At 42.2% G+C, this 288,358-nt stretch overlaps 5 protein-coding genes and 3 long non-coding RNA genes across 15 annotated transcripts in view; 2 read left to right on the top strand and 6 right to left on the bottom strand.

Annotated features, from left to right (window-relative positions):
* MYO1B (myosin IB) overlaps nt 1-10,831 on the bottom strand; it is a 113,324-nt gene extending 102,493 nt beyond the window's left edge. The window contains exon 1 of the mRNA XM_075028017.1: nt 10,682-10,831. The gene's annotated coding sequence lies outside the window, so the exon portion shown is untranslated. The remainder of the gene's footprint in view (nt 1-10,681) is intronic.
* Nucleotides 10,832-12,129: 1,298 nt separating this feature from the next.
* On the bottom strand, nt 12,130-29,574 carry LOC142031119 (uncharacterized). Its single transcript, XR_012650414.1, has 3 exons — nt 27,007-29,574; nt 26,679-26,729; nt 12,130-13,002 (listed from the first exon to the last, which is right to left on the bottom strand). It is a non-coding gene; the product is annotated as an uncharacterized LOC142031119 (long non-coding RNA).
* An 18,337-nt stretch (nt 29,575-47,911) lies between these two features.
* Nucleotides 47,912-91,289, top strand: STAT4 (signal transducer and activator of transcription 4). Of its 3 annotated transcripts, XM_075028012.1 has the most exons (24): nt 47,912-48,029; nt 50,470-50,598; nt 52,141-52,285; nt 65,655-65,753; nt 66,545-66,637; nt 68,564-68,642; nt 70,259-70,344; nt 71,234-71,385; nt 72,579-72,737; nt 73,610-73,702; nt 74,556-74,615; nt 76,036-76,053; nt 76,133-76,226; nt 77,059-77,103; nt 80,431-80,514; nt 80,781-80,879; nt 82,094-82,229; nt 83,370-83,422; nt 84,218-84,312; nt 84,756-84,892; nt 85,301-85,492; nt 86,767-86,833; nt 87,355-87,463; nt 89,609-91,289. In XM_075028012.1, the coding sequence occupies exons 2-24, from the start codon at nt 50,471-50,473 to the stop codon at nt 89,633-89,635; spliced, it is 2,250 nt and encodes a 749-aa protein (XP_074884113.1). In that variant the 5' UTR covers nt 47,912-48,029; nt 50,470; the 3' UTR covers nt 89,636-91,289. The 3 variants fall into 3 exon arrangements, with proteins under 3 accessions (XP_074884113.1, XP_074884115.1, XP_074884114.1); XM_075028014.1 differs by lacking the exon at nt 87,355-87,463; XM_075028013.1 differs by lacking the exon at nt 65,655-65,753 and having other exon boundaries at nt 87,355-91,289.
* Nucleotides 91,290-93,236: 1,947 nt separating this feature from the next.
* Nucleotides 93,237-126,892, top strand: STAT1 (signal transducer and activator of transcription 1). 4 transcript variants are annotated; one of them, XR_012650412.1, is made up of 26 exons: nt 93,238-93,362; nt 93,781-93,929; nt 96,270-96,398; nt 97,041-97,185; nt 98,479-98,577; nt 100,468-100,563; nt 101,310-101,388; nt 102,486-102,577; nt 103,191-103,342; nt 103,618-103,776; nt 105,149-105,241; nt 105,501-105,560; nt 106,781-106,810; nt 106,897-106,990; nt 107,917-107,958; nt 109,021-109,104; nt 109,640-109,738; nt 110,239-110,374; nt 112,235-112,290; nt 113,465-113,559; nt 115,941-116,080; nt 117,479-117,664; nt 118,323-118,398; nt 118,862-118,964; nt 119,552-119,689; nt 126,748-126,892. XR_012650412.1 is itself a non-coding variant. In XM_075028011.1 (25 exons), the coding sequence occupies exons 3-25, from the start codon at nt 96,271-96,273 to the stop codon at nt 119,573-119,575; spliced, it is 2,268 nt and encodes a 755-aa protein (XP_074884112.1). In that variant the 5' UTR covers nt 93,238-93,362; nt 93,781-93,929; nt 96,270; the 3' UTR covers nt 119,576-123,069. The 4 variants fall into 4 exon arrangements, 3 of the variants coding, with proteins under 3 accessions (XP_074884110.1, XP_074884112.1, XP_074884111.1); XM_075028011.1 differs by lacking the exon at nt 126,748-126,892 and having other exon boundaries at nt 119,552-123,069; XM_075028009.1 differs by lacking the exons at nt 119,552-119,689; nt 126,748-126,892 and having other exon boundaries at nt 93,237-93,362; nt 118,862-119,409.
* GLS (glutaminase) lies at nt 123,224-192,329 on the bottom strand. 2 transcript variants are annotated; one of them, XM_075028015.1, is made up of 18 exons: nt 191,944-192,329; nt 183,463-183,559; nt 182,857-182,978; nt 176,554-176,683; nt 175,744-175,823; nt 173,690-173,853; nt 166,708-166,766; nt 159,107-159,139; nt 158,787-158,845; nt 157,565-157,631; nt 156,953-157,003; nt 154,342-154,518; nt 153,106-153,237; nt 151,305-151,397; nt 128,211-128,272; nt 127,160-127,236; nt 126,899-126,962; nt 123,224-126,529 (listed from the first exon to the last, which is right to left on the bottom strand). In XM_075028015.1, exons 1-18 carry the CDS (start codon nt 192,288-192,290, stop codon nt 126,373-126,375), a joined length of 1,971 nt encoding a protein of 656 aa, XP_074884116.1. In that variant the 5' UTR covers nt 192,291-192,329; the 3' UTR covers nt 123,224-126,372. The 2 variants fall into 2 exon arrangements, with proteins under 2 accessions (XP_074884116.1, XP_074884117.1); XM_075028016.1 differs by lacking the exons at nt 123,224-126,529; nt 126,899-126,962; nt 127,160-127,236; nt 128,211-128,272 and adding an exon at nt 147,206-150,467 and having other exon boundaries at nt 191,944-192,327.
* A 1,066-nt stretch (nt 192,330-193,395) lies between these two features.
* On the bottom strand, nt 193,396-203,597 carry LOC142031613 (uncharacterized). Its single transcript, XR_012650582.1, has 3 exons — nt 203,471-203,597; nt 194,730-194,855; nt 193,396-193,530 (listed from the first exon to the last, which is right to left on the bottom strand). It is a non-coding gene; the product is annotated as an uncharacterized LOC142031613 (long non-coding RNA).
* A 39,702-nt stretch (nt 203,598-243,299) lies between these two features.
* On the bottom strand, nt 243,300-270,275 carry NAB1 (NGFI-A binding protein 1). 2 transcript variants are annotated; one of them, XM_075028008.1, is made up of 8 exons: nt 269,980-270,275; nt 263,617-264,450; nt 257,817-257,950; nt 256,741-256,792; nt 250,917-251,027; nt 248,439-248,580; nt 247,099-247,224; nt 243,300-245,934 (listed from the first exon to the last, which is right to left on the bottom strand). In XM_075028008.1, exons 2-8 carry the CDS (start codon nt 264,433-264,435, stop codon nt 245,843-245,845), a joined length of 1,476 nt encoding a protein of 491 aa, XP_074884109.1. In that variant the 5' UTR covers nt 264,436-264,450; nt 269,980-270,275; the 3' UTR covers nt 243,300-245,842. The 2 variants fall into 2 exon arrangements, with proteins under 2 accessions (XP_074884109.1, XP_074884108.1); XM_075028007.1 differs by having other exon boundaries at nt 247,075-247,224; nt 269,980-270,270.
* Nucleotides 270,276-272,725: 2,450 nt separating this feature from the next.
* Nucleotides 272,726-275,184, bottom strand: LOC142031612 (uncharacterized). Its single transcript, XR_012650581.1, has 3 exons — nt 274,632-275,184; nt 274,346-274,525; nt 272,726-273,367 (listed from the first exon to the last, which is right to left on the bottom strand). It is a non-coding gene; the product is annotated as an uncharacterized LOC142031612 (long non-coding RNA).
* Nucleotides 275,185-288,358: the final 13,174 nt, after the last annotated feature.

Below are 288,358 nucleotides of genomic sequence, written 5' to 3'. Positions count from 1 at the left end.
GTAGTTTAACAACGGAGGCTTAACTGCAGTTTAGAAAAACTGATAGTGGAATAATTAGACTTCATTAGGACATGTACAAAATGTTCGCTGGGACATTATCTCCCACTGACATAAACAGCGGCTGAAACTTTCTTCATTAACAGGACTTGGGTCCTTTATAAATGCAAAAGGGAGAGGTTTGGTTGTTGTTGCTGGAGTTCTTTGGGGTTTGTTGGGGGGGGTATCGTTGGGGTTTTTGTTTTGTTGGGGGTTTGGGGTGGGCTTTTTTACTTTTACATCAGCTTGGTTACAATCTACATTAAGCAGTAATTATTTGTCATTAATCCCCCAAAAGCGAGAAAGATGCCTCTCGTGCCTCTGGCTGTATCCTTTCTGACAAGACTACATACCACTCTCCTGTCACGTAAAAGGCGCACAGCACCTCACCACAAAAACAAAATAACTTGAGCCATTTATGCAGAAGATACAGCTTTGCCCTCCTTCTCTTCTCTAATAAAAGACTAATACATGAGCTTGGGGGAGGGAGTGAGGGGCTGTGTTTGCATTTCTCTAAAGCTAATTTCTGTTACTTTTGCATACTAGTTTGAGTAACATTAGCATGGATATTACCTGCTGTAAGAGACCGTGGGGTATATCTATTCTACTATTTCTACTTTATACTCCCAGCAGTACAAGTTTTCAAATTACTTCTAATAATTATTTTGCAACCACAACACAGTAACTGCCACCAGTAATTGCACTCAGGGGTTGATCTACTTCCTAAGTCAACTTGCAGCCTTGCTTTAACTCATCTGGGTTGGTCATACAGTCATGCTAGGTTTGGGGAAAAACATTTGTGTCCTTCAATATTGCTAAGGCACCCTTCTTTAACACCTGCTAAAATACAGTCTTAAAATAATCAAAAGATGTTTAGCACTCTCTTTTTACCCTGCAAAGGTGCCTTTACATTTTGGATTATATTGACAGGTTTCAAAGATTATAGGTGTGGAGTAGCCTTTTCTGTAAATGGTTATTCTGGAGCCAGTTGTTTTGTTTTTTTAAATTACTTCTGTTTAATTGGGAGAACACCTTGGGCATTTTCAATGCATCTGGAAATAGCTCTTCACTAACAAGGCTGTCTGCAGTCCAAAATTCTGGTTAAATTCCCACTGACTTCAGCAGAAACAGGACTCATGGTGGTTTCTTACATTGAGGCTTTTCTTAAGTCATTGCCTAACCACGGAGTTTTATAATCATTCCACATCTACAGAAAGGGATAAAATACTCAGGAATAAAGGGGGTCTCTTTTTGGCACATACATTGTTAAGATTCTCTTGAATCTTTTTCAAAATAAGGAGCAAAATGTGACTGCAAAACCAAAAGCTGTCAAACGTCCTGCCTTCATCCCCTAAACGAAAGAATTAGATTGCAGACTGACAGTGTTCTTCAGACAACATGATTTTTAAAAAGTTGTCAGTACAGAACATGAACACAAAGAAAACACCCTCATTCTTTCAAAAAAAAACCCAAACAAAACCAAACCAAACCCACAAAAATTAGCTTTTACTACTGGATATCTGAACTCCATTAAGCGGGGGTGCCCTTTTAAACTGATTACCTTCATCTTTCAAGCTGCCGCTTAAAATTTTCTGCCAATTTTTAGGGATCCTGCCCAATCCAAAGGTTATGTTTGCATAGCTGTTGCAGAACAGGGGCACAAAAACCAAGGCAGCACTTATTTATTTTGGGGCATCTTTTTTGTTTGTTCTATGTCACACACCAGTAGCTTGCTACCACACCAGAGCTTACGCTCAAAAGATCACGCAGTAGCAGATCCTCACAAAATACTACTTAAAAACAACCAGCCCTCACAAAGTCAAAACATTTCTTTCAACTGAGGTTTCACTCCTTTGGGAGCGATTCAGCAATCCAGTGTAATCTGGATCTTTCATTTATACTTTTATTATAATGGGATTTTTACTTTCCCTTCCACACAAGCACGTGGCCAGAGAGCAAGCCTTGCTTTCCTCCAGTCAGCACATGCACCACACATCCCTGATACAGGCAAAAGAAATCTATGGCAGGGCAACTGGAGTGAACACCAATTTATATCATGTCAGTAAGGTAGGTAATAAGAGATGTCTTAATACTACAGGGTTAAAATACCAGAATACACACTAATCTCCTCAAATGCTTGTGTGCATTGCCTGTTAAGCAGTTGGTGATAAGCCTTGAAGATATGCAGAATATGCAGTAACAGAACAGGTAACGCTGCAGCTTCACTCAGCAGCCAACTGCAGAAGTAAAAGCAGCTACAGAAAGTCATCAGGGCAGTCACTGAACCAGACTTAAAACTGGCATGGACAAACACAAAGCTGATCAGGAGCTTCAGGAAATCCAGACCCCAGAAGAGGCGCTTGTGCCCCTATCTACCCACCAAGCCACCCATGATAACTGAGCATACCCGTAACTCCTAGAGCAGCTGGCAGACACCATCGCACTCACAGAGTTACCCACAGGGCAAGGTCCAAGTTTCCATGAACCCACGTTCTATTCCAAGCAGTAAAAATCTGGGTAAAGCTAAAATTTGCATGGCTGAAAGCACTGAGTATTTCCACACCATTCACTTTCCTTTTCTATTTAAAACAGAAGAAAAAGGAGTCACCCAAACACTACCCCAGGTAACTTATTCTTACCTGTTGCAATTTCACCCTCCTGGAAACCTCACTGTCATATATTTGTAAATAATATTTGGAAAGTTTTTAGCCTAGTGTTTTATAAAAATAAGACAAATCATGCTAGCTGTCCATGTCTTGCTCTATGCGTCTACTCTCTCATACATGCCTAATGTTGAATTTCATTCAGACAGAAGAGTAAAGGACAACAGAATAGCTAATTTTCCATGCATCTGTAAAAGCAGGCAGGAGAAGAGATCTGAGCACAAGTGTCCCATCAGAGACATGGGCTGCAAGGAGAACAAACACCTTATTAAGTACCACAGAGCCACGGCAGAAAGAATGGCTCCACAAAATTCCCTAGCCACAGAAAAGCTTCAAATAGAAATTACTGCTTCTTTGCAAGTCAATCTGTCACAAGAGACAAAAAACCTGCAGGAAGTCAGACTCGTTTAGTACCATTTCTCCCAGGACTAGCTGCCAAGGTAACAGAACAGTGCAAGGTTTCACCCTACAATTTTCCATCACTGTCTATTCTGCACATCAATTTCTCTTCAGTAAAACACTGCTATTTTTAATGAACAGCAAAGGAGGTGGAGAAAATGAAAAAATTTGGACGTGTTGCAGGAAGAGGAAGCACAATTTGCCCAAACCCAAGCTAAAAAAGCATCTATTTAAGGGCAAAGGAGGCTTAGAGGAATTATGTGTACTGTTTAGACATGTTTGCTTGTCTCAAGTGTTGAACTATATCCACAGTTTTGTCATTTTCATTCTCAACAGCCATTTTCAGTAGGACACCTGAAATCACAAGATAAAAGTCATCAATTTGTAAATCAAGGTATCTCCAGCTATTCCTGTGTATCTCTTAAAAAGAGATATCTCAGAGAATAGGAGCAGTTCAAGAAGGTGCATTTCAACACACAGTAATCACTCTTGTCCAGCTGTCCGTGATGTTAGAAGCCAGCAGACAGTGTTTTTATTAACATCTAGCATGATAAACAAAGGCACTTCCAAATAAAATGTAACACTTCGCAGATTTAGAGAGGGACACCTTCCCAAAACATCAACAGAAAGCACCTCCCTCCCACAGAAGGAAAACAGCCAGTCTCACGGCAGACAAACTCAACGTACGCTCACAGGTACTGACTTTTCCCTCGCTTTGTTTCAGTGAGAACTATCATCTGGCAGTTTTAGGAAGCAAAAAGATCTATTCACATGAGATACAGGCAAGCTTCCCCTGTGTCAGAAACCTGTTACAAGGTACAAGGAGCTCCAGCTCTACCCTTGTTTGCCAAAAGATTTTCCAGGGTTTCTCCTGGAGTGAACTTTGTTTTAACACAGCCTTGCACTCTTTGATCACTGAAGGTAATCTCCAGAGCCCTTTTAACTCCCGCAGCCTGACACTCTGTGAACTGAACAATGGCAATAATAGCTATATCTGTTCTGTATGTTTGAAACTGGTGCCAAAACTACTGTATCATACAATCATGACTACTATACTGCACTACTCCAGAGTGCAATTTTTCAGACTTCTAATGTTTCATGAGAAATTGCTCCTAAAGTGTGCCTAATTTCTAGCCTAAATTCATTCCTGGTCAGCTAAAATCCACTACTTGCTTGTGCTAATGCTATTGGGGTTTTGTTTTGGTTTTAAATTTAAATGTGTTTTCTCCCTCCCAGGAAAATATTTACAGAGAATCATATCATGGTCCTCATTCTAAATAAACCATAGCCAGTATTGCTCGTTTTCCTCTCAGTGGCTTCCCCATCCCCCTGACCATCTCAATAGCCCTTCTCTGCTCCGACTCCTATTTCAGCCCATCTTTGCTGAGCAGAGTTAACCAAGGCTATACAGAGGACTCCTGGTACATTGTGGCAGTAGTATTTCCTCACCACAACCAGGAATATTCCTTCAGAGAGAGAGAGGGATTAATTTTCATTTTCACCCCCTCCACTACTCTTTCTCCTTCTCCAAAGTTTCACCTGGAATCAGCACTTCCCTAGTTCACCCTGCACGACTGAGCTTGACTGCTCCATCAGCCACAGACCTACTCTCACACCTAAAAATTAGGAGGGGTCTCCAGACACTCAAGTAACAAACTGGTTACTGGTTTAGCTGTAGGTTTAACCACTCCCCCAAAGCAATCTGCCTTTCAACCCCTACTATCTTCCTTCTGACCTCTCTCCGAGCCTCTCTTGATGAAAAGGTAGAGCAGCTGGTATTCCTGCTGCAAGTTAGAGATCCCAGGTATTCCTTCTTTCACATCGGATAAGCATGAGCTTCTCTAGAAAAAGCTTTTTTCTCCTCCCTCGAACACAAAGCTCTCTAGCAAAGCTATTTGGTGGATGGTTAACTGGTCCCCAGAGTCCCAGAAGAAATGGCACATCTTCATCTCTCAGCCAGCGCCACCAGTGCTCCTCTGGTAAGCTGCTTGCTTGCTTCCGCCGAGGAACAATGGAGAGGATTAATACCAACTTCACTCCCTTCAACAGCTCTCCGAAGAGCAGAACTAACTTCTCGTTACTGTGCCATCCAAACAGTCCTTATGCAACAAGGACTTTAAGGATACCTCTTTGATCTAAAAGGACACCCTTAACTGTCCTACAAATCGTTTTAACACAAAGGCATTAAAATACAGAAAGAATGTGCAACCTCTTTTGGTCATGCTTTCCCAAGATACAGAATTCAACAGTTTACCACTCAGTGGTTTCCTCGTTTCAAACTTCGTGCAGGTCTTCAAAGGTCAGTGGAAAAGATTAAAGCACAGTATCAGGACATTACATATGCTCCTTTGCGCATAAAAACTGGTTACCTTAAGGCCTAGTCTTTACAAAGATACTCAAACACCTGTATGCTCTTGCAGACACGAGGAAGAACAGAATCCCTAAAGAAAATACATACAAAAGAGTAGAAACATTTCAGGATGTGACTGCTCTCTACCTGTTTTTCTTTCCATTGTAGTAAATCCTGTAGTTTAATTATTTTTATTCCTAATTCAAAGTACCCCCAGTAGCACTTTAGAGCATACAAACTATGCAAATTAAGGCAAATTACAGAAAAAGAAGCAGAAAGCAAAAAGGAAGAGAGCTCGCATACAGGGCATATTTGTGGGCCCAGGAAACTTGTACCAATGCTGACCAGAGGCTGTGGTCACAAACTTTTAAAAACTGCTTTCTGCTGACAGTAGGGAAAAATGAGTATCTCCTTGCTGCTGTATTTAGAAAATAAGGAAATCTACAGCAAGTATTTCTGATAGTACAGCACCCACCAACCCTTCTGTTACTTGGCACCTATTCCTCATAATTATCTCCTCTTTTTCTACTTCCTATATGCCTTTTCTTTCTTCCTGGTATCTTTTCTTTTCATGATCCTCTTGCCCAACAGTGTAAGGATTTCTGCTAATATAAGACTCTCGTAAGGACTGCTGCCTCTACAAGAGAGGGAGAACAAGGCAAAGTTTATTAGTACACCCTCACCAAAGCAATTCCGAGGCAGCACTGCACAAAGTCAGGGACAAGGCATATTTGGATTCCTTATCTTGGGCCTTCAGCTTCTCCGCTGAAACATTAAATCTGGCTACTTAGGCTAGAGGCCACCTCTCGACTGCTTTCATCCCAAAGGCTGGAGCTTTAGCATGTGCATTACATATGTGTGTGCGTACATTTTCCACTGGAGAGAAAAGGATGCTGCTCTTGCCTCTGGGGTCCCTTACTCCTGCTATACTGTCTGCACAGAAGGATTCCCCAACTGGTTTGCATCTGAAGAGGGGACTTGATAATTCTTGTTCATCTCTGAAACTGTATTTTAAAACTTCAGTCTTTCACACTGAAACATCTTCATCACCACAGTGACTTTGCTAGCAGACTTCAAATATATCCAGAAATGGACACAAGTTAATTACTGATACCAAATGGGAAGTTTCCCAGTAACAATGAGTTAGGAGAGACAAAAAGATTAAGTGTCTGCACAATTTTCACTAAAAGCTATGCCACTAGCTCTTCGCATGGGAAAAGAAAATTTGGATGGTTCTAGCCCTGCGGCTGGATGATATATTAGTCTAAAATCTTGAGTCTGCAAGCAACTCAAAAGACTCTACAGTTACTTAAAAGAAAGGTAAGCAAAAGGTGAGAAACTGCTTGGTTTTACTAAAAGTTTCTTCGAACACAGAGCAAAGGATCAAAAATGCCAGAAGCCACTGAAAATGGCCACGCATACCATAAAAACTCTGCTCCAGCCCTACTAGAAGAAGAGCCTGTCACAGGCCAGGCTGGTCCCTGAGGATCAAGCCACACATTTCACAGTTACCTGCCTCCCAGATACAGGATATGATTGCAACAAGCACGATACGCCAGTGGCTTCTGGAGGATGGGCAACAGGTACCAGACGCAAGTAAAGAGGTAAGAGGCCACTTGGTTAGAGAAAATAACAGCTTGGCAGGAGACCTAAGGCAAAAATTATGAGAAAGTGTGGAAAACAGTTAACGTCCCTACTGAGATATGGAAGCTGGGAACCCAGACAGGGTCACAGAAAGTCTTCCTTTATTTGGTCAGTGAGCAGAAGTACTTCTCCTATTCAAAGGGAGAAACACCTATTCTACTTGGAGAAACACCTACTCTACTTTTTTCGTCTATTTTTATATATGTGTATATATATATATATGTGAAAGGACATGGAAAAGTTTTGAGAACCTCACCTTCCTCTTCCCTCACCATTCTCACCTGCTGTTAAGTCCAGCAGCAAAAAAACCAGGAGATCCTGGTCTCCACACTTTGTTCAGACACCAAAATCTGGAGTCATACAAACCAAAAGAGCAAAGCTTTCACAATCTACAAGCAAACTGAGGCACAACTGTAAAGGGTGAATGTTTTGAGACTAATGCTCAAGCCCACCAGGAAAGATTCACAAAAAGATCCTTGTTGCAGTTCCAGTACCCTCTTTAACAGCTACTTCACAGCATATGACAAAGAGCTGCAGCCCTTTCCACTATCCCATCAGCACAAAATAAAAATCTTTACTTTTTTTATCATTCTAGGAACTGCAAAACAAAAGAAAATTAATGTTGTTCTTTACTGCTTCTTTATGACAAAGCAGGCCTTGATGTTAGTTTATACATCAGAAATCAAGCTCTGGTTTCCTTCTTTTTGAAGGATATGAATGGAGAGGTTACATAAGGATGTAATAAGAGCTGTTACTTCCTTTCCCAGTTGAAGAGAAAAAGCTGTGGATCAGGTTACAGACTCAAGGGCTGGTCATCACCACCGCAGCCTTCCTAAATTTTTTTGCCAGTAGTCCCCCAACAAACAGGAGAAGCTACTTAGAAGGCTGTGAGAATTTAAAAAACTAACTACATAGCTATTAGGGGAGGGAAAAAGCCTTTATTTTTGTCTTTCATCAAACTCAGGAAATTCCCCAAGCTTGACGCATACAATCACTCAAGTCACCATTTTCCATTTCAGTTTGTTCTTCATTAGCACAATAAAAAGGATGAATGAAATATAAGGTAAGATTTATAGGATGGTCTGATGCATGAGTTGCACTAAATAAGCTTAGCACACTGACAGAGCACTTAACTTTGCCGGGTACATTAGCGTTTGTCCCAGCTCTGACCACATAGGGCAAGTGAAAGGAGGAAACACAGTGTCCAGATTGGCCTACACAAGCACTAAGCTGTTCTCCAAACCGTCTCACTTGCGCTTTCTTCACCTTCCTCCCCGATTCCCAAGCCACTGCTATTACTGCTGCCGAAGGAAGATGAGATCAGACTTCAACACGCGGAATTTCTGTTCCCACAGAGCTCAGAGAAACTAGATGATCTCAGAGGATCATGCGAAGCAAGTCCATGACACTTCCATGAGGCAGAGTATCTCCAGTATATTGCCAGCAGTTTCTTAAGAGTGCACAGTGGGAAAAATTAATGGTTGCTTATGTTTCCAATTTCTCTCTCCCACTTCCTCCACTCACTTGCCAGACTTTTATTTTCCCTTCCCCCAGAAGCACTAGTAGGCTTGCAATGTACATTTGCCCTTCTAAAGGGAATTACATCAAGTCTTGCACAACGTTTGAGAGGGCTAACACACAGGGCTAAATTAAACTACCGTCCCTTGGCATCGTTTCCTCAGAGAGAGACCTGATTTAACAAGGTCTCTTACAAAGAAAGGAAAGAAAAAAAGGCAAGTTTCTGTGATCTAAGATGCTTTCACGAGTTCTTTCACCTTTGCCTTGCAGAGCACTCAATCTATTTGTGGTGCCCATACGGAGTGAGAAGCTTTTAAGATGTCCATCAAATACGCCACCTAACACCACATAGGTGTTTTCAGAAACATCTTCTTTCCTAAGGACAGGGGGAAACTTGTGGTAACCTAACGCACCAGTAATTGCTACATGATGGTAAACGACAACATGAGTGGTGACCACTGTATGTTACTCTGGGAATAACGGGAATGCTGCAACCATTCCACCTTCACACAGAATCAAGCCAGAGGCAGCACGTTGCATTAAGCACTAAATTAAAGACATTCTTAAACTCAGGCCTGGGACAACTGGAAATAAAAACACATGAAGAATATCATTACCTTTAATATGTTTAGAAGCGGCCAAGAACTGAACTCTACTTTAACAGATGGGTCGAACTATTTCTGTTCCCTAACACTGCGCGGTTTTGGGGAAAGCCTTGTTTTTGACACAGGGCTTCACAAAGTGATGATTCATCCAGGGAAGGATGGGCAGCTTGTTGCCAGCCTTAATTCACAATTAACAATAGGACAGCCGGATATGGAAAACTCATGATTCAACACTAAAATTGCAGAGTCAGCCATTTTACCTGACCTTTACATCTTCCAGTGGTAATTTCTAATCTGGATATATTTTATATAGCTTCTCCAACATACATTGTAAGAGTAGTTAGCTTTTATTTCATTACTGTTACATTTGTCCTTTAGGATAGTGGTCCTGATTAAATACATGGCAATTGACTTAATCACTTCATCTGAAACTGCAAAGGTTTAAATTACTCAAAAAAGCAAACAGCATGCATGCACACGGCTGTACGAGCACACAGGTACCGTGGGCATGACAAGCGAGCGCTGCACCTATGCACTTCATTACCATACCGCCGGCCTTGCTTCCTGCAGGCCCTGCTAGGATGGCCATTGCTTTGCACGGGGCAGTCTGGCCGCTCCGAGGAACAAAGGCGTGCCCTTCCCAAAACACAGCGGCAGCAGATGTCCCACACCAAATCCCAACAGCCTTGGCCTCCACAGGCGCAGACAGATGGTCTTAGCTGGAAGGCCACACCAAGCCGTCCCCTCCGGGAAGCTCTGTGGGACAACGACCGTGCCCTAGAAAGCCCTTCCTCAAGTCTCTTCTCCAAAAGTTCCCGACGGCGGAATTCATCATCCTGCTCCAAGTTACCAGCACTCTTCCCACGGTCCTGCCCTCTCCCCCATACCCAAGCCCGCTCTTTTGAATGAAGCGAAGCTGTGCACAGACGGTGATTTAGACAAGAAGAAACAGATGCCACGGTCTCTTTCCAGAAAAAGCACACACGCACATTCTTATTTTAAAGGGTAAGATCCGGACCATCTCTGTGTGTGTGCACACCAGCGTTCGTGCCTAAATTAAGCTGCCTGAAGCCCACAATCATCCACCAGATGCTAACGAAAGCCACAACGCCCGTAAACCGTCCCAAAGCCGCAGTTTTGCCCCGGGAAGGGACGCCCAGGAGGCGCCGAGGTTCCCGTGCTCGGCACCCGGACCCCGGCACCGCCGCCCCCTCCTCGCCAAGGACCCGGCGCCGAACACCACCCCCCCCCCGAGCCTCTGCAGCACCGACCCCATCCCTCAACCCCATCCCCATCCCCGCGGGGGGCGCGGCGGGTCCCGTCCCGTCCCGTCCCGTCCCGCCGGGCTGCCGGTGCCGGAGCCCGGCCGGGGCGCAGGGGTCCGCGCCCCGCAGCCCCCCCGCCCCCCGGTCCCGCACAACAAAGGGGGCCGGGGCCGGCCGTGCGGGCGGGGGATCGAGCCGTACCTCTGCCGCCGAAGGGCGCTGCCCGCCGTCCCGCGGCAGCCCGACGCCTCCCGCCCGGAGCCGGCGGCGGACGCTGCCCTGCCGAAGCCGCGGCGGAGCGGAGCGGAGCGGAGCGGCGCGGCGCGGAGTGGAGCGGGGCGCAGCCCCGGCCCCTCCCCGCCCGCGAGGGGCGGAGGCGCCGCCGCCCGCCGGCCCCGGCAGCGCGCGCCCGCCCGCCCGCCCGCCCCGGCCTCGCAGCGCCGCCCGGCGGGCGCCGCTCCCCGCGCCGGGGGGGCGGCCCGGCCCGGCCCGGCCCGGCCCGGCCCGCAGCTCCGCAGCTCCGCAGCGGCCGCCCTCCGGCTGCATCCAGCCCCCGCCCCGGCCTCGCCCTGTGCAGCGGCGGGGCCCCCGGGTGGCCCCGCAGGGCCTGAGCAACGGCAGGTGCCCCGGGCCGGGTCGGAATCCTGCTCACCCCGTCTCCCCCGTGCGCTGGAAGGGCGAGGGGGTGCGTGTTCCACCCGTCCTGTTCGTTGTACGACCGAGACCCGTAAGCATCTGCAGTTCTGCAGTTACGCCCTGGCCGTCATTTTTTTCTCCCTGTATCGTTCGCCTTTAGCCTTCAAAAGCTAAGCAAAAAGAGAAGCTGACCTGTTTTAGCATGAAGCCCAACATCCCCGGCTACATTTCTGCAATGATGTTTTCAGCACCTCCTCAAAACATACCCTCATTTTAAATGGAAGCACCCGAAAGTATCTACAGCGAGCTTTGACATAACATATCTTATCTGCCCTGTCCTGCCCCTGATAAGCACAGAAGCCATCAACAATGTAGGGTGACTACCCCATTGTGTGAAGAGAGAAAAGGAAAAAAAAAAAAAGGAAAAACCCCAAGGGCTGTATTCATACCATGTCTCGGCCATTCCCTGGCCTGAAACTGGGTCTGAGGGCAAGTAAGCAGACGTTTCTCCCCACCCCCATAAAAACTCCCCAATGCACAGATGAGGCAGGGCAGTATTCAGGTCTCTGTATTACACTCACACACTTCCTGGCAAAAAAATCCCTCACATGAAAAGTATCACTGCATGTGCTTTTTCCTAAAGAACCAATTACCACATTATCTTTTTGTTATTTTTTTTCACATTTGCAAATAGGCTTTTTCCAAGCTGGGTTGTTTTTAAACAGCAATAAGCTTCAATTCAACTACAAGCTAACCCTACGTTTGATGAATAACAGCAAAGAGGACCTGAACTGCAGACACACAACCAAAACTCTTCAGTGTGTGGAAGAAATCCAGCTTACATCCCTAGATTCAATACAATCAAAACCATACAGCAGAGGCAAAATGTATTTTAAAAGCCTTTCTCATTAAAACACTTCAGTTATTTCAAAGTAAATACTATATTTTCAGCTACATATGATATTCATTGGTAGTCCTTCTGCATATAGAAAGAGATTGTATTCTCACACAGTTTTTCAAATCTGTAACTCTACAAATGTTGGAGACAGCTTTCGGATGAATCCCAGGAAGTAAAGCCCTGCAGTCCTGCTGATTCATACTCATCACTGGTTTATTACCTGTAGATTTTCAGAGCAGATGCCTAGCTCCTAAGAATTGTCTCGCCCTTAAGTTTTAATGTAAAACTGTAAAAATAATGACTGCTTTCATTAGAAGTGGTCAAAAACTCCTTCAACAAAATATTTTTCCCGCTGAAAAACTGAAGGCTCGGTCAAAACTCAGTTCTACAGAAACACTGACAGTCTGATGCTCGTATTTGCAGGAAGATGATTTAGGTTTGGGGTGGTCTGAAAGAGACACAGGCAAGAACCATTCCTGAGCAGCACCACGACCCCATCCTTTCACCCCGTTCTCCATTCAGGTGAGTGCTTTGCTCATGACTCAGCTTGCTGTTCTGGGACACGGTTATTGCATTCTTTCCCAATTAATGAAGGGGGGAGGGGGGGAAGTAATTTCCTTTTACTCCAAATCTAAATGAAAACTAAATTCAAGTTTTTCTAAGGAAAGCAGTTACTGTCCAGCGAACACTATTTATCAACAAGGCACCCAGAACAGTAAGTAGCATCACAAGACAGTGACTGCAAACTTTTCACAGAGAAACTATTTCAACTTTACACATTAAAATTATCATAAGACATTGCATTGGCATGAAAATACAACATTTTCTACTCAGAGGTTAAAATTCTCTATTTCATCCAAACAGAAACGTTGGCACAGGAAAAAAGCAGTGTAGGTTTCCTTCCATGGTCCTACGGCTGTGCTTCAGTAAGGTTAAACGGTGGCTACTTCTCAGACACACTCTTCATGGCCATTTGATGCTTAGATTCCTGTAAATAAGAATGTCCATCTGTAACAGCTGGTGATATTTGGTAGCATTTATAACACAGATAATATTAAGCATCCTCATGAGGCTGCCTTCTCCAGGAAACAAACCAAAAATATCCAGAGTTTTCCCCTAGCCTTCCCCCCTTGTTTCAGATCTGTGCAAAAGAAGGTATCTCATTACCCATTGTTATTCTGGGGCAATTTTCCATTCTCAGTCTATAAAATGTGAATTAGCAGCCTAACGCTGTATCTTACACTCTTTGCTTTGTAGAGTAAGCAAAGAAACATTGGTCCTGAAATCTGTGTTCTTGCCCTGAAGCAAGTTAGTGCAATACAAAGGGCATCACAACTCAATCTAGAATTTTTTTTTTTCTTTTTACTACACCTACTGGACTACCATAATTAATACTGACACAATCTGCAGTAAATGGGGAAAAAAAAAATCTAAACTAAACTGAAAGACATGCCTGGTCACAGATGATCAGGCAGATACCAAGAATTCTTTTCTTTAAAAAATGGCTCATTTCTTAAAGCCAAATGGTATATCCTGCACCATATAAGCAATCAGGGATAATCAGTATTCAACACACATTCAGGTCTCTTTTGAATCTTAGATATAACCTAGAGGATATTTAAGGGGAATTTCTAATTACTGAATCATTACGTATGCTTTCTTTAGCACACACATTCTGAAAGGGTATAGGCAGAGGCTTCATTTGGCAAGAGCCTATAGCAATTTCAGAAAGAAAACGGGAATGCGGCTGCATCCCTTTTTTGCAGCTCCCGAATCACAGATTCACCAGAAGTTGTGGCAGACACCCATGTACATCAGAGCAGTTTAGGAGCTGCTTATTTACAGATGACCCTTTTTTTTTCCCTTTTCTTTTTTTGGACATTTCCACAGGGTGGATTATAGTTTCTTGATTACAGCCTTAAGGCCTATGGCTTCACAAGCCAAGCAAGTCAGATACAAAACCAACTGTAAAACTAGTTGTTGCTAAGACTGCCAGGGCAAAACTGTGGAGACTGAGAGTCCTGTTTAGATGGACAAACCATGAATCAAACAAACAACAGTCCTTGGATTTGCCTATGACAGTCCCTGGCAATTAGAAGAGAACTAGTTAATGGCTACAAGTACCTTCTAGCCAACCTTGCCAAGAAAAGAAGGCGAAGAATAGCTGAGCCAGCCACTTCAGAGAACAAAACCAGAACTACTGTGAACCATAATTTGTACTGCCTGTCAGGATTTGCAGCAAGGCAGGATGGTAATCTAGTCTCAGTTGTGTTCATGGCTCTAGGATGAGGTTAGCTCACTAGAAATACAGAAACATCTGACACTGTTCAATAAAATTGGATGGGAGGTAGAAGTGCTCTCAAATGCATTTAGTTGGTTGAACCATGCATTTAAATACCGTAATTAACAAATCAGTACTTAAGACAGATATTATTATTTGTAAGTTAAAATTAGCTTTCAATAGTTTAAAAAAAAAGAAAAAGAGGAAACAAAACCAATCCTTGTTTTTCTTAATCTTTCCTTCAGACACCAAGGATAGTTACTGATTGACATTATTTATTATTTCATACTTGTCTGGATATACAGTTCTCATATATGGAGAGATTAACTACGTGAGATCAAATTATTACTATTCATAAATGAGGAAATTGAGTCAGCAAGAATAACTCAACCAAAAAAAATACAGCAATTCCTTGACAGAGCTGAAAGCACAATTTAGATGTCCCTGTTTCTAATCTCATGCTTAGCCACAAGACCAAGCTTAGCCATTTTTCCTATGCTGACTGAGAAAATTCTGCACACTCATAAAATGTTGTAGCTATACCTCTGTTCTAAATCAGTGGGACTGAGTGCGTACCAGAAGTTGTGGGCATATACCCTACAGTAGTCATAATACTTTTCCACTTCAAGCAAAAAAAAACAATACTCATAAGACAATGACAGGAAATCTTGCTCCAAGACTGAGCATGGGGATTTAACAATAATAGTCTCTGGCTTCTTTGTCATGGAAAATGGCCACAGGTTTGAGCTCTGTCTGCCCACAAGTGAATGATTCAACAAACAAGCTGCCAGTGGTCAAGAGAATTCCAGTTTTGTGACTGGAAAACCAGAAAGCAAAGATGGTACATGAACACAGCTCATCCTCCACCCACCTGTGGCAAATTAAACTGCATACAAGTTAGAACTAACAAGCAGTGGCTCTGTACAGCCACATGCTGGAATGCTCCTCAGGTGCTTTGGAAAGCATCGGTTAATTCAGTACTGAGATAGATCACCTGCCTTCTCCAATTGTGGATCTTATCCAGGATTTGTATTCCCACCTGTCAAAACACTGTCAGCTTTCCATTTTGCCATAATGTCTCCTCGTTTTGCCAAATAGGGACTCTTTGTCCAGAGGCAGCAATATATCTTCAATTAGCACGGTATTATTCTCCTTTGCAACAAAGACCTGCGTAAGACAGCCTGAGGGTCCAGACCTAGAATTCAAGAGAAGAGGTCACCCCAGGGAAGATTTCACCCTATGTGTTGGCATTAAGTACAGGACAGGATCTGAGAAGCAGCATTCACTTTTTTCTGGCTAATTCAGGCTTGAAATCAGTTTGGTACTTGATGCAAGCTACCAAAGTCCACCAACCCAACCTATGTTTCATGCTAACAGTCTTGTGATAGCCAAGAAACCCCTGGTATGGAGGTGGCTCAGCCCCCACCTCCTGCCATCACACAGCAGGCTCTGTCTAGCAGCTGAGTGCTCCCTAGAGACGTCAACATGTTCAGGCCTCTCAAAAGGCACATCTGGAAAAGTTTCCCCATCAATGCTAACACTGGTGTGTAGGGTTCGGCGTTCGGAAGATCTCGCGATGTCACGGAAAGTTAGAGGGTTGGTCGCAGCCTTGTGATGTGCCTGTGATCCCACCTCCCCTTGTTAGTGTAGAAGGAATTAACTGCGCAATAAGAGGTGGAAGTTGGCGCTCAACACTGTGTGTGTTATCTGTCTCTTTCCCTGGTTCGGGCCGACCAGTGATCTAAGCGTGGCACCTTGATATGTAGCGAACGCTACACTGGTGAGATCTTTACATTAGCACAAACAAGTTACAATAGCAACATGTTTGAAGTTTCATTTCCACAGTTGTTTCCTTTGAAAACACATTTTAAAACTGACTAGGGATAAATCTGGGAGCAGCTCGTTCAGTTCAAGAAAATTTCCCCTGAAAATGGGTTTGGATGTCCTCCTCAGCAGCCAGCAGGGAGGAATGATGGAAAAACTCCCAGAGAATTCAACACTGGCAGGATCCGCAGCTCTGTGAGCCTGTTGTACAAGGGCACATCCCCAGTCTGATCCAGTGATCTCAGTAGCCAGATGCAATAGCCACCAGGTAGAACAAACCTCAGTATGCTTCATCTGCTCTGAAGGTCTGAGCAACCCCCTCTTACGTACCTGAGTGATTATTTTCTGGTTTCTCTTTGTAAGTACCTGGGATACAGTGTACAGAAAAAAGGACTTCCCAAGGAAGCAGATACTGCAGTGTCTGATTGACTCACTAGCTGCTGGATCAGCACACTGAGTCACAAAACCAGGAGTCCCCAAACAGGTCGTCTTCTCTTACTATTTTTCAAACAAACCACATATAACCTTCCCTGCTAACCTGCTTAGTAACTGTGCTTTTCAGTTCAAGAGTAAGTACATCCATTAAAATAAAAAACAAACAAACAAACAAAACAAACACAGAAAAAAAGAAAATGAAAACCACAAGAGAGCTACAAGAACCTTCTGAACTGTCATCTCATTAATTCTGCAAACTTGGAACATATTTCAAGAGCTTAAGGAAGAGTTTGATCAGAGGTAACACTTGAAATTTCAGACTTCCTAAATAACATTCTCCTACCCACCCAGAGGATTGTACTGTTGATGTTACAGAACAGGAGAAGGTCCCATTTTTCCTAGTAGAACAAATTAATCTTTCCTCCCTCTGTAAAAGAAATCTTTTTGAGACATAGCTGCATGCATCCCTTCACAAGCACCCCCTCAAGCAAACTGTAAAAACCGTAATTAGGGGAGGGAAAGGCCCAGCGTCCTGTGAGATTCAAAAGTTCATGTCAGATCAGTCCTCCCATTAAGTGGCAAGGAAAAAATCTTCAGTTTGAAACCATGCAGCACTAGGGAGAAGAGTCTCTGTGCACCGAAACACAAATATCACCAGTAAAGTATTCACGCTGCAATCTCTGTGCGTACGGGGATATACAGCCTGAAAATCTTTGCAGCAGGGTAATTATGGATATTCCTTTCCCATTTTATGTACTAGTCACAGAACTCTTTGATTTTGTAATGTATGTGTTTTTGTGGATTCCCAAGCACAATAAGTGATGTGTTAAAGATAGAGCTGCACTTACACTGAGATTTCTAATCACACATAACATCTGTTTGTGGGGATCCTCCTTCCCAAAGGCATATGAACGTAGCAATGACATGTTCTTGTGCTTTGTATGGTCCTCTGTTATCAAGGACTCTGCTTAGAAAGAAAACTTGTACTTGGATTAAGGATATTGGACTACGACTATTCTTGCAAACAAAATTACCCAACACAAAAGCATTGGAATTGAACTGTAGGTATCTGAAAACTTATTTTCAGAATAAACCCAAGATTATTATAACAATAAATCCTGCACGTCACATATTGAGGTTTAACAAGTTGCTGCAGACTGGGAATGACCATTCCTGTGTAGTAGTATAAAATGTTGTGAAATTTCTACAATATATTTATCAAGACTTCTAATGAGGAGTTAGTTATGCTTTATTATTATTTTTCCCACTATTTATAACTGGTCTGCAATTTGCACTAGAATTTGAAAAATGAAAGCTCACTTCTTACAGAAGTAATTGACAGAAGACAGTGTTAGAAAAGGAGTTGCACCACTTAAGCCAACAGAAGTTTAAAAGAGAATGACCTTGTAAAAGGTCTCACGCTAAATACTAGTACTGAATGGTGTCCAGGTAGTTACAGGTGAGGAAGTTACTATGCATGTATTTCCTTTAGTTACATATGATTCTCTCACCTATGTGATTTTCTTAAAGAAGAGTTTAAAGGGGAACTGACTATGTAAGTTTTAGGCTGCAGCTTCAAACCCTTTTTGACTCCAAGCAAAAGTGCAGACAGATGGACAATTCAGCCAAACTCTTTGCTGGCTATCCACTGTAGCAACAATGAAAGCAGTATAAATAATAAAGAGAAGGGGAGCATAGAAAAATCAATGGCTAAAGAACTCAGAAACAAGATGTTTCTGGGAGTTCCATCTTAATAATTTTGTAAGCTTGAGAGCCTTCCACTTCCTCTGCTAGCTAAAGAAAAGAGATCAGCTTATCTAGGGCACATAAGGACAATTTTTTCTTCCAACTTAATTGCAAGAAAAGCCTGTGGAAGGTAACCCAGCTGTGAAGGATGTGACTGCACGTGCCAGACAGACGTTGCCAGCACCAGAGTTCTTCCTATGTTCACCAAATGTTAACTACTCACTGGGGATTACGCATGTCTTATATGCAGTGAAATAGCAATTTCTTTGTTCTCCAGCTTTATTACAACATAGTGAACTCTTTAGGAGTGCAAATTTTTGCCAACAAGAAGCAAATTAATAACATATGTATATGGTGTGTTTCTGCTTCCATCATAGGTGAATGCAGTGCTTGTAAGAGATGCTATTTGCAACCTTCTTGAAACAAGGATCTTGCATCCAGCCCCAGCTACACCAGCGTGAACCAAATGCAACTCTACTGGAAGAACCAAGGCAACAGTGACATAACTGATGCCTCAGCCAAACTTTTAACTCCGTCCAAATAGAAACAGAGCAAACACATCAATGCAACTTTCCTCTACGTTGCCCTATTAACTCCTCATCAATGCAGTTACTCAAGCTATTCCACTACCTGTTTGAATCCAAGAATATACTTTATTAAATGTCACCAGATTAATCACTAGTCTCTCTGTCAAAATGTAACTTACACGAACACTTCCAGCATTCACTGGTTGTGTATGATTTTGCTAGTCTCTGTGATTATTATTCTGTGTAATACACAGATTCTCATTTTTACATAAACAAAATGTACACATCCTAATCAAATTCTATATATTTATGGTGTTTGGTCCTTGCTTTTATAGATCACATCAATAGATGGTCACAGTCTGTCTTTTCTTCAAAGCATCAACTTTGTTATTTCATATTCACTCATTAAGAAACACTCTTATTGTGCAAGTAATAAACCATCTTTATCTCCAATACTGGTTTAACTAAAAACATTCTGCTACTTTTTGAAGGACTGCAGCCAGTGAAGTGCATAAACCATGTTCATGTTTAAGTACTATTCCTAAATGCATGCTTGTTTGAAGCAGAAGAGCTGGGCTGAACCAGGCTTTGAACATCAAAAATATACTCTGTAAAATCCATAATAACTGCTTAACAAAGATCGCTATTTTTGTTCCTTGAACAGACGCACAGGCTTGGGACTGACTGTCCCACAAGCCCTGGGTATTGTGCCCACTTCCAACATGGGGTAAAGAAAGGTAAAGAGAGAAGGACATAAATTAAAATCCTGTGCCTAGCCATTTTGGGGGTATTACCCCACAGACCACAACAGGTCTGAAGGTCACATTTCACGTGCATAAATAGAGATATTTCTAACTGACACTTAGTAAACAAGAAGACTGGCTACTTGCTTTAGACAGCCCAGAACAAATATTAATTGAAACCATCCGTAGGATACGTTATCTCTGAAGTAACTAAAGATGTTCAGTTGACTTTGCACTAAATTACTCAACAGCTTCCACACAGAAAAAGCACATTCATGAAAGAAAGTGATTTACTGTTTTAATATAACACGCAACTAGAAAGGGCTCACATATGACCCTATGGTTTCTATGATTATTCTCTTTAGGAATGCACAACTGAGAGAGAAAATAGCTAGAAAGCTGCCATTTCGTCTGTATAATTTGTCTGTGAGCTCTGAAGCACCTGCTTAGGGGATGAATTACTCTTTTTTCCTTAAAAAATTAATGAGAGAGGGGGTCCTGAGAGAAAGAGATAAAAAAGGAACCTTTCCTCCAGCACATCACCCATCCCAAGAGCCAGTGAGGGTTAGATGTGTTGTACTTAGTAGAGCACAAGGATTGTTCCTGCCATACATCTTATAAATACTAGGAAACTGCTGACAGAAAAGGGTGCCTGCCCCTCTTCCTCATTTCATTTGCTTCTTTAATGCCTATGCAAAAAGAATGAGAAGTGCCCTTGCTGTACTGCCTCTTTTATCTAGCAGTTACCTCAGCAGGTACAATGCCAGAAAAACTTTCACTATACGATGCACGATGAGGGTTACCGCACTGTACTTTGCAAGGAACCATTCTGCGTAATGGTTTAGCATCATGCCAAGCATGCTGTCAAAGTCAATGATGTGTCAGCAAGGTCACAGAACAGAGCAGGCTGTTGAAACACAGGACAAACAATGTAAAAAGGCAACAGAGAAGCAGATACTGAGGATATGTATGCTATTCAAGCCCTTGAAAAGAACACTCATGGCAAGGGAGTTTCTGTGGTCTGATGAAAGGACGGATGAAACACATTTGCCATATTGGAAGAATTAGGGCTGGTAACTTTATCAAGACAGCATACCAGAAAAGATAGAAAAGTCTCCAAAAGGCTGGATTCTTTATTGCAAACAACGCTAGTAGACTTCAAGTAAAACTACGTAGGCTATAATGAATGTTTTTGACTGTAGGGAGAAAAATGAATGGCTTGAGTCCAGAAAATGTCTCTGCCTACATACAGAACTAGGTCTGCAGGAGATCCTTATTCAGCACGTTTCCTACAAAAGACATTAATTTACATTTTCTTCTTTAAAGAACAGATAACTTTATCCATGTGAGAAATTCCAGCAGACATGGGCTCAGAGGAATGAACAAGCACTGCAGAGACCACTGCACATTTCATACAAACACTCACCAACTACTGCCACTTTGACATTTCGAAGCTTGTGAGGAAAATGCATTGGTTCATTGGTTCTTTTTTTTCAGACCAGAAACTAGGATATCAACCTGATTAGTCTGCAGTTGCTCACCTCCTGACAGTGCAGTTTGAGAGGCATGAGGCCTTAATCAAGCTCAGACCTAAGGAAGAATTTCTTTTAAAGGCTACCAATGTTAATGAACAACTTGGTCTTGTTTAAACATCCAGACTGTGATATGGGCAAGTATCTGAGTTTATCATGTCCTCAATCTTTTGAACAGCCAGATTTATTTGCTAAGCATTGGTCAAGCCAAAAGGAATGAGCTGATCCTGAGTCGCAGTGGCTAGACTTTAGATAGCAAAATGTTCAGGATTTCATGCAATTTTGCCTCAGCCACGTAGGCCTAGTTTTGGGCTGTCCTTGTAAACCCAGAGACTAACGGAAACTGTCCTGGAGCCTTACTGGAAAACAGAAAGGAACATTCTCACTCTAAAAGGCTTTTACTTTGTGCTCCTGTATCTAAAAGCTAAAAAGAGATGCTGAATCTTTGTGCCAAAGGTAACAATACCAACACAACTGGATGTACTAATGTTAGCTATGGTTTTGCAATTCCTTGAGCATGTTAGGAGCAGAGGATTCCAAATAAAAAGCCATACTGAAAGCCAGAAACTAAATATCACATCAGTTTTAAAAACAAACCCTTCAGAAAACTAGTCTCTTCACCTCATTTATGAGGTGAATTTATATAGGTTCATTTTATCCTTTGATTAGTTTTTTATTGGTTTTTGATTATGCCACTAGTCTACAGCTGCAATATTGTTGGAAAAACCATACAGGTGTTTAATTTAAAATAAAAAGGCCTTTGTGCAATTTTTTTAATCATGAAACTGTTTCTACTAATATTAGATTTTTATGAAGTCTTTTGAACTTATACTTTTCATATATAGTAGTTCAGATCATACACTAAAATATCTCCTGTGAAATTAGAATAGCCCTGCATAATTATTAATCTACTAAAACAAGGCTTTTCAAATGCTTACTCACTGATCTGTTCTGTGTACTGTTGCACAACAGCTTCTCAAGAATTTATTAAACATGGACATATCACTGTTGAAACGTTCAATATGTTGCACTGAGGCTTCCTACTCCTTCCCTCAGGGTAGACTCCTTTCTTATTGCTCTGGCTCACTCAGCATCTGTATTATTGACTTTTTCAGTAATATTGCAGTGTAATCATTGAAGTTTTTGAAGAAAAAAGTTGCAACAGAAAGATGTGCATAGAAAAGGGTATGAAATAACAATTACTATGTTCAGCCACCCACAGAAACAAAGCCCTATCCTCTGCAAGCAGGATTCAACTAATTAAGGGGCAAGTGCACTCTTACGTGCCAGTGAAGCTCATTTAGTCCTCTACATCCTTTCCAACCGGAGTGGAAGAAAGGTTCCAGCTACTTCTGCCACCTCTTATCCCTCTTGGTTTTTCAGCCCTCACTGCAACCAAACTTTTAGGAAATTTAGTGAAATACATATTCAGCAAATAAACTGGTTTCTGCTCTAAGAGTGGAGCTTTGCAGGTATCAGGTGGTGAAGGACTTCACCTTTTAGCTTGATCCCGCAGCTGCATTAACACTTCCTCAGGAAAGTCTGGTTTTGTTCCAAAGCTCTTATCTGCCACCACTCCAAATACAACACATCATGAAGCTCAGATTCAAAGTTATTTACATAAAGATGTGATGGAAATGTCATTGTCAACATAATTGTCCCTTGTCCACATTACATGGATATTTCAAAACAGACACCCATTCCAGGAAAGTTAGTTTAGAATAACTTTATCTCTGTACTTAAGAAAAAGCATACAGCAAGACAAACTTCCTGAAGCCCAAGCACAGTCTAGGGTTGTGCCACTGCTTCACACAGGGTTAAATACAACACCACACTGATATCCAACACAAGAACACCCAATTATCACTTAAATAGCAATTTTTTCCTTTAGGACATGCAGCTTGCTTGTCCTCATTAGCAGAAGACTATGACACAGCTGAGGAAACTGCTCCCCTCAACTTCTATTTTCCTAAAGGATCCACAGAAATGTAAGCTGAATAAGAGAAGGTTAAAGAGAAACAGTCTACACCCAGATGCCAGCTGACCTTTTAAATTTAGGAGAATACCTACCAGCTACAGCAGCTGGAACCCATGGATGGGAGCCCCCAGACTGCTTCTGAACCACCTTTGATACGGCCAAGGGTGTAGTCATGGCAGAATGGAGACTAGCAAGGACTGCTTGCACAAACTGAAGTCATGCTTTAGTCTTCACTGCAGACATTCCTTCAGAGTTGGTGTTTTGAGGCATAATCGCTCATTTAATTTAATATTAAGCAGTTTGTAATTTTAACTAGGGAGACCATGCATACCTATGACTTGTCTTAAAAAAAAAAGTAAAGCTAATCACTGATCTTAGACGTCACATTTTTTTCAGTTGGCGCTTAAAAAGTAAACAAAAAACAAGTTTGGTTTTTAAAAAAAAAATAATAATCCTGCTCATCTGCTTGAGTCCTTCCATTATCTGTGTCAAGAAATCTCAAGCAGCATCTCCTTCCCCGCTTTCCTTGTTAACCAGTTAGCTATAGCTGATTTCAGACATAACAGTATTCTATAGTAACTCATTTTATTTGCACAAGGGATGTGTTAAATATTGTCTTATTCTCTTTCTTCAGTGTACACTTCCTAAAAAAGAAGAAAGCATTACATATTCCAGCTCCACAGGATACCAAACACAGACATCTCCTGAGCAAACAGAACAAGTTACTCAGTATAATAACTATAAAGACAAGAATAAGATTACAAGAAAACATCCTCTACAGCTATAAACATTAACTGCAAGGCTTAATATTCACCACCACAATATTTTCATGCTGGGCCTATTCTGATCCCTTCTCTTCTCGTTGCTAAAGCTAGTGGAATTTTTTTCTATTATTATGGATCTCCTATGTACTATTTTTGCAGAGAAGAAGGGACATGTGTTGATAAACGAGTCTGAAAGCCAATCAAAACTAACACTGGATCATGCATCTCTTGTTTCAAGTTTTGACACCCGCAAAAAAAAAAAAAAAAGGAAAAATTAAAAAAAAACCAGAAGTGAATAGCCTGGGGAGTTTCTGCTTTGGCAGAACTAGAGTAAGGCAGTAGCCAAACACATTGCTACTGGCATCCAGTCTTGGAAATTTTAAGCCAGCGAAATCATAGCTTGCTTCAGTATAATTAAAACAGATGCTCAAAGGGGGCACTGTAAGGCTAAGTGAAGAAATTATACAAAATGTATTTTAATAACCAAAATGTCTTCAGCAATCAGGAGAGGGGCAAAATGGTATTTCTATGCTTTGAAACTATATCAGGAAAATTGAAAAAAAATATGCATAGTAGTAACTAGATGAGAATTTTCCCCCATGTCCTAAACCAGTCAATTTGGACTAGTGCTATGTATTAAATCCTGTATTGTATAGGTCTTTATTTCTGCAAGCCCTGCATCTTTTGCAAACAAGATCTTACAAAGAATTGTAAGCCATCGACCAAGGTCTGCCTAAATGTATGCATTGCCATTTTCTTTAGAACACTGTTAGACATTTTGACGTCATTGCTCAGATGGGCAAACTTATATCTACATGGAAAGCATTCATAGCATTATCCACTATATGTGCTTCACTGTAGCTTTACCTTGATGGGGCGGGGGGGGCAGGGAGCCATTAACCAATTTAATGATTGGTTAAGGCAAGCTCATGTCTAAAACTGTAAGGGTCATCTCGGCTATTCTTGTCAAGCTCCATATGGTCTCTATAGGAAACAATTATCACTTTATAAGAAAACGTGAATTTCTGTCCAGCTTGGACATGTCTGTTCATTCTGCTATTTTGCAGTCATTCTCCTCATTCTTTAATGACTTTATAAACAGAGCTATGAACAGGGCTATCGTCTCCTGGATAGAGCACTATGTCTGATTTACATCGGTATTAAATGCTCCTTATTACTCCCTCCAGCAGTATAGGGGACCTTCGAGGAACAGCATGAAACTCAGCCTGACTAAGGCCCATTGACAATGCCAGAATGAAGTAAAGGGGTCTCATTAGAAAGGGAGAAGTTAGGCTCCCTAGCATTTCAAGAGAAAAACAAGTGAGGTACAAGCCATACACACTGATTCTATTTTCTTCATGGATGGCAATGATGCATAAGGTGACATTTCATCTATGAATTCTGTATTTGTTACCAATATTAAGTAATAGCTTTCTAGTCTTGTGTTCAGAATCAACACATACTGTTGCCCTCAAAATGCTATAGTGGACTTGTGGCAGGGAAGTTACAAGAATCCTTGACTTCCAAGGTGTAGGCATTGGTAATTTGGTGGCAGAATGAGGGTAATTCAGACCACAGCATTTTTACAATCCTGCTATGTAAGTCCATGCAGATAAGATACAGGTACAGCATACAAGATACAGGATAAAAGAAACCCCATTTATCGAGCCTACAACATGGTTCCTGCACTCCTCAAGATCAACGGTAAAAGCAGCTTCCTACAGCCTCTTCTTAGAGAAATCTGAGGGGGATCATAAATCAGGTCAATATGTTAAGACTGTTAAAAGAATGAATAGAAGTATTAACTTATTTCAGATCCAGGATGTTCTAAATTGCTTTACCGAAACACTTCCAGTGGCTGCAGACCAAGCTCTGCTCTGCTAGTCGCAGAACCCAGAGGCAGCAAAAACTGCTCATGGGCAAGACCGTCCTCTGCTGTACACTTCCAGCCATTTTTTACATCACCATTTCAGTGTACTGAGCAGTCTGGTTTCTGGGCATTACACAGAGTAATTGTTCCACATGCCAAGAGATAACTTACATGTCACAGGCAGATTTAACCTGTCTTCTTACCTTAACTTTAAATGAACAGATGATTACTTTACTGTGACGCTTTTTGTTGAATGTATTTATAGGAAAATATCACTTATTTTATCACTAATTGGGAATGAATGTGAATCCAGCGAATATCTTGTATGAATTGTAAAAATGACATTCTAGAGTAGCTTCAGTTTTTCAGAAAAAGGATAAAAGACACATTAGTCTGGAAGGCAAGGGATTGGTCTTGTGATCAAATTTAAGGTAACAATTCTCTATTTGTCAAAATTATTTTGATTAGCTTTATCATGCATCTTATACAGTATAAAAATACAATGGGGAAATAGAACCACCATTCATTCATCAGGTAATTTTTCACATGCATATTAAAACTATGCTTGATAACACAGAGTACCACTACCCAGTCTAAAAATCTGGTAGTCAGGCTCTCTCCCGTGATCTCACAGCTCTGCTATGATTCATGAATATAGAAATCCATTAAAATGCTTTCATTAATCCCTGATGCTTTTACTGTATGCAAAAGGCATGCAGCTTAAATACCGAATTATACAATAGGCTTTAACCTTCTGCCATGACTCCCTCCTGAGTCTCATTGGCTTCGGGAGGGAAACGAATGATGAATTTGAACTACGTCAATGAAAAATTTAGAGACAAGTTAGAGCAAAATGTTTTGCAAGACATGACTATCATGACAATCACATTTGAGTGAACAAACGATGTTATGAAAACCATGGTTCATCACCTTTTTATATGAATGGGAAAGCATTCAGCTTTACCTTGCTGAAAATAGGTTGTCCAACCCCCGTACAAACAGGTGCAGACAGGAGCTGAGGAACAAAAACAAGAAACAGTATGTTAGGGGAGGGAAACAGTTTCTTTTATTAAAAATGAGCAATTTGTCTGTATTTCCCCCCCAACAGTCATTGCTGTTCATTTACATGCAACGTTATATGATTGCTTCTGTTGTTGTTGCTCTGAAGATAGTTATATTTTAAAAATTAGGTTCCATTCCTTATGTTTTTGTTAAGCTAACGGTTAACAAAGACAGCAACAAAAAATAAAAAAAATCACATAAGCAGACACAAAAGGCACACACTAACTCACGAGCTCTATATTCCCACTGAAAAGCGGCGATCACTGTCCTGCATAGCTGCTTCCAGAGCTGTTGGAACTGGTCCTACTCACAGGAATCAAAAGAAATAATAAACTGTGGCCTTTTAAAAATAAAACACTTCCGTGAACTTAAGGATATGGTTTTCTACCTCCTGAATCTTTTTGGCTTTCAAGTGGCAGTAATCAGGCGATTGCAAATACAGGTAAGCTATAGAGCCAGCCCCAACAGCTAGCCAACTGCCACCGTTTTCAGGCTGTTTGAAATGTTTAGTTGCTTCTAGCTCTCTGGCACCTCAAAATTATTCACTCTTACCTCACGAAGCGCTTCGTGGGCTTACCCAGAGGTCTCCAGAATACCCAGGAGCTACTGGGGGAACAGCTGTCCATCAACACGAGCACGTAGGAACCGACGTGGCTGGAGCAGCCGCTCTGGGCTCACCGGGCCTGGGCCACGCTGCCACCTACAAAGAGTTAACCAGCCTGGCTAGACACCCCGTCCTTTCTGCAACTCTGCCTTCACCACCGTCATCAAACCCTTCCGCAGCAAGGCAACCCACGCAGCTGCTATTTCGTCAAACCCTCGCAGAGAGGGGTCACGCGAGGCTTTCGCCTCGGCAGAAACACTTGAGGCCGGTATCGGCACCAGGTCGCGGCTGCTGGCCCCTCAGCCCCGCGCAAGTACCATTTCTGTCTGAAGCTGCTGGCTGAGGTCAACACCTCCGCTTTGTCTCCACTGCAATACTGAGGCACGATAACTGGATTCGGTAAGCTGCAGGGTTTTACAGGGAAGTGTCTCCCTGCAGGTCAGGTAACTACTCCACCCGAAAGCGCTCCTTGCTTACCCAGTGAACACGTTACCTCAGACGGCCAGCTCCGCTGTCTTGATGAAGTAATTTCACTTTTGTTACTGATGCCTAGAAAACAACCAGCACACCCACCTTTTGAAGTTCACCCCAGTAACTTCAAATTAATCAGATAAAGGAAAAAAAAAAAAAAAAGAAGAAAAAAAAAAGACGCCAGAACCAAGGAAGCAGTGTTTACATCACAGGAGGTTTGCTTACAAGCTTCCTTCAAACCTAAATCAGGACCCACCATCTTGTTCTGTCCAACGCTGCCAAATTTTCTTCCAAGCTCTACTGAACCTTTAACGTGATGGAAAAGGACTTAACTGCAAGGTTCAAGCAAACGACTTGAACTTCACTCGCAGACTTAACTGCAAGGTTCAAACAAATGATTTATTTGAACTTCACTTACAGACTTAACACAGTACTATTGCAGGTTTTACAGCTACAATGGAGGAATGCACTATTGCAATTTTTTAAGGCAAGAGTAGTACATTATTACAACCACAAGCGATTCACAGACAACCACAAACACATTTACAAACTTAAAGCATAAACAATATTCACTTACCCCTCCAGGTAAGGGCTCTCAATCCCAGGGAAGTTACCTCAACTGGCATCCCAATCAAGGGGGAGAAGGGTTTCCTTCACAAGCCAACTGTATAGTTGGAGAAGTGACTCCCCCATTTCCAACCTGAATCTTAGAGTTTTTATCCCCTGACTTGTGGAATGGTGTGTATGACTATGTCTGAGCAGATTATGATATATGCCTAAATGGATTATGTATATCTGAGTGAAGTTTCCCCTTGTCTTTCCTTTGTTGGTCTGTGATTGTTTGAATACACAAGGCTGTCATTTGAAACTGAAGCTGAAACCCTCCAGGTTTGGGGTTTTTTTTACCTTGCTTCCTCAAGCAACTGAGTAGTGGTTGGATTGAGACTCAGGGCATACTATTTGTTAAGGGATTTCAAGGCTCAGTTCAGGTTTTGGTTCTTTGAATGGTGCAGCCACTGCCCTGTTTAGTTTAGGGTTTATCAGACGACCCAGGGCTAAGCTGTCTACACCGCTCCCCGTGAGTCGTCTCTGCAGAGAGACGGGGCCTCAAGGCAACCCAAGGCTGGGTCACTTTTGTAACCCGCCATGAGTCGCCTGTGTGCACTAGACATGGTGAAACTCGTTTGTGAACTATGAGCCAGACAATCCACACAACCTTTAAGCAGCACAATCACAACACTAAGTCCTAGAGCATTCAGTGACAAACGTTTACCAGAGCAAAGACAACATACCTTTCTAAATTTAAAAACCAAGCAAGAAAAATATTTTTTCCTTTTGTAATATAAAATCAAAACTGTCAGTCCTTTTTTTCTTTCTTATTTCTTAAGATAAGTTTTAAATTAACTACTATGTTGGAAATACATCAAGGGCATTCACGCTTCTCATTCAGATTTGAAAGATTAACTCTTCAATTATTAAATTGTATCAACACCCGATGGCTTGCTGTGCAGTCCATTTTTAAAAGTACATGAAAGATTAGTGTAACCAGAATACCTGGAATAAGAACATTTAGCAAACCTCTGCCATGCAGAAATCTGAAAATTTTGTTTAAGAACTGCTATATCAATTTACAGTTAATCCTAGGCTTGCTCTCAGGGGGGCTCAAGTCACTTTTTAATGGCTTTTAACAGCTGCACACACGTGACCCTCCCATCCCCAAACCGCTATGCAACACACAAGTATTGTTTCCAACTATGGGGATGATCAAATCCTTACTAAAAAGATTTGATGCCTGCTTTACATTCAAAATTACATATTAATTTACAAAAGGAAGGATATCACATGTTTGTCTTTAAGAAAAACGAACAGGGTGGAAGAGGGCTATTTCAAACTGGGATTGATGCGTTTCTCTAGAGCTGCCAGTGGGTCCCTTTGAGGTCCTGCTGAAATCCTAGTGCCCATATTCCAGAGGATTTGTGCTTTGCAGAGATCCGGGGTGAGGGGAAGAGAGGGAGTAACCAGAAATCTCTCCAAAGCATCACGCTCTGCTTACTGCTTAGTGCTACTCTTTGCAGACTGAGGCAAGTCCCTCTTAAGAGAGGTGTTGTTCCTCCAGGAACCATAGCTGGGTTAGTAAAACAAGAGCCCTTCATGCAGGTCACTGTATCCTCTGAGGGTCTCCTAAATGTCTCACTCTGCCTAAAAAATTCAGTGATTTCTGTGACAAGACTCTCAGTATGCACCTTTCGGCATCTGTTTCCTCAAGAAATTCAGCATGTCTAAACCCATCGGAGCACATCTCTCCGTTTGAAGAAACAACACCTCATTTTGCAAGCACTCACATTTTCAGCATCTATCCCTAGCCAGAAAGTCTAGTGGAGGTTGCCCTCAGTGACTGATGTCTGATGATGTCTTTCAGAATCTCCTTCTGAAAATTACACCCCATGAAGGGTTTACTGCAGTATCTTGACCTACGAGCTCCAGGCTACAAGGACCTGACATAATATACTAATACCAAAGACAAGTTACCTCATTTTAAAAACTCCCTTAACTTAAATAAAGCACTACCTCAGAGCTCACTCCATAGACCTGGCTAAGCTGAGACACGGAGGGACATGAAATAAAATAAGTGCTAATAAAGTTATGTGACCCCTTGAGAATAAGCTTTATTTTGGTGGTAATTTCTGCATTGTGTAAGCTGAGACAAGAGAGAATTCACACACACCCACAGCCAGCTGAGATGGCATGCGATGATTGAACAGTTTTGAAACAAGTATTACAACACTAGCAAAGCATCAGCACAGCAAGAGTTAAGAGCATGTGCTGTACTTTACTGGTGGGAATAGTCTGGGAAACAGAAATAGTAGGAATAGGATCCTTTACAATGATTTCAGTTTTTATTAACATATTTTTACAGGATATCCCAGTTAAGCCAGGCAGCTTGTTTACAATAGGGCCCTGTCCAAGGACAGCTTAAAACTATTATACAGTACATACAGAAGGACAATACAGTCCCAGCACAAGCTACCAGCAGGCAGTAAATCATGTCAAAGCCTCATGTTACACCTGATTAACTGCTTGGCTCCAGTACGACAACCTATTCCAAGAATGCTTGCTTCAGTGTAGTTAAGAGTTGTCAGAGAATTTATGTCATCTGATGGCAAGTTACATAAAATAGTGCCCCAGTGTACCATTTAAGAAGCATTACTTGGCATGAGCTGCAAGAGTGTGCGCTTCACACCTGCAGTATCCTCTGGTGCTATGTATTCCTTAAAAAAGGACTCCATTTATATGTCTCATTTACTAGGAAAAATCACATCACCTCTGTCCCAACAGGATCACCTAAGCCTAGATTACAACTCTATCTGAATTACGCTTCATCAGACACATCCAAAATTTCATTACTCATGAGTCAGTCCATCCTCAATATGGCCACTGCAATTAAACTACATTTCCCACAAAATTTGTCTTGATTCTGCGAAATAGCTTAAAAATAGATATCCTTGTAAAATTGAAGAACTTACATGTTTCACTAAACATATGAGCCTGTGAGTGGACCAGTGAAATCTTTATACCACCTGAACACAAAGGAAACCTTGTTTCTGTGAAGCTCAAAATCAACCCAGGCCACTAAAGAGGCAAATTTCAAAAGCATCCTAAGGTCCATAGATTGCGTGCCTGTCAAACACACAAAGCACTATGAAAACCAAGCAATAATCCTTATGAAGTCTGTGTTTATGCAACTGTCAATCAGCAAGCCATATGGCATTAACTGAGATGTCACGTGTCTTGATCAAGAGTTAGAGTCCTGTAAGTCAGCAAAAGTGCTTAATTGTAAAATCCATTAGCTCTGACTCTGTATGTGCAGCTTTTTTCAGAGCTGTGCAGGAACTTAGCAGAAAGCTGGAGGTCAATTTTAGCAGAAACACCTTCTATACACAGACACACACACAAAAACAAATCCAACATTTCTATAGGGTTCTTCACACTTGGCCAGCAGGAGGCTTGTTTGTATTCTTTTGTAAGATGAACTGATCACCACCTTTTTTTAAAGTCCAGTCTCATAATATCTCTTTCCTTAGGCAAGGCAAGTGATACTTCAGCTTTACTCTTGATTTCATAAACTGGTGAGCTGGTTTGTACTTCAAGTCTCTGCAGGAAACGTAAACCCAGTAAAGAAGACAATTTCTTGCATTTAGCATATTGCAACACACATGGTGGGCTGAGCACCTGAATTCCTCCTCCTGCTTATTGAGGCAATTTCTTTTTTTAACAATTATATCGCAGATCACAGTAAAATATTTTCTTCTAAAACTGAACAAGGAATTTAATTAAACTAAGAACAAGTTTTCTAAAAATAACAGCAGAACAACAGTGCACACATCTCTGGACTGCAAACCTATTTATCTACTTTTTCTGCTCAGTCATAACAGCATTTCCACAGCTATCACAAGAAGAGCTACTAACAGATGGAAAGCTTGATATTCAATCACCAATTCCTTGGCAGAAGATGACAAAAAGTCCTTCTGCTTTTAGTATGGAGTAAGACCCAGACCAAATACTAAGGACACGGCAAAACAGATATGCAAAATCTTTTAGAAATCCAGATACAGAAATGCAGATCATCCACAAGCTGTAGTGACATTTAAGGCACAGGAGAGCACCTGAACAGTACCACTGTGGTGGCCTTTAGTCACAGGCACCTGTGAAATTGAGAGGCAAGAAAGAAACCAGCACACATTCCCTAGCAAGGTGTGATGTGAAACATGAGCACCAAGCACTGGGGAACAGCAATCTGAAATGGAAATGCGTATGACAGCATCTGGAGGGGGGGCTTTTCAGTAAGCAGTTAATGGTGGGAGAAATGTTTGGGGATGGGTTAGCTGAGGCCAGCTTTTCAGAGGACTTCTCTCTCTGAATCCTGAGCAGCACAGGACTTGTCCTTACAGATGGCACGGCTTCACGAGACAGTAGCTCTGGCAGGACAATCTCTAATGCTGCCATCCAAACTTTGGATCCAAAGTTCACAGCTGCTTAGCTGGGGAAGGAAGAAGGGTGGGTGGGAGGGAAGCAGCTCAGCCATCATTGAGCTCAGTAACTGTAAGAGTCAGCAAGGCTGAACACAAGTGCTCATGGGGTTTAGCAAATTGCTGTCTGAGCCTTTGGGTGAGATGTGACCAGAGACCTGTGTTGCACAAGCCACAGAGCACAGCATACCAGTTCAGTACAAGATCTTCTTTGTGGCTAGAAGTCATGCTGACAGCTCGGCAGAAAGAGTGGACACGCTGCAGAGGGACAGCTAGGTCCAGGAAGGTGCCTGGAGTTGCCACTGCCATTTAGTTGCCATTTGCAGAGCTCAGCATCTTGAGCAGCCTTGATCCTTGCAGATTTGAGCTGAACATTTTAATTAGCTCTGGTTTGGAAAATACAAAATCAGTAAATTTGCTTTTACCAAACTTGTTAATCTCCAGGTAGTTTTATTTAATGGCAAGAAAAATCAGAGGTTAAGTCTCAACTAAGAGTTCAGCTCTTCCAAGTTCAAGGTGCAACTGAAAATCTGTGACTAAAGCCAGCTGTGTTCATTGCCTTGCTCAATTACCTGGAAATGCATAAGTGCAAGCAACGGTATCTGCCTATACAGACTTGGTGACTACTACTTATACATGATTTTCTTTTCCCGGTCTTGCAAGTCTTTGCCCAGAGCATCAAATACCAGAGGCATGATGTGTTAACACCACCTTTCCTGTTGAGCTGTGCTCTACCATTCCACACTAGGCTTCCAAGAAGTTGTGTGCCTTTGGTAATTCAGCCTGCTAGAGGCACTCATAAGGCAAAATTGCACAGAAACTGCTGTATTCCTTTCAAAGGGATCCATGCAATTTTTAAATTGTCTTTCAAAAATACACCAATTATACCCAGGGGAAATAAACTGACAATGTGGATTGCTGCCTGAAATCATTATACAGATAGCTCAGGGCATTTAGCCTTGTGATGAAAGAAAAGAAACAAGAAGAGATCAGCAGGCTTCAGAGAAATAACATGGTTTAGTAAATTGGGCACTTCCCCTTCCGCAACAGAAAGTTTGACATCACTTAGATTTATAAATACAGTACTGCACATGTTGGTTTTCCCAATTTGGAAGTCCCTACTGATAAGTTCAATATTACACAGATACATGCCTATAGTAGAGGGCTAGCTACTACTCTCATTTAGACCTAACTGCAGATTTGTGACATTTTAAATATTTCACTGCACAGCTTTGTAAGAAGTGATTTTACTGCAAATAAGACTACCTTCTCATAAAAAGGCATGTACATTCAAGAGCAGTACTGAAAGACAATTAAAGTTTTGCTTTGCCAGTGTATCAGGTTAGATCAGTTCTTGCTGAGGAACAACACAAAGAGAGGTAATGGACTTCAGGATGTCTCAAAGCCAGAGAGTTAAGAGCCAAACTGTCTAAATACATAGCAAGCCTCAAAATCCTGAGAAGCTCTCTCTTATTTAACTTCAACAGAATTTAAAGGGAACTTGGGCACCATTTGTAGGTGAGCATAGCTTGATGAAGCTCTGAAAAATAAGCCTTTAGTTTTTTTAATATTTTCTTTAAATTAAATATTCATATGATAGTAGTTAAACAATATAGTGGCAAGTTTTAGCATGTGCACTGAAATGGTATTTTACTACCTTCAAATAACCAGCAGGATGAGATATCAGAGACATTAGTCCTGACTGTATTATTCTTCCACTGAAACTACACCTACAGTATTTCAGCATTACAACAATTTGCACTTGCATCATCTTTTCCTTTATTAAAAAAAAAAAACACAACTTGACCAATGTTTCTACAAGCAACTCTTGCTCAATTATAATGATACATCCAAACAGATTTATGCTACACCCTGTTTTGTCATTAAAGTACTTAATTCCAGGCGATGAGTGTATGTGGGTGCCTGCTCATGACTCTGAACTCCTCTTTTAAATGTATGTTCCAAAGATACTTTCCATATAGTCAAGGTCAATGGAGAGGGAGCAGGAAAAACTGAATTGTTAAAATTTCACAGAAGATATTTGTAGCGTTCGCTACATATCAAGGTGCCACGCTTAGATCACTGGTTGGCCTGGACCAGGGAAAGAGACAGATAACACACGCAGTGTGAGCGCCAACTTCCGCCTTTTATTGCGCAGTTAATTCCTTTTATACTAACAAGGGGAGGTGGGGTTACAGGTACATCACAAGGCTGCAACTAACCCTCTAACTTTCCGTGACATCGCGAGATCTTCCGAACGCCGACCCCTACAGATATTAAGAAAGTTATGTACGAGGAAAGAGTTTGTTTCAATGCTAATCTTAGCAGGATTCAAATCCTTATTTTTTGTATGTTTTAGTTTTTAAGGCTTGAAATCTTGGAATCCATGAGAGACAGAATCACAGGGTAGAAACTACAGTGTGAACACTAAACCAATAATAAATAATCTGGAAAGTTTTCCCCTAGTTAAATTAATAAGATGCCCGTAAACATTTCTAGTACTAAACCTGCCATATTACACCTAATAGTCACTTGCTGGTGTGATCTCACCAGTATTTCCTTGGTTTGTTACATATCACATCTCTACACGTGAATTTCAACAGAAACACTGGCTGTTTGAGGTCCATGTGTCAGGGGACCCTCGTACCTACTTGCACAGCTCCCCCCCACCCCGGCAAAAGACTAACGGGGAAACAAACAAAATCAATAAGTGAAGAACAAAAGTTGACAGATAATGACTGAGGTGATCTTTAAAGTGACCTATACTGTACTTGAATTTCCTTATTTACCTACATTGTGATGATTTTAATAACACCATCTACTTGAAAAAAATTAGAGAAGGCAGTTCTAATTATACCAGAGGCCCCTATTAACAAAAACAGTGGCTGTGCCATCACAATAGCATTCTCGTGCAAAAACAACAAGAACTTTACAAGCAGGACAACACACTTGCCAGATGGATGTAGCTATTTGCATTCTACAGGTGGGGAAACAGAGGCACCGAAAGCCAAACATGTTACCTGAAGGGGCTTTGCCTCAAAGTTTGAGTCAGAGGCAGCTGAGCAGCATGACTACTGCTTTGAATGCTGATCATTACTCTGCTGTCACCTTTTATTCCCTCTTCTACATTTCTAGTACTCATTCGACTGCACACCCGTTTTACTTTTAAACAATAAGCACTAGGGCAAGAGGTGCATACAATATTTAGCAAAATTGAGTCAGGGCCTCTAAGCACCATCACTACACACACAATGAGAGTAGTAACAGTCCTAAGCCTGGCTATAGGCTGGATGGGAAGGGAAGATTGCAAGAGGGAATTTTTATTGTAATAAAGCTCATTATATATTAATCTGATACCTCCAGTTTGCATAAATCATGCACAACCTCACCACCCTGAAGCATCTTTGTGGTCGTCATCGTGTTTTTTTTCCTCCAGGTCAAATAAGCGTATCTATTAGAGATTAAGACATAAACACTAAAAAAGAAGGAACAAAAAACGGAACCATAATTAGGAAAATCTCTTTGAAGACAATACCAAAATAGTAAAGCAGATACTAGAACAAATGAAACATTTTATTACAGTGAAGAAATTCTTACTGCTGTGATCTGGCAGATACGACGACATACACAAACCTGAACATTGATGGAAGACCAAATGGGCTTCTACAATTTGAATCTGAACTTTGCTCCTGGACTGCTTGAAGTGCCTCTTCCAAGCAGCACTCTCTTCAGCCTATTTTCCATATTCAGAAAGAATATTTACAACTCATGGAAAAAAATACTGATCGTATGTTTTAATGGATAACAGCTCCTTGGATAGTCTGAATCTCAGTGTGAGATGTGACTTGCTTTCCAATATACTGGAATTAAACACACCTCATAACACCCATTACTTTGGCTTAGTTTCAAGAGGTTCTCCACATCCCACCCAGCTGGCAGACTATGAAGCCAAGCCAATGTTTAGGCCAGTAAAGGTAGCTATGGGAGCAAGATCTGGTTTGGAAATAAGCTATATCGAGTGGGTCCAGAGGAGGGCCACAAAGATGATCGGGGGGCTGGAGCACCTCTCCTATGGGGACAGGCTGAGAGAGTTGAGGTTGTTCAGCGTGGAGAAGAGAAGGCTCCAGGGAGACCTTATAGCAGCCTGCCAGTACTTAAAGGGGGCCTGCAGGAGAGATGGGGAGGGACTTTTTACAAGGGCATGTAGCGATAGGACAAGGGGTAATGGCTTTAAACTGAAAGAGGGTAGATTTAGATTAGATATTAGGAAAAAATTATTTACTGTGAGGGTGGTGAGGCACTGGACCAGGTTGCCCAGAGAGGCTGTGGATGCCCCCTCCCTGGCAGTGTTCAAGGCCAGGTTGGACGGGGCTTTGAGCAACCTGCTCTAGTGGAACGTGTCCCTGCACATGGCAGGGGGGGTGGAACTAGATGATCCTTAAAGGTCCCTTCCAAACCCAAACCATTCTATGTTTCTATGATTCTATATCCTACCAGTATTACCTTTCTGTAACATGACGAAGAGCCTAATTTTACGTACTGTCTTTCTCAACAGGATCTTTTTGAATGGCAGCACAGTCCTTTTACTCTTAATTTTGGTAATTTCATCAGGATATCTCTTTATAGCTTTCTTCTTGCTAATTACTTGCTACCTAGCAAAACATTAGCTTTTGGTAAAGAAAGGCACATGGAAAACACAGTCTTTACCTTGGTGAACTCAGGCAATATAACCACATTGCTTGAAAACAAATGCATTCATGCAACTCAGATGTGGTCACCTCTGAGTCACGACACAACTCCCACATCAGCACACAACCTCCTGTCATTTAAGAACCTCATTAAACCTATCAACACTTGTATCTCTTCAGACTGATGAAATGGGAAAACTTTCGAGAAGGCAATAGGTTTTGCTGTCCCCTAGCTATAATCTGCTGAATTTGGTAATTCCCTTCATAGTCGTTTCCCCTCTTAATGTTAATGGACATAGCACAAAGACCATAGATTTCCACATTTATTCAGAATTAGGATCCTCTGTTTGAGAAAAAAATATGCAGTTCGCAAAGCAATGTAAAGATACTTGTTCTCAGCAGAACTGCAAAACAATAAATCTTCAAACAAGCAAAAAAAGTCTGATTTTTCAAAAAAAAACATTTTAATTACTGTGTGGTTTGCTTAGTTTTCTTTCAAAGATACTTAACATATGGTATGATTTACACAACACTGGTAGTGAGCTCAAGACAGAAGATTCAATACCAGCTGCAGAAGCATGCAAAATTTACCACCACACATTAAGATCGTTCTTTTCATTAGCTGAGTATGACCATTTAACTTTGTGTATATAGCTAATTCCTATTGCTAAATATTCTTTTAATACTAAGAAATGTTTTTTTTAAGTTTTCATATGTATGGCTTGTAGTCGTAGCTGATGACATAGGAGCTGCCAAGGGGCAGAGATCACTTGCTTCCTCAGACAGGGCAGTCCTCTCCTTCCAGATGCGCACTTACACTCCTTGCTCCAACAATCTCAAGAAAAAAAAAGATGTTTGTGTACGAGGGAATGGCACTCTACAAGATGTAGTCTTCAAACTATACAGCATACGGACTCCAGCTGGTACCTCCCTCCCTCAAGTGTCTGTGCAGGTCCCTTCCGAGGTGTCCCCTGGGGCTCAGCCCCCCACAGCTGTGCCAGTCATCGAGCCAGTGCACAGTCACCTCTCCCAGCAAAAGGAGGCATGACAAGCAGGTCGGGCAAAACCCCTCAGCTGTCTGTTTTCTTTCTAGAGCTTCAAGGAAAGAAGTTACAAACTGGGCCACATTCTACAAAATACTACAACCTTCAATAATATCACACCTTTTGGCATCGCTCAGTGCCCTGCACCTCCCAGTGCTGTAACCGCTCTGTGCATTCAAATACAGCATTATTTCCTTCCCAGTAAAAGCAGTTTAAAAAACAACAACATATGGCTTGTAAAAAAAAGTTGAAAAAAAATACCACAAGATATACTAGCATCAGTTTAACTGAGAACCTCTTGCTCAGTTCTCAGGAGTTCAGAGAACTCAGCGGTTTCTTTTTTGACAAAAGATAGTGTTAGTGGCGTAGGTTATCTGCACCGCCGTAGCTATTGGAGCAGCACTTCTCAGTCTCTGGGTCACAAATAGGTCATAAACCTTCATGCAGCAGTTTGCAAAACAACTAAACACAATGTAAGATTTTTCTGAAAGATAGGTGTATATTCCTAGGTGTGGAAAGAACTAAACAAAATCAGCACTGGAAAAATGATAATAATTCAAAAGATTTGTCTCATTCTTTTGATTGCAAATGATAACTACTGTGGCAGCACTCCACAATGCATTTGTGATTATTTTTTTCCCCAATGAAGTTAGGCAATTCTCCATTTTTTTCCAATAAGTTTAGGAGGCCATATGAATGAAAAAAACCTTGAAAAACACTGGTCTAGATGGCCTCACCATCAGGGTTCCCTGTCTGAAAACCTAAGAGTCACGGGTTCTCACCAGGCAGATGCTGGGGATCCTGAACTAGAGGAGAGAAGAGGAAAATTGAGATCACAGATTTCCACTCATGTTGGTTTTAGGAATAACGATATAAACTGTAGAAAGAGGAACTCTCTATTCTGTGCTAAAGTATTGAGATATGTGAGAAATACATATCATTAAGTATTAGAAATGATGAGTCAAAGAACATTGGAAAAAAGTGATTTATGGCTTGTATTTTTAAAAAGTACCTTCATAGTACCTACCATTTTCATATTTTGGCAACATTTACATTACTCGACACTTAGGATGGAAGAGAAAAAGCCCTTGCTTAATTCCTGATAATCAGTGGCAGTCTAACACAAGACTGCTTGCTGGGATGCTCCCCCAGCACACAAAGGCCTGACGAGGACAGATGCAGAAATAGCCAAGTAGTTCTTTACTGTGACCCGTCCACCCAACTTGACCACATGCAAAGAACAGCAACAATGCAGCAGTTTGTTGTCTAACACAAGGCAGCATATCAAAGCAAACCTTAGCCTCATTTTTAATTGGACAAGATTTTAAATTCACTTAAAATGAAATCTGGGTGGCATTTAGGAGCCGAGCTGAGGAACGCAATCCTCAGAATTGCTGCCCAGTCTTTTACACACCTAGAATTTGTGGGTGTCTGAGTGATGCCATTGAAGTTGTGCCGCCCATACCCAGGTTTGTTTAACAGCTTGCTGCCCACTTCAGCCCTAACCCAGTTCTGATTCAGGACCCTCCAATTTGTCAAGAACCTCAGCATGCCCTAACTCAGAGCACAAGCTCAAACAACACACAACACGCACGAGTCTCAGGGAGCAATTCCTGCTGCAAACGTCGCCCTCCCCTTCAAATCCACGCACTATTTTGCAAATAAATCAGTAAGTCAGTATTTAAACCATTCAGCAGAACTCAAAGACCTGTTGTAATTTTCTTACCAGACTGAGGCACCCAGACATACTCCCTCTTTTCCTCTCCCAGCAGACTCCTGCAATCCTGAAACTGCAGGCTGCTTCAGAGTATTACAGAGGGAAGATGAGGAGTACTTTCTCCCACAGCTGAAGCTGTGCCACTTCATCCAGACCAGGAATGAAAGCATCATTATGCCCAACCACAAAGGCCCTCAGCTCTCACTGGGAAGAAGGCTGGGCTTTGATTCCCACTGCATGCACCCCAGACATCATAACTTCTTCATATGAAGCGCAAAGTCCTTGGACACTGATGCTGGACTGCCTGAATGAACAGGCTACAGTGAATCAGCAAGCTCTCTCCTTGAACCTCAAATCTGTTTCTCCAGCAGAAAGAGGAGAACACGCATTCCCACCCTACAGGAGCCTCAGGACCAGAGCAGCCTCAGGGACAGTGCAAGATGGGAGCTTGAACAACCACAGGCTGACAAAAGAATTGAACTTTGGTGTTACCTATGTCCTTTTGTGGCCTGAAGCTGCTTTCTTCCCTCCTGGCATTTCACCTCATGTTAGCCTGCTCTAGAAATCACTTTTTTCTCCTTGTGAAGACAAGAGAACAACACGAGTTTTGTTCACACCATTAGAACAACTTCCAATGCTAAATTTTCACATACAGTCTTAGTTCTTCCTGTCATCCTACACCCGCAGACACTCCAATTGTCTCCCAGTGAAAACAAGCTCGGTTTCATTTCTGGTATGAACCGATCATACTAAAAATTGATTCATACTGAAAATTTTGAAACATACTATAAAAAGCCACATGGAAAATTTAGGAACAATAATGATTTTCAAAATAAATACAGGATCACTATACTCATCCATACTGCTTCTCCTTCCCTGCTGCCATGGGAATTGCACTGAGGGACATGCCAGTTTGCAGCTAACCTTCCCATCATCAGGACCCTTACCTACAGCACGCAGAGGGGCTGAGATCCAGGAAAAAGCAGGTTTACGGAGGAAAAGTAAAATCTCATCTGACTAGGATTTGTTATAGAAGGCTGGAGAGGAATAGAAGGATCCAAGCAAATACCACTTTCGTATATCCTAGGAGGAAGACAATGAGTCCATAACAGGCATGGGATTGCCATCCTCCTTGTGATATCCAACAATACAATTACGGTCAACTGTACAACTGCTTCAGATTTGCTGATATCTTATTGCCTAGCCAAGGAAAAAGCTGACAGTATTTCTGAAGGTGTGTGGTCTGTTATACAAATAATATAAAAAGATAAGGTGTTTCAGAGAGTAACATAAATCAAGAGGTTCTTCTGGTACCATCAGAGTTAAAACCTGTAACTTTAATACAGAATATTTCAAGTATTATCAAGCAGAGATAAGCAGACTTTGGTTTAATTGCTCCCTTTGTGAAAAGACTTTATTAAATTAATTAACCAAGTTATCTTCTCAGAGCACGATCCATTACTAATTCTAAAATTATTGATCTTTTCATTTGGAAGTCATTGTTCGGCATCAAACTGCTAGCAAGCTTAATAAAACTCAAGGACTCCTCTAAGGACCTAAGAGACTGCAAAATGAAAATATTCCTAAGTATGCTCAGAAATTACCATTATGCATAGTCATCTTGATCCCAGGCAAGGAAGGCAGTAAGAACTTAAGTAACTATTGACAGCACAAATCCCAAGTGAGCTTACTATGAAAAAATTCTCTTTTCTCTTGTCCAGCCGACATTGACTTACATACTAATCAAGCTGCATCGCCAAGGGTCTCCATTTTGGCCTCCAAGCCGTACTTCACAGGAATATGCATACAAAACTACAGCACTCTCCACATCACACTGACTTTGTATTCCTTTCTCACACTCTACTTTGGAAACCACTAATCACAAAGTCTTCAGCTTCTGTGCAAACAAAAAGTGATCATTACCAATTGACAGGGAAGCTGTTGTATAAAATAAGTAAAAAAGCTTCCTGAGCACCCACAGACTAGCCTGAGTGGAAAAGCTTATTAAAATAGTACTACTAGCATTCCTAATAATCTACAAAACTACAAACAAAAAAGGAAACCTGACTCTGAAGTAATTCAGGAGAAGTAAAACTTACATTTGCACAATATCATCGAAGAAGTGGAAGGGTTAAAGCAATCATATATATCAAGTGATGAAAAGTGCTGAAAAAATAGTTACTGGAGGAGGGATACAAGGCAAAACAGATTTACAATGATATTCCACATATGCAATTATTCATTATCAAAAAGAAGTTTCATTTACACTACAAGGTAATTTATAGAAGGTGCCCAGAGTTCCTCTCCTGCTCCTTGATCTTTTAAACTACCTTCTTTGCCCTCACTTCTTTCCATGCTTCCTCCATTTCTCCACACATGCCGTTTCCATAAACAATGGCAGATAGGCATTCAGGTGGAATTGAGGTCTTTCAGATAATGTCTTCCTACCTTAATTTTGTCAGTGCGTAAGTTTGCATGGTGACCATAGGACCCCAAGTGGCATTGGCCTTAACTTCTACAAGAGAGATGCACAGGCTTCTTTCTCCTTAGTGGAGTACCTCCTTCCCAGAAAAAACTCACCAGAATATCCAAATCTTTCCTCTTGAGAGCCAATACCTCCAAACTTTCCCAGGATACACATTAAACCACCCAGTGCAAAATTGCAAATATGACATCAAGAGGTAAAAAAATAACTAAAGCATGCATCAAAGCAACATATCTGTTGTTCAAAGATAACAATAAAAAAGAGAACTTCTGATGTCCGAGCTTGACAGAAGAACTTCTCACTTTGATCTTGCTATGAACCGGTGCAGAAGATCCTCTCCCCAGCAGCAGGGATGGGCGTGGACCCTCCATTAGGGCCAAAGAGGTCTGGGCACAGGCACAAACCACAGCAAAAAGCCTCAGAAGGGAAGTCCTCTACCTACAGGACACTCGTTGTGACCTGCTTCTGCATTGCTGAGTGGTCGCTCTACCTGTACCTGCCAAAAAAGCAAAGCTAGAGACTGCAGTATCGAAAGGCCATACTGCCACAAAAGCAGAGACCTGATCCCAACCCAGTGGGAGAAAACTGCATTTTCTATAATTATTTATTTCTCATTATTCTCTACACGGCAAGTTAATTACTTTTTTCTAGTTGATATCATCTTCAATTTGGGTGAGATATGTATCTTCATATGCATTTATACATCTGCACATATGGTTCATTCATTATTGGAAGGGGGAAAACAGTAAGTTTTTCAGCAAGTGAGAACAACCAAGCAGCCACCCCCCCCACCGTCTTTTCTAAGCATAACAATCGTTCTTTTAGCTACACACAAATATAGAGCCAAGAGTTCTTTCCAGTATTCATGAACAGCTTGTTACAACATGTTACTTCAGGACAACATTGCTGTTCCTGTCTTTTTCTCCAAATAGAGGACAGTAAGGGATGTGACCTGCACGCACAATTGCTGATTTATGCTGTGCTGACTAGGAGGAACTACACTGTCAGCAAGACAATTTCTCATGATTACAGTGTTTACTAGTCTCACTGAGACCAGAAGTCCATGTTCTGAATGTAAGAAGAAAAGCTATGAATGGTTCAGATACAAGACATAGTGCATGTATAGCATGCACAAGCTAAATGTCTCCTGTATGTAAAAGATAGATGACACATACTCTAATTAAAGGTTAGTCAAGAAGTATAATGACTAGAGGCCAAACATAAGAGATGATAATCTTGATTACAGGTTGTTCAGACAGATCAAAGTAATAAATTGGCTCAGTGTTCCTAGAAACAACTTTGTGAACTTTTGATGAGAAGATTATCATGTTGTGAATTCCTTCTCCATCACTTGAGACTTTTTGTTCCCTTTAAATAGCCCACATAATTCAGACACTTCTTATTCTCCTGCTTTGACCGGTGCTAAAACACTGGTGAAGTGGAATGAAATGTTACACAGTGAAGATTAACCTTGACCTGCCAAACTCAACAGTGGCTTGAAGCTTCCCTGGCCTGTACCTATCCATACCCTCCAGGGCTGCAACCTGCACCCTCACCGTACTACTGTGACTCAGTGCGGCTGAAAAATTTCCTTCCCCTCCATGGGCTGCCCTAGGCTCTTTACTTCCTTGCCCCTCACTTTGCAAGCATCGTTTCAGCCTGTCCTGCCTTGCCAGTGTGCCTCACTGAACTCCTCCACTGAGTGTGAGCCACAACTCCTTGTCCCTGAGCTTCATCTTTCAGCCCACGTGGATGCCTCCTTCACACCTTCCTCATGTGTTAGCTCAGCAGTAATCACTGCATGCCTCCAGCCATCTCCTCTGAGATCCTGTCCACGTAGCTCTCCTCCCGAGCTTCCTTGAACTGACCTAGACCATCTCTTTCTTCTCATCTCAGTCCTGCTCCACAGCAGTTTCCCTCACACCTCCAAGCACCATCGCATCCTTCCTGGTGTGCTAACACACCCCACTTACCCTTCTTCCAAGAGCACAGAGCTGAGCCATTTCCCAACCTCAGATGGGAACCTCTTAGCCCTCACCACCCTGACAGCATGCTCTGCTGCTCCACACCCTCCTCTCTCCCACCTGTGCTCCTCAAACAGGCCCCCCACTCAGGCTGTCTTATCTTCCCATGCACACCTCAGGCCTTTCCACATTCAGCCATACCTCAACCCCTTTGACCATCCAACTCTAACACCCTAGGACCGCAAGCCTCTTTACTCCCCTCCTGCAGATGAAGTACACTTCCCTTCCCCAGTCTCCAGCAAGCTTCTGTGAAGCCCCAGGGTTCCTCGCGACTCACTGTAACATCACAAGCGACTCCACTCATTCTTCTGCATCCCTTGCTGTGAGGATCGCACCCTGTTCTCCTGCCTCCACAGCCATGGCTCGTATCCAGCATCCTGCACCCCCAACAGCTGGTTCCACAGCTGCTCTCCATCCCAGCAATTGACCTGCCTCCACTGCCATAGCTGCCAGAAAGTGGGGAGAGGAAGGAGGGGAGAGGGGAATAGGAACCATCTTCCCAGAAACTGATCTCTGAACCTCAGATGAAGAATGACCTCTGATTACCCTAGGTTTTGGGAATGACACCTAACTGAACTTTTTTCTCATGGCCTCTTGAAGCAAGCCTGAATAGATATTTGCATCAGATAATAGGAAGCATAGTATCATCTTAATAGCAACCACTCCATCATATAGCTGCTTCTCTAGGTTAAGCAGAGAAACAGCAAGCAAAAAGGGGTTTGGAAACCTGTTACTGTCTTATTTTATTGGGATGGTATGAACTACCTGTCTTCTTATCATTACAGATAGCAGTTACGTAAGGATGCTCAGAGAATGAGTACTTAATCTAAAAAGAAAAATAAATAGATACCAATATTTATTTAAAGTCTGCAGAAAAAAAGTACAGTGCAATAGTTCCCCCTACTGACAGCACGAAATCAAATTACTAATCAATGTTATTTCCTGGATGGTCCTCAAATTACTCAATGTCCCAGTGTGGTACCTACACAAGCTTACCGGTACACAGCAAACCACGTGAACATCAGCCACCTTCGAAAACAATGAAGATTTGCCAAATGGTAGAGAACAAAATTTGAGAAAACTGACTTAGGGTTGATCCCTAAGACTACTTATCACATATACAATATGACAGTATGCAGTCCTATGGAAAGATTACAAAATGTGTACGAGTGTATGTGTTCTGAATGGAATGCCAGGATATCCATCAGCAAAAACAGAACCGTAAGTAAAGTGCAGCTGTATAGCTTCCGATGCTTGCTGAAATCTAAGGAACAGATGGCAGGTCTGAGCAGAGACTTGCCAAACTCTGGCTGTATTTGGGGACTGACCTCTTTGGACAAAGAGCAAGTCTGACATTCAGTCTGGTCCCCAGATCCCAACAAAAGGCAGTGAAAATATTGTCATTCTGCTCTAGTGTCAGCTCTTTTGAGCCAGTGGCAGCTGAGTTAAATCAGAACCAAGAACAGCCGCTTAGAGAAGTCGAAATGCAATTTAGTGTGTGTCTGGTCATGAACAGCAAAAGAAGGATTCCTCTGGCCTTGTACGCCTAGCCTTCATTTCTGGGCTGTAAAGCTAACATGATTTTGCACTCTGGTCATTGAGCAAAAAAATAAGAGGCTGAAGAAAATCCTCTAGTACATTGTATTCTCATCTCACTTGAAAAAGGTAATAAACAAATATACAATGATACAACATAAAAGAATAACAGAAATAAATAGAGAGTCTATTGAAATATGCACTGGACCACACAATTCTATAAATTAGGATTTTGCAGACTTCTGTTATGATCCTGGCCCTCTGTATACAAATGCACCTGAAAAATTGCTAAGTGCTATTAAAGATAACACCGAATCTCATTTCAAGCACATGTCCAGTGAATGCGGTGTCTACCCAGCCAACATTCAGACACAGGTCAGCTGTTGGCACCTGTATACGATCTTCTAGAAGTTGCCTACGAATCAAAGCTTCTTACCTCACTTTCAATTCTCCCTCTGCTCTGTCTGGAAAAACATAATTACACATCAACGGGGACACGCACCTTCCTCTTAACTGCATCCCCAGCACCTGGCGTTTTCACTTCAACAAGGTTTCATGTTGCTCCCAGCGCACAGAGAGCGTAATACCACTCGGTCGGCTCCCTGGCGGGTTCTGTGAGCATGCCTCTTACTCCGGGTTTGCACAGCCTGGCGCAGAAAAGCCTCGCTCATGACTGGGGTTTCTGGTAAGACAAAATATGACAAATAAAACAACAGTCCGTCAAAAGGATCCTCTTTAGGGCAGGCTGCAGCTGCTCTGCATCACGCCAGAGCCACGATCCTAGCACTCACGCTCTGTGCTGAGGCAAGGTGGATTTGAAACGGTCATTTTCTACTCACTTTGGTTTTAGCGGCATTGCACCTGCCATTACAGAAATCCTCCTTCCAATAATACACCTCTTTAGGGAAGAGATACCTGGAGCACGCCTGTGTTGCCATAACCCTTGCTGTAAGAGGATTATTTACGGATACGACGTCGGACCATTCCGTCCGTAGGGCAGGGAACAACTCTTTTCGTTCGCGGCGAAGCTCCTGCATCCCAGGTACGACCCGGGATGAGGAGGGCAGCGGGAACCCCCGGCGCACGCCGCTCCCGCGTTCTGCCGCCGACCCCCGAAGCGCTGCCCTGCGCCCGCCAGCCGGGGCTGGCGGCGGCAGAAGCGGGCGGGGGGTGCGGTGGTCGGCCGGGCTGTGCACGGCGGGGCCGGTGGCTCCCTGCCGCTCAGCCCAGCGCCAGCCGCCTGGCTCCCCAGGGGCAAGGCGAGTCGGAGAGGCGATAACGTTTTTAAGTCTCCTGAAGACAAATAACCTCCTTCCCGCCCTGAGCTTCTAGGTAATGGCCGCGCCTTCTCCCTCGCCGGTCCTGCCCCGCCCGCTTCACGCCTCCTGAAACGCGCCCGTACCGAGACGCGGGCGGCGGCCGGGGGGTCTTTCTGTGGGGGCTCTTTCTGTGGGGGCTCTGGAGCGCCGGGCCCGAAGGCGGCGCCCCGCGCCGCGCCCGCAGGCCGAGGGCCCGGCTGACGCACAGGAAGGCCGCTGCCGGCGGGGCCGGGGGCGGGCGCGGCATAAAGCGGGCGGCGGCGGCGAGGCGGGAAGGCGCCGGGCAGGAGGGAGCCGCCGCCGCCGGCAGAAGGGCTCGGCCGGGACCCGCTGGCGCAGGCAAGTGGGGCTCCCCGGGGATGAAGGGCCGGGGCCGGGGCCGGGGCCGTGCCCCCGCCGGCGGGGTGGAGCGGGTGGGCCCGGGCGCTGGGAAGGGCTGAAGCGCTTCTCTGCGCGGGGCGACGGCAGAAAAGTCACGCAGCGTTCGGTGCCGACGGTACCGTTAGACGGAGGCTCACAGGGCAAACCGGCAGCCTGTGAGCCAGCGCTTCGCCGCCGAAGAAGGGGGAGGTCAAGCGGCCGCGATAGCGCTAGCGCCGCTGACTGCGTCCCGGGCCGGGCCGGGCCGCGCTGTGCCGGCTGCCCTCGGGGCCGGCCGGAGCGAACTACAGCTCTCGGAGCTCTTCGAGCGCTCCTGCGCAGAGGGAAGAAGGATGCCAAGAGGCATTGTACCGAGCACGTTACAAAAAACCCATTTACAAGCTGCACCCCTGTGCCCTGCAAGCGTTCGCGCGTGTCAGCGTCCCTGGGCGTTGCGGAGAGGGCCTAAGGGGGCTGCAAAACCTGGACAAAATCTTGGCACTTCACGCCCCCCCGGAGATTGTAACATTAAGTTTTCTTACTACTCTTTTTAGGATATCATAATCACCAGAATTCACCAGAAATTGCAATGAAAAGTCCCACTGAAAGTTGGGACTGAAAAGTCCCACTGAAAGCTTACAAATCCTATTTTTTTTCTGAGCATGAGTTATTAATGCATCGTGATTTGGTTCCGTGTATGTATCTCAAGAAATAAGGCCTGTGATTCTGTGTAACTATCAGTATGGCAACAAAGACAGTGAAACGCTCCTATGGGTTACTCCTTCCCCACAATTTAAAGAAACAAAGTAAACGTTCAGGCAATATTTTTGCCTCCCTGAATGGAAGTAATAAAAGAGGGAGGAAATGTCACTGGGCACATTTCCACTGACGTTACATACAGCATCCTTCATACCACACACACAATCATCCCATCCAGCCTTTGTTAAGAAGAAACTAAAAGCTGTCACTTTTACTTTTGCATGAGTAAGTGCTCAGGACTCCATTACACCTTGAGATACTTAATCTTTTTTTTTTTTTTTTTTTCCCCTCTGACTTAAGAAGACACAAAATGAAAGACCACATCATTAAAAACACGATGTAGTCTCTACTTCAAACTGTTGACATTCTGAAACTGTGATTCAGAATAGGAAATAGAAAAGCTGTTTATAAAAAGGTCAACTTTCTATAAAAGCGTCAATTTTGATAAAATATCTTTTTTTTTTCAGGAAAAATTTCTATCAAAAATGTTCAAACAGATGTCATATGTTGACCTACTGCAGTACAATCTTTAGTCCATGACTGGATTTTGTGTATTTTGTTAACATGAACAAACATCCTAACAAAAGGGAAGACAACCTCTGGTATGGGATCACGGTGTGGGCAGAGCCCACTCGAGGACGGAGATCCCAGGGCACAGGCGCTAGTGCATCCCTCTTCTCTGCTCAGCCACGACTGCCTGCTCTCAACCCTACCGATGACTTTTTATCTGCATGCCACGTCTAGAATTACAGCCTGGCGTAGCCTGCCCTCAGGCAACATTTTATCTTAGTCTTTCCCCGCACTGAAAAAAATGACAATGAAAATGGTGTTTTCACCAGCGGGATTAATGATGATGTGGTACAACCCTAGAGTGCAAGTATCAGAAAGGTAATGTTCTCCTAAGTGGAGAGAGAGTCACTCAGGGTGAGGGGTCTACGTGGAGAGCCTGCTCACCCAAAACAATCTCTTTAATCCATGGAGAGCAGCCGGCATTAATTTAGCCCACCTAAAATCTGGAACAACCAAGCTTCTAACTCCAGTATCTCAGTAAACAGCCAAAATGTACTTGGGATAGTTTTTTCAGTAAGAATTTCAGAGCCTGGCAATGAGCGATGCTACTCTTGCTTGTCTTATAAATGTTGTTCATAAAACAAACAGAACTCTCCAAACAGAAGATGCGGGGCTCTAGGAACAGCACAATAACATACAACCATTATGGCCTTAGGAAAAAGTTGAGTGGTATGAGTTCACTAAGGAGAGAGCAAATTCATTGCTTTCTACTCTTCTTTCATAAGAATAGTTATACCTGGATTTGAAGAGTACAATCCTAACCTACTTCTCTTGATGAGAGATGCTGTGTAGATCTCCCTGCTTTAAAAGCATCATACAGTACCCCAAAACATTTGCATTAAGGAAGGAAATTGGCAGAGCTGCCCATTCAAGTGTAAGAGCTGGAACTTCTTTTAATGGTCTTGCTTTCTTTTCTCCCCCTTCCCTTTAACTGACTAACTTTAGTCAAGTACCACTTGTTTTGAAAGACAGAATAAATAGGAACATTAAAGTATATGATAAGAACTACAGTGAAAATAAGTGATTTATGCACTTTGGGTTATTAATTCGTATTCAACTTTCAGTGACAAACATGTTTAATCTTTTGCAGTATGTCCCAATGGAGTCAAGTTCAACAACTGGAAATAAAGTTTTTGGAGCAGGTAGACCAGTTCTATGATGATAACTTCCCCATGGAAATCCGGCATCTGCTAGCACAATGGATAGAAAGCCAAGATTGGTAGGATTAATTTACTTCCTCTCATATGATTTCAGTCATGAACAATTCTTTCATTATCTGGCAGATTTTATAGTGCTCATTTGGGAGCTGGGCAGGCACCTGTATTTCAAGAATAGTATTCCACTAGTTATGGATTTAGCCCATTGAACTGTCAAAGTTTAAATTTAAGGAGTGCATGAACATGAGGTTTCATTTGAACTTGCTCTTAAACAAGATCCAATAAGAATGGTCTAGCAAATTAATGGTATTACAGGCTTTTCATAGAAAAAAATAATGCAAGTTAGTTTTCAATGGAAATGTTATACATTTACCTCTTGCAGCATAAAATTATTCACTTGTCCAAAACTGCACTTAAAGCAGGATATATAATTTGGGGGAACAAGCCAGCTACTTTCAGGAACTGTTCTCTAGAAGGTGAATTTATGCACAAAATTGGATCAAATTCACTGGATGGTTATCTTCAGAAAATTCAGAACTAAATGCCAAAAAAAGTTTATATTAGTCATACCAGAAGGAGACATCTCAATTTTTCAAGCTAAATCCACAAGGCTATTGGAGGACTACTGCAAAAAAAAAAAAAATCTGCTAAGGAATGTAATCTTTCCTTACAGTTTATACCTCAGTGCTTATGGGGCTGTAGGAGCATGGGAAACATTAAAATCTCCTTTTTGCCAGATTTAGCAGGCATATCTGAAACAGGCATCTGCCATTTGGGGGGCAGGGAGAGAAGATATCCCAAGGACAAGGATGCCATGCAGTCCAAAGTCTGTCTTCCTCTATTTTGCTCGCTAATGTTATTGCCCTTTGTGTATCAAGCTGTTCTATAAACAGCAGAACCAGTAAAGCCTGGTTCTGTGAGTGTTTGTGTCCTTTGTCCCCTACATACCCTTCACCAGTAGCTTCAGAGTCTTCCCGTATCCCCAAATAGTTTGGCCGGGCAAAGGCTCATCTGGTGCCTGGAGTGAAGATATATATCTGCTGACTGGCCATCTGGCTGTTACCTCCTGGAGCAAGTTATTACTGCCATTTGCCTCAGTGGAGGCACTAATTTGGATTCCTCTCCTCTACCAACCTGCCAGTTTTCTGTTAAATTTGTAAGAACATACTATCTTTTAGACTCCGAGCCCAGTGTCAACTTTGTCTGAAACTGGGCAGCAAATTCAGAGATTGTATCTCTCTGACTGACAGAGTGAGAGGAATGGTATGCATAAGCCCATTTCCTCTGAGAAGTGGGCTAAAACTATTTAAATATTCACTGGACCAAAGACTAGAAAACTCCGGTTCTCTCCCCTCTGGCCGACTCCATAGCCTGTGCTAAGAACATCCTCACCCTGTCTTTATAGCTGCATATCTACATGAATATGAATAAAAGGATCATAAAATCAATTATTCACAAACCTCTAACTATATGCAAGTCACCATATATTTAAAGCCTTTTTTTGCTGCCTAGATTTCTGAATAGATTATAATTTTCTGTAGAGATAGATTGATACTTCTTACGACATTTTAAACACACATGGTTCTCATTCATTGATTCTTCAGGGAGGCTGCATCCAACAATGAAGCAATGGCAACGATCCTTTTACAGAATTTGCTAATACAAGTGGATGAACAGCTGGACCGGGTTTCACAGGAGAAGAATCTTCTCTTGATACACAACCTGAAAAGAATCAGGAAACTGCTGCAGGTGGGTCGTTACTTCAGATGACAAATTGCATACTCTTACTGGTTTCTAAAGGTAGTGCCCAACCTCTGTTGAACACAGTTTGCTCCTGTGCACAGCTCAGAGCTGTCCTGATTCCTGTAGACTGCAAGTAACTATGGGAAGACCAAGCCTTCAATAAGATAATTCAAAATAATAATCCCACTGTCTGTTACTTTGTGGAACAATAATTCACATTTTCACGCATGCTGCTCAGATACAAGTGCTGTGACTTCTTAGCTCTGTGTGTATCTGTGTTTCACTGAGCTCTTAAAAACAAGACTGTATAGCACTTATGGATGCTCACGTTTATTACAAATGTAATTACCACCTTTCAGACACATACAGATATCTAACTATGGAATGAAAATGCATATTTGGGTCTTAAAGTAGCACCCCAAAAAAGGAACCTCTTTAAATCATTAGCATGTTTGCTATTTTACGCTTAGCTGGGATTATTTGTTATGAATGGCTTAAAGGATTTTCCGTTAGGCTTCTGCAAAATGGTATTTATTTCGATTGGCTGAATGTTTCTCTAATAATTGTTTATCTAAGGCAAGGATTCTCAGAGTTCCACTTCATTAGTCACCTACTTCCTGACATTTATGTGTCTGCTGCATAGAACAGATATGCATCTGAGTTTAATGAAAGTTTGGGGGTTTTTCTCCTCTTTGATGGTGTTTTCCATAAGTACTTAAATGACAATTATATTGCTTGCAAAACATTTTCTTTATTTGAGAGATATATATATACACACACACTGGTCTGGAAAATCTTAGCATGACCTTGCCAATTATTTTGTTCTCTTTATGGCTGTGTGTCTTTCTATTCTTTATCCTAATGGTGGCCTCTTAAAAATGTGACAGTATTTCCATTGCTACTACTTTTTCTTCCGGTGTTATGCAAGCAGTCTCATGTAACTTAAAACTAAAGTTGCTTTTTGTTTCTTTTCTGGGTTGTGTAGTAGCACTATCTATAATTTCAGTACTGCTCAAACCCCAAATTTACTTCACTGCTTTTGGAGTTAACTGCAGAAAGGTTAATCTGGTTATTTCTGTCATGGTCTTGGCACACTTTACCACCGTAGGGCTGAGACAGAGCTGCATCACCTTAGTAAAGGCATTCTCCCACAGTAGCATACACGTGGAAAGAGCATTTCAGGGCACTGAAGCAAGCAGTTCATTGGTGTGTTCCTGGCTTAAAAGATTGTACATTTATGATTATACCATCACAATGTGCACATGCAGAAGGACTGGTATATATTTACATACAGGCTCTACAAAATTAAAGTCTCTCACAGTTCCTTCTTTTCTTCACACCGTTTATTTTATACTAAAATTTTTACCAAAACTTGAAGTGGCAGCTCTGCATGCTCTGTGAAACTTGGCATACCGAGACAAGTAATCAGGCCTTGGGCACACACTCAGGAGTTTATGTAATAGTCAGTGTGAAAATGGCCAGAATGAAAACCATTTTCTCTAGGTCCTGGCATGTTTGGAAATTATATTATGATGTGCTTCCCAAAGAGCACAAAGCAAAGCAGGCTTATTGCAGAAAAGCAAGAGAAGGGGAGTTTTAAGTGATTTCTGATTAAGTGGTTTCTCAGGTGGCAAGGATCTGAGTCACAATTCCAGAACAAGGCAAAACACTCAGGCATCCCCATTACAACTGCACAGCTAGGTTACAGTCACTATATAGTACTTACAGCAGCAGCAGAGCCAGCACCAGAGCTGGTCTTTTCCTTCTCTAGATAAAGTGACAGTAAAGGTCCATGTAAAGTAGCCTAACCCATCATTTCACTTGATTGCTGGCTCCCAAAAGAAATGCCACACAAGTTGTGGCATGCACCAACTTGTTTATCACCCTGTAGCACTGTAAGGCTGTGACTTAGCAAGCTTTCTCAAGCAGCAAGGTCTCTCTGCTCTCCTGGGTTGCAAAGGTCTGTAGGTTTGCAGTCTAAAGCATTATGAACTTCTTGAGAGGACATGTGTGACACTGGAATTATACCACTTAGTAAAAAGGATCACAGTCTTGAGCGTTGCAGTAAAATGTTTCCAGCTGAGCAAAAAAATACAACAGCTCTCTCCATCACTAATAATGTTGGCCTTTCTCCATTATATCAAGACAGCAGATAACCTCTCCATTATATCAAGACAGCAGATAACCTCTCCATTATATCAAGACAGCAGATAACCTGCATTTAGATAACAAGCTACTCGTTCAGTTTCAAAATACACACGCGAACCACCAGATACTGAACGGCACTTTCACTATTAGAGCTTTTCCTGATTTCTCATGACTGTTAGCACTATCACCCACAGTCCATTCTGATTTTCAAAATAATTTCTATAGGCTGGAGTAGGCCCAGACTCTTGCAATGGGTTTATTATTGTTTTGGATAAGGCAAATAACTTAAACTATGTCTTAAGAAGTCTGTGACACAGGTATTTTGGATTTTTGTGTAAAATATTGTGTTACAACTTCTAATTTTTAAAACATAGATGATAAATGCATTTTCAGCCAAAGTATGGGCTGCATGTTCCATAGAGCTGCACAGGCAGTCTCCTGAGCTTCAGCTGTTAAAATTATTTCTTTATTGGTTAGGTAAGTACCTCAGGAAAAAAATGCTATAGTAGCTGTAATCAGCTGAAATCCTATCCTTGTTATTAACTGTCAAGTATTATTGATGGACTATAAACTGTATATGACACATAGTATGGACAGTATCTGCTGTAATGTCCTTTAAATTTGACTATGCAAATTATGTAATGATGGGTCTAATTTTTTTAACGTATCACTGATTGTATTTTATTGCTGAATATATGAGAAGTTTGTAACTGGGCATTTGGCTCCCCACCCACCTGCTGGATGCACCAGCAGATACCTAACCCTTGCAATTTGAGCTAGCTCGTGACAGTTTCATGAGACAACACCAGAAAAAGGTGACTGAGGTACATGGTACAGTGCCATGGTCCCTTTAGTCCCAACATACCACCTTGAGAAAGGAAGACTGGAAGGGTATGCTGTAAAACTAGAGAGATTTTTCACCAACTTTGATGGAGGAAAGACTGGGTACCAAAATAGGAGAAGCTGCATTTGTAAACATCTTTTTATTTCTGGTGACTCTGTGAACAGTGTTGGTTTGATTTTTCTCTGAAGGTTAGTTACCATGAGCCCACCTTTATCTCTGCTTTGCTCTCTAGCACAAGCACTTCTTTGAAATTTCACAGTTCACTCCTCTTCCTTCCCCTCTATACCACACTCACAGACGTACAGACACATGTACAGCGTGTACACACACAAAGCTGTTCAACCTCGATACATGATCAGAGTGCAATGTTTGTTCATTATTTCAAGCCAAATTGTGTTACAATACTAAGTAATACTAGTCAAACTTGGTAATGCTGGAAACCAGCATTTATCACTAAGTAGGCAGAGTAGTATGCTGAGTTATGGTATAGGTTACTAAATACTATGACAGTAGCAATAATAAAACAATTAAAACACACAAAAGAACACACAAAAGCCATTCAAAAGCAATCTGTAGTTCTTGACAAAAAGCAAAGTGAGGGACTAGTGTTTAATTAGAAATACAGCTAGGTCGTTAATGAAGACCAGCCTTAGAAGAGGAAGCAACGCACACTTTACAAATGGCCTGTGCAGCTGTTTGCTAGACAGCAAAGGATTCGTTAGGATCAAGATTGCTGGTGCTGTTACTGAATCTGGAGAGAATTATGCCTACGAGTTACCAGCACCACAGCTGAGCACACCCCACCTGAAAGATCTTCCTAGGATTCATTTTTGTCATAAAATGGAGAAAATGTTCTATTTTGAGTTTCACCTGAAACATCTTTAAGTAAACATCTTAGTTGCCCCGTGAAAATAATGATGGAAGTAGTGGAAGAAGAGAGAACTTGCCTGTCTCATACTCGCAATACAAAGCTTTGGGCAATCTTAGGCGTTGTGAAAGGCAAAGAGCAGAATTCTTAGCAGGAAGATGGGCCTGCCTGGCACCCTTGCTTTTAGGCCACAGGGACCATCCTGATTCTCTCACCGTTAAAGAAATAACCATGGAACGTGGCATTTCTGCTCAGACTGCTGACATTTCCAAAATTATCTTGAGGCAAAAAGAAACATTGACCAGGAAAAATCCAATTTGACAAAGTTATAAGCACTTGAAAAAGTGCTGAGAAACTTAGCTAAGCAGCTGAGGTTACCGCTAGCTCTCAGTAATTTGCTTCTCTATTTCTTGCTTTCATTGAAACGTCGCTTCTTGACATTAATCTGGTATAAATGAACATATTATATTAAAATCAGGGTCAGCACTTTAAGTTAAAATCCTTCATATTTACTTCTTACATTATTATTACTTCTCCAGTCAGTAAATTGGATTCATTTTTATAGCAGAGCAGCCTTTTGTTGCTGTGCAATTCGGTGGGAGACAGTACAGCACAGTCACTTGCTAAGGTTAAATTCTCTATCTTCCTGCAGAACTCCTCCTTCTCCCACCAGTGGTTCTGGAAGGGGGTGAGGAGAGAAAATGTTTGGTGGCAGTGGGGGAAGGAAGGGGGAGAACTATGTCTATGGTTCTTTCTGCTGCTTAAAACCTAGATGGAGAAAAGCAAAGCAGATTAGTCACAAGGAGATGTTTTGTGCTGTTGCCATGACAACAAAACATAAAGGGCAGATGTTAAGCTCAGAAGAGCTGCCTAGCACTTCTAGGAACCAAATTGCAGATGCAGCAGTCGACACGACCTTAGCCCATGAACAATTACATCTTAGTTTTCAGAGGGAAAGTTTTTAAATGACAGCGTACCTGTCCCTGATGTAAGCTCCTGTGCAATACCTGAGTAGATTTAGTACACAAAGATGACTGGTGAAATAAATAGACACTCACGTAAGACAGGCACTGTCCATGCTCCCGACTCACATGCCAAAGCCTTTGGTTAGGGGAGGGCAGCCGAGCTGCAGTGCACCAGGGGAGCCAAGGCAGGGGAGGCTCAGAGTAGCCTGGGAATCAGAGATGGCCACTACACCCCAGTGTCCCACTGCTCCATTTAGGGATGGTGCTGGTGGGCGGTTGCCTGTGGGTCTCCAGTGCTGTTCATCTCGGGGATGCTCTTCCCCCCCACTCCAAGCTGGAAATACCTGGCGCACTCAGCAGGTACCCACTAGAGAAGATGTAGCTCCGTGGGAGGCAGCCTGGCCCGTGCGTGGGCTCAGGTGAGCTCCCAGGAACTGAAGAGCCACTGGGTGCATGACAGCTACATCAGGAAAAAGCAGAAATTCCCAGAATTGTCCTACTCATAACTGACGCTCTCATTTATGCTCCAGCCTCAAGATAACTTTTGAAAGCAATCCCTTCTCATTAATGGCAACATGCATCTGTGTCACATCACTGTTTATGGTATTCAGGGGAAAATCTGATTACATAAATCTTCCTTTATAAAAGTAAAATAACAGATATCAGGAATAAGAAGGGCAGCTCATCTCATTTACCATTGAAGCCTGAGTTAATGAGCATACTGTGTGCTCTGGGGAACAATTTGCTGTAAATTATATATATTCATGATATTCATTTAATACTCACAGCAGATTCTCAGGTACTGGTGAACTTTATCCGCTCGCCAGGCCTGCTAGAGCCTAAGATGAGGTGAGGGAGGGCAATGGGTATTCTGCCTGAACGAGCAAGTCTGCGTGCACACCATTAACACCTTGGGGTATGCTTACAAAGGGAGAGGTCAGGCAGAATCACCAGATTTGCTGATTCACACCAACCAGTTATATCAAAATGAGCTTTTGGAAGCACTGTAGTTATACTATGGAGTTCAGAAATAATATTTTAGTAATATTTCTTTCTCCTACATAGCCCTCCTTTTTTATGGAAAGATCTGGAATAGCATCTGAAAGTACCTTCTGCCATCTTAATCAAAATATATATTAATATTATGGCACTTCTTGCCATATAAAATTCACCCTGTTTCTAAGTGGTACAAATAGCATCTTACTTTACACGATGCTACTTAAAACAGTAACAGTAGTGCGTTCCTGATTCTGTTTCAAGTTCTCGGTTATACTGCCCAGCTTGTTTCCATCTGTAGTGAGAACTGAACATCTTTGTGCTTCTCCAGTTAGAACTAAAATGAACATATAAAGGTTTTTTAGTTTAGGTGACTGTTTACACAAGTCATTGTACCAGAAACGTACATGTATTAGGGATCCTAAGATTATTTATTTCAGTACATCAAAGAAAATGGACAAAAGAGCATTAGATCTGAAATAGGACATTCCAGTTGGTACTTAACAAACAATTCTAATAAGCACTGTGCTGAGAAACAGTTGCAAAGAATGGAAACATAGCCATTGATGTTTAAGTTGCAGTTTCCTGTTAAAGCTTACAACAGGGTGAGAATGGAACAAAGTAGAGAAAGTTTCTAATACACCACAGAAGACCCATTTCAAAATGTTATTTATATGTATTTAGCACGGTGTAACCTGCCAGATCAACAAAGCAACAAATTATAGTAGCAGGTGTGTTTTGAACGAGTGTGTCCTGCTGTCTAATACAATTCAGACTGATCTTTCATATTAGCATCTTGCCCCCAGTGAGTTTTCCAGTTCAACCATTAAAGCTGTTTACAGAAAATTTTGGCATACAAATGGGAAACCCCACACAGAAATCTGTATGCCAAAAGCAGCTAGCTGTCTGCTGTTAGCTATCGCAGGCTGGCGACTGCACATCAGCTAATAAAGATTTTTAAAAATGATTGATACAAGACCAGAAAAAGGTTACTTATTAGAAGTAAAATATTTTTTAGTTCCTAGTTATTATTTAAAGAACACAATTTATAAACGTTTCAGTTTGGTTTTGTAGAACGAATAAGAGTTAACTTACAAACAGAAGTAAAAATAAAAGCAAACAAACTAAACAACCTCTTGTGGGCTTTGTCCATTCTGGAGTATTAAAGGCCCAGTTACAGTCAAACATCTGCCTGAGAGATTAGTTAATAATACTCAGGTCTTTGTGTCCAGAAGATGGGGGGGGATCAGTCCTCTCTCCTCTCTTGTTTTACCCTTTTTCATATGGAATACTGTACTTTTATTTATTCTGAAATAAATCTCATTTAAATAAGAAGCTTTGCTACATTATTCATCCCCCCTGGCAGCACAGCTCTACTGTCTTATGATGAGATCTACAGACATATGTATTTTCTGTAGCTGTATCTCAACCTACCTGCTTAGAAATCTGCTGTTTCTATAGACTGTTCCTGGACTGGTTTTAGTGTCTGCTGGTAGGGACTCAGCAGTGGAATTTGGGGGCAAACTGGGGGATGGAAAAAAAGATCTCTGTCTTCACAGGTTATTCACTGTGTTTTTACAGCTTTGCCTATTGCAATTTGGTTGCACGTGCCCAAAAAAAAAAAAAAAAGTATGATATTTTGGAAGTTGTGCATTGTATCAGGACTTCCCACGCATCATAGGAGTTGTCTAAAACAATGAGGTTGCCTTTAAGTTCTCTCATGTATTTTGAGAGGGGGAAGGGGAAATCTAAAAATAAAAGTCTAACAAGAGCAGTCTAAATAGATAGTGTCACAGGTACTTCCTGTGACTTAAAAACCTACATAAAACAGAGCCATCTTTCCAATAGAAAAAGATTTTTTTAGTAAGAATACTGCCTGTTTAAATACAGGCTTTCAAAAAACTCCCAAGCACTTTACCTATATCAGGGTAACATAAGGACCGACTCTTTCTTTGTATTCTAGTACTGTCTTCATTAGACTTTCTGCCTGGATGCATAAACAAAGGTAGAAAACAAATCAAGGCAAAATGTTGTTTGTCATATTTGAAGGTGAAAACGGGAAATAAGTGTGTATGGTTATGCTTTCCCACCCACACATTTCTTTGAGATACAAAACTATACCAAAGTTTTTTTTCTTTCAAAAATAAAATGATAGACAAAAGATTTTTTTCTCCCTGTTTTTTAATTACATGAAAGATGAGACATCTGCTTATCTAGAAAGATGCTGAGTATCAGACTTAGTAAAATAAGCATATCGCAAGTGAGCAACAGGGAAGAAAATGTATTTTTGCTTGACTTTGTAATCCTGTTTCCTGTCTTTCCATGTCCCACCTCCCTTCCATCAGCTTCTTGAAATAATCATTCAACTTCAACAAATACATCAACAGTCATACTAGTTAATGGTTCCATGCCTCCAAGTAAAGCTCTTATTTGTATACAATTAAAAGGCTCAAGCAGGGCTTTCCTAGCAGAAACAAGAAAAAATACAGCTGATGTTTTTGATATTTAAAAAAAAAAAAAAAAAAAGAAAGAGAGAAAAGTAGGGAAAAACCAACCAAATTCTGAAGTGCTTTTTCAGAATTAGAAAGCACTAAAACCTACTCAAGTAATTTTTAGGTCACCTTGAAAACCAGGAGATAACCAGGTAAACCCCTTTCTAAAGGTTGCACAGCACATCCTTCTACATTAGAAGTAGAGACCAACAGTCGCTAATACCTAATCCTCTACTTTAATCACTGAAAACAGAGTCAGGATACTGAAGTAGTGCATATATAGTATTCATGTATAGATATGCCCAGTACATAGAGACCTTTGACACATGAAAAGAAAGCTGGCCAATATTACTGTGGCTGGGAGTGATCCACTTTGTGATGGAGCTGCCCACAGGAAAATAAGCTAAATTTTGGAAAATTTAAAAAATGGGAAGAAGAGTAAGAGAATGAATCTCTGGTCTAGATTTCTTCATTTGTCTCAGGAAAAGCAATAAATTTCAGATACTCAGACTGACAGTTGTTTGGTGTTCTTTTTAAAAGCACGTGTTTTAAAGTGCCGTGATACATATTTTAAGGTTTCTCCATGATCTTTCAACTTACAGAATCAAATCTTGCATTTCCCCAGCACTGTTTCATGCATCTTAACATATCCCAAATAGTTCAAGCTGTTTTAAAATTTGGCTAAAGGGTCTAAACTCCACACATTATAATGTATAAATTGTTATTGCAGAAATGCCTCTTTGTTTTTCTTCATGATTTAGTAAGATGGTATCACAACAGATGTCTCTGGAGTAGAGAGAGTTCATGCTGGGTGGTAGTAGAAAGGTTTTCTCCTGAGTAAATGTCATCAGCATTCAGAGAAAATTTTCACCTGTTCAGAATGAAAGTTTAATTTCCTCCATTCAGTTATATTTATCATCATGCTGGTAGTTATTGAGAAGAAGCCAGTGCAAATAAGATCATTTGTTGTTTGTTGTAAATCATGATATGGAAGACCTCATCAAAACAGAAGAGGAGAAAGAAAATTTCTAACAACAACAGAATTAAGTAATATTAGCTGATAAGACTAACGTTTCCATTTGAAACTTCAGATGAAAAGTGAATCCTCAATTTCTCTTTGTTGGTATTTATCAAAATACAATTATAAGTTTTCTCTATAAATATCTAAACTTAATAACACAATTTGCAGAACTACAGAATCCACACCTTTCCTCCTTTCCTGGCTGCCAATGCTCATGTCACACTGAGTTAGGATACCCCCATCTCAAGCCTTTTTTTGGTTAAATTTCCATTATTTTCCAGCTTATACTACTCTTTCAATGATAGGAAATAATTTTCAATTAGTCATTCAGAAGCCAAGGTCATCTTGAGCAAATTCTGCCCTCAACCAAAGACAAAATGGAAATGCAGAACAGCAAGAGTTGGCAGCAGACAGATAATAAGGGAATACTGAGTGGCACGTTCTGAAGTGTAATTACCTCTGAGAAGTATAAAACATGGGGAGAAGAAATTCAGTGTTATTATTTTGATGGAGCCAAACACATTGGTTATTATAACTTCTAGTAATTATCATTACTTAGTAAGTTAAAATTGAGATATTTAATGTTACAACTTATTTATTATTTTTCAATTTGTTATTGTTGAGTTGCAATCCATCTGCTAGATTACTTCAAAAGAGGCTGCTGATATAGCATATATCGTATAAATATAGCTGGTTCTGGGAGAGAGAGCTCAAGACTGACAGAAGGGGATGCCCACTTAGGCTGTGGCACACAGCTCAGCTCCGTGCCAGCTGTCCAGCGTTCAGAGCATCTGTCTATCAGAAAGGCAAGGTCTGTTCCTAGCCTTTGGTTGCAAGTGTTCGTACTGCAGATCCACCATTATTCCAGCTTTTGTCTGAGGAGCTGCTGCTCCAGGAGGGCAGGTGGCAGTTCTCTGTCAACCTGCTTGGTGTCTGCTCAAACTGAATCAAGCTGAACAAGCACCAGACAGGCACAAGTATGGGAATCACTACGGGCGCAGCTTATTGCTAGAGCTTTATGAGTTAGAGAACAAAGGGGGGAAAAAAGTGAATTTCCACTTCATCTCTTGGTTCAGATGGTTTTCTCTTAATGAAACAAAGAAAAAGAGAGAAAGAGTTTTTTAAAGTTTTGCATATGAATAGTATCTAGAAACACTAGGAAAGTCCCTAATACCTGGCAATTTTTGTGGGGGATTTTTAAACATCCCACTGTCAGAAGATTTTTTTTGAAGTGCCTCTTCTGCATAAATGCATTTTCCAGCTCCAAGAGAGGATTTTAATTTCTTCTTGACTTTGTTAAATAGCTTTTGTTTGACTCCTTTTTGTCACAGGACAAAGACAAAAGGCAACCATCAGCCCTTAGAGCGCTGGAATTCTGTTGGGCAGTAGTAAGCTGCGACTAAACACTCCTGAAGCTTTGTGGTTTCCGATAGGCTGCAGATACCAACATGTGCTATGGTCCTCGTATATTAGCCATCTATGTAGAAGGTGGGACCCTGTTTTACCAGCAAAAAAATAACAGCAACAAGCAGAAATTAACAGACATTAACTGAGGAAGTAATATGCACATCAGTGGATTGACACCAGTCACAGATTTCTCACCACAGCTTTCATCCCAAGCCTTAATAAAACCAGGACTTTTTTTTCCTCTTGTCAAGGTGCAGATAGATGAGACAGGCTTAGTGATACAACTGACTGCAGCTAAAACAAGGCAGGCCTGTTCTCCCCTCTCCCAGCCAACCTCTACTGATTTCACGTGTGCTAGTCCTTAACAATATGCTCATCCTTTGCTGAGCAGTTTCGGTGCACCGAGGAGCAGAAAACCCGTTCAGCAGAAAAGCGCGAGTGGTTTCCATCCCAGTTAGCAAGCTGCATTGGCTCACTAAGGAGTCAGACAGGCAGTGGACCGGCGCGAGGCAAGGGCTGGCACCCCACAGCCAGGAGCACAACCATTCTTTGCAGCAATTAATTTGCTCTGGCTTTTGCTGTTGGACCCTACCTTTACCTTACTTCCACATGAAGCTCCGCTCGCTCTTGATATTTTGCAGGAAGATCATAGCCATTTCCCACGTGCCTGTATTCCCTTCCCAAAGTTACGTCCTGACACTACACAGAGACACCTTGGGAATATGCTCAGTGAAGGGGACTACAGATATATTCCTGGACCTGAAGAAGTGTGCAGCGAGAACATCGTTACTACCCTTAGAGCCAAGAAGCTGGCAGGGAGAAACAAGTAATGGCAGATCTTTGGCATTGTTGTTTGACATGGAAATCAGCAGTGTGTCCTTAATGTTAAATCCCCCCTGACTGCCCAGCAAGGAGCAGGCAGGGAGGGAGTGCTGAGTGTTTCATCTGTGTGTCCTGGGGTGGTATTACTCACCACTTTTTTTCCTCCAGAGAAACTCCTAAAATCACAGTCTTGTCCATAACTCCCGTTCCTCAGGGTCATCGATACAGATGATTTTGCTGGAGTAAAGCACCACCCTGAACTGCTTTTAAAGAGACCAGAGGAGGCACAGCACTAGGACTACTTTGAGTGTGCACTGGTTGCACTGTGGGGCACATACTTTGTTTGTCCTGAGAAGACTTAAGAAACCCTAGAAATACTAGAAAGCTTAGTCTCATTGCTAACAATGCCATGGCAGTCAAACCTTCTCTAGAAGGGAGCATTTTGTACGTCAGTTATTTAAAGAGTCCTATGTCTTTTACCTTAGTCTCTACCTGGAACCACAGTATAACCAACAGCATGGTACTTAATACCAAGCAGCTTGGAACAAGTCTCGATGATTAAAATTACCATTTTTAATGTAATATTTCTTTACCCTGTAATTGAAGTCAAAACTTATTATGAAAAAGTCTTTCAGATTACTTGGATTTCATGCAAAAGCACTCATGGAATGATTTGGTTTTGTCTGTCTAGTAAAAAGTGTTAGAAATATACGTTCACTGTCATAGTAGTAGTTGGCATATAGCAGTAGTGTGTTCACATTTCTATCGGATGTGTTCACACCCTTGTTTCTAATACAGCAATTTGTATGAGATATCTACAGAAAATACAGCATAAGTTTAAGTATGTATAAACTTACTGTGCCACATTCAGAGAAAGCAAAAATAAATGAAGTTCTGAGTGGCAGCAAAATATGATGAGAATAAAAACTAATCAGAAAGGAAGGAAAATAGAACACGTCCAGAACTGGAAACCATACAGGAAAAGAAATGAACTGGATTAATTCTAATGGATAGCTGAAAACTGTATAAGCACTGAATAAAGGGCACCTGAATGAATGACACGTGAACACTGAATAAAAGGCATGAAGGATATTGAGGAACACTGAATAAATACATCACCATGAAAGAAGCTGCTTGAGAGTCCTCAATCATTCCAATTTGATAAATACAGCACAAACCAATATTACTTCAAATTGTGCCCAGTCCTCAGTCACACATCAGCAATTCTGCACCTTATTTATGGTGGTCTAATAATACAGACATTTTTTGGTTCTTTGGCTCTGGACAAGAGTTGTTTCTTCCTTCATCTTAGGCGCATTATTTGTTGAAGGAGAAAAATCATTCACAGACATTAAAATTTAAGTCTCTGCTTTATGCTGAGGAAGCTTTTCTGCTTGCATCATTACTGTATTGATATGCTTACAATTTTTTGTTGGCAGAAGTGCTACGTGCTAACAACAACATCCTATTGAAAATGGAAGACGTGATAAAATCGTGCAGAATAGGCTGACAGGAAAGCCCTTTCAAAACAGCTGTGTTAGCAGTGGAGCAATTTGATCTTCAAATGATATACATCTTGGAGCTGTATCTTTACAATCTCTGTAGAGCATTGTTAAGAATATTTTATTACAACGGCACTAACTGATGCTGCACTGCAAGGCTGAACCAGCACTAACAAAGGTCAAGAACAGTAGGGGAGTCTTTTCCACCTGCGCCAAGCTGTAGCTCATAGACACTGAAGCACGTTTGTGATTTCCAGAGGGACACCCTGAATTCTGAGTTTTTGAAAGTTGTATTTACTTGCGCTTGCAGGGCAAATATCATGGTAATCCCATGCATATAGCAGTGATCATCTCAAACTGTTTAAGAGAAGAAAGAAGAATATTGGCTGCAGCTAGCATGCCTGTACAGGTAATGAATTACATTTCATTAATCTGCTCCATGTTAATCTGCTCACGTGCTTTTAGGACCAAATGCTGTCCTCTCATTCCACTAGAGTGATTTGTGTGCACTAGGGGTTGCCAAATGTTGCCCTTTAAACTCATGTTTGTACTCCATTAGTGGCTCTACTGCTGCAAACATTGCTATAAGTGACTTCTATGTCACAGCTAATCTTCAAAGACTTTAATCTGTGGGAAAGGCTTTAAAGAGATTATTCTTTGCAAGCAGATGTGTATATTTTAAATTATGCAATGCATTAGTTCATATTAATTATGTAATGCAAAAGACATTCCATCTGATACCTTGCAAAGGCATTGGATAGTTTTTATGTTGTTTGAAGAAAGAAACTTTAAAATTACATATAAAATCTATTTTGGGGGAATTGTTACATGGTTAAAACCCAGATAGAATTTTTAAGTCAACTGTGTTCTTTTTAATCACCTGTGGATGTAATACATATTCTTCTATGGATATTGTGACATGGGTCTTTTTCAGAAGTCTAATAACCTATGTTTCAGTTTCTTTAATTTACTAGATGTTTAATGTTTGCAGTATACCCACACCCTTTCACCTTTTGGATTTCAAAGTTAAAGCGGCATGTTTTGAAATCTGTGGAACTAAACAGATTTGTCTCTTTACACAAGTCTCCAGATGGTTGAAGACCAGCTTCTGAATTCCCTCTCTATGCTAGAACTTGCAGTACAGTTACTATCACTTGTTATTATTAGTCATCCACCCCTTATCTGTTCAATGTGTTCCAGGGGCCACTGGAAAAGTCTCTGCAAAACTCTGTGGTTTCAGAACGACAAAGAAATGTAGAACACAAAGTGTCAGCCATCAAGAACAGCGCTCAGGTATTTTTTTGTCCTGTCTGCTGTTTATACAGATTTTCATACAGACATACCTGAACTATCTTTAAGCTGGGTAGCACAAATACTTTTGCTACCAAGCTGCGCCAACCATTTTCCATTTTTTTGAGGATCTCAGCCCAGACTACCTACTCAGGATGTACCTGGATCCTCAGTTTTTTACAGCTGCTCTGCATTCAGCATGAGAGCTACCTATTTTAAAGCTATCACACTCATCCCTATGCGAGTTGCAGGCATACCTACTGTCTCTAAAGAAATGTGAGGTTCCATAAATGTGTTTCTGCAACTTCACCTCTTTTACTTGGGTCAGCAGTAGTTAGCCTTCGTGACCTCTGAGTCACGTACCAAGATCTTTGTAAAGCTGAAGGCTACGAGACATAATTACGTGTTTTGCAGATGTGAGGGGAGAAGAACATTAGGAGCTGATGGTGACAATTCTCCAAGAGTTTCCCATACCATTGCAGGGCAGAGCTGGGCTGAGCCAAACCTGTAGCTACCTCCTACAATGACCTTGAAAGCTCAGTCAGAGAATACCTGCCTATTCAGTTCAAGGCAGGATTATCTATGGCCTTTTTGCTATCCCAGCCCCACTTTCAGCTTTGCAGCAGCCTCAATGTAGAAGTTGTATTTGAAATACCTGTCCATATGCCGTTCAAGAGCAACACTTCTGGTATACTGGGAAGAGGTCCTAGTAGCATTCTCTCATCAGTGTCTCCCTACATGGGGAAGAAGGGTTAGAGAGATGAAACCCTTAAGAGGATAAAGCTAGCTTTAGAAGAATGTGATACTAGATCTCTATCTACGTATAAAGTTGTAAGATAAGAGTTGCAGAGCAAAAGCAGACAAACCTGCAACCCAGCAGCCTACCATGCTGCTCCTTCTGTGTAGGGAAGTGTAGCCATCCCTGAAAGACCAGTGAAAATAAGAATGATTTCTAGATACAAGGGTTTTTTAGTAGGTAATTAAGTTGAACAAAGAAATCAGCCAGCTCCTTGTGTATGTAATTTCATACCTTACACATATAATTTAAAAGTTTAGTCTCCAAAATAAAAAGGAAACCAAAATGGCTAATTCTGTGTGTCCTAATTTAGCAAATGAGTTTTTGTATTTTCACAGACACTTAACAAGCACATCTCAGGGAACTAAAAAGGAATGTTTATGAGTTGTTGGCAGAATCAAGGCTTCCTATAAACAGCACAGAAACAGATCTTCGAAGTAAAACAAATTATTTCCTACGGTTTTATTTTCCTTCTTTTGATGTGTCTTTTTTTGAATTATCATTGTTTTGTTACTAGAAAACACTTTCTAAACTTTTGGCAGTACATATGAAAACAAACCCTTGCAAAAAGCCAAAGCAGCAAAAATGTTTCATTTCTTTACCCAAATTCTTAAGTAATTCTCTAAATAAAGTCTCTGAGCTCTGCTGCTGTCACTGGCTCCATCTTTCTTGGTTTTGCACACCCCGTTCCAAGTTCCACTGATGTCAATGCAAAATTATCCATTTGCCCTGTTTTAAAGTTCCAAGAAGAAAGTTACATTATTGGCATAATAATTTCAATTTAGCTCAGGCTAAATGTAATCATTCCTATTTTCCACTATGTCATTGAACTGGTAAACAAGAAGTGGTTAAGCTGTATCAACTAGTGTTTGACTGTAGGAGAGAGGATAATTTCCGAATTAGTAAAATTCTTTCTGAACAGGTAAAATGAATCTGTTGTTACAAATGTGCATTTATAATTCAATCGTCTTTTTTAAAGATTACAAGATAGTAAACCAGAGTTCCCAGTACTGCTTAGGGATTTTCAGATGGTAGGCAAGGAAAATACTACATTATGCATTTGTCCATTACAAAACAAACTCCTTATGTCACTGTGAACACCCAAGTAATTTTACCTTCTCTTCCTGGGAAAGATGACTGACCAAGATGTCAAATACTTGGAAGACTTGCAAGAGGAATTTGACTTCAGATATAAAACAATACAAAGCTTAGGTAAGAGTTTTTGTAATAACTTTTAGATTCTCTAGGAAATGGCTGATTCCGCAGCTAGACCCCTGTATCAGGGGGGTTTTGTGCGTTACCCAGATAATATATGTAAACATAAAAACGGATTTTTAGTTTATATAAAGTTATAGTCACGGTACATAATGACTCTTTTAGGGTTAAGAGGGTAAAGAGGATCTTGTTGAGCAAGTATAGTTATTTTCTGTACATAAGCTGCATAATGGCATGAAAAGTAGTAATTTTCTTAATTTAAAGAACCTATTTTTCAATTTCCTCACCTTTGACATGGGCCTTCCTTGGCAGGATGTGGAAAAGCCTCTTACTTGCTAGAGTAGAGTTGTGCAAAACTGATTTTTTAGCCTCTAACTTGGCTTTCTATTCTTTTTTGACCACAGTGGTGATAACCAGCTGGTAAGCACTCTGAATGCATGTTTGACCAGCCTGTGATGGTTGAGATCTGCACACGGCAACAGTCCTTGCATGATCTCCTTCAGAAAAGAAACTGAGGTCCACTTGTGTCTGCTCAGATATTTTCACATTATCTCCGTTTGAACATGCAAAGATATTGGGCTTGAAACGTCCGAGTTCTTAAACACGTCAATTCTATATGTTTAAGGCTGGATATGGCCAGGCAATCGGAAGAGATCAAGTTGCCATGGTTTAATGAGTTGTTAGTCATCAGGCCAATTATAATTATTGACCACGCAGATGATTGAAGCCTGCTCCATTTGCAAAATAAAACTTGCTTACATAAATTACTTTCAGGGCTTAAAATTTCACTGTGTCAACAAATGCGCTATACCAGCACAGCCAATTTGCAGTTCCTTACAATGTGTGTGAGCAATTGCTGTGGCTGAGCTGACAATCAGTTACTTGTCTGCCTCTCTTGAAACATCTACCCTAACATAATGGGAAGATGTCAGTCCAGAGCTTAGCAGAGACACAGTTGGCACCAATTTCTTTTTTGAAGGTAGCATGAAAGATGCAAGTAGAGCAAAAGGTGGGGAGAGCTGCATATGAAAGAGCACGGGGCAAGCTTGGGGAAGCTTGAAACTAGTGCATGATCCAGAGAAGGAAAAACGTGATGGAGAGGGGGAAATACCCAGCGATCAGTACTCCTAGCTGCTGAAATCCCCACAGCGATGAACACTTTATCTCCATTTCAAATGCCTAACCTCCATTCTCTCAGCCAGATGTGTAATTCATATCAAGTCCAAAGAGCTTTAGTCTAACTGCAGACACCACAAGCATATTTCAGCAGTGTACAGATCATTCACTGATCCAAGCCAGATGTACCTAGTACACATAAATATGCACATGAATAAGAAATGTATGGATTTCTAGGCATCATCCGTATGTTTTCTACCTTTTCCTGCTCCACACACACATCTAAAGAGTGGAGTCATAAAACCTTATCTTAAACTTGTACTAAAGTTAGTCCATTCAAATGAAATACACTTTTACATAATCTACTGATGTCTGCAGTTTGTTTTTTCACTGGTTCATACTGCAGTCTGGTCATGGTTTTTTCCCCTCCTCCCCTTATATAAACATGCACATGCACCCACACACACATTTATACTGATTTTTTTCATCCCCTGCAGAGCAGAGCGACAAAAACAGCGCCCTCATTAAACAGGAAATGTTGGCATTGCAGGCGATGCTCAATACCTTAGACTACAAGAGAAAGGTTAGTGACACGTTTTGTCATTTGTGGTTCGTTTGCTTTCTCCCCTTATTCCCACACTGCATACTCAAACGTGTATGCGTGCCTTTTTCAATTGTCCTCTCAGAAGAACAGACAAATAACATAGGACTTAAAAATCCACAAAAGGTTTGGGTGGGTATGGGTGATTTTGACTAGCAGTTAAGAAATTGGCAATTAAGCAATGGCTTAATCAAGGATATGGTTCTGAGGCAAGGGCATCACTTCACAGGACCTCTTATGTACTGTGCTAAGTGGATAACTTAGCTGGCAGTCTGTAGCTTTTAACTTAAATAAAAAGTATTCAAAGTAAATGTAATCTAATAATTGCAAAGAAAATAAACAAACAAAACCCAACAACCCACCAATGGTACCTTGCTCTTCTCAGCAACTGAGACTTGCAAATATGACAAATATTCCGCTGACCACTTCTTTGCTGGCACAGAAGACAGTACATTTAGGCAATTTGTTTGAGTCCATGTACTTTTTATGGTTAAAAGCAAGCAACCAAAAAACCAATGCACTGGATATGATGCAAAACAAAAGGAGAACTTTTTGACCTTGACAGTGCTTGCAAGTGTCAACTTGTTGGAGGTGTTATGCCCACAAAGAATGCAACAATCCTCCCTCCCACTCCCCCACCCCCCCAAAAAAAGAAATTTTACTGAGGAAGAGTTCATAGAGATTCAGGATTAATTTCAATTACAATGGGTGATGAATCCAGTCGCCTCCAAGTTAAAGAAACTGAAGTGGTAGGGACTAAATACGTTACTTCCAAAATAATTGAAAAAAAAGTAATCAGCGTTTTATGATAATTGCTGAATTTTGCGGCTGTTCCCTGTGGTCAGTTTGTGACACCTTTCCTATTTTACAGGAAGTACTCAGTAAAATAGGGCGTGTGATTCATGAAATCGATACACTTATGAGCAACATGCTGACTGAAGAGCTGCTAGACTGGAAGAGACGGCAGCAGATTGCCTGCATTGGGGGTCCTCTCCATGGTGGGCTTGATCAGCTCCAGAACTGGTAAACTTGCCTTGAGCTTGTGTTTCCACTGAAAACCACAGGAAGTCTGCTGCACGTGAAATGATCATTCCTTTAGATCAGTTGCCTTGCTACCTTGCAACAGCAGCAAATTCGTTAGCAGCTAAGCAAGTAAATAACAAAAAATACAATTTGTTTTGGTGGACAACATTTGCTATTCAGAATTAATAACATTACAGTGAACTGCTGAGCCTGAGCCGTGGCAGTCACTCATTTGTTGGTTTGACAGTTGTTCCAGATACATGATACATACCCTCTCGGGAGTTTTGCTTGAGTAAAAACTGTGCTGACTGAGTTTGTCACGGAGGACAGTGGGAGTTTTGTCTAGGCAGGAGCTGGGTAGACACTTTATGCTTTGACTCATTAGGTACATCACTCCTCCAGACTTCAAACTACACAGGAATTGAATGGTAGTAGTCTCTGTGGTGGCAACTTTAAAGGTGATTGTGAATAAAAAGACAATAGCATTATATTAAAAAAGATAATGCAGCCAGAGAATGTCAATGTCCTGGTCATTTCTCTCCCATCAAACTTCTCTTCTGGAAAAGGTAGTAAAAAGAAGAAAAAAGGAAGGAAAACAACCAAGAACCTTTTTAGGTTTGAAGAAAATTTGCCTTTTTTGTGTTGGTTTTTGTTCCCACTGAAGTATTTTTTTTCCAATTAAGATGTTAAAAATAGCTTTAAAAATGTGATTTTATACACACATACTCTATTAAAGTGTTAGCAAGTGTGTTTGGATTTGATTTTCCTGATTGTTTTTACACTTCCTCAGTAGTCTTGGTAACTTGTTAATTTTATATAACTATTATCTTTTAAAGAGTACATTTTGCAAAACTAATGAGCTGTAGGAAAGAATTAAAACTGGCACAAGTGTCCTGCATGTAAAACATCAGGACCATGTATATATTTCTTGCAAATTATTACAGACAGCATTGCAATTGCTGTTGATGAGGCCTGTTGCATAAGTATTTATCTTTAAAAATAAAGTAGGTAATTTGCCTGATGTATTTATATACTCCTGTAAACAAAAGATGAATGGACATGAGTTTGGATAAAGCAAGAAAGCACCGATCGGTACTGATTCTGAGTTCCCTAAGCAAGAACTTCAGTAGCCGTTACGTTCTAAGAAATGGTTTACGTGAAAGATGACAAACTAATCTTTTGTCTTGCTGTAGTTTTACACTGTTGGCAGAGAGTCTCTTTCAAGTTAGAAGGCAACTAGAAAAACTGGATGAACTGTTGACCAGACTGACTTACGATGGGGACCCTATCCCACTGCAAAGACCTCAGCTGCTGGAAAAAGTCAACTTTCTGCTCTACAATCTTTTCCGGAAGTGCGTAAGCCATTGTCAGCTTAGATAAGTTTACCTGAACTGACACAAATTTATTGGCAACAATGAGACCATATTGTTAAGAAGAAAAAAAAATGAAAAAAAGGATCTTAAAGACTGAGTTTCCAATATAAAAAGTATGTAGAGCTGTCATCAAAACTCCTAGAAACTGAAGGTGCCAGGCAGCTTCTCCTCTGTAGCAGTTAAGGGTTTGTGATCGAGTTCTGACTCTTAAGTGAACACACAAAATCCACTTATTTCAGTAGGAATAATGTACATACTACTGAGAAAAGTTGTGGTTTGGTTTTGGTTTTTTTTTTAAGTAAAGTGGCAGGTGCTAATTTGTTTCTTGTCTTTCCTCTTCCCACCAAGACATTCTTCCACCACCATTCATGCTTCTATTAATAGATAAAATATTATCATCATTCCTCTTTGTTTTTATACTGGTTATACTAGAGATATACCACAGGTGACTATCTGAAAGCAAAACATGGTCAATTGTTTTTTTTATAAAAAATGAAAAAAGATAAAGTAATTGTTTAATTTCATTGGAGCCAGGCTCAGTGTATTTTCATACTCTGTTTTATGGTTCTGATAAAAGTCTCAGTCTTCCAGACTTTTATCAGCCTCATATTGTAGGACTACGGAATTTGTTTTGTTTTGATTTTTAATGTATTCCAAATATCTGTTTCTTGTGAGAACAATTCAACTGTAAGTTAGACCACTGGATCATTTTGAGAACCGAGAGTTGGAATACATACCTCCCACTTAAGCATCTGTAGAGAAATAAGTCTCTAAGAGATTTTTTCCCCTAATACAGCTGTTTGTGTATGCATATTCCTAACAATGTATTTGTTTCACTTCTTTTCACACAGTTCATTCGTGGTTGAAAGGCAGCCCTGCATGCCAACACATCCCCAGAGGCCAATGGTTCTTAAAACATTAATACAGTTCACTGTTAAATTAAGGTAAGGAAAGGAAATATGATATAAACTCCTTTATTGTGTACTGCATTTTATCTTAGGAGAATCTATAAAGCAAAGCAGATCAAGTTATGTTAGAGATCCTTTTGACTCCAGGTTGATTCTCTGGAATGGGCATATAAAGGCCACAGAATCTGTCACTCTTAGGAAGTGGCAATAAAGGAGTAAATCAGTGTGAGGAAGAAAGGTAGATTGTGGCCAAAAGTCAGCACCTTCAGAGTTCTGTATGCACTGAATTCTTGTTTTAATGACTTTGCAAACTGAGTAAATAATGATCCACATCATACAAGCCAACATCAGAATACTCAGAGCCACTTTTGCATGTAGGAGACAGAAACTGCACTTGGGGGGGCAGCTCTGGTGAATCAATGACAAGTTATTTCTCTCCCACTAGCTCCTTGCCTGACTTTGTGAAAAGAGCAAAGATTGGAGAGGAACTCTCATCTCATTTCCACCTCACAGCAAAAAGAATGCATGGAGGGTTAGGGGCAGTGGAAAGGGTACCTCAAGGAAAGTACACATACATCTATGGTGCAGTCACAGATGATACAAATCCATCTCTGAATTATTACTTCTTTGTTGTCTCTCTAGCCATTCCCTCACACGTATACTAACTTTTCCACATAGTTACAGGGAAGGTAGAACACCTGTCACTGAAACAGCCCAGCTCCTCTTTTTGAGTATACAACCCTGTAAATTGTGATATAATCCTAGATGCCTAATCTGTTTTCAGATTATAATAATTTCAGATACTTTAGTGTGGAGCTACTGGTCTTCAATATTTTCTGGTGAGAAATTTATTCTGTTAATATTAACTTTTACATTTTCTGTTTTGAAGGTTGCTAATTAAATTGCCAGAGCTGAACTACCAGATCAGAGTGAAAGCAACTATTGACAAGTAAGAAACTTTAAAGTGAAGATATTCTCTCTCTCCCTACAGAGACAACAGGTTTTTCAATTGCTACCCTATCTGATTTAGAGGTTGCTCTAAAAAGAAAAAGAAAAAAAAAAATAACCCCAAACCAAAACAGTTAAAACATCAGGGAAATTATTTTCTTTTTTTAATGTGGAAGATTTCTTTGTCTTTTTTAAAAAAAAAGCTGCTATGTCTAATTGATGTTTTCAAATTGGAAGCAAGAAGTCCATTTAAGATTTGTTTCAAGACTTAGATAAAATTCATCAGTCTGAAATGGTAGCATCACACGAAAACTTTAAATCAAACTGTATTGCATTTATGGGATAGTCAGCTTTGAAATACCACTTATATCTGCTTGCATTAATAGGCCCAGTACCTTCAATGCAGCTGCTCGGGGTAGTACATGAAGCTTGTGCTGAAAAGCTAGTGCTGTAATTAGTAACTATGGCAGCTTACAGAGTTTTACCCCTGCCTGAAATTAAGACTGCTACATAAAGTCCTCCTTTCTAAGGTGTTAGCTTCTCCTTTGTGTTCCCATTAATTCTTACAGCAGTCCCAAATGAACAGGATCCCCAGCTTCTTTTGTTGATTATAATTTCCTGAGCAAAAAGCATCTCAGAGCCTGTCTATACTAGGTTTGTGAAAACAGTGTTAATGCTGCCTGTTTATTTCTGTTTGAGTTGATGCATCTTCTCTCAGCAAGGTGTATTATTTTGAGCAATACCCAGTACTGTAGAGCAAGGTTGGTTACAGATCAGTCAGGGCACCCTAGCAGGATAAAACATGGGGCAGAAGACTTGCTGTCAAGGTATGATTTCAAAATCAGCAAAGGTGATCCAAGTCCTCACCACCCACCATCCCCAGCCACAGGTACCAGCTACCCTCCCTTCTTCTGGCTGTTGTGCTTCTGCAGGCCCCTAAAAAACACCTTGACCACACAGACATAGATGTTGGCCCAAAAGGAAGGAAAACAGCCAGTGAGGAAGGAGCAGGCGAGAAGCCAGGACTGTTTCTCTCAAAAGCTGTGTACCGTCCAATTTGCTGCTGTGCACATGTTCTCCCAGTACACTATGAGCTATCTACACAGGCTTGTATTGTCCCAGAACACTGGCGCGCAGGAAATTAGAGAGCGCTGCAGCTTTGAATACACACATATCATTCCAATGGTGGGAAAAAAAGCTAGATAAAATATACTACTTGTATCTGGCCAGATGCAAAAGTCTAACTGGACAGTACAAATTTCAGTTCTTTAGTTTAAAAATTGCAGTTGTATTGGTAATACGAATTAACTTTGACAAGGCAGAATCTACCAACTCAAGGTATGTTTCTCAGTACAAGTTATGTCTTACACATTTACTGATGCACAATCTGTTTCCTCCCCCCTGCCTCTCTTCTACTTCAGGAATGTTTCAACTGTAAGGTAAGAAAATAAAATATCATATTTCTTAAATTATCCAATACCATATTATTTGAGTACGTAAGTGTAACGTCTTCCATAGTAATCGTAGATTCGTTCTGTGTGGAACACATGTGAAAGCAATGAACATGGATGAATCCGCAAATGGAAGCCTGTCGGTAGAATTTCGACATTTGGTAAGTTTGCTTTTTTTCCAGTCACGTACCTCTGGTAAAAAAATAAAAGATTCCTTAAAAACTATGCAGGGAGAACTGTATTACTGTCAAGTCTACACTCATTTTGCTTTTCCTTATACAGACAGTTTACTCCTAGAACCTCTTTATCCCATTCCATACTTTATCCATTCCATAAGACTATGTATTTTCACAGAAATGACAAAGCAAATCCTAATTAATACCAGAAAAAGGAAAAGACAAATCATGCTGAATTACATAGCTTCTCAGAAACTGAGTTTTGTTAATAAAAACACAAACAAACAAACAAAACAAAAAAAACAAAAACCAAACTACACCAGCATTGTCTAGGGGAAATATATAATTGAATGCTTTAGATCTAGTTGAAATTAATGCCTGCAATAACTGTCTTCTGAGAGACTATAGTACTGCTTCTGTAACTTCTCTAATATCCCAGTGAGTCACGCTTTCTGACTAGACTCCCTCACCTATGGTATTTTTTTTTGGCTTAACCACAGATGCAGTACATCAGTGTAGTTTTGCAAAAGGAGATGGAGGGTCTTTAGTGCTTTTTTGTATTATATGCTTCACAAGCACCCTAATTAACACTTTGTTACATTAACTTAATTTCTTTAAAAATTCTTTAAAAATATCAAAATACTATTCACTGAATAGACTTTTCAAGGCATAGTGTCAGAGCCTTCATTACAGCATATTTGTATATTGTAAATAAAACCTTATTATGTTAAGAACATCGTGGTTACAAATTATATTCTTTATATGTACTTCTGTCTGTAGCTTCTTTGGCATATAAATATTGTTTTCCTTTATACAGCAACCCAAAGAAATGAAATCAAGTGCTGGAAGCAAAGGAAATGAGGTTTGTGCATTTATTTTACATGTTATTTTTGATTACTCTCACAAGTATTTCAGATTGGATTTTATTTAAATCAAAGAGCAATGACATGTTAGATTTTGAAATATATATTATCCATAGAATAAGTATAGGACCCAATTATCATACGATGGTGTAAGTATAATGAGAACTTTTCAAAACTACTCACAGAAATTTTAATTACATGCCTTAAATTTGTATATTTAAAAAGTTACAACAGAAGGTAGGAAGTAATAATCTGAACATATGCGTTCCTCTTTAAGGCAGCCTTTTTGGTCATTTACATTTTGAAAAAAAAAAAGCTTTTTGAGTTTTTTGTTGAGACAGCTTTTCCTATAGGAACAGTTCTTTAATTACATATTCCGTTGGCCAAGTTTACAGCTGAAGTAAGGGTATAATTATATTTGCATCAAAGAAGTTTGCTCGCCTCAAGCAGGACCAAAAGTGTGCTTAGTTTACCAATACTCATCCGAATCCGGTCGTAGGTTCCCCTCTTGTGGTGACACCGTACTATCACACGTTAGCCCTAACAAACCAGCAGGTGCTTCGCGGTACCCAGATTTCAGAGACACGCACGTACCCCCCCGGGCACAGAAGGCGAAAAGGCATTGCAAGGGCTTGCTTCCCACCAGAGGAGCTTAAAATCCGTACACGCTTGCTTTGCGGAGAGCAGAAGGCAGAAGTATTAACCCCGGCGCTAATCCACACGCAGAACGCCGTGCCCCAGCGTTCCCCTGTGTCGTGGAGCGCTCCTTCCAGTCCTGAGTTACCCTCCAGCACCCCCGCATCCAGACCACCGCCCCGTCCTTCTTCCCCTGCCCGGCTCCTCGCCCCTTCCCCTTCCTCACTGCCTGCACGGCTCTGCCCTACATCCTTCTTCTCCGCTCTGGCTTCCTACGAACCGTGATTCCCCCGAGCGCCCGGGGTTTTACAGACACAATCCGAATCGCAGGCAAGAACGTTACAGCCTTCGTTGGTTCACCTTCTGCGTCGGTGGCGGGAGGGGAAAGGAGAACTGTCCCTGCAGGGGAGAAGGCAGCACGTCCTTGTCCAGCAACTGGAGGCGGTAGGCAGGGAGGAGAAAGGCACCAGTACACACAGACTCTAGGGTGGCCATGGACCGGCGCCGTAAATTTAGCACTGCTATTTAACAGCAAAAATCTACAGATAGATCTCTGGCCGAAGCAAGAGTCAGAAGCTTGCAGCCAATGATACAGCCTCTGCCAAAGCTACCAGAACAGTTAGTGTCTCCCAAGATGCTTCTATGAATGCCACCTACTTACCTAGGAAGTGAAATAGCCTGTACTGGCTTAAGGGGTCTCCACACCAGTGCAACTTTTTAGCACAGTAGAAGCGCTGAGGGTAAAGTTGTATTGGCAAGTTTAAAAAAAAAAATATTAAAATAATAAAATCACTCATATCACAGCCCAAATAGATGTAGTTATACAAACACAAAAGTTACAAGTAGTCTTTAAGTACAAAGTAAAGGTGTGATCAGCATGGAGAATTTTAATCAAAAACCTAAAGCAGAAGATACTTGTGCACGCTTCACACAGTGTCTCTGAACAGAGTAAGCTGCAACCTGATTAGCAAGACTGAAACTCAAGACTTGCCTCCCCATTACTTTGCCACTTACAAAGTCATTTGCATCAAGACAAGCAAATGCAAAAATGTAGGTGTAAAAATGTTGGTGCTCTACTTTTGGTAGCATTTTACTCCCACTTTCACACATTGTGCCTTTATACCTACATAAAACATAGGGCTGTGGAGAATTAGGACAGCTGAGCTGTGACATGGTTAACTGCTAACTGACTTCCTCCTTGGTCAAATCACAGTCTGTGAAGTCATTATTAGCATGAACTAGCTTGTTGGGTTTTTTATTAACAGCAACCATAATAATTAAAAAACTTGGTTTGTTACAGGATGTTTAGTAAGCTGAGAGTATAGTTGTTAAGTATGGCTTGCCCCCCCCGCCCCCCAAAAAAAGCGAAAGCACTCTGTATTTGAGATTTGTCCTTTGATGTAGATATGACTTTTTGCCTAGATGATTTTTCCATGAGAAAAATTTAAGTTTTTGCAAAATCATAACGGGGGGCAGGAAGGGGAGTTTCACCAACCTTTCTCAACTTTGTGTTAGCAATATGGGTTGAACTGGATTGATTCTATCTGTATTAAAACATTTGAGCTCATTTGATGGATCAGTATTTCATGTAAAAGCCTTCAGCTCTAAGGTGGATTTCCCCTTTGCAAGGCAGACTTATTCAGATGCCTGAGGATCTCCTGTGGTCTCAATCCCTCATTTATACACTATCTTTTGTTGCAGTGGCCTGTACATGTCCTGGAGGAGGTGCTCCATGGGAAAGATAAGGCCACGAGGCACTTTCCCAAGGAATAGTTTTATTTTACATTGACTAAAAGCAGAGTATTTCAGTAAATGGAAGCATTTTGATTTGGGATTTTTGATTTTGTTTCTTTTTTAAAAAGTCTGACAAAACAAATATGTGATGGGGAGGGGAAAAACAGCAACAACAAGAAAACAGGAAAAGGAAACCCAGATTTTTATACTTTGACTTCTGGGGATGGAAATGTATTTCGAAAGATCTATTTCCCAAGGGGCAGAGATTTGGATCTTTACAGAGCTATGCTTGTTTGTAATCAAAACAAAACACTCGTACTACAAACTTTAATCAACTATGACAAACAGATTTTCTTTTTTTTTTCCATCCAAGAAAAGCTTGGTTTTTTAATACCAGATTTACTTTGGATTAATGATTTAGGCCTCTACTCCTTCAATTAGTAACATCTAAGTATACTTAAAACAAACCTGTGTTCCCAGATGAGGGCCTACTTTGTCATTAAAGCTGTAGCTTTTTGTTTTGTTTCTAGTTTGTTTCTCCTTGAAGTTTAACATCTGTTTAAATTGGAATTGTCAATCAGTAAAGAAACTTTAAGGAAAAGGAAAGTTGGAGACAATCTTCATCAGACACAAAAAATGATCTGTTAACTTTTTGCGTGCAAATCTGTGTTTAAAAGCACCATTTTAGAAAAAGTTAAAAGTTTAAAAGTATTGCTTTAACAATGTCAAGGGGTTTTTTTTAGATTAATCAGAAAAAAACACCAGACTTCTGGACTAATTTAATGTCAGAGTTTAATAAACAAATTATTTCCTTCACTTCCTTCTTTTTCTGTTCTACTTATATATTTGATTATGCGTTTTCTCTCCAAGTTGTATAATCTCAGCAGTCATATCACTAAAACAGTGTTAAATGCCAACTGTTCATTTACAGTATTATAACCTACTTACTCCCTCAGGGCTCTCACATGGTGACGGAGGAACTGCACTCCATCAGCTTTGAAACACAGGTCTGCCTGTATGGATTGACTATAAACTTGGAAGTGAGTATTCTGGCCAGATTTTCTGGGGCAAGAATAAAAGGCATTTTCCAGCAGCTTACAGAACAACCCTGTTGGACCAGACCACAGGTCTGTCTATCCTAGATGCTATCTTCAGCAGGAACCATAAGCAGATGCAAGCTTTCCAGAACTTCTGGACAGAAGCATACGCTTCGGGAAGGAAAAGGGGGCTAAAAAACCCAAAGCACAACACAGCACTACCACTTTCCTTGGCAGCATTTACATTCTGCATTCGTTCTTTCCACCAGACCAGCTCTTTGCCTGTGGTGATGATTTCCAATGTCAGCCAACTACCCAACGCGTGGGCTTCTATTATTTGGTACAATCTGTCAACCAATGATCCTCAGGTAGGTCTTCAGTATGCAAGTACTGACTTTCTGCATTTTCACATTTCTATTATTTGGTTGCCAAATGCATTCATTATAAAAAGACTGTGTTTCCCTCTTAAACTGGCCTTATTTTCTTCACATACACTGTTATCAACATCATACTTTAATGTTGTTCGCTTTATCTTTTGTTCCCTGCCCACATATAAAACCATATGCACACGTAGCCTTCCTTTTTGTAGGCTAAAGTAGTAGTTCTTAAACAAAGGAAGGTGATAGCCCTTCTCCACAGCCATTCTAGTTTGAATGCCTTTTTTGGATGCAGTTGACCAAAACTGTAAATGGTACAAAATAATTCTACTAGTACAATTCAAAACTGTCAAAGTAGTTGTATAGGTGGGTCTGTAATGTACTTAAGCTGCTTTTCCTCATGCATTTTATAGGAGTGAGTGCTTTCTATGGAGAAGATTGTAAGTGTCAAGTAGCACCTTCTAGTGGCTCTAACCATGAGCAAAAGCAGAATCGTTCTTTCTCAGGCTCCAGCTGGCTCAGCACGTGTTTTAGATTCAGTCACTGTTACTGTATTTGCAGACTGTAGAATAGTACTGTCAATAGCTCTCAGGCTTTCAGTCGGGGATTAGTGGCAGTCACATAGATGTTCAGAGGAGAGAAAGGGTAAGACAGTTTACCATGGAGTGCGCCTAAGAATGATGGCAGGCCAGCTTACCAGCAGCCTGGACTTCATTATCACTCTTTGCACAGTCTTCAGTATGTGCATTACATGTACAGTCCAGAAACCAAACGAAAAACTAAGATGAGCCAAACAATTCAACAACGTATCTCTGTATGAGTATGTAACAGTTTAAGATTTCCATGCACCAAACACATTAAGGTACAGCGAGAATATCTGCATTTATTGGATGGGATTTAAGCATATTTTCACTGTCTTAACATATGATAATACCAGAAGCATAGCCAGGTATTTTATCATCCAAGATGCACACAGACTTTCGCTCTCTCTAGGACTCTCCCCCTACAACTCTGCTCAGGCACCTGAGCGCACCTTGCTGGGTGGCTGCAGGTGGGAAGGCCAGCACATTATTTGCCCCAGTATATCCCCCCACCTCATTTTTAACACTTCCAGATCCTGTTTAAGTACCTGCAGCCTTCTTTTACAGCCTGCAGTGTATTTCATGGTTGCTAACTGTCTAAACAAAGCACTAATTTTGTTGCAGAATTTGTCCTTCTTCAACAATCCACCTGCTGCCACTTTAAGTCAGCTCTTAGAAGTACTGAGCTGGCAATTTTCATCATATGTTGGTCGGGGACTCAATTCTGAGCAACTCAACATGCTGGCAGAGAAGCTTATGGGTACGTGTATAGAAACAGAGATTTTATTTGGTTTGGGGCTCTTATATTTGGTAGTTAAGGTAATGACTTTAAGCGTGACCTCCACTTCCAGAGCTGACTTCAAAAATGCCACAATGACATTTTTTTCTTTAAAGAAAAGCACGTGTCAGCTTATTCTTACCACAAAGTGATTCAACTTCTGAACTTCGGGCTGCTAAACTGAAGAAAGAGGGCATCAGAGTCACACTGAACTGTGATGTTATTTTGTTTCCTTAGCAAGTAATTATCTCATACATCTGAAATCAAAAGGAAGTCGTTCTGCTTGCTTATGGGGTTTGGTTTGGTCTGGGTTTTGCTTCATTTTACGTACCCATCCTTGTGGGTCTGTTTAGTTCTGGGACCCATCCTCCACTGGTGACAGCATAGCAAAGAGGCCCTGCAACTTCAGCAAGATGAACTATTGAACGCTTTCAGCTGACTGTCCCCCAGAAGGGAGAGGCCTTAGGGAAACCTGGCAGAAGAAGAGGAAGCTTTATGTGTTTCTGGAGAAGAAACAATTATAAAATATATTGTGAGCTGTAAGAAATTCCAAGCTGAGGGTGTAACAATACCTCTACTGTCAGACAAGAACAGAAGCATTTGTCAAAGACTGGGGGAATCTGTGCTTTTATTGCTTTCAGAGCTGGGAAGCGAAGACTGGTTTCCCTGTGTAACAGTCACTTTTTCTGATGGTTTCTTGGAGATTTCTTGCTGAGTGGAGGTAGTGGAGTTGAGAGGTGTCATGTAAATCAGCAAGAACCGTAAGAAAGAAAAAATAAATTCTCTTAAAATACAGAAGCTGAAGATAGAGTGAAAGCCAAGAGAAGTAACACTCGAGCTAAAAACTGAAACTGAGCACATAGTGTTTGTTGTAGAAACAAAATCCCAGACTACTTTAGGCGAATATTCCCCAAACTACCATTATCAGCTGCTTCAAAAGGATACAGAGAAACTGATCTACAGCCCCTTAGCATGGCCCTCTCAATCCCTCTCCAAGTCTGGATGTACTATTCTCCCCATCCCCCCATCCCCCCCCCCCCCAACTATACAGATATCAAGCTATAGCTATTTCAAAACTTCAGAAAAATAGACTCACCGGTTGTTTTTTTTTTTTGCCCTCAGGACAACAAGTCAGTTACAATGATTATCAACTATCCTGGGCAAAGTTCTGCAAGGTACAGTTCCAAAAGTAAAACTAGATTCTTCTTTCTCTTATCGCCCACATGCGTGCCTAACTCTGTCTCTCTGATGCTACAGATAAGAATCCCGCTTGCCATATGTGGGACTTGTAGCCCAGCACAATCACATTCATTGTAAAAATTTAACTAGGAGAATAATATTTCCAGAAGCTTAAAGCTTGGGCTAAGAAATCTCCTTAGTTACGTTGCTACAGATATCAGAAACTGTCATTATAGCGTGCCCTATATATTTCTGTAAATGATCAATAGATTGTGCTATCAAAGCATACATTTTTCATAAAGCATACAGTAATTTTTTTCATATGCTCAGTGACCTAAATTATTTCAAGTTGGTTGATATATTCAGTAACTTTGATGAGGAACAGACAAGTTATTGAGAAAAAAGGGTAAACCCATTTTGTTCATATTAACTACATTATTTAAACAAATATAGAACCTTGGAAGGAAGTGCAACTTTCTCGTCATCATTTCTCTCAAAATATAATTTCATAACCAGGAAGAAGCAACAAATGTGATTTTTTTTTTCCTTGAAAAATGAGGCACTTCCAATGCATATCTTAAAAATCAATTGGTTTTACGTCAGGCTGAGAGAGAGATGTTACTCAAAACAGCAGTGCAGATTTGTCATTCTTGCTTGAACAAACTAGATTATTCTTAAGAAACTGAGATAGCCATGTCATGTGGATGTTGGGTAACAACACTCTCACAATTCTCTTCTTGTGTGTGTTCTTTTTGTTTGTGTTTTGTTGTGGTGGTTTTTTTAACCATTAGGAACATTTGCCTGGAAAGTCTTTCACGTTTTGGGTTTGGCTTGAAGCCATCCTGGACTTAATTAAAAAACACATTCTTCCACTTTGGATTGACGGGTGAGCAACAAGGAAACTGCTGCATATTGATCTCTCTCTGCTTTGTCTTTTTTCTTTACTAATCTCAGTTTTAGCTATGCAGAAGAGAATTTGCAAAGAGTTTAATACTTCTGTCTCCCTCTTCCCATTTATAACTTTTGGAAAATTTTGCCAAAAGGCAACACCACTGAATCTCTCAGAAATGCAGGTTTAGATCTATTTGTCAGTTCTGTCGGTGTACAGTCAAGTACTGTGATAAATTTCATCATGCTTCATAGTACTTTGAGCTTAATGCCATACTCCACATGTAAATCACATGAAGCTTTTGTCATCATTGCAAGACCTCATAAAGCTTTTGTAACCAGCCTTTGAACACCTATATAAAGTTTGGCCAGATACATTGCACAGATTGAAGTCTGTATTTTTTTCCAAAAGTAAACCCATGATCTCCTGTTACACTTCAGGTACGTAATGGGATTTGTAAGCAAAGAGAAGGAACGAATTTTGCTCAAAGACAAGACACCAGGAACATTTTTATTAAGGTTTAGTGAAAGCAATCTGGGTGGAATTACCTTTACATGGGTGGATCAGTTAGAAAATGGTAAGTATAATTTTAAAAAAATAACATAAATCTCGAACTCTGCAATACACCTGTAATACAGGAGCCACAGTTTCTTTGGTTAGAAAGTAAAACTCGTGTACTATGTCTTAGTATGGTTTGGGGCAAGATACAAGTACCATATTTACTGAAACATAAGCCAAAACTCTGAAAGTCTACCTCTCAGTTCTTTATATTAACATACAAGTTATTAGGAGGTGTACCTGCTTACTGCAGGCTTTAAATTTGTTTCCATGTGTGCAGAAAGTATATCTTGAAAGATACTTACTTTGGTATGAACAGGTAAAACCCATGCCAGTGTAAAGTGCAAAAGAAAGGCAAAAATATGTTCCAGCTGCAGATGCTGATCTACCAGTTATCAGTGGTTACGGTGCCTTTGTATTTTTACAGGAGACGTAACATTTCATTCAGTGGAACCCTATAACAAAGGTCGCTTATCTGCATTGCCTTTTGCCGACATACTGCGTGATTACAAAGTTATTATGGCAGACAACGTTCCTGAAAACCCTCTGAAGTATCTGTATCCAGACATTCCCAAAGATAAGGCTTTTGGCAAACACTACAGCTGTCAGCCAAATGAAGGTTGGGCTCCATTTCTCTATTTACCCTTTCTGCAAAGCAGCTGCAAAGTCAAGAGGCAATTTGAGGAACGGGGGGAAGAGGAGGAAGAGTAAGATGCCTCCCTTAATCGGCAACTTCAAGAGGACTGTTTTAACGCATGTCTATCATTTAGACAGCTTCATTTTGTAAATACGTCCCTGGTCTTAGAGGCTACATTAGAGGTGATGACAACAATATTTAAAAGAAGCTAAGAGATAGATCTTAGGGTAGAAAGAGTCAAAAAATAAGATTATCTTTTTTTTCCTGACTGACGGATAACAAAATTCAGTGACTCAGATGTTCAAAGGAGATGAAACTGAAAAGTCATCCTGTTTATTGGCTTCATAATTGTGTTATGCTGTAGCATGCTGTCTCTTTAATTTCAAGGAAATTCTGTGTTTTCCAAACAGCTTGGAAGATCTCCTTTATTTCATTTCATTCGGTGGAACCCTGTAACAAAGGTCGCTTATCTGCACTGCCTTTTCCCAACATACTGCGCAATTACAAAATTGTTATGGCAGATATTCCTGAAAACCCCTGTCAACTGCACTAGAAAATACAAAAAGGCTAGACAAGAATGGCTCCAAATACATTCAGGCCCATGTTCTTTCGTGTGCAAGTTACATTTTTAGATCAAACTTGCTCTCTCTCAAAAAAGCCCTCAAAGCCTTGAGTTTTTTTTAAATAGATAATACACATTCTTCTGGACTTTCAGTATAAAAGGTTACAATTCAATTTGAATTCAAATTCCTACACTACTAAAAAATATTTGGAGGCTACAAATGTTTTGCCTTTTCCTTTTAATTTTGCGGACTTCGCCTAATGCTCCAGTCCTCTAAAAATTTCTGTATATGCTTAATTTCATGCAAAAGACGTTGCTGAAGCTGTATCTGTAGAAATAGAGCTCCATGCAAGCATTTGCAGAACTGAAATCTAGAGGCTTAAAAGTTCCAAGCTTGTAGAGTTATAGTATATTTGCTACTGAAGCCCCAACGAGCTCTTTTTCATCAGTTGCTGTATTATATTCTAGGATGGCGATTCATATCAAGGGAGCACAGTCCATTACGTGACCAAGACCTGAACTCAAAGACTAATCTCAGGAATTCCCCTCATTTTTGTGGCTGCCTATTTAAGCATAAACAGGGACATTTCTTTTTTAATATATTACGGTCTGCAGCACTTAAAGCACATAAACAATTTCAAATAAATAATAAAATTACTAGGCAATATTTAATTTCTCTAATATTTATTTTTAGTCTCAAAACCCTCAGATGGAGGAGGCAAAGGTTATGTTCCTTCTGTATTTATCCCAGTCTCCAAAATGTAAGTATCCTTACAGATGTATTACACTTCAAATGGTATTTTTATTAAATTTACTTACTGTTTCAAAGTTTTCCCTGCCTCCCTTCCCCCATTCAAATAGTTTGGGATAGCAACACATCACATGTTTTTATTTGGCCAAGGACTGCTAAGGACAAGAAAAGCAAGTAAAGAACTTCACTTCTACAGTGCTTTTTGCATCCATGTGGCAAAACATTTGTAAAAATTGAATGCAGACTTTCCAGTACTCTGATCTACTCTGATCTTTCACTGCCTCCTTTTTCTCTCCAGCAGCTGACATTACAGAGTCAAGTTTATCCTCTCTTCCCTTGGTCCTATCTCCTACATTTTTAAATGTCTACCAGGTTGTTGGCATGTGCTTACAGGGCCACCAGGAAGCCCGAGCACAGGCTTAACTAACTTAATAAGCATTCACCATACTCCACTGCTGCGCATCAAGTTAGAGGGATTTAGGTTGCTTTTAAGATTATTTTTGTGGTTTTTGTTTTGTTTTTTTTTTTAAGCTTAAATGATTCTACAGATCCACATTCTCCGTCAGATCTTCTTCCAATGTCTCCAAGCGTTTATGCTGTGCTGAGAGAACACCTGAGTCCCACAGTGATTGAAACTGCTGTATGTTGCAAACTTTTCCATTCATAAGTTAATACTAAGCAAACAGGACATGTACAACTCGGATGCTGGTTATAAAAAGGTTGCTTGTACAATTATGAAAAAATTAGAGCTCTTTCATCATTTGCTGTATTACATTCAGAAACGATGGTACAGACGTTTCCTATTCTAAATGGGACAGGATGCTGCAAGCATACTTGGAAGCACTGTGTTATATGAAATTGTCTGACACACTGGCCAATGAACCATGAATGTCATTATTCAAAGATCCCATAGTTCTTGCACAAACAAAGCCTTTATACTGACAAATACATAACAATTACACTAATTCTGTAGATAGCACAAAGGACTCAACTTGCTCAGGAAAGCTGCACAAGGAACATAAAAATTTCCAATTCAGCAAACTTGCACAACTTTGCCATGCTGCAAGTTTCTACATGGGATGCCAAAGTGAGAAATTAAAAGTCAACTAAATAAAATAATATTCACTAAGTATACAGAAAGGTTGGGAAAATACTGTACCAATGTCCTATTAAAAATATTTTCCTCTTATTGACTAGAAATTGTGTTCCAAATCATCATGGCTTAGAGTACTTGGAGCACTGATGTATACCCACTGGGGATTTGTCCAGCAGACTTCTATCAGGAAACGCTACAGTGGTTTGGCTTTAACAGCTTTAACAGAAAACCTCCTTTCTTAATACTAGCTCTTAGTTTTCTGTATGTTCAATGATTTATGATCTTAAAATGGTTATGTATTTAAAAGCCTGTCAACTCCCCTTCAAATGCCTTTCTGTAAACACTCCTCCTCACCCACAAACAGAACAAAACTAAACCAGAATCCTGACTGTCGATGATTGGAAGCACAGTTAAACTTTATATACAAATAGAGGAGTTTTTTAATATACACCAAGCTGAAGATCTATTCAAGAGCAAAGTATCTTTTCTTGCTTCTTCACCTTTTTCTCTGATAACGCTCATGACAAACTAGTTCTTCAGCTAAAACTGAAATACTAGCCTGAATGAAAATTCTGCGTTAAAACCTACCACACCCAATTTGAGACATGTTCCCACTCATTTGTCGTTTGGTTTGTACATATGAAAACAGCTCTGACCTTCTAAACGGCATTTGTGTTCCATTTCCTAAAGTTTCAGCAGTGAAAAGAATAATTGGCTTCACTTTTGTTTATCATCAGGCTCCAAACGTTTTTGGTTTCTTTTAGCACGCACAGTAATTCTCAAACCAGTTCTGTCCAGAGCTTCCAAATGAGCTGTGACCATTACCATCTTTTGGGGTTATAACCGCACAAAAAGAATGTGTTAGGTGATGAATTGGGACGATCAAATACAATCATGTTGCGGTTTTTAAGGGTACTAGATAAGTGGTTCAATGCTGCTAGATGCTAGGTGAATTTCTGGAGGCTCTTACTAGAAACGTTTTCAAGTTCTGCTAGAAATTGGGGGGGGGGGGGTAGTTTTGAAAGATTTCTAAAAAATTTCTTCCTTCCTTCCTTTTTCCATTCTATTTACTTTGCTAAATGGAAATGAGGAAAATATGGAGGTTTTTTCTCCATCATCCCAAATTCACACAACAATCTACCCTGGTGAAGAGCTGTCTAAGTAGAGTAAGCACACAATCTGCATTATTAAAGCAATACTTTTTCTCCATGAGATGCCAATTAAAAAAAAAAAGCGTAAGATGCAGAGAACTAGAGTGAAATCTGCAGCAGGACAAAATACCCTACAACTCAGTAACTCAGTCTTAGCAAGATATACTTTCTGCAGTCTTGCTGAATGCCCTTTTATCCGTGCCCCTCCCCCCCCCCCCCCGATTCCCCTACCCGTCAGGAAAACAAGACTCCAGTAAGAACCCTGCTATATATATCCATAGGCTCCAAGAAACACAAAAGTTCATATAAAAACATGTATCATTTTTATTGCAACTATTTCCCACACAGTGTTTTCTAATGAGCATTCCTATGTTTTGTAAAGAATTAGAAACAGGATCCTCAGATCCTTACCAGTTTGTATTACATTGTCAAAATGACAGACCAGTTACCTTGAGCCAAAGAAGGTTTCATCTGCAATTATTTTTGAATGAACAGCAGTAACTCCCATGAGACTAATCTTTTCCTTCTTTTCTTCTAGCTGAGTTCTCCTTACTCAACTGACTGAAGTTCACATACTGGAAAAATTAGTAATCACGTGAACACTGGATGGGTTAAAGATGCAGTAAATTATTTTTTTTTTTGGTCATCTTTGTATATCAGCATTTCCTGGAAACCGTTATGATGTTATTCTTGGGCCTCTTTCTGTTATCAATACCATGTAAACCAGGAATCTTCTCCCTAGTGATTACAAATAGCTTCCTGCAAGTCAGAATTGCTGTCCTCACTGATAAAAGGCCAGATCCTTTCTGGCTTGGAAGTCGTTTGACTTCAGTGGGGTCCAGCAGGTATAAATTTTACTTGCGGAATTAACATCCACAGAATTGCTGTAAATATGAGAGTATAAGAACAAAATGTTTTGCTTCTGAAAACGGCATATAAGGATAACTGAAGATGTTAATGTTTTGGGGGAAATTAGGATTTATTATGTTAAATAGTTTCTGTTTAATCATCACCTTGTATACCATTGATTTAGTTTCTGTTTTAAAGCAAAGATTCTCATCCCCCTGAGCTTGAATGTCCCATAGGTGTCCAGGGTTTGCTTTTTTCCCAAAGATGAACCACCTTCAGCATAGATTTTTATCTGCCACCACAGCAGAAGTTGTGGAAGGCAGGCAGGCAGGCAAGGATGGGAAGAGAAGGGAGTTTCAGAAAGGAAACAGACACAACACTTGTGGTGTGAAAAAGGCTGCCTCCATTTTGCCACTGAAAGAGAGGGTTAGTAAAACTTACCCCTCTCACAAAATAGCTGCAGAAGTAAATCTATTTGTGCATGAAGCATTCAGATACTACAGCAAGTACTATCAGAAAGTCTACAAAGAAAAAATCCTGATCTGACAGAGTTTGGATACTACCTGGTAAATATGGACTGGGAAGCACGGTTTTTAAAAAGTTACTGAGGAGCTGCAGCATTTGCTGACCACTGGGCAATTCATGCTACATGACAGAATACTACATGCCTGTCAGAGACTCATTTAATAAGCAGAATAACTAGTTTTTATATATAAGTGGTAAACTACCTTTTTAAAGCTTTTTTTTTTTTCTTTCAGTCACTGTTTAGTGCTGTGTTTGGATTGTTCGGTTTTGTTGGGCTTTTTTTCCCTGGTATTATCTCTAAAAACTCAGTTAATAAAATAAAGAGGCAATTCAAGACCACTGTATTTCATATATGCAGGCTCATTCAAGATTTAATTGTTGTCTGCAGAATACGTGGTTAAAGCATGCAAAGTTCTTAAAATACATACGAACACTTGAGCATTTGCACCTTGCACTCTTCTTGAGTAGGTACAAATTAGACATCTGGGATGAAAACATAACCTCCTTGAATCAGTAAGACCTGGATTTTACTTTCATTTCTCCTTTTTTACTCACTCCACTCACCCATATTATTGACGTTAGTTGAAAGCAAGCGAATGGAAACAGAGTAATGAGATATTTCTCTGATACATGGGAGTAGGTTTTAAACTAACAACCATCTCTCTCTTCATTAATCTGAGTGATTCAAAGCAAGCTGCAGATAGGAAGTAATTTCCTCTCAGAAAGCATCATGTATAAATATTTCGCCAGAAAAATAAGAGCAATTGTGTATATAGTTTGGAAACGTCTGTAATTTATATAAGCAGTATGAATAAAAACAGATTTTGGCTTAAAGTTGGATACCTGGACTTCTGTGGAATTTTTTCAAGATACAACAAAAATAGAGTCTTGCCATCATTTTGTTGATCTCAAGTCTGAACTACAAGCAGTAACAGATTTCTAAAGCAGCAAATGTAACTTCACCTCACATCAGCTATTGCCTGCCTTTTCATTCTAACCTGTTCTCACAATATTAATACAAACAAAATGGAGGGTACCCTATGCTTTTGACCACCTAACCTTCATGAGAAGTACTGTAAAAAAGGCCCACGCGTAGCACGTGAATCAATCTTCTCTCTCCTTCCTTCCTGTACAAAGCAACTCTTCAAAACTGTCAAGTCTTGACTTGAACACAATATATTTCATGTTACTGAATAGCACTGTGGATCAGGTTTTGGCATTACAGTTTCTGTTTTAAAACAGATTTTGCAATGGGGTAGATATAACATTTACGTGAGAGGCATATTACTTCAAATCAGTTCCTGCTTTAGAGGAACGTTGGAGTCATTAGTCATTTTCTATAAGTTAAATGTATACAGCCCAATCCTCCATCCATTAAAAAAGTGAGAATTTTATCCTTATGCCACTGAGTAAGAACAGGGTTCTCTAGCAAAATGACGGGGGGTGGGGCGCGGAAAAGCACGCTGAAAGGGTTGCCTCAGGTACTGCCAGAAGAAACAAAACATCTGCTTTTAAGTACTTTTACTAACCCTGCTTGTGCTTTCACTGTGTTTTGCAGCAGCAAAGTAGAAAATAACAAGAGGAAAAAAAAATCGCATAATTGTTCTGTGTTTTGTGTCTTGCCACATCACTGTAATGATTCAAATGAAACAAATGTAAAAACTGTCAGTTACCTTCTACTATAGCTTTTATCTAAAGCAACATTTATCTCTACTTAGTAGCATTTCGTACCACAATGTTTACCAAACAGACCTTCTATTTACTTATTTCTTCCATGGACTAAGAATTGTTTCCTCCATCTGAGGAGAGAGGGGGATACAAAGGATACCAAAAAGGATCCAAGTATCCTGGAGACTTGCACCAAAGCCTGGACTTTCATTCTTCCGGTCTTTGTTGACACTTCATACATGAGACAAGATCAAACAAGACGACGCGTGTCTAAGTAGCAGTAACGGCATCCTAGAGAGTAAGACTGATGCAAGAAAGATACTGTGAAGGAAACCTTTTTATCAAAAGATAAGAATTCTCAACTGACAAAATGCCGGGAATGATTAAAACACTCAGCCACCTGCATAAGCATTCCTAGTTTCTGTAACTTGGGTGGAAATCTGTGTTACAGTTCATAAACTAACAATCGCAACTGTGTTCGTACAATCCTTTATTGCACTTGCATGCCTTTCTTCCACCCATGCAACGCAGCCAGTTGAGACTGGCCACCCTTGCAGACTTTTATGCGCCAGCTATTGTTTTCCAGGGCCAGCCCATTACTACACCAACCCGGTATTTCACCAAGAGGTGCTGAAAACCAAAAGATTTTCTTACTGCTAAGGTGAGAAGCAGGTCGCTTCCTACTGCTTACAGTTCAGAACTACTTCTAACCTCCAGCGCTTTCAACCCCAGTATATGGCGACGATGAGGAAAACAAGCCGCTGCTGCCTAGCTAGGGAAAGCCGGGCCGGGCCGGGCGGTTGGCACCGCCACGCCAGGGGCCAGGGCCCAGGGGCCAGGGCCGGGTGCCAGCCACCGCCCGGGGCCCGAAGCGGCTGCTCGCCGCTGAAGCCGACGGCTCGGCTGTCAGAGAGGGGACGCTGCGGTGGCCGTCGCCAGCCGTGCGGCCAGCCGGGGGGAAGGCGAGGCGGGAGGGGGGGGGGGGCCGGGGCCGCGGCCGGGCCGCCACGGCTTTCGCTTTCGCCTTCCCGTCAGCCGGCCCTTTCTGGTTCCCCGCCGCCTTTCCCCGAAGTCACGTGGCGCGGCTGTTCCCGCCTCGGCGCTCCCCCTCCCGCCGCCGCCGCGCCTGCGCACTACGCCCGGCCGGGGTCGGCGGGGTGCAGCCGGGAGGCGGCCCCCGCGCGCACCGCGCCGTCGCGCTGGTCCCTGGGCAGGGTTGTCAGCGCGGCTCCCGGAGCCTTACCCGAGAGGTAAGGGGGAGGCACGGCAGCTGGCTCCGAAGGAGAGGGGGGGAGCGGCACGGCGGTGCAGTAACAGCTCCTCGGGGGCTCAGGCCGCGGGGTGCGCGCGGCGTGTAAGCGAACCTGTCGCGTCCTCAGAGCAGCCCCCCGCGGGCTAGCTTGCCGTCCTGGGCTGCCGTCTGGAGATGGCCCGCTGAGCTTTGCACGTCAGTGCCTTTCCTCCTGGGGCAGCGGGACTCATCTCCTCGCGGTCTCCGCTCCTGACAAGGTCGCCCCCCTTCCCGTGGGGACACCAGGACCGCACCGCCTCCCCCCCGGGCGGCAGCCCGGGCTTCCCTCGCCCCCGGTACCTCTGCTCACAAACCCTACTTCTTAGACGTCTGCTGGCTCCTTCTCAACGGCTGCACCTTCTCTCACACCTTTCCAGACTCCTAACACCGCCCGCTCCGAACGCTGCTCGGGAGCGCCACAAGCCGACAGAGGCGGAGGCCGGTCCCCGGGGACGGCGCTCACCCGGTTCTGCCTCGCCTGCCGTTGCCAGCGTCGCCGCGCCGCCGGACGGCCTTTCCCTAACAGGTGCAGCCTCTCTCTACGTTGTACGTGCGGTGCTTCTGCCGGCAAACCCTGCGCAACTATTAGGGGCAGCCGGCAGGCCCCGGCGGAGCTCGCCGGTGTGGCCGGCGGCCCCGGAGGCCAGGGGAGGGGGGGAGCGCCGCGCCGGGAACACCCCGCCTGCCCCACGGGGAAGGGAAGGGGCCGTGGGCGGGGCAGCCCGGCGCCGCCGCGCTCCCATTGGCCGAGGCCGCGGGGGCCGGGCTCTGATTGGCCCTGCCACCAGCCGCCAGCCCCGCGGCTCTGCGGGTATTTGTCGGCGCGAGCGAGGGTCGCGGCGCGGAGTGGAAGCGCGGCCTCTTCCCACGAGTAAGTGCGGGCGCCGCGCGCGCGCGGGTGGGTGGGTGGGTGACGGTCGCCAGCGGCTGCGGGGAGAGCGGGCCGGGGCTGGCAGGTCTACCCGCCCTCCCGGGGAGGGACACGCGGCGCGGGCTGGCCGAGCCGCCGTGGCGGGGGAAGGCGTGCCGGGTCGCAGGCGGCAGGGACGGCTGTCCCTCGCCCTTTGCTCCCGAACTGCCGCGCGTGGTTGGGCGGCGATCGCCCGGGAAGTCGGGAATGAGACGAAGAACGGAATTGCTAGGAGGCGGCGGGGTTTAAACGTGGTTAGAGCACAGCCAGGAAGGTGCCCGAGCTTAGCGGTGGAAGGCAGCCTCGAGCACGGGTGTTGCCGAAGCACGCAGACCCGCACAGCTGCAGATAAGGCCCTTTTCTCCAGAGGTGCACACGGACTGCGATGCTATTGCCCATACTCAAGGGAAGGCAGAACAGCAAAACGGCCTTTCTGTCCTACACCACCTCGCTTGTCAGTTTGTCAATGGCAGGCTGAGCCCTGTGTCCCACTATTGGTCTCTCTAATGCCTTCTCTACAAAAAGGTGCCGACTTACCACTTTTTCAGTGTTTCTCATCTTGCATCCCCAAGGGGTGCATTCGCTGCAATATCATATTGCACTGTAACCGGCTCTTTGGCTGGTTCTCTGCCACCGCTCCCAGGTCCTCTCCCAGTCTAGTCGCTTTAAGACACAGAGAGATTGGAGTACATCTTCGTTTAAGCACTAGGGAAAACAATGGACTAACTTCATGCATTGAGACAAATTCTTCCAGCTTTCCTCACCAATGTCATCTCTAACTGTTTGCCTTGATGCCACTACAGCATACTCAAGTGCTGTGTTACCTGTAGTCCAAATCCCATGCACATCAAAATCCTCAAAGCCCTCACTTTAAACATAATAGCAGTTTTTACTCTCATTTGCTTCTCATAGGTAGCATATGCCACTCAGCAGCTGAGGGAACTGACATGCAAACACTAATGAATTTGGCAGGAAGCCATGTATAAGATAGTCCTCCACCCCAGTGCTGCCCTGTTCCTTGCATAGGAACTGTCACCCTTTTTTAAAAGTTGCAGATGCAATTGGACTTGTGTCTCACCACCCATGTTCTCGGCCTGGACTGTTCCTTGGACATATCTTTACATGCCATTTCCGCTACAGGACACTAACCTGCAGCCCAGTGAGGAGATGGTAACTGGTCTGCAGCCAGAGGCCATACGTCAGAACACACAACCACTCTGTTATAGAACTGTTATTGTACAGCATGACTTCTCTCAGTCATGTTAGTTCATTTTAAGTAACCTGTGTCTGAAAATTTGATCGTGAGAACTAAAGCATATAGTAGAAAAAAACAGCTCCCAATACTTCTCCATTTAAACTTACTTGAGATCTAGTCCATTTTCAGAGCGTAAAGTGACGACGCACATAACACCTGAAAATGGGCCCCTAAAGGTTTCTTTGATTTTCCACTCACGCTTTTTCCACCTTGTAGCAGTGGGGAATACACCTGCACCAACAAAAGGTGAAACTCCACATACAGGGTCTTGATCCTGCAGAGTACAGGTATCAAACACATAGGTCCTCATTCCCATATCCCTACTAAGCAAGAGAGCAGTAACACTACCTGTACCCTAAATGCTGTGAAAAGGGCTTCAAAGGAAAAAAAAAAAAAAATTTTCATAGGGAAGGGTGATACAGCTTTGAGTTATTTTTCATGCAATAGCACACTCTCTTAATTTGCAATTTATTTTTTTTTTATTAAAACAAGCACAGAAGAAGTTGTATTTAGTTTTAATCATTAGCTTTCTACAGTTGTTACAGATGAAAATAAAATGGTTTTGTTTGCTGGAAATACTTTTCCTTCCTACTCCTCCAATTTTGCCATTGTTCATGAAAACTTTAAATGAGTTACTTTTCAGCAGTTTAGTCCAAATACTACTTAAACATTTACACTGATTTTTGTTTTGCCCTCCTCAGGATGACTCAGTGGTACCAGCTACAGCAACTTGATTCCAAGTTTTTGGAGCAAGTTCACCAGCTATACGATGACAGCTTTCCTATGGAAATCAGGCAGTACCTGGCACAGTGGCTGGAGAATCAGGATTGGTAAGCATAGAAATTGGCCTTCAGGTTGTGTGATAAGCAATGTTCTCGTACATGCTGTTATGGGCAGCAGAAAAACACTGGGGAAGCAAGCTGCTAGGTGAACCTTTGCTGGTAGGACACTTCAGTAGCTGTGTGGGTGCTATAGCCTGTGTTCCTGCCCCTCTTCAGGGCTTCCTAGAGGGGTCTGACACCTAGAGTAACAAGTGTACTATCTCATATTTCCCTTGGTTGGTCTCTAACAAAAGCAGCTGTTTTAAGATCGATCAGACCTTGGCAGCTCAGTCTCTCGCTGTTTGCAGACTTTGAGCTTTTGCCAAGATTTCTGTGCAGTGTCTTCTTTTAGAAGAGTGGTACAACATGCGCATGCATCAGGTTCACTTTTAGCTTCTTGATGTGCACGGAATGAGTAAATGAAGTTGCACAGAACATGGCAAGAATAATACAGAGAAACGCGACATTTCTATATCAAGGAAAGTAAAGTCAAAGTTGAGAGAATGAAACTGGCTTATGTTTGAAGGTAATTCTTGCTGATTGCATCTACTACAACTGGAGTTTGGGATTAAAATAAGCTACTCCTGTATGCATTTCTTGAATGCTCTATTGAAAGTGTTTTTAATAGAAGCATGCCTTAAATTATTCTAGGGAACATGCAGCCAACAACGTATCTTTTGCTACGGTGTTATTCCATGACCTGCTGTCACAGCTGGATGATCAATTTAGTAGATTCTTGATAGAAAACAACTTTTTACTGCAACACAACATAAGGAAGAGCAAACGTAATCTTCAGGTATGGCTGGGGTATATGCCTATACATTTGCCTGAATTGCTTCAATAGTGCAATTGGATGCCTCTAAGCAAACTACCCTACTGCGAGAGATTTTCACAGAGAATGTGTGAGAATCCTAATTTAAAAGTCAGAATTCAAATGTGGCTCCATTTTTGTTTTAATTGGCTAGAAAGTTACAGTTTCATTACCAGTACAGATACATTTTCTGAGAACTCTAGAAAAAGAGAAAGTTGTAGTTTGTAAGGTGTTTACTATATGTATTTGGAGCACTTACTCGAATGTAGTTTCACTTACCCCACCACTTCCCCAGCTGGTTTCATCAGTGTCCTAATAAGCTTCTGATGCAGAAGAAACACGGGGGAAGGACTTCTTCCCATATAACTGCAGAACTACATTTAATAGCAAAGGACTTGTCATTAGACAGCACTTCTGTGCATCATATTCTACTGACAAAGAAAAGGGCCAAAGCAATTGGTAGTGAGTGACAATGCAGAACATACCCTTAGTGGACTTAATTACTTTCATTAGTCAGACCTCGCTTCCTCCCTGTAGGGCTCTATGCCAGAGGATCTTCCATAGAGTCACCTTCTCCACAGTCTATTTCCCACACACCTAGCTTCTCCTCAACACAAGTCAGTGACTAGGGGACCGTTTTCTGAAGAGAGGAGAACATGACCAGGCTGTATTTATCTGCTAGTAACTATAGATCAGCAAGGAAAAGTCAGTCAAGAAGGCTGGTACAGCTCAGCAACCCCCTGGGGCAGCACCATCCTGGGCCAAGAAGGGCAGTGCTCAATCCAGAGCATGTTTCAACTTTGTATGCATGTAGAACAGTAAGGTTGAATTTGTATCCAGCCTTAACTATGCATTTATAAATCACAGCTAACATATCTCCTTTAGATCACTGTGCAAGAGCTGTACCTGTCAAACTAGAACAAGCGCCCTTTAAATCCAGCAGCTATACTTCAAAGGTGTGGAAGGGTGGCTCGAGAGAGAGGATGAGCTCTCTCTAGGACTGCAGGGTAGTATCTCACTTCTCCCAGTAATGCCTCTGACCCTTTCCTGTTGTTTTGTGCTAAGTCCCATCTCTTTGTACACTAATGAACTTAAATAGAAACTCATTTTTGGACATGGTTGTAGCTGTCACACTCCCTGTAGTCTTGGAGCATGCTATGAGCAGTATGTGCCCTGAGGGTCACACACAGTCACCCGCTAATCTTTTTGCCAGTCGGTTTACTGAAGGACAAGAAATTATGGGCATGAACTTTAACAATAGACTGTCTCTAATGCCAGGATAACTTCCAAGAAGACCCAATACACATGGCAATGATCATCTACAACTGTCTGAAAGAAGAGAGGAAAATACTGAACAGTGCCCAGTTGTCAAATCAGGTAACAGTCTTGGAATGTCTACTGCAGTTGTATCTACCCTTTCCTATTATTTGGGACAGGGGGAGTGGAAGAAGACTGGAAGAGGAAACAGACTGTCCTCTCTCTGCTCAGCAATATGTTTCTTAAAGACAGAAGAGTGAACACTCTATATGTACCAGCTGGACAGTGTGGCTTGTTTGTGCTGTATGAAGCATTTGGAGGGGAGATGGCCAGGATGTAATTTTTATGCCTTGAGTGATGTAAAAGCTATACATTTTTTTAATGCTTCTGTACTATAGCCTGATGTGCTCATCAAATTTTATTACAGTTTAATAATTAGTGCTTGTCTTATTTCTCCAGCAAGATTTTAGCTTTTTTCTTTGCATTTTACTCCTTAATTTACTCTGTATTAAGCAACTGAGCCTTGGTGCTTCTCTGGACTGTCTCTCTGGGAAAATGATGCATTGTTCTCCTTCCCAGTTATCTCCCAAGTATTTCTTTCTATTTTTGTTTTTTAAAAGAAGCCCATTTCTTTCCTCTGAACCATAGGTAAAGCCATATTCTTCTCCTTCCTCATCTATTCTCTGATTTTTCATCTTCTTGCTTTTTCCTTTGCAAGGAGAACTGTTTTGTAATAAAAAAAAATTCTGCAGTTGGGAAAGGCATGCAAACTATATAGCTAGATGTAATCTACTTATGTAGTAGTAAAGTGATGACTAACCGAGCATGTTAGGTTCTGATACTTACATACTTCCCTTTAGGGCAAGTTTTTGAATGCGTAGTGTTAGAGTGAGAGCAGCACTCAGGCACAGGCTTTCAACAAGGGTCCTAATGCAGCTGTGTCCAGAACAGCTCCTCTAAAAATGTGACTCTGACAAAGCCCTTGCAGCTGCAGCACAGCTGTTCAGTTTCTGTTCTGGCAGCATGCAATATATTTGGGTCATCAAAAAGAGAAATAAGTCCTCCTATACTTACTGTTGGCAGTAGGTACAACACCATGCCCTACCTCTGCTTTCTGGTAAGTGTTCTCATTTCTCAAAGCTGAGAAGATAAAATGCAGAGCAGGCACAATTAAAAGCATCATAAAAACCAAAGGAGAATCCTGAATGTTAGAGTATGCTTAGATTGCTGTAATAGTCTGACTTAAATCTATGATGGGGGACCTTTGGCAGTTTACCAAAAGAAATACTTTAGATGACCTTAGTGTAAGTTGAAGTGTTAATCAGAGCAATAATGCATACCTGACTGTCCCACATTGGAGGAACAGCAAGTTTTTAACACCAATAGTACTGTTAATGTGTGGAACAGAAAATCCTGTCTTTCAAATTACTGCAGTTCTCCCTGAGTGATGTCATGCAATAAACTGAGGCATTGAGAGGTATTGAGATCAGCTTTCAAAGAAACTATACAGAGATATAAAATGTGCTCAGATCCCTTGTAGGAAAGAAACTGCACACCAGGTTACCCCATTTGCCTATACACAGACCTATCTTGTTCTGGCTCTTAGCCTGTTTCCCCCCATATCTTGTATAGATGAATCTAATACTTGATGTCATCCAGCCTAAAGGGTTGTTGTTTTCTTGAGATTTATTTAGAAGATACATGAAGATAAGCAAACAAAATAATGGATTTGTGCAGAGACAAAATGGAATATGTTTATAGCTTGTATTGCTATGATGAAAAAATGCAGCATTACCACACAACAGGCATTTTTAATCCTCCCTTGTTTCTTGCAAATTCACCTGACCTCGATTTTAAATTATAAGACCTTAGTATGATTTATCAGAACAAGCCATACTTCATCATGTTGTTTGTCAACAAAAGCCACTAAGTTACATTAATGGAAAAAGTATTTGCTGTCATGCGTCACTCTGGATTGACTTCTGTTGTTGTTCTACTTGCTTCCCTCAGATGGAAGTGGGGAGCATACAGAACACTGTGATTGGGATGCTGGACAAACAGAAGGAGCTTGATGCAAAAGTTAAGGCTGTAAAAAACAGTGTTATAGTAAGTATAGTATAACTATTTAAAGTACTGTTTGTTGCTTCACATATGTTGAAAAGCTTTCAGTACATAAACTTCCTAAAATGACAAAAAATAATGGAATGGCTTGGTTTTCAAGTCTATAATGAGTGATTGTCTGAAAAGAGAAAGTAATTATTTATCAGTAGCACCATAATACACATTGGGATTTGACTGGTTTAGCAAGATCAAATTTCTTGTGCCTAAATCTTAACAACATTTTACCTATCTGAAATACTAGCAACTGAAAAAACCCTCTTAAGAAATCATATACTGACCAATTTCTTGTTAACTAGAAGATAGATTTTCATTTAGTATATAGATGGTTATTGTCTTAACAAATACTGTCATGACAGAAAGCTTTTCTCCAAGCAATATCCAAGAATTTGAAATCTTGTTTAAAATTCTATGTGCTGTTCCAAGTTTTTCTACTGTAGCCTAGGTTCTCGTAAACTCTTAAACTCTCCTAAACTTATATGGCTAGACAGTAAGGGCTTTTTGGTATTTTATAATTAACAGATTTTAGTTAGCTGAGAAGAGGGAGGGAGAGTGAATAGAAGGTGATTAAGTTTAGGGATATTTCCTGTTAGGGAGTTCCAGGAAAAGGCATTGCTACAAAACTGGACTTCGTCTCTGTAAAGGGCTGGTACCAGCCAGTTCCTAATCAGAAGTAGTCTTGCATTACATGAAAGTATTGAATAATTGTGGCCACCTTCATTTGTGCCTTATAGGATGTGGAGCAAGACATCAAGACATTAGAGGATATGCAAGATGAATATGACTTTAAATGTAAAACCTTGCAGAATAGAGGTGAGTATCAAGGACATACCCTATTGCATATGGTTTGTAAGAGTAAATTCTGCTGTCTTATGTCAGGAAACTAAACCTAACGATATGCGGCCAAACTTACAGGTAATGTCCCTCCTTCATTAATTCTGCTTTATGCTAAAACCTGAATTCCTGAAAAATGCATTCTCTGCATCTGTCTGTTCTGACAAGAGCCTCTTTATTAACGCAGCATTCCTTTGTCCTTTACGTCCCTTTGCTACTAGAAATAGCAAACCCTATAGACTTTGACTTGTTCAACCATACACCTAAATAGTTAAGTTTAGGCTTCTCTGCCATATTGTATTTCACAAATGCCTTCCTGCTTCAAGTTTTGTAGGCTTTTGTGTACTGAGGGAAGCACATGCAGCTCTAAGTCCACACTGGTTTCATTATATAGATCTGTCTCTCTTTTTCACTACTTTGTTCTAGAAAAGGCTTCAGCTTCCAACACAAATTGACAGTTGACTGTCCCTCAGAAGAGGGACACGTTCAGAAGATACTAAGGGGAGCATTGAGCCACAGTCTTGCTCTTTGTACTTGGGGGCAGGTAGCACTTCCGTGAGGCAGATGGGAACCTCTAACTTAAGGTCAGTAGGCAGCAGAGGTAGTAGCTACGGTGACTATGTAGGATCTGTCAGCCTGGGCTACCCTCAGGAGGCTGTAAACATCCTCCCTTGAAATAACAGTTAACATCTGTTGCCAGGTTGAGTAATATGAACGATTCATGTCTGAAGTCAGCATGACAACAAATAGCTCAGTGTGTATCTTTACACAATGTAATCACTATTTTAAATCAAGTTCTTGCTCTGAAAAGCAAGCAAATTTACATCTCAATTACTGGGATAGTGGCTTTTCCTTACATTAGTGCTTTAAGTATAGACTGTGTCCTTTCAGAAGGGGGAAAGGAGGAATAAAAAAAAAAAAAATCTAGGAGACAGTAAATGTTTCCTCTCTTAAGCTTTAAAAATATACTTCGCTTGACATTAGCCAGGCAGGTCACCTCCTCCCCGCAGTGTTTCTGCCACCCATACTTCAGCACTCCTTCAGCCTCACCTTCACAATTGGGATTTATTTTACAGAGCTTGAGTCCAATGGTGTGTCACAGGAGGAATTCAAGAAAGAACAGATGAATCTCAAGAAGATGTTTTTATCACTTGACCTCAAGAGAAAGGTAGCGCTCAAGTTTTCTTTCAGAAGGCAACAGCACTTCATTTTGAACATATGTTCATTTTCATTGGATTGACATAACAAATTATGCAAAAGAAAACTTTTCTACTACTTTCAGTTGAACTAAGATTTCATTCTTTCCATCCTGACTGAAAATCTAGGATCTCTGTAAGCAATTTTATTTCTCTTCTAGCAACCTTTATCAAACTGTCAGGTAAAGCTAAAAGAACAATGAAAGGAAAAAGATGTCATATCTTGAGGAAAACACTGATTTAAAAAATGGTGGCTATATTAGAGTTAAATGTGCTTACTCTCATTGCAGTGCTCAAATCTACAGCAAGCACTGGGTGATCCCAGATATACACTTGGGACTTGGATGCAAGACACTAGCTCTTCAGAATTCAGCAATACTGAATATGCTTTGTTTCTCCACTTAATCTAGCAAATACCCCAGCTAAAAAGAAGAAGGTGTTTTTAGAAAACATGATGTGTTGACAGAAACTATTACTTCGAGGTTCTTGCAGAGTTTTGCAAGACAGATAGCATGAGCTAAAATAGTACTTATTTTCCTGTATGAAGTATTTTTAATAAACAGGGTAATTTAATATTCTCCATAGGAAGTGGTGAACAAGATAGTACAGCTGCTGAACACCACAGAGCACACACAGAGTGCTCTTATTAATGAGGAGCTGGTGGAGTGGAAACACAGGCAACAGACTGCATGCATTGGTGGCCCACCCAACGCCTGTCTTGACCAGCTACAGAACTGGTAAGTCTCTAGTCAAGGACTGCACTGGACAGGAACTTGAACTGTGTTATGAAGGAACACCAGATCTGTGAAATAGACTGATTATTTACATTACACATTTTCATTCTGTCACAGCGTAACTACATTTCATTGATTTTATTAGCTTACCACATTTGCAATGAGCGGGAAGTGTTCTTTGTGCACTGCCTAGTCCAAAGGCACAGTCACCTGACTGGTGTCTCAGCATTATTACAATACAAAAACATGCTAAAAGTAATAAGATTGTATAATTGTAGGTTCACCATTGTTGCTGAAAGTCTACAGCAAGTTCGTCAGCAGCTCAAAAAGCTTGAGGAGCTGGAACAGAAGTTTACCTATGACCCTGATCCCATCACAAAAAATAAACAAGTTCTGCAGGACCGAACATACAGTCTTTTCAAACAACTCATCCAGAGGTAACAGTCAAGACGGGTCTTTTTGTGTTTGCATAAATAAATGGATGGAGAGCACCTTCCCTTCTGTTCCCTCAATATTTCCTGCATGCTAACTTTGCATTTTCTGAGGTTTTCCTAAGTTTGTCACAAACATTAAACTAAATGACCATTTTTGAGATTTAGCCTATCTAAGGTTTCCACAGGTTTAGGCCCATGGAAAGGGTTTGTGATCAGTCATCATTTAAGTTCGGAGAAGCTACACTACAGCGTGCATTGATTACAAAATCAAACTTCTAGTTTGTTAGTCCATTTCTTGCTTTAAGATTCAGCCCTGCAAAGTTCAAGTAAATGGAGGCAAGAAACCATCTGCATGAAGCTATGCCCAAGATAAATACTAGATTCTCCAACCCTTTGTCTCTGGACACATCCTCCTTGTCTCCAGCATAGGGAGGCCAGCCCTACCTCTGTATATTCTCTATGATGCAAGTTACTGTAACTGGTAGTTGCCCCACGTAAGATCAGAGTCCCATTCTGTAGACATACAGTAGACAAAAATTAATGCTGCAGAAGACTTGAATCTAGCAGACAGGAGCTGGGGCTTAGATACAGTAGGTAACATCCTGTTACGGAGGGCTAGAACACAGGTGTCCAGAGTCCCATTCAAATGCTTTGACCACTAATCTCCAATTGCAAGACACAGGTACTGCCTTTCAATGAAGCAAAGGCAATGAGGAAGAGCTGTAGAAGTTCAGCTGCTGTTTAGTTATCTTGCCTGTGAGTATAGTGGAAGGAAAAGTCTCCATGCTGCCTAGGTAGAAATACTTCAGGAGTTATGTCTATACAGCACAGTGCTACACAAAAAGTGCCCGAGACAGCAACAGTTTGGGGTGTATCAGAATAGGTTAGCCTCAGGATTTTGCTTTGTGGGGTTAGCTAGCCCTTGTCAAATCCCCAGCTAGCTTATCTAGCCCTTGGGCACACATTGTTATGTAGCACTGTCGCACAGCACTGTAACCATAAGAATTTAGCAAGCACTGCAAATGGCAAATGAAGCAACACTCCTCACTTCGATTATGCTAGTTACATCACAGTGTTTACATGCTGTTTGATTTCAGGGAAGTTTGAGGTAGCACTCTGCCTCCTCAAGCCATCGGTGTATTTAGGAAAAGCCAACCCTTATGAAATCACTTTATACTTGGAATATTTCTAGCCCCATTGATACAAATGAAAGAAACCAGCGCACAGACCTCTGTGTAGACTGAAACTGAATGAATGAAGTCTATAGTACTACTGGTAAATCGCCATTCTTTTAAAGTTCACTTTTAATGTAATTTCTTATTCCTTAAAGACAACATTGATAAATCAAAGTCCCTTTGATCTGTTCTTTCCATAGCTCCTTTGTGGTAGAGAGGCAGCCTTGCATGCCAACACATCCTCAGAGGCCATTAGTCCTGAAGACAGGAGTACAGTTTACTGTAAAGCTGAGGTATGTTTTCCCCTTCCCCCTTCTTGTTTTGTGGTAAGCCTTTCATGTCATTGACTTCCTACAGCTGAGAGGATTGCACATCTTATACTGTAGTCCAAGTGCTAAGGTCAGGAGGAGGAAAGTGCCACGTGGCAGGGGGATATCTTTTAGCAAAGTTTAACTTGCATTCAGCTTTTACCCTTTACCAGAAGTGGGGGGGTATTGAGAGAACCTGTCTTTTGCAATTTCAGTTATTAAAAAAAAAAAATTCTCTTTCCAGATTGCTGGTGAAATTGCAGGAGTTGAACTACAACTTGAAAGTGAAAGTTTTATTTGATAAGTACGTTGCATTTTTCTCATCCCTGTGTACGTTAATGGTAAGCAGTCCCCATGTTCAGAAATCCAAAAGGCAGTCATAGTGTTGAGTTGGCTAGAAGCAGGCTGGTTCTCCATGGCAGCAGGTATATCCTCCCTTTTTCTTACCCATGCCTTTGCTCTAAATCTCCCTCTGCTGTTAGAGACATGTCACAAAGTACAGACAGCCTCAGCTTCTTGCCACCAGTTCCACTCAGGTGTGCTGAGGAGAGCTCACTACTGCTAAATCAGTCTATGCACAGAGCAGCACTTGGACAGCATGTGCACTGCAAAACCACTTCTCTGTTGTGGGTGTTTCACTTGGCCTAGCACTAGATGAAAGCGTAGCATCAAACTCCACTGTTTCCAGTCACATAATTCAGCCTTGTCTTTAAAATATCTTACTTTTTGGGTAGCCTCTAGTGAGGAATCTGGCTATCCTAAAGCTGTTTTTGAATTAGGGGTATAAACAGTCTACCTGTGACATGTTCTCAATTAGTGAAAAACTTAAAGCAATCTAAACAGTCTACTACCAGTCTTTTGTAAGCAAGTTCAGCTTTTTGCAAGCACTACAGTTCAGATGAATTTAGCACTTTAAGGGCAGGGGAAGAAATGTAACAGGCCCTCCAAAATAATGATAGTGGCTGTGCTTTTAAGAAAGCAGGTGGGTTTTTGTCTTCCCATTCAAGCTTTTAGGGGGCATTCTGTTCACTTGAAACAGCTCTGGGGTCCAGAAACTTGCAGGGAGTGGGGAAAAGGAAAAGAAATTCTTAGGTGGATGTGTGAGCTGAGGCTTTGAGAAGTGCACCAGATATAATGCACCTCAGTAAAATTGTGAGTGGTAGGAAAACTGATTCAAGTGATGCAGCAATTTATTCAACAAGTTGTATGGTTTGAAAGCAGATTTAGAATGACAGTACTGTGTAGGGTTTTTTTCTCAGAGCAAGAGTTAAAACCTGTGTAGTAAAAGAAAGGACTTTCTTTGATTATAAAGCCCCCATAGCAAAATTTAAGCCTCAGTAAGAGACAGCCTGTGTAGCACAATATGTATTTTGACTGCTTAAACCAATGGCCTCCTCTTTTACACAAAATATTTCACAGAAGCATTTTGCCAGTTCTCAGTCAGCTGTCAGCTACTAAAACAAACATGCACATTTTCTCTGTGGCAGAATCTTGAAAAGATTTGTCTTTTCTTTTCGTTGACAGAGATGTGAGTGAGAAGAACTCCGTCAAAGGGTATGTGACATCACAGTTTGGTATGTTAATATTGGGTTCTTTCAGTGAATTTGAGACTTAATTCTTTTCTCTCTCTCTTTTTGAAGGTTCAGGAAATTTAATATTTTGGGAACAAACACAAAAGTAATGAACATGGAAGAATCTACTAATGGAAGTCTAGCAGCAGAATTCAGGCACTTGGTAGGGTTTTGTTGTGTTTTTTTTTTTCTTTTATTGACACATCCATTTAATTTTGTGGGTAGAGGGTGTGGTAGGAAGGAAACAAATTGCTTTTGTTATTGAAGTCATTGTTCACCGTTGTGTAAGAGGAACTATGATCATCTCTCCTTCTTTGTTCTTCCCTTTTTGAAGTATTTGGCCTGTTTCAATTGAAATGCTATTGCTTTTGTCACTGAAACAGGGCCAGAAATGCAAATAAGAGTATTTGTTGCCATACAGCTTATGTTGCAATGAGTTCTTTGGAGGAAGGAGAAAAAGAAAACCTAGAAATGCTGTTTTGGGCCTTTCAGAGGAAGGCCCATAGGTAGGAAAGCTTGGGGTAGTTTAAGAACTTTGAGTCTGGAAGATGAAAGTTGTCTAGGAGTGGGCAGCTACAAGAAATTCAGTGCTTTTAGCAGACTACATAACACTTTTGATCTGAAGATTGTGAGATAAATCAGATTGGTTCCATCATTACTAACAGGAAAGGAAAAATGCAAGTCCTGAACCAGTGAACATGGAAGTCTCCCTTCCTCATCCAGAACAGACACTGTCTGGAGTTTATTGTCCAATTCAGAGAGGTACTTTGATAAAAGAGTATTTCATCTGATCCTTCCTGATTTCACACTGCTTCTGTTCTTATAAGGCCTCTTTACATAAAGGCATTACATTATAGCAGTGCAATATCTATTTTCACAGATGAATAGTTTATAAAAGAGCAGTAGTTACCTACAGTTTAATCCTTTGGCTTCCACAGCTTAGAACTAAATAGAATCAGACACTAATGCAGCAAGCTTGCATACAGTTGAGCAACTAGGGCATGCAAACATTTCCATCCTCTACCACTTGCATATGTGGCTGAGGTAAATGAGTGATGGGTTTTGGTTTTTTTTGTTGTTTGTTTGCAGCAACTGAAAGAACAGAAAAATGCAGGAAGCAGAACAAATGAGGTAAGCTGCACTAACCTTGTTTGTAAAGCTTTTGCATAATACTAAAAAGGCATTCAGGCTTTCAAGATAATGCTCTGCTCAGCCCCCTGAAGAAATACACAGGATGACAGATCAATAGGAAAGGACTTCAGCGTTTCTAGGAAGTGATCTGTGTAGGAGGTGTCTAGAAGTGAGAACTACTACCACAATGGTGTCCCTTTGGACTCTCCCTCATTGGTATCTAGCTTTAACAGGACTTTCTGGCAAAGACAGATTTTTCTTTGGCTTCTAGGTAGAAGCCAAAAAAACCCAACAAAACCCTGCCATTCTAACAGGCAGTTTTAGGAAGTTAGCATTGTCACTTGACTTTGGCTTGTGTTGTGGTTTAACCCCAGCCAGCAACTAAGCACCATGCAGCCACTCACTCACTCCCCCCCCACCCAGTGGGATGGGGGAGAAAATCAGGAAAAGAAATAAAACTCATGGGTTGAGATAAGAATGGTTTAACAGAACAGAAAAGAAGAAACTAATAATGATAACACTAACAAAATGACAACAGTAATAATAAAAGGATTGGAATAAACAAATTATGCACAATGCAATTGCTCACCACCCACTGATCGACGCCCAGTTAGTCCCCAAGCGCAATGCTCCTGCCCCCCACTCCCCGCCGTTCCTATACTACATGGGACGTCCCATGGTATGGAATACCCCTTTGGCCACTTTGGGTCAGCTGCCCTGGCTGTGTCCCTTCCCAACTTCTTGTGCCCGTCCAGCCTTCTTGCTGGCTGGGCATGAGAAGCTGAAAAACCCTTGACTTGAGACTAAACATTACTTAGCAACAACTGAAAACATGAGTGTGCTATCAACATTCTTCTCATACCCAACTCAAACATAGCACTATACCAGCTACTAGGAAGACAATTAACTCTATCCCAGCTGAAACCAGGACAACTTGTAAAGTGTTTCTGAAGTCTACAGCAAGTAATCTTGGGCAGAAAAGGTTTTTCCCCATGATAAATCCCCTTACCTTCCCCCCAAGCAATTTTCAGTCCTTGAAAGGTTTTGTTTGTTTTTTTAAAGGGTCCTCTCATTGTAACTGAAGAGCTTCACTCTCTGAGTTTTGAGACGCAGCTGTGCCAGCCTGGCTTGGTAATAGACCTAGAGGTATGTCTTAGGTGAATCAGATGGACTTAAATTCCTGTATGTCACTCATGCTGACAATCTAAACTATCTTTTTATTTTTTAAGTACTGGGATATCAAGCATTTTCAGTTTTTTCAAAATATATGAATGGCACCTCACAACATCTCTGTATAGACACATACAGTGAGAATGCTGTCAAATTTCTGGGTAAATAAGAGTAGATGTGCTTTGCAAAGTGTCTGATAACCAGCCCTGTGTTTTAAGCTCTCTAGATACCGCTTTCCGTTTATTTCAGAAGCAATATGCTATGAACTCTACCGTTAATATCAGTGCTATGACTGACACTAAATGAAAGTCTTAATCAGACAAAAATCACCTAAGTCTTTCTAGTACTTCATCATGCTGACATTTTCTCCCCTACATACAAACTGTGAGTGAAAAAGTTAAGACCATGCAAGCAGGGAATTACAATGGAAATTGGTTTGTGGGTAATCTAGAGGAGGACTGCAGCAGCAGTACAGGATAGTCTGACATGTTTCCTTTTGGGTCACTTTCAGACCACCTCCCTTCCCATTGTTGTGATCTCAAACGTGAGCCAGCTTCCAAGTGGATGGGCTTCTATCTTATGGTTCAACATGCTGTCTACTGATCCCAAGGTATTTGAAAAAAAAAACTTATATCAGAAATACTATGTGTAATTTTTAAGCATTGTCTGTATACAAGTGGCTGCTGCATTTTTTTCCATGCATATGACTCTTAATGGCCTTCAAGTGTAGAGAGAGGCACAGTGACTTACTTCCCTATCCTAAACAGAGCAATGTTTGAAACCCATATAAGGATTGTATATGTTGTATTCAGTATATGCAGTACACAGCAAGAGGCCAAATAAACATTCAAGAATTCAAATACAGTGCACTTGAGTAATCTAGGAATTCTACCCACTGGGAGAAGACATGTCCAAAGCAGAGTCCCCGAGATTACTTTTCCTGGTTAAAAGCGCCTGTCAGAATAGCAGCCTGCTTTTGCAGAGTTGTGTCAAGCTGACGTCTGTTCTTAAATCTGCATTTTGTTTTGGCAATACACTTTCGTAAATTCAAATGGCATTCCGAAATTAACGTTTATTAACCATAGATTGTATTTTTCCCTTCCATTCCAGAACTTGTCCTTCTTTCTGAATCCACCTTATGCAAAGTGGTCTAAACTTTCTGAAGTTCTGAGTTGGCAGTTTTCTTCTGTAACAAAGAGAGGACTTAATGCAGATCAGCTGAACATGTTGGGAGAGAAGCTACTTGGTATGGTCTGCTTCCATCACAGATGGCCTGTTTGAATTTAAGCTAATTCTACATCTTTTCTGCATTCTATTTTAAGTTTTCATTTCCTCTCACACCTTTTCCCCTCATACAATATCGCTTTATAGCAATGAAGTGTTCTTCAGTTTTCAATATGGTAGAGTTTGTAAATGAAGGTCAGGTCGTGAAAAAAATCTGCAGTTCTAACTTAAGAGTTCTATGCATTAGGGCAGTACAGATTGGAGCTACTTCTGCCTTTTAAAGAGCTACAGAAGTAATGCACATGCTTAGTCAATCTTTGAGATGGCTGTTTCTAGGCATTTTTTTGGTTTTGTTTTTAACTCCATCTCCATTTATTTTAACTTCATGCATGCCCCCAACTACAGTGGGGGTTTACTCTATCTGCATAAACACAGTTGCAATACCAAAGTGCAAACACTATGAAACTATTGAAGGATATCAAATTGAACATCTCCCAGATGAGAGTCCTTAGTAAAAGCCTAATCAACCATGAGTTTTGTTTCCAAACTCCTTGTCAGTTTGCCTGATAGGCAGGACACTTGACACTGCTAATGAGTTTGCATAGTAGACCCTAGATAAAAATACTGTTGATTCAGTGTATTCCACTCACCTTAAGTTTCAGGAAGCATTTAAATTTAAAGGGATTTGACATTAGTGGGTCTAGGTGGTAAGTACAGCATTCCAGTCTAATTCCCCTTCCTCTGATTTCCCCAAGACATAAGATCTGACAAAAAGCTTACTGATTTAATAGATTACTTTTCAGAGTTCTGCAAGGAGAGTAATTTTTTTAGTTTAATTAACCATCATGAAAACAAAGTGACCACTGACATATTTCTATGGTCAGCTTGCATTTGAGAGCTTCAGAGATTTTTGTCAAGCTCTGGTAACAGTAGGGATGCTATTTAAATCTTATCTCTACAGCTAAAAGTATTTCACCACCAGAAAAAATCCAGGTAGTTGAACATTATATATTCAGGATTCCTTAGTGCAGGGGGACACAGAATCTAACAGGGTGCCAGGATACAACTCACCTGCTGCTTTTGTGATGTGAAAGTTGACAGAATCTTGGTCTCTAACACTAGCAGCATCAGAAACAAGCTCCCTAATCCAATTTATGTTTAGGGATATGAGAGGGAAAAGCAGCATATTTCTGACTTTATTGAAATCCATAGCATGATATGTAACTAAGAATTTGGCTCTGAATACAGTCAGGGTCTGCAAAGCTCTAGCTGCTGTAGTCACAGCATAGGATTTTCTTTGTGGCTTGGATGTGGTTGTGAAACACTGTTGACATAAGAAGGCAGTGGGAAATGATTGCAACAGGAATGAGATGAGACTGTGTTTGGGGTAGACCTAGAAGTCAGAGAGCTTCTGGGGCAAAAGCCTACAAGCCACCAGAATCAAGACAGGAAAGTGCTTAATCTCAGAAGGATATTGTAGGGTCTGCTGAGCTCCTACTGAAAAGCTTATGGGTTGCAGTTTTCTTGTTTTGCTGGAGAAGAGATGTTCAAGATTTCAGTCTCCTTCCTGGAAGCTTTTTGGAACTGGCAAGTGTTAGGAGTAGCATAGCATAGAAAGTGTCAGAATGAATTGGTGCCCATTACGCAAGGTCTGTTTAAATACATTTGGTCATTCTGATGCAGTGAACTTCTCCAGAGGGAAACTTTGCAAGCTCTCCCTGTACTAGCTGTGAAAATACAGTAGCCTTCCATTTCTTTTCTTTCTTAGTCCAACAGCTCAGAGGTGTAAATAAACACTCAGAACTTAGTGCTATAAGGACCTTCCTTTCAGCCTTACTAAGTAACTTACGGAACATAACTGAATTCAATTTATTCTGCTCAGGGCCAACAAGCGGAGGATCTCATGATGGCCTTATTCCTTGGACAAGATTCTGCAAGGTATGAACACAGTTTAAAAATTGAGATGGAAGAGGGAGTTTTGTCTTTGTTGTGGGGTTTGTTTGTTGTGGGGTTTTGTTGTTGTTGTGGTTTGGGGGTTTTTCAGGGTGCTTTTTTTTTTTTTTTCAGAAGTGTACCCTAGTTATTCTAGAGCTTACATGATTGTGGGAGGTTTTGGTGGTAAGGTTAAAGTAGCAGCAGCAGGAGGAAAAACAGCTTGTGATAGCAAGGAGTAGGTGATTTTGAGATTGCTTTTGAGCCATGTAAACTATATAGGAAAATGCATGTTTCAAACACAGTATCTTCATTATTATTAATGCAGTTGCTTTTAATAGAATAGTTCTCGATTTTTAACTATTACAGAAAGTGTCAAAAAAACCAGCAAGGTAAACAATTCTTCTCTGTCATAGTGAAGGACATTTCCCAGACCAGGGGCAACTAGATTAGGGTAAGGATTAGCACAGGGCAGCCAAGAGGGTCAGCATGATGGCAGAAAGCCGCATAATGAGATTTCATAACCATGGCTGCAGCAAGACAGGAAGACTCTTCACATTTTCTTTGGCTTTAGACCCTGAACTGGTATAGATAAGCAGGAGATGACAGCAGGCACGAGCAGACTCCAAGGGGAAGAGCAAAGCTCTGGTGACCTACAAGCACTCAAGTTCATTAATGTGGGTGTCTCACAAGGGATTGAAATCTTAGTCAGAACAGAAAGTGTCTCTAAGCTATTCTGCTAGCCAGCCTGGCAGAAAGCCCCATGGGATGGTTTGGATATCCAAGAGCTCCGATAAGGACAGTGGCCAGGCAAGAACCAGAGCCCTTTCTCTGCTCTTAGACCAGTGTCATTGCATGAGAGGCGATGGATCATATGTTTGTAGGTACTGTAGGCTCAGGCAGGCATTTCTCTTACACTGCCTCTTGCCTTAAGATTCAGTACATGCTTCATTCCCAATAGTTTCTGTCCTTCTGGAGTAGAGAAGCAGAAAAGGAAAAAAAAAAAATCATTAAAAGAATACAGGGAGAGTGGGAAAGAAGAAAGAGGGGAGAAAAATGCAAGAACAAGTAGATGCTGAAAGGATTGACAGCTTGCTTTCTCTCTGCTTAACAAAACTGACATTACATTATCCCTGTTCTCCCCCTCGTACCCTCCACCTTTCCATATTCTGAATTTCAGGAAAATATAAACGATAAAAATTTCCCCTTTTGGCTGTGGATTGAGGGAATCCTGGAGCTTATTAAGAAACACCTCCTGTGTCTCTGGAATGATGGGTAAGACATGAGTGAAGTTAACAAAGATGTGGTCATTGCCTCTGACCTCTCATTTAGACTAGCAGTTGCATCCTCAGGTTGTGAGGTTGTCTGTGCAGATAACTTCAGAACTTGCAACCAGAAAAGTCTGAGGCAAATGAATTCTAGTAGTGAGGAAGCCTCTAATGAGGCAACTGTTTAAAGCAAAAACGTCAGATGACCAAGCTGTCCCATTTAAGTCACAGAGCAGGGCTTTGAATGTTAGAATTATTTTTTTTTTGCCTCTGCTCCTGCTGCAGGTAGGTTCTTTCCACACCCCAGAACAGAGCCTCTTTTGTGTTTGACAGGGAAGACTGAAGTACAACAAAGCATAAGTCATAAAGTCATCATCCGTCTTAAAAAAAAAAACAAAAACAAACAAACAAACAACAAAAAAACCCCCACAAACCAAAGGAAAAAAACCCCACAACCAAAAACCAAACCAAAGACCTACCCACAAGCCAACATTATCGTGAGCCTCCTGTAGGTGGCAGCAGCCAGACTCTGAACTTCTATATCTTCAATATGAGTCCAGAAAGTAGTCTTTACTGATTTTAATAGAGTATATTAAGCAGTAAGACTCTGCCAGATGGAAAACGAGTTCTGTTTGCCCTTTAATACTGGTTTAGTAAACTTTCGACTGTGGTATTGCCAATTTTAGAAGTAATTGCTGCCAGAAACAAGTTTAGCCAAGGTCACAATCCTACATTTTAGGTTTAGCCACATTATGAAACCCTGTCAGTAGCACACTTACAGTGGAGCATCCTAGTATCCCACAGGTCTGCAGGATCTACATCAGGATTGCTCTGTCTTGCTACATTCAGCAGCAGGCTTCAAATTATTACCCCCTAGCTCCAGATGAGTTCTGTCAAAGCCCTTTATAGTACAAGCCTTGTTTCACTGCCTAAAACCTACATATTTCTTAGCTAAGTGGACACCGGTGCAGTGGGAACTTTTCCCACCATTATTGAAGCAAAATTGCAGTTCTGTCCTATTTGGTGTTCCGCCTCAGTATGGCTGTATGCCTACAGGATTGGGTTTGTGGCTTTGATAGTATACAGTCTTGAATAGCATTACTCATTGCTCTCAGTTATGAGAGCAATCCCCTGTTTAGGGTTTAACAGAAGGAAGAGGTGCAAGTTAAATCCTGAATGTCATCAAAACCAGAAATTCAGTACTATTAGTTTTTCCTCTCTGTTGGCTTTATTGGGTAGTCACAGATCTTTGTTTCTTAGAAAGGCAAAAAGGGAAACTGAAGGGAAAACTCTTGCCAACTGTAAAGATACTTGAGTGGGAAAGAGACAAATATATAGGATTCATTAGGATAGAGATGCTCCTTGTATACAAAAGATTAAGTATTACAGCCTCAAGAACACTTGCCTTTCTTCATACTCGAGGGCTGGGAAGGCAAAAGACTTTCATTATACACAGGATATTTACCACCCAACACATTTGTTACCTAAAGCATGCCATTTCAAACAAACAAACAAAAAAAACAAAAAAACCCCAACAAAACATGACAGCTTACATCATCTGAAATTCTAAGCAAATTCATGATTATTTAGTAGTTTTTGTGCAAAAAGCACTTCCCTTATCTTAATGTGCAGGACAGTAGTGCTCCTTAAAACTTCATTATTGATGGAGTATTTTGAGGAATAAGAAGCAGTGCAAAGGAATTCTGACCTTTTTAAAAAGCAGTTGGGGTTTGACCAGGGTTATGCCCTAGTGCTAGCTTGTACAACTCCCTCCCCAGTACCTGTTCAGACCAATCCATTTCTTATAATTACCACATGGGCCTCCTTGCCTGCCTACACAGTGACATTTGCTGAGCATAGTGAATTTGGGGCGGTGAAGTCACACAAGCTTAACAGCTCATCTAGAAAATGTGCACAAGGAATAAAACAAACCCCACACCTGTATGAATGCAATCTGGTAGCTAGCAAACTGTTTCATCAGCCAAAGAGGAGAAACAACTGTTCCTTAATATACTTTTGAAGTTAAAACTGCTAGCTGGGATCTGACCATATTACACACATAGAACTTCTGCTTCCACAGCCCAGCTTTAACAGCAAAGAACAATATCTTTTATTCCGAGCTCAGAAAAATGTTTGTATAAGCCACCGGGCCAAAGGAAGAGTGCTGAGGGAAGCTGTAGCGATTCATGGCTTCCACAGGGCAGCTTCAGCCTGTCAGTCCCACTGCTAGCTTTCCAGCTGTTCACAGGACAAAGCATTCTTTAAGGCTTTTACAAGTACTTCAGCTCTTTTAAGAGACAAAACTTTTTTAGTTTTCCTAGCTAGCCCAGCACAGCTTAGATTTTACATCAAAGAAGTAAACTCAACTTTTTCTTTTCAACATTACAGCTGCATCATGGGTTTCATCAGTAAAGAGAAAGAACGTGCTTTATTGAAGGACCAGAGCCCAGGAACATTTTTACTAAGATTCAGTGAAAGCAGCAGAGAGGGAGCAATCACATTTACTTGGGTAGAAGGATCTCAAAACGGTAAGTCAGTAACAGGGAACATCTTTGTCCTCAAAATACAAGCTTACATCAGAACAAGAAGTCTTTATGCTCTTCTCTTTTACACCAAGAACCAGTGCAATACACCACTCTACCAGTCCTCACCCTTACAAGCAACAGGCCACAAGCAATAACAGGCAGATACCTTACTAGGTGTAGTTCATAAGCCACATAGTGGCTTCTTCAAGGTTTCAGATAGGACTAGAAACACTTCCCAGGTACTGTTTCTAACCCAGAGGTTTGTTAAGGACAAACTGCCTAGGCCATCTCCCCTGCCCCCTTAGGTTCTCTCTTAGCAAGACACCCTTAGTACATACACACCTGCATCTCCCTCCAAACCCATAGCATCAGAGACTTCTTTCCCAGCAAAAGTTCACTACAGCCACATCCAGCCCTCTCTGTATTATCGTTCTCTCCCACTACTGCACCTTGCATACGAGGCTCCTTTCTCAAACAGCTTTCTGTAACGTGTGGTCTGACACATTTGTTCCTTCCTTCCTTCCTTCCCACATTCTCCCTAGGTAAACCACGTATTCACTTCATTTTCCAAGCATTTCTCCTTCCTCCCATTTCTAGAAGAAGGACTGATGAAGAGCTTGTTTCTTCAGTTAGCTAGACTACTCCACCATCCTCTTTCAAGGAAGCCTAAAGACTTAAAAGCTGAGAAGAAGGAGGGGGGGAAGAGAAGAGCAAAACAAACAAACAAAAAAACCAAAACAAAAACAAAACACCCACCTCCCATATACCCAACCAGCATTCTTAGCTTAACATACAACTTAAATCAACCCCACCTGCCAGGATGGTGCAGCTGTTGACACTTCACTTGAATGAGCCCAAGTCCTACAACAGCTGGAAGAGAAACTGCTGAATGTACTTGAATGATTTCTTTCCTTTTGCTGCCTTCATACCCGAGACATCCAAAAATTAAGCTAAGAAGGGTGATGGTATTTAGAGCATTCAAGGAGGCTTTATCTCTTTATGACTCATAAGAGCTCCAAGTGGTGTATTGGGATCAAACTTTCTAATAGGCAGTAGAGTTTGAATGACATCATTTGAAAGGAGATTGAAAAGGTAGCACCAAATTAGTTAATGAAATATTGCAGTTAATTTCCATGACAGGTCACCCCAGTCATTCTGAATACAAAATACACCAAGAGCCATCACTATGTGCTATCCCCCTGTATGCCTTCCTACCCCACAAAGCAATTGGGCTCCCTTTGACAATCATTAAATATTTATCTGCAGCACAGTAGGTGTCATCCAGGTAAGCCTTTTGCTCACGTGACCTCTGAATTTGTGGAAGTGGCTGAAGCTTTTCTGGACAGTTTCAGAATAAACTTTGAAACCACTTTTAAGAGTCCCTGCTTCTCTCATCTGCAGAGCCCCAGTTCCATTCGGTGGAACCGTACACCAAGAAGGAGCTCTCTGCTGTTACTTTCCCTGATATCATTCGCAACTACAAAGTGATGGCAGCTGAAAACATTCCAGAAAATCCACTGAGATTTCTGTACCCAGATATACCCAAAGACAATGCCTTTGGCAAATACTACTCCAGGCCTAAGGAGGGTGAGTGCTATAAATAGCTCATACAGTGTGTGGTGTTTGTTCTTGAGGTACTTGGGCGCTGTGTAATTTCTGTGGCATAGAAGGAAAGGGTAGCAGTTGGACTGAATATCTTGGCAGCCTATCCCATGCTTGAGTGCTGCTCAGCTGAAAGGTGAGAACAGGCACCTAAGCTTTAGTAGGTTAAGAAAAGGTCTGGTCTTAAAGAGGCACATCATGAAATCTAGTTAGGTCAAAAACTGAAAACATAATTGTCGCTTGCCCTCGAATTGAGCTTTCATGGGAGCCCGTGAGGTATTTCAGAGATGTAGGTTCCCGCTAACAGCTGGAACCATGACTCATATTTGACTGTTAACACAGGACTAATGTGTAAAAGCCTGGCTGTGTGGGCCTGGCAAGATGTGTTGATACAGTTACATCAAACTTTAGGGGAGGTTTTTTTCCCCATTTTCTATAGGGGAAAAGCAAAAAAGAAAATAAAAGCAAAAAAGAAAATCTGACTAAAAATGGAATAAATTAACCATAGTGCTGTAAAATTCATGAGAGAGAGACTTGCATATTATCTGGGTCACAGGCTTTATTTTTGGTACAATAAAGATGGCAATGTGAAGTGAGCTTGGTAAAAAAAATTAAAAACAAGCTTTTTTTTTTCTTCTTGAAGCACCAGAGCCTATGGATTTGGATGGTCCCAAGGGAAACGGCTACATCAAGACTGAGTTAATCTCTGTATCTGAAGTGTAAGTTTCTACGGAATGCTGGATTTCTTGGAACTGATCCTAACTTTCTAGTTGTAGTTCATGTCTCTTCACAGTATTTAAGGTGTAGGTACCCCATCAAATCTTTCCTCTCTTTCTCTTTAAGGATCTGATCACACCACATTCATGCAGTGCTGTGTTTGAAACATCATTTTTAGGTAAAAACCCTAGAAACTTGCAGGAAGTTGTACTGGCAAATAATTGCTTGAAAAGCAAGTTCTTAAAGACTCGTTGGACTTGTTTGATTAGAATGTAGATCACTGAGTACTCCCAGTTTTCATTTAAAGCCATGCTGCCTTTGCAAAGCATGGTGTATTGCTCACAGGCTAGGTCTTCTTCACAAGAGACCCCATTAGCAGCCCTTCTGGACTCAAGAGCCAGACATGGTAGCCCAGCTGTGCCTCAGTTCTTTAGTGAAGGTTTGTCCCTGCTCTTCTTCTATTAGCCACCCTTCCAGGCTCCAGTCTCCAGAAAATCTACTCCCCATGTCTCCTGAAGAATTTGATGAGGTTTCTCGGATGGTGGGCCCAGCAGAGATTGACACTGTGGTATGTATCATAAAACAGCCTTTTGCAAGAGGATTGAGCTGGAACTTAATTTTTTCCTTTTTTTTCCCCTTCAAACATACATCAGACACTTAACACAAGCTAACACTTCAGAACGCATCTCTTCAAATGCGTAGGAAAAGCTGGGAATCCAGAGTTAGACTGGGATTGCTCTCAGTTGTTCTTTCCATTTGTTTGTGGGGATAGGGGTGAAGAAGAGGAGAGCAAAGTTTCCAGTGCGTATGTTGCAGAGGGAGGGAAGACAGGAAGGGAGGAAGGAATAACGCTGTAGTCCTCCCTGTGGGGTCTGGCTGGGGAGGGAAGCTAGAGCAGGTATGCGGCTTGTAAGTGTTCCCCTGCCAAGGCTGTCAAGGTGATGCTGGTTAACAGAGCAGTGTTGTCCTTTTGCGTTGTACTTCAGAAAAAAATTCCAAATTAAAGCATGGCTTCCCTCCCCACCCCCTTTGATCCCAAGATGTGAATCTGGTGCTATTTGGGGGTGGACCTGGTTGTGCTCTGTGGTTAGCAAAGACTAGAGTATTACGGCTTTACTTGGCTTGTTTAATTGACATTTATTTTTCTTGTTGCAGATGTGTTCAGCATATTCAACTTAAAGGCTGAGCTTTTTACTGCATCATTAACACAGCTGATTAGCTTATGCATCCTGCTCTGCAGTCAATGACTTGGTGACATGCTTCACTTCAACTCTTTGGTTTCTCAACCTGAAGGTCCAGTAGCAATTTTTAACTAATGGGAATATAAACAGCAGTCTGAGTAGCCTCCTTATGTGCAGTTTTTTTGTTTAGAAATTCTTTGTTGAATTTCCAGTTAACAAGATAACTGTACCAGAGAGGAGGATAAGAATGAGAGATCTCGGTGACAGGAGAAACATGCATTTTTTGTTTAAGGGAGTTAGTTAATTTTAACATTTAGAACAGTTGGCTGTACATAGAAGGCTTCAAAGGAAAGCTCGTTCTTTTGCAGAGGTGCTATTCAGAAAGCTTGCATCTTTGGCGTAACTACTTCTGAAGAACTTCCATAGCTTTCATTTTTCATCTGCATCACAGAAAGGAGAAGAGAAACACTCTGCAGGTACATGCCACACTGAATCCACATGCTGCTGAAGTTTGTCCTGGTTTTATCTTTTCTAAGGGCATAGCATACTGAGAGAACCTAAGCCAAAAATGTTACCTGCATTTAATTTTTGCTTGTTTCTTAAGGCAAGGTCTTGTGTAGGATGTTTAGCACAATCTTTCTCACAACAAGCACTTCTTAGGATGCTACCTTAAAGGTGCATTGGCACATGCTGAGCTTGCAGCTCAACCTGTACAATCAAGACTGAAGCCTCCACAAACAGCAGTCATGCTGTCTAGCAACAGTATTGGACAAAACAAGAACTTACTCTTAAAGAGTGCAAAAGGGGTTGGAGTATGTTTTTACTCACTGTGTTTAATCTACCAAGGTGAGGATCTGGTCACTCCTATCTTTTATGGTAATACATGCCCCATTTAGGTTGTAACAGGTGGACTGGAACTTTATTTTCTCATGTACTATGAACCAGGGCTTTTATTTAACTGTTGACTTGAACAGCTAGAAGACCCTACAGGCTTTGATAATGAAGTGTTTTTGCAACTGGGGATAAGGCGCAGGGAAGTGAAGAAGTTTTAGTTACATTTATACTGAGTAATGGCTGCAGGATACGCAATCTCTAGTACTTAGAAGGATAAAGATGTGCTTCCACCAGAGGAGGAACAGGTTTGCTTCTCAGCATGTTTGAAGATAATTAACAACTCACAGTTAAGAGGCAAAGTTATCTTAAGCAGCTGGTCTCTTCGACTAAGGGCATGTATTAGTCCAGACTGGTAATTAGCATGCAGCTGAGCAGAGGGACTGCAGAACACTGCCACGATCCAATAAAAGTGGGGGTCATGTTGGGTAGATTTCAGAAAGGGGAGGTTAAGTAGCTGAGGGCTGGTTCATAACAACTTTGTGATAATTTTTGGCCTGTAGCTCTTCTCACCCGTCTTACTTTCGCCCAATTCAGTTTGCTGTATTTGTCTCCAAAATACCAAATTCAGTCAATCTACTCAAGCTTCAAAAAACAAATCGAATAGAGCTGGGATAACTAATACTCAATGTCTGGTTAGTAATGTCTGAAAACATTCGACAGGTATCTTACAGGGTCGTGGTTCAATCTTGATCATTCCTAAGTTTCGAGTAAGAGACATTACTCTCAGCAGTTATTTGTCTGAGTATAATCTTTAATTGATCTACCAAAATAACAACACTTACAGCTACTATTATTGTGCAAAATACTACAGTTAAAACAATGGTAACTATCATATTGGTATCACATGAATATAACGATGTCATGACTCTAATTAATGCAAAGCATCTTATCCCTTATAGCAGATACAAGATTAAAGGATACAATTAAAATATGGTCAAGTGCCCTTGGCCGGGAAGGATTCACAGCGCCAGTGAATCACTTCACCAGCCCCCAGCCAGGGTACAGCCTTATAAGACAGCATTACCAACGCACAGCTGCTCAGCGTACTCAAAATCGACACCCTGTCAGCTACTTGCTCTGTTGCGCTCTGCATCCTGACAGCCCTACGGCAGTCTATGCAGATAGCTAATAGTGACCCCACCAAACAGTGTTCAGGCACAACGAACACTCATGCTGGATCCCATGTGTTAGGTACAGGACCCGGGCAGCCAGCTCTAGGTGACCCTGTTCGAGCAGGGGTGTTGGACAAGATGACCTCCAGAGGTCCCTGCCAACCTCAGCCTGGCTGTGAGTGACCTGGTTGCTTCTGCAGGTTCTCAAGCCACTGCTATCTATTGCCAATGCCTGGGAGGGCAGCAGTGGCCAGCATGCCTCACAGGGATTGCAGAGCTGCTTCTCTACTGTTCAGAAATGCTAGATCGATCAGCTGCTGCTTAGAAAATAAATGACTGGTTCAATTTAGGGTGTTGTGCTTAGGAAGACCGATGTGCCCCCTGCAAAAGCTCGAGAGAAAGAAAATTTAAAGGACCTATCTAGAGCATGTAGCATATGTATTTAAATGGAAAGCATTGCTAAACTGACTTGGTTTTGGTGCCCTGGGTTACTGAGGTTAACAGTGATACAGAATATCACAACTGGTGACTTAATGCTTTTATCTTATTATAACGAGCTGAATGCGGATCTGTATTGTAATGCAAAAAAATCCAGTATTTGTTTGAGCTACACCTTGTGCTCATGTTCTGTATGCAGCAGTTTGTTTTCATTACTTTTATACTTCAGTTTTATCGACCGTGGTGAAACTTTCTTGTGAGATTTAAAGCAATGGCCTTATTCATGGCTTTGTCTTTACAAGGCCAATAGTTCTAAAAGAATGTTTTTTTCCCCAATGGAATATTCTTTTGCCATTTTCAATAAATGGAACTGTCAGTTGACACTTTTGTCCTTTCTCTCATGTTTCGGCTACTTCTATTATAAAGATGATGTATCTGCCAATAATTTACTGTACATCTCATTTTAAACTTGTTTGTGCAACTCAACAGTTACAGCTCTGAAGCCTAAGGCAAGAATAGTTGCTTCTAATTCACTGCATTGTTGCAGGCCAGTCTGCATTACAGAGTTCTTAGAAGGTGGCTGTTAGTATAATTTTATTTTTGCTTGTAGCACATCACTGATTTTTTTTTTCTTCCCCAACGAAGCTTCAATAAACTCAACTTGAATTTCTAGTTTGAGTTGATCAGTAGGATAACTGATCTATAGCTGAACTTTGTAAGCTATCAAGCCAGCCCACTGCTGCATCATTTTTCTCTGGGGCTAGTAAGTGACATGATCCTTTGCCTCACACTTGTCAGGCTTTTATATTAACTACACAGCCAGAAGAATAATAAAGGAAAGAAACTGTTTGTGAGATGAAGGATAGCAGGAGTGAAGAGTAGGCAAGAGAGAGCTAGAGCTGTTGAGGGCACTTGGCCAATCCACTTAAGAACCCTAGCATTAACAAAAAAGCAACCACTGAAAGGACACAACTCTAGAAGTACAGGTTAAAAAAACCCCAAGAAATCAAACAAACAAACAAAAAAAAAACCAAACAAAAAGGGAAAAAAAAAGCACAGCTAGATCAGATAAACTCGTTTTGGTTTCCTGTAAGCTTTGCACAATGGAAATTACCAGAGTAGGTTTTCCTGGGCAGCCTTCCCTATGACTGAAGGCTTATTTCAATGGCAGTCATAATCAATAAAACCCACCACCATCATCATGATCTTGGTATTTCCATTTATTATGCTGTAAAAAGCAACACTATCTAGATTTTATTTTTTAAAATAAATAACTTTCATTTTCAGAACCAGTACAGCTCAAGTTTAGATTCATTCATGGGAAACTGCTAGAAATACATTCATCACTGTCTATTCCCCACAATACAGAATCTAGAAGTCAAGATCAGCCCAGTCAGTTACAATGACCAGAAGTACACTGCCAAGAAGTATAGTCACCGATAGTCCAGCTCTGAAGCAAAAAAATCTGGTACAATACATTTTGTTCACAAAGATAGGCTAATTAATGCTAAGACTATCACAATATTGCTGAGTACAAAGCATTAAGTTAGCATAACAATTTTAGGTTGTGATACAGAAGAAACATATATGACAAAAACAAAGGACTGGGGGAATCCTCTTTGGAGCATAAGGAAGTCGGCATTTGATAAGATAACCAAAAGCTATTTACGGTAAAATCTACATGTCAGTGTCATGAATGATAAACAGCCAAACCAATGTACTGCATATATTTATAAATAATGCCATGACTAAATAGCTGCATCGCTGAATTGGACATTACAAAATAATGCATCTTCTCACAATGAGAAAATATTAAAACTAACCAGCAAAAATGCACTGAAGCAAAGACTGGCTAAAAGCACTCAGTATGATTCAGGAAAGCGTTAAGTTTAGGGACAGCCATGATCTTTAATGTTAACTCAGTTAAAATCCTTCTTTTGTAGGTTGGGGATTTTTTTATATATGTGTATTATATAACATACCTATCTTTTAAAAATGCCAGTTTGAGCAATGCAAATTTCAGTTAAATCAAGCTAAATCAGGTATTTTTCTGAGAAGCTAAAGGATATGTTTTAATAGGAAAAAAATATGGAAGCAGTCAGATTAGCACTGAGATACAGAACACTAAACTAGAATCCATCTGAAAATACTCCTCTATGCTAAAGTTGACAGATCCCTTGCCAGAGAAAACATGTTGGAATTTAGTTCAGGGTGCAGCAGAGAAAAGGCCTTGTGCTATTCAGTGACCGATGTGGCTCAATAAAGAGCCAGAGGAAATTTTGTTTAGTTCTTGATTAGAACTAAGGTGGCTGTGACACAGGACGTGAAGAGATCAGGTTAAAAGCCTTCAGAAAAATAGCTGATCTTCAGAAAAAAAAGAAACAGGAGGAAAAAAAAAAAAAAAAGAGCTGCTTAAGAACAGTTAAGATTTTTGAGAAAAAGTGTTTGATAACCATGCCAGCCAGCTTCAAAATGCTATTTCGGGGCTTTAGACTTTCAGACTCTTCCAAGATTTCATCATCGTGAGGACAGTCACAGCTCGTGATGAGTATCAAGCACTTTTCCATGAGATTTGTCCTCCCGACAGGGAGGCAGTATGGCATATCAACGAGAGACTGTACAGGAACTTGACAGGATTTATTCTCAACTATACTGACCTGCTGGGTCACTCTGAAAAGTTACTTCTCACTATGCCTTAGTGTACACATTTGCAAAGGAGGGTAACATGGTTCATCCTTATAAAGTGCTTGGGCCATTCTAGAAGGAATTTGGGCATTATTTCAGAAGGATTTTGGTGCCTACACACAGAAAATTTGAACTTTGAGATCTACTAGTGATGTGTACACTATGTGCTAGGATAAAAATAGCCATATACGCAATTCTCGAGCACAATCTCCTTTTCCATATGCTAAACAATTCTTGCCTATAATTCTTGTGCTAAAATTCTTGCCTATGTCCAACAACCATGGTGTTTTGTGAATATCGAACTCTTAACTTTAAGCAACTGCTCACTTCTGAGGTTTTATGCCACAGCATTGGCAGAAGCAATTGCACACAGAATAGGGAACTGTTGTAACATTGTACTTCTGCAAACAACCAATATCTGCATTTCCCACGATGGGGCACGTGCCAAGACAATAAGTGCCACCGTTCACCACGAAAGGCACCTCCTACTTGTGCTCCAGATGCTGAACTCCTGTTCTATACCAGCGGAATCCCACTGATGCAATATCCCGGTCCCTGGTTGATGGTAGTGCAAGAAGAGAACATACCCCAATATTTGGCTTATCTCCCCTCTACTCATGCTTTGATTGGCTCTATGCTCCTTAAAGCTGTTTTACTCCATCCGTGTTCCTTATTACAAGCCTAAATTAAGTCAGATTTACAAGTAATATTTGGTTTAGTACTTCGCCTTTCACATACTTCCATTCCCCTCTCTGTTCCTGGTGCAACCGCCAAGAACACCACACGTGAGCCCAAAAGGGGGGTTTTGCAGCTTGTCAAGGCTTGCTGTAGTGCAAATATACCTGCAAGGAACACAACTGCATAGAGTGGAAGCACCCGCTTTCCCCAGGCACAGGGGAAGTACTGTAGCAGCTGAACATGGAGAGAGAGGAGGGAGGCGAGACAAAGGGAAATGAAAGAAACACTTCAAAAACAAAAGACCCACTAAACACGGTTTGATGTTACAAGTCACATTCCCCTATGCCATTTGGTCAAACAAACTTTAAAACAGATTCCCTGACAAGACTATCTCTAAGAACAAGCCTAGACCATTCACAACTGTCAGCTATATACTCTGTTGATATTTATATTATGTAAACATGGTTGTGTGAATTTTTTTTTTTCCAAAGTTAAGTGCAGATCCTTACTTAACACACCCAGCCTAAATCTACATCAGCATCCTCAGCTTTTGAAAAACCTCACTGACGCTCATACCTGACAGTACTCTAGCTCATCTTGGCCATACTGGAAACAGAGGGCTATAGAAACAAAAATTCAGCAGAAAAATTCCTGACCACAGACTAGAGTTCACATAGAACACAAAAATAAATTAAGTAGTGCACAGTAAAGCCAACAACAGCTAAGTATATTTATACATCAATTATATGCAGCATGAGGTAATATTGCTCACATTATGGAGGGAGATTCTTAGTTGGTTTTGTTTCTTTTGAGAGAGATTGGATTTGTCCTGTGCGTATAGAAACTCCTGTAACATAACACTGAAGTAACAGAGACTTCTGTAAAATATATACCACTATCGGATAGAAACACACACGCTCTTCATTACTTATGTATACCACAATTAAATAGGTAAGTGATTTGATTCTTAGGATCTAGCTGAAGATGATTATAGTAAGCCATCTAGATTTTTATGAACCGTTCGGTTCTCTTTTCCATTGTTGGAATCCTCTGATGGCGTGTATTGGACCTGATATTCTTGAAGAATTTTAAATACATCATGGTGTCCAAAATGTAAAGCTTCATCCATAGGAGTGTTATTCCACCTACAGGAAGGAAGGAAGGAAGGAAGGAGCACAGTATTCAGCATTATAAGTACAAAAGCACCAAAAATCTAGTTCTTTACATACTACTGTGCTAATAATTAGGCACACAGACTACACTAAATTCAGTGACTATGAAAATACTTCATAAGCTGAGCATAACCTTTTAAATAACGGTTTTAATGGTTTCACCATTTTTTTTATCCCTGTTTGCTCTGCAGAACCTACAGAGAACCAGCAGGATCCTGTTCCTTCTGCTTCAGTGTACTGGCTCAATACATTCCACTCTTATTTGATACTGCCTCTCCTCGTGGGGGCTAGAGAGATGCTATTAGAGCCTCTGTCCTCCCAACTGGCAATAAAACCGCTCACCTGTCTTTGGGGAAAGGATTCACTTTGCATGCTTCCAGTAGAAATTTAACAACGTCCACATGTCCTGTAAGAAAAGCAGGCTTGTGAGTGTACATACTTACATGTATATATAAATACAAAGTTTTAAAAAGCAGGGATGCACATACAGAGAGTGAAGATGCTCTAAAGAAAGCTGACCACATATAGAGAGTGAAGACACTCTAAAGAAAGCTGACCACATTTCCATTAACAGATAGCAAATCATCTATGAGGTGACATTACCTTCTGCAGCTGCTACGTGCAGGGCTGTTCGTGAGTCATAGTCTCTCTGTTCCATATCCATTCCTGACAGAGCAAATCTAAAAATACCAAACAAAAAAAAAAAAAAAAAAAAGATTACAGAGAAAAGTCTTACATAATTAAAACAGGTTACAAAACTAGCATGGAACAACACCGCTATGCTGAAACTTCTGCTGCAAGATGATATCAACAGCACCAAAAGCACATCATACCTTCGGTTATAATGAAAGGGGCCCTTACTGCTTTGCCTTTAAAAAAACCCAAAAAGGTAGGGGCTTAACTTTCTTTCTGGTCTCTAGTTGTTATAAAGAAAAATGAAATGTCTTTGCAGGCAACGTAACAGTCAACATATCTGATTTAAAATGTAACATGGACAAGCTAAGTCATATAAGGCAAAGTAAATTTATGCCAGCTGAGGAAATCCAGGGAGGGCTCCAAGTCTGAAAATCCTGAACAGCGTTAATGTATTGGGAGAGTTCTTTCATCATGCTACGGTGGTCTGGGACAGCAAAATTAAACCATACACATTTTTCCACCCACTAACAATGTTCAGATATATTCTAGCCAGATTAATATGTTTATTTAGTCTCTTACCATTATTACTTTAAATGTTGCCAGATTCTATTCCAGATTTAAAAAGCAAAGCTAGATTTCCTAGCCTCTGCAACAACAACATGCATTTTCCAGCCTGAATTTTTGTGGCTGTTTCAGAATTGAATTATAAAACAGGCAAGAGTACAACTAGGATTTTCTGCCATCACTATAAAAAAACTGGTTAAGGAATTGTATTTCACTATGATCCAAAGAAACGGAAAACGAATGGGATTGCAGGATAGTGTGAGGGTACCTTTCTGATGGTTAGGTTTGGGTTGGGTTTTTTTGTTTGGTGGTTTTGGGGTGAACATATTCAATCTCCAGTGCAGCTCGGACGTCCCCAAGGGGGACACAGTGTGTGTGCATATTCATAAGTAAACAAAAACAGCAGGTACCAAACAAGAAGCATTCCTATTCCCAACCCCACACCAATTTTTACCTCCGGAGTGCAGACACATCCCCCGTGTAGGCAGCAAACAGCAGATTTATCACAGACTTCACCTACAAAGAAAGATGAAGTCCAGTTTATTTAGCTTCTGTCCTCAAAAAGAAAACAAACAGAAAACCCAGAAAAGCCCAGCATGGCCGGTTGGTCCAGTGCTTATGAACTTGTTAATTTTATCCCCTTCCCTGGCTGCATTTTGCAGGATAGTGTAAAACACTGGAAGAATTCATTCCAGCTTGCTTTGCTACCAGTACTTTTAGGTCTGTCTTTCCAAAGTTGAAGTCATAAGGACAGTAAAAGAACCACAAAGCGTGCATTTCTCCTCTGCTGTGGTAAAAAAGATAAGCCTTGCTGTATGGACAAACCATATTTCTCTCTTTGATTTCCCAGTGACACCGAGTATTGAATTACACAGACAGCATCACTTTACACAATTCATAAACCAGAAACACCTCATAAGATAAACTAATTCTGGAAAAGTAAGATTTTTTTTTTTTTTTTTTTAAACAGAGAAGACTCCTAATACTAGGAGAAATCTGTTAGCAGAAGAGAAGAAATGATACTGGTTTTGCTTGTGTTACAGATTTTCCTTGCATATATCTAATATTAGAGACTTTCCTTAAATAAACAATTTTAGGCAATTCTATCACATAATGAGCCACTACAAGAAAAGCAAGGTTTCAAGGCAGACAAAAGTAGGATCTTTCTAGATCAAATAACAATGGTAAAGTCTCAGGCAAGTAGTGCTTTTCTCAGCTGTATTAATTAATAAACAATACTGTTAGGCTACACCAACCTCATCCCATGCACATTTTTAACACGTCTTGGCTGTAACAACTCTACAAGTTTTAACAAGAGCCAAAACCAACAAGACAGATGGTTTTAAGCATCCCACAGCAGCTTCTTTCACAAACTGATAGAGCCACTTCTAGGCACCATTTCAGAGTCATTTCCAGTAAACATTCTAAATGCTGCCTTGCTTTTTAAGTTGAGTCTACAAAGTTCTGTTGCTGCTACCAGCCAAGTAACAGAGATAAAGGAGAGAACTGATTCTGCTTTGACCTTCTACAACAAGCAGGAACAGAAAAAAAAAAACCACAAAAAATTAAAATCACCACCCACAACAAAGTCTCCCACAGAATTCTGCAAAAACACTGGCCTATTTTCACAGGGCCACAGATGAACCAACATCTGTGCCTCTTCTAAACTGAAGTAGTGGAATTGCTTGTTATTTTTTACACCTCAAACATGCACTGACGCAAAGAAGGACTGAAGCAAAAGGAGACGGAGGCACAAAGGCCAGGATGAAACACAAAAGGGAAACGGAGCCACTCTCCTTACTCCAGCATCCACGAACTCCTGCAGCTCCGTTTCGGTTTGCACCATGAGGCTCACCAGGCTGAGAAGCCTTGCCCAGCAAGCGTGAGACCTGCTCGGCAGGATCTGCCGGTCTCCATCCCTTCTCGGGAGGCTCAGTATCCCCCAGGCTGCTCCTAAACCTGACTGGCTCCAAAGGCTGGGCCTGACATCATTTCCCAGACCCTCCTCACAAGCATTACAGAGGGCAGGCCTGAAGTAACTGTTCCTCCCATGAAGATTTTTTGGTTTAAAGCTTCGGAAAAAACCAAAACAAACCCCCAAAACCACCAAACACACACACCCCCCGCCCCGAAACCAGCGCCTAAGAATCCAACAGCGTATCAGTGCGGGCTTTGCTCCGGACAGAAAGCCGGCCGCCCCCGGCTGAGCCCAGCCACCCACCCCTACAGCCTCCCCCCGCCCCGGGGCAGCTCCTCGCCAGGCTGCCCCGCGCCCCACAGCTGGGCTTCGCCTTCTCTCCAGCCCTCGGCTCAGCACAGCAGTTACAGGACCACGGGAATGAGCCGCCACAGGCGCCGCGCAGGGATGCTGCGTCTCATCGTCGCTGTGGTAAACCTGCAGGTGTCACGGAGACAGCATCACCTCCAGCACCGGCACCGGCGAAGGGCAGAGAACACCCAAGAGCACGATAGGAAACACCGCAGTCACACCAAGCTGTTAGAACCTCCTAAAAGCATCTTTTCTAGATACTGGGCTGCAGACTCTACTTAAACGCAGGCATGAAAGGGGAATTTAGCTTGATAATCTCGAAATTTCATCAGGATGATTCAGGAGCTTTCCCTGCTGAGAGAGAAGTTGAGCGTGGCTCTGCTGCTGGTGCCCCGCAGGCAGACCTGCCTGGGTGCACTCAGACATTTCAGGTCCTGCCGGTGCTGAAAACTCCCTTTTGCAGGATCTAGGATGAGGAAATGACATTACGTCTTTAACAAAAACCATTTCAGAGGTAACTGATCATCTTGGCTGGGCTGCTTTATGCTTCTGGGAAATGCAAATGCGTGTTAAAATACCAAAATAAAAATAACACGCATTCCTTCCTTACAAAAAAATAACTTTCCAAGTGCAGCTGCAGCCAAGAATCCCTCTGGATTCAGCTGAACATTTTGCTAAGAAGACATTTTCATTTTCTATAATGATGTGACGAAATGTAATTTGGAGATTCCTGAGGCTTTCTAACACAATCATCTTCAGCCATGTCTCTCGGCAACCTGGGAGAGGTTAAAGCCACTCCTTTCTTAAGACAAATAATGTAAAATCTCCAAGGTCGTATTATCACAAATAAACTTCTTGATGGATGAAAACAAAAAGAAATGCAAGTTCAGACAAAAAGAAAAAATCTTTTCTTGTTCAGTTCAGAAGAAGGAAATTTGAGAGGAAATATGACAGCTCTCTGTACAACAGTAAAGGTAATGGGATACAAAAAGCAGGAGAAAAACAAATTTAGCAGGACAATTATGACAAAATAATTATCCAAAACTGGTCAGGACTGAACTGAAGCTAGAAAAAAGCAGACAGAATGTAGCCATCATAGCTGAAACACACACCCCCCCCCCCCCCAGGGCTACCTGCCCTGTTTCAAATGAGACTTTCCTGATTTAATGGAATAATTAGGTTGGATTTGCTAGCAACAAAACACACCTAGACCCTGTATCTGTACCCTACTCTATCAGCAGCATAGTTCAGGCCAAAAAATAAACAAATTTTATAAGGTATGAAATGAAATTGCTCAAACGGCAGCCATAAACAACAAAGATGGACATAGAAAGTGAATTCAAGAATAAAATTTAAAAGTCTGCAAATACAAAATACATTTTGAATTCAAAGAAAGAACATAAAGTCTCCATGAGCATCTTCTGGAACATCAATTAGTTTTCAAGAGAACATTAATCTAAGCAGCATATATAGTAAACCATCATGTAAGAGGTTATCATTTACATTGAGAAAAAATTATGTGAAAACAGCTTGCTACCAGAAGCTGCAACAAACTCTTAGACTGCCATAAAATCAAGCACAATCAAGGCTTCAAAAATGCAAAAAAAATTTCTCTGCCCCCAAACTCACAGCCTACCAGCCTGAAATAACAGGTCCGTTGCAAAAATCGAGAGCCAAAGAAACTCTAAAGTGGGAGCAGCAAACATATGATTTTAACTGTGGGGGTGAAATAAACCAGTGGACAACAGATGAGCTGTATCCATTCAACCTAAGTAGGGCACAAGGGTCAAGGCAACTAATTTAAGTGTTTAGAGACTCTGTCACTGAGCTTCTCACCGAGTGGCTCATTATGTTCTACATGCCATACTCAGTATTGGTGTTTCGCTTAACTGCACTGATGAACTCAATTTCTCCCTCATCTTCAGAAACAGGAACAGAAAGTTTACCTTCAACCTGACAGCCATGAATTGCCTTTTTGTACTGCACAGAATTTCTTAACTATTAAAATTTAATAAAAGGAGAAGGGATGGAGTCTCTTCGCTATACGTGAGTTGGATCAAACACTACCATACAGCTATGTAGCAGTATCAAACCCAGAGCAAAAACTGTTCCACCTTTTGTCAAATGGGAGATAAAACCTGCATGCACCACACCAGAGGAACTTAACAGCTCTCTTGTCATCATGCCAGAAAGAGAGAGCACTACTCACTTAGCTACGCTGAAACCCTCCCTGTACGACCCTCTTTCCTGGGTGCTGGATATAAGCCTCGTCATCCAGGCAGTGAAATCAGCAAGGAAAGGTTCCTCAGGAATATTTGTGTCACTCAACACTAAAGATCAGAAGTCCCAGACCCCACACCTTGTATTTTCACCTTCAGGTTAGCAGGTGTTAGAGGTCTCAGACTCCGCTGGATGAAGCTACTATGAACTCAGTCTAATGCTGGCAACAGTCCTGCTTCACGTCAGAGGTGGCCAAATGACCACGACCTCCAGAGGCCCTTTCCAACTAACCGTTCTGTGAGTCTGTAGGTAAGAACGCGAGCAGCACAAGAAAGAAAAATCAAGACTGTTGTTGCTGAAGAACTACACCGAAGTCAAGTTAAAGGAAGGAAACACTCGGAGTTCAGAGCAGCAGGAAGTCACACCACTGCGGCAGACGTTTCAGATAAACACAGGGGGCCAAAAGGGGAAGGGAAAAAAAGAAAGGAAAAAAAAAAAAAAACACACCAACCCCAAACCCCAAAAGCACAGACCAAGTAAGATACAGCATTGAAAGTTACAAAGGAAAACTGACTGTTAAAGTGACTCCTAGTCCAAAGCTTTCATACCACAGTTATTCTAAGTATCTCCTAAGCCTAACTGTGCTAAAAGGTTTGAAGAAATCTCCTTCGAGCAGCAGGATTCAGATGTGAAACCAACTGCACATGAATGGAGGCAGCACAGCAAAACACAAGGGCTGTCTCAGCATTTCAGGGAGCACATGCCCAGCGCAGAGCATGTACATTGCTGTCCCCCCTTCTCTGTAAACACATTGTTAAAGTACTTTGGTAAGACATGATAGTTTTTGTTTTCTTTTTCAATTTCTCAGTGTACCAACCTGAAAAACCTAATGAAATAGTAAGTTTAACTTCAGTATTAATATGCTGAAGTTACTTATCACAAGTGAAATTTCAACACATCTAATTGAGCTGAAAGGCTTGACTGGTATGTGGGAACAGCCTTGGTGGGCTGCACACCCAAATCCAGCCGACACGAGAAGACTTATTTAAATAGTCTTAGTCTCATGATGGCTAATAGCAAATCCCCATACAAGCCTGAGTTGAGAATCACTTCTCTCGTAACACAGATGGGTTTAGAGGATTTTTTTGTAACGTAGAAGAACGGCATGTGTATCACTGCCTAGGTCTAATGCTATCAGCAGAAGACTCTCCAAACACTTCAGAGAGCAAGCTGCTATCCTTATTGGCACTAAGATGGGAAACTGAGGCCCAGAGATGGAAACGAACTGCTATGGTCTCGAGGCAAACGAAGAGCAACCTGGCACCTTCTGCGCACTGCCTCACACGCTTCAGTGTTCGTATAAAACAACCAAACCTCAAGTGGGAACCAAACCCAAGCAGGTGGCCATACCAGCCCCACGCTCCGTACCTGCCCGCATGTCCCTGTCGCTACGGGGCTATCTGTCCTGCACTGCTATGGCTGCAACAACACCAGCACAGCAGGCGAGCCTCCGCTCCGTACTCCGCTTGGGTCGGGAGAGAAAAGCCAAACAGCTGTGCATGCAAAGAAAACAAATCCTTTAGAAAAAAATTAATTTAGCTCAGGGCTGGATTAATTCCATGAGAAGCTCTTAGCTAAAAAGGTCACTGAATCTGGATTTTAATTTCCTACTGCATCCTGCTTCCTGAGAGCGCTCCCCCCCACCCAATTTCTTTGAAAACATTACAGAATTTGCAGTCTAAAAAAATATTACTTCCAACTTTACTGTTTCTCCAGGTGGCTGAGGAATACAGGCCAGCCCAATAGTTTAAAATGGTGCTGCTAGAGGCAATATAAACACGGAAAACCAAACAGAACCCCCTAATCTTTCCAGTGCTCTTTACACAATATTTAGGGACAATGCCACAGGTTAACCTTCAAAAAAGGTGTTCAAAACATTGGGAAAAAAGGTTGTTTGAATGCATATTGTTTCTCAAGAACTTTACCATATCTGAACTTTACTGTGCATCAGACCCAGTGTGCTGACAGGAGACTTTCAAATACAACAAGGGGGAGGGGGAGGGGGTAAGAGAGAAAGATAGTAGAGGTAGTTGAGAAAAACTGGCCACCACTCTCTTCTCTCACATCTCTCTTTTTGAGCCTAAAATGGGATGCAGTGTTTCCATTTGGGAACCCTGCCCTCCTGGCCAACTGGCTTGAAGAGCAAAGTTTTAAACGTTCCCCTGCACAGCACAGGGGTGCAGAGATAAATCGGGAAATAAACTTCAGCTCTTGCAGCTCAGCACTTCCCTAATGACAAGCAACTGTCATACCGGCCCCAGGTCCCGATGCACTGGGATCTCAGAGCGGGTCCCAGATAAGCAAGACTCTTGGTGCATGATACCCCACCGCCCAGCCTCCCGAAAAATGCTGCCAGCTGCAGGAGAGCTGCACTGGAGTGGGACTAAAGCTCTGCAGCTCTTCGCCAGCGTAGACAGAATACACGGGAGAAATCGGACCGACTTGTCCGGAAGCGTCTCTGAGGCACACTTCTCCACGCTGCTAAAACCCACCAACGCCGCAGCACAGTTAATCTGCATTCATGATACCTCGGCTGTCTTCCTTTGGCACCTGCACCAACAACCGAGGACGAGGCAGCACAATTTCCCTATTTATACAAAAAGTCCAACCGATGTTACTTCAAAACCGCGGATCCTGGCTGCACACTGTTACAACCTGGGGAAAGACGAGAGCGCAAGGCGCTCAGCCATTTCTCTGATGCCGTCCAGGCTCTCTCCTCGCCCCGCTGAAGGCCACCCCTGTTCGGCAGCTGGGTCACACCGACGTGCTGAGCACATCAGCAAAGGTCCCGCTCGCCAAGAGGTCCCGTCCCCTGCCACGCCGAAAGGCCTGCCGCTGCTGCCGCCGTACGCGCCGAGCTTCCGCACCCATTGTTAGCGGCACACGGCATCGCTAATCCGGCTCAGCGCTGGATTAACTCTGAAATGCAAAAAATAGATTTTTAAGCTGTTTAAGGTGAGCGTGTGTCTAGCAAACGAGGATTAACGTTTCATACTGGGCAGAGACTGACTGCTGTAAACTCTTTCTATTCTCCTGACCTTTGCAAATGACCAAGTAGTGACAAGTAAGGCAGAAGCAAAGAGTTTACGTGAGCCAAAAGGGACTGTGCAAAGTAATAAAAGCTCTAAAATCAACAGAAATTCAACTTCACAGTAACATTGTTCTGCCACTTTTCCTAAAGCGGATCCCCCTGACGAGGGTCATCTGAGTAGGTAGCAAAAAGCAATCATTCCTCCTGCTCTCCAGAAAAACTGCAGATTTTTAGATGCTTATTTTATCAATGGAAAAAAGTTCCTGAAATCTAAGGTGCCAATATAAATTCTGAAATAGCAGTGGTGACCTATAAAAACCAGAAAAAAGTAAATCTAGAGCACAAATTAAACAATTCAGTCATCCAGTTTTTACACACTGAACTTCTAAGTCAACTATGCTGAAGCATAGCCTATAGATTACTTGGTTCCTGCATGTAAGGTTTCAAAACAAAACCAAACCCAGACAAATCCGCTCAAAACGAATTTTGAAGCTTCAACTTTGAAATTAAAAGGAGAATGCAAGTAGTCCCTAAAAGGACAAAAATAAACCAGGGATGAATCTCAAAGAGGAACACAGGTGTCTGTACGTTCAGACTAGACAAGACCACCTATTTTAAAAATTGACCATGTTTGTATTTACAATTAATTTGCAATAAACTGGAATCTGCTCTCTGGGGTCTGCTGACAAGGCTAGTAAAAAAAAAAAAAAATCACTGTTCGAGTCTAGAAGAGACAGCCATAGTTATCCTTTAAAATACCATTCCTCAATATAAAGGTAAGCTGTATTTTGTAGGCAAAGAAATCCCAATCGAAAGTCACTATCTTTGCAACTGAGCTTCTGCTTTGTTTCCTAAGAAGTAAAGTGAAAGTTATTACCTAAGGGTAAGTAAAACATTTAAAAGTAAAAAATAAGACTGAACCGCCAACAAATATCCAGCCAAAACAATACGAGTTTGTCAAAAGCACTTAAGTATTACTCTGCCCTCCCACTGAAGTTTCTTCCAGCTAAAACTGCAAGTTTTCAGTCTGGCACAAACAGGTCTCTCTAACATCCAAACTGGTATTTAGATGTGCCACTGCTGGAGAAGTGCACGTGTAACACCTCTCACGCAGAGATCTCCAAGCACAGCTAAGCATTATCCCCGTTTCACAGCTGAGACGTGAACATTCGTACTTACCCGCGTGCCCCGGTCCCATGCAAGCAGCCTGCCAGGATACGACACCCAAATTTAAGCGCTGTGTTTTATTCACCGAATCCCAAACTAGTTTAGGTGCCACCCAGGCGACGGCCGGCTCTGAAGTGGTCTCAGGGCTCGCCTGGCGAGGTTCTGCCCCTGAGTATTTCTCGGGATGGACAGTCCAGGAAGATGCTCTGAGCAGCCTCTGGATTAAGCCACAGCATTACCTTATTCTACGGAAAACTAAGTTACCTAAGAAAAGACAATTTCTCTAAATAACTTTCTGAAGCACGCAAAAATAAGTCTTTCGGCTTGAGTAAGAGTGATCAACAGACCCCACCTACCTCTAGAGCAACCCAGCGCCAACCGCCTCTAACAGAGCCTCTTGCCCCGACTTTAAATGAACACAAGGCTCACAAGAAGTTCATGAAGTTAGAACTCCTTGGGAAAGTCTTTGTTCCCATTATACTAGAAATAATTAGAGGATATGTGAATAAATTAATGCATACACTTACACACATTAATAACATACAAAAACACTTGAAAATACAAACAAGGCTAGCTGTTCCATAAAACTTTCATTTCTTCTTCAGGGCTTTTCCCCCCATCTCTTTAGTCTATTTTCTGCACTGCTGATCCTTGTTTCCTCATGTGATTTGAAGAAATTGCAAAAATAGCTCTAGAATCTGCAAATATTTACTCTTCTGTGTTTTGAAACTAACACAGGAAGTGAAATTTTGTGATTTTTTTTCTCCGGTCCATTTTCTAACACATCAACTATAATTTCTTTTCCTCTAGATGGTGCAAGCTTCTCTTTGCAGCTAGGGACAGGGGATGACACCCAGGCTCCTTTAGTTTTACGAGCTGCGGGTACAGCATTTATTTTTGGAGTCAAAGCTGCAAGAGTAACTTTCAACGCTGCTACCATGGAGTTTATTTTTGGAGTCTCCCTGGTGGAGTTAACTTGAAATGCCGCTTGCACAGCAGTTATTCACACCGTTCTCTACGAACAGCACAAGCTAACGGACTCATAAAACACTTATTTATTCCTCAGTCAACTGCCTTACAGTCTTCAGCAGCCATGTTCAAACACAATTCGTGTGAATACTGAAAGTTTCTTCTCCCATGAGCTGTGTCTACACTGCAGCCACACAAGAGGCTGTATTTTCACGTATACATACCCAAAGCAGCTTTAAACCAACTGTACTGCTAGAGCTGCAAAAACCTCAAGCAAGCCACTTAGTTATTCACCCAGGTTCAGAAAGGAGCTTCTGAGTCTCCCCTTGGCCATATCAGATGGCAATACAGTACCGACAGCCTTCAGTCTGGAATCACTTTTATGAGTTACATTGCATTTATGACTGCAACAAACACCTGTGCTCTGTAATCCACACACAGACCCTTACTGCATCTGGATAGTCGAGCTGATGACACAGAAACACAAGGTACGCATTATTTAAAAAAAAAAAAAAATTTAAAAGCAGTAATATTACTGCTTTTTCATGAAGTTATACTTCACTAAACATGATACAAATGTGGTGGATAATTTTGTAAGTTAAAACAGTTTTTTGACCTTTATATTATTGATCTAACTACAGATCAGGATGGCAGCAGTGGGCAGCTGCCAGAAGCAGCGAGGCAGGCTATGGGAAATGAACGGCTGCTCCGTTAGGTCAGCGTATGAGACAGAATTTCAAGGGCAGCCCCCGAGGGGCTAGCACTGTGGCTACTGCCTCTCACCCCAGCATCAGACTGCACGTCAGACAGAGCAAGAAGGAAGGTGGGAGAAGTTACGAGACAGGTGTTACTGTTTAATAACAAACTGATCAATTCAACAGAAAAATTATGTGGTACCAAGAATTTTTGTTGTTGTTGTTAAAACTGTGTATCAAGCTGAGCAAAATCCCAGCAGGATTTGAAATGTCTTATTGCAATTCGACTTTCAGAATTGTTTCAAATCCAAATTCAATCTTTTAGAATAAGGCTGGTCATTTTCTTCTTCTGACTTCCTACATTTTTGAATCAGCTGGTACACACTGACAGACAAAATTTCTATGGTCCTAGAAGTGTCCGTTTAAAATCTGAAAACAGAACAGGGAGTTTTGACCAGGTTCAGTTCAGACACGGGAACACTAACATACAAATAAGCTTGTGCTGGTAGCTCCATCTCGGTACTCGTCACAGAAGCTGTACATGTAGCTGAATATAAGAAACATTTAATTAAACCAAATATATAAATTGAAGGCTTCTCTTGACACCAGGAAAAAAAAAATCAGAAGCCCCTTCCTTCAACACAAGAACAACTGTCAATCTCCTTTGGATGGAAAACATATAGACTGAAGTCACAAAAGGAAAAGGGCAGCCTTCCTGAAAGTGAAGGCTGAGCAGAGACGGTCGTCGTCGTCGTCCCCCGCCCCCCCCCATCTACCAGTTTTGAATGGATTCCTACCATTCGTATTTCCTTCAGTTTCAAACCTTTTAGAGATAGGTCAAAAAGTCTGATGTACTAGACTATGGCACCCAAAATTGCAGTATCAATACCGTCGGTAAACTGAGTTTCTTTGCCCATCTCTGCCTGAAGTCCTTTTTTCATCAGAATACTTCAAATTAATCTAGGTATTTAAAAAGCATCTAAAAATTATACTTGCTACAAACTAGCACAACACCATAACTGTTTGTCCATCTTTTCTGGCCTGTTACCATACTATTTTGCATAAAATTTTAAAATCTTAACAAGGACACAGGAAGCAGTAATTGGGAGCAGAAGATACTTTCTCTTCTGATCACATCTGGAACCATGAAAGACAGGCTTAACCAAAATTCACCTCTTCCAATACCAACCTCTTACTCATAAGATGGTCATCAAGTGGACACAAATTTCTGGAAAGAGTCTGTGTCACTGGTATTCCTCAAAACAACATCACTCTACCTGTGAAAAGGCTAATTCATCTTAAATACTAACAGGCAGGAGGTGCAAGCTCTTCAAGTAGTCAAAGAAATACCCTTTAACTCATACAGAGAAAAGCAAGAGTCATAGATAGGACTGAGCTCAGTTCTACAATTAATTCAGCCACTGCATGCTCAGAGATTATTACATTTAATTCTTCTGATTTTTAAATGATAGATGAGATTTAGTATCTTGTAAATGAAATTTAAAATACTATATATTTCCAATATAGTTTGTGAATCCATAAGTAATAGTGTACTTCATATTATGTTTGGTTTTGCTCAAGTGCCTGAAAGACAGTAACAATGGCACCTATTGAACTGTCCTTGAAGATGGCAAGCTACAGAAGGAGAGACCTTATTTCATGACAACAAATGCGGTGAATTTGCAATGACTTATTTTTTACAGTTCTGGCTATTGATTAATTCTAAAGTATTAGTAAACTGATTCTGTTTAAATTACAGATAAGACTAGTTAAAATGAATTTAGAGTCCAACAATTAAAAAAAATATTTACTAGATTAGGTGAGACATCTACTTACCTTCAGTAACTGAGATTCTTTCAGAAAGACCATGCCCATCTATTCCACTCCTGAGATGTGTAAACCCCACAGGGTGAGCTGAGGCTGTTTTGGCCAGCCATGTTTCTCAACTCCCACGCTCCCACCACCACCTCCCCCAACATAGGCAGAAGAATCAATTCTTCACCAATACTGACTCCAGAACTTGAGCTCCAGAGGTGGAGAGTGGGTCACACAAACCAAAGTTTAGCTGAATCCCTGCATACAAGCCTCTCCCCAAAACCCAGAGCATTTAAACTTATTTTTACTAGAAGGTATTACGTAGTATCATAAGAATGTCCAGAGCATATGGATGGGTCAGTTTCTCCTTTCCCGTACCATCATTAGGGGCAGGGATTACTCAGCATGACAGCAGGAAACACTGTGGGAAGAGCAGCGGATGACTGATTTTGTCTTTCCCCTTTGTAGCAGATAAAACCACCATAAAAGATGAACTGGTTCAAGGAGTACATAGGAAAAAACCACGCAAGTCAGAGCTCAAGACTCAGAGCAATCAACTTCATCAGATTTAGATTAGAAGACCCCAGGAACAGAAACTTCTCTAGTTGGAAGACAATTCCTGCAAAAAAGACCTCAAGATTCCCTTATACGCAACTACGGTACGCAATATTAAGAACCGGTACTAGGATGAACACGGCCAATATTGCTCTGTCATAGATATCCCTGAACAACTCACAGATGATCCTAAATTTTTCAACACAGAAGGCCTTTAGTAACTAATGCTGAAGCTTCACCAGGGCTTAGATGATGATGTAATGACTAGAGAGCTTCCCTCCCTGTGCACACATGTGCTTTGACAAACAGATGAGTCTGGTAGAAGAGCAGCTGATCTCAAGAGCTACTCACTAACAGTTACTTCCAGGTGTCTCATCCTTTGCTTCACACCCATAACCTTTGTTTTGGGGACAATTATGTTGATTTCAAAAGGTACGAATACTGGGAAGAGGAGAGAAACTTGAGTACCAGAACTGCCTTGACTAGATTACAATGCACATGGTCATGTTTGGTTCCACCTGCTGTTTCTGATTTCTTCTGGTATCAATGAATTAACACACTTTTTACATTTGGAGACAACAGAACTAAGCATGTCACTGACAAAACTCCCAAAATATGAAGTAAAAATGTAACCATCTTTCACTAGACTTAAGACCTCAAGTTAGCTGATTCCACTTTCTTTTTTGAAAAACAACTTTCATGGACATTCATAAACTCATAAATTGTGCCAGCAAGCAAAATTTTTGAAGACCTAAGGAAAATCAGATTAGAATAACTATAGTGTATCAGGCAGTTCCAGAGAACCATGGCTTAACAGGAGGGAGTAATAGAAAAATCCAGCCTGGCTCCTGTCGTTATGACAAACAGTGTTACTGCTGTGTTGTTTGCCATTAAGAGTATGACAATGGAATAGCAGGTAGACAAATTATTTCGACAAAAAGTTTACTAGATCAAGTGAAACATTTAAGGCATAAAGAGTCATAAAGGCTTTCACCCTTCGAGTCAGAAGATGAAGACCAGGCAAATTTTCAGCTTTAGGTGGTATGCACTCGCCACCAGTAGTTTGGATGGAAATACTTGAATCTTGCTGCCATGTCCGAAGCATCAAAGTTATGTGGAAAAAAAAAAAGGAATGACCCTCTCAAGGGCTTTAACTCACTCTGCTGTCAAACTCTTTCAGCATTTCTTATCAGTAATGAAATAAAGTTTTGTCAATATATTATGATGACTGGAAGTTCCAAAATGGTAAAATAATAATTCCTGCAGTAAACTATTACAGGAGTCTTAGGGTTGTCATCATCTCATGATACAGACTTTGGTAGTTCCTGATCAGTCCTTTCAGAGGCTAACCTCTGCATTGAAAAACATACAGAATATATACAGAAACCTTGTCAAGGGGAACCAACACTGACCAGTTGACTCCGGATGCTGGGAAAAAAACAAGAGCCTTTGAAGTAGTGGATACAGACATTACTAACACTGCAAGATTTGGGACCAAAGGACTGGGATCAATGATAGTCACACGAATAAAGCAGAATGCTGATGGGTGCTTTAGTGATGCTAGCTGTATTAAGCAGACAGGACAAAAGAACGTCTGCCTTTTCAAGGACCTATTGACTACAACTGATACCCACACAACCTGATATCCATACAGTCCAGTAGAGTAATGCTCCTGCTTCCCAGGCTGTAGGTACTTCGCCTAGTTATGGACGACAGTTTACCCTTAACTACAGGACCCAGAGCTGGAATTATTCCCAAAATAAAAGACGATGTTCTTTAAAGACACTCACTGAAATTTTACTAGCAAGAGACTGACTACACCCTACAGGCTGAAAGCAGAATAGGGGAAACCTTACCAGAAATTTGCACTCTACTCTTGTTGGGAGGGTTGTTTCTAAAGTATTAGGAACAAGTTTCTAGAAACCTTCTTCTAATTTTTAGACTATTTACTCAGTACCTGCTTTTCTTGCATCGGAAATATTTATTTGCTTAAACAGATCTTCCGCCTCCATGGTTTTATCTTCAAACCCTGGGAACAGTTACATTAATCCCCATCTGCCTTTGGTGCATGGGACAAAACGTTCTTAGCTGTTCTAGCCTACTTCTCCATGTCCTCAATCATAATTCTTAATCCTTTTCTGCAACGGCATGGGTGGGTTTTTATAAGACACGTTTGATCACAACAGTTTATTCTCAGACCAAGATTACATTTTAAATAGTTGTCTTCCAACAATTACAGGTTGGAAAAGTTTAAAAGACAAGTCCTTTAAAAGAAGCATGAAATGCACTTCCCATATAGAAAGCCAGAGCTACACATATAACCAAAACCAGACCTACTAGTCCAAAAAAAATTGATACTGAATGAGTAATTCCTGAAAAAACAAAAAGTTGCTTGCCTCAAGGAAAAAGCTGGACTAGCGAATGACATCAACAGGAAGCAAACAACATTATCTCTCCCTATCACTCCACTTGTGTTCTCAGTTCATTGTTTTGATAAGCGCTCTGATCAAATAGTAACATGCTGTCCCTCAGAAATAACATACTTCCACATTTGCATTTAGCCTGTTATGCTTTAATAGAAAAATAAAGGGACTATGGCATTTTCAAATCCTTAAATCATTTTATTTTCAACAATTAAATGAGAAAAAAAAAAAAACAAAAACCAAAAAAAACCAAAAAAACCCCAAAAAACCCCTAGGATCCAGTAGAAAAATACAGCAGGAGGTAAAAATGTTATTGCTGACCAAAAGCCATTTTTACCTATGCCACTTCTAGGACTCCCTATGGCCAACAGACTTGCACGTGACAGTAAGCTCATCATGCACAGTGAAAAGACAGGAATCACCATTACAAGCTGCAGAAAGGGAAAATTTCGGCTAGAGATTAGGAAAAAATTATTCGATGGAAGTGATAAAGCACTGGGACAGGTTACCCAGTGAGATTACAGAAACCCCATCCTTGAAGGTTTTCAACACCTGACAAAGTTCTGGAGCAACATGATCTAACTGATGTTAGATCCTGCTTTGAGCTAGAGGTTGGACTAGGGGATGTCCAGAGGTGCCTTCCAAGCTCTACAAAGTTACGGTTTCATTCTCAGGTTGCTTACAGTCACTAGAATCTCCTGCACTTCATACAAATGGGTTATGATGACTGCGCCCAGCTAAGTAAAACTGATCTAATTTAAGAGAAGATACAGTATGAAGATAAATTCCCAATTTACAGTGTGCACAAGAATTTTGTACTAACAACATACAAATACTTCAAATTCTGTATACCAGCTTTTTGGCAACTCAAGTGAAAAGCCTGCTTAACAATAGCACTTAGCTATTAAAGAACCTTCCAAAGAAAATAACAGGTATTTGTTAACTGTATTATCAAAACAATTATTTCAAATCTTCAGAATATTTCAGAAAAAACAAGAATCAAATTCAAGCAATTTCACTGAACAATCATGAAGCCAAACAGATTAACGGAAGTGCAAATAAGGGGGGGTGAGGGGAAGTCAGACTGTATTCCAAGTCTGACCAAATAACAATGAAATTAATGTATACTGATTTCTAACAGGAGAGGCACTACCAACTGCCTGTAATTTACAAAATAACAGTGCTACTTAACTGGAGAATATCCACTGTAAGTGATCAGATAAAGGGGTCAGAGGAAATCTGGAAAGAAGATAAGCAGAAGACAGCTTTTGCCTCCTGCAAACATAACTGGTATCAGGAAAGTATGAGGACGACACTCCAGAAGGCACCAGCTATGTGCCAGCTAGGTCAAAATCAGAGCAGAGCAGCAGGTAAATAGGGAAGCGTTACCTTACAACAGATATGCCTCCCCCCCCCCCCCCGCCATGCCCGCTGCATAAATGAAATACATGAAAGTATGGCTGACTGGAACATTTTTGAGGGTAGAAAAGTCTTCTAGAATTCTTTGCTTTTCCCCTTGTCCTTCCTTCAACCCTGTTTCCTCATCAGCCTTAGTGCCAAGGTGCCCAAGTGTCTATTACTCTCCCAACACGTAAAAGGGCCAGTTGTCGTGGTTTAACCCCAGCCAGCAACCAAGCACCACGCAGCCGCTCACTCACCCCCCCACCCAGTGGGATGGGGGAGAAAATAGGGAAAAAAGTAAAACTCATGGGTTCAGATAAGAACAGTTTAATAGAATATAAAAAGAAGAAACTAATAATGATAACGCTAATAAAATGACAGCAGCAATAGTAAAAGGATTGGAATGTACAAATGATGCACAGGGCAATTGCTCACCACCTACCGATCGACACCCAGCCAGTGCCTGAGCGGCGATTCCCCGCCCCCACTTCCCACTCCCTGTACTGGATGGGACGTCCCATGGTATGGAATACACCGTTGGCCAGTTTGGGTCAGGTGCCCTGGCTGTGTCCTGTGCCAACTTCTTGTGCCCCTCCAGCTTTCTTGTTGGCTGGGCATGAGAAGCTGAAAAAATCCTTGACTTAGTCTAAACACTACTGAGCAACAACTGAAAACATCAGTGTTATCAACATTCTTCGCATACTGAACTCAAAACATAGCACTGTACCAGCCACTAGGAAGACAATTAACTCAGCTGAACCAGGACACCCATCTTTTCCTTTTTAAAAATCTGCACAGTCCAGTTAACTCTTAACAGCCTTACTCTAGGTCATGCATCCATGTCAGCTTCATTACCTAAATGAAGTTCTGTTTTAACTACTTAAATTCATGAAAAAAACAACCAAACAAAAAACCCAACAAACTTGCCACCACCACTCTTCTGCCAGCCTAAACTCTATTGTAGGGCTTTACTTAGTTAAACTGCAGCTTCAGCTATAACCATTACGTAAGGCCTGCTACTCACAGAAGAAACGTATGTGCATTTTCAGAAGTAACCGAACTACGTGCAGAGCTGTGCCACTCGTAAGTCTTGCAAGAACTTTTAAATGCTAAGGGTTCAAGTGATATCAAAAGTCTGCATAAAGCAGTATTAGACACCAATAAAATTAACTTCTACTTGCATGTAAACCAAAAGCCAACAGGGTATTTCTATTTTGCACACAATATTCTCTAGAAGGAGCAAATGGTAAATCAAAAACCACACTTGATTCAAAGTAGGTATTTTAATAATTTACACTGCAACAAACTATTCAACATATCAGGACATAAATTCCTGAAAGAAAATGGGGCTGTGCATGACCCATCCTTTAAAAGCATGTCATTACACACATTGCTTATTCATGCCTTTTCTAGACTGGACAAAAACTATAGAACAGACAAGATACCAGCATGATAAAAAAAAATAATTAAGCTTTAGTTAGATTTCTACCTGATTTAAAGCCTCTGGCCATCCCTGCAACTAATATAGGCATTTGTGACAAATTCCTCAAAAAGACTCTGCACTGAAGATAAATTATTAGGTGTACTTAGTCATCCCAATAAGAACTCCATTGAAAAGTATATTCTTCTTTCACTGGAGTAACTGTTTCTGAACTCCCACCAAAAAACTACAGAGATATTTAAACAAAATTAAAAAAATAAAATAGTAAAAGCCTACAAACAATGTTTAGGATACTAAAACACTATATATAAATTATGAAGCTCATAATTAACTACTTTGCTCCAGCCAACTACTGTGCATCAATGACATGTATGTATCAAGACCAAGAGAAAGAAGAGCAATGAAACAACACCACACCCTATCCCCCCTCCCGCCCACCCTCTCTGACTCCATTGCCTTTTTATTCATCTACCCACCCACTGGTCTTTTGACACAAATGCACAATGAAAACCTAAATATAAGAACCAAAGTAATTCTACAATAAATCACCTGTGGTTCTCTCTTTGTATCTACTACTCTTCTACCTTTGCTCATCTTTATGACTTTTAGAGAATAAACTCTTTCGGTATGTGATACTTTATGTACAATGAACATAAACTATTTTTTTAAAATTAGCTCTAAGTAACTGCAGTTTATAAACCAATCTACAGAAAAGCTAAGTTAATAATTATGGCCACCCTCAGTATAGGCGTATGTCTCGTGACAAAATCTTACCTCGGAATCTTCACATTACAAATACCTCTACTATTTAGTACCTCAAATTTTCACAGAAAAAAAAAAAGTAAGCCTGTGACAAAGGGCAAGTACTTTGCCAGGAACCCAGTTTCAACTAACCATTATTCAGACCCCACTGATGCTACTACACGGACGTGGTTTTTGGACCACCTTCCTTGCTATATGTGATTTATTACAAGCTGTATTTTTCACTTCATAATGCTCAGGATGAACAGTTACTAACCTGGCACTGGTACCATTAACCACATATTTTCCAAGTGACTGAATTAGTATCTTCAAAACCACACAAATACACAGTGACGTTAACATCCTACTGCACCATGACATTTTTATTAGAAAAGTCACGGTGAGAAAGTTTTGCTACTTTGATTTTTGCTTTCAACTTTCTAAGATAACAGTTCAAAGAGAAAAATAATTAGATTATTGTACAAAATGTTTAAGAAATCTTCGGAAGGTTTTCAATGACTGGTTTAACTAAATCTGCTTATTCCACCTACTTTTCTAGAACTTTATCTTTTTTAGAACGGAGTGCTCACTATCTCACTTCAGTCTCAAAAACATGTTTGAACAAATCTGTTCTCCATTGAGAGAAAAAAATACAATAAAAATCAGCTTAAAATAAATTTATTAAACAATACAAAAATAAGCATGCTGGAAATCAAGATACATAAATAACATACAATGCAAATGAAAAATGGAAAACGAGACAGGTAACTTAACAACTGAGCCAAAAGGTACAACACAAATGCTAAAATAAAATTTTAAAAAGCATTTACATTTCTAATGAAATGTTAATGATGCTGACAAAGAAAAACAAACAAACAGCTAAAATGCTTGAATATCAAGAATTGCTCTTACTGTAGCACAGGTGAACACTAAAACCGTTGCAGACTTCAAACACTCAATGACTAGCCTCTATCACCACATTCTTTCAGACCCGCTCACCAAACATAATGCAGGAATGGGTAAGTCATCATGGCAGACCTGACTGTGGTCCCAGCTATCTGCGTAACCTGCCATGAAGAAGAGCCATCTGCACAAACGGCAGGCCAGAACAAGAAACTGTGAGTGTTGGCAAGTTACAAACTAATTGGTCCAAAGGATTCTCCTCCTGACCCCTCCTAACTAGAGGCTGGCTTAAATTCTGAGACAGGCTTCAAAAGCATATATTACAGAACTGTAATATATATATCTAAAGTAAAGATTGTGTAAGCTGTACCCTAAATATTCTTATTATGCATATAAAATATCTAGTAGTTTCCTTAATTTTATATTTCCCATGCAGGACTTGCCTCTACCACAAGTTTGGTATGTAATTGACAAACATAAATACGGTAAAGATTTTTATTTTCAAGTTGAAACCCAGAAGGAACAATTTTCCATCTGCAACCACGTTTTTAGAATGAGCTTCAAATAGTACTAAAAATCAGAGAATAACGTGTGCAGAATTAGATCAAGCAAACCCTGCATCATACATTTTCCTTTTTTAATTAAACTAGTAATTTAACCAGCAACATGTCATCACTGTAAATACTTGCAGTAGCAGCACAGACACAATTATGTTCCCTCTTGCAATTGAGGGTATTTCAGGTAAAGACAGGTAGTTTTGCAGGATCTGAACACTTGTTACGTCTCTGTAACTACTAGTTTACTGTAAAATCCTCAAACAGGTGAAACATTTTTATAATTCAAGACTCTGCCTTTACTTATTTTACTTTATTTTCAAGATAAGCACTGACAAACCTAACCTTATCATCAGTGATAAGATTATAAAATAGCTATTATTCAGCAATTTATGACTCACATTTATTACTGACATCTGCACCACAGATTTACCTCTTCATCCCAGTAGGACTTCAAATTCACTGAAAATTGACGTTCCGTATTGTTTTGCTTAAACATTTTAATCTGCCTGCAGGCTTCAAAGACAGGAAGCCCATCCTTTTACAATACACTGCTAGATGAAGATTATTGAGGGTTTAGTCAGAGCTTATTTCAAATGTTTATGCAAAACTAACAATACCTAAACAGAGTAATTAAGAACAGCTTGCTTTCTCATAGAACATCAGCTTTGCTTTATGCATCTTCCGGAATTCATAAACATCCAGATGGGTCAAAAAAGGGGCAGGAAAAACCTAACTCTCCCCTTATGCAAAACTCACATATGAACACACTTCGGAGTTTTAGATAAACTAAAAAGGGAGAGGGATTGGGGGAGGGGGCAGGGAGAAAGGGTGGAAGTGTTACTAAGGAATTATCTGTCATTGTCTCTTAAAATCCTGAACAAGCTAATACCATTTATCATTACTCGGACAAGTTTTCTGCAGTTTTATAAACCAGGACTCTGCATGATGTGTACTGGGCATGGGATATATCAGATTATCTGCAAACTTATAATGGGGAAAACATTATAGCGAAGAATTTTCTAAGATTTTTAGCATTATTAAGAATCTAATAGCTACAAGTGTCAAGAATTTAGTAAGTCTGTGCCCTCTGTCCAGCATGGCCTATTGAGCCTTTCGAAGCTTACGTACACCATTTCAAGCTACACCCTACGCAAGATACTCAAAATTATCAAATTATGCAGATGAACAGATGCAGTTGCCTGTCAAATAATGCAAATCCTGTTTCTTAGCAAGCTGACAGAGGTGCAAACTCACTATCATTTTAAAAAGTAGCAATTAGTGATAACTTTTTAAAAATTTGCTCATGTCTAAGTAAATGAAACCTCTGATCATATATATGAACATGTGCACACATTAGCAGTTGAAAAATAAGTTAATTGTAAACAGTTTTAATAATATCTACCTATCTGCTTTACTCTGAATGTATTTCCTGCTCACTACTCGGTTACCACTCTAAACCCAAGACTGCTTACATTCCTCTCTAGGGTGGAGCACAGCATTATTAGTAAGGCAGACTTCTGAGTCATAACTACCAGCTGGCAGTACAAGCAGCTAGCAAGACACTCAAAAGAGTTCGGTACGAAATCCTTCCGCTGCATTAGTTACCTTGCAAACAAGGCAGGGTTTTTTCCCCCTTCTCCCAGTCCTCCCCAGCCATTTTTGCTCTTTTTATTTAAATGTTAGCATTAATAATTATTAAAGGTCTGATTAAAAAAAAAAGAAAAAAGAAAAATCTTCACTAGCATGGCATATCCAAAGGATCCATTTCTGTTCAAAACAATTTGAAAGCTCATGTTAAAGCAATAACATGACTCAGAACCTATCTCCACTTTATATACAATTCAGAGATACATGAATTTGCTGTATTTTGCTGACACTATTTTACTTTATATTTTAATTAAAATTCTTGTATCTTTACATGCTGACCCTGATCAGAGCACACACTGTAAGTTCTTGCTTAGCTCTAAAGTTAATTTACTTAAAATTCTCAGATATAAACAAAAATAAACAGATATACACAAAACTGGTATATCTTTGAAAACATTCAGATTTACCTTTTTTTTTTTTTTTTTTTTTTAAGTAAATGTGTTTTAAGTAACTACAAAAATCATTTAACAGTTTTGGGTTTTGTTGTTTGCATGTGCTCCCCCCCCCCCCCCCCCGAACTTTGACAGTCTTTTTGGTATAGCATACAGAATTTACACAAAATGTATATATAAATGAAACACCAGGCAAACAATATTAAAATCAAAGTTAAATCTAGAGATGCTTGAGGGTTTTTAAAAAGAAGAATTTAATGAAACTAGAACCCATTCATTTAGTTTTGGTCTCCCCGACCTTCCATTCTATACACTACGGTTCTGGAGATGTCCTCGTTTGATTCAGGTGACACTTTTTTCCATACTGTTTCTTTTAAAGCAAGTTCTTGCTGGAGATTCTCATAGTCCATTGGTCCAAAGGAATGCTAGTTGTTCAAGCAACATACATTATTTATTAGTGTATTTGAAGGAAAAAAATCCATACTTGCAGTCAATGCTAACAGACTCAAGTTCTTCACCTCTTCACATAAACTGTTATTTTCTTGTTTCCCATTATAAAAAATTCAAATTTCAAATTGGGTATTTTTTAGACATATACATGCAAATAGAAGCACTTTAAAAATCCTTCTACTGTATCTTCTCCTATTGAAATCTTCATGCCTTAGTTAAAACATTAATGGTAATAAAAGCAAAGAGGTTTTCCTTATCTCAGGCACCCTCACACTTTTATCTTTTCTACATGTAGCTGCAGTGGATTCAGTTCACTCCCAGAGATTGCTTATACTGCTTCCTTAGTAACTGGCACTTGTCTACAGCACTGTAAATTCCTGAATTCACTGCCTGTGCAACTCTCAGCAAGTCATGTGGTCTCAGAGATATCACTGTCAAAAAACGCTAAACATACATCTCATGCATTGCAGCACAGAACAGAAAGGCTAACCCCAGCAGCTGGTCAAATCTTTATTAAAGGCAACCAGTACAGTAAAACTCTTTGCAACTTTTATCAGACACCATATACTTAGTCTAGCAAGGGAGATGAACTGTATGAAATGGAGTTACAAATCTAATATGAAATTCTACTATACTAAACCCTGTGATAGCATGGTCCACCCAGGTAAGTGTCCACTAATAATGTAAACTAACTAGTTTATCTGAAAGCTTTGATGCAATACATGTCATTGAGCAGTTTTGCATTTAGACAAAACTTTCCGTATTTCTTGATGTCTACATGCAATACTCACTAAACACACATATTAACTTACCCGCTGATCACCACCTTCTCTGCGAGGATCAAGCTTTTTTGCAAAGTGTCTCAAATTATCGTAGTTATGGAAATTGCACAAAGAAACCAGATCCTGCAAATATTTAGAGAACATACATTATTATTTGGATATGACAATCAAATGCATGAGACTGTAGTAATGCTACCACTTATGTATTACATCATAGCCTAGTAACTTAAACCAGTAATAAGACAAGCTTATTTAATAAATCAATACCAATGTCTTTGAGGCCCGTTGAACATAATACAATGACATGATTAAGTTCTAATAACACCTTTAAACTCCTTTTTAAAGAAGTACAAAAAAAGCAGCACTTAGCAAAATATCTATTTTAGTATATTTCTACTCCAGCTGTATGAAACCCTTCAGTAACCGGAAGAATAGTCTGGACTAGTCTAGTACATAAAATTTGAATCAAAGGGATGAAACAAGAAAACGTGAGACATAATGGATTTTAAATCAGTTTGAACTACAACGTAAAAGATTATAATTACAGACCTTTGCTATGCTGCAGTATATTTAAACGGAATGTTACATTTGTGTTACTTGTATGCCATGATCATCTATCAATTTTTAGGTCCCATTATAACACAGAATAAATGCAGCAAAACCCTCACCTACCTATTTTTCTATGATTTTACCTTTAAATTATCAAGACTATTTCATATGAAACTTTCAAGTATTTAAACCAGAATTAGTAACTTCTTAGTACTCTTAACTTGCAGCTGTACAGATGTTAGATAAATAGAAGTATGAAGTTTTAACTGCTGCTCATCCACATGAACTAAACCCTTGCATACTATAAATCCCATGCTGTTGTCAATAAGCTAAGTGAACACTAGTCATACAAGTAAGTGTTCACGCTAGGAACTGAAGTCCATCCAAACTAGTATCACTGCAGCTTAACTGTCATCACTATAAAAAAAGGGCGGGTGGGGGGAAGAAAGAGCCTAGTTATGCCTTCAACTTCCAAACCATTACCAATAATCTTACATTTCCTATGGGGCTCTAGATAGCCTACTATTCTCTTTTTTTTGAGACTTCCCCCCCGCCCACCACCTGTAATTACTTAATCAGTATCACAAGGCAGTTTTAGGGAGAAAATAAAAAAGGAAGACAACATTGTTTACATCCTCCTCTCCCACAAAACACCTTTATTCATCATTACAAAGTACTCTACAAAATCTCTCCTGTTTCTAATGCTGCTATCAACAGACTGTCCATAGCCCTTTCAAAAGCAAGAGACAAAGCTAGGAAGAGCTTGCCGAACAACTGGGTCTAATCTATGAAGACATGTTCTATGTGAGACTGTTTACAAAAATTGGTTTAAAAAAATACATCAGAGCAGCATTATTTCATTAGAATCTTTCTTTTATTGTAATAAGAGCTGCATTTCCAAGGTTGAAAATCATTTACTTTATGACTGGAGAGGAAAAGAAGTCTATAAATAGAGCTCTAGAGCTTCTAATGCAGTATACAAGACACCAGCTCTTTCATTACTTCATGAAGTGTTCCTTTTCAAAGCTTTTCCACAATCAATTTCTCCAGTGTTTCTGGCATCATATTTTCTTAATGCTCACTGAATTAAAGTGTTATTTATTACTAAAAAGCAAATGTCTCTTCTTGGACTTTCACCCTTGGATCAGATGAAACTTGCTATGTATGGAAGAGTAACAAATCACTGTTTAATTCACTTGGATCTCAGCTATACTAACTGAAGCTCAGTAAACATCAGCTGGAAAAGGAAAAAACCAAAACCACTAAAGGCAATACTGCTTACATGACAAAAGTGAATTCCTTTAACACTGTTGCCCATCTTGTCCAAAGGAGGTGACCAGCACATCAAGCCCATGACGTTAGGAACGACCAGAAGAATCCCACCAGCAACTCCAGATTTTGCAGGAAGACCAACCTATAGAATAATTATACTGAAGATTATTAAGCAGCATTTATAAAATGTAGACCTGGAAAGCACTTTAAGCTGGAAAAGTGTTATTACTTATGTCTTTTTAGATAGACAATAACCTGAAGCACAGTTCATGGCAATCCGAGGTACACGATCATAAAGTTTTTTGCTCTCAGTAACACAGAGATTCAGTAATACAGTGGAAAAGATAATTTAGATCTATTATAAAAATGCAATTATGACTAAGCAGTACTACACAAGTGTATCTGTCATGAACAGTTTGCGACAAGGTAGTAGTACAAAGGTATACATGTAAAAAAAATACTGACTGGAAAAGGTAAAAACCAAAAACCCAGGAAAACAGAAGAGTCTGTCCATGAAATCATACAATAACCTACCTATTTACAATCTGGTTAAAAGTACTGCATGAAATCATACAATAACCTACCTATTTACAATCTGGTTAAGAGTATTGCTTTTTTCCAATAGGAACTAACATGTCACATATCCTCATAGCTCCGTAAGCAATAACTTTTAGGTCATGCAAAGTGTCATAATCAATTTTATATGAATGCAATAAGGAAAAACTAAAACCACTCAAAACAAAATGCTGAAAACACAAATAACATGCAGTACATCTTGAAATACTTACATGTAAGAAACATACTGCTGGAAAATAGAAGCATGGTACATATACTGTGTATGACAGCCACTTTTACAACACATAAGGACAATTCATGAGCCTGAGTTCCTGAAGAAAAAGCAACTATCTGCAAAGGCAGTTACGCTGCTTCCAGTTACATCTGCATCATGACCTGTTTCTGTCATGAACAGCCTTTCTTATGGGACAGTATTTGTGTTTCGACATGAAAAGGATTCCCAAATGCGAAGTGGCAGAGAATAGTAAGTGCTATAAGGTGTGTGGTACTAATAGTGCCATGAATCCTAGGTGAGATTTTCCCATATGGTGGGTTCAATTTCTGAACAATTCATTTAACTTTCTCCCTTCTCCCTCAGAAGCAAGCAAGCAAGCAAGCCCTGGAACATGGAAAACAAGAGCACAGATTAATCTTCCTGGTCACCTATAATTAATATATGAAAACTACTTACATGGAAGGCAAACTGCCCTGAAAAGTCATACATGCCACAGGAATGCATTAAACTCAAGGTATTCCGGACTGCTTCAGGACTCAGTACTCTTTCACCAGTGATTGGGCAAAAGCCACCATTAGCCAGAGTTGCTGCCATCACACTTGCTGATTCACATGTTACTTCTATTGAGCAGAGCTTATGAAAAAGAAATAGAGATTATAAGAACCGATAATTCTAGCACATCAAGGACAACTACAGCAGGATCAGCAATATGTCTCTAGAGAAATAATATCTCATACAATAACCTGTAGCATAACATTCATTACAGATGACGCTAGTAGCATCAATTAACATAGTCTGAATCTTCCTACTATAAAGATCCCAGTGACAGTGTTTGTAAGCCCTCTTAATAGTTTGGAACAGTATTTTTCATGGGTTAGTGTCTCTGCTTGATTCCTCCCCCCACCCCCCTTATGTTCCTTTGAGAGGAAGAGGACTGGAAAACAATCTCAGTATTTTTCATCTGCTTGAATGGCAAAGCCACAGAATGACTGGTTTTTTTTCCAATTTGAGGTTTTTTTGTGGGGGGGGGGTGTTTCCCAAGCCTTAGAAGACCCCACACATTATTAAAAGTACATTTTAAAGCTGCAGACTCTAGCACATGCAAGTCTTAATGCCAGCACTTCCTGCTGATGCAGCCTTATTTCACCTTTCTCTCATATATAGTTTATGATATATTAATGATACGACCACACAATAGCTTCTCCCAGGATCCCTGCTTCAGTACAGACTATACATACTTTGGTGACACATCAGGAAATGTGATATGATGCCATCACCTGATGCTGCCTCATTTCTGCAGAAACCAAAAGATAAGCTGGTTTCAACCTAAAACTGAAATGCTACTCTGAAAAGTAAACAAACTAGTGCTTGTATTCTTGCTTTTGCCAAACAGTCATTACATGATACTTCAGGAAGTTACCTAAGCCACGTTTGCATGAGTAGTTACTACCTGGAATTCTTATTTTCCGGGTGCCAAACTCAATACATCCTAGTCCAACCAACTGGAGTTGCAAATCAAGAGATTGTCAGAGACGCATCTAAAATGGCAACTGTGTTTTAAACATATGAAGTATTACATAATATCACCTACTTTGAAAAAAGTGTTCCTAGGTTCTCAGTTTAAGCACCTGCATTTTGTACCTCGGTTCTCTAAAATGAGAATAATCCATCCTCACTTTTACAGAGATAATAGGAAAGTAAGTTTATTCCTGTTCAGAAAGTTTCCAATTACACAAGGGAGGAAGGAGCATTACAGAAGACCCAAAGAAAAGAAGTAACTAGCCTTTTAAGTAGAATCTGAGTAGAGTGTTGGAAAGTAAGCGTTGTACAGTGAGAAGAAAAGAAAACAGAATTACCGCTCGTGTATGAGCTGCACTTTTTCTGAGTATGGAGTGGGAAGGGGATTTTGCAAGGGAAAAAAAAGAATGACACGCAGTTGTGAAATTACAGATCATCATGTATGAAAATGACGCCAAAGTAAAATACATCAGAAAAGTTAGTTTGGGCATTTCTTAACTTATGAATAGCTTTGCACTCAGAAGCATATCAGGACTTGAGGCAGTGGGATAGGAAGCATTTAAAAAGCATGTTTAAACAGTAAATAAATTATTAGTTTTGTCCTGTAATAACAGACATTCAGAGTATTAGCTTGTACCTGGTTTCCAACTGAACAAGAGGTCAACTAAGGCTAATCACATATACCTTACTTCATAAACAGTCATTTGATCCAAAGATTAAAGCAGGTGCATCCCAATAGAAAAAAAACTCAGATAAAATTTGCATTTTAAGATGTATTGTTTATAATTTGCATAAGTAAAGGCAAGTCTCACAAATCAAAACCAGATTCATTTTGATAACTAAACTCTGGATTATTTCTTTTTTTTTTTAAACTATCCCAGATGGACCAAATCATTAACACAACTTGAACTGCCTCTTTAGAACTACATGCTGCAGAGCTAACCGAGTTGTGAATGTTTTAATATTAGGAAACCCTTACTGAGGAAATACCTCACACTTGCCAAGTTCTCATTTTGTGACAGTTGCAAATAACTTGCTGAAAGTGAAAAAGAAAAAAAATGGGGGAGGGGAGAATATATGTGACTAGATTGTTTGTTCTACCCATAAGCATTGATTTAAACAAAAAGGAGGTATTACTTTTATTTCATTTATAACACTACCCTTGAGCTTACAATAGAGCATGCATATACTATTTATTTACACATGGAGTTTAAATACTTCACAGTACAATAAAGAGCAGCAACCCAAAGAAGCAAAAGTATTTTGTCAAACTCACTGAAGTAATACAAGACATTTTAAGCTTCTAACTACTAGTGTTTTAAAGACTATCGCTAGTTTGCATTAGCAATAAAGACATCTAAGTACATCACCTAAAAAAAAGCAAATCTAGATACATCAAATGTACATCATTCATTTCCAGAGTTTAAACAGAAGCTGACAAGTTTAACTATATGCCATTAAAGCTTTCATATCTATGAACAAATCAGCTTCTACTGCTTATAATACTAATTTTAAGTCTATAAAGAGTCTCAATTTTGAAGTCACTTACCTGAAAATAGAAGTCTAGTATAGCAACCATATCCGTGCCTTCAGGAAAGCACTGAGGAAGAAAAATAAAGAGAGTCTTTAAAGTAAAATTATGGTTTGGTTGTTGGGGGTTTTTTTAAATATCTCTTTTAGAGACATAAATTAAGCTATATTCTTGTCAGCATATTAAGCATTAGGCAGATTTTAAATTAAAAGTTTAATTAAATGTAACAAGTAGAGATATTAAATCACATCAGATTTAAAAATAACAGTGCAGTGAGATCAATAAGCTAGGTATTAAAATATTTTTTAGTACAGCTTTCAACATCTTTAAATCAGCAAACTGCAAAATGCATCTATTCTAGAGTCATCTGAACAGCACAGATTATGCATTTTACAACAAATAAAACAAATTATCATGGCTGTGATACAGAAAAAGAGATTACAGGTGTTCTATTAGAATTACATAAGTATCACTTTCTAAATGACAGCATTTTGAGTAACAGTATGAAAACATATACAGTATTAGAATAATTTATACCCTACTGTACATTAAATAAATTAAAAGTCTTCATAGACTATGAAAAAAACCCACCATGCAGCCCTCAAAATACAATAAACAAAAGAGATCAACCTTTTTTTCTTTCAAGTAATAGCCGATTGCAAAGTTTCTATCTCCACTCTCTCTTTCAGACTGGAACCTTAGAATAAAAAAAAAAAACAAAACAAAAAACAAACAAAAACCAAGACAACACGTCAAACTTTAAAAACACCACTAAACTTCACAGACACATAATGTAATTCAGTAAAACTGCATGTAAAGGATACGTTACTTCTGAACACAAACATTCTACTAAGAGGACAGAAGTTGCCATAGAAGCTTATCCCAGTACACCCAGTTGGAGTGAATTAGTTTTGACATCCAAATACACACAGTACTGGTTACCTACACATACATAAGCTGACTTGGCGATAAGGCAAAATGTAAGATCCTACTCTTGGAAGCGTTTCTAAAAAGGCCATAGTGGAATGAAACATCCCACAACAAGCTGTAGTGAAAGGGTCATTCACTGACAACCCTGACCAAACTAGAGAGGAATCTGAGGATTGAGTTGCAGGTCAGGTAACAGCCAGACTGGTGGCTGCCCTGTTTATCATGATGATTAAGTTAAGGATGAAACCTAAAGGAGGAATCTGTATGATGCAAGGGTAGGTAATTCTCTCCTGTCTGGTTCCTTCCATGGTAAACACTTTTACATGAACAAAGCTCAGGAAAAGCACTAGTTATCTCATTCTGCTTCTCTACACGTGCATGCCAACTAGCAACCTGGAAGCAACTCCACTGTATGGAATCTTTATGATTTTCCCTGTGCTGCCTCAAAAAGCTCTCAAGAGTTTTGGAATGCTGTACATTGAGCTAATGAGGGGAACTGTTTTAGAAAAGAATTTAAATATGCAAAGTAAAAAAGCATGAAGAGTCCCAATTGTATAAAATACGCTTTCTAAACATTTGATACACAGCCATCAACATGCAGAGTTTAATTTTTAATATGAATGCCAGGAAAATAGGAGTTGCACTTACAGCTCTCACTGCCATAGCATCAACAGAGCACTAAGACGGAATAATGAAATTTCAAAGAGGTAACCAACACTTCTGTGTGAGATTTAGCCACATTGATGTCAGAGACATGCACAACTTTAGTTCTTGTAAACTTTAAGCCAAAGACACTCTCTAATATTAGGGAGAAAATGATGGTTTCAATGTAAATAGCTAAACTTTGCCATAAGCTCAATACGCCAACTATCAGCTGAGGCACTTTCCACCTGACTTCATTAAGTAAATAAAAAATACTTACGTAGCATTACTGAATCCAACATACTCATTACCAGCCATTTTATTCATGAATTGCATCACCTGTTAGAGACAGAAAGGGGGGGGGGGGGGAAGCATACTAACATTTTCAGACATGAAAGTTATAACTGATGCCAGCCTTACCCTGAATCTTGTAACACAATTTTACAAATGCAATCCAAATCGCTAAATGTTTAAACAACCAAGTACAGAAAAAACCCAAAACACTTGAAATTACTAAAATTTCACTTGCAATTCCCTTGCCAACTTGAGACTTTTACCACTGAATTTAGTTTAAAAAGGAATGTTATAACATTAACTTACGTAGTCAAATTTTTCTGCATTATTTGCTCCTTGCTGCAAGAAAAGAAAAAATAATTTACAAAAATTGTTAACATAAGAAAGAAGTTAGTTCACTTAACAGTATTAGGATTTTTAATGCATATAACTAAGGTATGAGGCTAATTAAGAATAAGGTACTACAATCATTTCATATATTAATGAAAAAATTAAAGTGTTAGATAAGTAAATCTTTAATTATCATTTACATTAAATAATCCTATAAGAGTCTTATCAAACACCTGTACATTGGAAATGAGTTTAAACTGAAAAAGGTATGCTTTATTTTAAGTGCTCTCTATTCAACTTCACACGTTTAGCATAAGTAAATGTAGTAGTTAAAGCAAAAAATACAAAAGTAACTACAATCAGGATAATTATAACAAAACCACTAACTTTTTATAGATTAGTAACCCACAGGTATTCTTATATTACCAACAGAGCTGAGCATAGGAAGGTTCAGGCTACTGAAGTTAAAGTATTACCATGGCTAGCGCCCATATAAGAATTTAGATTGAAGACTTAAAATAAAGTGTTACCCCTTACTATGGAAATAACTGCATTTAATAAAAAATATCTGATTAGATTAATATCTGATTAATGTCCTACCTATTAAAAATGAAACAGAAAAACAGAATTTCACATCATAGAGTACATCATTGTGCTAACAATGTAATGAAAAATCTAAATCCAACTTAATAAGGATGCTAGTGAAACTTAATTCTTAGGGTTGGTTGGTTTGTTTTTTTAAGGAGGACAAGGGGTGTTATTTTGGGGCTTCCCCTCCCCCCCAGTTTAAGAACATTCTCAAATTTAGTAGTTGCCAGGTAAAGATTTATTAATTCTTTACAGGTCTCTGACAGGCGACCTTTCACAAATTCCTATAGCAAGACATTGAAAGAGGGGTGGGAGGTAAAAAAATAGCACATGGTCTACTGGGGGCGTTTTTAATTTTTTGAAGAAGCCAAGCAGAACTTTTTGAGGAAGTTTAAACAGTGGCATCACATATGCAAGTGGAAACAATGTATTTGGAGAAGATGTTTTTATAAATAATTTTAGTATTAAAGATACTCTATTTAGATAACAAAACTCTGTTTAACATCTCAAACAATTCAACACTACTTACACTGTGTTTAGTATGGGAATGGGGAAGAAAGTGGAAAAAACTGAAGCTTTATATCAACCAGTATTTTACTTAATAAAATGCGTAAAGCCAGTCTCATTTCCCACTCTGTATGTGGATTAGGGTGTTGCAGATAATCTTTGAAGCCCATGCATCAGCTCATCTACAAGAGGATGTGCAGTCATTCACGTACGATCACTAGCTGAAAGGAACACCACACTATTTTGTCAAAATTATGCGCCAGTGGTTACCTTATGCTTAAAGGCTAATAATCTCTAGCTAATTTGCAATAAGATAAAAAAATTCATGATACATTTCATCAAAATGTTCCTGTATAATATACCAGAACACAAGTCTTAAAAATTTAACTCCAAATCTGTTCAATGAAAAATAATTAAAAGAAGAAATTACCAACTTCATTGAACTGTTGCAGTTGTCAAAATATTCCATAGATCCTAATGCTGTAAAATATGTAACAACATTTAAACCACAAAAACCTTTTCAACCTTTCAAATGCACAATGAACATCTTTTTCTGGGAAAGTGGGTCAGCATTAGTTATGGGATGCTGCATTGATAATTGTATGGTTAGACATGTATAATAAATTGAAACAAGTTCTTTTGTTAAAAAAAGAAAGAGGGAGAAAGGGATCATGCTTTCTGCAAAAATATAAATACATAATACTTCACTTTTTTTTTTTTCCCAGTTGAAAAAAAAATTCCTAGCTCTTCAACAAAAACCTGGCTTTACTAGCAGCATATAAAATTGGTGGGCATAAGATTCAATGCAAACTTTTCCACATCAACTTGTTATAAAAAAGGTTTCTTTTTAAAATTTACATCTGATCTTGTATTTTGGGAAGAAAATCTTCTGTATACTAACTCAGATGATGTGGTTTTAGTCCTTGATGTTCCACACACTTGTATAGGTACTTTATATCAAACCGAAAAGCATTGTTACTGAAATCAGACTGCTCGTATACCTAAAATATTTGCCTAAGTAATCACATGACCAAGACCTCAGTAGCGATTTAACATAACACGTAACTAAAATGCAGAACTTTGCTTCCATACACATGATGACTAAAAAACCCAACATATTAGTTTCCCCTCTTTCAGCAGCTGACAGAGGTATGCTGCTCCTCCTGAAGAGACACAGAGGCAACACACATTCTATGATTAAAATTCAATTGCAAATATAAAATCCTAACATTCAGAATACTCAACAACTTTTCCATAATAATTTAAACAAATATAAAAGAGACAAGAAAAATTCTGTTCTTGCACAAGTACTTCTTATTTTGATTGTATAAGCCTATAAGGTTGGGGGCAGTGCGACAACACTTCTTGAAAAGCGTTTTTATTTAAGTTCAGATGCAATTCATCTGTCTAGAACATCAAAGGAAACATTCCATGCACTAACTCCACAAACACTTAGTACATTTACTGGAACATATGTTCATATACACACTTACTGTATACATGCTGGTGTGTATATACATATGAAAAAACACTTCTAAATGAATACAAAATGAAACTGAATATGTTAAGATTGAAGCAGTTTGATAGGCAGAAAATTCAAACTTGCAGAAGACAGCTCAATACAATTTTGTAAACACTTAAAACCACAATGGACACTTTGGCTGTCAATCAAATTTGAATTTTTTGACTGTGTCAGGTTTTAGTGATCTTCCCTTTTTTTTTTAATTAAACAAGGTACTTTTATTATTTGTATTTCTACTAGAAAAATATAAGCAGTTGCGTAGGTTGCATGCCTACACATACATAGGAAAGAAGAGACCCATGGGTACTTACCAGAGCTTGCAACAACAAAATCAGGCAATATTTATTAGAACAGTAAATATCAGCCACTTTTCATTGACCGACATTCAGTATTTATACTATTAGACCACATAAGCTCTTACCATGTGTCTCTTGTTAAAATAATTTTTAAATTTTGACTCTAAGCCAAGCTAATAAAAACATCTGGATCATGAGAAGTTTATAATCTTCTAATAATAGAAGATTATTCAAAAATTAATTTCTGGATTTTTTTTAAGCCAAATTTATAATCTAACACTACACTGTGATGAAGACATGCAGGAAAAAAAATCATAACGCTATGTCAGAGTGCAAGAAAACATTTTTTACATTTGTGCATTTTACATTAACTGAACTATTAATGTCTTTATTTTAGTTTTCTGTACTTACACACATTTTTAATTTTATTTGTTAATCTGAGTCTGTTCTGTGAAAACTGGTGTCTTGACTGCTTAGCGTGCCATTTTCAGCTCTGAAATACTTGAGAGCACACTGTCACAGACAGTATTTGACCCACTATGACCAGTACTATTACTATTTCAAATACATGTAAGAATTATTTTTGTGTCCTTCAGGTATTAAATAATTGCATATATGATCAGTGAATACATGTCATTTACATTATCACTACTAGATACTCTATGTCAAATAACATCCAATACACTTGACTCGTCATAAAAAAGCAAGTGCAGAATAATGTGAACGATCTATCCAAAATTAGTTACTACAATAAAATGAATAACCCAGGAAGAGAGAAAACTTCACCAAAATAAAGACAAGTATCTGGCAGAGAAGATCACAACACCAACACATGTTTTAAAGTGGTATGTATGTACATTTACAAATCAGTTTATAAGGAAGGATAACTGGAGTGGGTAGCATAGACCAATTAAGCTAAATCTGTACTATTTATTGTAACTATACTGTCAAATAAACCCAATAAACCACTCATTTTCCCACCCCTCAAGTATTAGACCATAACTGTATACGTTTCCTAATAACTGTATCCTGACAACAAACAGACCCTTGGCACAGCTGGACAGGTTTTTTCCACCACTCTGCCTCATTTATTTTATGATATACCAGCATATTTAGAAAGTTCTTAAGTATATCAGATATACCTCTATGTTTTATACAAAGAAAAGCTTTCATTAAGTTTTTTCAGGGTCGGCAAGATCAACATTTTCATTTTCTTGAACACCAAATTTTTTGCAAGGAGTATGAACATTGTTATGCCCCCCAACATGTCTAAAGGCTTCCCACGTTAATTGATCACCACAGAATACCCCCCCTTCACCGAGCATTCAAGTCTACTGTCGCTGTGTGTAATATTCTGCACGTGGTTGTCAGCACTTACAGGATTTATATAGACTGTATTTGTCCAAACCTTTGCTGTTATACTAGGAAAGCTTTTATCTAGAGATGGAATCTTGAAGCATACAATAAAAATGACTTAAGATTAATCCCTTGTCCTCTGGTGATTCCTTCCACAGCCATCTGCTGCCTTCTACATATGTCGCTCTGAACCCTTCTTCTTCATCTTATTTGCACCTCTAACAGGCTATCCTCCCCAGTTAGTAAAGATACATGAGAGTAGGCAATTGCTGACACAACCACTGATATTCCTGGAGTTGACACGCTTTGAGAATTGAGTATAAGGTTTAAGAAAAAAAACAGATCAAAGCATTAAAATCTATCCATACCACAGGCAATAAAGACTTTTCCCAATCAATGTGATGTACAGAAAGCTGTGTGGTTACAGAGCACTGAATCTGTACTAAATCTGTACAGGAGCTAAATCTTCTTCTTTCAAGCACCTGTATTTCCTTGGAGACTTGAAGAATTTACCATTTTATCTAATATCACTTTTCCACAAACTCCTGTAATTGCCACTCCAATTTTCTTCTGATGACATTATTTGAAAATTGTTATAACTATGTAATTTATGTAACTAGTAATAAGGGCAAATGGCTGTACAATTACAAACAAAGGAAAAGGTCCTTAGGGTTTTCTGAAAATTTTATTTCATCAAAACTGGCCCACAGGATGTCCTTTTGCTAAAGCATTTTTACTGTAGGTACAGGTTTTAAATTGCTGGAACAGTCTGGAGTGTAATGCAAGTACAGTTAGAACAGAGCTGGGAGTTAGGGCACCAAAATGTAAATACATTGTAGTTCCAAGCACATGACAGTTGGAGAATCATTTAAGCTGGTAAAAGTATGACATAGTCATGCCTAAAAGTAAACCAAACAAATGTACGACTTAACATGCATATATGTTTTATTATTATGAGTAGCAAGGACTAAACATAACCTTACAATTCAGGCTCTGCTCCATGGTGCGTACACCAAATTCTTAAGTAAGTCAGAACTGGGTATGTGATGCTAAGAACCCTTTTTTCCCCTAAAATGTTAACATATTAAAAATTCTGACAAAAAGATTACTCCAAGCATCATCTCTTATCCACAAGTAATCGTAATTTGTGTTAGATTCTAAGGGCAGTTGTGTGCAAAATCATGCATACCAACAGCTGCTAAATTCAGTACAATGTATGTAAATTTTGAAAGACTTCTTGTATCAGTTTCTCAGAAAGATAAAATAATGAATATCAAAGGAGGTAAAAGCACTCTTAACAGTGAAATACTGCAATAATCTCTCTATAGCTATCAACATGCTATTATTAGATAGATCTGTCATACATGGTGAATTCAGTCATGCTTAACAACCCCTTAATCTTCTTGGAACTCTAGGAGCCATACACAGTCTTTGAGATATGCAAGTAACACCTCAAATAAAAAGAATGATTGCAGAGGAACTGAGGGCAAAACATGGGTTAATGAAGCCACCTTTTCCAGAAACAAGAAGTCAGCCTCAGATTAGATTGAATATAAATGTGAATTACTTAAATCACTAAATAGTTAGTAGGAATATTGTAGATTGTAAAGCAGTTATTTCACAAAAAATACAACTATTACGTTACTTTTTACATGTGACCCTCTATGTCATTTTATTCAGAGTATGTTTAGTTTGGTTAGTTATTCAAGTGATAAATGGTATCTTAGTGGAAGCAGTACATAAAATAATCTACTTTTTAATCACACTGAAAACAAATAATGGAGTGTGATAAGATATGTGTCCATTAGACGTGCAGTTACCACATGCAAAAATGTTAGTGCAATGCAATACTCTTCATAAGAACATTACAGCAAAAAAAAAAAATAAAAATTAAAAAAAACAGCAAAAACAATCCCCCAACCTTCTAACAAATATCACAATTGCATGCAGTAAACAAATCCATGTTATCTATTCAGAAGTACACCATTTATCAAGAACTATGTGCCTTCTGCAAGAGGCACATGCTTGTGTTTTGCCTTATGACCAGTAGGGCATGTTGTAATAGGACTAACATTTTGACATTTCAGACAAATGTGTTAAGTCAGATTTTAAAATTCACTATTATCCAAGTGAATTTCAATGCTCAGTCAACCTTTAAAAAATATTAAATGTGAATAAATTTACCTGTCATACTTAAGGCCATTTTCTTTCACCTACAGCTATTAAAGATAAATGTCTTTAAGCAGGAGTTCTTACACCTTCTTTAAATATAAAATAACAGAAAATCATGATCTAAGTAATTTTAAAATCAACAACTTGGAAATAGGAGGTAGGAAACACACTGTAGCTAAGGGACTTTGAAACATAACCAAGAAAAAGGCTGTAAACAATATTTTTAGACCTCCAAAGTTAACAGTATTAGGTTTTCTACTTCAAAACTCCAGGGGACTGACATGTTCCCCACAGTCCTAAGCAGGTACCCTTAGAAAAAAAAAATAAATAGTTTTTTTATACCAGTGGCTACCAGAAAAAGGCAGAAAATACAAGTAAGGTATCTGGCAAACATTAGCATTACATGGAATTTATGCCATTTACAACTTCAAGAAATATATTCAGCTATTCTAAGGAAAAATAAAATATAGCTTTCCAAAGTCTCAAGATCATGGACTAAAGATGTTAAGTCATTATTCAGCTGTGGTTTACTCAGTGAAATATGGGTAACTGTTTCCAAATACACTTAATTTAAGAAAGCACATTTAACATCCCAACAGAAACTATGTAACATAGAAGTTAAACATAATTTAGTTGTACAGTATGTTAATAGCGGACACATTCAGTATTAAGACTGACGTGCAAATATAGCTGCATTGTTCCTGTACAAATTATAGTATCTTCCATTTTTTCTGCACAGCAAGAAATACTCTTGCCACTTTATGCTATATAAGAGCATTAGACATTCAGAAACATATTTGAGTGCTATAAAGTATATTCCTGAGGACATACTGTTAGCATTTAACAAGTATGAGGCAATTCTCTCAAGAGAATATCGACTGTTGTGCAGTTAAAGAAGGAAGCAAAACTAAAAATGCTAAGGAAAAAGAGTCTTTCAGCTGCACTGTTACTGTTTAAAAACTGCTAGTCTAATATTGCGTTTGTTTGGATGCGTTACTATTTCCAAAACATCAGAGTAAATTACTGCTAATGAGTAAACTGCCATCAGATATTGCACACATAAAATGAAAACAGTTCATAATCTGTACAAGATACTTTTTCTACACTCTGAGAGAAACTAAAAGTGAACTTTTTACCTTGATTAAAGACGTGATCACAATTGCGCCAGCATTCACCATAGGGTTATGAGGCCTGTCTGTGAAATGAAGTTTTCAATTACAAACATATCCCAAGACGCATTTGTCAAACAAAACCAGTCAAGTGTTTAAGTGAAAAATGATAAATATTAATGTATGTCTTAAAGCTATCATTATGGAATATAATCCTAAATTAAAAATACTGTAATCCAACTTTATATACAATTTTTAAAATTCTGAGCAAAGTATTTTACAGCTTAGAACACACTCAGCCTAATGCTACTTAACAGTCCAGTAAATTAATCGGTTTGGCATTATTTCTTTTCTTGAAAATTTTGAATCCTCTCCAGCATTCCAAGATTTGATCAATGCAACATTTGCAAGTGGAACAACCTCTAAAGGACTTTCCAATTTTTCTTCCAAGTTAGCAAGTCTCACTGATTTTAAAAGTGTTCAAACAGGTCCTTTCAAAAAAAACAAACAAAACAAAACATTTCCAGTTCTTTAATTTACTTATTGCTGTACAGGAATACAAAATCCTGATTCTTTTTAAGAATCAGAAGTTTCTATTGGCAGCTTCTGAAATAACAATTAACTCATCCTCATGAGAATTTAATTTACTTTATAATTGACTTGCATATACCTGCTACACTTGAGCTTTTCTTTTTAGCACTAATCTCTCTATTAGCAGTATTTTTTTGCATTCCCAGTCATTCTTGGCTGCTCATGTGAATGAATCACCTTTTAATTTTTCCTTCTTCTTCTTTTTCCAGAAAGATTTCTGTATCGGCTGTCTTACTTTTCCCAAATACAAGTTTTCATTCATCAACATCTACCTCCTACAGTTATCTTTTTTTTAACTAACATTTTTGCTGTGTCTTTTAACTAGGATGTTGATTCTTGAGGGTTCTGGTGTCTGAAAACCTCAACCAATTCTCAATACTTTAATACTGAAACAGGCTTGAATTCTTCTTTTTATTTGCTGTTACTTTATCTCCAAATCTGAAAAAAATACTCATTTAAAAAATACACAAAGTGTTCACTATTTTTATATATAATACACACACATGCACACTAAAAGGAACTTGAGATGATTGCTTTCTGGAGATTAATCTGATATTCACAGTACATACACACACTTATTCTCCCATGAAAATTACACTAGTCATGGTCAATGGCACCTAGCCATCTATGACTATCAGATCATCTCAAAAAACTAATCATCTCAAGTTCCTTTTAGTATTTTTCAGAAAATCAATATTAAAAAGAACTTTTAAAAAGATCTATTAGCAAAAAGGTAGAACCAATACCTTCTATCCAAAAAAGTAAAGCTCCCCTAAAACACAAACTTAATGTCTGTATACTACTTTTAAAGTTGTTAGTGCAATTCCTTATCTCTCTGAAACAGACTCATGAATTGTTCTGATTTCATCTGATTGTACTTAAGATCCACCTATATTGAACGTCCTGTTCTACTCATGTCAATAATGCAAGCAACTTGGGTCAAATATATTTGACACTCAATTAAAACCAGATTCTGAGTAGGAAAAAAGTAGCATCTCCCTAGCTTCCTAGCTTTCTCTCTCCCTAGGGACCAGAAACCTGAACACCAAAGATGTTACAAGTCAAATGACTAATCAGAGCAACAGAGACTGCTGGTCAGAAGGGACATCTGGAGGTCATCTCCTCCACCCTCCCACTCAAAGCAAGCCTACTGCCAAGGTTACATCCTGTCAGTCATGCCTTTATCTACCTGAGTCTTGAAAACCTCCAAATATGGCAAATCCTCTACCTCTCTAGCAATCCTGTTCCTCCTAGAGGACAAATTTACCCTAACATCCAACGTGCACCTCCCAAGCCACAGTGTGGGGCCACTGGCCCTTGTTATGTATCACCTGTCACTACCAAGAAGAGCTACACAAATCTTCAACTTTGCAACTGCTCTTCCAAAGTTTTAAGTGGCTCCCAGGGGAGCCCCTAACCTCCCCCTTCAACTGCTCCTTGGAAGTGGTGTGCCCTGGACCCCACAGCACTTTGGCAGCCCTCCACTGGAGCCCCCTCTAGTTTTTCAATATTCTCCTTCAACTGGGGATCCCAACTCCAGACATATAGTCCGACAAAACATTGGCCTCATGCATGGTCAGAACACAGTCACCCTCATTTCTTGCTCTAGCTATGATTCTCTTTTTTTACAGTTTCCTCTCATCAACATCAGGTATCATTCCAGCCCATAAACACGTTAACGACTTACTTGTATACAGCCCATTCTGAAAGTAGTTTTACAAATGTTTTGCTCTTGATTCTTCTGCACATCTCTGATTTCAATCTGCCACACAGTATAAAGCAAATAAAAAAAATTCCCAAACCCCACATCACATGTATATTTGAATAAAAAGGATGTGTAATGTTTATTTAGCATTCAGCAACTCAAAAGCGTATCGATGTGCTAAGTCCACACACAGAATATACCCTCAGAGATTCTACTGCATCTCATTTCTTTGAAGATGTCACCACTAACTTTCAATGTCACAAGACATTCTTGGTTACCTTTTCCTCTGCTCTGAAGATTCCTGTCTCTCACTGCTTAACAACTCAAACTACATGTACCAGTTCTGGCTGCTTTACAACCAATACGCCTCCATGTGCTGCCCTCACATGAAGAATGGCAAGAATCTTCTGATGAAACGAAGCATGGACTTTCCTAAATGTGCTTCTGAAATGAAGTTGTGTTTTGTTCCCCCCTTGACAAATCAGCAAGGAACAATCACTGTGGGAGCCTTAGCAGCGAAGTGGAGGTACAGCAGTCCAGCTTACCACACACTAACAAAAGCTCTTCTTTGAGGGTCTCTCCTACTGCTGCCTAACACCAGCACATCACAGAGCTGAGTAGGACACCTTCCATTAACCCACTGCTGCCTCTTCTAAGCAGAGTAAACCCTGTCAGGGTACCCAGGTCACAGGAAAGCAATTTTCACTATTATCTGCATAGCACCAGATAATACTATCCAAACACTTCCCATACATAGATATCTGTAATTGCAGATAACCCTTCTACCTTGCCACAATAGCTACAGGCTTCCTAGAGAGGTGGTAGATGCCCCAAGCCTGTCAGTGTTTAAGAGGCATTTGGACAGTGCCCTTAATGACATGCTTTAACTTTTAGTCAGCCCTGAAGTGGTCAGGCAGATGGACTAGACTCAGTTGTAGGTCCCTTCCAGCTGAAATATTCTATTTTATTCTACAGTGAAGAACCTCTCCACAGACTTAAGATATACTGGCCCTTTTTAAGGGCCAGGATGCCTAAATAACATCTTACATTCTGAAAGATTCCTGCTAATTTCAAAGATGAGATGTCTTCCACTCCCATCAATAATACTGCCGTTCCCAGGTATTTTTTCACCTCTTAGGGATGTATAGGTTCTGAGGCTACATTAATTTTTAAGGGAAGTCATACACAGGTCTCTTTCTAAAGCAGCAGCAACTACCAATTTACTTCACGGTGGGTTCCATCAGCAAGGGATTCCACATTGTACAAGGACAAGGAATTAAGATTGATACTGTAATTGCAACAGTTTGCAAGAGAAGATTGATACTGTAATTCCAACAGTTTGCAGAGAGGTGAACAAACTCATCTATTAATCTTTAGAAAGAGGTATCAAACTCTGCAAAGCTAACTGACACACATCACTAAAAACAAAAACACACACATACCCCGTCTACATATAATCAAATAATAAAGGCAATTATCTGCTCAGACTGAAAAAAAAAGTCTTTTACACAGCTTCTTTGCAAGTGTCTTACATTGCTGTATCATCTCATTATACTCTGGAGTCAATTCATCTTTTTTATCCTTAATGAAAAGCACAAGTTATAATAACCCTTTGCCTTTAACTGGGGTGCCCTGATTAAGTCTAGCACTGATTCAACGATTTGTCTCTTGCATAAACAACCCACCTAACAGCCTCTGAATAGTGAATATATTCTTCACTGATACAGTGCTCTGTTTTTCCTGTGGGAAGGAGATACTTGTCTAGAACAGCCTTTTACATAGAGAACTGCAATATATTTAACAGGTATATCTAAATTCAAAATAAAAGAAAATATAATTTATTTAGTTACCTAAAAATATCCCCACTAGACATCACTATTTAATGGTGGAAAGTATCTATTTTTTTAATACCTCAAAACTGCTGGACAATCAGCCCTATACAAGCTCAAGTTACAGTGCTTTTCCTCTAACAGTTCTTCTGACCTTTTTTGTCCATCATTGGCCTTAGGCCCTTCTTGTACAACTGGCTTGCAGTCTTTGAGCACAGAAAGCAGAGGTTGCCACACAAACAATACAGATATTTTAACACACAAAACAGTTCATCATGGCAAGCTCTTCCTGAAATGACACGTTTGAATATGTTTGTCCAATACAAAAACTTAAAGAAGGAATTTAATCTTTGGTTAACAAAATCCTTCAACAGAATAAACAATTTTCTGGCAATCAACCCCTCATTCAATTACAACGCAGCATTTATTACTGGACTAAGTTCCACAAACAATTATATTACTGGACTAATTCTACAAATAATTATCATCAGGAGAAGGTCACACGTATGGATAAGAGATACTAACTGTACATATATACAGGTATTGTCAGACATGTTGCATCATGAACTCAATCACCATGAAGAAATCTACAAACTGCTTGACGACCATAACCAGGAAAATTATTCCTGATGATGCCTATTTCAGACATATTTTACTATGTAAAATTCCTGATTTACTTCAATCAACGAGAATAATAGGGTTTTAATTAACATGGGAATTGCTTTAGTCCTCCAGAAATCTGAATTGTTCGATGGGCCATATGTTCCCTTTGATTAAAGAAGTTTTAAAATAGAATATTCACAAGGCTGCAGAAGTTTCCAAATTTCCATTGCAGAGCACAGATCTTATTCAAAATGTACATGATTCATACTAACACTTTTTTGTTTTAAGTTGGCATTTTTAGCTATGATTTAAAATTGTATTGTAATTTCTCCATTCTTTACAGCTTGAATCTCAATACTAGTAAACAAAGAAATGGAAGAACATCCTGTTTTAGAAATCTTTAACGCAGTGAGCACAAAAATAGCTTCACATGCATGTCTAACCAGTTTTCAAAGACCTGCATATCACTTCATAAAATCCTATTTACAAACATGAAATTCAACTATATCAGAATAATTTGAAAGATAATAAATATCTGTATTTTATTTTTAAATCTGATCTTCCAAGTAGTTATGCATGTTCAAACTACCAAATACTCTGCATATCCAAACTTTATAAATCAATTTAAATCTACAAGTAAAGTGTAATCCCTTCTTCCCTCCTCTTTCTTCACTCACAGAAACTCAAGCTTCCCTTTCTCTCCCTATAACTGCAATGTTCCTATTTATTAGACTTCTACCTTTTGTTTTAGTCTTTTATTTAAAGACTCTATAGATAATAGGCTCTTCAGGTTAGTTCTAACACATTTTTCTCATGTCAGTTGTATCAGCAACACAAGCACATACTTAAAAATTATAATTTTTATCATGTGAATTAGTCTTCTCTATTAATTTCATGCACAACTTTCAATAAATTCCAATTCTCTTATTGCATAACAGTCTTATAAACACTCATAAAGTCTAACAGTAATATAATAAAAAACCACAGCCTAACAATTCATCTTCTCTTATAGTTCAATTTTAAAAGTAGCAACAGAAAGAAGAGAATTACTACTATATTTTCTGGCATTTCATTAAAAATAAAAAAAATAGTTAAAAAGAAACCCCCACACCTATATTGATCCAAAGGGAAAAATGGGCAATTTTCAAAATGGTCTTCTTCACACTGTACAATATTGTATTTGGAAAAACTAGGAAAGCAAGACAGCAAACCTTGACAAAATGCTTAATGTCCTCTTGGTAACATACATGCACGTTGGTATTTCATTACCACTTACTAACATAATAAAAAAGAAGAAATAAATTTTCAACATCTATTATATCTGTAAGTTTGGAAAGATGATTTTAAGTTATGTACTAAATATAATTATGTATCATTAACATATTAGTAATATAGATATTTAATTCAGAACTCAATACAGTCCTTGACAAAAATATCATCCAAGCCTTACACTGTTAATTAAATATTAATTGCAATACCATGGCAACAGAAACATTGTTCTCTTACTGAGAAAGATCTGCTAGAAGAAACATTTGTGCTTCAGAGAGAATATCCAGTATTTCCTCTAAAGCTACATGAGTCATCCTTCTCAAATTTTTGCCAGTGTTTTTAAAAATAACATTTTCATGCTTGAGAATTAATATGAAAAAGAAATAATCTAGCTAAGTACTGTACAAGAAATTCTTGCTAAAGCACTCCTGCCACAGGAAAAACAAACAAACAAAACAAAAAAAAAAACCAAAAAACACCCCTTGTTTTGAATCGGTAGCCAAATTCAGTTTAGAATAATCTGTGGGAAGATGTGATCAATTTTGCCTTCTGGAAACTAGCCAGTGCTAGCCTTTGGCATCAGCATCTGCCTCTTAGAGGGCTGAGAAGGAAAGTGATAAACATGTTTCTTAAAATCAGTTTAACATCTTTGATTCTTTCACCATCATTTTACAGAAGGCATGATTAAGGAACACTTGCTACCAACTCAACTAAATAAATATACATTTCCAGTACCTGCATTATCAAAATTCTTTGTTTTTTCGTACAGCTGGATAACTAGCAAATAGAATAGAAGTAATAAAGCGTCTTTTACTAGCATTCTAAATTAGGCAAAAGTGAGTGATAAAGGATAAGCACACCTTGCTGATGGCAAAATATTTTGGGGCGCTGTCTAATAAGAAGACTTAAGAGGATACAGCAAAATGAAAAGACTCAAAATCAAACTGTGTAGCTTGTTTTATAATTTTATAATACTTAATAATGCAAATACTCAATTTTATATATCTCTTACCATCTTCATTCAGGAACAATTTGTTGAATCTTAATCCACTAGGCTCTTTACCAACATATCTGTGCACATATTCTGTGCCAAGATCATTAACAGCAATGGCATATTTCAAAGGCTTTACACAGGACTGAAGACAAAATGGAACTTTGGTATCGCCAACAGAATGCCTGGGAAAAACACAAGATGAAGAGGTTTGAAATTTCCTGTTTGCCAGCTGTGGCAAGTAGAGTGTTAAATGCTTCATCTATTCTTCAGCATACTAGGACTATTAAAAAAACACCAAAAAACTCAGAAGCATATTATTACTAAGTCTCATTTTAAAGACCATAACAAAACTATTTAAAGGTTTTAACAATTTCCTCCATAAACTAAGCATAACAAAGTCAGTTGTGGTGATTACTGCCAATGTAACAAAATAAAAGCAAGTTCAGAAATTGGTTTTGTACCAGAGCAAAAAATTCACCTCAGACCTCTAGTATCACACTTACCCTACTGAATTGCAAACCACATACTCAACAGGGTACAGCTGACCTGAATATAGCCACTATACATATTTACGTCTATATAAACAAAGATGAGATCCAATTCAGTTTTGGAATTGGAGGGCAACAATTAAATAGCTGTATTTACATTCCTTTCCATAATAGCATAGGTATTTTATTACAATTATTAAATGCTAGCTTTTGGAAAGTTTACTTTCAACATCCAAGTCAGACTGCATCGAAGAATGACTCATACAAGCAGCATATGACCCATCTAGAGCAAAAGGCTCCAAGCAACCACTTGTCTGATGGCAAAATCAGAAGTGTATTTGCTTCTTTTTTTTGCAGAAAACATGAGAAGGTTTCAGAGAAACTCGCAAAACCATTTTGCTAACATTACACAACATTAAACATTACAAAAATTAGCATTATAAAAACTTTCGTTAGTACATGTTATAATATCCAAAACAAAGCAAAATGCCAATTTAAAATATTCAAAATGGAGAACAATTTTATTTTTCAAGCTGTTCTACTATGAATAGATTATAATTCAGACACTTAAGCAGGGAGCTGAAAAATACTTCAGCTCACTTGTAAGCTCTTCCCCTAGAGATTGTAAAGCATATGGCTAATAAGAAACAAACATACGGATCATAACAATCACATTAAAATGAACCCCAATCCACAGTCACCATAAGCAAGTCTGATGCTCTCTCAGGAATGCATCATTCACCCAGGACATAAGCCAACACCTGAAAATTATGGTACTCAGAATATGCAGTATGACCATATCAAAGTGCAGGCCAGCAGACACATGCAAGCTGATGACTATCTCACATTGTCTAGTCACAAAGGTACACATAGAACAGTTCACCTTACTTCTCAGCTAGATGGTGTGAGATACTCCTTTACATTTAGGCTCTTAACTGTCCCTGCTACACTTACTTACTAATAAAGAAAAAATAAAAATAAGATCACTCTAACTGTATCTAAGACCTACATACACCCTCACAGGAGAAAGTTTAATCAACCTGAAAAGCAAAATCACATTAAGTTCTGTCCAGTTTCCACATTTGCATTTCAAAGAACACGGATCTGAATTTTTTCAATGACATATAGTAATAATATAATAATGCTACAGTAAGAACATTAAAATGCAAAAGAGGAACTAACTTAAGTACATCGTGACCTACAGAAAAGGTAATACAGCTTGAGGCACGGGTACTATTAGACAAAGCTCTTCAACTTCCAAACATTAATACTATGTAAGTATTGTCCTTTGGTAATCACCAAAATCACCCACAGCTTCATTATTGTGTTTGGATCATAAGTGCAATACAATCCAGATTTAAATACAGTATTTACAAATACTATTTAAACAGTATTTTATAATAGCAAAATAATTCAGATTAAACAGAGAAGCTGAAAGAATGTTAAGATCACCAAGTGCATTTTACTTCTTCAACAACTCCAGCAAAGCTTTTTCTTTATTAAACCATGAGATAACATGAAGTGCTGTTATGTGTCAGATAGTTTAAATAATTGAAATAGCAAAATCTAGAGGTTAGAATATACCTCTGTCCATCCACTGTGCAAAGTGACACACCCCACAAATCAGGGCTGAACTTGGCCAGCTGTGGAATATAGTCAGCAACCTATCACAATGTGAAATAAAAAGAGAGACATTACAACATCCAAAATATTTAATTGTATGTTAATATACGTTAATTAAAATGAACATCATGGAAAGTATACACAAAGTACAACTGAATTATTCCACTAATAATCACCTAGTATATCTAAAACTTCATTACAGATTATCACATTCACTAGGTCATTATCAAATACAACCTTTTTTCGAACTTCAGCACTTTCTAAGAAGAATATCTGTTCTGTGTTACAGCACGTTCGGCATTTTCAAATCATATGAAATTTTAGCTTGTAACAAAGTTCAGGGCTTTTCAACTAATTTATTGAAAATAAGCACTAGAATAAAGTTTAATTAGTAACATAGGTATGGTGTTAACAATTATTCCTGTCACACAACCCAACCAGTTGTATAGACTAGCGTAATTCTTTTATAGACTAAGTTTAGTCTGACAAATTATATAGCAGTTTTATAGTTTATGTAAAATAAAGAAAGAACAACACTATTTTCTCATTCTAACCTCAACACTGTAAAAGATTGTTAGAGTTAAGAAGCTGTATTTCTAACACAGTTTGCAAGCTGCAGGCATAACTGAACTTCCACAACTATTTTATTAAGTTACCAGTTTAACATTTTGCTAAAAACATTAAGAAAAATCTGTCTACTTAACAAAGAACGTATTTGGTTAATATCCAGAAATCTACAGAAGTTTGAGGTTGAATTTACAAACAGGTTACCTTTCCTCCAGATTGTTTTTTAGCACTTTCATACAGCTCATCAATATGTGAAGTAAACGACATAAAATCTGGAATGACAAACTTCCTCCTGAAAGCTTGAGTAAGCAACACAATATTACTTTGTACGCACCTGTAAAAAGTTTAAGAAGTTTATTAGTCTTTTGACAAAGTACTGTCAAAAAGCCTACTTAAGTAGCAATTACATGCTATTTAAATAAGGACCGTCAGTCCCTTGAAGTTATACACCTACCAGAACAGGTCTTTATTAGAAAGACTTTTCAATTTTCCCCTTCGTCAGTTCTATTTTTTAAAAATTATTTACATTGTTTCATTGCATTCCTTTTCATGCCTTTTTACTTAGAGCTCCTCTTCAAAGTTTCAACTGTGATACTACTGCAAGGTACCATGAATTTGCCTTCAAGCAGCATCTAAGCTTGCAAGAGGGATCTAAGCCACCCATTTCTTAGGATCAAGACACATGAAGGTCATCTAACCCAGCCCTTGTCCAAAGAAGTGTTAATTTCAGAGTTAGATTGGACTTCTGATGTTCAGGGTTTGTTTCTCTCACTTTCAACTGGTTTCATGTGAATGCCGTCAACAGACAAAACTGGAATGAGTTTCCACTCTAATAAGAACAAAACCCTGTGGAAGTACTGGATAACATCTTCTAAACTAAGCAAAAGTTAACACTGAGCAGTACTGCAAGTCTCTTGCTTCAAACTACCACCACTTAAGGAATCTTTGCTGACTTTTAACCCAGAACACAGTTACATTATCATCCACACCCTCTGAACGTCAGCCCATCTGGTACATCTAAAAAACTGATGACGTAAAAAGGAAGGGACTTATCTAGGAGAAACAGAAGGGAAGGATCAAAACACAAGCTGAGACATGTTGCTCTAAGTGGTGTGTTGGGGGGGGGGGGGCACGGAGCAGGAGCAGGGGTGGGAATTGGGAGGCATTATCACATCAGTTGAAATATGACCTGATAAAGGGTATTAACAGCCCTATCCCAGGGCAAGGAAGAGAGAGAGGTTTAACACCAAACAAACAGCTTCATTAACACACTCATACTACGCTTTCTGGCAATGTTGACAAAAGCAGAAACATACTGGTAATACAGACAAATGGAAAGTTAAAAACATCTAGGCCCTTACTACAAAAAAGAATATATCATTCCAACGAACGCTTACTCAGAGAAGTAAAAAATTAATTTCTAGGGAAATATTTTCTCTTGGAATAGATAATTACAATAATTCTATTATTAAAAGTCATTATCACCACAAAATGAAGATGCATGAAGATGAAGACCAATGGACAGAATTATCTTCCCTTTGAATCCCATTCTATTTTTTTTAAACCTTCAGTTTCAACTCTTTTCTACTTAGAAGACTTTATCTCAAATTCAAATGACAGCCATTTCAAATGCTGGTAAGCACTACTCTCCAAGAGTGAAAGAGAAACAGGAGAGAAGTTTCCATTGTACACATTGGCATCTTAAGAATTGCTCTGTCTGCAATACACTTCTTTATTAGTCTATGTTAAAATTGCAATTGAGTTGGTTTTGTTGCAATTTGTCATGCTTATCCACTCCTTTTTTAAATATCTTGCAAAAAATCCTGTTTGTTTTTGTCCCCAGCAGCCTCCAATTACAGTTACCTACTCCAGGTGCACCAACCCCTTTTCAAAAGTAATTAATAACAGTTACAGCAGCTATGTGTGCAGAAGGAGTAACAACATAACGTGCACTAGGTTTAAACTTCAGATGCACTTCTACATTGTCTGTACCACCTGGACAGCATTAAGCACTCTTGTAAGAAAAAAAAAAATAAATTCAGTTCGCCCAAACCTATTAGAACGACTCAACACGAAGTGTGGAAAACAACAAGAAGGAAGTATGCACTGAAATACAGTCCTCTAATACCACATTATGTCTCTGAAACAGGAAGGGCATTTATACACTTACTGATTTACATCGAGTCTAGGATGCTGACTTCAATAATTCAATCACTTTAAACTAGAGATTGAAACTCACTGCAGAAGTAGCTATGCTGGTTAAGGACATTACCTATTTCTGCAAGAAGTTGTTGTTCCCAGACTTCTGCCAAGGTCAGTGTGTGGGTATTTATCCTTAACCCAGGCAAATCATATGAATTCACAGACCAAATTAAATACAGGGGTTCAGTTAATCTAGATGGGTACTTGGAACAATTACTGCATAGACAAAATAACAGGGGTCTTAGTAAGCTCCAATTAACAAGGCAGTAATATTTTCAGTCAACAAAGGACACTAGCCTTCACAGCCTCTAATATTCTGCAACTGACATCTCCCCACTGGAGTTTCTAACCGCTTTATGTTCCAGGTAACCCTTTAGAGACAAATGGTCTCAGGCTCAGGAAACTGGAGCAGTAGGAAAAGATCACAGGGAGGAATTTAAGTAAATCAATATATTGATAAATAAAAATCTTTCTACAGTCAAATTTTACAAACAACTTTGTCCTTATCTCCCTAGAATTGTTCAAGACGGGTACACTAAAAACTTCCTACCTCAAATTCTTCCTTTTCTCCAAACTTTATAATCTCACCCTAAAAAATTCTGTCTTGCCAAATCCCAATCCAAGCATTTCTTCCCCCATTTGAAAACATATCTTTTCAAACTATAAAACTTCCCTGATGCATTTGGATTAGGAAGATTAGGATGCAAATCTTATGATCTATAATAACTTTCAGTGACTTGTATAACCTGAAGTTATACATATATATATATATATATAAGTTTGGCAGTTTTTTTGGATACTGCATCTTTGGTCTCTAGCATAAAGTTAGGATCACTTTGTTTCCTTTATCATACAGCTTGTTACATTTACCCATTTTTTTTCAAATTTTGGCTCGGACTGCTGATTATTGTTTCCCTATACAAAGTAGATACCTGCTAAAAACACAGTCTGAACTCCCATCAATCTGAAGAACTGTTCAGCTATCTATATAGCTGAATGGACATCTTTTTTCCTGTTCAAAAAGCTACAGTATAAGCATTACAGAAAGGAATGTGAAACTTCATTTCCAAATAGCAAGACTAGGTCTGTAGATATTTAGACATTTTAGAAAAAAAAAAGTGACATTATTTTGACAAATGAGGTAGTAATATTATAACATAGCAGAAGTCCTCTACATCTTCTGTCAAAAGCTTTCTAATTGCTCAAATAGGATGAACACATTTATTAATACCTGGGTTAAGTATATCTAAAATGAAAGTCTTCCTCAGGATTTGCTACCTAGAATGAGAGAGCAGCACAGCCATTCGGCAGCAAATAGATAACCCTGTTTGATATCCAGCAACAGACTGTCAGGTTTATGCTTAGAACATAACATACCCAGATTGCTGCTTCCTACCTGCAGATCAGAGAAGATTTAGCTAGCAAGACCACAGTTCTGGGTCAGTAAAGCAGGACAGACACCACCCTGGACATAGGCTAAGTCTACAAAGCCAAGTAAGTTATTCTGAAAAAGAACTGGGTTTAAACCTCAGAGTTATAACTGTTACTCAGTAGCTATTATCTCATTCAAGTGTGCCATTTTCAAAATAACTCAATTCTGATTGCCTCATGCCTTTCCTTCCCTCCCCACCACCCCCCAACCCTCTTGGCCAAAATATTGTTAGTTAAGAGATAGGGCTTTTTGCAAGCCTTCTATTCTTCTGTTAGGAACAAGCTGTGAGTTAAAAGAAAAACTAAGAGGGGTACAAGGATTTCTTACAAAGATTATTAGAAATTTTTTTACAAACTAGCTACAATGTCATAGAAACAGATCTAAAAGAATAGGATATGTCAAAATGTGCACAATTCATGAGGAAGATTAGCAGATTAGCATGTACAATCTTCCATATTTGTTAAGTTGCCTAAGTTTCATCTAACAATAGTTAGATAGTACTACTACTTCTTTATTAAGTAGTATCATAGCTAGGGTACCAAAAAAAAAAAAGAAAAAAAAAAAGAAAAGAAGTCACATAGCAAGCTAAGTAGCATGCTTCACTGCTTTCAGTAAGCAAGCTGTTCTCAGCAAGGTATTGTTCATGCTACAAAGACCATGTGTATGTTATACAGACGCAACATAAACAGCTAATTCAAGAAATTTGTCAAGTGCTCTCTCTGAAATGTGCACCAGTGAAGCCTTCAATCCAAGAAACTCTGGAGATGAAAGATTAAAACCCCAAGTTGTCCTGCCTGTAACAGAGATTTTTTCCAAATTTTTATTTAAGTGGAGAGCACTGTAAAGCCAAAAATCTTCAAAATAAAGCTTTAGTCAAATTGGAGCCTAATGGTTAGAACCTCTAAAAAGGTGTTGAAACTTCTGTTACAGATGGACAGTACAGATGCATGAGCTAACGTATTTTACAGGTAATTTCTACTGGACTCGATTGATTTAGTCAAGCTTATGTTAGCACTACTCCACGTCACTTATCCTTGATGCCTTCTTTGATCTAGCAGCTTTGGATTCAAATTCAACAGGAGAATTACACCACTGACTTCTATGATTAGGGAATTGAAGCTTCAAAGTCCTGATGTAAGTACAGCTGAGTAGATACACTGTTATATTTCACACCTTAAACACTTGGAAAAGAAGAAAAAAATGCAGGAACCTTGTACGAGTGTGTACACAGCAAATGCAGTGTACCTAGGAGAAACAGATAACTGAAGTTTGGGGGTTTTTAATTTATAAAAAAGTTCACACCTGCTCTTGTGAAGGAAAAATCTGCTATGTGAAAAAAGATTCACCTCTCCACCTTCTATATAGTCTTTATGTTCAAAACTCTTCCTACACAAGAAGCAACTGTGTAACCTTTCTACCAATTATCATAGTAACAACCACTCCCCTAACACAGAAGATCAAATCCTAGAGATGTGAGGTAGAACACAGGCTAGTCTTGCTAATTAGCAATCACTTGTCCTTTTTTAATATAGAGCCCTTGCCTAAAAACATAATTCATAGTCTACTATTACAAACAAGCTTTCTAGTATAAATGTAATGCATAATAGCAAAAGTATTTCCTTTCCAATCCAACCATACACCCAGGAAGGTTTCTGACTGTAACTATTTAGAGTTTTTACTGTGCTGACAAATAAACAATGAGGACCTGTTCTTGAACTTAAATACACGAGTAAAGTTAGTCCATGTTGTACCTTTAAGAAGTATCCCACATATGATTAAGGAGTTGACTGGTTTGTTATTTTGTCACACATGCGGACATTCATTTTTTCTCAAGGACTTCCAAAAATGTTTATATATATTTAAAAAAATATAACATATATACTTTATATTTACATAAACCAGGTAAATATATAATATAGTATAAGCATATACTGTATATTTTATATACTTATATGTATGTAAATGCACCTTTTTTTTTTTTTTACACACGTACACATAGATTTTAAATTGTAACTGAGAGAAAATAACACTAAACAGCATTAGTTCACTAATTCAAAAAATGTTACAGAACAACAAAAATGTACCAATTTTGACACAAGTATATTCTTCATGAAAGAAGCAAGTTTTAGATATTATGTCATTTACCCAGTAAATGGAATAAAAATATAGACTCAAAAACAGTCTACAAATTTCATTTCAAGATTTAAGAGCCTCTAAACTTCCAATCTTTTGGCACACAAGAACTGTAAGCAGGGGAGCAAAGGAGTGTGCTTGGAATGAACTGAAGACAACCTGAACAGTGCTTATATTATTCAGCTAACTGACCACAGACTTTTCTTAAAAAAAAGCATCATTAAAATATGGCACATAAGTCTTACCCAAAACAGACCAAAGCAGTGTCTACAGTCCTAACTGCTCTCATCTCTACATATCTTGAAATTTAACTTCACTCTATTTTTCATACACTCACTTTTAGAATTAACTACATACATACTCTGAACATACACAGAAGCAGCATCCTGAACTTCAGATTAAAAACTGATGATGCAGCAAGAGAGTTTTATGTACTACTACTAAATATTCCATGCTGCATCAATTAATTTATTTGGCATCTGACCAAGAGTTGCAGTATGGGGTCAGATACACATGCAAACAACATTGATACATTAAACCCTTGTGGAGATCATACAATCTGTCTGCTGTCTGAAACCATAGAACAAACTCATATGAAAATAGCATCAGTAGGAGCGCATGTTTGACTCCCTTTCTAATTACACGATTTAGATACCCTATGTCTCTCCTAAGACAGTAGTCAGTAAGACAGACAACATTCATTCAGAATTATACAGTTACATTATTGACAGAAAGTTTACTTTTTAAAAAGGTCTTTGTCCAGCATAACACCATCTGAAGTTGTTTGAAGTGTCAGTCTTAACATATCCATGCACTCTTTCAATCGCGGATCAGATGTACGTAATCCTGTAGATTTGAGTGCCTATTACAATAAAACAGTAATTATTAAAATGAGAAGATATGCTATTACAATCAAGTTGTATACTGCTCAGTCTTATTTATAAGGGTAAGAGACAGCTGCCACTGTCTTATCAACACAAGAGACATTTTTACACCTTATTGATCCTTTTGCCATTTTGGCTGTGTCTTATGCCAAAGGATTAATGTAATTTGAAATCCACAATGGTCCAACTACATTTTATGCAAGTGCAAATACTACCCAGCCCTGCAATAGACACAGATGCTTTCAAGCATACTCTTTTGCACAGCAAGGAAGTGAGTAACAACACTAGCACACTCATTCTCTTAATTACAGAAACCTTGCTGGGGAAAAAAAAAAAGTTACGTTCCTTGCTGCAGCAAACCATGTATAATACAAATTCTTTGCTTCGTATTCTTGCATTTAGGAAGTTAAAAAGCTTTGTAGCAGTTAGCTTTCATACAGCACTCTGGAACAGTAAACTTACAGTTATGAATTTATGCACTGGTATTTTTTCTTGTCCTTCTGCAATAGTATAGAAAAGTAGATCTTCTAAGCTAGGAAGGAGACCTTGCTTCATTTTACTAAAAAAAAAGAAAACACATACATAGATTAGTTTAGTGCATATTTTTATTTATACACATTTTTGCGTTATACACAAGGAAACACATTTTTCACTACCAACATAACTGCTACCACTAATTTCAAAGAACACTTTTATTATTGAACATGAAGCTTAATTCAGCTTTAAGTAGGGGAGAAACTTGGTAATATTAAAAGTAGCATACATATACTTTACAATAGCAAACATTCTTACCTGCAACATAGTCATGTTTTTACTAACATACATTTATTGTTAAGATTATTTTTAGAATTGTTTTTCCCTTTTTCTTGATGTTACAGAGTATAGACATGTTACTTGCACAGAGGATAAAGTATTTATAAGACTCAGAGACCTATGTGCCTCATTTCCACAGGCAAGAGAAAGAGATGATGAATGTGTATTATTTTCTTCAAAATAGTCCTGGTTTTAGGAACTCCTACGAGGAGTTCTAAAAGCCCTTGTCCTTCTAGAAGCTTATGTAAGCCGCATCAGTTACAGTGAAAGCAAGCAAAGCCATCTGCAGCATAATACAGTAACCTGAACCAGCTCAGGCACCAGAAGCAGCAACTCTCATCGTGCGTACTTAACAAAGTAAACATGCAGTGTAGATATATTTTTAATGGTCACTGTGTTTATCAATGTAAATACACTGGCTCTCCAAGTATTCCATGTGTTAACTACTTGACTCCGAGATACACTTTCTGTATGGCTGCATTTTTTTGTAACTTATCTCCATTTTAAGTGAAATGTGAAGGAAACCTACCACATTAAGCATCAAGATTCCTTCCAAGAGAGAAAGCCGCAATACTGACAGCCTTCCATCAAAGCCTTTGGAAGTTCTCTATAGGTTTAACCTCAAGCGTTTCGCCTTTCCTTGATATTCCAAGCACCCTGCAGCAGGCAGACGCACAAGTCTGTACTCAGTTCTTCACATTTCCCCTGTAAGTACGTCATCATAGCAATGTACACCTCCAAACTGCTATGGGCAGTGACAGCAAAGGGCTTCGGATCAATTCTTTTAGTCCCCTGAAGTTTGTTTCTAGACAAAGCCAGCTTAGAAAACACCAATGTTCTGATGTTTGACAAGCAAAAATACATAAAATCAAAACAAAATAGTTCTCTAGTAAACGTAGACATAAACTAACTAAAATGCAGTGTATGCAGTCGTCCATTATTTTAGCCATCAATTTTAAAGCTCAATCTTATAATCTAATAATATTGGCAATACTTTTTTACTATACTTTAACATATAAAACTTATTGCCCAAAACTAGAATGCTCAGTGGCAATTATCTATTTTTATACACATATTCCTGTGTGTACAAAAAGCAAGTCTAAATTCTAGTCATGAAAGTTTTCACAAGATTAGTAATTCTTTGAATATCAGTACTCAGGTTATAACTATGAAAATAAAATACTACAACTAAACACAGACCCTAGGTAGGCCAATGCAGTCTTACAGACTGACATTTAATCCTCCTTCCTCTCCCAATACTAGCTTACTCTAGCTCAACAACAGGTCAGATTTATGATTATTTTTAATAAAAATCTGATTATATCCAAATACCCTTTTAAATTTAAGACAACCTCTAGATTGCACTCGCCTCCCTCCTTTCCTCATAACTAGCAATGAAAACCAGTAGTAAAAATCTCACCTCTCATTTTCCAATTTATTTAAAACACTGTACTTACATACTAAGAACAGAAGACAGCTTTGTAAGCCAACAGAACTTTCCTTGTCTTCCAGCCTGGATTTTTTATTTTTTTTTTAAGTGATGCTGACTGACTAATGCACAGACAGGCTCGCAATTCAACCAAGACAAACGCCTGCAACTACCTCAAGCAAATTACTGAACACCCTTTTTCCTAAAGAAAATTCAAGTCTTCCACGCAGCACATTGCACTTTCAATCTTTTGAGAACCGTATGTCCAGTCAAGCCAACAGAACCAAAATTACTAACATACCAATTAAAGCTTCATCCTGCATCTGCATCCTAACTCTGCAGCTACGTACTTTTTTATAGCTATGCTGAATTACATAGTCTACACCCCTACATTTTCCCCACTTACACACAGCATTTAACTAAGCTCCCCACAGCGTTAAGATTTCATGTTTTAGGGAATGTCTCTGCTACAAGACTTGTTACTGGATTGAAGGTTTGACAGAGGAAACTTCCATATTTCACTTTGACAAAACAAGCCAGCAAACACATTGAGATATTTTAACCAATAACCTATTTAATTACAAGTTTATGAGCTATTACTCAGAATTTTACAGCTGTTCCAGATGTGGAATTTGTATCTGGAAGGGTGCAGAAAAAAACTTCAGACATTTGACCAAGATTTTTATCTGCCTCTCTGTAAGATTTTAATCTATTACAAAGATAGGCACCTTTCACAGCATAAATTCTCTCTTGACATAGTTTCCATATCTTTCACATCTGGTGCTGTTCAATATTGGGTCAGTCAGCCTAATTTAACAATGGATCTGCACTGATTGCCAAAGCAAAGAGGATGGCATTCAATATATTTACAGAAAATTGCTCTTTGTCAAATAACCCATCTTTGGATAAAGTTTATCAGCTAAATAGAAATGGAAAGGCTTGCTCTGCAGTTTATCAGGTCAGTGATGTCAGTAACTAATGTTTGCTTAACCTAAAAGCTATGTTTTGGCACCGTGAGCACACTTAGCAAGATAGTGCTGTTCAGCACACATTGTAGAGAGCTGTTTTTCAAGTCAGGGAACTTGCAATTTCCACAGTTGAATTAAAGTGGAAATTCCAGTTTATTCTATTTCATGAATAATAATTTTTGATACTTACTTCCCTTCTCTAAAAAAGAAAAAATAAATAAGCACCAGACTATTACACAACTGGACTTCTTCAGTGGTACTCTAACCTGTGGACTACAATACTGGTGGATGCTCCACACTGCTCTGTTTATTCAAAGAAAAAAAGAATGCAGGAATTCCAAGCATAAGGACTTTGCAGTTCATATCAATCACTCTTTCCTTCAGCTCTTCCTTCTGCATCAGTATGATGCTTATACCAGATTCCACGGAGGGTTTCATTTTAACGAAAGCTGAATTATAATTTCTACAATATAAAAGTCGTTACGTTTCAATTACAGTGAAACGTTCCTACTTTGTACTTCAAGATGTAACTGGCAAAACACAGAACATGACTTCTAGAACAACAAAAGATATAAAGCTATGACACTGCTAACAGTAGTTTCAGGCTCATTATTAATCCTAAGACACCAGTCACAAAAATATGAGGTCACAACAACTGTCACAAACAATGGTCCCTCAGGGGTCCATATTTGGACCAGTACTATTTAATATCTTCATCAATGAAATAGGCAGTGGGATTGAGCGCACCCTCAGCAAGTTTGCAGATGACACCAAGCTGAGTGGTGCAGCTGTCACGCCTCAGGGCTGGGATGCCATCCAGAGGGACCTGGACAAGCTCGAAAAGCAGGCCCATGTGACAAGACCAAAGGCAGGGTCCTGCACCTGGGTTGGGGCAACCCCCGGTATCAATACAGGCTGGGGATGAAGGGATTGAGAGCAGCCCTGCCGAGAAGGACTTGGGAGCACTGGCAGATGAAAAGCTGGACATGAGCTGGCAATGTGCGCTTGCAGCCCAGAAAGCCAACCATATCCTGGGCTGCATCAAAAGAAGCATGACCAGCAGGTCGAGGGAGGTGATTCTCCCCCTCTGCTCTGCTCTGGTGAGACCCCACCTGGAGTACTGCGTTCAGCTCTGGGACATGGACCTGTTGGAGCGGGTCCAGGGGAGGGCCACAAAAGTGATCAGAGGGACAGAACACCTCTCCTGCGAAGAAAGGCTGAGGGAGTTGGGGCTGTCGAGCCTGGAGAAGAGAAGGCTCTGGGGACACCTTACTGTGGCCTTTCAGTGCTTAAAAGGGGCTTATAAGAAAGATGGGGACAAACAGGGTCTGTTGTGATAGGACAAGGGGTAATGGTTTTAAACTAAAAGAGCGTAGATTTAGACTACATATAAGGAATAAATTCTTTTACAATGATATAAAATGTAAAGGTGGTAAAGCACTGGAACAGGTTGCCCAGAGAGGTGGGAGATGCCCCATCCCTGGAAACATTCAAGGTCAGGTTGGACAGGGCTCTGAGCAACCTGATCTAGTTGAAGATGTCCCTGCTCACTGCAGGGGGGTTAGACTAGATGACCTTTAAAGGTCCCTTCCAACCCACGTTATTCTATGAGCCTATGAAAGCTGCAAGGGCTGCAACCCACAGCTGGTAGCCACTCTAAAACAGGCATCTTGAAGAAGTTGTCACCCTACTACAGATAACTGATCTCCAACGGAGACATAAACACCTGTCAAGTCACTAAGTAACTACTTTCTGTCCACTTTCGTAGTTAAGACACTGATCCCATTAACAGTGGTGGATAACCATTTACCTGAGAACTTACCAAGATTCAGACAAAACTACGTATTTATAAACTTAGATCAAAGATGAACACGGTTTAGTAGATGTCAAAGGGTTTATGGTAAAAACAAGAACTGTTGCTTCAAAACCTTGGCCTCTAAGGAAGTTATGAAAGGTCTAATGAAAGCATACTTCTAACAGTTTCTTGCATCTGCGAGTATTATATCCACACTCCAACAGGAGTACCAGTGAGATGAAACACTGCCTGGTTACTATACAGTTATTCCTCTGGATTCTGGCCTGGGTGCAAAAGCAAGATTAATTTTAAAAGGTATCCCCAGAATTCATCCCTGTCCTTAAAAGGGAGCACTACCACTTCCTTGCCATTTTAAGAAAAAAAAAAAAACAAACCACACACACAAAAAAAACACCCCACACTTAATAAAACACTTCCATTAACCATTTTGCTATATTCCATATGCTAGTACCCATCACTATTGCAATTTAGTTATACTTTAAAAATCAGGGTTGCTCACGTTTTGCTCCTCCATCCCACCTTACCCAAGGCCACTGTAATTTAGAAATAGCTTATTCTAAGATAAACTACATTTGATCCTACTACTGTCCAGCATAAGATGTAAGAACAATGCACACTTACACTGAAAGTAAAAGTGAACAATGCACAGTTATGTTGAAAGTAGAAGTAAACGCTATTAAATATTATACAAGTTTATCATTTAGGACTGTACTAGGTTATTGTGTTTTAATTATTTAAGCATGAACTTAGGTATGATTGCATTTTAATCCACAGCCTTCATTAATCAAAACTACCACTCTCAGTTTAAGCTCAAATGTTTTTCCTTTCCAAAATATATTAAGTTTCAGGTGGATAAACAGAGTGAAGGCTGGATAGAAGGGATAAGGAGGTGGTGGAAGACATTTAGGAAAAAATGCACAAGGGGATCTGGTTATGCAATGGGATACTAGTTATTTCATCAGCCACAGACCTCATAATTCATTCCCTCTATGAGGAATTAAACTGTTCTAAATTTCTGTACAGTCTTTGCAGAAAACATTTTAGATTTTCACTTGCAACTCCTACTGTCTGTACACGAGCACTGTTAGGCAAGCAAAGAAGCAAGAAAAATCTTAGTGCTGTCTTTTGACGTTATAGGTTATGTCAGTATCCTAGAACCATTACCTTACAACCAAATAGAAAAAAATAATCCCCTGAAACAAAAAAAGGAAAGCGTAAAAAGGACTACTGTCTTCCCAGTTGGGTCCACAAGCCATCTGCCAAACACAACTCAAATGTTACATACTGCTGGATGGCAAAGTGCTGGAATTGGCAGAACACACAGACTGCACTGACTTAGCCCAGTTGTCAATTCAGTCGAGAGACCTGTCTTTTGAAGAACTTCACTCTTCTTCTGAATCCTGCGCTCTGTCTTAATATAGCAATGATTTCCACATGTAATGTACCATTTACAAACACTTAAGAAAGATTTTCATAATTCTGCATTAAGAAAATTAAGAATGAAAGTATCCAGCAGCCTGGGTAATGTGCCACCAGGAATTCCTGCACACCCTGAACTGAAAAGAAACTGTTTCCAGTTTTTTCCTTGTTCATAACTATACATTATATGTTTTATTTAATTGTTCCTTGTTCATTTTGCAGTAAGGCTCAAAGAACAAGCATCTGACTTTCAAATACATCCTCTTGTCAAAAGCAAAAATGATTAAAAGTGTATAACTGGTTTGTGACTACACAGCTTTACCAGACATACTAGAAATTATAGGATTTCCCTAATTGATGCTAGCTGTAGGAAGCTATTATAAAAGCTCAGTTGAAGAAAATGTTACCTCTTTAATAAACCACCTTTTCAACATCCTCAAAAACCCCTCACAGTTGGCATACTGGTTTTTCCTAAGTCTCTAATGGTACCATCTGTATTTCTCATAGAAAATGGAAGCACAACCTTTATAAACCACACCTCCTTGAGCCACAGCTGAATGATTTTTTTGTTCCAGAACATTAGGTAAAGAGCTAATTCAAAGAGAAGACTTCATATATGTCGAATAATAGCACAACTATAATAATAATACACACATGGTTGCGTATTATATTGTATATGGTTATATAGCCTGACATGCATGCATTTTTTAAGGAGTTTGACAGGAGAAATTATAAGTGATGCCTTTAAAGAAGACTACATCGGATTGAAACGAAAGGCTTGAACCAAGCTGAGCAGCTAAGACATTTGGTAGGAAAAAGGGAAGAAGAACAAGATAGCTTCTTTCCCCACCTGCCATGTTGAAGGAGCATAAGTTCATTGTAAAAATTAAAAAAAAAAAAAAAAAAACCAAAAACAAAACCAAAACAAAAACTGCAACTCCAAAGCAGAACTATTAACAAGCTAAGGGCTGAAGCCTTCCTGATTGACCTTGTGGAATCTTTTCCAGACGTCCTCTTAGCATTAAGCTAACAGACTCTGCCCAGTGTTGAAAAAAGGTACTCCTTTCTCGGCCTTATTTCCTCTGTCTTTTGCTTTTTTCATCTAGGTAATAAGCATAGCAAAGCCTGGGAAAGTGACTTGGGTTTAGATTTTAATTATGCTGGCCCATAAGCAGCGCAAAGGCAACACATGGGCTGCCTACAGGAAAGCCAAGGGGCATGTTCAAGCACACACAAAGGAGATGGGTCTTCATGGGGCTTGCAGTTAAGCTGTCAAACTTCTTGTAAAAGGTTACCAGAGACACTAAGTGTACCCAGGTTCAAATAAGCAATGGGCAAACTGTCAGATGGGGGGTGGGGGGGTTGGGTGGAGTGCTGTGTGTGTGGATATACGAACAAGACTTTTTCAAGACCTCCATAGTGCTGAGGACTAACAGAGCAGAGTGCCAAGGAGAACCATCAATTCATTTGCCTCATCATTATACTCTATTCCCATTATCCATTACCGGGCCTTACCAAGGATATGATACACCTGTCCCCAACCACTTTTTTCAAGCATATTTCAGGTTCTAAGTGAAGGAATATTAACTTCATGAACATACAGAGTCTTGGCATTCTATTAGCTGCATGAACCTTTGTCACTTAGGGACATATCAGGACCTCCTGGCACAGGGACACATTCTGCAGCACCTACAAACATTTGTACACACCACTAACGGGTGGTAATACCTATCCCTAACTGCACTAGGTGTAGCCGTGAAGAACATGAGTGCTGCAAAACTTCCAACGCAGAACGACACACCACGTATATTGCCCTTAATAATTAATGTAAGATGACACAGCTTTTACTTATCTTGGAAAATATTTTACCAAGTCGCAGCGCTAGAGAAGACACACTAATGCACGCTGTCCCCTCCGGGCCAAAGCGCAGGCACCCCGCGCACATACGCGCAGCCTTCTGTGGGACGGACCCCACGCCAAGTGGAAGCTCCAGGCGCGGGGCGGGGGGAACAGGACCCCAAGCAGCGGCAAGGGCAGCCCCCAGAGCCACACACGCTCCCCGCGCCACGCGTCTGCGCCTCCTTCCCCCGCCGAGCCCGCCCTTCGCGACCCGCGGCACCCCCTCGGGCCGGCCAGCACCGGGCGGGCGCCCCGAGCACCCGCCCGGCAGCCGGGCCCACACCGCGGCGCGCCCCGTCCCGTCCCGCCCCGCCCCGCGGCCGTGACAGACCCCGGCCCGCCGCGGTGCGGCCCCGGGAGCCCCCGGGAGCGGCGATGCCTGCGCGGCGCAAGGGCCCGGCCCCCGCACCTGCCGGGGAAGCGGGCCCGCCGGCCCCCGCACCTGCCGGGGAAGCGGGCCCGCCGGCCCCCGCGCCCCGCCCGGCCCGGCCCCCTTCCGCAGGCACCACGCGTCCGAGGGGGAAGGCGGCGCTCACATGGCGCCTCCGCATCCCCCGCCGCCCGGCCCGGCCCGGCCCCGCCGCCCCCCTCGCACTCACTTCTCCCCCACGCCGCCGCCTCCGGCCAGCTCCTTGCCGCCGCCGTGGTTATTGTTGTGGCCGCTGTCAGCGGGGGGCTCGCCGGGGGGCGGCGGCGGCGGCGCCTGCGCCCCCTTCCCCGGCTCCTCCAAGGCTCCCTCCGAGCGAGTGCACAAACCCCGCGCCGAAGGCGGCGGCGGCAGCCCCGGGCCGCGGCGGGAGGCGGGCGGGCTCGCGCCGAAGGCGGCCAGCGGCGGCGGGAGGCGCCTGGGGCCGGCGCCGGGACCCGGCCCGCCGCCCCCGGCCGCCCCCGGCGGCCCGAGCAGCAGCAGCTCCCGCAGCAGCGCCGAGCGCCACAGCCGCATCATGCTGCGCCACTTCCCTCCGCCGACTGCCCCAGCGCGGCGGCCTGCGGCGCCGCTCGCGCCCCGCCGCGCCCCGCCCCCCGCTCTCCCGATTGGCGGCGGCCGCGTAACTGTCAGGCACGCGGCGCGCTCACTGGCCAGCACGGACGCCGCTCCGTGACTGGACCGCGCCCCCGGCGCGGGCCGAGCCGCCCGCGAGCCGCCGGGGTCTGGGCGCGCGAGGCCGGCGGTGCGGCGGCGGGAGGGGGGCGGTGGGGGGCGGGCGAGGACGCGGGGCCGGTACCGCCCGCGGCCGGATCCGCCGCAGGGCGCGGGGGGGAGCGGCGGCGCGTAGCGGGCCGGGGCCGCCGTCCGCACCGAGGTCACCCCGCCCTTCCCGCCGCCTCCATTTTCTGTCGGCCCCGGCTCCTGAGGGGAGGGAAAAGCTGGAGTCGCCGCCGCGGCGGCAGCGCGGGAGGGCCCGGGCGGCGGCGGGGAAGGGGCGGTGGGGCGAGGCCGGCACCTGCGGGGCGGCCTGAAACGCTCCCGGCGACGCTTCCTTCCCCCGCGGCGCGCAAAGGGGTTGGAAACGGGCTGGGCTCCGGCGGCGTCGGGCTTAGGTTGCCACGGTTGCGGCCGTTTTCCAAAACGTGCCGCTTTTAGCTATCGAGTGCGCCGCCTCTAGCGGGATGGAGGGGCGGGCGGGCGGTGGGTACGGCGGGCCGCGGGCCTGCCTCAGCCGCCCCCGGCCTAGCCGTCAGGCACGGTGGGAAGGGGCTCGGGAAACAAAAGCGCGTTAGGGATGCCCTGAGCGGCGGAAGAGCGGTTCCCCGGCGCCGGGGCCAAACGCTTCTGCTGGTGCCCGGATCTCCTCATGGGCTTCCACGCGCTGGCGACGAAAACACAATCGTGTAGCTCGTTGCCAAAACTTGCTGCGAAGGCCAAAGCGTACAACTTGGAAAAAAAACCACAAACCAACCCACAGACAAGAAGTAAAACACCTGGGCGCCTAGGTGAATTGGGCGCGGCTGTTCTTCACGTTCGCATCATCAAACATTTAATCAGAGCGTGAAAGTTCTGCTACTACTCATCTACGGGTCTCGGTTTGGGAACCGCTCACCCAGACTAACGCAGTGCCAATGGCCAAAGTGGGAAGAGTAGCAGAAAAGAGCCGGGCTTCGGCGCAAGGTATAAATGTCACTCCTTACGTATGCATAAGCTTCTGTCACAGCATCCCGACGTGCTGCTTGCCAGTATACAGCATCTGGGAAGTCACAGATTTTGCAGTTAGTTGGTGAAAGTCTTCGCTCATGTAACCAATTGCTAAATATCTCATAGATGAGTACAAATCTATACTAGTAAATTGTATCCATTGTGAGTAGAAGAGGAGATCTGTTGTCATCCTGCTTCATCAGTAATGCCAACATGAAAACCAGTATTTAAGTTGCCACTAGCTTTCTCACTTCAGGAATCATCATTTTCTGAGCAAAAATGTAAATGCTTCTGGCGTTCTGAGCCTATTACTGCTAAATTTCCTTGTGAACAATATCCCCGTGCATTGAGGTTTATTTCTTTTGGTATGTTTATTACGTTCAGGGGAAGTAGGGGTGGAGACGTTGTAGTTCTGAGTTAAAATGATCTTGCTGCACACTTTATTGGAAATGTTTTACTCTGAAGATACTGATATTCTCCACCACCTCCCAGATTGGAAGTTTCAGCTCTCTAGGCATGGTAAATTGCTCTTAAAGAACCACGTAAATCACAGAGGGGTTTTTGTTATCGGTTTTCTGTGCAGTCTGAGTTTGAGCTAATCACTACAAATAGACATTGAGAATAGCCTTTGCTTGTACTGACACTGCAGCACAAATACCCACAGGAGTTCCCTATGCTAATAAATTGTCACAACAGCCATGAGAGTTTTTGGAAGCAGATTTAAAGATAGCTGATAATCTAGGCCTATAAAACAAGCCTCAGCACACCAATGGTTTTTTCCTTCCCAGTGAACAAGGAAACTTGAAATACCAGTGTGGGATGTGCAATTCTGTGCTGCACTTACTTCACATACAAAAATGCAAAGTACCTACAGTTCTCACATAATAAGTATGTTACTTATTATATTTCCTGGAACTAATTCTGGATTTCCATTTGCTAAGTCTTTTTGGTAAGCCAATAACTGCATCTTTTATCCTGCCACCCAATAATAATATTTCTCATTTTTTAAATTCCGTTATGTAAAATACTCTAAAGATAGAAGTCTCGCAAGCACCTTTTCCATTCTCTTTACAGGGTCTGCTGCCATAAGACCAGAGACAGCAAGCGCGCTCCCAGTATGTGCATTTGGTCACTAATTGAACACACAGTTCTGCAGACATTTACAAGGTTCCCTGCTGATTTTTAGTGCCAAAGTGATATTTTTGGTGTGACAGCTGCGCTTTTTCACAAGCCAGCTGTTTAGCAACTGACCTGGTTCAAAAACTTGTCTAATTCAGTTCTTATACTGTAGAGGGGGAAGAAGAAGAATGCAAAATGTAATGATCTGGAGCTTTCCTTTTAGTGCTCTGGTTTCTCTTCAGAACATTGCAAATAAGGCTGTGGGAAGGAAAAAAAAAGAAAGTTCCACATTAACAAAAATATTTGCCTTTCATAACAGTACCCCGTGTTACACATTCTTGACCCTACATGAACTCTTTAATTTTACTCATTTCCTTTTTTTTTTTCTTCCTATGCTATTGCCTTATTCCTTTATTTAACCTGTGATTATCTCTTCACATCAGTAATCTCCCAGTGCAAGTATTCTTCAATAAAGCGTTTCTTAAAACTTACTTCAAGAAATTAATCCACAACTTCTCTCCCTGAAATTTCCCATGTGTGTGTTTTAGCTCCTCAGGGCAGAAAAGGCAAGTTGCTCTATGTGTGGAACTACAAATACACAGATCAGGAACAATGCAAAGTGATAAATATAGTTTCAGGTTCACAAAGTTGAAGGGCAATAGTGACTCATTCCCTATTCTGAGAACTTTTGCTGCATATTTCAAGTCATCACTCCTTGCTCCTACTATGACTAAGCCTAAGAAGTTTCAGCCAGTGATTCTTTCCTCTCCCAATGGCGCAGGTATACTAGGGAGTCTTAATTTAAAGGTGGAATTTTTTTTTTTACTTTTAAAATAAGCCATAAAAGATGGAATAAAGATAACATGAGAAATACGTCCATTTGCTTGTGAAAAGTGTTACACATTAAACCTGTTCAGCCGACTGATTTTTGTTTTGACCCAGTTGTTAAAATGGGTTTTCCCATACCTCAGAGAAACCCCCTTTAGACTTCCCACTTGAACAGAGTGGTATTACTCGTCTCTTTGGAAATAAAAGGCAGGCCATCTGCTCTGCCATTCTGTGTTTCACACAGTATCCCAAGAGAAACAGAAAATTACAAAAATGGTTTCTAACGTAGTGCAAAGAAATTTGAAATTAAGATTCCCTGTAGCTTTTGAGTTGGTTACACAACCCACAGCAACCATAAGTCAATGATTCTCTTTTTAATTTCCACAACTATACATGTACTTTTGTAAGACAGAAATTATGAGAATTCAACACAACATGGTTCTTCTGTAAAGAAAAAGAAAAAAGAAAAAAGCGAATCTTTTAAATAGGCATTATTTTTTAAGTATTTCCCTTAAGCTGTGTTGTAGCAAAATACTCCTAGTATATCCCTCTAAAAATAATCCATATTTCAGAGGTTTTTCTTTCCAAAAGGGGCATAGCAGTGTTAATCTTCCAGGAGAAAGGGCTCTGAAAAGCAAGTGGAGAGAGGTCTTCCCAGTTCAAGCACATCCACTGATAACAGCTTTCAGGAAGGTTAAATCCTCCCATCAGATCGGCAGGGCAGATCTCAGATAAGCAGCAGAAATTAAGGATTATCTTGGCTACGACATGAACTGTTTACTTTGCTATTTTAAATGGTTATGTTGGCTCCATTTCATTTGTTGCTGGGTAATGCTTTCCAAAAGAGAACTGAGGACCAGACACTGCAATTTTGACTCGAGTATTCCTACCAATTCTAACAGCAGTTCCTAAAAATAATTTTTTCTTTTGCGAGGCTAACTTGCTGCGCATTTGGGTAACATTTTGATAGCGATTCAAATGAAAGGTGCTCAGTCACAAGAAACATTCCCTGTTGGATTGCACAGATACAGAACAGCCTCCTCTGAGCATAGAAGCATAAGTAGTAAATAAAGTCACTATTTAATCTAAGAAAATGAAAGTTAAAATGTTTAGGCGTAATAGCTCAGAAATCCAATGAGGAGGAAAATACTCAGAGCAATAGTGTACCTGGAAGGTAATAGCTGAGGGAGTGACCTCAAGTGACAAGCAATAGCAAAAATTCAAAATCATCTTCCCCATGTAGTGCTTCAATGAAACTATAGCTCATTTCTCATCACTCTCATTCCAGGAAAATAGGGGCACTGAGGAAATAATTCAAAGGAAAGCAAGAAGAATACCTGGAGGATTTGCTGAGACTGACATGAAGAGAGACTGCAAGGGCCTGGGACATTCCTAGCATGATTAAGAGACAATATATGATGTTTCCACTGTATATGACAGAACAAGCAAATAATAGAAGTAGGTTTATTGAGGATGATTTTTTTCCCATTACTCTATTTGTTAACCTGTTTCCTTTTCATCTTCGCCAGTGAGACAAAACCATTCATTGTTCCCCAGGCACATTACCGGTAATAGCACTTTTGAGATGCAAAATTCTTTACACATCAGAACATTCACCTTCAGAAGCCAACAGCTTACCTAGCAGAGAAGCATCCTCTGCTGCATCCAGCACACTGCATATTATTTGCACTATAATATACCTAAATCATAGCATTACAAAACCCATGCATTCCACCCACAATCATATTTAATGCTTAATTCTGATGACACCTGCCAAACTGCAGTCCAGGACTTGATATTATAGCAGGCCAGGGAGTGGGAGCAAACTTAGATCTTCTGTTTGTGTTCCTGATCCTCAAATATTAGCCTTGGTAACCTTGTGCTAGCAAATAGAAACAAGCGACAACATCATCTGGCTGCTCCATTGTATCCCAGATGTCTGCACCGAGTGTGCATGAGAGACCCGGGAGTAGAAGCACAGGCTGCTCAGGTGAGTCTGTGAACTCACACCTAGCTGCTTTTGAGAGCGGACATGTAAAATTGCTGCCTGCATTTAAGCAAAGGTCAGAGCACTTAGGCTGACCACAAGCTGGCTGGGCACATACAAAGCTATGCAGTGCTGGGTGATCACTAGCTATTCCGTAACATCTGCACGTGCCACCTCATCCCTGAGGTGATGGAGATGACAGCACACTGCAGCTACACCTCGTCCCAAGTTGGCTGCTTTCAGCTCTGAATTCCTGCACTGTACGGAAAGGCACTTAGAGAGATGCAGTCTTTCAAGCAAAGACACAAGTGCATCCTGTTTAATGTTCTCATGTAGAAAAAACCTCTCTCGCACATCTGGTTTTGCCCTTTGGCAAACTGAGGTTGAAATTACTTGTGGCTATGAAGCTTAAGCCATAAGCTTGAAGCTTAAGTCTACAAGGACACCCAGGCTTAGGAGCAGGGCTACACATCCTGGAGGAAAACAAAACAAACAAGGTAAAAATCAAACAAGCAAAACAAGTAATCAGACTGTAAGGGAAACTGTCTCATCATAAATGGTAATCCAAACAGTTAAAAAGTCTCTGACCTCCAGAAGGCTACTCTGGAGTACACAGAAGCCACTCTGATCGGGTGCAGAGAATAATGCTAGCACCAACAAACCCCAATACTTCTGAAATGGCAAACTAATCAGTAAAACCACACAGATATTTTTTTTTTTTGGCACCTTCTTGTTTCTATTGACACACTAAGGGAAGAGGAATGGACACTTCAGGTGATTTAGGGCTCAGCCTTTCTTTGCAACCACCATGAGTGGCAAGTCTCCTTGCAAGTTGCAGGACTGTGTAAGTCTCCTGTTGACTTAAAAAGAAACAGTCTCATAAAGACTGATGGGAAAACATGCAATGTTTTTAATTCTTGAAGGATGTAACCTTGAAGGAAGAGTTGTTTTTTTTCCCTATCTAACTCTCTCTTTATAAACACCTACCTTTCTTAAGGAGGTGAAAGGAAGGAGGCAAGGAAGCATAGCAAAGCAGATACTCATGGTACCTACCAGTGGGCAAGCCAACATGTTGCTGGTGACTGCAGACATGCTACCAGCAGCACTTCCAGTAGCACACAATGTACCATCACATTCCAAGGGTATTTAATATTTAGACAAGGACTTTTGAACAGTTCAACAGTAGGCCAGTGGGGACTGAAGATTTGCAAAACTGAATTCAAAGATTAAAAAAAATGGAGAAATCAAGGTTGTAAATTAGCCTGGATTAAGTATGTATTTTTGCTAGTAACTAGTTTAACGCTTAAATATGTGTATGTTCATCCTAACTTCCAAGAAGACAAACATTCAAAATTCTTGTAAGGTATTTTTGGTGCATTTGAAACATTTGTAAAAGCCCAAGATTTGTATTTCTTTAGAGTTAACTGCTGTCACAGAACATCTTCACATCATCTTTAACTGCTCCATAATGCTCCATCTTTTCAGACAGTGCTTGAAACAACTCTCACTGAAGTGAGGAGTTGATGGAAAAACACACAAGAACAGAATCTCTACTTTTCAAATAGTATTTTTAGCCCTTAGCATAGTTTCCATAGCAGTATTAAACCCAATTATGTGGGCTTCTGCCTTGACAGGGTTGTGCTGTTGAAATTTGGAGCATTTCTAACATTACATGATCTCTGGTGGCAAAGTCACTCATTCCCACGCACGTGCCATGGCTTGTCACCCCCTCAGTTGTTCCGAGGCAGTTATTGAATCGGGTAATGCTGTAAACTGTGTGAGTGAAACAACCTAGGTTAAAAATTGATGAGTGATAGTTCTCCTCTTCGAGAAAGAGGAGTTTCACATAATAAATCTGTGAAACGTGTCTTGAGGAGCTTTGAATTAAACATGCCATAGGATGGCTCAAAGGCAGAGCAGTAGCCAAGAAATTTTGATAATTTTGTTTCTCTCTGTATACTTGGCCTTGTACCACAGGAAAGGGATGTTGTTGGACAACAGACTTCACAGCCTTCCTGTCAGAGGCAATTTTTGAACGATGACCAAGTGCTTGGATATTTTGAATATTTAGATAAAATTTCATCTGGTTGCTTGATCAGTGAACAGAGCTTCAGGCAATTAGATATCCTTATAATAAAGCATGAAGCCAAACCAGTTGTCTGCCTGGATAATGCTGTTATATTGATTTTAGGAGGAAATATAAGCAGTTCTGGAGTTACTGGAATGTCCCTTATTCCATCACATACTTGCACACAGGTAATCTTGTAATACCCTACAGTAATCACTCAAGACATCATGGGCCTAATCTGAGAACAAATCTGATGGAGCCTACCACTAGTCTATTTGATACAATTTTTTTTGTCTTCAGGCTCTTTGCTATACAAGCTGCATTAGACTAAACTCTCATCAGACAGTTGAGGATCGGCTCTGCTAGAACAGAGTCAGAAGAACAGTGGCACAGTTGAGCAACAAGACGAGAACCAGGCTGTGTTAGGGAGGATATTTGGGGCTAAAAGGACTTTAAAGAGAACAAATGAAAAATGAACTATGTTGAGTATTTTGTGCCAGAAGGCATGCAGAACAGACACATTTAATTATTCACGTATCTATGGTTAGGAAAACACCACCCAGCCATCTTTCTATTTCCTCCCCAGCTTTGACTTACTGCATTGTGTCTGTGGCAGAATTAAACTCTCAAGACAGAGCACATGTCCTCCTATTAGTCATGTTTAATCAAGAAGTTAATTTGGTTTATTTCTTGGATTTTCATTGTGTGTATTCTGATGCAGTTCTTTTATTCAATTTATCTCGCCTTATACATTTCTGCAAGTTTTTCTTCTGGTTATCTATCTTCTCAGTTGTATCTCTTTGTCTTTTGATTTATATACTTTAATAGAGAAAGCATGAGAAAAAAAGTTAAGTAGTGACTTGTTCTGCTTTACCTATTAGTTACATTGTTTGATATGTCAATGTATTTTATTTATATTAAAGGTAAAATTCAGAGTTGAAAGAGCGCAAGCAGTAGAATGTATTGCCTCTTCACACAGCAGTATGATTGAAGGGAAAGGTAATAACCGCTCAGTGTGTCTTCCTTAATCTACCTTGATGTTAAGCCAAATCTACCCTTTGAAATAAAAAGTAATTCTTAAACTATCAGTGGTTGTTAATGATTACTAGAACTGGAAATAACCAATCAAAATCCACACGCTCACGAGTAATAATCTTGTACAAACATCCTGAATATACAGGTTATACCCTTTATTTTAACAGCTAATAGGGAAAAGGTTAATTTACATCTCAATACTAATCTGCATAGCGAGAACCATTAACTTATGAAGTTAATGAACTGATACATCCACCAGCTCAGTCAAGTGACCCTGTACTTTGGGAAAAGCAGAAGGATGTGTGTGGTGGAATGCTGCTGATCGTTTCCCAAGAATTTGGCCCAGTCCTTGATGCCCAATGCACCCCAGGTGAACGGTGGTCAGCTCTGCTGAGGATTACCATCAGCTTAAGCAGTTGTTTGGAAAGAGAAAACCACAAGGAACAGTGCTCTTCCCACGTAGTAGTGCTGAAAAAAGACTGCTAGCATTATTTTTTTGCATCCCTGAATAGATTGCACGCAATTGGCTCCAACACCGTCTTTTAAACATTACAGGGAGGAGAAAAGGAATGGCCACCTTTAGTAGCGTTACAGCTGTGCTTTCCCACCTGTTTATTTCTGTCCCCTGTACACTTATAATGTTTAGGCAACATTTATTGGCATGTTGAGACTTACATCTTAAAAATTGGAAGAGCATCGCATGTGTGACATGAAGGGTAGTCACTGGATGTGTACCCAGGGGTGACTACCCTTGCGTAGTCACTGGATGGCCATCACCCAGATGGACAGTGATGAACCAAATTCTAAGCCGAGTACTGTTGCAACCCAACACAGAGAATTTTGTGCTCCAAAAAGAGCAGCAGCAGAGCAGACTGGCTTCAGGCTGCCCATAGCAGGACAAAGCTGGTTTCTCTGTACCTCTGTTACCTACTGGTCTTCTGCGTTCAAGGGCATGGGCAATAGGCAGCTGTGCCACAAAAGTTACAGCTGTAACCTTTGAATGCGTGTTTCAGAGTTCATGTATAAAGTCAGCCTGCTTATTCCAGCTGGAACTCAAACTGCTTAACCTTCAACTCAGAGGCTCTCAGATCGGAGCTGCACATGAATGGAGAAGATCATTTCTAAACAGTCTGGCAGGCTGTTTGTTACACATTATCTCAAAGCAGAGTGGGCAGAAGGATGGCAGGGCGCTCTGTCTCGAGCAGAAACAGATGTCCTAGGAAACAGTCAGTCCACTGGGTGACGGCTTGTGTGCGTGCAAAGGTTTGGGCAAGTTTGTTAACAGGCCATGTGATGCCCAAAAAGAGAGGTCATTGACATAAATGCCTTCCTCAAAGATGTCAAAAAGCTGTAGGAGATGCTAGGCTTCCACTGAAGACAGTAAGAGATCTAGGTGCTTGGAATTCTTTAGAACTGATCTGCATGAGAATGAATTTACTCTTTACCTCTCTCTTCCTCCCTGAAAACATACATTTTTTTTTACCGTATAATAATAGAATGACAAGAGGAGAAAAGCAATGAGGAATGATGTTACTGGTAATCATGAGGTCCACAGCATTTTTAATAAAGCTAATTAGGTTTGGTTTTATGAAAGAAAAAAAAAAAACACACCCTATGATCTATGTTTCCTAAGTGATTCTATAGAGATGAACTACGCCATATTCTACTAAAAAAAAAAAATCCAGAACTCTAACTGCAAGCTTACACAGAAGAGTGACCATTTAAAGAGGTATTTTTTTTACTAAGCAGTTAATTAGTTTACTTTCATTATTGTGAATCTTTTCAGTTTTTACTCATATTAGTGCAACAGATTGTACACACCTTTGCACTGGAAAGGTTTATTTCCGAAGCATTTTATGCATCCTCAGTAGAATTGGCTACAGTACAGGTACATTTTAGTGGCACTGCCAATGTTTTCAGCTTTTGTGCGACACGAGGCAGCGCATGGGAGCGCTGCTCCTGGCACAGACGCAGCTGTCGGTGCTCTGCACGCTGCCCTGAACACTGGGGAAGATGGGCTTTTGGAGCTGGGGCTGGTGTCATGAGTAAGTAGGAGCTGAAATTGTTTAGCAAACAGCCAAACACAGAGGCCAGCTTATCATTTTTATAATTGTCTTTCAGAGCTAAACCTCGCTTAAAGCAACTGTTCTGAGAACAAAAAAAAAAACAAAAACAAAAACCCCAAATCTTAAAAGCCTTTTCTGCCATGAGGAAGCTCATCTTTCGTGAAACCTGGAGGAACAGATGTTACTGCATTCCCAGGCAAGTAAAATCTGGAAGGAAATGAACACCATTATCCAGGAAATGGAAATGATTGGAAGCAGCTGTAAGCTGGAGACTGCTGGCTCTCCCTGGCAAGTTCTGTGACCGTTGCTCGTCCCTGCAAAGCGGGGCTTCGGCACCCCTTTAATTCATTTTACGCTATTGGAGACACCCCCACGAAGGCTGGCTGCCACGGCCCCACCAGCACACTTGAAGATTAGTTTAGGGGAAGCGCAGATGCTGTCCTAACGCCACGTGGAAGCCACGATAGAGTGCAAACCCGGTATTACGCGACAGGGTCCCTTGCTCTGACCCAGCAGAAAGGATTTCCTGGATGCCCGCGGCAGCGGTGTTCCGTCAGACACAGGGAGGACACGAAGCGAGTGGGAGCACGGCTCAGTCAGTTACACCACAGACATAGCCTATCACAGTGCTTGAAGTAAGAGTTACTGGCCCCTTTCCACAGTTCTGGGCAGCCTTCCTGCATACAGGACCGACGCAGTCATGAACCCATGCAGCTATTTGGCTCTAAACCCTAAGGATTAAAGTAAAAATGCGAGGCTTCCCCTCAATGTTCTCAGGTGTGCACAGCCAGGGCCCATGTACCTGTGCTGTGTGCCTGGCTCCCCCTCACCGCAAAAACATCCTTCCTAGCTGCTGCCGGAAAAATAGGAGCGCTGCGCTCGCCCTCACCTCGCAGCCATCTTTTGCAGCCTGGCTGACAGCCATCAGCACTTCCAAGGAGCTGAAGATAAATGAAGCGAGGGCTTCCAGCAATCCGATAGCGCCGCAACTGCACAAAGCAAGCTTTCCCTGCCCCAATAGAGGTGCATGATAAAAGAGGCTGTAATACTATAGCCGTAGCAAAGCAAATGCAATGTCTCGTGTCTGGAAAGCGTTTGCAATAATATGGGTGGTGTTATTAACCATGTGCATTTTTGGATATGCTAAATCATCCCAAGAGCTCTGACACAGTGCAAGTGAAAGAGACCCTTTTTTGTTCATCTGGAGGTGAACACACACCCCCACCCCACCCTGTGTTTATTTCAATACTCAAGCCCTCCTGAGAGGGCTGCCAGTGGTCAAGTGCTTCATCAGCTGCTTCAGGACATGCAGGCGACATCAGCCACAGCATTATCGACAATAACAAAGAAAGCATGAATTATCTTGAGTGATCTAGTCCGTGCTCTCCAACTGGCTGCAAGCCCCAGCTTAGAAGGTCACATAGCTGACATATCATCCTGTGAGTCATCCCCTAATACTGCATGTGTCCGGCATAACTCATGTGGTTTGGCAGCATCAAGGGAAGTTCCTTCTGCTTTCTTGCTACCCAGAGTCAATGTTGCCCTGCAGAACATACAAGACAGTAAAGCCACCTGAAGACATATGTACAGCAACTTGACCATCTTGCTAGCCGTCATCACCTCCTAGACTGGCAGCACCAGACAAGATCCATACCACAAACGTTATCTGCAAAGCTGTCTAGATAGAGAAGTATGTATCGACACAGCCAAAATACACCTACCTACACCAAAAATAAAAGGTTTACAGCCCAGGTTAACTAACTGACCTACACTCTCTGAAGTCCCTGCTTAAATACCAGAATGTGTGCAGATCTTAGCCGGCCTTAAACAACAGACATGTTCACAAAAAAGATAGATACCTGGTCTACACAGCACTGTGGAGTCAGGCCCATCAGGTAATACAGATTTCATTCATGGTCTGCACCGCTACACCCTCTGAATCTACTCCCTAACCAGACAGTCAAAGCACTGGAGACGTGACTGGCACCCTGACAGCACTAAGATATTGCCGAGTGTCACTCCATCAAACAGGTGCTCAGTCAAAGCCACCATTCTCCCACAAAATCACTGTTTCTGCTCAGGCTGGCAGGTACAGGAGCTAAACCCACAGCCTGCAGCAGCTGGCTGGACTCAGCTGGGAAAGCAGGCACTGAAGATGCACATAAAAGTGACAGTACATTAATCACAGAGAAAGGCAGGCAGAGAGCTCAGATGCAGTAGATCTGGCAGGAGATGGAACGGACGGCTTCGTGAGCGAGGGAAGAAGAAAACAACAAAAAAGAAACCATGCAAGTACATGTGAAAATTATGGTCTTCAGATTAAAGTCAGGCCTGAGCCCCCTGAATTTTGGCTAAATTTAAACATAAAAAAACCACATACACCAGAGGGGAGACACGCTGTTTCAGGAACAAGGAGGTGGAAGAAGCAGAAATGAGATGAGACAGGAGCCCCCCAGTTTGCCAGGCGTGACTCCATCCCTTCCAGACAGGCACTGCCAGTTAACCTGGAGGAACAAATGTCATGTCTGGAAGGAAAACTGCCTTGCTGAAGTGTGCAACAGCACCTGGCATGTAATTTGTCAATGTAACGACAATGAAAGAATTATGTTAATAGACAAGAATACAGTGACATAGATCATGCACAGTACATTTTTCCAGATGCAAAAAGGAATGGCCATGGTGGTTGAGCAGTCTGTTGACCATACAGACAGATGCTTAAGATGGGTGCTCAAAACCAATTTTTTTCATGAAGAGCAGAGCAAGCGATAGTCTTACGTTTTTTTTCTGTCAGGGTAAGGTGTTGGGTTTCCACAGCATTAGCTTCTGATGACCACCAGCTCAAGAACAGCTGGGATCTTTCTTCTGCTGTGCAAGAAAATATATCCTACATTTCAACTTTTAGCTAAAAGCTGTCATCCCATAACATTGGATAAAGTCCTGCAAAATACCAAGGCTGTTTTGTACTGTAGTGGAGGTGATGCATGCCTGTGAAGGCTAGGCTAAGCCAAGAGATGCTAAGCCGTGAGGCTACTGGACATAGTGCTCAGTACGTGCCGCAACGACTCTGGTTGGTTTTGATGCCTGTTGCAGGAGCGGTGCTACCGGCAGGACCTCAGCAGCTGCTTTTGGCCATCCTCGCTATCAGGTTAGTGCTGCAGCCAGCACAGTGGCTGCCCTGGGCCTGCTGCGAGCGGCAGCGCTACCTGCTACACACTTTCCAAGGGTTTAGAGACCCCCACGCTGAGGAGGTCACAGCCCGAGATGTTTAGCATCTCTGGTGGTCGCCAGAGGCACATCGGCTGTTGCTTTTCACCAGCAACGCGGGTAGCAGATCCCAGCCCGCAGAGCCGCGACACTCGAGAAGACAGCGCAAGCGGCTGCCGCCGTCACCCCAGCAGACACTGCGGAAAATCAGCGCAGACGAGCCTGTGAGTCAAAGGCAAGTCACACTGTATGCCTGACATCTGTATGGCTGTCCCCTCCAAAAAGCTACATTATGTATTTAGGGATAGACGCCAGGTGGAGAAGAGTCGTTAGGAAAAGCACGCACAAAAATCACAGGTTAGAAAAAAAGATGCTCAAGAATACTTTTCTAGATGCTGCAATAATTTCAAGAGGCAAAGCTAAGGGTTTTAACCAAGGCTCATACAAAAGAGCTTATACCCTGTTTCCCAAACTGCGTGCTAAAGTTACTCATTAGCAGTTCACATTCAGGCACGGGGACATTTGTTCAGGGCAGGAATCTATGTTTGGTTTTGTTTCCTCAGAAGCATGTAGCTTACATCTGAGGAAGATCAATTATTAACTCCAGGCTGAGATGGAAGTGCACAGGTTTCACTTTCCTGAGGGACAGGTATCTCATCGTGTTTCCAGATCTGACAGGTTCTGGTGTGGCTTGCTCCCACATGGGAGGTTAAATACCAGCACACAGTGAAGCAGGCCCACTGGGAGAAAGGACACTGCACTAAGTACTGATGGGGATAAGATAGGGACTGATTTAATTTAAATTCAACTTTTTACAGTGTTAATAGAAACAATGCTGTGAAAAATGATTTATTATTCTTAATTATTCCTACGGCTTACGTTTTGCTAAAACCTGTTAAGAGTTTTTGGCAAAGTGCGGTGTTCCTGCACCTGTGCTCAGTGGGTGATGTTTCAGACCTCTGCAGAGCCACTTAACGTACGTACTTAACGTGGGGAAACATCCTTGCACTTCTGAAGACTGGTCTTGGAAGTGTAACTTCAGCCTCATTCATCAGACCTAACTGAGCTCTTGGATATCAGATGTTTCTGCACAAATAAAGTTTTTCCATGCACAGCAGTATATGCATATATATATATTTACCATTTTACACTGTTGATCCTTTAGCGAGGGGAGCTGTAGCTTTCATTTAATAACACCAGCTGCTTATCATTACCACCTAAAAATTATCCCAGCTTTATGACTATGTGACAGAGTAACATCACCCATACCTAGAAACAGCAGCGGATGGTACACGAGTGCCCTCACAAGCAGGTTTCACATGTTATGCAACCACTTGCCCTCAAGGTATATTTGGGAGCTGAACCTGCTCCCCCCAAAGTCATAAGCAGGTTCAGAGCCTCTCTGATGATCTGCACTAAACACCTTCCTCAGAGGTATCTCTCCCCTTCAGGGAGGATCCATTTAACTCCAAAGCAGGGGGGGTTAACAAGCTGAATTCCCGAAGCATTGGAGGTCTCTTCCCCATGCTGTGGTTTTCAAAGTTGGGCTCGACACCAGCTAAGATCAGGTGAAGCTCTTCTGTTGGGTGGCAGTCCACGCATGGCAAGCTGGCGGTGGTTTCTCAGTTTTGGCCCTTCTCTTTTAAAACGAGCAAGGGAACTTCCCCACATCTGCTCGTTTGCAAGTTCAGTTTCTGTCTGACAGTACGTTTTACTAGCCTGCGATCGCAGATCACAGCGCCAGAGGAAGCACAAGCGGAGCTGGAGCATTGCCACAATGCTCTGCTTTGGGAGGCTCCCTTCCGTACAAAGACGACCTTATACTCTCCCACCCAGGCTGTGTTTCATCCCGCCCCGTCCCAGCAAGCCCTCTGCAGCCGCTGCCTCGTGGCTGAGACGCTGAAGCCCAGGGGAGTCACATGGCTGCGTGGCAGACATTAGCAGATCTATTTAAATTGATTATGCTTCAAACAAAACTGGTGCTGTCGATGTCTATTTAGATTGTGGTTTCAGGAACTTTTCATAACCACTTGGCCTTTTAATAAAAAAAGTGTATTACCTTCTTTACTGAGCCAGCAGTCTTTGCAAAGCATCTTTCTGTCTAACACCACCAGGTTAACTCAGGAAGGGACCTGTGGCACAAGAAGAGGACCTATCGGCCCGAGTTCCCCTCTCAAAATGTCTGCAGATGGATGAGGCTCTTATGGACCACAGCGGGAATGATCTGCCCCAGGAGCCAGAGAGGACAGCTCAGACTGGGGGACAGGGCGACAACCAGGAGCTACAGCCAGGAACATTTCCTAAACCAGGGGAAGGAGCTCTCTCCATCCAGCTGAAAGTGCCTGGTAGTCCAGGAGGTGTTTATAGCTTCCAGCTGAGGAGAAGTCAGCTAAAGTACCAGTCTGCAATAGAGACTCTCTGCACTGGCTGTTACAAAGGAGGCTCCTGTTCAGGCAAACTTGCAGATGTTTCTTTGGCGTGACTGCACACACTGCTCTTCAGAAGGAAGCTGGTAGCCTCCTTCACGCTGAAGTTTTGCAAAGTTATTTAAAGGAGCGTGCTTTTTCTGGCCATCCCTGCAACCTCCTTTCTGACACATCCCCCTGTAGCTTTATGGATTTCTCTGCAGAGGAGAGGCTCGCTGGAGAACTGCGCTGCCTGGCAGTTCCCTTATAAGGCAAAGCTTCAGGCTCAGCCCAGCTTAGCTATTCCCTTCGTCTTTAGTCTTCATTGCAAAAATAGACCTGCGCTCTGGTATCCATTGTACCGGTCTCAAAGTGGAAAGAAGAACACGGAATTCCTCTTCTTTCCTTTGCTAAATGCCAGCTGAGGTCACCATTTAAAAGGAATCACCCCGCCCCCCAAAAACAAACAGTGCAGAGAACGTGTAATGTTTGTACCGTTAGCTTTGCCCACCAACAATAGCTTGCAAACTCTTCAGCGCTTGTCTCTTTATCACATGTTCGTACAGCGCTTAACTCGACAGAGCTCTGCCCCTCGTCCCTGATCCCTGGGCATTACAGTCACGTAAGCATTACAGAAAACAGGGAAAGCCCCATCAAACAATGCCCTGCCATGACTTGAGTTACCAGGAGGCTGGGCTGGGCCCTTACTCATCCCTCCCAGGAGCCCTCTCACAAAGAGTACCAGAGAATCAGTAACAACACACGCACCAGCCCAACTAACTCCCTCTCGAGCCTTTAGCCAAAAACAACTATTGTTTCGGGCACAGATTCAATGAACTATTGAAGCAAGGTGACAGAGAAGATGATAATCTGCTGCAGACAGGGCAGCCGAGGATAGCAAGCCAGCGGCCAAGAGTATCTTTAGCCTTCAGCCTTCTCTGTCTAAGCAACAGCAGTTACTTTAGGATAGCAAAATAACATAATTTATCATTTATTTGTAAGTGATTAGCAACATCCCCAGTGATTTTTCTATACGCCTGCCATTGGTCTGCTCAAAGGTTGACAACTGGAGCTACAAATGCAAGTCACCCTGCTCTGCAAGGCAATTGAAAGGAGTCATTGTGTGCTCCTTAGCTTGGAGATGACTCACTTCCAAAGCTGAAATGCCGTTAGTTATGTGGCGGTTTCTCAAACCCCAAGAGCATTCATTTGGAATAATGTCATGGGAAAAAAAAGTCACGTTAGCTGAAGGGACAAGCTGAAAGTCGGCACCTTGCAGCCGCTGCCCTCTTTATTTGCTACCTGCCTGGTGGAACATCACTTTACTAAGTGTTGTTTCCTTTTTGAAGGAATGCTGAAGAGTGCTTCGCAAAAACAGCACGTAACAGACTCTCCCTCCAGAGTCCTGTGATACTTTTTCCTCCCCCGCAAAAGAGCTGTGCAGCAAGGAGGCCGCACGGCCGGTGCTCCGTGCTCAGTTGGAAGAGAAGGGCAGCCTCCATGCGCTCCGGCAGCCGCGGCACGTGAACCCTGCTGAACGAGTGCCTAGACATGTGCAGAGTCAATGGGGGATTTACCGCTCCACCCAAAATTAATCTCATCATAATCAAAGGTATTTGTACATCAGCCTGTGCTTCGCTGAAGATAACAATCAGGGCTACTGTGTTACAGGAGGCTTGTCTATAAGGCAGGGCACGTAGTTATCTCCCAGTGCTTTCACGAGTTATCTTACAAATACTATTGCAGCAGTCAGAACGAAGGCCAGGAGATCATAAAAGCTACGGGAGGACAACAAAAATATTTTTGACGGGTAGGTTTGTAGTGTGAGGAAAAGAGTTATGGTGGACTTTTTTTTTTTTTTTTAACTTCCTTGAATAGTACCACCATGCATACCACAGTGACGGCTTAATCCAAAATAACATTTTCTGTGTGTGCGAGAGAAGAAGGAGGAGAACTGAGAAAGGAACATGCTGTAAAAACAACGCAAACTGGATATGCGGAAGCAAGGGATATTTTTGTTTCTTCTACAAAGTCATCAAGCAAAACAAAATAAAACCCGTTGTAATTAAATGCAACTTCTTTTGAGACAGTCTCCCTCTTTCCTCCTGTGCCTGCCATATCCAAGTTACTTCTCCATTTAACAGCACAAGGCATAGCCCTTCACTACTGTAACAGCAAAATCAAGCACAGGCTTTTCATCGCATTTCACAAAGTTTGAGAACTGGCACGTTATCAGGCATGGCCACTGACAGGGATCTTTCATCATGAAAAACAAACAAACAAAACAAACCTCTCAACCATAGAAAAATGTATCAGCCCCAGCATTTTCCTCATGCCACTGACATTAATTATGCGAGCAATAACATTACTGCTCAAACATCCCAACTATATCAGGCACTTCCTTGCTGCCCTTCCCCTGAATGGCTGTTTACTGTGCGAGTGCTGCAGGGCAAAGATCTGTCTTCCAAGGCTTTGAAGTGCTTAGCACACTGTTGGCATCATATAAAAGTATCATAAAATATACACAAGCATATATCTGCATAGATTATTACTGTTAAGGCTGTTGCTGTATTTGCTGGTTATTTTACCATGCAGTGGCTATCTCACTCTGATTTATTACAAGCTCATTATAGGTTTATACAAATGCAAAGGTAATCTAGCAAATGCAAGTGATTAATAATTTCCCCGACAAATACAAGCTGTGAGAAGGCAGACAGAAAGTGCGTCATTTTACAGGACGGGTCCAGGAGAGCAATTATTGCTGCTGAGAAAAGCTGTCCAGAAGCACAACCTACAGGTGTAAGCCAAGACTGCACTCCAGGCTGCAGGGCTCAAACTGAGTTTATGCTTATGGAAAACCAGTTTGTTCATGAAGGTAACGCCCTCCTTACAGGATGAAAACGGGTTATGGATGTGAACGGGATACAAGCTTCGTGGTTCCCAGGGCGTAGCATCCAAATCCAGGCACTTCGGGACATGGTTTAGTGGGCACGGAGGTGTTGGGTTGACAGTTGGACTCAATGACCTTAAAGGTCTTTTCCAACCTAAACGATTCTATGATTCTATGAAATGCACCCTGGCAAGAGCAAAGGCCTGCCACTTACCCTTTCTGGGGAAGGGGCTGAAAGAGGATTTCCAAACCGGTTATGAACACAAGCACTGGGTACTGGGCAAAAGGGTGAATGAAGGTTGAATCATCATATTAATGATGATTTTTCCTTGAAGTTCTTCCTTCCTTGAAGTGAATTAGGCACCATAATTTGTAACATCACCTCCTTCTCCAACAAGTCAGGAAGACTTGAGTCCATGCGAGCATTATTTACACCAGATACAGAGACGATAAATGGCAAAAGGAAACGCAGCTTACCAACAGGTGAGGCTCCTGATCTTCAGGGAGCTTCCCGAGCACCTCTGCACGCAGCCTGCTCACCCTGCCAGCTACCCCTTCCGTCTCCATCCCCTTTCCCACGGTGATTTCACAGGGAGAACTCTGTATTCCTGCATCCCCAGGACATACCTTTTATTACCAGGGAACACCAAGAACACCTCAACAGCTTCCTCCAGTCCTACCAGCACACTCTGGGCCAGCAAGCTGAGGCGCGATCCCAGCAAGCTGCTACAGCCAGAGCACCCGGAGGCTGCAGGGCACCCCCCTCTCACGGGCAGGGTTATCCTGGCACCAGGTTGCCGTGGTTATCCAAATCATGGGTGGGGGAACAAGAGGGGAGACCCCGGCAGGTGCTAATGCTCAGGCAGCTGTGCTGCCAGCTGTGCTCCCTGGGGGTCATACACCAGAAATGAGGGGTCCTTTCAATTCCCCCCCCTTCCCTGGGCCGCTATCTCTCCATCAGTCTTACGACTCCCAAATATATGAAAATTGCCGTATATGTCTCGAAAAATGCAGGTGTTTAGCCACTCCAGGACTAATGAACAAGGGTGTCTCTGGTCTGACATCTCTAAAAAAGCCTGATTTTCTGCTGCATAGCAATTTTTCAAAATTGGCTCCACTTGAGAGGTTTCAAATGGGATGGCCAATGTTCGCCTAGGACTCTTCAAAATATCAGCATTAATATTTGCCCTGTGAAGGCCAGATACAATCTGAAGACACTTACTGCTCCCAGGTAATTCAGTCATGCTATTAACAGCAGCAGGTCTGCCTGCAGAATTCACCTGGAATAACTATTTCCAAATCAGTACAGACATTTTGTTTGGGGTTAAAGGGAGAATTATTTCCTTGATTCTTTTTTTTTATTCTTTATTCTTTTGGGGGGGCTGGAAAGTCATATGGAGGTAATCATCACATGGGCATCTGGGAGAGATTCCAGAGCAGAATCAAAGAACAGGTTTTTTTCTCTGTTGCTATTCCAGTAATTTTCGTCATGCGGAAAAATCCTGACAACAGTCGAGCTCACAGTGTTGCTTACCTCTCTTAGGGCATGTAGAGGTGTCACATACAACCTACTTTAGACCTTAGCCATGTCATCTACACCCGTGATAAAGTCGTTCTGGTAGTCACACAGACCCGGTTGAGATTTCCAAAAGCACTGCAATCTGCTGCAGGAGTCCTCCTGGTCAGGTGACCTTCCTGACTTCTGCATCACTGCTCATGTTTTCAGGAATGAAAACCAAGAAAGAGATACCATGGGAAAAAAGTTAATGTAGATTATAAAACCCAGGAAATCTGCCTTTTTAGGAAGTATATATGTACCTTTTCTTTGCACTCTCCCTACACACCAGCAGGGTGTGCCTGCGGACCAGCTTTCTCATACATACACGACTCATTTTTTGCCTTAAATGATGCAAACTCTCTTCTTTATGCATCATAGCTTTCTTCAGTCAAAAAAAAGAGGCTATGCACCCAATTAAACTAACAAAAAAGGCTCATCCTTGCTGACACTACACCACCTTTCTGTAGTTTCTCACTAAGAGTACAACTAAAGTTCAGCAATACATAAAATGAGCAGTAAGCCAAGAAACAGAAACCACCTCTGGTTTTCTAATAAACATAAAATACTCTCAAACTCCTCCTTACACTGCCTGCTCTTAGACGGATCAGCTCAGCAGCCTTTCCACCAGGACCTCTAAAACTAGATTTCCTGGGAAGGCAAACCAGGGCACCGCAGGTCCTTCTTCCACCCCAGTCCCTCCAGATGCTGCTCAGCACCATTAAATTTAGTGAGTTCTCCAGCTCACGGGGTTGAGAAGAGACCGTGCCTCTCTGAAGTGCCCCACCAGCAGCACAGCCAAAGCTGCCTCCAAGAACTGGGTGCAAATACTGAATTGCACCACACTGAAAGCAAAATCTATGCAGAATAATACTTTTAGAGTATCAGGCAATTTAGTTTACTGCTGAGTGAGACGCACAAGGAATTGAGCTGTGCAAAAAGGCACAAGGAATAGCATTTGAAGCCATTTAAAAGCACTTTCTGCTGCTAAAAGGAACACCTGATTTTTCCCTGCCACTGCATGTTGCAGTAGTGTGCACATCACTCTGTGAATTCACCTCCACTGACCCAAAAGGCTACAGCTGGCATTTGATCTATTTTTGACACTAATGCAAAAAAGCTGTCCTGGATCACTAGCGAGTACCATCTGCTCTTTGCAACTGAAATGCCATCAATTCACACACCAGGGCCAGGAGTTTCAAAAATAGCTAGTCTAAAGTGAGATGCCTCAATCCATATTTAGGCACCTGGCTGACTTTCAGTGAGAGCTGAGCGTGCTGCAGCTCCCATTAACCTGAATTCGGTGCCCCCTGCCATTGCAGCCTTGGTGGTGTCCTCTGGGTTTCTCCAGCCTGGGGACTAGCAAAAAAGGACTGGTTTGCACTAAATGCTGATTTAGCACTCTCCCAGATGAATGAAATTCTCCAAAGCACCCAGACAATCAGAGTTTCAAGTGGCCAGATTGCTACTGACTTTCCATTTCTTAAGCCAGAAGTACCTTTTAGCTCAGTTACTTTAAAAAAGAATGAAGTTAGAATGGTAATTTTCACCTTACGGAGATAATGAAAGACAAACTCCAGTTTTAGTGTTTACAAGGTGGAAAACAGTTTACAGAAGCGATGGGAATGTTATGCTACATTTGCAGCTACAGTCCATTGCGCCCTATTTACACAAAGGACTTTCAGGAATGTCCTTGTTCCCACCATATTTAATTTTCTTCTGAAGGGAACCAGAGAAATGCAGTCTCATATCTACCATGTAGGTCCAGGAAGACATTTCTGTACCAGTGGAGATCTGGCATTTCTACAATGCAACATAAAAATTCTGAAAGCTATAAAAGATGTTTTCGCTGTATTAGTGACTATCATTTTGATGTGAAACCCGCTTTAATGAATACCTGACAACTAAACCTTTAAAAGGAATGATTTCACTTGACACGAATGCATTCAACTACTGTTTGTTGAACGATATTCTTCTTAAACAGCCAGCCAAAGAATATAGCGACACTGCAAATCAAGGGTTTGCAACCTTTGCAGCACTCAGGGCCACGTTTGAAACCTGTCAGCGCACCCAGGGCGATCTTGGATTTAAGAATAAGCTTAGGGGGATTTGCATAAGCAGAGAGAGGCCTTCAGCTAGTTGGTATTTGCTATGTAGCCAGAGAGCAGTCCTCACTACAAACATTATCAAGTATTGTACATAGAATATTTTTTCCAGCCAGCGTGGGTTTTTGGTTGGGTTTTTTTTTTTTGATCAAAAGTGGACCGACATAAAGCCACCGTCTGTGGCCCAGGTGCTCACCACTTTCAGGTCAGATCTGGCAGCCTGTAATTCCTGCTCAACTCCAGCCTCACATCTCCAGCTGGAGCAGAAAACTGGCGTGTAAATAAAGCCTTGCAGCTCCGCAGCACTTCCAGGCTCTGCAAAATGCCATTCAAGGGCACTTTGACTGAGCAGGTCCCTCCTGCACCAGAACAGTCCACCAGGTTTTTGCCACGACCCACGGAGGTTAGCAAGCTGGCAGTCATGGGGGTTTCCACGCTCCTACTCTCCATCACTACTGCCTTCCTCCCGCAAACGCAGCAGGCAGTTAAGGTAACATAGAGGGCAGAGGTTGCACAAAGCTGATAACCTCTTCACAGAAAAATGATAAAGCATAAAATAAAATTTGCTGATGTTCAAGAGCTCTGTTTCGATGTGAAAATACGGTGACCTTTCTTTATGGTGATGGCATTAAGCTATATTGCATTCGTTCACATTCAAAGGAGTTTCTGTTTCCGCTGAAATAATTTGAAGCTTAATTAGTTTAGGGGTGGGTTTTTTTGAAAGCTCATCTTCTGCAGAATCAAAGAAATCTAACATCTAGAGATACGTCCTGTCCACATGGGTGCCTTGGACAAGTACTTTCCAACCTGCCAAAATGAATCAGAGTACTGAGAATACCAACTCGGAGCACCAAGAAACCCCGTACGGGCAAGCGGTAAGAGATGCATGCTTTTTTGAAAAACAAAAAGCCACAAAGCAGATCTTGTTTCTAAAGGGCAGCCATGCCTTTTTTTTACCAGCAGGTGTCATATGGAAATAAGATGTTTTCTCAGCTGACACTGCATCCCCTGCACCGGGGGCAACAAGCCTGTCCCCAGTTCAAGGTGTCTGGGGTACATGGTCCTGACGAGGAGATAAATGGAGTTATCTTCCAGCTGGGCAAGGGCTGATGATCATTCACAGATGCATTACATCCCACGCAGGGGACCTGGGTAGCGTTTCAGAAGCCACCTCTCACCAGGCAGTTCTCTAACAGGACACACCACCCTTCTTTCTCATATGAATAATTACTGATATAAGGCAAAGATGCCTGACAACTGACACTTAGCTGCTTTGTTAGGGACATTAACATTACCCTACAGACACCTTGTAAATTTTTCCTGGGAAATATTGCTATTTTGTGCCACTTCAGCCTGCGTTGCTCTTTACACTGGGTCACAGCCGGTGCTACAGGCTGCCTGGTGCCAGGCTGCCCTGCTGCCCAGCCCAGTGGACATACACGGATGAGGGATTTCAGCAGGACATGTGAGCGCAAGGGTTTGAGTGGTGTTTCTTTTTCGGAAGTACTGAGATTCCCAAAGCATCCCTTTCCAAGATGTGATTTGTGGATGGTGAGCAAAAAAATACAGGCAAATAATGACTTCTCATCTCACAGCAGTTTCTACGCCTCAAGTAAACACTATCTAGGTGATTTTTTTAAAACACTTTGCCAGCTGCTCTCACTCAATGGGGTCCTATGGAGCCCAAATGTCTTCTCAATCAGCCCGCCAGAAACACTGTGGGTCTCAGCACGGTTGCACAGGAGTTACACGAATCCCCACCACTTTCAGAGCATCATCTCCTGGAAGGAAACCTGCGTGGGTGTGCGCCAGGAACTCACCCAAACCTCTACCACCGCTTGCACTGCAGGCTCCCCTGCGCCCAAGGACTTTGCGCAGGGGGCCTGCGAAAGGTGTCCCCGGGTGCACGGCGGGCTGGTGGGACCTCAGGTCTGCAGAGGAACCCTTCTGTTGGACAGCAGCACCAGGATGAAGGGAATTTGGCCCTGGGTAAGTGCCTTCGGCTCTGCTGGACCACTGGTAAGAGGGACTGGCAACCATTGCTTTGCCCAAAACGAGAGACCTGAGCTTTAGTTCATTAATACCCAGAAAGCAGAAATTACCTGCGGGAGCTCTCCACGTCAGTGGTCGCTGCACCACCAAGTCTCACCTGCTGAGTGACTAGGAGTGAAGTAAATCAAGACAATTATAACTGTATTAAATATAAACATTGATTAGTACGGTTCATAAAGTCAGGAGACTTCTTGAATTATGCCATGTTATCTTGCTTTGGAGATAGGTTTGGCTGCCAGAAAAGTGGGCATTGTTTCCAGAATCCATACAGCTTTGTATTTTGTTCCCCTCCTGGAACAAATACAAAGGGGAGGATGGATGCTTCATAGAAATCAATTTTCAACAGCTCTGTGAAAGTGTGGGAGTACGAATGTCTGGCATCCCCCTGCCTAGCTTCAAGCATCCTCAGGCCCATCTACTGCTTACAGGCTCCATCAGCCTATGCTAACCTGAAATACCTTGAAATAGAAATGATTCATTTGTAAGAACTCCTGGCTAGTGTTTTTTCCATCAACCATCTTTGAGCAAGAGAAGAGACTTACAATAAAATAAAAAAAGGCCAAGAAAAGCATGAGTTTTACCGAAATGAAATGCTCCAGCAAAGCTTTAAAACTCAAAAACCATAGGTTTTACTGAAATGAAATGCTCCAGCAAAGCTTTAAAACTTAAGAATAAAATAATAAGGTGACCAACACACTCCCTACAGCTGGGGGAAGGAAAAGATGATAAAAAGGAGATTTAAATTTCTGGCCAGTGCTCTACTTGGTGGTCACAGGATTTGTTTTCCTTTCACAATCTCCACTAGACATGGCCAACAATTCACCTGGACTTCCCAAGCATTTTCATTGCCGGTTTATAGCACCTCTTCCTCACGGCTGAACCGTTCCGCGGCGCGGGAATAGCGGTGCCGGTTCAGGCATGCCCCAGCACTTGCTTCAGCTGAGGTTTGGGTTGCCAGCCCTCCTGTGGTTGCCACCTCCTCCGCTCTGCGTGAGGCCAGCCTGGCAGGAGCCAGTCCTTCGCTCTGCGCTTCCACTACAGGACAGCTTTTGTTCCCTCCCTCCGCTTCTCCTTTTGGCTGGCATGTTACCAGTACAGACCTCAGGAAAGCAAAACACAAGAGATTTGTGCTTCACTGGCTTTGAGCAAGCAAACAGCCCAGCTCGAGTAGCACAGGTGGTGCAGAAATGCACATGGCCCTAGCACAGCTCTGCAGCACCAGCACTGAAATGACCCACACTCATTTTTGCCAGAAAGGAAGCAAGCTTACAACTGAGGTCATCATCCTGGGATGGAAACGCTCTATCAGGGATGCAGGGTGGGATTGCCCAGGCACACATGCAACACATGCACGGGGGAGAGGAGCAGACAGAAAACATGCATGCAGAAGCGTTTGCATGACCCCAGTGGCTTTGCTCAAGTGCTGCATGGCCGCATGATTCACATCATCTCACCATCTGTCTGCTTCCCCACCAACTGTTGCCAGCTCTCCCTTTCCAGCCCTCATTCATCTTGGGATCAGCAGCTCCAGGAGGCTCATGGCAAGGAACACATCCTCGTGCAAGTCCGCTGCAGCGGCTACAGGCAGCAAGAAAAAACCCAACTGTTCCCGTCTTGCTCTCCAGAGGATAACTGACTTTGACACCCCAATGTCTGCCAATGCTCCGGTAGGGAGAAAATAAGAAACTTATTTAAATAAACAAATTCACTCTGTAAATGCTATGTGTGGGCAAACCGGATCTCACAAGGCACACGGAGCTGCTCCTCAGCTGGTACAAAGTGTATCAGTAAAGGCTATTTGCTTGAAGATAACAGCTCTGGGGAGCAAAAAGCAAGCCTTGTGACAGGGCAGAGACAAAAGTGATTGGAACTGCAAAAAAGAGAAGGAGGAAAAAGGAAAAATAAGAAGAAAATTAAATGTCATCTTTTCCAACCGCATATTAATGGGCATTGAACGGAGGCTGATTTAACACTGAAGAGCAAACCAAGTTTTTCCTTGAAGCTGTTGCTTACGCTGTACTCTGACATATTTTTGCAAAGACTGATTATTTCCCTGTGCTTTTTCCATCAAGTGCAGCACCGTCAGTGAAGGGACCGGCATTTACCCCTCCATGGGGCCCGGAGGACCCCTCTCTGCTTGCCCGGAGGACAAGGGGGGGGCGGCAGAGAAGGGGCCCACAGGGCCAGAGCTGCTCAAGTGCCCCTTGCTCCGAAGCCAGAGCAGCGGGGCAGGCGGCGGGGCTGGCGGACCCTGGTAAGGTCGTGTACCAGATGAACTCTGCTCCGCTCCAGTCGTCCTTACGGATTGTGGCTGGAAGGGCACCAGGAGGAGCACGGTTGTGTTTTGCTCCTCAAATTTCTCTTCTCTTGCAGAAAGACCAGACTACAAGCACACAGATCATGATTTTCTCCATATGAGTCTTTCCTGACCAAAGCCCAAACTGCCGGAAATGTGGCCCTGGCTGCTATATGTAAAATGACTTACCCCTTTCCCCCTTACAGGAGGGGAACTGTTATCGTTAAAAAGCACTTTTTGTTTGTATACTTAGATGAAAAAATCCTTGTTGTTAGCCATATGTGCCAGAGCTCCTCTTGTCTTGGCCAAGCTAATCCTCCCACGACCAGTTTGCTCCCATGGTCACTTGGGTCCCAGCGCAGCAAAGCCCTTGTGCATTAAACACTCCCATTTACAGACCATTAGCTGCCCTGACCTCTTCACACGCTCAGTGTTTGCTGTGAGCCCAGGGCAGCCGCAGCCAAATTGCTTGGCTGTATCAGAGCTCTGCTGGGGCAGGGATGGTGTCTGATGGGAGCGAATTAGCCCCCAGCATCCACAGTGTATCACCCATCCTGTTTCTTCCCTTCTTCATCTCAATGCTCCCTTCAATGATAAACGTTTAAATTGGAATTATTTCTTTTTTCCCTAACCCAAAGCACCCTGTGCCTGCGTGGCACAGGTAGTGCGGGGTGATCGGAGTTTTGCCACCACCAGGTCCTTCTGCAGCTACTTGGCAGGGTAGCGCCAGGGAAGCCCCAACAGGAGACCCTTCGGTCTAGGAAAAGAGATGAGAGGGATGGTTTGGTATCAACAATTTGCAAAACGTTAAAAGTCAAATGCTTCAACAATTATGCAGTTATGACATTTGGCAGAAGCAGCATAAAAATAATAATTGTTTACATTTTCTGAAACAGAAGAAAAAAGATAAATCAGCGTATTTTTTTAATGGAAAATAACCTGTGTGAGTTCAGAGGAAAAGCACTCTCTTCTTGTTCCTCCCCAGTTGCTGACTGCAGCTGGTCCACCGCCGGGTGCCGGTGGGGGGACAGCAGGAGCTGCCCCTTCCCCTGCTCCCTTGGAAGATGTGCCCCAGCCTGTTTGTCTGCACTGGGGGTCTGTGCCCCCCCACTGCACCCCGTTACAGGGAACCACCGCGGTGAGGTGATACACCTCCCTGCCCTTTTTTGTGGCTTAAAAACAGACCCAAAGCTCATTGCCATGGAGGTTTGCAGCCTGGGAGAACCCACCAGGCTTCCACCTGGTGTCCTACCACCTTCTTCAGGAGAATGAAAGTCAACGAGGCTGCTGGCCCTGCGGGGCCGTGGGATCCCCGTACTCGGGGCGCCCGTATTTTTAAAGATCTCTGCACCATCCCCTGAAGCATCTGGACAGATCCACAGGCTGGTTGACATCTTGACCGAACCACACACAGTGCGAGGTAAAAAACCAGCATGGCGAGAGGCTGCCGTTCACTGTCGTCCCAGCTGGCTACGGGGAACAGCAAGAAAAAAATGTTTTTGATTTTTTAACTGCTTCAAGAGCCTTAAAAAAAAAGACAGACAGACAGACGCAGGGAGCGGAGGAGCAGCAAACAGCAATGTGCGAAGGTGCGGCGGCAGGAGGATGAGTCAGTGTGAGCGGGCTGGGGCGAGGGCCACGCGTGGGACTGGGGGCGTGGGGAGGCGGGCGGGCACGGCATGGCACAGCACGGCACGGCACTGGCACAGCCCCACGGCCCCGCCGGCACGCCCCGGCGAGCTCTCACTCAGGGTCCTTGAAAAACACATCTGCTCCAGTTGCCACAGGGAAAAATAATAATAATTTTAAAAAGCTGATTTTACACAAAAGCAGAGAACTCTGATGGTTAACAGTTCCGGGCTCTATCCTGCGTCCCGGACCTTGGGCGGTTCTGCAGTCATCACTACCTGGTTTTAGACCTACAATGCTTCTCCCACGAGATGCAAAAGCCTGCTGCCGGGGTGCATGGTCGCCATAGCCCGGCCCGTAGCGCGAAGCTTTGGGGGACCAACCCTGGCTCTGGGGAGAGCCTCCATGCAGGAGAGGGCTCAAAACGCCCAGCCCTCAGCCCCCTTGAAATAGCTTTCCAGATCGAGCGATCATTGTAATTAAAGCAGAGTCAAGTGTCATGGCAGAGCAGCAGCTAAATTACAGGTCTGAGAGGTGGGGAAAGGCACGCATCTGACTGCCTGACAGTCAAAGATGGTAAATGAAACTCTGAGCTCCAATAAACTCTAATTGCACCCCAGTCTGAGAACAGACAGGAGTGGAAGTTTGCCTGCAAAAAAAATAATCATGTTGCAATTTAATTTCTCTCCCTTTCTAATCCATAGTTTGACACAGAAGTATTTTACATTACGATGGGCAACACCTCTGTAGACCAGAGATTGCTGAAAATGAAAAGGGAAAATGAAAAGCTATGTAATGAGTAAACCTGGACTACCTCCAGTAACTCACAGTCCATGAAATTGCTTGCAGGCAACGTCCCAGGAATTGCAGCAAGTAAGGTGAGCACCAGGGTAGCTGAAACTGCCCGAGTTTCAGCTCACCTCCATACAGTTCCTCACCTCAGTACAGGTGACATCCATCACCCAGCCTGAGAGTCTCCCGCTTGTCACCGTGCGTTTGTCCTTCCTGCTGGCAGGGATAACCAGCCGTAAAGGTATCAGGCTGGGTAATCGTCTCAGTGAGACCTTGTTTAGCTACAAAAAGCAAATTGTTGCAACGAAGCAAGATTCTGGCACTGGAGCTGGCGGTGGCCGTGTCGGCGGTGGCCGTGCCCAGCTCCGACGGCACTCGGCAGAGGATGGTGCTGCTCACACGCGCTGGGAAATGCTGCAACTGCGTAGGCAGCGTATGCTACAGTGGCCACATTTAGAAGCACTTATACTGACACTTTTAAAAATACATTAATTTTACACATCTACTACTTCAAGAGTTAGGTTTGGGGTTTTTTTTAATTATTCAAAATAACACCCTTTCTCCCTGCTAAAATGTGCTCTGTGTAGCAATCAGAGTGAAGAGCAATCCTTTCGTCCCTCGTCTGTGCAGAACATCGCAAAAAAAAAAAATCAATAAATTATAAATCCTCCCTTCCACGGAACAGCCATCTGCTCAGAGAAGGAAATCCCCACTATACATGTCTCCTTGCAGGGCCAGTTGAGGGGGGTGCTGGGCAATAATAGGTATTTACCAAGCAATATCTTTAAAAGTTCCTCATTAAAATACTGCTGATAGACACGGGTGGTTTCCTCCAGAAGTTAGGAGGTTTTCTGGAGCACACAGGTAATCCTGAACTGTCAGATCTGCGCAGTCTGGAAACGTGCAGGAGCCCACTCGTAGGACCCGGGAGGACACCTCTTTCTGGGAGCTGTGTTTCGGCACACGAGATCCTCTCAGTTCATGGGATGCCCAAGCCATTCCCCCCTGTTGGCAGCAAATCTAATTACGATTCATCATTAAATGCGGCAGCACGATACATAGGGAAATATTTCCTTCTCGTCTCATTTTTACAGAATGGCAAAGCTGGGCTTGGAGTATGACTTTTTAAATTTTTTGCCCCCAAACCACTCAAAAATTACTAACAGACTTGAGTGAGTTGATACTATCAGTTAAGTCAGCGGCACTGTTGCATAGCAGTGAAGCTTAAACATCAAAAGCACGGATGTCAATCCAAAGCAGGTATCTGGCACTGCCGATCTCTCACCCAGGTCATGTGCAGAGATTCAGCTGGGTACGCAGGTTAGTGGCCGCAAGCTTTGCGTTTCCTTCATCACTTATTGACTGAGGCCTTTATCAATTTATTTATTTTAATCAGTTTTCTCTTATGCCACGCAGACTTACTAAATCTGAGTGGCAGGGCATGAATTAGCAATACCTAAAAGTAGCAGCAAGGAAGAGAGTCTGGCTCCACTTTTGACCCCCGAAAGCTCCCATATGGGGCTGCCGAGAGGTGGGGTCCCACAGGATGGAGTTGGCAAGCCGACGTAATACAGGCGCTATTTGCCATTTTGGGGGCACCAAGAGCAACAGCAAAGGAGCCGAACCCAGGTCCTTTGGAGACAGTTAATTGCAAGTGGTTTGCATTTGCTGCAAAGGCAGAGGTACAGCCCAAGAGCAGGTTTTCTGGACTGCATTACCAAGGTCACGTCACGAGTGGGATCCAGCGCCAGTATTTAGAAGCGATAGCGATGGGCACCATAAAAAAGACAAAACCCCAACTTTAGCTTTTCTGCGAGCTCTGGGCGTGATCCTAGTCCCACAGAAGTACGTGGGCGTTTTGCAGCCATTCCCAGTGAATGTAGATCTGTTCTCCTCTCCTTGTTCCCTCACCAGCTCTGCTTGGCATCCCTTCCTCCTCCTGGCTTTCCTTCCCCAGCAGGAGTGTGCCGGGGTCAGTGCCCGTGGCCCCGGGCAGGGCTCCACCACCCATCCCGTGCCCTCCTCGGGGTGCGCACGGCTGCTGGAAACAAGCCGGTTTCCAGCAAGCAGCCGCCCGACTCGCCACCTACATCCGCAGGGATAACTGGCTCCCAAAGCGGAGCATCCGACAGGAAACGCCCGCTGGCTCCCGAGCTGCCGGGAAGGAGCTATCTGGGAGCGCTGCGTTCGCAACCTGCGCCTTTAAATTCATTTTACTATTACAGTCATTTCACTAACTACTTAATTGCAGCCATCTATCTGCGTCTGTCTCGGTCCGACACCCACAGATGCAGCCGCCCACGCAGCCACCCACGCCGGCCCACGCTCTGACTCATGCTCCGAGCCGTTGTCAAAAAAACCCCGCTCCCTGCCGAATGCAAACGCTCTCTTCAAACGTGTGCTGCTACTTTGATCTATTTCCATAGATTCCTGTGAGTCATCTGATCCGTCTCTGATCTAAACCCAGTAGACTAGAGCCTACATGTATGTTGTTTTGCATGAATTTGACTTGCACAGAGAGCTGACCCTGCTGTAATGCACAAGGCATGTGAGAGCAGAAAATTCCTGGGAGCTTCTTCCAGGAGGGAATTGCTTGCTTATCCAAAAAGAAGAGCGATTATTTTCTATTAAAAAGTCCTATTGTGCTCTAAAAAAAAAAATAAGTATCTGTATGGTGGGGATAGCATGATTCTGAGATACAAGGTCACAGCAGTGCTCAGAAACCCTTTCCGTCAAACCCCCTTGCAGCGCTTTACCGCGCAGCCTTTTCCCACCCCTACCAGCTCGATACCCTCTCCCTCGCTTTGCAGATGGCGACATGGTGGTGCCAAACCTCAACGTGCCCATTTCAGCAGGAGCGGGAGCCAGCCTGCCACTAGCAGCACAGCTTAATTAAGGCGGCAGGGATGATCAGTCCCAGGCACCTCGGGGGCTGTGTGATTTGGCTGCTGTCACAGAGGAAGGCAGTAATGACACCCAGGCTACCACCGAGATGCCGCGTGCGTCAAAGACTTCACACCTACTATCTGGCAGATTGGCGGTCCCTCATTATCCCAAATCTTGAGAGCTGTGCCCCAGGGGTACCCGAATTCCTCCCGAGAGGGTATTTTCGCCCGGCGATCTATCCACACGTAGCACTTGGGGGTGAATCTGCAAAAGCCATCGGGGAACGTTTCTAAGCCTGCGATCTCTTCAAGCCATGACATGGTTCGGGGGGGATGCTGGCGTGGGGTCGTGTGGGTACTCAGGGGATGCTCGTTCCCACCTGGACACTGTTTGCCAGGTCACGCCAGCCTGTGCCTGAGGGCAGCCCACCTGCCCCTCCGCTCCCGGCAGGCAGGACTGCTGGCTGTGCCTGCGCTTGACCTCGCCGCCGTACCCTCTGCCCTCGGCTGCCTGCAAATATTGCTGCTAAATCCGCTGTTATTATTCTCGTTGCCACAGCCTCCCTGCACGCGGCAGGATCCCTTCCTGAACGCTTCGCAGGCATGTAGCAGATGGTGCCTGTCACTAACAGCAAATAAATGCTTTGGTGCCATGATTTGTCTGCACAAATACCACCTGATTTATCGAGGACAGGAGGCCCAGTTAGAAACGCCTTTCTTAGTGGATTTGCACTTGGTGGTAATAAGCGCCGAGCACACAGAGTTCACGCTTTTACAGAGTGTATGCTATATCACCATCGACAGCTTATTTAGATTTGCACAGATGCATTTGAAAAATAATTAAAAAAAAAAAGAAAAAAAAAGAGAAGCCAGATGGGTTTCATGAAGTTGTCACAAGGATCATTCCAAGACATGCCTAAAATGCTAAATATTAAGAAAAAAAATAAAGATGTGAAACTTGGAACCTTACACCTGAGCTTCCCGAAGTCAGTGGCAAAGCTCCCGTCATCACCCTGCACGAACAGGGCTGCAGGCACGCAATTAGAGATGGGAAACCCAGGGCCAAATTGCTTCCTTTTGCTCCCTGGGTATAAATCCAGAATAACTCCCTTCTGCACAGCAGATTAGTAACCGAAAGCCAAATCTTGCTGCTAGATTCAAAGCTTCCCAGTGGCTGAGGCTTGGGCTCACCCTCTTATTTTCTCCATCCATCCATCCACCCATCCATCCTCCTAATGGGTCCCAGCATTGCCATCACACCTAGCACCAGCGGGGTGGGGGTACCCATGCACATCCATCTCCCCCTGCAAAGCACAGCCCAGTTGTAAAGGAGCTCCGGGAGCCGGAGCTTTATTTAAACAAAGTCAGTGGGGCCGGGCACTCCCTGCGCCAGGCACGGCTGATCTCAGCTCTCCCCAGCAGCCAGCGAGAGAGGTAGCACCGTACCTCCCAGCCACGCATCGCGGCGAGCGCTGCGTGGTGCATCACGGGGAACGCGCTGCCGGGGTGGAGTGGGATGATTATTATTTTCAACAGCTTGGACTAGTGAAGCATGAATTTCAATCGGATAATTTGTCACGGGAAAAACATCTGCATCAGGAGAGTGACCAGCCCTTACCGCAAAACACAGCTGTGCCCCAATCCTGGCCATCCCAAGAAGTGCCACAAATAGGCTGAATGGCCCGGGGGGCGCACAGCAGGGCTCAGCAGCCAGGGGTAACACCCCACCGAGCATTTTTTCCAGGAAATCTATAATTATGTAGCACTGTGGTACCGAACAACCCCTTCTACCTTTTTTCCCCTGCTTGTTTTTGTTCATTTTTCTTTCACTTTGTTTTTGTTTATCTTCAGGAGAACCGGGGGAGGAGGAAGAGAAAGGGGTAGAAAAAACATTGTGTGACTTGATTTCAATTGCATTGCACTTTCCCTGTGCTTTTTTATGCTCGATGGGAGCTACGCGTACAATTTGGAAAGAACAGCACATTTCAGGAGCCTGAAAAATATTGCCTTGGGCCTAACCCAGATTTTCACCAGCTTCACTGGAAATTGAATCAAGTCCTTTCAATAGCCAGAACTGCAATCTGTGATACCAGGAGTTTTAAGAAAAAGATATTATATGGCAACTTAAGTCTCAAGAGTCTCAAATGTTTTTAGCATTTTGGTGGCCATCAGCAGCGCTGAGCGTCATGCTCAGAAAGCAGCACGCAGCCCTTGCCAGTCTCTTGCAGTGCTTCGAGCGGGAAGCAGTAAAGCAATCAAGGCTCAAGAGGGAGACTTTTTGTCTTCCAGGTCTATAAACAATATGCAATATATTAGTAGAATCAAGAAGAATCATAAAACCAGATGGAAACTGCCCATTTTCCCTTCTTACTCCTAACACATCAGCTCTAAATGATACACCCCAAAGGAAATGCAGTTAAACCATTGTTGTTTATTCAATTATTTCCATACGCATCTTATTTATGTAAGATCGAGACAAATACTACTCGCATGCCTACTCTGCCAGCATTAATCATCTCCTGCATCCCGGGCTGCCGGGGATGCGGGAGGTGGAAGGAACGTGACAGCCGCGTGCGTGGGTGGGCACGGAGGTGGGTGTTTACCTGTTGGAGCAGAGGTTTGGAGCAAGCCAGCATGAAAGTTAAAATTCAGAGTCTTCCCAGGGCCTTGTGCAACGCTCCCTGTTTATTTATATTATTTTTTTTTTAAATATCTTTTCTTTGCAAATTTTATTTGCGATCAAGATGCATATTGTTGGGGTTTTGGGCTGAACCTCTCTTCGATAAGATGAGATATTTGTTTCTCTTTGGTGGAGGCTCGCACATCTGTGGTCTTTGAACACCTATTTTCAGGCTTGCCTCTGCGCCGCGGCTGTAGCGTCTTGGCACTCGACTGCTCTCACCATGAGCCCTCCCTCTCCATTCAGAGCTGCTGAAAGCGCCTTGGCCACAACTGAACGGGGGAACATTTGTTCCTACTCACTACAGCACAGGGAGAAAGCTGTGTGTCAAGAAACAACGTCAGTACAGCGTGCAAAAATCCAATCAATGTAGCCTTTAACAACGCGGGCGCATAAGTGCAGGCACGGCTGGCACCGCTTGTGGCGGGAATTAAATCAATTTGGGGGAGTGAAAATAGGCTTGTTGGGAAGCACCATGCCATAAGAGCCACAGCATCGCTCCGCAGAGGGGAGGCAGCCCACAGACACCCAGTGCAGGGACAGGGCTTAGAGGTTTCCCTCCACCACCAGCTCTCCGTGTTCCCCCAGCCACTGACTCTTAAACCAGCCCGGACCCTTTCTTGAACATTTATTTATCTTGAGAACAGCTAATTTCACCTTGAATGTGGTCCTAGTCTATTTAATTGACATCGATTAATCCCATTTTTAAACAAACGAAGGCAGCCAGAAAGGTTTTTGCACCAACACTAGTAAACCTGATTACAGTAAGCCTGATTAAACACTCCTAAATTAAACACCTCAATTAATCTGAGCATAGCCACACCTGAGAGTCAGTCCTTTAGATTAAACCCCAGTGGCAGCGTACACCTTATGGGGTATTAGCCCACCTCTTTAATATCTGAATGCTACTTCGTATTTATCTTAGAATCATAGAATCGTTTAGGTTGGAAAAGACCCTTACGGTCATTCAGTCCAACCGTAAACATAACACTGCCAAGTCCACCTCTAAACCATGTCCCTAAGTGCCATGTATCTTCTTACTTCCCATCTAGTTACAACAGCGAGGAAACCCATAACATCTCCTAGAGATGTGATACGTGACCCAACTGTGGCCACAATGAATTAGGTGGCTTTTTAGCTTGGTCAGCAGACCGACTTGACTCCCCTTGTTGGGTACCCTCTGCCACGAACAGAGCCTGAATTGGTACTACAGGACTGCTGTGTCCTGCTGACACGAAGATCAGCCTCGCAGGGGACAAGCTGACAACAAGCAATGCTCACACAAGAGGCAAAGCAAAAGCCAGTCTCACCCACCTTTACCTTCTGCTAACAACTGCCGGTAACAGCAAGGAAGGCTTTAATCTCACCAAAGCCTTAGGCAGTGTGGTAGCATCCATCCTCTTGCATCCTCCCTTCTCCATCCTTCCCAAGGAAACTCCTCAACGCAGCAAAGAAGAAAACAGGTTGAAACGCAGTGACTGCTTAAATATGCTTTTTTTTTGCCTTCTTTTTGGAAAAGAAATTTTAGCAAACACCCTAGGTGGAAGCCCAAAGAGGGACAGACTACCTCCCACCCTGCTCAGAGGAAATGTAATTAGCAACAGCCCTGGAGAACAGGGGCCAGCTGCTGTCCCTCTCCCAGCTGTGCCAGCACCACCACTTTGATTTCAGCTGGGGAGCTAAATGTAAAAGAAAAAAAAAAAAGGTAAAAAATGAACGTATTTGGTTCCACTCACCAAGCAAGAAAAGGGTGGTGTGGGTATGGCAAATGGGAATCCAAGGTGACCTGTAGAGCAAAAGGGCCTCGTGCCTTGTCTTTCTTCTTTGAAATACATAGAAAGAATAGCTTTAAAGGATGGTTCTTCTCTTTGCTATTTAACAATGGAAGGAAAAATATAAACTCGGTGGTTTTGCCCTCAACCACAAAGACTGCAAATTTATTTTTGGAGAAAGCAAAATGGCATCTCAGAGCCTAACACGTTCAAGACTCCAAGCACTCCAAAAATAAATCTGAGCATCACAAGTCAGGCAGCACTGTAAGCAGGCTCTCTGCGGGGATCGCCTGCCCCTGTCAGAGCAGATTTCATAAGGCTTTATAGCAAAGTCGTCTGGTGAGGACTCTGCTGTCTAATCCGCAAAGCATACCTGATGTTGTAGGAAGAAATCTTGGATGTACTCAATATTCACACTGTCAGGCTGGGGCTCCATGTAGCATTGGGAGCTCTTTTTAAAGAGCTTAAGAAAAAGTGAGTGATTGGGGAAAGAAGGAGGAAAAAAAGGGAAAAAATACAGGATGACACTTATATAGATGTCACGGCTAACAAATGGCTTACTTGCTACCTGTAGAAACATGCCTGTTGGAAAATACCTGATCAGTTGTCTCCCAGTATTGGAGGCTCTGCCGGACGCCTTGTTCTTATATGAAGCACAAGGTAAACATGGTCCCTATGGTGGAAAATTGGTGGGGTTTTGTTCCAACCACAGAAATGGATCATTTCTGGAATTAATACTCAAAGTCAATATAACCCTATATTAGGCTATAAAACACGCCTTGGATTTCCTGAGAAAAATCAGCATTTGCACAATGCAAGTAAATGGGGAAAAGTCTCTGAACACCACTGAGGAATCAGCTCATTGGAAAAGCCCCATTTTACAAAGTTAATTTGTTATTATCAAGTTAGTCTTGACAGAAGCTCTTTGATGTGTTCCCTGCACTCCTGGAAGTTACCATCATTTTACAGGGACTGGGTGTCTACCGGCCCCAGGTGTGATGTATCGTAGTAGGCAGCCCCAGCAAAGAGCTGTCACTCCTCGGAGCATCCTGCTCCCTCCTCCTCCTCCTCACAGGCCGGTCATCGGTACAACATCCCTGCCCCTGCCAAAAATACAGAGGCGAGGATCCCCGCTGCGTCCCAGTATGAGGCCGGACCACAGAACCCCCTGACCCTCACAATTCACTCCCTTTGCACTACTGATGGAAAGGAGAGCATTTGGGGGATGCAGAGTTTGGCTCCGGTGGAGCAACTGGCTCACAAGCTAGGCTGTCTTTACCACAGGGTCTCCTCTGCCCTGGGTTTTCTCTGTTGAAGTAGATTTGTGTGGAAATGACGATGCTATTGTTATGGGTAAATGTTAATAGCAATATCTAGACAAGCAGCGTAATTTCAGATGCTATGTTAAGGCTGCATCCCACAAACATCTCCGCTCCTGAGTAGGGTGAATAAATATGCATAATGTCTCTGTGGGATCACGCCTCTGACTTGCTTTTTATCCTAAACCCCGGTGAAATAAAAGGCACCATCACCTCCGCCGCAACTCAATATCGAGGCTTTGTGGAAAAACGACAACAAATCTTTACATTCGGCAGAATGGCTTTGAAGGGGGGACGTTACCCAGCATCCCCCGGCCCCTCTGTGGTGAGGAGCCCAGGGGTCCCGGGCCCCCGCGGGGCCATGCCAAACGTGCCGGGATCCGTGCGGGCACCCAGGGCTGTCGCTGTTCCTGCCCCTCTTTTCACCTGAGCTTTTCTATTTGGGAACAATGCACGCTTATTAATTACTGCTCTGAGCAGCGTGACGGATTGGGATGAGTTTAGGCTGGGGGGGGGGGCACGGGGGGAGAAACAGCGGTTTGGTGCGATCCAGCTTTGGCGATGTCTGCTTCTCTTCCCCCTCGCTCTGACGGAAAACAACAGCCGTGAGGAGCGGGGGTGCAGCATCGCCCGCTGCCTGCTCCCACTCACTTCAGGAAGAAAACAGCCTGCTCTCCGTTCCTCCGCGCTCGCGGCGGCTGCCAGCAGCACGCCAGGCTTCCAGCAAGGTAGGGAAGTCGTGTCAGCCGAGCAGGTACACCTCTACGTACCCGAGGAGGTCGAACGTCTCCCTGAGTCATTTCCAAGGATGGGCTTTACAGGAGCGCTTGAAGGGGCTGCAAACTGTCGCCGTTACGGGATGAAGTTCACCTATAAGGAGTAACCAGCCAGGAGCAAAGACTGCGGGGCAGAGTCACTTATTTGCTATTTATTTCCCTGGATTTCCACAATACTAAGGCGGCGCCCATCCAAAAAGCTCTGGGCTCGGCGCCATTATTTAAAACACGTACATCCAAAGTTATCCACCCCCCGGCAGCCTCACCCCCCGCGACACCCAGCTGCGAGCTTCAAGGGGGAAAAAAAGGAAAAAAAGGGGGTGGGGGTGGTGTGAAAAAAGCAAGAAGCAATGCCAGTGCCCGAGGTGCCCCTCAGCCATCAGACCCTTCTCTGGAAGGAGCAGGACCTCCCTGTAACGCCCAGCTCCTCGTATTCTCTCCGTCTGCAACCGGCCACCACGCCAGGACAGGAGGCAGACCCCAGACCCCGGCGTCAGCTAACGGCACCGCCACGGCCTTACCGGGCAGCCGGACTTGGCTAAGACCTCCTCACGTCCCTGCAGGCCACAGGGATGCGGGTGGCGATGCCGAGAGCGAGGAGTTCTAAATCCTGGTTTCTGAGCAGTTAAACCAGGACAAGAGACTGTCTGCAAGGCAAGGGAGAGGTTTTTCTCGAGCCAGGAAAGGGAACGGTGCCTCTTAATATAGTAAGGGGAGTAATATAAAAAGAGTTTTCCCTATCTCCCACCTCCCATCCCTCCTACAGACTGACTTATTTTAGTGCCTGGCTACACCCCGGCATGCAGAAAACCATTAGGGTTGCCAAAAGCCTGTTTCGGGAGACGATCTACATACACAAAATAATTAAGGTTTTATTTGCTGCTCCTCACCGGAGCACCTGAGGCTAAGGCTGGCCAGAAACCCCACTGACAGCTCCTGAAGTTTCAGCGAACTTCACCAGCTGGCTGGGAGCAGACTGACTTTTGGCTCCTTCCCCAATTCCCGGGAAGCCTCTCTGGTCCTGGCTGCGCCTCCGAGCGTGCCGGTGGCGAGGCTGCAGGAGCGCGATGCCGCGGGGCACGGGGAAGGGCCCCGTCGGGTCCCTGCCTGCCCCGGCGGCTCTGCCGGGGGACGAGGGGGGACGTTCAACGGGTCGTGGCCACACGACGCCACGGCTGTTGGCAACCTGGAGTCGCTGGGTTTGGAGTGAGGAAAGCGAGACCCCAGCTCCGGCGGGCTAAGGAAGCCTCCACTCCTCCACTAGCTTTCTTCAGCAGGGAGAGACCTTAGTCAGAGGCACAAAGTAAGACCACAAAGTCATCAGTTAAGACCACAAAGGCTGTTTGCATGCAGTTTCAGAAAAAGTCTGAGCAAGTAAGTCTCTCTTGGGAAGAAATCCTGCAGCTTCCCCGCTTTTCAATGCTTGTCGGCATCCCCCTCCTCGTCCCAGCAGAGTGAAGCTCTTACACTGTCCCCTGACACAGAGCACGTCTGCAAGAGCATCCCTGCGTCCCAGGCGGCTGAGCACCGAGGCCTCCGAGCTAACAAGAGCCTTATTTTTGGTCAAACGAAGTGTTTTCCATCACAAAGGCACTTGAAACAGAACTCGGTTGTTGACGAAACATGCGTATCGATGAAAATTGCCACTTTATAAATTAAGGATTCTCCGTTAAAAAAAAAAATCATTCTTATTTTGTGGAGTTTCCTTCTAATAATATTATTTTTACCTATTAAATTACATGTCAGAAGTAGTCATTGTATCATGTCATATTATGACAAGAATAATAGTTGAAATATTCTCGTTTTATTTTCCATTACAATCGCAAAGAGCAGCTGTTATCTGGTACTATTTGAGACATCTGTTCTTTGTTCTAGATCAAAGTGGCTCCTGTTTGTGCCCTAGTGAAGCTGTCAAACCGTTTCGTTACAACACGAACAGGAGCCACTTTGATCTAGAAACAAAGGTAAGGTAGCTTAGTCAGTATCAAGCCCAAACTGCTCTTAATTAAAAAATAAAAAATAAAAATTATTGAAGCTCTTATGTCATATTATGATGTCTCAGTAATTGTAAGGCACATAATGCCCCGCCTTCACAGGTATGACATGAACAGTTGGAATGGCAAAACATCCCCACGCACTAACCAAATTTTGAGACACCCCAACAGATTTTCCTCAAAATTCTAAAACAATTAGATTTTTCCAAAATTCTACTTTATGGAAAACTGAAAATATTTGGGTTTGTTCTAAATCTGCAGCTATAGATTATTTTCCTTTGTGACATTTCATAAGAATCCTGAAATGTGATGAGCTTTATACCTGTATCACTTACTGGTTTTCCAAAACATCATCTTCAAACGTGTTATCACAGGAATTTGCTGAATTCTTTCTGAACCAGCAGATCTCCATGGAAAAAAAGAATAATAAAAAAAAGAGGCAGATTTAGTGAATCCAGAATATTTCGAAGGCACGTTTCAGTTTTATCAGGAAGGGCCCAAGATAAATAACCTAAGATTTTCCTAAAATTTATGATACATTTATAGATTAAAATAGCAAAATAAATAAAAATATTTCTATAAAAATATCAAAATAAAGTATTTCTATATGAGTTGCATAAAATAAAGTTTTAAGAAGGTCAAAAGACATTTCAGAATCCTTAATTTTTAGGTTATAAGATTACAAGTTTAGGGATGAAGTAATATTCCCTTGGCTTTCTCATCAGCTTTACTGGCCATCTCTTTTGCTGAATAGGGAAAGGAAAAGCCCCATCACCTCCACTGTGCAGAAACAGTTCCTCGCTGGAGGCTGCAGTGGCAGAGGTAGGTTTGTGTTTTCCTCTGGAGAGCAAAGCTCCTTGAGAAACCCCATCTTCTGCCCCTGTACCGTAGAGCATCTCTGCTTTCCCTTTTGTTTGCCAGCCCCAGCCTTGATCGTTGCTTCTATTTATGCAAACTTAAAGCCATATATTTTAAAGGACTGTTCCAGCACTTCAGCAGATGCAAAGCACAACAGCTGGATATTAACGCAACTTGGCATCACAACAATTTGGGGGCTTTTTTTTTTTTTTTTAATTAACGCTCTACCATATTACAACAAGGAAACAGTTTCTCTTCTTTTATTACCTTCCTAACCCTGAGCCAAGTATTAAATAAGATTTAATTTAATTAGTTCTTATATTCTCCTCTCTTGCAGGATTATTCAGTAACACAAGGCTCTTACCCAGCTCCCTCTCTCGCAGGCAGATAAAAATCCTGCTGATGGTGGTGGGAACACATCAGACACCTAATTTACATGCAAGACGTGTTGTTGGGTTATGAAAAGTAGAGATATTTTCAACCAGTCCTGCGGTTCACCTTTTGCTCTGCCACACTTTCACAAGCTGCTCCGCTCTACGTGCCTTTCCGTGGTACGTGGGGACATCGTCAGCATCAGACCCCGTCCTCAGCACCGCCAGGCTCGTCCCACCTTTGGGTCGCTCCTGAAAAACCAAAGCTTCGAGCTGTAGGTTCAAGGTTTACACGCTGGCATCCCCTTATCCTGCTGGCATCGCTCCTCTCCCTCATCCCCAGCTTTTCTCTGCAGACTGGATGAGCCAGTTTTCCTTACCCTCGTGTTTTGGAGGAAGGATCGGTGGTCCTAGGAAATGCCTCTAGTCTCCTCTCTAAGCACACTCCCACTTGGGTGTGGATCTCTGGCGTTTTCAGCCCCGCCGGGCGTTTGCATCCAGAAGACATCCTCCCAGCTTGTTCATGAGACTGCCAGGTAGGACCCCACCAAAAGCCGCGCTGAAGACAAGGACTACAGCATCTATTGCATCCCCACGCTTCGCCGTTGGAAAAACCTGAATTAATTGCGCGGCTGCTGTGCCCCGGCAGAGCTACGCTCAGTCTGTCAAGGGGAGGCTTCCACCGGGATTTGAAGACGTGGAGTCACCGCTGCGTGCGCCCGAGGTCGAAACCGACCGAACGGGACCTCAAGGGCTGGGGCTGCCGGGCCAGAGCTCCCCGAGGGACGTGAGCCACGTGAACGCGGCTCGGAGCGGGAGCGAGCCCGAGTCTCGTCCCAGGCGGGAGCAGCTGCGGCAGGCCAGCCGTGCCTCCAACGCCGTCTCAGACGGGCCCCGCTGCTCGCGCTGGGCGGCGAGCAGCAACCGCGAAGGATGCTGCTCAAGGGTTTGACGCCGCCAACGTTTTGGCACTGCTAACCACGGCTCGTCACGCTGATCTGTCCCCCGGGTGAGCGGGAGCAGCAACGTATGCTGGGCAGCCCGGACTGGACCCGGCTTTAGAAACCGTGTAGGTGTTTTTTGCTTTGGAGTGGGCGTCTCATCCTTTTGAGGCAGCAATAAATAACCTAGATGTTGCGATTAGTCACTTAAAAAATCAATTGACATTGACAGCCGCAGCCTGGATGGAGCACGGAAAGCAAAGCCTTTGAGAGGAGCCCTTGGGAAGGGGAGGCACAGTGTCATGTCACACAGATCACCTTTGGGGAGTGAAAAACTGTGCCCTAAGCTTATTAGCTAGGCAGCGCCTGCTCCACAAAGCACACGCTTCTAGCCAAAAATGGAGAGCATCACCCTGAAGCAGCAAATTACAGCAAAACCCAGAGCCAAATGGGGACAAATGCCTCCAAGAGGACGAGCAGTACCCAGCTCTGAAGGTTTTGTTCAGTCCAGAGCAGAAAACCCATATGCTGAGTCAGGCTGCTCCGCCGTGAATCACATCCACCGATATCAGGATGCTCCCGCCAGCAGGCTTGCCTGAGCAGGGGCTCAACCCTGCCCGCTGCCCACCGCCCTCCGCGCCCACTGCTGGCTCTGCCTTCGGCATCCCGATTGCCCGTGCCTCCGAGTGCACCGCCTGCGGCAAAACCGATAGCGACGCTCCAAAAGTAGAGCAAGGAGAAGTTTTGGCCACAGGCAGTATCTGGGGGAGACGTCAAATGGCAGCAGCTCTGCGAAGGGAAGGGAGAGATTGATGGGAAGAGCGAGGAGGGGGAAGAAGCCTGGGCAGGAGTGGGCGTCTGGTCCAGGTACTGGCGACAGCATGCCGGGAGGCTTTCGAGTCTGCGAAAAGCACTCTGTGAAAGAAAAAAAACATTCGAGCAGCAAGGTGAAAGGTCTGGAAGAAGTGGCGAGTGAGAGGGAAGGAGGAGGAGGAAACGTGGGCACAGAAGTAGGTGGTGCCACATAGCACGTTTCTGATGTAGCCGGGAAAGGCATCCAGAGCTCCCGATTCCCAGTCCCACGCCTTCACTGGGAGACCATCTGTCCTCTCCCAGGGGGAAGAAGCCCCCAGGTCAGGCGAGAGCGCTTTCCTCATCCCGTGAAAAATAGCAGGCGGCACCGAGCCTCGGCACGGCACCGCTTCTCGGGGCTCCTGCTCCGGCAGCTCCGCTCCAAGCTGGGGCTGTGCCTGCTGGTACCCGTCCTATGGGAGAGTGGCATCCCTCCTCGGGGACCTGCCATACTTACCTGCCTCCTAACATGGTGGCTCAGAAGATGCTTTAAAAGCATCGGATGAGAGCTCTGCTTTTTTTTCCCCGGTGTGCAGCCATAGCTAATCCAATTCCTCCCTCTGGAACATTGTAAAGAGGGTTTGGGGTTGGGCTTTCAAGTTGTTGTCTTTCAAGACAGACATTCCCCCAAATTCTGTTGAATGCAGACTGTAGGGCAAAGCAACCAAACACTTCAGCGGTGGGTGTCTTTTTTCTTTTTTTTCCCCCTCCAGCCTTAATTCAAAGGAAAATTTTAACAATTCTGACTAGCGATTCTTTTTCCCGGAGCCATTTGCGGCTGTGAGAGCAGGCACGACATGCCCCCGTTTCCCTACGTCCTGACGCTCAGGCACCACCGGAGGAGGACTCACAAGCGGTGCTGGGAATGCCTTTGGGCTTGTCTGTGCCGCCCAGCTGCCGCGAGGGCACGTCCCCATGGCGCTGACTTCATCCCCTGGAGCTGCCAACAGCCCGCGGATCGCCTGCCCTCGCCCTGCCCGCGCTCGCCGCGGCAGGTACCGTGCACTGAGCCACAGGGGTGACCTGCAGCAGCTCCAGAGCGGGGAGGACGCGGTCCAGACAGGTCCCGCGGGAGGGTGCCAACCTACCGGCACGACCAAGGGGAAGCAGGCTGGTGGCCCGCGTGGGTGTCTCCTGTCGTGCAGGCCGTGTTGCCCAGCACGACCCAGGAGACTTCTCCTCTTGAGCTTCAAAAAGCAACGAGCTGCAGGGGGTGCCTACGTGGATGTTGAAAGACTGGATGCACGCACCGTTGGGTGCACATGGCTTCTCGCCATCATCTCCCTCCAGGTATATGGGGTTGAGTGTCCAAGATCAGGAGGGTGAAACGTTGCTCAACAGTTCTGAAAATCCAGGTGTAGCTTGTCCACAAAGAACAAGGCGCCTCTGGCAGGTGGTTTGGCAGCACCTCGCGGGGTCGGGAGCAGGGTAAGCAGCAGCAGGTAACGCATCCTGCCTCTTCCCCAACAGGGCTGCAGAACTGCCCAGAAGCCCTTGCCAACGACGTGCTTTGCAAATATCACAGCCCGTGAGGAGCAAAACACTTCACACTAATTTAACAGACAGAGGGGATAGCGGGGGGGGGGGTGGATGGCTGTGCCCGGCCCCGCCGCCAGCCAAGGGCAGACCGCAGGGAAACCCATCGGCCTCAGACCCACGTCCCCCCGTGTCCCTGGCCAGCAGCACGCACCTCCTGGGTGCACAGGGGTGCCAGCGGCTCCTCGCAGCAAGGAGCAAACCAAATCAGTCTCTTTCCATCCCATGGGAATGCAAACTTTTGACATCGTTCAAGAGGCCCCGTCAATGTAAGCCGTGCATTTACATGTCTCTGCTTTCTCCCTGTGAAACGCAGGTGCCAATTTTGCTGTGTTACCAGTAATAAACTTTTAATGCCACGTATTCAGGATCCCTTGTTTGCCCTGTAGAAAGTTTCTCTTCATGCATCAGACTCGGAGAACAAAGCACGGGCTGTTTAGCCGCAGGATTTAACCACCTGTTGTAATACTTCGTTGATCTAATCTTTTGGTTTAATTAAAAGCCTTTCAGTTTGGTCTGCAGGTTTTTTTCCTCCCTGCAATGAACACAGGCTTGCCACCTGCTTCACTGGCTCCGTCTCGGCCGTGGAGTTCACATCAAACCTCTTTGATTGCCCCCAAATGCACGGAAATGGCTAGGAAAAAACCAAAGCCACCCCAACAAGTGTCCAACCTGAGACCCAGCACTGTCCAGCCACTGCTCGGTACAGCGAAGGGTGAAATTAAATGACTCCAGGTAAGCGGGGAGCCAGCAAGGCGATTCGCACGGTGTCTGCTGCTCTTCGAGCCTCCTAACCTCTATTTGAGGGAAGAAATAAACTGCCTCTGGGAAACGAGATGGGACCCTGCTGCGTGGGGACCCAGGGGATTGTTTTGGACACCAAGAGAAAGTCATCTGCATGAGGATGAGATGTAAACTTGGTTTCAAGCACTGACATGAATTCTTCTCTATCTCATAATTAAAATGTCTACAGTTACGTCAGAGATCTCTTGCGATGGATGCATACTTTAAAATGGCCACTTTGAATATCATTCCAACTTTTTTCCTCTACAAATTTAAACAAAACCCAGACTCCACCAGCCAGCAGAAGTACTTTTTAGACCTTTTGAGTAGTTCACTCCAGAAGAAGCAAATCAGTAAAGAGAAAAACAAGATTTCAGAAGATGCAAAAAAGACAAAAATCCAGCCACAGAGATGCCACCCCTGCTGAAGCCATGCACCAGTACGTCTTCCCCAGCCACTCATGACCGCTCCTCGGCAAGAAGATACGATCCGCTCTCCCTCCCGTTTGCAACTCATTGTTCCTATCAAGCTTTAAAAGCTTTCCTTTAAAACTGGCCACATGCGTAACATGCCAAAATCATTTGAAAACTCTGTATTCGCACTATTTCTGGCATTTCACCTTTCAGTGCTAGCAACACAGCAGGGAATCCTATGTGGCCCCAACCAGCCATATGGAGTCATCTTCAGCTAACGTGGCCGCCACCGCCCGTGAGAAAGAAAAGCCAAAATGTTATCGAAGAAGACTGCAGCAAGGCTTTGGGCATACCAAACAGCTGTGGTTTTCCATGCTTTTCTCCCTGCTTTGGCAAGAGGTATATATTAAAAGCCAAGACACCTTTGGTGCCATCACCATCCACGGCATCCAATGCTCTCCTCCACTTCCCCGAAGGCGGGCTGCTGCCGGCAGCCGGTGGGTCTGGCCGGCGAGGCAGCCGGGGCGCAGCGGAGACGGCTGCTCCGTGCCGTACCGCTGAGACCTGTCAGGATGTGTCACAACACGCGGCGTGTCGTGCCTCACCGCTTCGTCGAGCAACAAGCAAAAAAAAAAAAAAAAAAAAAAAAAGAAAGATTCGGATCTAATATGTGAGTGGGCCGGTATGTGCAAAAGAGATGAATATGAAGTAAAACATGCTGGATGCTACAGTAATAACCGGGCGCACGCGGGAGAGGCTGGAAGTGAGCCAGGGAGGGGAGATACGAGAGGGATGCTGCTGAGATCAGTCTGTGCGTGGCGGCAAAGCTGAAGCTCCTGAATGAGCGCGAGGAGGATCCCGAGGCTGCCGAGCGGGCGTGAGGCTGACACCGCTCCACTGAAACCAGTGGGAGCCCTCGACCACGTCACCCCCGGGCTGGGACCGTGCCCCCTCCCGGGCTCAGCTGGGGGCTCACCGGACGCCCACGGACTTTCATTTCATGCACGGGGAAAAGGCTGGGGTTTGTCCCTTAAAAATAAGGCGGTTCTTGTACACGCACTGGGTCCAGTAAACGGTGCTGTCAAGCACAGAGACGAGTGACTTCAGTGGGTCCTTGAGAAACATAACCCCCGGTATTTCTGTATGAAGCCGGGGGGACCAGCTCACGCTTCTTTTTACGGCATGGCGATGCTGAACCTAAGGGCCCCCCGGGTAGCGACTTTCTGTCTGTGCAAATCCCCTTTTGGGGACAAGGGGGAAGAGGGCTGAGATCTGCAGGCGGGCACCCGCCGCCGAGCAGTGTCCCGGTGCCCGTGCCTCCGTGCTCTGCCCGCCACAGGCGGTGGTGGGAGGAAGGGCTGTCTTCCCGATACCCCGTGGGTGTTCGACACGGCCCCTTTTCAGCAGCCAAACACACATGTACGAAGCGCAAACTTTTAATGGCATACGGATGAGTCATTATGGGGTTTCAAAATGCGTAAATATGATCACATCCTAATTCGGTGTGTCACCGATGAGCTACCCTGAATCTGTGGGGTTACTCGGCTCTGCAGAAACCTCGGAAATTCCTGCCCAACCTTGAGATGAAAAGATTCATTTGCATTCGTGTCACTGCATGCAAAGAGTTAATTTTTTTATTTTTTCTAAATTTTGGCACTGGATTTCAATGGAGGCTTATGTGCAGTTTTACAACCCAGTACTGCTATGCTTCGCACCACCAATTTACAACCGAGTAATAAGTAAACACAAGATTTTTTGGCTACATAGGATTTTCCAAGGTGATTAAATAATTTTCTAAATAGCTCTGAGAATGAAGCTGTCTAAAATCCCCAAGGTAATAGGAAATTAACTGCATATACACGCGCTCTAAAGACATAGGAGGAATTCAGATTTACTGAGAAGTAATATAAAATATTTAGGAAAGCAAACAAAATTGAATAAAACCCCTTGCAATGTAAATCAAATGTACCCAAACCAGCAGCAACTACCTTTGCTGCAACAGCTCCTCCGGGGGACTCCGCAAGTGCACCAGGCTCTGCGTGGCCCCTACTCCACCGGAGACCATCGCAGATGGTGTGCATCTCAGATGAACACGCTGTAAGGACCTCCATACATGTTGTTAAACGGGCAGAAGCATTCGTCGACCCTTTCGGCATCTCCAACCGCAGCCCCCCCCGCCCCGGAGAGGGGTATTCTTTGTGGACTTACCAAAGAACAGGGAGTCAGGAGCATCACAGATTTGGCTGAGGGGGTGGGGGGTGGTTTTGGGGCGAGCAGTTGTCTGGGGCACCATTTGATGACCCAAGGACTCGGCAGAAGCCTACACTAGGGTTTCCCAAGCTTTTCCGTCGTGGGAGCCGCCCCCGCCACCTCCCTCGGCCCCAGAGCTGCTGCCTGCTGGAGCTGCCAGCTTACAGGGGGACGGGCAGCCAGCCTCGACCCATCTCCTCGGGTGGGAACCGCAGCCCAAAACCCTGTGAGAAGGGGACTCGCCCTTCACCGAGGCTGCAGGTGCGAGCGATGGGGCAGGGCGAGCAGCCCGCGCCGGGGGGGCCTTCCCCAGGCGGGGGCAGACCTTCTCCCCAGGGAGCACAGAGCCGCCAGAGGAAGGGCTCTGGAAAGCCATTCCTCCCGAGCAGCTCGAGGAAATTCATATTTCATGTTCTGCTCCTTCTCTGCCCACGGAGTTCTTTCTCGTGGTGGTGCGTAGGTGTATGTGAGGGATTTATCCTTTCCCCACTGAATCACTGCAGCACAACATCTTTTCAACCCTTCTGTACAGCAGAAAAGAGCCTCGTGGCATTTCTCCTCATTTTCCTGCTTAAGGAGGCAGCCGGCAAGCCCCACGGCAGGGCCCCGCCAGCTCAAGGCTGGGAAGCAGCCCGACCCCTCCTCGCCCCGGCAGAGGCACGCCCGGGGCAGCAGACACCCCCCCACGCACCAGCCGGCACCCCGAAACCGCGGCCCAGCCTGCCTGCGGCCAGCGTGGAGGTGCTAGGGACGCTGCCGCTCCTGCAGCCGGAAAACGGCTCCGCGCAGAAGGGAAGGAGCAGAGCGGGGTGCCCGGAGCGCGGTGCGCTCTCCCCGCCGCCACGGGAGCCCGGGTCCAAGCCAAAGTGCGGGAACCAGCCGTTGTGCTTTAACTAGGGGCCACTGGAAGACATCTCATCACCGTGCCTGAACCTGGTGTTTGTGTACCAGTCCCCTGCGTTTCGAAAAGAAAACGTGGAGGAAACGAGTTCTGCAGCCGTCGTCGTGGGCAAAGCCATCCCCACGAGCAGACGCCTTCCCTGCTGACCCTCATATCAATTCCTTATTTAGAAAAAGACACAGGATCTTTAGGCAGGTAGCCAGCCATAAAAATTTAAAAGACAAAGAGGGCTTTTGGCTCCGTTGAGAAACAGGCACCTCCTGAATTTGAAATTAACATTAATGACCCTTCTGTAATAGCTGTTTAATCCAACAATGCTTCCCAGCTGAGGAGCTCACGGCGTTAAGCTTCACAGCACCTGGGTGAGACACTGAATCTCGTGGGCCTGACGCAAGCCCGTGGGCCCTAGGAGGACCCTGCCTGCCCAGCATCACTGTGTTTTTATTGAACTTCAGCCAGCTGCTGCAAGTTAAGAAAGAGTAAGTACCTAAAGGTTTTCCAATTCTACTTGTGTGCAGTCTGGAAGATCAGTAACTAACTTGTGCCATATTCTGTCCCATCTTTCACGACGACAGTGCCTAGCTCCTTCCTTCCCCCTCCCATTTCCTCTCCCAGAACCGGGCAGGATCACATTGGAAGTGCAGACAAAAACCAGCAAACATTCAGCCATTGGTTCCGATTTCCCACATTTAATCTCCTCTGGACCGGGAGAAGGCAGGGGGATTGCACCCGACTCTGACCCCGTCGGGCTGAGCGGATTCTCCCCTCCCCTCTAAATCACACCCGACTTCTCCATCATCTCAGCAAGCTGCCCGTTTTTGAGGGGTTTTGGTGGGGTTCCCCCACACTTCTCTTTGATATTTTTGCTCCCTGGTCTGTTTCTCTTCCCTTTTTATACCCCATCTCCCCTTCAGTTTCTGTCCTCCAGCAACACTTCAGCACTTGACTATCGAGATGTGGGCCGTCGTTTAGAAAGCGAGTTGAACCGGGGTGGATCACCAAGACAAGCGTCGAGGGCAGCCACAGGGCTGGGCAGCGATGCTTCGTCTCCTGCATTCCCAACAACCACCTACAGCTGCCTAGGATCACCTCCTGGCAGATCTGCTTTGTTGGCATTCTTGTGCAAATATAAGCACGCGCAAAAGCAAGAGTGCGGGAGGTGGGAAGGGCGTTAAATATGACCGGCACGCTGCAGACCCTTCCTGGGTTTTAGTTCCTCCCCCTTTGCCATGGCCCACTCAAGCCCCGCAGGCTGTGCACATAACGAGGCCACCCATTAATGAGGATTCAACCACAAGAGCCGGAAAAGGCTTCCTCCAGTGAGAGCTGCCGTTCAAGCTACTCCCTCCTCCCCTATCCCCAGAAAATTAATACCTCCTTTTAGAAAACACAATAAAATAAAATAAAATAAAATTAAAAAAAAAAAAAAAAGGAAGGAAAAACCCCTGGGGAAACTAAAGAGTTCTCACGGTGAATTTTATTTCGTAAGCAACAATATAAACATGTGGATAAGAACAGGCAACATTTGCAGGGCTGGCCTTTGATCCAGAGTACCCTGAATCTAGCAACCCTTCAAGAGCAGATGAGGGCAAGACTTCACCTGCGACTCCAGAGGCTAGCCAAGTTGCAGTCCACCAAGACCTTTGTCATGGAAAGACCAATGCTTGAATATTTGCTATTACCAAATGTATGTGCAATCTCAGAATGTACCTTCCACCTCCCTCCCCAGGTTAAAAAAAAAAAAAGTCACACAGCTGCAAAACAGTAAAAAAAATTGCTTCCAGCTTATTGAGACTGAAATGGCCTGTTGGACTATAAACTGAAATATCATTCTAGAGATAACCAACTGGTCGTGACACAAAGTACTGTATTTACAACTCAAAAATATAACTGTTATATACTTTAATTTATAGCAAATTTAATACATTAGTGTTTACAAAATAAATTCTGGACTCAACTGAAACAGCGTGCTGCTTAGCAAGTTCTTTGTCCTTCCTCTCACTTTAAATTGAAGAGACCAGCAAGCTTAAGAGCTTCTTCTGTGATCCACGCACAACTTTTGATCATGCCAGTACAGTTCAAACCTTAAGCTGTCCTTTAACAAGTTCCATACACATCTCATGAAAGCTACTCGGATACTAACCAGGGCACTGGCTAACGTTACAAACTGAAGAAATATCTTATCCGTATTACTAGCTCACACAACAGGAAAGAGGAAATATAACTACACATTCAATCTCTTATTTCTAACAGCAAAGCTGCAAACTCCGTTGCTTAAAGTAAGATACTTCAGTAAGTGAAACAGTACCATACAGTTCAAGAAACATTTTTTTAAAAAAACAAACATTTTAATAGTATAAAAAGTTGTTTACTGGTGTTTCTACTATAAAGCTTTGTTCCACAAATCAAAAGTGATAAAATAATTAGATACGTTTACAGTGATAAGAGACTGCAGTGTAGACATTTCAGCTCACATTTCGCTGACCCTTTCAGTACAACATAGACTGTGACTGAATCGTTAACACACATCTATGACACAGAGCAAACTGCAGACACGAAGTGCACACCTGAATATGGAAGTTTACCCACTGGCATGGTAACTTACTTTCTTCAGCCCTCCACCTTTCCCCTCCAGAACACATTGTAGGCAAAAACTGTATTCAGAAACTGAGGCATGTAACTATTTTGGCTGCAGGAAAGCAACTCTTATTGAGGGAGTTGCGCAGAGGAAAAATGGATGCACACAAACACACCATGGTAAATTCCAAAGTTATATGCCGACTATTTCTCCTTAGATAAAATGACATCTGCAAAAGTGAAAATGTACAAAAAATAAAAACTGTCAAATAAATAAAGAATACAGATGTTAATTAATCACATATATAAAGAAACGTATTGGCATACTGTATGCAGTATACGGTATATTCATAGAATCATGTGGGCTGGACAGCACTTAATAAGGAATCACATGCTAAAGACGTAACTCCTTGTCTCTCTCCTCCAAAAGATCTTATGGTTTCTGGATATCAGGTGCAACCTTTTACACCGATGCACAAATCCTGCATCATATTTCATCTTTGCCACACCTAGGAGGCTTGCTTTCCCCCCCCCCCCCCTTCTCTTTTAAGATCCACAGAGAAGTCCGAAAAGTTATAATGGTCTGAATCACAATTTTTGCAGCCCTGTCCATGCTACTTGGTCTCTTGGGTTTCCTACCAAATGAGATTATAGTAATTATACAGTATATCAAACCATAGTTTTTCCCAGCAAAACAGGAGCCAATCATATGGACTCTTCCATACTCTAACTGGCATTTTCTACACTCCTGAACCGTAGGTAGGTATTATGCTGTAAGTGTGTTACACAAAGGCTGCTGAAACCATTGAAAGTGATGTAACAATAGTTAAGTGTCAAGTACGTCCGCTATAATACAGAATCAGGGTCTAGGTCTATGCTATATCCACATAACATTTTAAACCATGAAATATTTTATGCATTTTCCTTTTTTCTACAAATATTGTTGCAAACTTGCTGTTAATTGTGTCACAAGGTTCGCATTCCTAATTCTCCAAGGATTTTTAATTCAAATGTTTAACAACCATATCTACGCTAGGTACACTTAAAAGTAGACATTGAAATTTCAAGTAAAATGAACTGTAGCCACATCTACTGGACTCAATACACGTCCCGACATCTAGATTTACTTTGATAAGTTATACAAATACATAATACATTCTTAAATAATGAAGACCCACAATATTAATTTGTGAATCTTCCCACGTTATAAAACCACTTTTACAGGAATGTTTATCCACCTGTATTACTGTTTTAGTTTGCAGTGTCTCTTGCTTTCCTGTTTCCACAGATTACTGTACCAGTTCTTAGGCTTTGGCTATTGAAATCTCTTATTTGAATGAGGCAACACTGGTTATTAAGGCTGGTTTTTTTTTCTCTTGTGAAGTTTCATTCTTTATTATGACACCATTTTCCAGAGCAGAATGACTATCTTGTGTCTTCAGGTTCTGTTTTTATGACCTTCCTTTCTATGTTGTTAAAAGCCGAATGAGGAAAATCCTTTAAAATACCAAGGCCTTCTGCATTAAGAAAAAAAAGAAAGAAAGAAAAAAAAAAGATGTTAAAAATGCTGCTTGGAAACAAATATATTCTGTTCTTAATTCAAGAAAAAGGACCATGAACCATATGGATACTAAGAGTTGAAGCAGTAAATTCTGCCTCCTCCTACTGGGCTTTAACCCAGCTGGGTTAGAACCACCTCAGTTACATTGCAGTGACAATGACAGAGTAATCACCACAGATTTACTTCATTCTCTCTGGCATCAGGGCTTAGTGGAGATGCACTCTTCACCTGCATTTTGAAAGGGAACTGGTAAAATCCCCAACTAGAAATTCCACTAAGTGAATTATCACTGGGATTGGGATAAACTGCAAAAAAGGTGAGCTAAGATTGCAATATACCAAAGTGGAAGATGTAAGATTTGGCCAGTCTTGAAAACAACTACTTTTGCATCTTGTCTGTCAAATAACCTCTTTCCCATTGCATCTTCCAAACTCAGGTGGGATTTTATTATTATTCCTGAAGTTGTGAAAGTGTCAAGAATTCCTGGCTTTATCTCAGTGTGCCGAGTATTAAACTGAAACCACCCATATAGATTTCACAAAGGATTCTTGCTGTCTTCTATCAACCTTATAATGAGTTTCCTCCCATGCCAGAGGTAAATGACAGGATTGCCAGTGAGCAGAAGTCAGTGAATGGGAAAGCCAGTTCAAAAGACTTAATGCATGATTTGGTTGACAGAACAGCAACGGTGCTAGGTCCTTACAAACCAGAATAAAAAGTCTTTTTAAGAAGTCTGATTCCTTTACACAGAGTGAAGCCATGTTATAATCAAACTGCATTACAATGACAGCAACAGAAGTATTTAACAGCAGTAGTTTGGGTCAATACCACTATCTGAGGACAGACACATGCCAGAACTTGCTTATCTGAACCTAGTTACAAATCCTTTAAGCTTTTCCCAAATAATATTCAATCTGATTCTAGATTAGCAAGTAACACTCCTCTTGAAGTTCTGTCCAAAGCCTTGATTAAATGGTTACACACAAAGCATGCCAGGCTGAGCTACTGGCTTCTTCACTCAGAGAGATCATGTATTAGTAAGTTCATCACAGGCTTTGTAAGAAATGGTGGGTAATTTCCAAGGGACAGCACTAACCCGAGGACTGGGACTTTGCCTCACCACTGGGGTAAAGCCGGATCAAATCACTGCACAGAGGTTTTCCAACATGCTGCTCTCCATCAAGCGAAACGTGCTGCAGCTGTCTACTTGGCAGATTTGACATTCGGAGATTCAGCGGTCTTTCACCTGGAAGTTGTTCACAGTGAAACATTGATGCATTAAAAGCAAAGCAATATTAAAAACAGGTAGAGACTTAAAGACATACAAATTCTATCAGCAAAAGTGCATCCTAAATTCCAGCTGCTCAGGGAAGTTTTCTAGCAAAAACAAGGCTTATGGCAATATGCTGCTTTGCAGACTATTCCACAGGCACTGCTAGAAAGGGACACTCAGCCATACCAAAAAAACCCAACCAACCAAAACCACCAAACCAAGGAACCAAAAAAACCAACTCTCTTATTCTGCTCAAAACCCCTTTGAAAACCTAAAAATTCCCACTCCCACTGCACAATGGATAAATGTATAAAGAAGCTTGTACCATCAAGAAGAGCTGGATCCACACACCTAATTCTTCCTGTATACTTGTGTACTGCATTGCTTGACCAATACGCACCAATGAAAACCTATGTTTTAACATTCACTTATATGGATTCCCTTAGTTTTTCTTTCTCCCTCCACTGCTTCTCCCCCCCACCCCCCTTAAACAAACTAGCTCTTAAAAAACAGATACAAGAACTTCTGGTTGTATTTCTTGTGTTTATAACATTTTGTCTCATTTCACAACAGTAAAAAAAGAAATCCAAACAGAAAGTGCTCAAACAAAACAAACACTCCTAAAATTAATTCAAGCTAAGGAATAGCCAGTTGGTAAATCAAAGAGATAACCACAAAACCATAAGCTTTTTTGAAGAATAACAAGCTACTAAGAACATCGTTAGAATCTGCTTAGTTCTAAGTCATTTACATAGCCAGGTTCTCAGGTTTTGTTCCTAGACTGCACAAACAGGTAAACAAAAAGGGGTACCAACTACATTATCTGCTTCACTTTCAATTTCCACAAAGCAAGAACAGAAAGACATGCAACATTCCGCTCTGTTTTCAAAACCTAGGATAAAGCTAGTGCCAAGTTCTGCCCTCAAGAATAGTAGTGCACCCTGCCTTCTTCCCTCCCCACGCTATCCATAGGGAAAGCACTTTGCCCAGACACATTAGAGTAACAGAGCAGAATCTGACTGTACATCTGATTGCATTATTTAGACTGTAAGCACTTCAGGGCAGAGATCTTGTCTTGTCCATTCAGTGCTCAGTGTTCTATACTAGATAAATAACACCACTGACAAAGGTTGCGCAATATCAAATGTATTTGCTGGCAGGAACGCCATGCCTGGAAGCTACCATACCTTGTCCATCAGCATTATCTAATGACATGCCATTGGGGCTGTGCTCTTCTGAGTTTTGTCTGTAACACCCTGTGGAAAGACGTCTTTCTAATGCAGCCTGGTTGCAAAGAAACTCCATCTGTTTTGCCATCACCTTTTCTGACTGCAAATAAAGCAAAAAAGAATTCTCTTTATATACATACATACAGCGAGTCACAACAGGGAAAGAAAACAATATCAGATGATAACACTAACAGCCTAGATATAGGTTTTTGTTGACTCAGATGTACAGATGTGTGCTTTACAGTTTCTTCAAAACTATCAAGCAAACAAAATATTTTTGCACCCATAAAGATTTTCATACTGTACATCTGAGTCACTCAAGAATACTTAAAATGCAAGCTGCTGTAGTTCATCCATGCAGAAATGCAACATTAAATTCTGTTCTTCGAAAACACACAAAAAATCACTTTCTGCACTTTAGGACTGCAGGTTACGTGAAGAGAATCTCAAGAAAAGCAAGAAATAATGTCTTAATTATCCAGTTAGCTCTGTTCAAATATATGTCTTCACAAAGTATTCCAAAAAGTATTCCAAGAGCAATGGCAACATCTGCTAAAAACTTATGCCAAGATTTCACCAGACATCTTGGAATCTTTATTTTAGGAAACAGCACTACACAAGCTTAAAAATCTGCCATTCTGAAAGTGTAGGATGACAGTATGTTTGTGGGGGATAAAGGTGTGAAATGTCTGTCTAGAAGAAGAACAAGACCTATACACCTCTAGAGAGTGAAACTAAACAATGCAGTGCAACGTGGGAGGAAATGGTGTCTGAATGTTTGTCATTGACTTTAATGCCAAGAGAATTCAAACTTTCAATATAATCTTGTTCTTGAGAATGTAAATAAGCATCTTGCAAAAATAAAAAGAAAATCACAAGTCAAGAAAGTTGATTTAGAAGAGCCACAATGAACATAAGAACAGAAAGTGTACAAACTTAACATCTACGATGGATAGGGAAAAAAAATAATTTCTCTTTCAGGTAATGCCATAATTGTTTCAGCTAGTACAGAGGCCTGTTAATTGCAGAGCACTTAACTTTTCTTGGGAGATGATGAAAGCCCTGACTTCCCATGAAAGTCTGCTTACTCAGCATAGTTCAACAATTTACAAATAAAATGACAGCATAACAGACCAGTAAAATCTGAGCTTCTCCAGCACAGTGATGACCCTGACAGCAGGGTAGTGACATGACCGATATTTACTTACTCTGGCTTAGAGCTCATCAGGTTCTGCAGAAGAGCACTGATAGCTCAAGCTTGGTCTTGGGAGGTACATAAAGAAACTATTTTCAAACAGTTTACTTTCAAGTGTGCTTTAATTTTGCTATTCTGTCACTCCTGTTACAACTTTTGAACTATAAAATAATTTTTAAAAAGAATAAAATCATGCCATCTTTGTTGTTTAACTGGGATAAAACCAGAATTTTAAACAGTAATAATGCTTCTGATCACTGTAGAAAAACGTGTAGAGTTGTAGATACGTTTAAGCTTAAAATAAATCTCTAGTCCATTGTTATGTAGCAGTGACCTATGAAAACTTTAAAGCATACACCAGATGAAAATAAGCTTGCAAAAATGAAGTTCATTTAATCATGTGACATCAGAACATGTAGCATAATTGCTTTTTGATGCATTGCAATGAACAGATTTCTATGACTGTACACGACTTTGCAATAGAAGAAGGTAAAAGACAGGGTAACACATCTAGTCTCAGGAAACAGGAGTGTAACTCTTAAATGTAATCTTACATGAAAATTTGGTGATTACATTTGCGCAAATCAGCTATACAAAATAAATTTGTAGCAACTTAGCATGAAATCCCTCCTTGGCAACAACTGGCAGTAGGAGATGTGTATTTTGCCTCAAGGCTGGGATACACTACAGAAAAGACAAAGAAAGAATCGGAAGCCTGTCTTCATTTATAAAAAGCCTTCTGGATACTCAAAAACACTGCACTTCCACCCGGCTAGATGTTACTTCGAAAGCAAATTATCCTCTCGGATCCAGAGGTTCACTATTTCCTAAATATATTGGCCTTCCTTCTTACAAGAAACGTCAGAACTGAGGACTCCAAGATCGCCTACTCTGTTCCTCTAGACTCAGTAACTTGAACTTTCCATTTATATCTAATAAAGCAAGTAACACAGCACATACTGTACCAATACTACCCTACTTGCTCCCAACAAGCAATCGCATATTTTCAAGCCTACTACACTAGATCTTACCTTCTTGGAACTAACAAGGGTAAAGGTGTAGCACTGTGTCAGAACAGTTTCAGAAGGTAAACCCAAATTAAGAGTGATGCAATCACAGCAAAGCTAGGTAGCCTTTGAAAATTGTCAATAATTACTTGAGTCATCAAAACAATACATCAAAATCGATGTACAAAGAAAGACATGATCTATATTATTCACAGTGTAGTGCAGTTGGTTTACCTGGGAATTAAGAGCTGTTGAGTCTTCACTCTTTCCTTTAGCCAAAGCGAGTGGCATTTTGTCTTGCTGATAGAGCGACTGGACTGTGTCCTGGAAATCAGGATAGCCATCCTATTGAGCATAAGAAGAAACCAAACACCAAGAGGGACATATTACTAATTTTTCTTCACCCTCTCTGTATACTCAAAAGAAATAAAAAAACAACTAAAACCATTCCTGTACTTTTGTAAAAATTCTGGACTGCAATTTACATATTCGTGCTATCCATTTCATTTAAGTTTGGGCATAAAATACACATAGCCTTTCAACAACAACTGCTATATATCTAAAATGGCATACACAGGCAATCATGTCTCATCTCTTAAAGTTTCAGGTGAACCCAGACTACTGTTGTCACTGACGTTAAACTAGTTCACATTCACTCTTGCCAGCCAGATTCAGGCCCGTGGCTTCTGTCACTCGCTACATACAGCGGCTTTAGAGATTCTTAAGAAATCAAGTTTATATGAAGTTGAGAATAAGGCACAGCAGCTGGATATACTAACCTTGAGAAACTGAGCAAAGCCTCCTGAAATTCAACATATTTCACACAGAACCTATACTAGTATCACAAAATGAAATATCACCATTTTAAAAGTAGGGTAGCAAAGAGTTTATATACTATGGGAAATCATGATTCAATAATTCTTTCAGTCTCAAATGCTTATGACATGCAAATCTCTTTTGCAGCTTGCATATGTACCAATAAAGCAAATAAAGTTCCTGTGAAAGCCTGTCAGACTCCATTAAAATAAATTAATCATCGAAGCAAAGGTTCAAGATGAGAAATTTATCCTACTTGGCATTACGAAAGTAAAGCTCATGTAAAATAGAGGAACATTCAGAAACGTTTACAAAAGCACAGTATAGGTGATTGTCACAATGTGAGAGGAAGCTAGAGATCTTAAGACAGACCCAAACCTGGAAACAGTGACACCTGTCACTGAGGATCCGTAGACCCAGGTATCAAAAGTATGCCAAATTAGGTATATTTTCCTTGTGGATTCTAGAGGTCACACGCATTGAAATAATAACATTTTTTACAATAGCTGGACAAATGGGTTACAGCCCAAGAACAAGAAAAGCCATCTTTCAGAAAAAAAACACAGAGGAAGGACTACAAGGTCCATGCCGTTGGCAGACTGCCTACTGACCTGCAGAGTGGTGGTCAGACCCATGTCAGGTGGTCAGACCCTCAGTGCAACATAATGCCGATAAAGCTATTCTTTATGCTCAGGGGAGGGGGGGAAATAATCTGTCTGAACACTGTGTATTGCTTTTATCCACCCAACATACTCCCTCAGGGAAAAAATAAACATGACAGGTATGCAAAATTTCATAACCAGGTAAATTGCCACAAAACCTCATCCTCTAGAAACAAAGGCTTTGCAGCACATTTCCATTAGCACTGACCATTTTCACAGTTAGACCTGAACTTGTTTGGGAGAGGAGAACGATTATGTGTAGGAAGATGAGAAACTGCATACACAAAAACCTATCACTCAGGGTCGTATTTTTGCAACAAAACAGGTAACACGGCTCTTTATAACGCATCTGTGATCACTTGCCAATACAAAACCCACGGCTGTTTCCTAAAAGCAGGCCCAGCCACCCGTTGCTGTTTGTTGCCGTGACTGTCACCCGTCAGTCACGCAGGTAACTCTGGTGACGATGCAGTTCTGATCACCTTCCCGGAGCCTTTCCCCACCGCTGGCTGTTCTCCTCCCCACTGCTCCGTCGGTAAGGGCTGATGAGGAGCAGGCTGGGCCAGGCGATGACCTGCTCTGCACCATGTTTGCCTGGAGGTTCCTTTTCCCTCTGCGGTCAGGAGGGCCTGCTGCATGCAGTACAGCATTTTTGTTTTGCCATGCTGCTGCTCAGTTGTTTTTCAAGCGGCTTCGTGCAGCAGATGTTCTCAGTCCCACATGTGCTTTTTCGCTCCCCCTAATGACATTTTTCCTATGCAAACAGTAGCTTCTACTGCTTTTGCTGTTTTTGTGAAAAACACATATCCCACACTTCGACTGGTTTTCTTTTCAACCTTCTCGGCAACGGTGGAGGTGGGCCTTTTCTCTCCTCTCCTCTCCCTCCACCCATACCGGCACCAAGGGAAGACGCTTCCTCGCAGCCTCCACTCAGGTCTCCCTGCCTGCGCCCCCTGACTCCCACTGAGCTTTGTGAAATTAGCTTTTGCAAGCTCTCCCCACCCCTCTCGTTCAGCTGAACGGAGACACTGACACACAGAACAATTCCTTTATACCGCAGACCGCAAGAATATTTTTAAAACTCTCTTTCTTTGCTCTCTTGGCTGTTCGCACTGACTCTGAAGGGGAACCTCGTCAACCCCAATGCAAAGCAGCAGCAGCAGCAGTGATGAGTAGCTTCTCCCTCCATGACTTCTGCGTGATATACCTGTGACTTGTTTTGCTTTCTAAGCTGGTGCCACAACAGCTCATCGCTTTGAGCAGTGCCGGTACTGAGTCACGGAAGATGACAAAATAAGGGGTGCCCCCACCCCGCAACACCTATGCAGGAGAGATCCTTGCTCTGCAGGAGGGTGCGATGTTTCCATCCCTATTCGCCTGTCCTGCTCTTTGTCCAGAGCAGGTTTAGGAACAACAACCCTTTTTTATCATCTGCTTCCAAAACCCAATTCACTCCATTCCCTTTTTCACTCCCTTCACACCTTTAGTCTGTCATTTGCCTGGAATTTTTTCCCTTCTCCTCTCTACACTTCACTCCCACAGCTCGCCCACCCACTCTACGAATAAGAGGGGGAGAGCTCGCAGGGGAAGAGAAAGGCTTTTACAGGTAATTTGATGTAATTCATGGCATATTGTTTCTTTGTAATGCTTGTGTGAGTTTCATATTCATGAAGAGGATAAATTTACAATGACGGCTGTAACCTGGCAGTGTTGCAGCTTGCACACACAGCTCTGCTAGCTCTGCTCAACGATGACCTTCAAAGTCTCTCTGGAGGTTTTTTTAAGTGTTATTATATTTCAGGAAATTAAGTCATCTTTTTTTTTTTTAAGTAATCTTTTACCCTATGCAAACAGGGTGCAAAGTCTTTCCAAAAGCAAGCACTAGTATTTTAGACCACGCTTTGCAGAGAGATTAATGACTAATGGTTAAAGGAATGGTGAATCAAAATACAGAGTTCAGCCTTAAAACAGAAAAGCAAAATGACCTTTACCAAAAAAAAAAAAAAAAAAAAACAACCCAAAGGAAAGGAAAAAAGAAAAAAGACAGACCTAGTTACAACAACAGCAAAAAAAACCCAACAACCCACCCATGTTCAGATCCTCTGCATGATATTAGCATGATAGTGAGCTAATAGAGCCACATTGAAGCATTACAACTTTAAAAACAGGATGAGGAATTCTTATCTAGAAAGAAGGAAAAATCTGCAGCATTTGCTACCATTTTCATTTTTATCTCCACTTTTCTAAAAACAAACAAAACACAACACACAAAAAAATCCCCAAACATACTACTAAAAAAAGGACCTTTTTTTTTTTTGCAAAATGCAAGCCCCAAGAACTCAAAATACCACATGTAAAAGTGACCTACTTAGTAATACTGCATCTTTTTTTTAATTTCTTTGAAGAAAAGTCCATGATTTACAGTGTACCTCAGAATTATAATGCACTGAAGTCATGGTTTACTCCTTAGAATACTCCCAGACTTGTAAGGAAAAAGACATTTATGCTGGTAACAACACTGGTAATTTCATAATTAATAATGCTATGCTATCAAATGAAAGATTATTTCATTTAGTTTAGTTTTCAATTTCTTATTTTGGAAAAAAGTCCTATTTCTGAAATAGTCATTTGTACAGTTAGGACATGGAATTTTCACAAGCATTTTAAAATATGACTGTAATTTTAGATAAAAAGAAAATCAAGTAAACATCCTTTCTCAGAATTACTGAATGAAAAAGTGTCTAGAGAAAGCAGGCCTTTCAGACTCTTAAGATTTCACCATGCAGAAAATAAGAGAATGCACATCCCCTAAAGGCTGTCCAAATTTCCTGCTCTCCAAAGAACCTAATGTTTCATCCTGTATTTTTCAGGATTTTAATTTTACTTTTTCTGTCAATTAAGATCCTGTGGAATAAAGCACCTCCCTTGCAGTGTGTCATTTTAGATAGTTGCTCATCATCAATTATTACTGAATGAAGGAAAAACTTCCTAATGCTGAAATCCAATAGTCAGTGAAATACTATTTCAAGCAGAGGAGCAGCAGCTCCCCACTAGCTCTTATAAAGTAGGACTAGACTGGACAAAAGAGGGGAGACTCAAGCAACCATCCTGCAACGTGTTGGTCAAGGCAGATAATGGTGAAGGTGGATAAAAGCATTTAATGCAGCATTTCCCTGCTCTTTTTTGTGGATCAAAGAACAAGCATAGGTCAAAGCAATTCCTAACACATCTAAATGACAATACTGACTTATCATCAAAGGTACCAGTAAATCCTCGATGCATGTGTATATTTTGTATAATATAAACTCAAACTACAGCTGTACACAGACCAACAGAACTCAATAAATAAATAAATAAGGTTCACTCCTCCATACCTATTCATAATTGCCTTTTCAAAACTAACTGCTCTCACCAGGGTTTGCCTCACAGGAAAAGTCTTTGTACAGGTAACAAAAGATCGCACTACTGAAAAAAATGAAAGCCTTACATTCAGTGCATCATTTTTCATAGAATGAGTTACACATGAAAAATGCATTCCAGAAGATGCTGCAACTGTTCTCTAGAGTTAAAGAATATATCACCTATCTGTGTCACATACAAATCTAGCTCAGGCCTAGCTTACATTCTAATGCACGTTTAAGTTACACCTTTCGGAGCAGAAGTACAATAAAAAAAACCCACAGCACTAAGGATGAATTAGATACCCATGTAACAGTGAAACAGTAATTTGTTTAAAAAATAAATTATAAGGAAGATCTGCTATTCTTATGAGGTACATAGGTACACATACTTCCAAGGTTTTTTTGGTTTTGTTTTTGTTTTTTAAATTAAAAGTGACTTTTTCAAAGGCCTCACATTAACTTCCCAGCAGTGGTAACCAAAGAAGAAGATAAACTATATATATGTTGCTCCTGCAGTCCTAACAAGAAACTCCCAGCATCTCCCTAAGCAACATCTTGTGCAGGTGTATACATTAGCCCTGTGTACATGTGGTTTTTACACAAAACCAATTACAAAAAAATGTAAATTAATATCTACAGGCACAAACATTTCTGTTGACTTATATAGCTTTTAGTTAGCTTTTGACTTTTCAATATGATCAGGTTCACAATTTATAGCATGGTCAGAGATGGTTAGTATTCCGCCATCAATCCTTACCCAGAACTCTGGATTTTGGACAGGATCACAAGCTGACTCAAGCGAATTAAGCAAACCCCACCTCACACTGACTTAAAAGCAGAAGGCCTTTTGGGAAGACACTTCCTATAGTGCTCAAGCTTATTCCACCACAGGAAGTCAGTCAGTCTCATTCCTCCCCCTCCTACTCACTCAGAGCGCAAAACACTGAGAGTAACTTTACAATTAAGCAAATCCTACTCTTTACCCCTGCTCCTACAGGTTTCTCCATCAACCATTTACATTTGCAGAGACAGTGGTGATGTTCCCCACCTCTCTCTCTCACACCCATCAACTCTCTGTCAAATGTTTTTCTGACAAATTTCCTTAAGACAGATCCCTTCAAAACAAGTGAATTTTATTTAGCATGCATAGGTCAAAATACAGGAGTCACAATACTGTACCTCTATCTTGATTCTCTTTGGTGACAGCTCATCCCTTTCTCCACATTTAGATCTAGAAGAGAAGACACATACACTATCAGTAAACAGCACATTAATCCTGACCATCAGAAATAATAATGAAAAACAGAGTCAAGGAAAAAAAAAATAAATCAGGCAAGAACAAGTGAGATGCACAGAAAAAACCTCCAATTCACTTGGAGACAATAATAAACGTCACTCAAGTATAGAGGAATATAAGCGCCTTGTGTTGTTTTCAAAAATGTCAAGAGACTCATGCACTCTTCTTCCGAACAGAAAGGAAAGCTACCTGAGCACAGAGAATTACAGAAATGCCTTTGGCGTTGCTTACCCAGAATGGATGTATATTTACAGTAATCACTGTGGAAGAAAGGGGAGCAAAGGAAAACCATAAAAAGCTCCTAGAAGTGTAGGAAAATGTATTTTGAAAGGATACTGCATTACTCAAGGGAGTGAACATTTAAAAATATTATATAGAAAGTATCAAGACTTTCAATCATATTTATTAATTCTAAAGTTTTAATTGGATTTAAAAGCTGTTAAGCTGCCTTTGTTACTGTTTCATAACAGTAGCTCATTTAACAGAACAGTAACAACTGAAATTAGGACTCAGCTTCAGTTCCTTTAAAGCAAGTTTGTAAGCCACTCCCTATGACCTTACCTTTTTCACTCCCTGGAAACTAAGAAGGCAAATCTGTATATGGAAAAAAGAATAACTGATACATTAAGCAGGTTTGGCTACTCTGCCTATTTGCATTAACCTTGAAATACACAAATGCCTCAAATACTTGAAACGCCAGCCTCTCAGATGCCTCTCAACATGCACTATCATCGCAAAATTTGGAAAACTAGAGAGCAAATAAAAAGGTAATTCAAGACAGCGAAATCTTAGCAGTTTGAAAGCTTCACAACTTAAACAGCATTTTCCTACCCTCCTCAGAAGAGCACTTTGCTAGCTAAAGAGCAAGAAGAAAGTGTCTCCAGTTCTTTAGAAGAAATGCTATCAGACTGATTAGCTCCCTGAAAGTAAAGGTCCTTTGAGTTAATTAAAACCTTACTTGGTGGTCCTGTAAGTATACTTGTATGTAACTTCTCGAGAGATTTGCCGAGCTAGTGCGAAGAGTTCATCTCTCCTGGTCAACAACGCGTTATCTTTTACACACAGCTGAGCGGCTGCTTCATTAACTGTTAGCTGGAAATCAAACACAAAAACAGGGATTCATGATTTTGCATAATTTCATCCATTGTGCTTGTAAAAGTACCTGTTTTTCTGAAATAATAAAAAATTTCGATTGCAATTAAAATTACCTATAATTGTATACTAAACCCTGGAGGGTTTCTTCAGTTTATTTATACCCTTACTAAGCCAGGTAAACCTCTGGGAAGAGGAAAGATATAAATGTAGTTGGTGTGTTTAATGTCCTTTAAAGTAAAATGTTATTGTAAGACTCTCTCAATGTGCACTGCTTGTGCCTCATCCCAGCATTAATTAAATCTCAGTATAAAACAGTAGCTCTGAACGTTCACAGTGTTTGGCTCCCAAAGCCTGATTTACAGGGAATACTATTTTTATAAATGCAATATGCCCAGGACTTGGGGAAAAAAAAAAACCAACCACCCTGACAGTGTGGGTACAGATGGCTTTCCCTGGTGAATACAGCATAAATTCTGTAGAAGGTGATGGTTTAAGAAACGATTAAACTTTTTTTAGCTGTGTTTCTCACCCTCGTGTTTGTGAAGACTATCTTCAGACATGAATCAAATGTAACTTGTTTCAAGGATGTTTTCCTGCCGGGACACATTTCTACTGCCTCTGGTGCTGGCAATAGTTTCATAAAGAGCAGAGTGGGGGGAAGCCTTAAGGCTGAAAATGGTTTCGCAATGCTCTTCAGAAGCCTATAGGAAGTGGTGATACTGACATGAATTACACCAGCTTAACAATACTGCTGTCGGAAAAGCCTATGGTCAACAGTATGGACAAACAACAAAATTATTAAGGCAAGAGACACTGCAACTGAGATGCTGGAGAGGAGATTCCCTGCTCCTTCCACAGTGAGCGGGACTGAAGAGACATTTTCACTTCTTCCTCAGCTGAAGAACAGCCAGCACTTGTAATGAAGCATTATCAGCAAGAGGCCAACAGAATACTACAGGTGGTTTTTTCCCCAAAGTGCCCACATCTCTTCTACTCTTTGTTTCTAGAAATTAAGCTGCTTTGAATGGGCTTGGCTTCTCGCAAATGAGCACAGCTGCTTTGCTGCTACTGTCAACAGCATATTCTGTATGTGTCTCAGGCTACTGAATATTACAAAGCAGCTAGGTTTTCCACAGCACAGTCAGCATATTCATGACAGATCGAGATGTGCCATCCCCAACCCTTGATCTGGCAGTGCAAAGAACAGCCGCAGTTCCGCACAGAGTCATGTGGCTGAGGACGGGCAGGACCACACACGTGTGACCTCAGACACCAAAAACACTGCTCATACAAGAAGCGCTTTTCATGGAACTGGACAGAAGGTGAAGCTGAGGACAGGCCAGCAGGTCTGCAGTTAAATGGTGTCTCTTGGGAGAAGGCTCAGAAACGCGCTCCTTTACCCCACCGCCTACCACACCACAGAATGTTACTTGTGAATTAAATCACAGAGGCCAGCGACTCACCCGAAACGCCGCATGCTCCATCCCTGAAGGATGGAAGCTGTCGTAAGACATGAACAACACACAACCATGCTGTCCTTCGCTACAGTGCTTGAGGTCATCCAAATCAGAAAAAATATATTTCGCCTAATGCGACACTTGTTCTCCAGGGAGGTTGAAAAAACAAAAACAAGTATCAGAAGAGCCGAGATTCTCTCAGAGGCCTGTGCCTATGCAGTATTTCCAGTAAAACCTCACACAGAACTGCTATTCCTAATATTTAATAAGCATTTTTTCCTGTGTTTAGCATAAAAGCCTCTGATCCGAGTAGGGCACTTCCCGCAATACCTGAATGCTAATGAGAGGGCAAACATGTCTTTAACAGGCGAACTAGGTATGTTGCCTGATCCTCTAGTCTCTGCACAGGCAAAAAAAAATAAATCTCACAGAGATCAGATGTACAAGGGTGGGAAGTTTAGGTTTAATCTGTGAAACATTTCTAGGTTATTATGTTCCTACAATACAGTGTGCTAAAATAACAAACTATTACCCCTTAGACAGGAACAGTTGTTCTACAATGTCTATCTTCTCAGAAAAAACACAGGGCGGGGGGTGGGGGGAGGGGAGATACAAAAATAAAAGGTTAATACAACACTGATGAAAAGAATTACCATCCAAAGCAGGCATTCATTTCAGTAACAGTGATAGCTATTACTTTGCCGAGGATGAATAATACGGCTAATGCTTACAAAATAATTTGAGATGTTTTTTATCCCTCAATAAAGTGCTGGAAGGTTGCAAAGAGCTGAAATGACTGCAAATGCTTTGGGTAGTTGTAGGCAAATGCTGTTTATCCTAATATATGAGAAAAGCCAAATGTTTGTTTGTTTGTTTGTTTTTCCCGGTTTCTTCTTTCAGGTCACATCCAGACTTACTGAATTGAAGTGCATCATGGCTTCCTGCCTTTTCAGGAGGCATAATACTGCAGCTAGAAAGTGTTGCATGCCTAAAAATAAAGATTCTGTTTGCTGGAAGCCTTAATGATATGGAGCAGCACATAACCATACAGGCTCTACGGAAAGAGATGGGTGTATTCCCATCTGATGGGGTTCATAGATTCCCCCACTAAAATACACATAATTAAATACTGAGCCCTACTGTTTTGGTGAGTCAGCAAAAGAAAAGGAAGAGACCAAGCTAGACAAAATGTATTACTTGCATTTCTTATTCCTGTTTCTCACACTATTAAACAGCATTTTTTTCAGTTTTATAGGTACCTAGACAAGCACTGAAATATTAACACGCAAATTACAAATCTGACTCAAACATGCAGGGGTCACCAAGTTCAAGGGCATGCCTCATACTCATCCCTCCTCCAGTCCAACTTTAAACATAAAGTGTTCTCCGTGCTTGAAAAGCTGTGCAATACCAAGACAATGGGATGGATTAAGGACAGTATGTTTATTAGTTTTGGAATGTCTTTGAAAGATTCTGCATCAGATTCTATGCTAGATCACTGCCTTACGTAGATAACCCTACCAACAGCACATGTTTCCGAACCAGCTCAGTTTTTACAGCTCTCACTGGCCTCTAATGGCTGCTCAAGCCCTCTGAGACACTCCAGTATTCATACTGAAACAGAGAATATTCTCACTAATTCACAACTAATAATTCCATCAAGTTTGATTTTAATTTGCATGCAACTCCACTCTGCTTGAGAAGCCAGAGATACTCTGATCTTTACATTAAGAAGCTAACCACTACTTAAGCTTTTTAAATTCATAGTGAAGTTTATTCAGCTGTTCATTGCCAGCTGCAAGGAGAAACCTTGAACTGCGAGGCAGAATGACAGCCTTGGAATGTATTAACATGTGCAGAAACACAGTCTCTGAACAAGCAGAAACTTACCTCCCTGGTTGTTTATGGTCCTTCCTTCTAAGCAGCAAGTTGTTTAAGCCATCAAAACCAAAAATCCACTTAAGTTGAGTTTCCAAAAGGCAAACTCTGGTTTAGCAGATTTTAAACAAAAAATGGTCTCATTGCTACTATTTGTGTATTTGCTGCTTTAAAACGGAAATGGAGAGAAAACTGTTCAAGACAAAACTTCACGAAATCTGGCCTCTTTAAGCAAACAGTAAACCAATTATAAGCAAATTCTTCTTGCTTGCATGTGTGCTGTTCCCATCAAGTTCAGCGAGGCCCCACATGCCTAAGTGAGGCATAAGTCAACCACATACTCCTTTGATCTCGTGCCCTTCATCATAATAGCGATAGAAATATTTCCTAAAGCCAAACCATGCTCTCATTCCATTTTTAAATATGGTTTTACAATGATGTAGTAAGATCTGTACTGCAGTACTAAAAAAAAATTAACAAGGCAGAGCAGTCGTCCTTTCTTCCATTTCTTTGCTACCCTGCTCCTTCAAACTGCCACGCCACTATTCACTCCTCCAGCTTCATAGAGCCACTCCTGAGCCTACCACACACCTGACACAAAAGCTGCCCCTGGCACCCACCTCCCATTACGCTGCTGGATGCTTGGAAATTATCCTGCAAGATGTCTGCCCACATTTCAGAGCATCTTCTGCAGCTGCTATCCCAGAGAGAAACTGCAAAAGCGCACAGCCATACACGTTGTACACCTTGATTGCCTCCATCCTCAGCTGGGGAGGACCCCCATTCTCCAAATTCTGATTCTGCAGCAACGTACACAGGGCATCTACACAATTAATCCTTTCAAATCATGCCTCCATCTCATACGCAACTTGTTCTGTTACGGGAGAGAGCCCCACAAGGTCAGGGGAGTAGGACGAGATCTGTTCTTGCACACTGGATGAATTCATAAATTAAAAGTGTTCAACATAAAGCCACAAAGCACGTAACTGAAAGCTGCACAGCTAAAACTGTGTGGTAGAAATGCGGCTGACTACTGACAAGTTCCCTTGGAAGTGTCTCCCCAGTCTGTAGTAAAAGCCCTTGTGAAGTCACTGCTGGTGATGTGCAGTTGCCTTATAAATGTAAATACATAAACAAAAATGTAAAGAAATATGCCTTGTTTCCTTTTGCCCTTCCACTCAGAAGCATAAAGAGAACCTAGTCTTACGCTATGGATCACACACCTACAAAACTTCTTCTTGAAGCAAAAAAAGGCTAAAGCCAGTACAGTTTTTTTGGCACTCCTGTAACATAAACATTGCCTTTCCCTTTGGGAGCTAAGCCTTACATGCCAAATTTTAAATCCAACTGAAATTTTGCAATCACTGTTAACTGTGAAAATGCTGATGCAGCATTCATATCAACAGCATTTTGGCACTGCTTTGAATTAATGTTTGTTCTCCTCTTCTACTGTACTTTGGCACTAGGGAACTATTCCCCACACAGACACACCTATTGCATTACAATGTATGCAGTGTGAGCCTCAAGAATGCCAGAAGAGAAGCAAAGGAGGCCCGTGTGGACTTTTAAGGACAAGAGGGAACAGATGCTATGCAGGTATTACAGGACAAACGTTCAAATTACAGCCACTGATCAATACCAGAGATGGTCCTTTCCCTTCCTCCTCACACAGTCTGCAATTCACTTGGCTGGCTTAAGACCACTGGGCCCAAAAAACCACACAGGTTGTATAATTAAGCTTCATCCCAATTCAAACACAAAAAAAATCCCACCCCATCAGGCTTAGGGACCTCATCAGCAGAATCCTTTTTACCTCGAGGGCACAAGCTACAGAGCAGGGTCTCAAGGTGAGGGAAGACAGCAGAGGGTAGTAACCAAGCCAGGTGATCCTGTCACCAGACACAAGCGATTTTAGTTACTCATCTCCCAAACAACCAGTCTACTCTCAAAGCTGCAAGGGAATATCAAGACAGGACTGCTTTAAAAATGTGCCAAATGCTTAGAAACCCAAGGGCCACGCTCAGTGCAATGCTGATTTGCTATTCTAGTGCCAAACTGTTTAAAACCTCTGTCTGACAGGCCGCACCAGTAACGGAGCAGTCTGATGACACCAAGGTGAGGTCACCAGTGCACACACACACCCAAGAAAGGGTACTTCTACTGCACCCAAGATTTCTATCCCAGGGCAGGACTACCTACGGGTCCTGTAAAACACACAACTCTCGTCACCCGGCGAGAAGTGCCCTTACAAAGTGTACCCTGTGAACAGCATCTTGTAAAAGGTGTAGGAATAGGGGAGGAAGCCCACTGTCGCTCATGGTATTTTACCTCGTGGAGGGTGAGATGCTTGCCATCCTTTCTTTTCGAGTCAAATCTGCCATATATTGCACTGTACTTCCTGATCTCCTCCTCTTTGTGAGGGTCCTCATCACTCATCTCAAAGATGTGACCAATCATCTTTGCCAGTTTCTTATTTGTTTTCAGTAACTCCTTGACTTCATTGGAGTCACTTTTGGGCAGGGAGGGAACCATACGTTCTACGCATTCAGCAACTGACAGAGCAGCAGCAGCATCCAGGGTCTCACTGTTTTCCTTTGGTGAAGCTGGAGAGCCAAGGTCAGCTGGGGAAAGACTATGTTCGCTCTCTGTGGTGTGGTGTCCTTGCCAGAGTCTCGGTTCACTGCCGCTCTGCAGCGATAAGTTCCCCACCACATCAGATTTGCTTGCGCCCACACTCTGCACGCATGTCGTGGCAGCACATTTGGGAATCTTCAGGTGAGGCTCTCTGGTGCTGCTGTTCCTTTCGTAACTGCTGCAGGATATCCCCAGCCATGCAGGAGACCCTTCCGGCAGCTTATATATTGGAATGCTGCTGACCGGTAAGGAGGTGAGAGGCTGGTTAAAAAGACCAGGGTTTGTGACCCAGTCCCTCAAAGCCTTCTGCAGCCTTCGGACATGAAGCGGCTTGCTAGCCATGCCTACGAGAGCCATTATCTCCAAAAACTCCTCTTCACCTGCTTCACAGAGCTGCTGGACATCATCACCACCCTGCTGAATGAAGGCATCGAAGTAGAATAAGAGATTTGCTTTTTGTAGTATTCGATACAGCTGCAATTCCCCAAGGGTTCTGGGTAGAGCTGACGCCATCACGGATGACAGAACCTGCAAACAGTAAAAACAGAGAGAAGATGAGCACCAGAATGCCAACGTCCAGATGCATCCCGCCCCACCGCCCATCATTCCGTAAGGCTGTCAACTCAGGGGACAGGATTTCTTTCTCTCATTATAAGAACACGTACGAAGTGAGAAAAGGGGTGAAAGCTCTATTTTTTGACTAGTTAACTTAATGGAAACATTTGTGAAAAAACAAATCAGCAGATAGTTGCGATGCACCTACAAAAAAGATGATTCAAACACAAAGCCAGCTTGTTTTCAGCATTGCCACTTCATGTTTGTTCCCAAGAATGTCATTCAATATTGCTCACTGCTTCTACTTGACTCTCTTTTATATCTTCAGATCAAAATGATCACAAAACACTCCAAAGAATTACTGAATACTTGATCCCCTGAAGAAAAAAAGCTCATCAGTTTCAATTCTTCTGAATTCTCAAATCATTTCCCCCCATAGCAGTGGGGAGGACTGTAAAAGGAGAGCAAAGAAGAAAAGTGCTTCACAGAACCCCAGAGGATTAATGAACTGGGTCAGTAAAAGGGTGTTTCAGAACCAAGTATTTCTACAGTTTTCCCCATTTCGCATAAAAAGGACCTAATGCTTCTACTGAGCTTAATTATGGCAGGAACATCCACAGAAAAAGCAAAAATACTGATAGATTCCAACACATACAATTTAAAAACGTTATTTTGAATTCACCTGCCCATTCTAGTTGCTAACAGACCTGCATGGTGTTGATAATTCTGACGTGAAATACCATTCAGCAATGCAGTAATTGCGCTCCAAGGGCTCCCAACAGACAAACTGCAGCAGTGTTCTACACTTACGGCTGCAGAAAAAACATTTGCACAAGTTTCAACTTCATAAAACCCGTTATCCACAGTTATCCCGCAAATAATAAACTCTTCAGAGAATTCTAAGATCTCTCACACACACACCACTTCACTCTACGATGGCTTTCACAACTACAGGCGGGTAATTTCCAGTATTACTGTATTGAGCTAAACCACCAATCAATAAGGTCTAAAGCATGTAATTTATAGTTGGTTGGGAAAGTAACAGAACTAAAACACAGAGCTGGTCTGCTAGCATTACTCTGGCTCTACTATCATGTTGCACTTTAAAAAACACATAGTAGTAACCCCAAAATCAGCAGTTACAGAATGATTTGCACACACTGGGGGGAAACTATTTTAATAAAATGCAAACCCCCTCCCCCCAAAACTCCGATGCAAGAATATATGTATGCTTAGGGACATTGGGAGGCTGGTAATCAAAAGTAAAACTAAGGCAGAACTTATTTTTACAATATGCACTTTTGCATATTTTTTTTTTCCTTTACAATATGCGCTTCTTCTTCAGCAACTCAAACGTACAGATGTAACAAACAGAACTCAACTTCTACTCAGGAGGCATCTGAAATATCAGGCTTTTGCTGCAAAACTTTGATTAAACTCTACTAGAGAGAAATAAAATTAGGAGGCCAACAGAAACTTCACAAAAACGTATGTGGCAGCAATGGGATACCTACAAACAATCTCTTCAAGAAGAGATATGGAGCCCTGGAAAAAAAAAGAAAAAAATACAAAAACCCCAAAACCACCAGCTGCACATATAATTCTTTGTACGCTGGTATTTGTAAAACAGAATGGACAGCAATAGCCATTTAGATCTGAGCAGCCATCGCAAGGAGCTGCTGGTGAGCTCAAGAGCTAATGAACTGCACACACTTTGGAACTCAGGGTGAAAGTAGAAGCATTTAAGAGCTACATAGTTTAGAAATACAGTTTAGCTTTCAAAAATAACAGTTAATTTCAGAAAATTAAGTACTGTCTACACTCAAAGATGTGAGAGGCAACAAGGAAAATGAGGAAAATCACTTAAGGTAATCCTTCAAATGGTACATAATTCAGTATTTTAAAAATTGTCATTACTTCACAGAATTTCTTAGAAAAATCCTCCCATTCCATACAAACTTTGACAAGACAAACAAAACTAAGAGATTACAGTTTAGTGGCATTTCAATAAACTGTTCCTACCCTCCCGTTTCAAATGATGTTGACTTTCTACCATCAATACCACAAATTAACTTATGCAACTGTTAAAAGAATACCCATTTGCTCCGAAAGTCATTCATCTTAGCACAATATCTACATAAATCTACATAAATGGACTTTGTGCAGAGAGCTAAATTGAATCCTGGGAGGACAGTGGCAGTGAAATTACACACAGCCCAAGAGCTCCAGGCAAGGCATGAAGCTCATTTTTCCAGCCCACAGGCTGGAACAGCAGCAACAGTCCACGAGCAGCCTTTACCTAGAGGCTTCTAATCAACAAATCTCCTCATGAGAGATAAAACTGGATTAATATGTACTATGGAGGCGTCAGTAGCGAGTCCACAGTTCAGACTGCATTGAGATTTGTATTTAAAGCAAAACTGAAATCCCTTTGTTTTGTACTTTAAAGACCAATTCTGTTTTCCAAATTTAGTATAGTAACTCCTGAAAGGGCCACGCAAATTTTCCATTTACGACTGCTACTGATTTCTGCAGAGAAGGCATTTTCAAACACTCCTCCTTTTGACCTCTCTTCTCCTCTCATTAAACAGAGTTCCTTCTGCACTCACCTCAACGACATCCCAGGTATTTCTAAACTTTTAGAAGGGGAAGGCTCCCTCCCCTTTCCGAGACAGCCTCACCATGCCACCAGCTACGCTGCTTTTCCAGACATTACTGGTCCACTCCACTGGTTCGGCTCAGCTCGCAGCCTATAAAGCCAGCAAAGCAGGTAAGCTAGTCGACCTGGAGGAGTAAGATGAGGCTTAGGAAGAGGACAAGCAACAAACAAGGTTTGCTGAAAAAGCAGCGCAGCACTGCCTGAATCGTAACAGACCGTTAACCCAAGGGACACACGGCACTTGCCGTTGCTGCCTGGCTCTGCTTACCTATCCAGCTACGGCAAACCCTTAGCACTCCCACTCAAGTCTCAGCGCCACATGTCTTGCGGGTGACCTTTAAGCTGCATCTAAGACACCTAAAGTACTGCTTTCCACCACCGTTGTTCTCACTTCTTAGCGCAGCAAGGGCCGTGCTTTGGGGGCAAAGGGTGAGCACGAGAAGAGGTTATGCAACGAGAAGACACAGGGCGAGCTCGCAGCCAGGAGACTTGTGTATGCTCCTCACTGGGAAGAGCACCTCGCGTAAGACCCTGGGGCACCGCACGTGTTCCCCCTCTTCCGCAACCTGCCCTCTAAGTCTTAGGCCTTCTAATCTGGGATCCCAGACAAACCTGGTTCAAGAGTAACAGCCTGCTCATGTCCTCTGGCAAACCCTAAGAATCTATCCAGAACGATCTGCTGCCTTAGGAGCGAGCAGGTAGACCTTCTAAGGTATGGCCAACTGCAAACCCTTTTATGGCAAAAGGCGGGAACACGAAGCTGCCACGGGAGGGTCTGCAGGAATAAACGAATGCAGCGATGGCAGCTGAGCTGCTACTTCTCCCCCTTCTTTGCTCGTTGTCCATACCAGTAAGGAGTGTGGGAACATACAGGGAAGAGCAGCTGTCCTTTACATTTTTCACAAACAAAGAAGCTACGAAATTCCCCATAACAGACAAAGCTGTTTAAAATACATGCAAGGCTGCATACTGTTACAGCCACAGAAGAACCAGGAAATCACAAGTTAGATTTTCACTCAGCCTTTGCAACCCACAACCATGCATTCTGATTTTCCACGTTACCTCATTCACATCCACAGCCTATCACCCCACATGCCATGCCCTCCTCTCCAAATGCTGGATGTCACCTTAACTCTGACCACAAAACATAACTCCTAGGAAAAAGGAAAACAAAACCCACAGAGAGACACCACACAGCACTACTAAATATTTGTAAACAACCAGTGTAGGAATCACAACCTATTTCTGCAACCGGCTCCCTCTATCAAGACAACCGGCAGTGGCAGCAGCCCAGCTCAGCATCTTTAACCACGGGAAACCACCCGTTTCTGCCCGTTCTGCCTGGTCCAAGTTCAAAGCTGCACATTTCCCGGAGGTGGCAGGAGGACAGGCGGCTGCAGTAAGCAGGTGGCGGACGTGGGTGAAGTATTGGGAGAAGGAAAACTCGGGAGCTGCAGGACGCAAGCATGGGGCAAGGACTTCACTAGCAGTTTTCCTGCTTTTTAAGGCTGCACTAGGAGTAAAAGCAATTGAGCAACTCTAAGTGATTTTTCAAGATTTTCATTTCAGGTGAATTATATTTGAGCTGTCACCAATTAAATTAGGAACACACACAAGGAGAAAGTGCGAAATACCCCATTCCTGTATTTTAGGGAAAAGTGATTATTTCATAATAAATCTTGATCACTTTGGGCGTTCTGAAAAGTCTCTGAAGACAAACCGGATTTGGATTTGAGAGCTGGCTGCTTTGCATATTCATTACATTTTTGCAGCGTTTCCAAAGGACTTTTAGCAGGAGAAGAAAATTACACGTAGCTGCAGAAGCGAGACTTAGCAAATTAAATAGTCTTGTCTAGCTCTGAGATGTGCCAAAATACAACCTATTAAGCGGGTTTCACATCCAAATACAGATGCGCGTCACGCCACAACTAATAAGAAACTTGAAACGTGCAATGAAAATAAAACCAAAATCGCGTACGGATAAAGAAAGGGCCCCGGCACTCCACGGTTCCCACCCGAGCCCGGCGCGGGGACGGCCACGCCAGGCGGGACGCGGCCGCCGCCGGCCCCGGAAGGGAGCGGACGCGGAGGAAACCGGCGCAGCGGGCACGGGCGGGGGCTCCGCTCCCGGCACCAAGTTCGCAGCGGCCGAGCCCGCTGACAGGAACACCCCCCGGCTGGGGCCCGGCAACGCTCGGGAGGCGGCGACCGCCCGCGGGAAGCCTCCCCGGGGGCCGCTTCTCCGTAAAGGCTACGCCGAGGGGCGCGGGTGGCCGGCGGCGGATAGGCGGGGCGGTCTCCCCCCTCGGCCCGGCCCGGCCCGGCCCGGCCGGCGGCGCCCGGAGCCACCGGGCCCGGACAAGCCCTCACGTCCCGCCAAGGGCCGCGGGGCGGGAGGAGGGGGTGAACCACTGCGCGGGGGAGCGGCCGCGGAGGGACACGGCACCACACTGCCCGGGGGGAAGGGGGGCGGCCGGTACCACAGCGCCGCCACCCCCCGCCCCGTACCCCCGCGCAGTACCGGCAGCCCGCCGCCGGGGCGCCGCCCCCGCCCGTCCCGTCCCGTCCCCTCCCGCCTGGTCCGTCCCGTCCCGTCCCGTCCCGTCCCGCCCCGCCGCCCCCGCCCCGCGCCCCCCCCCGCGGCAGCGGAGACGGCAGGGACGTTTCTGTACTTTCCGCCCACTCCCCCGTCCCCCCCCGCGCCGGATTTCTCCGGGAATCACCCACGCACGGCCCGCCCGCTCCTTCCGGCCGTCCCCCGCGGGGCCGCGACCGGGCTGCGCCGGCTCCCCGGCCCCGCGCACACCCCCCCCTCCCGCCGCCCCCGGCCGGCCCGCACGTACTCTGCAGTAGGCTGCCGCCGCCGCCGGCTGCCCGGGGCTCCCCTCGATGCCGTCCCGGGGCCGCAGACTCAGCCCCGCCGAAGTTCCTGCCAGCGCCCCCCCCGCCTGCGCGCCGCCGGCCCAGGCTCCTCCTTTCCCATCGACGGGGCGGGTGGGCGAGCCGGTCCCCGCCACCGCCTCGCTGCCGCCGGGGGGGCCGCGCGGCCGCCCCGCCGCCCCGCGCAGCTCGCCTCGTCGCGGCCGCGCCTGCCGTGCGCGGAGGCCGAGCGGGCGGGCGGGCGGACGGCGGGAGGGAGCGGCCTGCGGCGCCCCCGCCCTCCCCCCCGCGGGCCCCGGCCCCGCCGCCGGCCCCCGCCCCGCACACACGCCGCCCCCTCCCGCGCGGTCACATGGGGAGATCCCGCGCGCGCTCCGCCGCCCGCCCACGCGCGGCCGCCGCGTGACGCAGCGCCTGGCGGGGGCCGCCGCCGCCGCGCGGGGGCGGGACCGGCACCGGCCGCCCGGCAGCGCGCCCCGCCGCGGCCGAGCCGAGCCGAGCCGGACCGGGCTCCGGGCTCCGGCGTCCGGGCTCCGGGCACCCCCCCCCCAGGCCGGGACGAAGCGGGCGGCCCCGCTGGAAGACGCGGTTCCAAACTTTCCGCTCGCACGGGCGGGAGGTGGTGCCGCTGCGGGGGGCGTAAGGAGGTGCGCCCCGCGCCGGGGCTCCTGCCGGTCCGTCATACCCCTGCGGGACGGGACGGGACGGACCGGCGCGGCCGAGCCCCCGCGGGTGCGCGCACACGGCCGGCGCCGGGGGGGTGGCAGAACCGGAGAGGGAGCTGTGCGGTGAACCCCGCGCTGAGTTAAAACGGAACGCGCCCTCGGCGAAACGAGCGCCCGGCGGCAGGTCGGCTGAGGCCGCCGGCGGCAGCAGCGGGGTCTGGCTGGCAGGGCCCGGCGCCCAGGGCCGCTGCCCCCGGGCCGGGCTGCGCCGCGGGGCGACACCTTCCAGCCAGCTACCGCCCGGGCTGGGGGACCGGCCAGGAGAAGACCCGCCAGCCCGAGTCACCCATCGCCCAGGCTGCGGGACACCAGACGTCACCTCTCCGGGGCAAACGCCACCTTCCTTCTCCTCCTCCTCCTCCTGTTCCCTGCCCCGCACGCCCCAAACGCACCAGCCCCGCGGCTGGGTCCAGTCGCGCGTCAAGCGTGAGGCGCGTGGGAAAGGGGGGCTCGGCGGCCGGAGTTTGGTGTTGCCACCCAACGGTCTCGAACTGGCCGGTGGCCGGAGAGCCGCCCAGCCCTGTTCCTGCAGCCCCCCGCCTGCTGCTGGGGAAGTGCCCCCCCTCCAGAAGGAAGGAAAGAAGGAGGGAAGGACATCCTTACCCCTCGGCGGTACCCAAGGTGAGGGTACCCCGCGGCCTGCGAGATGCGTTTGGGTAGCACGGCAAGTGGCAGAACTCAAAACACCGAGCAGGAGCAAAGTCGATTTTCCTTTTTGCCCGCCTCTCGTTCTCCCGGGGTGTAGCAGTGATACCAGCTCATGGCGACGGCTCAGGTGGCGATGTCGAGGATCTCCATCTACGGCTTTACGAGCTAATCTCCATTAGCCGTTCGATTGCCCAGCGGTAGATTTTTCATTATACAAACTTGACATACAACACGTAATACAACAATGGGAGATGGCGTTCTTGCTCCCCACGGGAGTCTTAGCAAGGCTAGGGGCAAAACTTGGTCCCTTGTTTAAGGTACTGGGGTTTCACTGAAATTTGTTATTTTCGGTTTTTATGTCTGAGCAAAATATACAAGAACCTGAACAAAATACCAAGTGTCAACTCAAGTGAGGAGAAATGGTAACATGTATTTATTTAACTGATGGAGAGTTGATTAAAGTATGAGTTTTTAATAATGTAAATCATGTTTGGTGCAGGTAACAATAGAAAAAGGATGAAGTGGGGGTGGGGCGGGAAGTGCTCATCTTGTAGGCAACATCCAACTCTTCCCACAGCTGGGAATACCTATCACACAGGGTTTCCTTCCCGTTTTCGTTGCCTTCCAATCCATACCTTGGCTGTCAGAGAGTGTTCGTCTGAGCAGGGACCGGCCCGCCAGGAAGCTGTGTCATGGCCTGTTTCTTTGGTAACCGCGGCCAGAAAAAATTGAATTTCGGTTTTCCAAATAGAAGGCTACTGCCTTTGTAGCATCTCAATAACGAACCTATGGCAAATCCCTGTCCCAGGAACTACATCAGTATGTCTGAAAATTAATACGTGATCTAGGAACAAAGTTTAAAAAAAGTTTTCTAAAGACGCAGGACTGCATGCTGTAGCTAGGGGAACGCAAGCATCTTTATTCCATCTCGGTTTTTATTTTGTAACACCTGAACTCCAAGAACTCGCCTCCCTGCCTGGGGTATTTTCCTATTTTTCAATTAGTCGTGACCATCGAGATAGTGACTTTGCGTTAGGCCTATCTGCAGTGCCACGCAGCCTCCCGTGGGGAAGGGTGCTGGAAGGCGGTGAGGCGGGTACTGGGGGGGCCAGGCAGGTGCTGGGGGGCTCGCCCAGCCGCACAAGGCCCCTCCGTCCGGCCCCTCCGTCCGGCCCCTGCCCCCGTACGCAAGGCACGGGCGGGAGGGAGGGCGGGCTCCTTCTGCATTGCATACCCTGACCGAGAAAGGGGCATGCTGCTCTTGGGGCTGCTGGCAAATCCACGCCACAAATCGGCAATTGCCCAATCCTGAAATCATCCCGCAGGCGAAACTGCCGCTGATCGCTGATTGTAGGGAAGGGATGTTCCCAGAGGGAAAATACCTGTTGCCTGCGGAAACGGGCAGCACCTGCACCTGGAGCCCCTCTGAAAGCAGAGGGAGGCACAGTCAGCCCAGCCGTTGCCTGAAACGGGAGCGACTGTGGTTGTCTCCTCGACTTTGGGGTGTGATCCAGTATCCCGACGGAGCAGACGAGGAGGTAGAGGCAGCTTTTTTCCCTGGCGTGCCGTGGTTCCCATGAGAAAACTCAATTGCACATTGCCCAGCAAAACCACAAAAATGTTCACAGCGCTGCCTTCTCTCCTCCCACTCAAAATGTTTTTTGCATACGCCTCTAGGCACTACAATCATGGTAATTAAAGCTGTAAAATATTATTAGTATCACACTTGTGTAGACTTTTCATCCTAAATGCTTTATATACCATGCATCCAGTGCCACACAAATGCAGCCACTCCTATGGAGAAAAGGAGCGGGGACGGTGCACGTCAAGACGGGAAGTCAAATTCTCACCAGGGATGCTCGAAGCAAATCCCTTCTCCTGCAAGAAGCTCCCAGGACACCTTTGAAGTCCACCCAGGGCGATCCTGTGCTGGGATTCAGGCAGAGATCCTCCACACCTGGAACTGCACGTGCCTGTCCTAGAGAAAGGGAGACTAACGTTACTGCTTCGGGAGCATTCAAATGGATTTGCAGAGATGCTCACAACACTCAGCTGTGCTTCTGACGGCTGCCAGCGAACGAGGTGTAACCCAGCCCTGTCCTGGGCTACTGAATGTACCAGGGCAGATGTAGGAGAGGGCTGAGTATACTGTAGCCCCCCTCTGTGGCGCGTGCTTAGACCAGGAACGGTGCTGTATCTGCTCCAGTCTGGCATCTCGCGCTGGGGAAGAGGAATAGGACAAACGTGCTCTGCTGTCTCCCTTCACCAGCAGATCTGAGAATGCCGGGCAAAAAGCCAGAGGCAGCCAATGAGACAAATTGAAACTTCCCCAGCAAAAAGCAGGGAAGCGTTTTTACAGCATTTTTTAGCACTATCCTATCATTAAAATTCAAATACTTTCCTGCCCAGGTACTGTTTCTGCTTACAGCCCACAGAGGACAAACCAGCACCAAGCCTGATCCCCAAATGTCCTGACATCTGGAGGTAAAAGTGTCCTTCAGAAGATGTTTGCCCTGCACAAATGGGAAGGGAGGGATGGAAGGAGTTCTGGCAGTTTTATAGCTGGTTTTACGCTTTTATATTTTGATTCTGAAATGGTTGTAGCGTACTGAGAGTAGGCAGGTGAAAGCAAGAAGTTGTAACATTAAGAAAGTAAATAAATCAGGTGGATCCAGCGATGGAGGTAGCAGAACTACAGCTCAGAAGACAACCTCTATTTCAGACCTCCTTTCTTTCCTAAAACGTTTGCCAGCTAGGGAATAAATACCAAATTTTAAGACCCTTACCTAGTGTGAGGACTATCTAGTCTGATCTTCATGACACAGGCCCTACAGAGTGCTGAAAAGCTTGTGATGAACATTCAATGTAATGCCTAAAGAGCACACACACCCCTGCACCCAAATAAACCCACCCAACCTTCTACACATGCTTTTTTCCGACCACGGTGCTAAGGTACCTGGGTGGGTATCATTAAAATTCTGGCCAGTTCCATGAAGTGATTTGGTTTCCAAGACCTCCAAAGACCAAGAAATGGGTTCATCCACAGCATGTGCAGATTTCCAGGCAGACGCATTCTGCTGCTCCTCGAGGACTCCCCGTAGCCATTGCTGTTCAAGCAGTCCTGCCCCAGCGGGCTCTGCGAGAGAGATAACATGCTCTGCCATAGAAAATTTGCAAGGCTGAGCAGAGCGGGGAGGCAAAGCGCAGGGTTAGAAAGGGAGAAGCGACAGATGTGCTGTCACCTCTACAGAGCCGGGAGCAGGGAGTATCTCCGCAGAAGCAGCTCCTTCCTTCCCTGCTCGGCACGCAGGCCTAGCCGGTAGTCTGACTCTCTGATGTTCTGTCTGATTAAACAAAAAAAAGATTGGAATCACACATGGCATAGGGACACTTTCATAATATACAGAAGAAATCTGCAGATGATCAGTTCTCTGTTTCCTCAGACTCCCCAGATTGCAAGATTGATGAGGAATCTGAGTAGGATATGAATGCCACAGAATCAAAGGAAAAGAAAAAAAAAAAAAAATCAGCAGCAAGCAATTATATTCAAGGAGACAAGACGGCAAGTCAGACCCAGAGGCAACTCCAAGGCTGCCAACACAGCAGCTGGTACGGCTCCCCAAGGAGCTCCACGCAGAACATCTCCGTGGTCGGTCCCCAGCCTCCCCGTCTGCCACCGGAGGAGTGGCAGAGGAGGAGGAGGAGGAGGAAGAGAAGCGGAGCGCAGGGGCGTAGGTGCCACTTCTCCCCCTCGCCCCAGTCTGCCTCCTGCTAGCAGGTCACAGCTGCTAGCTGGGGCACAACACACGCAGAAGTACTGCTGAAAATGCATGTTGAAACATATTTCTCAGGGAGGCTATTAATGCCTGTGAAGAAAACACTTAAATTGTTCACTCTTAATGGGGAAGAGAAAAATGCATTGCATAAACACAAATTTTATTAGCTGTCATTGAGGAGGCTGCGGGCTGTAGTGGCTGGATCCTGTAGCCGGGGCCAGAGATGGCTGCACTCCCTTCCTGGCTCCCCCCTGCCCATGTCAGGCAAGTTATTTCACCTTGCAGCTCCTCAGTTTCCCCATCTGGAAATTAGGATAATGATTTGACTGCTTCCTCAGTGAAGCAATGCTAGATCTGCTGATGAAGAGTGCTGGGTCAGAGGCAAGGATTATTGTCTAGCATCATAAATATTCATGCCATCGTGCAACGGGCAGGACTTGCTGAACAGACGACAGCACTCGTTAGAGACCATGCCCCAGAAAGTTTACAGTCTCCAAAACACTATAGCTATAAATTCATCCAATGCAACAAAGAACAAATATGGAGCAGGATGTATTTTTGCCAGCTACGACACTTGACTGAATGCATGGTTGGGAAAAGAGTTTTGAAGAGGAGTTTGTGTGCTCGGTGCACATAAATCAGAAAGTGGCTTCAAATGAAAAGGACAGTACCACACACACACAGAAAGCTGTGCAGGATGGTGTGGAGCAGAGCTTCCAGAAAAAGAGCCATTTAAACTTGACAGGAGGGTGAAAACCAGGAGAACAGGGTCAGGGCTGAGTAGCAGACGAAATTATCTCATCGACGTGGCAAGTGATATCTTTCCATTGATTTTTCAAATGAATAGATTTTATGGCCAGGAGCAACTGTTTAAAATCATCATAGTCTCACCTTTCGTACCCTGAAGATCAAAGAATTTCATCTAGTCATTTGAATTAGATCAATCCTATGTAAATAAAATAGTGCGCTAATTATAATCAGTTAGAGGATGCAGATTCATCACAGGCAAAGACCTGGGCAAGCATACGGTTCGTAAAACAAGACTTTGATAAAACTTCTCATTTAGTCTCCATCAAAACAGGCATGGGCCTGGAAATTACTCCATTTTAAAGTTGCGCCTGCATGGTATTTTAGCCCTGCCCATTTCAGTCCCTCGGGAAACACAGGTCCTGCTGCTGTCCTCCCTTGAGACACAGACCCGAGCGATGCATGCCTCTACAGCCAAAGGCGGGGAAGGGCTGCAGGGCAGGCAGTTGATAGTCAAACTAGCAACGGCTTGTCCAGCCACCGAACCGTTTCTTGCAAGGGTGAGAAGGTTCTGATGCTCACTCTACTCCAGTGTCACCTAAGCACTTGGGATGAGCTGGGCAAAACATCTGATAGCTGGGGAATGTGATGAAACATGGAGCCCTGGAGGAGCTGAACATCTTCACAGGTTCAGCTTGTGTCTGATGAAGAGCTTCATCTGGGAATCTTCATCTGAGCACAGGGAGGAGGAACAACTGCTGAGATGTCAAAATATACCATTTCAACATTTTCAAAATAGCAGGGCTGAACTTTTTGCTTTGAAATGGCCTGTTTCTGATAAAAAGCACCCCAAAACGTAAAAACAGGAGGAAAAAAAAATCAGGGAAAAACTACTTTTGAGAGCTCACTGAGTATTATGATGATAATGGAATCATCATCTTGGCTCAGACTCGCTGCTTTGGTCAAATAAAAAATACAGGCACAGGCACAGCAATACTGCTTGTGGTTTGGGACACAGTTTTACTTCTGTGCCTCTCAGCCATAAAACCAAAAAGGCCATTCTTTGCCCAGTCCTAATGAAGATATGGGGGTGGGGCGGGGGGGGGGGGGGGAGAAAAGCAAGAAAATACACTAACTGCAAGCATATCTAGCAGTAGATTTGCTAGGCTAAGGCTTGTATGAGACCTCTAATGAAGGGTCAGGAAAGCATCAGAGGACTTGCGACCCTCCCCACACGGTTACCGATTGCCACCCCTCCTGCCCCAGCCCCGGCCCTCATCCCAGCCGAAGCAATCCAGCGGCCGCAACGTGAGCGGACAAGGTGCCAGCGGAGGCTGCAAACCCCGAAAGCTCAGGAGTACAAGGGGAAGCATACAGCCATCCCCCTGAGACGCCGGCTATTGCCGAGGCATTGCCCAGGACCCTCCTTCAGGGCAAACCTGGTCTATTATTTAATTCTCGGTCTGTAAAAATAGCCGGAGCCAGCAGCAGGAAGGGATGGCAGGAGCCGGCAGCGCCGGCGCGAGCGACAGCGTGCGCGGCAGTGCACCTCCGGAGTGGGAGTTTGGCTTCGCAGCCAGGAGCTCAGATCTCATCAGGAGCCCCGAGGGGGTTTTCAGTTTGTAACTTTAATCTTTTAATCTGGCTCGCTCCTCGCGTGCGTGGGCGAGGAGCACGCGGTGGTGGGTTAATCCTCCGACGCCTCTCCCTCGCTTGCTGCTCGCTGTGCAGCAGACCCATGTTTAGGACACAAGATAAAAACGAAGACCGTGAGGCGGCAATGGGCCGAGGAATCATCCCAGGGAAAGGGCTTTCAGCAAACGCGGAGACGAGGCACCCCAAATTTCCTGAAGACAAGGCAAGTCAGGGCCAGCAACTGAGGCCTCTATTACGTGAAGGTGGAGACGCGAGCACCGGACAATAATTAAAAAATTGTAACCTGGCAATAAAAATACATGACTGGAAATGGCAGCAGGTGCTCACGGTTGAGACCAGGATGGTCCTGTGTAAGCAGGTAGCCGGCAGTGCCCTCCAAAAACACCCCCCAAGAGCAATATCCCAAACTCCTCACAGAAGAGCCCAGCGCATGCTCGCTCTGCAGCTTGGTAGGAGCCTCTCGCCACTGACATTTAAAGCTGGAGGGCAAAATCTTGACCTTGCAGAGGTCAAGGTATTATTCACCACTTCTTTGGCCATGGTTAAGCAGGCATCTGAATCCACGCCAGAGTCCCTTAAAAAAAGCAAGCTGGCTTTCAAATGCACCGTGCGCTTACATCTCCTGACCTCCCGGTGTCTTCATACAGACCCGAGTGCCTAAATGTTGTTAGAGGTGTGAATTTAAATACTTAGTGCCTCAGTTTATCCACCTCTCAGTGACGGCTGAGGGTTATTCACATCACAGCATTCTGGGAAACTAAGTGCTTGCAAAGAAGCCTGAAGCCTACAGGTGAATGCCTGCGGGAGAGGGGAGCAATGATTATCCTCCGGGCCCTTTTTCCAAGTAAGGAGAAGGCTTCTGTGCCTTCCAGCAACTCTCTTGGCAGCGCTCTGCGTGTAGGCAGTGGTCATAATCAGGAAGTGCCTCCTCCAATTTACAGCTGGTGGTACCACCTGTGCCTCTCCAATTCCAGCCAAAACAACCACCTCCTCAAACCCACTTGTAAGGAAGGGCAGAGGATCCAGCAATGACAACTCAGAGGGAAAAGCAAGACTCGGGTTTAAGTGCTGACATTTTCCCTAGACATGTACCACGGTTTATCAGTAATTTTCTTTCTTGTTGCAAAAACAACTGCAGTGTCTCCCGAGGGAAGACGACCCCACCATACCACAACAGCGAGCAACCGGTAAGTGATAGGGCAGACGTGGGACAACAAGAAAAGGTTAAGATGTTCAAATTTGCTGGGCCAACGAGGAACCAACCTACATGCCTGTGTGGCAGCTGGAATGGAAGAAAGTAGAGTCATTACTCATCACTTCAAGTCTGTCAAGGATTTTCTTTCTGGAAGGAAAACAAGTTAGTAACTGCTGGCGAGGCAGGGAACTTTTCTGTACAATTGAGATACAGCTGCGTATATGGGAGTATGTATATACATATACCTCATTGGTATTATCCTCTTGTCCCCTGTGCTGGTTTTCTTATTGCCAGGTCCTCCCTGGCCTTTCACCTTGTTGTGGTTGAAGCCATCTCCCTACTCATGGAGCACCTCAAGAACTAGTTCTGGATTAGCAGTCACTGCTTTAATGTACTCCAGACTTTGAATGGAGCTCTTTTACCCTGGGAACCAGAAACCTGAGGTGATTTTAAATTACAGAAATTTCTAAGAATTACGCCTCTGGTCAGCCAAAACTAATACCAGAAAGGGAAATCTTGCTGTTCCCACTGATGCAACAAACAGCAGGGCTTCCCTGACTTCCATGGATGAGATAGTCTGGACAAAAAAGAACAGAGGCCGCCACCTTATGAGCTGGCATTCATTCTGGGTGGCTTAATTTTTCCAGATGTATGTCCCTTGTGTGGTGTATACTGTGTTCCTGCTCTGGTCCTATTCACAAAAGTTAGGCTGGCTTCTCTGGAGCACGCAGGACCAAGAGGCACTGATTTTCAGATTTACTAAATGCCTGCATTTCCAGTTAATCTGGAGCTGTGGGTACCAAAACCTCAAGAGAGTCACTTACCCTTATTGCAAACATCATTTCAGCCCTTCTAATGCTACTGGAAAAGTAATAACCTTTTGAGACAACTTAAGAGCACTCTAAAAGCTATACACAGAAAAAAACAACAGGATCAGAATGAAAGCCAACAGCTTCTGCTATCAGATAAAACACTTCCTTTCATCAGTGTTTTCTCCTTTTCATTAGCTATTTCTTTTCACCCACTTTCTCTAGCCTCAAAAAGTTATTTTTGAATGACCTGTTTGCTGCAGATTTCCTGAAGAGGCCCAACCATCTACTCATCTTTGAGAAAGTACGTTGCTGCTGCCTGGTCCTACAATTACTTGCATATGAACCTAAAGCGGGCAGGTTCTCATCTTCCCTTTAGATTTTTTTTTTTAAATGGACGATGAAAGCAGAAACCATTCAGCCATACAGCTCCGTAAATCTTTTGATCTGCACCATTCCCAGTCCAGCACCATGGTGACAAGCCAGCACAGGGAAAGTCCACTGCACAATAACCACGGAACAGGCACTTTGCATTTCAGAGAGAGTGCTCTTCATGTGGCAAAACATCTGTCCAAAGGTATAAAGCGGGCATCTTGCTGTCTTTCAAGGCAGTCCTGCCACAGTGCCTACAAATCACTCTCCTTAGGAAAGGGGGATTTTATTTTTTTTGCTAAACGCTGTATCTGTTCATCAAACTGATCCCCGCCATCCGTACCTGCTGAATCCACACAGCATACTCCTAAAAATGGGGTTGTCTTGTCAACAGGATCCAGCACGAGGGGGTTCTGACCCATGCTTGGGATATTCTGGTGCTGCCGACACACAAATAAACCACAATCTTTTGTCCTCTAATTCACAAAGATGACTGGTCACCTCACATCCTTGCATCAGAGCAAACCCCTCTGAGGCAGCTGGAAGCACGCATCACAGCATCACCGGCTCTGACAGCTGGGACCAGCCTCGTGGCCACCTCTGCTGCATCTGGGGTAAGGAGTCCCACCGCTTTCTTCTTCTAGCTGCTTCCTTCAGGTAGGGCAGCAAGTTTTGTCTTTTCCTGCTATGTGACCCAGGTGGTGGTGCCTCAGAGAGCACCCGTGACAGCTGGATGAACTGGAACAAAGACTAGCTTTGTGATCTGTCAGAAAGCAACTGGTGGCCAACACAGACGTGTGACACCCGGGGCTTAGCAACAGACAGACACAAGCAAAGCCTGCGGCTTGCTCTCCTCTGTGCAAGTTTGACATCAGTGAGAAAGGTCACATACAGGTATTGAACACCACCAAAATACAAGCAGAACCTCTTCCAAGGGGTTTGCTAAGAAACAAAGCAGAAAAGACATGGTCACCTTTGAGTAACGTGGATAGCTACAAGGTTCATTCCAATAATTGCTGTACAGACCTTTTTGTTTTCAAAATTAGCTGCCAGATTTTCAGAGACAGAACATTATACGATCTTCTTAAGGTGCTGATCCATCTTAAGGTGATGATTACTAGCAGGGCTGAGAGCTTCATCTCTTACCTAACATTTCCTGTAACGAAACCCTGTTTTGAGATACTTTGATCTTGCTAAACTTTAATCATTTGGATTAAAATTTTCCATGCCACGTATTTACCTCGAGTTAATTTTTTTAAATCAATACATCTTTGTACCTGTTTTCAGAAGTCTTACATCAGCATCCTCACTATGCAAGACATTAAAATTGCTCACTAGACCCGCTACCTGCAGGAGCAGGGATAAGTAGGTCTGGGGTTACTCCACAAGAAAGAGAGAGCTAGAGATGTTACATGATCAGATGTTTTTGACAACAGATGACATTTTTGACCCCATAAGCCTTTTCTACACTGGACTTATTTACCATTGGCAAGACCTCGCTCATTAAGTTAACATACACAAAAGATATTTTACAATAAATTAGTATCGCAGTTCATTACAATGTGTGGAATTTTGCAACCATCTGAAAGCAGGACACGTTTAATTTTACACGGAAGGATGTTTCAAGGGTGTTATTGACCCTTCACTTCTACTGCTAAAGGGAAGATCAGTTGGCAGAGCCTACACAGTGGTGGGCAATAAGGAAGAAGCTGAACAGCCAAAGGTTGCTGCTAACTGTCTCCCCTTACATGGTGGTGCATTTCTTTCCCCTCTTTGGGCTGATCTACGAACTTGGGAAGTCTCGCTAGGCCTTAGCATAAGTGTAACGAGTCAGGCGGTTAAGCATCCCTTGGCCGTACCAGGGACTCTCACATGACTAAGACGGGGGGGGGCATGCAGACCGTCTCAAGCACTCCCACTGGCAAAACCAAACAAACAAAAAACCAAAAGTAGAGATAATTTGTTCTCTCCTGACAACCTTGGGATGTATGCCAGTCTTCCCCTTGGAGCATCCCGTATCTGAATCTTAAGTCATTCTCTGACAGCCCCAGAGCCTTCCTTATCTGAATCATAACTCATGTGAAACGGTACCAGTACTACTGGAATCCCAGTAATCTGCTGATGACTAAAGCCAATCATCTCCCGGACCTATAAGCAGCGGTACTAAGTGAGACCCTTTGAGCTCTCCTGGACCGCAGCGGGCTGCGACCGGCATCTGCCTCTGAGCAGGACGCCTCTCAGAGCTCGCAAACTCTCCAGTTTGCAAAAATCGGAGGTCTGCTGCCGACAGCCGACACAACTCGGGCTGATACTCTCTGCTCCTTGAGGTTTGACCCTTCGCCCATTGAGAAAGATGCTGAAGCATTCAACGTGAGTATTTTCACTGAACTCGAGGAGAATTTTTAACAGGTATACCTCTTTTGCTTGCTTATGTATATCTTAGTGCCTTTATGCATATGTGTGTGTGTACTAACATAAATATTCTATAGCAAGTATATTACAAGTTACTGCTTTTCAAATCTATACTTACATTACTGTTGTGAACTTTCTTCAACCGTGCACAAATCTCAGGCTGCTATTATACTTATAATCCCTTTAGATATAAACCGTTGACCAAGTCTGGGACTAGGAGTCGATCCAGCTGCACCTAAGCTCCGACAGGAGTTTAGAGAGCAAGGGGGTCTTCTCTGAACCTCGTAACTCAACAGGAGGGTCTCCCTTACCCTTTTTACATTCCTGATCTCTGTACAAATCACAAGAAATCAATTCTAACTGGGTTTTTCTTTGTATATTTCTCTTTTTTAACCTATTGCATTTTTGGTCTCTGAATACCTAATTTTAGTCTGATTCTAACTTAATTTTCCTGCGTGCATTTCATCCATGCATTAAGTAAGAGAGTGAACCTTGCCATCAAATACTGTGAAATCGCGCTTTTATATAAATTCCTATTAAATAATTTTTCTTTTGCTAATACCATTGGAAGTGATTCTTTAAGCAGTCCAAACCACTCCTTTTTGCGACACCTTACATTGCACAGAGAAGTGGATTAGGCTCTAGATCAACCACTGCAAGATGGTAGAAGAGGACACTGTCAGCGATGCTAGGTGAGCCCTGCTTCCTCCCCACCATGTTAACTGAGGACCAGGGTTTGGGGTTCCCTGCTGTCTGTTGTACGGCTGGTGGCAGTGATCTAGCTCTGAGGGATGTCACCAAAAACATTGTGTGCAACTCTAACTTCATGACTAACAGCGATTTGGGTTTCTTTTCTTTTTTGCCATTGTCTTTTCTCTAGCAGGAACTGGTTACAGAGAGGATGAAGTGCCTGTGGGAAAGAAAAATTGTGTGAAAATGGGAACCTGAAAAAAGTAGCAACGAGAAGTCATTAGAAATCTCCTAAATAGTGAGAACGTTTCAGGTTTGTTGAGAAGCAGAACTATTCCTCTCTGTGCCACAAGCAAAGTTGCTGAACTACACTATTTTCCCTCAGCTAAAAGCCAGTTTAATCATATAGATTTCAACACATAAGCAATGAAAAAATAGATGTTTCTCCTCAATTTTTTCACAAAATACTGGCAAAAAAAAGACACATTTTTCCTATTATTTGAATTTACTTTTATTTGTGCCAAAATTAATTCCCAACCTCCAATACATGCTTCAAAATGGTGACCAAAATAGAAATTGAGACTTTCCCTCTGATTAAATGCTCTTATGGTTATGGTCACATAAGACCCCCTGCCTAGTGCTTTCCTTCAATTCTTTCTCAGTCTTTAGAAATTCCTGGCCAACAAGGAACACAATGTCTGGGAAATCTGACCACAGCGTTTCAGAGAAAAGAAACTAAAAGGAGAAGATTTCAACAATTACAGTGACATAAGAAATAAATACAGAAAAAGAAAAGTTGAAAGGCCAGCCTAGCACTTACCCACAGATCCCAGCAGTAGTTCCAGGCAGGATTTATTCTAGTAATAAAAATATCTAGGGGATGCAGGTACCCTAACACTACAGAAGTAGCAGCACTGGTAGAGCTGAGTTATACAGACACGGTGTCACCTCCTACCTGCCTGCCCTGATCGCTCCGGGCACGGAGCAGGTTCTGTGGGATCACAAACAGGCAATTTTGTTAGCAGAAGACTTGGGAGCAGATGAAAGCTTGGGTCCACCATCCCCCAACATACCTGCCGGAGAAGTTGAGCTGGTACAGGGTGGGGAAATTAAGTGTGCTAGATAAAGGAGTGGTATTAACATCTCTGTTTGCCTGGAGCAGTAAAGAAACCAAGAGAAGGAATAGCAACTCTGCAAGGGATACAGCTGCGTGCCACTCCTTTTTGAGTGTGAGCTGCAATATTTGGCTTTTACCAGTTGAATTCATGCCCGGGGAATTAGAAGCTGGAGGAAAACTAGGGGATTTTATTTATTTATTTTCACCAACCCATTGTGCAGCATTCTTTATCTGTGATTTAACACAGCTCTTTTACTGTTTGTAACTTCTACGATTTCAACCGGAGGGAAAAATGCGATAAGATTTTTACAAGACTCGTGGGTCTTGTGAAACACTTTAAAATGGCCCATCTTTCAGGCTTTTTAACCAGATTGAAGCAGAGTAAAAACCTGCATTCTGTAAAACAGCCTGGACACTGAGCTTCTGTAAAGTATACTTTGTGCTTTTTAAAGGTGATTTTCTTCTGAACATACAAACTGTTCTGGAAAGTTTGGCAGATATCTATCCGATTAAGCCCACAAAGGTGTGTTTCTACATTCTTGGGTACACGCTTACATACCTGCACAGAGCTTCAGGCTTTTGTCTTTTTTTTTTTTTTTTTTTTTCCTTTAAAATCAAGGCCAAATTTTTAATCAGCAAAGTAGATCCACAGATCTGGGTTTACTAAGCCAATGAGAAATATTACCCAAAGCTTGCATACACAGTTACTCAGCTTGCAGCTCTGCTGCCACTCAGTTTCTGGGGCCAGATTCTCAGCTGTTGTGAATCTCTATAGGCCCACCAGAAATCTGATTGCCAGAGATCCCTCACCTTTATCTTTAGTGGTACTTGCTATAGGGATTTTCCTTTCCACTTAGCACTCATCTGCTCACGTCCTTTCTCCTGCTCCCTTACCTCATTAGTACTTATGACAGAAAGGCAAGTAATTGCCAGGACCTCCTTGATGACAGGCAGACTAAGCACAGCTGCAAGCTCCTTGTGCCTTTCTATACGCATTTTTTCCACACAGGTACTCTATTTGTTGCAACGGCAATGCTCTGTGCATCACAGGCACTGAGCCCGTCTTCTGTTCGCTCCCTAAGACACCACAGCCCGCTATGCCCTCTCAAGTTGCATGTCCTCTTCTTTGATCTTTCCATCCGTCTCTCTGGTCACAGGAACACAAGTTTTGAGCTTTCTAGTCTTCAAATGCCTGCATCGTTCACTGCATTGCCAACTCAGCCAAGGGCTCGGCAGCTTTCCCTTGGACAGAGAGGCATTGTAAGGTGGGGATGGACTAAAGAGGCGGCAGGAGAGAGCAGAGGCACGTCCCTGGAAATTGTCCTTCAGTGCGACTTTGAAAAAGAAAACCTGCCACCGACACACAGAGTAATAGGTTACAGGCTCCAAATGGTGGCATCTGAAAATCCTGACTTTTCCCACAGTGGGGAGAACCATTGTGTTGCTGTTCCGAGTACCTCGTCTATAAGGCTTACTAATAACAACAATTAGTAATAATAATAATAATGAGTTACAGAACAAATTTGGTTTTCTGACTATCGTTCAGCCCGGAATGAAATGTATCACAACTGTCTCTTTTAGAAGTGCTGGGAAAACTTGTCATAGTTAAGAATGAAAGTATTAGGCAGACGTGACATTTAATATCTGAACTGCCATCAGACAGGAAATTGCATTGTTAAATTGCATTGTTATCCAAGTTAATTAAAAGGAAAAAAAAAAAAAAAAAGAAAAATTTGACAGTGAGCACTAGGGGCCAGCTCCATCCCTAGCACAGCACTGTTTGCTGTAGTCCCTGACATCTGACAGCAGTTCCCGTACCACAGCATCCCTTCAGCGGCAGCCCTGCGGCTGGGAACATGAGCAGGCTTCACGTGGGGTTCCTGTGCCACTGCATCAAACATGCTGCAAGTTTCTAGGCCAAACTATACGGGACGATAAACCAAACGAAACCCAAGAAACTTTCCAAACCAAACGAAAGTCATCTCTTCCCTGTGCTCCTCCTCCCCCCTCCACCCCCGCCCCAGACTCTTGTCTCTGAAATGTCTCACCATGTGTGCTTCAACCTTTCAGTACCAAAAAGGCTGCAGCACAAAAGGAGCAAGCTGCAGATGGATGGACTTAGTTCTCAGAGTTGGATGGAGCAGGAATGAAGTTAACGGGGAAAAAGTTTCGCTTTTCAGTAGACAGAGACAAGCATTTCTCTATAATAAAACAGGATTTGACAGAATTTCTTGCATTTTAAGCTTTGCATGCCTTTCTTAATAAAAGACTAAGCTCCCTTTCTCCTTCCAACACAGTGCATCATGCCTCAGATAAAATCCTTTTGAAGAACAACACACACACACAGTATAATCTGACATTATTCCAGTGCTACAGGGAACATCTTGAACATAATTGCACCACATGGAATTTGACTTGCTATGAGAAAAACACACAAAAAAGCTTTCACAACAAATCCATAAACACATTTATGCTCCCAATAGCCATGATAAATCCAATTAAACAGCCAGGATTTGCGCTACAAACTGTCACTAAAGGAGTTAATGCAGTTTCTGTGGCAGGGAATACACCAGCTTTAAGCAAGAAATCAGTTCCTAGTTGCCTGAGGTTCACAATTTTGTAGTCAAGCCTCACTTGAGAGGACTGGCAGCCAAACCAAGACTCTTTAGGCCCAGCTTACCCATCCACGGTGGTACTGCATTGCCTCACCCTCACTCTACCTAGTCCTGGCATCGCTTTCCCTCTGCCCCAGCTAGCTCCTTCAAGATGCTCTAATGCCTCTTCCAGCAGTGCTGATAATAGGACCAAGGACATCAGAACGAGGCTCGCCTGGCTTTGTTACAAGCATCATTTCATTTCAGGTATGATGCTGACACTTGCAATAACAAAAAGCACCGAAAGTCAAACAGGGTCCTGCGGATCCACATGCCATGCCCCACACAATACCAGTAAGCCCAATTTCAGGATGTGACGCTACAGAGAACCAGTAGTAAAAGCACAAGTCTTAAATGTGAAATAACTCATTTGCCAAGGCAGTGTTCAACTTCCCCGTCCATGGTTGTTAAAAAATGCAGTTAGTGCTAACAAGTGCACTTCTAAAGCCAGTTCAGCAGAAGGCCTTGTTCTAGTCTGATGTTCTGCTCCCAATACACTGAAAGCATACAGTTACCACTTATTATTTCAGCCTGGAACCAAAGATTTTCTTTCCTGCAGACGCCAGTAGAGAACAAAGGAGGAATGCTGCCTTTGCACTGGAGAGAGGGAAGTGTATTGTAGCATCAGGGAACAAGAAACTCAGTCCAAAGAGCATCTGCTTCTGAGGAGCATCAAGCAATGCAAGGTGAGGTTTGTGCTGGCTACCCACTAGCCATGCTGAAAATGAGCACTGCTAAATCAATAACAGCACAGTATCTGTGATACCATTGCTCTGCATCAAAATCACCAAAACAATTTAAATGTCATCAGTATTTCTCGCGAGGGAGGAAATTCTATTTATGAGCGCTCGGAACAAAAGCGCCAGCGGCTAGTGCAGATGCCCGCTGAAAGCTGGTCCCAGCTGCAGCACAACAGTGGAAATCCCGAGCAATGCGGGGCATCTCAGCACTCAGCTCCATTTCTGAGCATCCTAACCGCACATCAGCCACGTAGGCAAGACTTCAAAGTTCAACAGTTAATTATCCTTCGAATAAAGGGAATGCAGTGAACCCAAATGCGTTGCACCCCTCCACTAGAAGAGGCTGAGGAGCACTCTAGCCATTGCTCCTGTGCAGTCTCCCTGTTGCTATTTCCCCCAACTGGTAGTTTTTATGCATACAATAGGTAAACCCTTTGCAACCTTCTAATTTCTGCTATTCTTCAACAGTTTGAAGCCTCTATCTTCAGTGGATGTAGCAATGGTCTCTCTCAAGGCTGTGGTGCTATGACTCATAGCAAAAGAAACTAATGCAACACCCAGCTTGAACACACAGCTAGGAGGTAAAACCAACAACCGGAAACATTTACAGAGCAATATATGCTTACATAACATCGGCCAATGATTTTGGGCATTGCAAGTTTTGGTCACTTAGAGGACCTTTTAAAAGAGTCTAATTCTCAAGAAATGGTAGTACCCTGTCTTTCTCCAAGATTAACATTCTTCTAAAGGCGTCCCACAGCCACGCAAGATCAGTTTAGAGAACATCGGCATTTTGGGCTG

This window comes from Buteo buteo, chromosome 5 (assembly GCF_964188355.1).
Source record: "Buteo buteo chromosome 5, bButBut1.hap1.1, whole genome shotgun sequence".
In the NCBI taxonomy this organism is placed as follows: Eukaryota; Metazoa; Chordata; class Aves; order Accipitriformes; family Accipitridae; genus Buteo; species Buteo buteo.
This window is presented reverse-complemented; position numbering and strand designations above follow the sequence as displayed.

Excerpts from the sequence above, each read along its gene's own strand:
- STAT4 (XM_075028012.1), top strand. The coding sequence starts at position 50,471 with ATGTCCCAATGGAGTCAAGTTCAACAACTGGAAATAAAGTTTTTGGAG. Across the intron at positions 68,643-70,258 it reads TAAAACAATACAAAGCTTAG|AGCAGAGCGACAAAAACAGC; the intron begins GTAAGAGTTTTT and ends CATCCCCTGCAG. Across the intron at positions 84,893-85,300 it reads GGTGGATCAGTTAGAAAATG|GAGACGTAACATTTCATTCA; the intron begins GTAAGTATAATT and ends GTATTTTTACAG.
- STAT1 (XM_075028009.1), top strand. The coding sequence starts at position 96,271 with ATGACTCAGTGGTACCAGCTACAGCAACTTGATTCCAAGTTTTTGGAG. Across the intron at positions 97,186-98,478 it reads AGAGCAAACGTAATCTTCAG|GATAACTTCCAAGAAGACCC; the intron begins GTATGGCTGGGG and ends CTCTAATGCCAG. Across the intron at positions 109,739-110,238 it reads TGCTGTCTACTGATCCCAAG|AACTTGTCCTTCTTTCTGAA; the intron begins GTATTTGAAAAA and ends CTTCCATTCCAG.
- GLS (XM_075028015.1), bottom strand. The coding sequence starts at position 192,290 with ATGATGCGGCTGTGGCGCTCGGCGCTGCTGCGGGAGCTGCTGCTGCTC. Across the intron at positions 158,846-159,106 it reads ATGCAGAAAAATTTGACTAC|GTGATGCAATTCATGAATAA; the intron begins GTAAGTTAATGT and ends TGTCTCTAACAG. Across the intron at positions 157,004-157,564 it reads ATTACTTGAAAGAAAAAAAG|TGCTTTCCTGAAGGCACGGA; the intron begins GTTGATCTCTTT and ends TTTCTTCCTCAG.
- NAB1 (XM_075028007.1), bottom strand. The coding sequence starts at position 264,435 with ATGGCGTCAGCTCTACCCAGAACCCTTGGGGAATTGCAGCTGTATCGA. Across the intron at positions 257,951-263,616 it reads AGCATCTCACCCTCCACGAG|CTAACAGTTAATGAAGCAGC; the intron begins GTAAAATACCAT and ends TTTGATTTCCAG. Across the intron at positions 245,935-247,074 it reads GGCAAAGTCCCAGTCCTCGG|AAGGCCTTGGTATTTTAAAG; the intron begins GTTAGTGCTGTC and ends TTCTTAATGCAG.